The 288358-nt window shown below is 43.8% G+C and overlaps 1 protein-coding gene across 2 annotated transcripts; it reads left to right on the top strand.

Moving 5' to 3' along the window:
• The first annotated feature begins 72342 nt into the window (after positions 1-72342).
• On the top strand, positions 72343-246161 carry KCNN2 (potassium calcium-activated channel subfamily N member 2). Of its 2 annotated transcripts, none has more exons than XR_009555265.1 (8): positions 72343-73685; positions 74676-74771; positions 127602-128020; positions 170831-170972; positions 219440-219550; positions 220217-220359; positions 235163-235226; positions 245567-245586. XR_009555265.1 is itself a non-coding variant. In XM_060235589.1 (8 exons), exons 1-8 carry the CDS (start codon positions 72576-72578, stop codon positions 245852-245854), a joined length of 2364 nt encoding a protein of 787 aa, XP_060091572.1. In that variant the 5' UTR covers positions 72343-72575; the 3' UTR covers positions 245855-246161. The 2 variants fall into 2 exon arrangements, 1 of the variants encoding a protein (XP_060091572.1); XM_060235589.1 differs by having other exon boundaries at positions 220217-220344; positions 235157-235226; positions 245567-246161.
• The last annotated feature ends 42197 nt before the right edge of the window (positions 246162-288358 follow it).

The raw sequence follows: 288358 nt of genomic DNA, 5'->3' as shown, positions 1-288358 counted from the left end.
AGCCAGCTTCAAGAGGGGGTTAGATAAAAATATGGAGCAGAGGTCCATCAGTGGCTATTAGCCACAGTTTGTGTGTGTGTGTGTGTGTGTGTGTGTGTGTATATATATATATATATATATATAATTTTTTTGGCCACTGTGTGACACAGAGTGTTGGACTGGATGGGCCATTGACCTGATCCAACATGGCTTCTCTTATGGTCTTACGTCATAGAGCAAGTGTCCACTGAAAAATAATGCTGCTATGCTCTTGTGAATCACTGCTGAGTTGATGCCTGTGTTTGCAGGGACATGCTGGGTCAGACATTACATCTACACCATTGTATCATGGGAGTGGTCAAGATGCTTTGTGCATAGAAATTCAAATATCGAGATAGCCCCTTTGTTGTAGCATATTGAAAAACCATGCTTCAATAGAATTCATATGTGTGTGTATAATAATAATAATAATAACAACATTTTATTTATATCCCGCCCTCCCCACCGGAGCAGGCTCAGGGCGGCTAACAACATCTTAATCCATACAGTAAATTATACAATGAATTTTAAAAACACAATCACCTAAAAACATCCCAATTTTAAAATTAACATTTCTGGTGCTATTCTGTTAGATGTAAATATTATGGCGGAGTCACTTGAGGCAAGTCCATCAGTCGTTCGGTTAGGATCGACTTGCAGGCCCTGCGAACTGTTCAAGGCTCCGTAGGGCCCGCACTTTTTTTGGGAGCTGGTTCCATAGGTGTGGAGCTGCAATGGAGAAGGCCCGTGTGCGAGTGTTCTTTAATTTTGCCTCTTTCGGCCCGGGGATAGTCAGTTGGTTCTTCCCCACTGACCTCAGTGCTCTCTGGGGTTCATATGGGGAGAGACAGTCATTCAGGTAGGCAGGCCCTCGACCATATATGGCTTTAAATGTGATAACCAGCACTTTGTAATGAACCCGGTATACAACTGGCAGCCAGTATACAACTGGCAGCCCCGGCTGTATGTGCTCCCACTTTGGGAGCCCCAATAACAGCCTAGCCACCGCGTTCTGCACCAGTTGCAGCTTCTGGGTTTGGCACAGAGGCAGCCCCATGTAGAGGGCATTACAGTAATCTAATCTTGAGGTGACCGTTGCATGGATCACTGTTGCTGGGTCCTGACGCTCTAGGAAGGGGGCCAACTGCCTTGCCTGCTTCAGATGAAAAAATGCCAACTTGGCAGTGATTGCTATCTGGGCCTCCATTGATAATGAAGGCTCCAGTAGAACTCCCAAGCTCCTGACTCCTGACTTTCAGTGGCACACCGTCAAAAACTGGGAGAAGAATTTCTCCTCTCACAGCGCCGCGACCCATGCAAAGGACCTCTGTCTTCGTCGGGTTCAACTTTAACCCACTCAACCTAAGCCAACCTGCCACAGCCTGAAATTCCAAGTCCAGATTCCCTCGGACGCAGTCAGGCCGGCCATCCATTAGCAGATAGAGCTGGGTGTCAACTGCATATTGATGATACCCAAGCCCATACCTCCAGGCAATCTGGGCAAGGGGGCGCTTGTAGATGTTAAATAACATCGGGGAGAGAACTGCTCCCTGCACACCCCGCAATCCAGAGTGCGCCACTGGGACAGCTCACTCCCAACTGCCACCCTTTGTCCCTGTCCCTTGAGGAAGGAGGAAAGCCATTTTAAGACCGACCCCCTAACCCCTATGTCGGAAAGGCGGCAGGTCAGTAATTGATGGTCGACCATATCAAATGCGGCCAACATATCTAGCAACATCAGCACCGCCACACCACCTCGATCCAGATGCCGCTGGAGGTCATCTACTAAATTATTATTATTATTATTATTATTATTATTATTATTATTATTATTATTATTATTATTATTATTATTATTAATTTTATTTATATCCCGCCCTCCCCGCCTAGGCAGGCTCAGGGCGGCTAAAGCGACCAGCACTGTCTCCGTCCCATGACCAGGCGAAAGCCAGACTGGCAGGGGTCAAGGATGGAAGCATCATCCAGGAAACCCTGCAACTGCAACGTCACTGCCCCCTCTATAATTTTACCTAAAAACGGAAAATTAGAGACCATAGCCTCTTTCAAGGGTGTTGGAAAATGCCCCTCTGAAAGGGATCTATTTATGATGTCCCATAAAGGACATCTAAGCTCCCTCTGGCAAGATTTAATCAGCCAGGAGGGGCAAGGGTCCAAATCACAAGTTGTTGGGTGTGCAGTCGAGAGAATTCTGTCAACTTCCTCCAGGCTGAGTGTGTCGAAGTGATCCAGAACTAAATCAGAAGACAGGCACGGAGCCTCAAGTTCATGTACTGTATCCAATGTGATAAGCAGTTCCTGGCGGAGCGACGTAATCTTATCTGCAAAAAAATTCACAAAAGCCTCATAGCCTATCTCTAATTCTCTCACATTTGGTCTGCCTTGAGGCAGTGTAGTAAGGTTTCCAATGATTCTAAATAATTGTGCCGGGCGCGAATTTGCAGACGCAATCCTGGCCGCAAAGTAATTTTTCTTTGCGGCCTTGACTGCCATCTCATAAGACCTCATAAACATTCTATAGGATGTTCTCGTCGCTTCGTTACGAGTATGCCGCCACTGCCTCTCTAGCCGTCTGAGCCCTTGTTTCAGCTGTCATAGCTCCGAGGTGTACCATGGAGCCAGCCTCACAAGAGGGCGCAGAGGGCGTCGAGGTACGATCTCGTTGATAGCCCTGGATAACTGGTTTTGCCAGGTCTCAACCAGGTCATCAAGGGAATCGCCAGGGGTCCAGAGATCCCGTAGGGCCATTTGGAACCGTTCCAGGTCCATCAGGCTCTGCAGGCGAGCCAAAATAGGCTCTCCGCCCATACAGGGTTGAGGCGGCGTCTCCATACGGGCCTTGAGGGCTAGGTGATCCGACCATGGCACCGCTTCTGCCACGATATCGTTCACCAAAATCCCGGACGCAAAGATCAGCTCTAACATGTGCCCTGCCTGGTGCGTAGGAGTCGTAACAAATTGAGAAAGCCCTAGTGCCGCCATGGAAGACACTAGACCCATCGCCTGACTGGAGGCCGCGTCATCGGCGTGGACATTGAAATCACTCAGGACCATAAGCCCTGGGTATTCCAACGCCCAGCCTGCCACTGCCTCCATCAGGGATGGTAAGGTGCTGGCTGGTGCATTAGGTGGACGGTACATCAGCCAGATCACCAACCCCTCTCCAACATCCCATGCCAGGCTGGCACATTCAGTACCATCGATCGTTGGGGCCGGGAGAGCCCGGAAGGAGTAACCCTCCTGTATGAATAGTGCCACCCCTCCCCCCCGCCCGCTAGTAACCCAGGGGGGGGTCATCTGGGTGAGAGCCACTGTCTCCCCATCTCGCACCCAGGTCTCGGTCACGCAAGCCAGGTCCATGACCTGCCGAAGCAGGAACTCCCTATGGATCGAGGTCTTGTTATTTACAGACCTGGCATTGCATAACACCAATGATGGGCAATTCCTCTTGGCCCCACTACCTGTCACCGTTGGGATGGGAAGTAGACTGGAAGGAGGCCGAGCACTGTTTTGTCTCCACCTCCTTCCCTTATAATTCTGTCTGTTCCCACCGTCGTACCTTCCCCTCCCCAGGAGCACTGGAATCTCCTGGCCAAGCATCCACACCTTTGCCCGGTGTGATCTTACTAATATTAGGATGACCTCCCCTTCCCGCCTAGATTATCTTAATCTCACAATTTAGGTTTCCACCCCACCATCCATTTCAACCCCCTAATAGTCAGACCCACTATTTATTTAATCAATAATTAATTAATATAAAGCCCACCCTAATATTCCCCCTAATTGATTAGTCAAGATTAATTAATTCCAATTCTTAGCATTTTAATAAAAAAGTCCCCCCCCCCCAATTTCAATTTATATATAAATCTTGGAGAGCTAATGCTGTACCTTGTAATTTTTATTGTACATTATTGTCATTGTGTCAAAATTGAACAAAAATATAACATTTAATTTTATGAATCCATAATTTTCTTTGTTTAATAAATAGACAAATTTTGGACACTCAGCAGAATCTTCACAGGTTCTGTCATGCAGGATGCTAATATGAATTTTTTAAAAATTCTTCCTTGCTGGTCATTTTGTTATGAAACCTCAGCAGGCAGCTGAAATCCTACTGTGTTCTTCCAGAACTCCTTAGAGCCAGTTTGGTGTAGTGGGTGTGCGGACTCTTATCTCGGAGAACCGGGTTTGATTCCCCACTCCTCCACTTGCACCTGCTGGAATGGCCTTGGGTCAACCATAGCTCTGGCAGAGGTTGTCCTTGAAAGGGCAGCTGCTGTGAGAGCCCTCTCCAGCCCCACCCACCTCACAGGGTGTCTGTTGTGGGGGAGGAAGGTAAAGGATATTGTGAGCCTCTCTGAGACTCTTTGGAGTGGAGGGCGGGATATAAATCCAATATCTTCTATCTTCTTCTCAGTGTATTTCCAGAAGAAATATTTAGCAGAATGTTTCAACAGCTGTAGTGGTGAAGTGGCCTAAAGATGCTGTCAGTGAGCAAGCAAACACTGTCAGCTAATGTAGCAACTTTTAAACCTCTTCCAATGTCAATATATATAATAGCTGACTTTTCCCCTCAAAGTTGGTTATTAAAAACTTAGAACATGGACCTTTTTTGTCGTAGCCCCACCACATAAAATCGAAGCCAGGCCCTTGGCCCTACCATTGGAAGGGCATTTGAAGAAGCCTTTGAGTCGATTCCTGGTGGAAGTTCCTGTGACTTTGCGGAAGCCAAGGCAGTACAGCAGCTGTGGGGAGGGCTTACTCCCAAGTAGATCTCCACAGTTGTCCTTGGTTCCTAAGGGATGCAGCTTCAGTGCTGAGAGCCCGACCCCCTGGCCCTCCTAAAGAAAAATCCTGCCTGTGGCCCCACCAAATTTGAAGAGAATCTTGGCTATAGCCCTGTTTCTTGTTATCAGGTCCACTAGGAGAATGGAAAGAGAAGACAGTGGCAGAGTGGGAAATGAGATATCCCATACAAGTCTTTGTTGGTTCCCCACCAAGCATCTGGGCCCAGTCTGGCAACTGGCACTGTACAGTTCAGGCCACTCAGGCAGGCTTTTTCCCAGGGAAAGGCTGCCAGGGGTAGGGAAGGAGGGGCAGTGTGACAGACGAAGGTAGGTTGGCTGATGCGTGAGAGGAAAAGATGATGGGACAAAGGGGAAAAGGCTCTGGGAGGTTTCAGGAAAGGGAAGAGAAATAACAGGGAGGGGAAGAAGTCCCCACTTTCAATGTTTTTATCATTTGTGGCCATTGGTTTTTAACTGAAATAATGTGATGAGAAATAGAACATTTGGAAAGAACTACTGTAACATTCAGTAATACAACATTAAATATGAGGGGACAATAGAATTCCCAGCTAGGAAATTAGCTAAATTTTGTTCTTCTAATTCTGCCAACCTCTATTTAATTAAAGTTGCATTGTACTAGTCATTCAGTTAACAACCATCATGGGGAAAATTTAAGAAAAAAAATCTTGGAGCTTTAGAAGCACATTAGCCTGAGGAATCTTATCTGTATTATTTCTTCTTATACCACCAGACTTGCAGGGGTTGTTGTATCTGTAATAGCACCCCTATCCCACTGAGCCATAATTATCTGCATAGCCATAGATTGCACTGCTTCATCTGCTTCAGTATCCTGCCACTGGCAAGAGAGCTAGAACTCTCTATTTATTTATTGGATTTATAACCCACCCTCCCTTGCATACAAAATACAAAAACAATGCACATTACAATAAAAACCATCTTAAGTATATAATAATAATATATCCTGAATTAATAATATATGTATCCTAAATTTATATTTATTAATAACTTATCCTAAATTAATTATATTAATAATAGTATATCCCAAATTATAACCTTACAATAATTTTAACATACAATTTTTGTGACTGAATCTTATGGGGATCCTCCCATCGTAAAATCTAGCTTCTTTAAAGCCAATAGCCTCTCATTTAGATGTATGCGAATTCCTTCAGTCACTCACCAACACTTTTGCATTACCTTCTGCTCCTCTATCCAAGCATCTAGAAAGTAACTGAGTAGTGTCTTTTATGGCAAATAGATGTCAGAAACATAGTGTCATAGGTATTTGTGATATTTATGCCTATAACAATAACTTTAACAGTCAACCATTTGAATTTCTTTGACTCTTCCAGTTCCTAAAGAGAGCTGGCTTGCATCCTTCTACTCCAAGGAAACCTGCGTGCTGCAAAACCTCTGCACATTTACCATAGAATCCTGGTTCAATGCAAAGAATTCATTGCTAGCAGCCGGCAGCTTCGCTGCTAGGCTGCTGCGTTGAACTTTGCCTCCCTGGAAGGGAGGATTGACAGCCCGTTTCGGCATGTGTTTAAGGGGGCAGGGCTTGGACGTTGCAAAGGCTGAATGTCTGCCCCCTGCTTTTGTCCCTCGTAGGAGATTGGGCCAGTGGGAGCATTTTCCTTCGCTCCTGGCTGGCTTGTGGGTTGTTTGCAAAGCTTATCAGCGATCAGATCACTGATAAGCTTGGAAGGAGCGGTGCGGCGTCTGGCTTGTTCAGCAGTCATCAGGTGTGGGCTTCGGAGGAAGAAGAGGAGCTCCGTTACGGCCTGTGCCTGAGTTGTTATCCCCCCCTCCCCCGTGCTTGTTTTAGCTGAGTAGGGGCAATTGTTCTTCCTTTTGTGGAAGGGAGTGGGTTTTTTTTCTGTCTGTTCATGATTTAAAGGGCAAAAAGGGTGTTTTTGCTGGGGACTCCTGGTTGGGTTGGAGGTGTGCTGTCTAGTGGAGTCAGTCATATTGTGCTTCTCTTTCCTTGTGTGTGAGGGCGGCCATATTTGGTTCCCTTTCTTCTTGGTGGGACAGTGGCCATTTTAAGAGGATTTCTGAGGGAAGCCATTTTGTAGGTCTGCTCTAGTTGAGTCTGCTTTCCATAGGCAGGGATTGCTTACAGCTTTCAGGGGCTGCAATTTTAGTGGTGAGAGGCGGCTTTTGGGGTGGTGTGAGATGCCACGTGGGTGTATTCTGTAGGGCCTTTTTGGTTCGGGGTATTGCAAGATGTTGGGTAGAAAAGGGGCAGGAAAATCCAAAGGGAAGCAGCCTACGCCCAAGACCCCAAAGACCCCACCAAAAAGGCCGCCACAGCCTTTGTCTTCTTCCGATGAGGAGGGCGAGGACAAAGTTCAGGCAGCGATTATACAAAGGCTGCGGGTGCTTGAGGAAGCGTCTGGTATTCCTCCCTTGGAGAGTGTAGGTGGGGGAAAGGCATCTAAAAGAGTGCTTCAGGCAATTTTGTTAACCAGGTTATCCTCGAGGGCAGGTCGGGTGGAAATATCGTTGGCAGTGCAATGGGTCTTGGCATTTCTGATGTGGAATCAGTGACATCGTTGGGAGCTGCTGGGCCCAGGTCGACGTTGGTGCCTATTGGAGCTGTAGGTAAGGTTGGGGACTTTTCACAGGCTTATTCTGGCTTGGCCTTGGGGTCCGTGGGGGCAGGCCACACCTGCTGCACCTGGCGGGGCTGCAGGGAGTTCTGGGTTTTCTCCCTCTACAGGTATTGGCTCGTAGCCAAATTGGTCTTGGCCACATGGGCAGGCTGGCCCTTATGGTGTTTGGCCAGGTATGGGGCAGCAAGGTTGTACAGGTTCTTTTATGGGGGGTTGGGGCGTCCCTTCTCCTTACGGGGCGGTCCCTTTTACCGCCTTACCTTTTGGGAATGTAGTTTGCCTTTAGGGGATCATTTGTTGCCTGCAACAAAGGATAAGATCCTAAAGGGGGAGTATGTTGATATCTTCTCCCTCCTGTTCTGGGAGTTGGAGGAAAAGGATAAGGAAGACCTGGACGACAAGGAAAAAGAAATATTGAAGAAGCGCAAGGTGGATCGGACTTGGGCCAATTGGCTGCCTGGGTTTTTTTATCTATGCTGGAGTGATTGCACGTGCCCAGCCTTGGAGGGCAGCTGCGCTCATCCAATACATGGATATAATTTATAAAGGGTACACTATGTTTAGTGGGCCTGCCTGGATCGAATATGATGAGAAATTCAGGATGAGGTTCAGTGGGATCGTATTCACCAGCGGCTGTGGCTACAAGTCATGTCTCCTGCGCGTCCAAATTTGGGCGACCGTTCCGATAGCAGTCATTTGGTGACCAGGTCAACAGGAACCTCTTCATCTTTGGCACCTCTTCCCACAGTTCAGCGGGGCAGGTGGTTCAACTCCGCCTGCTTTGTTGGGAGTTTGGTTCTCAGGGAGTGTGTAGCAGAAAAACTTGTCAGTTCAAGCATGAATGCCCCATGTGTGGCGTCTCTCACTCCTTCAGTAACTGCCCAAAGGCCAGGCTGCGTAAGAATCAAAAGAAAGCAGGAGGTGGGGGAGGTAATTCTCAGGCTGGAAAAGGGGCCCAGTCTGATAAAAGTGGGACCTCTTGAACACTGGCTGTCCAGGTATCCGCAAAAGGTTGATAGCGTTTACCTGCTAAAAGGTTTTAAGTTCGGATTCAGGATTCCTTTTCAGGGGCCCCGGGTTCCATTTATGTCCGGGAACCTTAGTTCAGTTAAAGGTTTAGAGCAGGTAGTCAAGGATAAGTTTGCCAAGGAGTTGGCTGAGGGCAGGATTTTGGGCCCATTTCCCAATCCCCCTGTGCATAACCTTAGGGTTTCCCCCTTGGGCGTGGTGCCTAAAAAGGCGCTTGGGGAATTTTGTTTGATTCACCATCTATCCTTCCCCAAAGGGAAGTCTGTTAATGATGGGATTGCCGAGCATTTATGCTCTATTAAGTATACCAGCTTCGATCAGGCCGTTGCCGTGGTTCAACGCTGTGGTGAGGGGGAAGAGTTGGCAAAATGCGATATTAAATCTGCATTTTGCCTTTCACTTATTCATCCTGCTGATTTTGAACTCTTGGGATTTTCTTTTGGGGGTCAATTTTACATGGACAGAGCATTGCCAATAGGCTGCTCTGTATCGTGTGCAGCTTTTGAGTGTTTCAGCACATTCTTGGAGTGGGCTGTTCATGAAAAAGTGGGTTTGCAGGATGTCATTCATTATTTGGATGACTACCTCTTTGTGGGTACTGCGGGGACTGGGCGTCGTGCATAGCTGTTATCTGGCTTTATTGAGATGGCTGCAGAACTTGGAGTTCCTTTGGCTCAGGAAAAAATGGAGGATCCGGCCCCAAAACTTATCTTTTGGGAGATTGAGCTGGATACCCTGGCACAACTGTCGAGGATACCTTGCCAAAAAATAGTAGATTTAAGGAATAGGATTTATTCCTTTCTTCTTAAACAGAAGGTCACTTTGATTGAGTTACAGCAGCTGGTTGGGCATCTTAACTTTGCTTGCAAAGTAGTTGCTCCACGGTGAGCCTTTCTTCGTAGGCTATTTGAAGCTATGTCAGGCCTACGCTTGCCTCTATGTAGAACACAGGTTAGCAGAGCATGAGGGAAGATTTGAGGGTTTGGCAAGAATTTTTGGAGTCTTTTAATGGGATCTCCTTCTGGAGAGATGACATGAGGCTTGAAGCTGAGCTCCAAGTCATGTCTGATATGGCTGGGTCCTTAGGTTTTGGAGTTTATTTCCGTGGCCACTGGTGCGTGGATAGTTAGCCAGACTCCTGGATTCAGGTAGGTGTGAACCGAGATCTTACGTTTCTTGAGTTCTTTCCCATTCTTGTTGCAGTTTGTCTGTGGGGGAAGTATATGGCCAATCGCACAGTTCATTTTTGGTGCAATAACATGGCAGTGGTCTATGTCATTAATTCCCTTTCATCCAAATCTCAGCGGGTTATGAGGTTGGTGAGGGCCTTCACTCTGTGTTGACTGCGGCTTAACATATTGTTTTTAGCCAAGCATGTGCTGGGGTGAATAACGGGGTGGCTGACCCTCTCTCTCGTAAACAGATGGAGAGGTTTCATCAGCTGGCCCCAGATGCCGATCGAGAGCTGGTGCCAATGCCGCAGGAGCTATGGCTGATTGGAGAGCCGAAGCCTGCAGAGCGATAGGCCTAGCTATTGCACTTAGCACCAGGAAGTCTTACGAACGTGCTGTGCGGCAGTTTCAGGACTTTAGGGCTGAGGTAGGGTATCGCATTGTTTGGCCCCTCCCGGTGGAGCAGTTGGTCCACTACTGTGTTCCTCTAAAAGGTAAGGGATTGGCCGTGTGATCCATTAGGGGGCGCCTGTCTGTATTGGCTTTTGCTAGCAAGGTGCTGAGTTATAAGGAAGAAACAGCTGATTTTCATCTGCGAAAGATGCTGGAGGGGTGGGCCAGAGAGGCTGGACCTAGGCCTGACACATGGAAGCCTATTTCCCCTCTGATTCTTAGGGGCCTGAAGGGGGTTTTGGGCACGGTGTGTGCTTCTTATTTTGAGGCCACTTTGTTTCATGCGGTGTCATTGGTAGCCTTTTTTGGGGCCCTTCAATTCAGTGAGCTAGTGGCAGGGTCCAGAAATGATGTTTCTGGTAATGCTTTGTTGCTACAGGACCTGAGGTTAGCAGGAAAAAAGGCGGTCATTACTGTCCGTCGCTCTAAGACGGATCAGCGTCAAAAAGGTACTGCGTTGGAGCTGGGCACCTGCTTGAGTTGTGCCTGGTTTCCACTTTGGCTGCTTATTTGGCAGTTCGGGGGCCCAATGAAGGGTTTCTGTTTTGTCACACTAATGGTAGCCCGCTGACAAAGCATCCGTTTTGGGCTGTGACTTCTCAGGCTTTAGCTAAGCTGGGGTTGTCCAGGGTGTGGTTTGGTACCCACTCCTTTAGAATTGGGGCAGCCTCTACAGCTGCTGCCCTGGGATATCCTTCTACCTCCATTCAGAGCCTTGGCCGTTGGCGCTCATCAGCCTACAAATCTTATGTTCGACCTTTGCTCAGTTCTTAACTTCATTTGTTGGGTTGAAATTTTGCTGGTTCCTGTGCTAGTTTGACTGTTTTTTCTTTTTTAGATGCTGCTGTTCCTGGCCAGAGGAGCCGAGTTCTCATCTGTGGACACAGCTATGTGTTTTGGGCCGCACATCAGGCTCGGAGAACTTCAGTCGGCTCTCAGCTGGGACTCAGCCAATATGCTTCCATTGAGTGGCAGGGGCGCTGGGTTCTTCAGTGGCCGGGCCTGCTGCCTTTGCTATTCCAAGGGAGTATGGGCCTTCCTCCTTATGTTTTAATCATTCACCTGGGAGGGAATGATCTCGGGCTAGTAAAAGGCAAGGTGTTAGTCTTGCAGGCCCGCGAGGATTTTCAGTACATTAGGGAGAGATGGCCTGGGACCACCATAATTTGGTCAGCCATGATTCCCCACCAGGTGTGGCACAGTGCTTTGGATCCTGCAGGTTTTGAGCGGGCCCATTACAAAGCTAATAAGGAAATTAGGAAGGCTTTGGTAGGGGGGTTGGGCCACTACTTTGGTAGGGGGGTTGGGCCACTATCCATCCGGATATTTCTATGAAGTTTCCTGACCTCTAAGGGGATGGGGCGCATCTCTCTGAAAAGGACAATCTGCTTTTCTTGAGAGATCTCCAGCAAGGGCTGTGGGTAGCCTTGGGCATCCCGGTGGGTGCTAAGCCCTAAGTAGAGACTTGGCCTTAGTAGTGACAGGTTTTACTGGGTTGATGGTGCTATGCGGCTAGGGGAGGACCATGAAGCATCCCCCTTTTGGGGAATTAGGGGTCTGGCAGAATCAACCTTTGGGTTTGACGACCCGGGGTGGGAGAATGCAAACCGTCCTGGAGGCTCGACTAGAGGGTGCCTTCCATTGAGACGTGTGTCTGGTGTTGGGCCCTCTGGGGCGTGTTTTCTTGCTGTGTCATACGGCTGTGACTGGGAGCTGGGTGTCTCACCCGTGAATGGCAGGGGAGCAGTCTGTTGAGACCCTTGGCCCTGACCTGTCTTCTTCCCTCCTGAAGACCTACATCTATATTTACCTTTCCCACCTCCTGGGACTTAAAAGCAACTGAGAAAGGATATTTCCAAGTCATGAAAATTGTGAAGGGGTAAGAGTGGGAAGAGCAAAATCCCTCTCCCCTACCTAGTGCTGCTTTCTTTATAGCCATATGGAGAAGGGGAACACAGCTGCCTTTTGCAATTAAATTAAGTGGTGGGGAGGGACTGAATCATGGACCCCACAGGTAACGGCTACGAACAATACACCAGTGGTAGCAATGCCAATAGCAGTTATGCAATGTGTTGTAGATTATTATCATTGATTCATTATTTACATTATCTGTTTGAAGGCCACTTAACACTGGACCAGACAATCATGCCATCCAATGCTGGCCTTAGACCATGTGGCACCCTAAGCAAGGCTAATTTCTGGTGCCCCCTCTGCCCTGACAGCATCATCGAATCACAGGGGGGTGTCCAATTCGGTGCCCCCAGAAGGCCAGCGCCCTAGACTATCACCTAGTTTGCCTAGTGGCAGGGCTGGCCCTGATGTCATCTACCCCTGTGCTTTCAGGTATTGGGCCTTCTCAGCCTGCTGCCTGAACTCCTTTTAGCAGGAGACACCATGGAGTGAACTGCGATCTTTTGCATGCAAAGCATCTGCTCTGCTTCTGAGCTGTAACTTCTCCCCAAACAGCAGAGATGAGGTTGTCTACTATCCTGAACGTTAGGAAGACTCTCTCAGTAGGAAGGCACCAGAGGCTCGACTAGAGGGTGCCTTCCATTGAGACGTGTGTCTGGTGGTTGGGCCCTCTGGGGCGTGTCTTCTTGCTGGGCCGGCCTGGCGGGAGCTGTGTCATACGGCTCTGACTGGGGACTGGGTCTCTCGCCCATGAATGGCAGGGGAGCAGTCTGTTGAGATCCCTGGCCCTGACCAGGCTGTAGTTCTGGGTGCCCTTGGCGTTTTCATTATGCTTAATAAAGTGGCCCATAGTTTCACAACACTTTGAGTCCAACTCTTCATTCCGACTTGGGGGGCAATTCCAGAACATGTTCTAGGATATACTTGGTTTGGGGAGTTCACTGCCAAATATGTTGTACCTGAATGTCATTTTGTGCAACCAATTGTGTACACAGTAAATTGTCTTTCAAGGAAGATTGTCATCCCAGAAATTCTCTTAGAAGTACCACAATATATAGCTAGGTTTTCTTTGTGGGACTAAAGTCTGTATTCACAGGATTTCCAGGGTGTGTCTTATCCAGGCACTCTCCAGACCCAGACCTGCTTAGTTTCAGCAAGACTGCAGCATCAGGTGCCATACTTTTACTGGGTCTAAATTTTCAAGAAATCTTATGATTCCATACAACAAAATTTGAAAGTCTTAGAGTATGTCTTCCTTTCTGTGACCAAGTTTTGCTTGTTTGTGCTTCAGAAACTGAATGCAAAAAAGTGTAATGATTTAAATTTACATAAGTCATATCTAATTCCCCCCCCTCTTTGAAATGGTAAATTCTTAGCCAATTTTCAGAATTCTATTTTAAAAACAGTATACTGCTGGAAATGGAGGCCATTTATAACAGGCATTCCATTCAGAGTGGGGGTTTCAGAGTGTGGTTTGCAGAGCAGTCTTCCTAAGCAGAGTTACTCTCTTCTGAGTTCACTGAAGTCAAAGTGCACCTCTGTTTAAGACCACCAAATTGTCAAAACCTATAATAAGAAAATATTTTTATCTAAAAAACCCGCAGACTTGGCTTTTTGAAGACTGGGCTTTAAATTAAGTTCTGCATGAGAAAAACTAAGATTGAGATATGTTCTGAAATGAAACAATCTACGTTATTTTTATATGTTATAATCATCTCATAAAAGGAGCTTGTATAATGAAAAAAAACCCTGTAAATATCTGACCTTGCTGATCTATAGACACGGCCATATATCATATTGATATTGTTTGTCATGTCTAATGGTTTTTGGATACAGACATCGCTGTAAAAATAAAATATTCATTTTGGAGGGTCATATTCTGCTATGATCTGATATTATTTCATCTTGTCTCCCATACAGCCAGTTAGTTTCTTTTTCCAGCTGTGAAAAAGAATTTAGCTGTCTTTCTCCATCATTATAAGTCAGCTGCTCTTTCTTCTAGAAATAGTCTGAAATGGAACATTTGGAAAGAAGAAGATCTCTCCCAGATCGTGCCCCCAGGATACTCGGTCTTTCACCAGTCGCGGACTAGCGGGCGGGGGGGAGGGGTGGCCCTGTTCATTCGAGAGGTTTACTCCTTCCGGGCCCTCCCGGCTCCGGAGATCAAGGGCATTGAATGTGCCGGCCTGGCGTGGGATGTTGGGGAGGGGTTGGCGATCTGGCTGGTGTACCGACCGCCTAACGCACCGGCCAGCGCCTTACTATCACTGATGGAGGCCGCAACAGGATGGGCATTGAGGCACCCGAGACTTTTGATTCTGGGTGACTTCAATGTCCATGCCGATGACGTGACCTCCAATCAGGCGATGGACCTAGTGTCTTCCATGGCGACACTAGGACTCTCCCAAGTAGTTACGACACCCACTCACCAGGCCGGTCACATGTTAGACTTGATCTTCGCGTCGGGAGTTCTAGTGGACGATCTTGCTTCTATAGCGGTGCCATGGTCGGATCACTATGCCCTCAAGGCTCGTGTGGACGTCCCACCCCAACCCCGTTTGGGCGGCGAGCTTATTTTAGCTCGCCCGCGGAGCCTGATGGACCCGGAACGGTTCCTGACGGCTCTGCGGGATCCCTGCCCCCCTGGCGATTCCCTCGATGACCTGGTGGAGTCCTGGAATAATAGGCTCACCGGAGCCATCGATGAGATCGCGCCTAGGCGTCCTCTGCGCCCTCGCGCAAGGCCGACACCCTGGTATAACCAGGGGCTGCGTCGGCTGAAACAGGGACTCAGACGACTAGAAAGGCAATGGCGGCGTACTCGAGACGAAGCGACTCGAACATCTTATAGAGAGGTTATGAAGTCCTATGAGATGGCAGTCAAGGCCGCAAAGAAAACTTACTTTGCGGCGGAGATTGCGTCCGCAATTTCGCGCCCGGCACAACTGTTCAATACAATCCGGACCCTTACAACGCTGCCACAGGGCAGACCAAATTTTAATGAATTGGAAATTGGCTGTGAGGCTTTTGCGGATTTTTTTGCGGATAAAATCGCATCGCTCCGTTCCGACTTTCCTGCCATATTAGATACAGTTAGCGAACCTGAGGCTCCGTGCCTGTCTTCGGATCGCGTCCTGGACGGCTTCGGCGCGCTCAGCCTGGAAGAAGTTGACAGGATCCTCCTATCTGCACGCCCAACAACTTGTAAATTGGACCCATGCCCCTCCTGGCTTATTAAGACCTGCCGGAGGGAGCTAAGATATCCTATACGGGATATCATAAATAGATCCCTACTGGAGGGGCTTTTTCCATCAGCGCTCAGAGAGGCGGTGGTCCGTCCCCTCTTGAAGAAAACATCGTTAGATCCGACCGAATTGGCACACTATCGGCCGGTATCGAATTTGCCCTTTTTGGGCAAACTTATCGAGAGGGCAGTGGCGTTGCAGCTACAGAGCTTCCTGGAGGACGCTTCTATCCTTGACCCCTACCAGTCTGGTTTTCGCCCGGGCCACGGGACGGAGACGGTGCTGGTCGCCCTGGTGGATGACCTTCAGCGGCATCTGGATCAAGGCGGCTCGGCGGTGCTGATGTTGTTGGACCTATCGGCAGCGTTCGATATGGTCGACCATCAGCTTCTGGCGCGCCGCCTTGCCGACGCAGGGATTCAGGGGTTGGCCTTGCAATGGTTTTCCTCTTTCCTTGACGGTCGGGGACAAAGGGTGGCGATTGGGGAGGAACTGTCCCGGAGACACACGCTTGATTGCGGGGTGCCTCAAGGGGCGGTGCTCTCCCCGATGTTATTTAACATCTACATGCGCCCCCTTGCCCAGATTGCCCGAAGGTACGGGCTCGGGTGTCATCAATATGCTGATGACACCCAGCTCTATCTGCTTATGGATGGCCGGCCCGCCTGCGCCCCAGAAAATCTGGACCGAGCGTTACAGGCAGTGGCTAGGTGGTTTAGGCTGAGCGGGCTGAAGCTGAATCCGGCGAAGACAGAGGTCCTGTGCCTTGGTCGCTCCGGCCCGGGAAGGGAAATCCCCCTGCCAGTTTTTGACGGCGCGCCACTAACAGCGTCGGGCAGGGTTAAGAGCCTGGGGGTGCTGTTGGAGCCTTCACTGACAATGGAGGCCCAGATAGCAGCCACTGCCAAGTCCGCGTTTTTTCACCTTCGGCGGGCGAAGCAGTTGGCCCCCTTCCTGGAACGTGACGACCTGGCAACAGTGATTCATGCTACTGTCACCTCGAGGTTAGACTACTGTAATGCCCTCTACATGGGGCTACCCTTGTGCCGGACCCGGAAACTGCAGTTGGTGCAGAACGCTGCTGCCCGGCTGTTATTAGGGCTCCCAAGACGGGAGCACATTCGGCCGGGGCTCCGGGATCTGCACTGGCTGCCAGTAATATTCCGAGTCCGGTACAAGGTGTTGGTTATTACCTTTAAAGCCCTATATGGCCTAGGACCTGTCTACCTTAGGGACCGTCTTTCCCCACACGTTCCCCAGAGAGTACTACGCTCGGGTTCACAAAACCTGTTGGTAGTCCCCGGGCCAAAGGAGGCCCGTCTAAAATCCACCAGGGATCGGGCCTTCTCAGTAACGGCACCTTATTGGTGGAACCAGCTGCCGGAGGAGGTGCGGGCCCTGCGGGACCTAGGGCAGTTCCGCAGGGCCTGTAAGACAGCCCTCTTCCGGCAGGCCTATAATACTGACTGACAAGGAAATCTTTTGGATGGAACAAAATGCATCTGTAGACCGCCGGTTTTTATCTATCTTGCTTTTATTAATTTATGGTTTTAATTTTACTTGTAAGTGTTTTAAATTGTAGTATTTGAATTATCATGTTGTAAGCCGCCCTGAGACACTTCGGTGCGAAGGGCGGGGTATAAATCCCAATATAAATATAAATAAATAAATAAATAAATATTGGATTTATATCCCACCCTATATTCTGAATCTCAGAGCGCTCAGAATCTCCTTTACCTTCCCCCCCCCCACACACACACAACAGACACCCCCTGAGGGCTAAGAGAGCTCTTACAGCAGCTGCTCTTTCAAGGACAACTCCTTGTCCTCATTATGGCTATCATGGAACAAAGCCAGAACAGAGTGGCCATCATTATGATGTCAGTTCCTCACATCTCTGAATAAATTCTGGTTTCAAAAAATGGGGTCCATGAGGAATGTTCCTGAATTTCTCTTGTCCCTGTTTACAGCATAATGGAAATGTAAAGGATCTTTGGAGGGCTAGCTTCCAGGGCTTTTTTTGAGCAGGAACACACAGGAATGCAGTTCTGGCTGGCCTAATGCCAGGGAGTGTGGTCTAATATGCAAATGAGTTTCTGCTAGGCTTTTTCCTACAAAAAACCCTGAGTAAAACAATGGTGACGTCAGGGGGTATGGCCCAATATGCAAATGAGTTCCTGCTGGCTTTTTCTACAAAAAAGACACTGCTGGCTTCTGTTATGAAAAAGTGGACTCACTTTGTAATTTGTTATTTATTTACAAAACTTCACAAGTGATAGATAGAAAAATCACTCCTTGGTCATTCAACTTCATCCAAGATAACATCCTCCAAATATAAACAAAAATATACACTGGAATTTAATTAATAACTTAAATAGTAATCTTTTTTATCCCAGTGAATATCATGTAATATTTCTTGAAGTAGAAAATATTTAATGGTATCTCATTCCTTAGATATAGGAGATGCTGGAGCTAATGGTAGCTTGCTTCACAAATATGCCACCCTTTGGAGCTGTAATGGAACAAAGTGAGATTGGCAATATGGCCACTTCACATACACAATGATCAAAAACTCATTCCTGTCAAAAACAGTTAAAACCCTTGCTGTTCCATGTTCTAAGTATGAAACAAGGAACCTGTTTTGTAACTGTTACACTTCCTCAGGCCCCAAGCTTTCCAATGACTTTGTTAATATAATACTGAGACAACCAGAGAAAAGGAAAACCAACAACCAAGCCTTGCAGGCCACTGAAATAGATCTGTTTATTAGTTGTTTTAACTTTATGGTTTCTTCACACCTATAATCCCCTCATAATAGGCCTCATAATAGACCAAGTCAATGCTGAATCCAGAAATTGCCCTCAGTGAAGAATAAAAGACTAAGTGGTCCCAAAAGCCCCAATTATAAAAATATTTATTTTTTTTTTGTGCAACTTGTAGACCTTCCTCCCCTATACAACAGGGCTTAGACATTCTTACAATAGTATTAAAACATCAAATAATCCAATAACATTATAAATAAAATAAAACAAAAACTCCAACACAGTTCATAGATGGCGTGAAAACCTCAGCAGGGAAAAATATCCTGAGGTCCGTCTAACATGCAAAAAGGAACAGTCAAAAAAAAGGGAAAGGAGGAAGGGAGGCTAGACCAAGATGGACAAACCATTGCTGTCCTCAATCATAGGTCTGGAGGAACAACTTCATTTTACAGGCCCTGTGGGAATTGCATTAGATCATGTGGGGCCTGGATTAGGGGTGTGCATTTGGTTCGGCCGAACCGAATCAACTGCCGAATCACCCCTGATTCGGCTGTATACGGAATAGCATACATCCGAATCTAATTGGGGCCCATTATGCGGGAGCCGAGTATGGCTCCCCCGTATACTTCCGTATAGATATTCGGAAGTATACGGAATTCAATGCAAAAGGCGGGAAAGGGGCTTCTGCAGCTTCAGGGGAGCTGCTTGCCTCCTTTCCCGCCTTTGGTAGCCTTTTCCCGCCTCTCCTATAGCCTCCCTGGGATTAGGAGGGGGAGGGGGAAGAGGAGCCCCAGCAGCCAATCCAAAGCATGCATTTGCAAAATGCATTGCAAATGCATGCTTTGCAGGGCTGTTCTGTAGCTGATCCCCTAGCCATCAGCAACATTGTTGTTCTTTTGATCTTTTGCTTACTTGGGTATCCAAGTAAGCACTGTTGTCTGGCCAATCACAGAGCAGTGCTATTTTTTGAAACTGCTCTCTGTAGGGCCAGAGAACCTTTTTAAGGTCTGCCTGGCTGGACTCCTCCATTGCTGCTGTGTTGGTGTATGTTGGTGTGTGAGAGAGATTGTGCTGTGCTGGGCCTTGGCCTCAGCTGCTGCTGCTCTCTCTCAGCTTACCAAACTTGCCTGGAGTAGAGAAGACGTCTAAGGTAAGACAGTATTGGGGTTCTTGTTTTTATTTTAGTTGGTAAAAGGACTTTTTAAGACTCAGAGTCCCTTTACTTATCCAGATTTGGGTGGTGGGTAGCTTATTTGGGGTTAGAGGGGTCTGCTGGGGGAGGGGGCCTGGGGTGGGGTTTTTTTTTTTTGCCAATTTGCCCATATCTTACTTTAGTAAGAGGACTAAAGTGCAGTGTCCTTTTACTTTTCCAGATTTGGGTGGCTTGGATTTCTTAGGGTGAAGGTTTTTTTGGGGGGGAGGGAGGGGTTGGTAAAGTTCCTGTATTGTTAAAAGTTAAGTTTTTTACTGTTTTAAAAGGATTCTGTGTTTGATTTGTTGCTGCTGTGTTGTACTGCTATTGTTCCTTTTCTCTTCTGGTTCTGGTTCTTGGGGAGGGGGGTGCTGTTTGGCCTAATTTTCATTGTTTAAAAGGCTACTTTTTAAACAGTTGAGTTTGTGTTAGCCTTCTGTTTGGATCTATTATCTATTGCTGCAGGTTTTGCATCCTCCTGTCCTGTTGTCCCTCTTTTCCTGGGTCTGGTTTTAGAGGGGGGGGGTGTTGTTGACTGATTTGGCCTGAAGTTTCTTATTGGTGAAAAGGCCACTTTTTTAACAGCTGAGTTTCTTGGCCTTCTTCTGTTTTCCCTTTTCCTGGTTCTGGTTTTTTTGGGGGGGAAAGCTGGCACCTGGGTGAGAGACCCAGAGCCAGCAGGCTTGTTGTGCTTGGCCAGCTCTCCCCATGTTGTTTGGGGCAGGGCTGGAGAGCTGGCATCTCTAGATTGTGTGTTCTGTGGCAGGGAAGCTGCCACCTGGGTGAAAGACCCAGAACCAGCATGCTTGTTGTGCTTGGCCAGCTCTCCCCGTGTTCTTTGGGACAGGGCTGGAGAGCTGGCATCTGGGTTTGCTGCAGCCAGGAGCAGATTGTGTTTTGTGTGGCAGAGTTCATAGAGTAGATAGATGTATATAGTGCATTTGGGTCCTATAGAGATTCTCTGGTGTGAAGTTAAGTTTGGCTTTGGGTGCCCCAGGAATTGGACCCCCTGGCCGAATCTTTTTGGGACTTGGGGGGTTTGTAGGGGAGAGTCCCCTGCAAATTTGGGGGTTCTCTCTCAAACCTCCTCCCCTCCAGGCGGCTTCAAATATACCCTATTTGCCATTGATTTCAATGGCCCGTAGGGTATAATGGGGCCGTATATTCGGAAATAGCTGCACCTCTACCGTATATGCAGCTATTCCGACTACGGAATTCAGAAATATATGAGATTCCGTATTCCCCCCCCCCCCATATATTTCCGAATCCGTGTACTACTGAATTTTTTTTTTTGCACATCCCTAGCCCGGATCTCACCCAGTGGAGTGTTTCACCAGGCCAGGGACAGGGCCAAAAAAGCTCTGGTTCTGGTTGAAGACAGTTGGACATTCTTTGGGCCAGGGATCACCAGAAGACTGTTATGACTAGAGCTAGGGTTGCCAAGTCCAATTCAAGAAATATCTGGGGACTTTGGGGGTGGAGCCAGGAGACTTTGGGGGTGGAGCCATAAGCAAAATTGTGACAAGCACAACTGAACTCCAAAGGGAGTTCTGGACATCACATTTCAAGGAACCTCTGAAATTTCACCTTTGAAATGCTTTCCTTCCATTGGAAATAATGAAGGATAGGGGCACCTTTCGAGGCTCATAGAATTGGACCCCCTGATCCAATCATTTTGAAACTTGGAGAGCATTTTGAGGAGAGATCAGATGCTATGCTGAAAATTTGGTGCCTCTACCTCAAAACACAGCCCCTCCAAAGCCCCTGATATCCCCAGATCAATTCTTCATTATACCCTATGAGAATTGATCTCCATAGGGAATAATGAAGTGCCCAGCAGACATTTCTCTCCCCCTCCCCCCCCCTTTCTGACGACTCTGAAGCGGGGAATTGGCATCTCTACTAACCAGTTGCTGAACTTCCAACTTCTTTAAAGTAACACAGAGCAAACAAAGATTCAAGTTTACCTTTCCTATGCAAACGACCTCTGAAAAGATTGTGCAACCAATAGAGGGTCTGGGCTGCTTTTACAGACACTGGGAGCAGCCATGTTGTTCGGACTCCTTCTGCCCCTTCCCCCATTCAACTTTAAAGACACAGATACACCATCCCAAGGAGTCTGAAGCATGAGGTGGAAAGGCACATGGTGGCTGTGGGGGTGGGGCTTCCCCCCGGCAGCCAGCTGACTGGTACCAGGAAGGAGCCTGGGAAAGCGAGGGAACCCCCGCTGGGACCTGGGGATTGGCAAGCCTAACTGGAGCACAGTGCTCTTTGGGGGATGTACCAGGATATTTGGGTTTTCAGTCTAGAGAAGGATGTTGTTACAGGAGGCTTTCCCCATCCTTGCCACTGCTACTTGGATCCATGGAACAAAAGTGCTGCCCCTATTAAGGAATCCCAAGGGACTGCTTGGGCTATTTAAGCTATAAGCCAGAGGTGTCAAACTCATTTGTTATGAGGGCTGAATCTGACATAAATGTGACCTTGTCAGGCTGGGCCATGTGTGTCATAAAATGCAATGCCAGGTAGCAGACATATAAACTTTATAAAGGACACAGACAAAAACAATTAAAGATTTTTTTAAATGTAAAATATGATAAAACATTAGCACTCATTGGTCTTAAAGGTGCTTTCTTTGCATCTGTTCCATGGGATCCAGGGAACTGGGCAAAGGGAGCTCTGCTCGTTCCTTCCTTCCCCAGAGGACCAGGAGGGGGAAGAACCTCAGGCAATAGAAGGAAGAGAGGCTTGACTCAGTAGCTCTGCTGTGTAATTGAGAGAGCCTTGCAAAGCAAGCTCTCCCTCCCCCCTTCTTCCCCAATGAAAGAGCCTCAGCCAATGGAGAAAATAGAGACTTTGCTCTGTAGCTCCTGTGTGATTGAGAAAGCCTGACAAGCTGAGATGCAGAAGGAAGTAAGAGAGAGGGGGAAGAAAGCAGATGACAGCCAGTTGCTCAGGGGCCTGATGGGAGACCTCTGTGGGCCTGATTCAGCCCCTGGGCTGCATGTTTGACACCCCTGCTATAAGCCATCCCTGATAATCAAAACTACTCAAGGAACTCATCAGTAAAAACAAAAAACCACTGAAAAAGGCAGTAGACAGTATATGCTGATCAGGCCTGGACTCTCTTGTTCCAAGAAATAGAAACTTATAATTTAAGGAATACTTGTGCTATGTATGAAAGGATTAAGAAGACAGTGCTGTTTGCACAAAAAGTGGCTCACAAAAAGGCAGTGGATTGCTGACAGACACAAGCAGACTGGCTGTAACACTGGGAGTGATAGGATCCTTTAGCATCACAGACTCTTGTCACATACAAAACTACTGTAAGAAATTGCCCTTACAGCTATGGAGCAAGCACAAAGATAAAACATCACGTTATGTGAACCTTCCCACAATACCTCTGAGAGTTACTGATGAACTAGGATTGGCCTTTTCAGTGTAAACAAAACTGAAATTAATCAATGCCATTAAATAAATGCTCAAGAGTTAGGCTTGCCAATCCCCAGGTCCCAGCGGGGTTTTTTCTGCTTTCCCAGGCTCCTTCTCACCACCAGTCAGCCGGCCGGCGAGGGGAAGCCCCACCCCCAGAGGACCATGTGCCTTTGGAGGCTTTAGTCTCCGATTGAAAAGCTTCCTCTTGGAATGGTGTGTCTGTGTTACTTCGAAGAAGTTGGCAGCAACTTGTGAGTAGAGACACCAATCTGTCACTTCAGAGTTGCCAGAAATGGAGTGGGGGGGAGGGAAACGTCTGCTGAGCACTTTATTATTCCCTATGTGGAGATCGATTCTCATAGGGTATAATGAGGAATTGATCTGGAGGTTTCAGGGGCCCTGGGGGAGCTGTTTTTTGAGGTAGATGCACCAAATTTTCAGTATAGTATCTAGTGCCTCTCCCCCAAAATACCCCCCAAGTTTCAAAATGATTGGACCGGCGGGTCCAATTCTATGAGCCCCAAAAGAAGGTGCCCCTATCCTTTATTATTTCCTATGGAAGGAAGACATTTAAAAAGATGTGCTGTCCCTTTAAATGTGATGGCCAGAATTCCCTTGGAGTTCAATTATGCTTGTCACACCCTTGTTCCTGGCTCTGCCCCTAATGTCTCCTGGCTCCACCCCCAAAGTCCCCAGGGCCCAGATATTTCTTGAATTGGACTTAGCAACCCTATCAAGAGTTCATTGTTTTATATCCACAAATGGGTACCAAAGACTAACAAAAGCTGTGGCCCTGGACTTAGCTGGGCGGGGGTGGGTGGAGACAGCCTGTTCTGCCAGCTCTGCATGGTTGGGGATGGGGTGGGGCCCTCTACAGGAGTTGGATTTATCCCCTGCCCTTTACTCAGAGTCTCAGGGCAGGTTACAACCCTCCTTCTCTACCTCTTCCCACAACAGACCTGGGGCCTGGGCCTGCAGCAGGTGCTTTTGGAGCAGGCTGGAGTGGGTGTGAGGCTCTGGTCAAACCTGTGTATGGTGATGTAAGTGGGTCACATTTAGCTGGGCTGTAATGTGGCCTTGGCCTCACTTGACCCCTGGCTCTCCCTCCCTCCCTCCATGTTCAGTTTTATGAGTTGCATTCTCAATTTTTCTTGTACTGCTCTAGGCTTGCTGTTTTAGCTCAGGTGGCAGTTTGGGCATTGGGGTGAGTCTATTTGTGTGGAAAGGCTGTGCCTGCAAGCCTACTTCCATCAGATTGGGGCTCCTTTAAGGGTCTTGGGGATGGAGCCATTCAGGACAATGCCCAGTTTGGGGGTTAGAAGAAGAAGAAGAGATTGGATTTATACTCCACCCTTCACTTGGAGTCTCTGAGTGGCTTACAACCTCCTTCTCTTCCTCTCCCCACAACAGCCATCCTGTGAGGTAGGTGGGGCTGAGAGAGCTCTTTCAAGAGGGGCTCTTTTGAGAGTAGCTCTTTCAAAAACTGAGACTGACCCAAGGTCACTCAGCTGGCAGCATGTGGAGGAGTGGGGAATCAAATCTGGTTCTCCCAGATTAGAGTCCATGCACTTAACCACCACACCAAACTGGCTCTCACCACCAGATGACAAAGGAACCACAGCAGCAGCTTTAGCTGATGTGTGTCATGAGGCTTGCCACTCTGCTGTCCCCCTGCCCCCCCCCTCAGCAAGTGGGCTGGAGGGTGGAGTTATATTGGGCAGAAGGCAGGTTGCCTGATGTTGGATCCATCTCCATGCTGTGCCAATGCTCCTGCAGTTGTATCTAATAAAGCTGTGGCCTAATTTCTCTCAAGCAGGTTCCATGTTGGTGTTTTCCCTCACCCTTGCTCCCTCCTTAGCTACTGGGTCCACAATTGTTTGTTACAGTAAGCCTGAAGTATGAGCATTTACTACAGGTGGGGACCTATGAGTCCTTTCAGGGGAGGTGAAATCCAATCTCCCACCTTGTAATTTCCATTTGCCCAACCTTCACCCGTCCCATTCTTCAGCCCTACTTTCCATTCTTCCCACTCTGCTACCTCTGGTTCCACTTCTCCTCTCACTAGCCAGCACTCCCCTCCCCATGTACAGTGTGTGCATTTTCTCATCTTTGATTCCCATTTCTTCCTGCTTCTTTTTGAGAATGGGAGTGGAACATGTCTGCCAGCTCAGCTGCTTACTATTTAATCTGAATTTCTGTTCCCCTCCTGTGGAGGTATTATAAGTCTAGGTGCAGCCAAAGTTGTGAGCTGAAAGGCAAAAACCAAATTATATTTGTCTCTTGGTTCTTAGCCTGTGACCTTGCAGAACCCAGAACTAGAGGAGAATGTAGTACAAAGTATTTCATTTGTAATGTTTATTTCAATTATATTTTGATTATTAAAATTGTTTTGTTGTTGAGATTATTCTATTTTTAAAAGCTCCTTGGCACTCCCCTTGAGAGAAAAATATGGAAATAAATAAATTCTGAGTGGCAGCCATACTACTTACTGGCTGTTATGCTGGGTTTTCATTGCCACTATTTTGGATTGCTACAGTAACCCCAAATGTCACCTGAATGTAAAGGGTTTTTTTTGGTGATATCTTTTGGGGGGTGTTAACCCCCTTCTTTATCTTTTGAAAAACAGACTTTTCTATAAACCTTGGGGGTCCCTTGGGTTTGCAGAAACTATATTGTAGTCCTGGCTGGCCCTGTTGTGCGGATTTTATGATTCACAAGGGGACTATCTCTTGACTATTAGAGATAAGGATTCCTGGATTTATAACGTCAATATGTTTGTTGAATTTTCTGCTTTTTCTTCCCTACATCTGATCTTTCTGAAGTTAACTTTCACTTTGTGATCAGAATATGATCAGAATTTAAGATGTGCAAATCTAAGACAAAATTGCACTAAATTTTCACCTTGGTTCTTGTTTTTAAAAGCAAACAAATTTCTTTGGAAAATAATCTGATGTGCCCTGGTAGTCACAGATTACTGGTTCTTTAAATCCCTTACAATGATACGTGTTCCATCTGTGTTAAAGAAGATACAGACATTCCAACCCATTGCTTGTTTTCATGCTTCTTATATGAAAAAGAAATTATTAGATCTAATTTTGAAGAACTGTAGTCTGTAAATAAAACTAAAACTACTTTTAAATGATAAATATATATTGCTGTGTTTTTTTGTTGGTTGGTTTGCTTTTTGTCATCAAGTCACAGCTGATTTATGGTGATCCTACAGGGTTTTCAAGGCAAGACACATTCAGAGGTGGTTTGCCATTGCCTGCCACTGTATAATGGCCTTGGAATTTTTTGGTCTCCCATTCAAATACTGACCAGGGCCAACCCTGCTTAGCTTTTGCAATCTGATGAGATCAGGATAGCATGGGTATGGGCATCAAGCTCCTTGCTTTGGACGGTGCCACATTGGTGCCAGCCCAACAGGTGAGGAGCTTGGAAATGACCTTGGATGCCTCCCTTTCAATGGAGGCCCAGATCACGATGGTTGCCAGATCTGCCTTTTGTTATCTTCGGCAGATCAGGCAGCTAGCACCATATCTATCCCCCCAGGACCTGGCTACAGTGATCCATGCAATGGTCACTTCCAGACTAGACTACTGTAACTTGCTCTACGCTGGCTTACCCTTGAGACTGATCCGGAAACTGCAGCGGGTGCAGAATATGGCAGCTCGCCTGCTGACTGCACCACCTTTACGGGTGGGCATTTGGCCGGCGCTCTGCAGTCTGCACTGGCTGCCCATTGAGTACCAGATCCGCTTCAAGGTTCTATTGCTGACATTTAAAGCTTTACACAGCCTGGGACCAACATACCTGTGGGACTGTCTCTTTCCATATATGCCCAAGAGGTCGTTACGTTCAGCCTCCCAACATCTGTTGGCTGTCCCTGGCCCAAGAGATGCCTGCCTCACTTCAACTAGGGCCAGAGCTTCTTCAGTCCTGGCCCCAACCTGGTGGAATCAACTCCCTATTGAGATCCAGGCCCTACCTGGCTTATTAGCCTTCTGTCGGGCCTGTTCCGCCAGGCTTTTAGCTAAGGCTGTGGGTGTCTGTTCTTGATCTGGTTGACCTCCCTGGCCAGTACTGTCATCTGTGCTAGGAAATGGAATAAAAACTGCCATCCCTATGAGATATCATGATGTGAGATGGCTAGGCTGGGCAATATGTGATGTCATGGTAATCTGAGTTCTGTTGAGTTGTCTGTTTATAAAATGTTTGTATTGTATTTTATTGTTTCATTATATGTTATACTCCACCCTGAGCCCTACGAGGAATGGGCGGAATAGAAATTTACTTTAAAAAAATATATGGGCTACCAAGTCAGGGCAAACAATCTGGTTTATGTTTTACCAACTGCAGTGAAAAAAACACCAAAAAGTATACAAATTGCTATAAGGACTATAATTTGTTGTATAATTGAGAAACTCCATGATTTCCATCTCATTGTATGTTTAGGATTGTTAACAATCAGTCAACAAATACAGTAATTATTCACCTACCAGCTTTGTGCACTTTAGGGAAGCTTTATATTTAGTACTTGTCATATTTATCCCTTTTCTGGTAGTATTACTGCTGAAATTTACAGCTAGAATAACACTTTAATTTGATCATTTTCAAAAGACAGTTGTTATAATCTTTAAAAAATAATTCAAAGAGCCTTATATGTACAATAAAAAGTAAGCGTTCCAAATAGCTTTCTTAGATAATAATTAGTATTGCTGTAAAAAATTTTTTTAAAAAAGATACAGATATTTAGAGGAATCTTTACAATATATTAGCACAATGAAACACCAGAATGTAAGCTGTGGAACTACTTCAGTTGAGAGACTGATTCTTGCATGAAATTCTATTCACAAAATAAGAAAATGCATTAGCATTTTAATAGGTACCTTGATCATTGTGTAATGTGTACATATCATTCCTATATTCAATTTATTGAAATGATAATTTGGAGAAATTTATAAATGAAATAGACATATACACTCCATCTCAAGAATAGTGCGCCTCCTTCTTGTCAGTAAATGCAAGCATGGCTTGCCCAGAATCAGAATTGGCATTTCTAAAGGGCAACAAAGATGCGACTAAGCTGACAGTGAAATAACATTGCCTTTTTTGCTTGCATAACCTTAGAAAATGAACAGTAGCCAGATAGCTCTTTGGATGAGAAAAACTAGCCCATTGCTCTGGTGGGAGCAATCTGGAGTGGAAAAGCGGTAGGAGACCAGCAAAACAGACTCTTTCTCTGTTGTTTCCCATCTTCATATCACCCCTATCTCTGGTCCCAAAGTGGCTACTTCCTGCACTAGATTTTAAAACATAGAATGATCTTTCCCATATCTATCAGGCACAAAGGTATTCTATACATGTTTACTCAGAAGTTAGTCCACCAAATTCTATGCGTTGTATTCCACTGATGGTCTCCTGAAAGGAAGGGCAGGTGTGATCTTACTCAGTTCTCCTTTCCAGAACACCTAATCCTTCTGGCCCTTCCTGTGATTCCCAACAGCAGCTACTCCGGAGTTGGAGGCTGCTGGTGGGAAGGCAGGGATTGATCCAAGATGGTTGTCTGGTTGGATAACTCTTTACTTGGAGCATTATGGATCCTGGTGTCTTCTGTTTTTATCATGTGGTGTTATTTAATTAATATTGATATTTTAGCTAATATTGATAATTTGTTAAATTTTACATTAACACTGCAAGCTGCCTTGGAAAGTTTTTTTGGATAAAAAGTAGAATATAAATCTTTCAAATAAGTAAGTAAATGACAAATTCTACACAGAGGAAAAGGTGGTATAGAACATTCAAACAATGTAAAATAGTTATAATGCATTGTATCCACTGAAAACCATTGCTAGTTCTTTGCAAAATGGAGCAAGGTCACTATCTGAATCAAGCATGCCTATCTTTCTTACTCTTGCTTTCTTTCCCCATTGCATTCAGAAGTGGCTATTTGGGCATTTGGATGACTACCTGCCATAACTTGCCAGCTTCCAAGTTGGGCCTGGAAGTCTCTCACTTTTACAACTGATCTCCAGCTGGCAAAAATCAGCTCCCCTGGAGAAAATGGCTGCTTTGAAAGGTGGACTGTATGGCATTGTACCATACTGAGGCTGCTCCCCTCCCCAAACCCCACCCTTTCCTGGATCCACTTCCAAAGTCTCCATTAGGGCTACCAACCCCAGGTGGGAGCAGGGGATCCCCCAGTTTGGAGGTCCTCTCCCCACTTCAGGGTCATCAGAAAGTGGAGGAGGATGGTGGAGGAAATGTCTGCTGGGCATTCTAATGGAGACCGATCCCATAGGCTATAAGGAAGAATTGATACATGGGTATCTGAGGCTCTACGGGAATTGTTTTTTGAGGTAGAGGCACCAAATTTTCAGCATAGAATCTGATGACTCTCCTCATAATACTCCCCAAGTTTCAAAAACTGGGGGGGGGTCCTATGAGTCCCCAAAGAAGGTGACCCTATCCTTCATTATTCCAAATAGAGGGAAGGCATTTAAAAGGTGTATGGTCCCTTTAAATGTGATGGCCAGAACTCTCTTTGGAGTTCAATTGTGCTTGCCAAACCCTTACTCCTGGCTCCACCCCATAAGTCCCCATATATTTCTTGAGTTGGACTTGGCAACCCTAGTCTCCATGTATTTTCCAACACAGACCTGGCAACCCAAACCATAGGCCTAATCTTCCCTCCTTTAAAAAAAATATTGAAGTTAAAACCAAGAGCTTCCCAGTGGTATGTATGTTCTAATTCTGGTTATGGCAGGAAAAAACCTCTGCCTTACAGCTGTTGACCACATTAGTTATTTATGCACACAAAGAAGCTAGCATAAAATAAATTCTATTAAATTGCTGAACCACCCAAATTGTTCTTCAACAAACTTTAGCATTTAATGCAAATGAGAACAATAAGTTTAACGGGCCATGAATGAAAAGAGTAGTTAGTGACAATTCTGTGTAAAATTCAAAAGTATACGAGATCAGCATGTACAGCAGCTGTATCAGTGTCTCTTTTATCCCTGGTTCATACCATTAAATATGTTGTTAAATTCTAATTCACCAAATTATTTTTCAGCATTTAAATATGCTACAGTAAATCTGTTAGTCTTTAAGGTGACACAAAACTCTTGTTTGTGTGCAAGAAAACAATTATAGCACCCATTAAAAGGCATTCTGCCACAAAGCCAGGGAGTTCTTCAATCAATTAATATTTAACATTAAAAAATATAATAAAAGCAAATTATATTGAAGTAAACTAATGGTTAATTTCTATGAAACCTTTATGTATACTTTAGATATTATTGAGAGGGGGAGGTACAATTGTACTTATAGTCTGCCAGTGAAAGTACACTATCTTCTGAAGGGAATTAATTTTCTTCTCACAATGAAAAAATATAATGTTCTATCAGTCAATAAAAGACTTCCAAAGCAAACCCTATTGCAATATAAAATAAAAGTGTGGGATATGTTGAGTGAGATTCTTAAACAACACTGAAAGAGTATATACAGTGTCAGTAGAGGTTGCAGGAAAAGTTGCTTGAGTGGTATACAGTACAACTTAGATGAGCACCCTAAGGCTTCATTTGGAGAGTGAAGCTTGGAGTCTTAATGAACCTGGAACAGGAATCTATTGAGGGCTGCCATTATCATTGACCCACAGACCCAGCAGCAGGGTGGCAAGGATGTGGCATGCCTCCCTTGATCACAATGAAGGCTTGTCAACGAGGAGTCTGAGTCGTATGGCTCAAGGCTTGGAGGCAGGGTGGCCCTGCCTGTAGAATCAGAGATGCACAAACACAAGTAGGCAGACTCTTTTGCGCACCACTGACAGCCTGCACTGACACTGGGGTGAATGGGCTGGCCTGTGGGCACTGTAGGATGATCTCTCTTTGACTGGTATCAATAAATAAACTTAGTCCTTTGATTGTCATGTATGACAGCATCAACTGTCCTCATTCCCATCTCTGCATCTCACTGCATCATTCTTCCTCAGAAAGTACTCTACAATTAATTGCAAATGTGTTTCTAAGCTTTAAAAAATTGTGCCAAATTGTGCAGATGGAACTTGGTATGAAGACCATGCACTCTTGCTTTCATATGTGAATGTCAGAGAAAACAAGTATGTTTTATAAAACACAACAGTTAGATATGCAGGAGAACAGAAAAGGGTTATAAAGATAAGAGTTGTAAACAAAGAATGCTGTGGAACTTTAGGGATTTTCTTGATTGTACTTGTGATATACCATACCACCATATATCAGTGAGTCTCTAAGGTGCTACAGCATGACTGGTCAATAAGAAAGGAGTGGGCTGCTGAACCTGCTGCTCTTAATAACAAGACAGTAATATGAAGTTTTCTGCTTAGAATGGCTCTTGCAGTCAGAATATGTTATAAAGCACTGAACAACTTCCTGAAAGGAAACACACAAAGAGTTTGATTTGCCCCTTGATATAAATCCTCACAAGCCTATTGATTCCAATACTCCTTTAATCAACTTATGTGAATGGAGAATCCAGCCCATAAATGAGGGTTTTATGGAAGTTTGGAGAACAATTATAAATCTGCTTTCACTTTCTTTGAAGTAGACTTTGAAGTAGTAGGAGGACAAAAGACAATTAAAATTCTAAAAACAGTTCCTCAGTTGCATGACTGGATTTGAGCAGCTAAACCCAGTTTCTTTTTTCTATTGTTTGCTTTCCTTATCCATCTGAAGTATGCAGAGTTTGGGGGCCTTTTCTCTTTTCTGTACACCTCTAAAGCTTTGCTCAAATTGTTTAAAATCTGCAAATTTCAGTGAGCTGTCTACTTGGTCTTTTCAAAGCCATATTCAAAACACTCAGTTCTGATTTGATTGCTTTCACTTTTAACACCAAACAACAGAATCAAGCACTGAAATAATCAGATTATTTTCTTTGTGTTTTAAAAAACCCTTAAAAATAACAGAGCACTAAAAATTGTTTTAAAAAAATGACAGAGCACAAAACACACATTGCTTTTATGCTCAGAACAGATGCATACTGTCATAACTTTAAAAAGAAAAAATAAGACTATGATATTTTTTCCTCATTGTGAACTCATTGTCCATTTAATACTGTGTAGTTTATTAACATACCATTACATTGCTTTGTTGAATATGTTGTCCATGGTTATTGACTGATGTGGTTGCTCACTATTTGCACAGTCTTATTCAATGAAATCCATGCCCTCAATTTTACAACTGGTTATGATCTTGATTTCCTCCTGAGTAGTTATAATTAGAATAGTATGTTGTATATATTATACTTCGGACCCACAAATATTTTCTAATATGAGCCCTGCCATGGAAACCCAAGTAGAACAAAGAATGTACCCAAAGCAAAACCCACAATGAAAATTTCTTTTTCTATAACTCTCCCCCCAATTATACAGCCTCTCTTCTGTATGGAGGGATCTGTGTCCAGTGTTTCTGTAGTTTTCCTACAATAATTACTATTCCAGTAAAATGAACCATTTTTAATACAGTTAATTAAGTTTAAAATATTATTTGAAATTACCTAAACAATTTAATATTCATATTTCAGGAAAATATGAATTACTTCAAGTCTATGGGATGTAAAAATGTATAATTAAGATACTGCATCATGGAAACCCTGCAATTGTCATCTTAGACATATGCTCAGCAAACTAATTTTCTGTCCTGTTAAATTGAACTCATAATCTGATGGCCTTAAAAATAAACTGTTGCATTAAAAATGTTCTGTCTCCCCCTTTTGTTCCAGAGCAAAAAGAAACAAAAAGTGCATCTCTTTGCTTAGACTATCACACTAAAAAAAAAATGACTAGGCCGAGGCACAACTTAATATAAATCAACTATGTGCTGATGTCCCATTGAAATAACATGACTTTCATTTCAATTCTTCCTTGAAAATGGGCTGTACATGTGACTGGTGGGGACACTTTAAAAAAAAATGAAATTATCCAAGATAGTTGGTGAATGCATCTACAGTGCTTCATATACTTGACACTTTGAAAAAAAACACACACACATAAGTTGAGATTTTATATTGGGAGTGATATCTAGTAAGCCAGTAGCTGGGTCATAGGGTTGTCAGACCCCCCTTCCCTGCCAAAGGTACAGGTTCCCTGCTGGCAGCCCTGCCCCCAAGCTGTTGATCAGCTGGCTAGGAGGGGGACTTACCTGGAGAAAGAAAGGGCCCAAGCCTCACTGACAGCATCACAGAGAAAGTGACATCATCACATCAGTGACGTCCAGGTGACACTCTGATATTTGGGCAAAAACTCTATGGTAGAAGCTGAATTTAACATGGAGTTTTTGTACAAATACCGGAGTGTCACTTGGAGAGCTCTGGTGTGATGACATCACTTCCTGTGCAATGCCAGCAATGAGGCCTGGACCTCTCTTTCTCCAGGTAACCCCCCCTCTCTGCTGTTTGCCAAGAGGCACCTGGCAGCCCTACTGAGTCATGAACACAGCTGTAAATTTGTGGGGGAGCTGCCAATAGCAAGTGGATCAGCATGCACAGGATGGAGATGAAAGGATATAGCTGGACTGACCCCATAATATTCTATTATATACTATATAATGTATTAGATCCAAAAACACCCTTTCCATATGTGTAAAGCATCTTCTGTCTGCAGAAACACTGCTATGTACTTTACATTAGACAACCCAGCAAGTGAAACTAAAATCCTATGATCTTCTGCTTTTGTAAACAAGAGTTTGCTGGCTTCCTAAGGACTAATATAAGGTTGCTGGTCAACCATTGGGGGGGAGCATGTAACTCCAAAAGAGGCTAAATGGGATATTATTTACCAATTGATGTTATTTACCGCCATGCCATGAAAAGCTTTGATTGCCTGTTTCTATGCAATAAGCCTCTATTAAAGGGACAGGACTCCCCCCCCCCCCCGCAACCTTCAAGAAGCTGGCAACTCTAACTAGAGCCCATTTTTTCATATACTGTGTGGCAGATCCTCACAGGCATACATTTTATGCCTATGAAATGAACAGTAGGGCAAAAGGGCCATGAAATGAAGTAAGTACACGGTGAAATGTAATTATGCAGAATTCAGATCAGATCAATAAAAATACAAAGACCTTTCACTACTTTTGCTTGGCTAACAACTGTAATTACCAATGAGTGGAGAACCCCAGCTTTGCTGAGAGTTAACATCTTGTGGCTGTTATAGAACCTATGTAGGCTATAGAACTTACCTAGTATAGCACTGTATTAATTATTGTCTAAGCTCTCCTCGCAGTATTTCTGTAACAACTCTAGTCATTATTTTTCTTGCACTTACAGTTCTTGACATCAGCTCCCCCCATAAGTATATATGGTCTTCAAAATCCTTAGGGTATGTGAACTGGGAGCCTGTCCAGTATGTTAAAATGTGTAAAAGAAAGACAGACAGATGTGACTAGCACTGGTACCACACTTTTTTATCTGCTGGTCACTGAACATTGTATCTTACCCTAAAGGTGTTTCCATCAGTTCCAGAAAGGTGTCAGCATGACCAGGTTTTTATGTCTTACTAAGTTTATTCTGTTTTCATGTATATGATCCCTGTCTCCACCCTCTCTTTACAAAGACTATTCCATCGCCAATGTTTCTGAGCTAACATAATGGAACTATAGGTGATGAGTAGGCCAGTCATTTCTAGATCATGTTTTACATCTTATCAATCATTGTGCAGAGCAAAAAAGAGTGTCTATGCAAATAAAATGACAGCTGAATTTGAGATTCAACCACTAATCTGTCTTAACTTTTCAAACTTTCAGGAAATTTAATTGCCTCCCACTGACAAGCAGCTTCAGACTTTCCAAATCAGTCTGTTCTAAATTCATTTGTGAATCAATACAAAATTCTTCCATGGGTGTTATGGCACTTGGGGAACATGTATGCAGTGAGAATCCTTTCAAACTGTATTTTGAAGGAATTGAATTTATTTTGAAGACAAAAAGACTTCTGAAGAATTCATTACTGTTCAGCTTTCTACAGCATGAGTGTCAAGAGTGCATAAGGTTTCTTCAGGTCTCTATTTGGTTAAAAAAAACCCCTAAAGTTTCCAACGAGACAGATATTTGAAATAGCAGCCTCCCTAGAAATCGCAAGCCTGAACCTCAGCAACATGACTGAGACTTCACTGCAGGGCTGTGGCCACACACACTAAATAATGCATTTTCAATCCACTTTCAATCCTCTTTCCAACTGGATTTTACTGTATGAGCTTGCAAAATCCTTCTCTATCCTATGCATAATCTTATAAACCTCTACCATGTCACCCCTCAGTTGACATTTCTCCAAGCTAAAGAGCCCCAAGTGTTTTAACCTTTCTTCATACGAAATTATGCAACCCAGCTCTCAGTCACACATACATACAGGGACTGAATTTTAAAAACTGCAACTCCAAACACAATGAGAGGAAAGAAGAGTCTTCAAACTTCACTCTGGTGCCATTTCCACCAGTCAGAACAACTACAGGGAACCCTGTTTGCCCCTTGGTTGGGCTCCATGTGTCCTTGATAACATGATCCGAGGACATATGGAGCCCAACGAAGCAGCAAACAGGACTCCTTGCAGCCATTTGGCTGATGTACAGGCACTGGAGGGAAGCCTGAAACCTTGCCTTTCCCCTTGCAGCATTTAGAGCCATGTAGAGTGATGAAGTGATTTTTGGACTTCTCTGCTATACACAGAGCTGTATAAAGAGGTTTCCCCCCAATGGCTTTTAGATGTCAAGAGGAGAGATCTTAGATACTCATTTGAAAGTTTCCTGCTTACACAAATCTGATAGTTCTTGAATCTCTTGCTTTTTGTATGGACCTTTGCTCTTTGATTGCCCCCTTCCAACAGTATGCCAACTCCAGGTAGAGAAATTCCTGGACCTTTGGGAACAAGGCTGGGGAAGGCAGGACTGTAGGAGGGGAGGGACTCACTTGGCCTAAGTGTTCTGATTGGACAGTGTACCTGTCTACCACATATTTGCAGTAATTTCAGTAAACTGGAAGTATCATTGCAGATACTATGGCACTGCCAAAGAAGAAGAAGAACCTTTCCATAGTCAAGAAGAAATTTCACTTGAATTAACCCTTCCAAAGATAAACAACAGGATGTGTTTGGACCAGATTTTGATTAGCTTCATTCCATATTCATATCTCTGTTAAATACAGTATTGCCTTCTCTCTGCTTTTCAGCTTTCAGACAGTACCTCTCCACCTGAGCTGACAAAGCAATGCAGATAGAGGAGGTGAGCTCTGGCTATTGATTTTTTTTTAATTTTATATTACTTTTCTTAATTGTCATTATAAATTTAATCAAGTTGTTCAAAGCCTCGTTTTGAAGTTAGCTTCCCCCTCATTTTGAAATTGTTTTATTGATGACTGAGTGTGTCTTACACTCTCAGCAGAGACCTGGGGGTCCTTCTATAGTCTAATTAATGGCTAACTGAGTGTGTGTGAAGCTTAGTTGGAAGGGCCTTCTCTTTCCTGTAGGTGAGAAAATCACCTCTAGCTATCAACCTGATGTTCTTATCTTTCACAGATACCTTGTTCCCTGTGACTGTCTCATTCTTCCACTGAATAAAAATGACCTACAGCCTCTGAAAACATGATTTCAATCCTTCTAAAACATATAAATTTGGGTCTCTCATTAGAAAATCAGGGGACTGATTAATAAGGTGGTTGCTGGGAATGCTTGAATCTCTCTAAAGAAGCTGTCAGTTGGCTGAAACTCATTCAAGTTGGAGAAAATAGGGCTTAGACTATGACCTAAGAGTAAGGAACTGCCTGAAAGCTTTGAACCCTGTGTAGAGAAAATAATCACTACATACAACACATGAATGTTTGCATTATTCTATTCCCATCCTTGGCTTTGTACATTTTCATATGTTGTATATATTTCTGTTTTGTATTTTATAATTAATAACATTTGCTTTTAAAATACCAAACTCTGCTTTCATCCCCTGGCAATCAGTGCCACACTCCAGTTATGCTTACTGATTGTTTGAGAATCCTGGGAGGTTTTTTTTTTTAAGTCTCTTATGAAAGAATTGAACAACTATCTTTGGAAGTCTCACACAGTCAGAGAACTGGAAGTCTTAGGTGTCCTCTCTCTCCTCTTTAAATTACTGAGATGACATCAGCTCTTGGTCTCTTTAAAGGTTTTGGACCACTGGTTAGTACAAGAAACAGAGCCCACTTGGGCTTCAGGAACTGGCTGCTGTACAACACTTCTTCCCAATGTCTGTCACACGGACAAATTCTTATAAGTTCTTGTTCTTACATAATATTATATTAATGTAGACATACTCTTAGAAACAAGAAATGCTTTAACATGCATTCTATAAGCATAAAATAAACAGGACAGCTGAGTCATCCAAAATATTGAAAGGGATAGTGAGAAATGGAAGGCTTCTGTAACCTGCTTCAAGACAAATGACAGATGTGAAATGAAATAAGAAGCTTCCTTACACTGGGCAGATCACTGGTCAATCTATTCCAATGTTGTCTGTTCCAACTGGCACTAGATCCTTCTACCTGGAATTCTTTAATTGGAAATACTCAGAACTACTAGAACTAGAACCTGACATCTTCAGATTGGACAGCACATATGAGCTATGGCTAAACAAGGTTAGTGTTTCCTTAACAAGGATGCTACATTTACCTAAGACAGACTCAAATGCCATAAAAGCCAGTTCGAGAGTGTTTTAAAAGAAGAATTGTGCAGCTGAAGAGAAACACATTCTAACATGACAACTAGTGCCACAACGTGAAAGTGAATGTGACTGAGATGAGCTACATTCTTGCAGTATAATAGTTGCCAGCCTCTCTTGTGATACAGAAGCCAAAAGTAAGTTACAGTAAATCATCTGAAGTACCATGCTTCACAATGTACACAATGGCACACTTAGATAAAAGAACTTTTCTTGGCTATAGCACAAAGCCATTTTCAAAAATCAAAATACCTCTTATGTCTCTGTCTAAGCTGTGTGATAAAGTATACAATAAAACTGGGAGACTACTGAATATATACATCTGAAGAAAATTAAGAATCAGGAAATGGTACTGAAGTTGCGTCTGCTTATTTCCTAGATTTTTCTTCTTCTGGATGTTCAGGTAACATGGCAAATACATTATTTTCTAATGTTTTTAGGGAAACTTTATTTCCTTCCCCTCCTTTAAAAATAATTGTACTTAACATTCTAGTAGACATCTCAAGGAATATCAGACAAAGTGATGAGTCTACAGTAAACATCACCAAGGAAGGACTGGGGGTGCTCTGAAGAGGCAGGCAGTGGCAAACCACCTCTGCTCATGTCTTGCCTTGAAAACCCCGTTAGATGAAACTTCATAAAGTCACCATGAGTTAGTTGCAGCTCAGAGGCTTAGCTTGTGTAGAGCTTAGACCATCTCCTTAAAATAGGATCGGCCCTATAAATGGGAAAGGCAAAATACTGCAGCATTAGGGTTTTGCTTTTTGATCAGATATATACAGACCGTTTTATTTGCAAACTCATTATTTATGGTGTGTGTGTGTGCGGGGGAGCAGACTCAAGTTTAGTGGTAAAAATGTCTTGACTGTGTTTCAGGTGAAATTGGAAGGGGAAAGATACAAAGGCATAATTTTTTTTGGAGGGGTGTTATATCTCCAAGTTTATAGAAAGAAAGTACAGATTTATATTCTGGATTTTTTAAAAAAAAAATTGTCCAAAGGAAGTTTGATTTTATTTTTGGGTTGGTTGGTTTCATACTTTATTTCTAACAAGGGTATTTCTAGACTATATAGGGGGAAAAACCTAGATGCCAAGTTACCATAGCACCTAGAAATTGATGCTACATCTGAAATATCTTTCCACCTAAAAAATCAGATTTAATAGTTTTCTGTTCTAAAATTTGTATAATTACTTTTTTTCTTGGAAAGTCTATAATAGCTACCTGAGAATTTTTGGATGACATAGGAGCTGAAGTTGTTCATCCTCTGCAAGACTGATAAGAACTTCTCTACTGGCTCAATCCAGGTGTTCTATAAAAACTGATAGGCACTGTAAATTTTAGAATTATAAGAAGGCGAAGACCAAATTAAATTCCAATCTTTCTGTGTTAAGGTTTGTTGACAATCATCCATCCACTTTCTTTGATAAGCCAACAAAGATTTGTGATTGAACAATCTTAATAGCTTATAAATTTTTGAAAGCATTTTTGTAGAAGCCAGATCTGTTTTTCTTAGAAAGAGTTCAAAATCAGTCCGTGGGTGCATTAATGTCTCCTTAATAAGAGACGAATCTAAGAAGTGTTTAATTTGCAGATAAGAAACCCACATTACTTTCATTCCAATAAATAAATCCAATAAATAAATAAATTCCTAGTTTTTGTTCTCAATTATTTTCCCTTTATGAGGTAAATCCGTGAGATGAGAAACTCCAGATTCCTGCCACTTGTAATATATATTACCATGAACTCTCAAACCTTTAACATTCTTACTCATTGGTATTTAGCTCCACCAACTCTACATCATATATGAAATACATAGATCCAAAATGTCAGAAAAATTGTGGTCTAAAAGGTGATTCCCCCCCCCCCCCTCCACTGCTGGTGGTTATGCAAACATGTGAATCTCTTTTGGTCACAAATTGTTGTTCATACCAAACAAATCACTTCAGTTACACTTCCAATGGTACCTAAAATATTACTATTGGACAAATGGCCTGATCCTACTGGTGATCAAACTAAAAATGATATTGTTCACTGGTTATTGTCCATTGCACGGTCAGTGATAGCTTCACTTTGGATCTCTGAGATTAATCCTTCTATTAGATCTTGGCAAAGCAAGTTATGGGAGTATTTCGTTATGTATAAAATCTTGTTGTATGTGGAACCTGCTGCATCTGTCCCTCAAGAAGGTAAACTGATTGCTATTTGGTATCCCATTATTAATTACCTTACTGAAAATGAGGTTATACCATATAACTATATTTATAAAAGAATGCTATATTTCTGATTACTATTATTTCAATTACCTTTGATCTTTGGGGTTTTTTTTATTATTTACCTAATGCAAATGGTGATTTGTGCTACTGTTGTGATGGTACTTTATATATTAAGAGGTCTAATGGTATTTAATTACTAACTTTTAAGTTTGGAGATAACTTTGATGTATGTATTATCCATTTTAGTGTGGGTTTTATCCATTTTAATGTGTTTTATGTTATGTTTAGGGTTCTTAATTGTATCCTATTCTTTATATTCAATAAAAATCTTGTTTATGACAAAAACAACAACAACAACTGATAGGCTTTATTCCTTTGAGAGAAACTTGACTCTGCAGGAAGCAGATACCTTGTTCCACTTGAATAACTGAAACTAGGGGCCTAACTGTATGTTATGTTTTTCCTTGAGTCTGCATGATCAGCCTAGTGTTACCAGTTTGTGCTGGAAGCTCAATTTTTAGTATGCATCAGACCAATTTGGATTAAGACTAATGCTCAGTAGACTGAGCTTCCCCCTGTGCCATTTTCCTGACCTGGAATAACCCTGGATGGTGCTATTTGGGGTTCTGCCCTGAAGGGTTTCCATACCAAGGCAAATAGCACCACCAGGGCTATTTCAGGGGGAATGCTGAAGTCCTTTCCATTTATGTGCCACAGTCAGGCCCATAGCCACGGGAGGGCCCAGGGGGCATGACTCCTCCACACAACCCCCCCCCCCCGGACCTTTATGACCCCTTCTTTTCCTGGCTCCTGCTCTCTCCATTACCACTTTTCTCCCTGTGGCTCTGGCAGCCCCCCTCTGCGCCGCACCTCCCCCACTCACCCACCAGGTGAAACTGTAAAGAGCATGCTCTGGGGCTCTTAAAAGGCACCCCTCCACCCCTGCTGATCACATGATCAGCTGGAAAAGCCACGCCAAAGCTGGAGGTTCCCACTCCAGCTTTCCTATGCCATCATCAAGTTCAGTGCTGGCCGCCCCAGTGCTGAGCTTGCTAATCATGCCGGAAAGCCAGCATAGATGCTGCTGGCTTTGGAGTGGCTTTTCCAGCCGATCATGTGATCGGTGGGGGGGGCACTTTGCAGGAGCCCCAGGAGCCCACTCTTTACAGATTTGCCCGGTGGGTGTGGGAGGGTGGGAGGGAGAGGTGCCATGCATAGGGGGGCAGGGCCGCCAGAGCCACGATGAGAAAAGTGGCAGCAGAGAGAGTGGGGGCTGCCAGAGGGGGGCCCACTCCATCCAAAAACTTTTTCCGTGGGCCCCCCCAACCGGAATTTTCTGGCTACGGCCCTGGCCACAGTCCTTATCCAAATTAGTCCTCTCCACTCTTGGAAATCTGTTTCCCAGCACAGAACTCCAGGTGCACATCTGATCATGCAGATCAATGGAATCATGTGTAATTAGGCCTACAGTGTAATAATATAATTGCATATCTGTATCTGGACCTGGAAATTATATTTCTCATCTCTGAAAGTGTCATCTCTTTATTTAAGGGAAATTTATTTATTTATTTGCATAGTGTAGGATTTGACTGCATTCAAGAATATTAGTAGCAATATGCAAAAAGCTATTTAAAGGTTTACTCAGAACTTTATGTAAATACAAATATGTATTTTTGCTAAAAGATATGGTTTCCTTTGTATTTTATACTTATAATCTTTACACTATATTCTGTTCTAGTTTTTACATAGTGTATATCATATATACATATTTGTCAGGTGTCTTTCAGCCTTACCTAGTTAGACTGAAGTACCTGACTCAATACTTTGTATATTCTTATGTGCTGTGTTGCAGAATGCCACATGCTGACATGGAGGCAGTGACACTCAGAGCCAGTGTGATGTTGTGGTTAGTGAGAGACTAGGATATGGGAGAATTGGGTTCAGAGCCCCTAGCAGAGCCAGCCAAACCTCTTTTAATATAACCTACATCCCGGATTTATTGTGAGGAGAAAGAGAAGGCCCATGTACACAGCACCATGTTTCAAGGACCAGGGCTTTTTTTGTAGCAGGAACTCCTTTGCTATTAGGCCACACCCCTGGGATGTAGCCAATCATCCAAGAGTTTACAGGGCTCTTAGTACAGGGCCTACTGTAAGCTCCAGGAGGATTAGCTACATCAGGGGTGTGTGGCCTAAGATGCAAAGGAGTTCCTGCTACAAAAAATCCCTGTCAAGGACTATGTACTCATTTTAAAAAGTGATGGAATAAAAATGCACATCAGAGGTACTAGATAGTTGACTGGCAAATGGCCTGTCTATCTGCTACCTCTCAATGCAGTATCAAGAAATATATTCCTTGCATGGACCTTGCTGGCTCTTTTGTAGCTGAAATGTCTTTCCGGTCTGCAGGTATTCTTTGTCCAAGTCCTTGCACTGCTCTCTCTGTCAAATTCTGTACCATATAACCGTTTTGTTCAATTCTGCATGTTACAATACTGGCTACTGAAGACCCTGTACTATAGATTTTCCACATCTGAACCGACTATACAGGCAGGTAGCAATGAGAGCTTGAGGATGTATTGATTGAGATCAGCCATCTCAGTTCTGCAGCTTTAAGATCGTAGAATCATAGAGTTGGAAGGGATCTCCAGGGTCATCTAGTCCAACCCCCTCCACAATACAGGAAACTCACAAATACCTCCCCCTAAATTCACAGGATCTTCATTGCTGTCAGATGGCCATCTAGCCACAGTTTGAAAACCTCCAAGGAAGGAGATCCCACCACCTCCTGAGGAAGCCTGTTCCACTGAGGACTCGCTCTAACCGTCAGGAAGTTCTTCCTAATGTTGAGCTGGAAACTCTTTTGATTTAATTTCAACCCACTGGTTCTGGTCCTACCTTCTAGGGCCACAGAAAACAATTCCACACTATCCTCTATATGACAGCCCTTTAAGTACTTGAAGGTAGTGATTACATCACCTCTCAGCCGCCTCCTCTCCAGGCTAAACATTCCCAGCTCCTTCAACCTTTCTTCATACAACTTGGTCTCCAGACCCCTCACCATCTTCGTCTCCCCCATCCTATCACCATGCATTGGATTTTTCCTACCTAAATGCAGAACTTTACATTTATCCCTGTTAAAATTCATTTTATTGGTTTTAGCCCAGTTTTCCAGCCTATCAAGGTCATCCTGTATCCTGCTTCTTTCTTCTACTGTATTTGCAACCCCTCCCAATCATCAGCAAATTTAATAAGCATTCCCTCCAGGGATCTTTTTCTAGCAGGAGCTCCTCTGCATATTAGGCCATGCCCCCTGATGTAGCCAATCCTCCAAGAGCTTAGAGGGCTCTTAGTACAGGACCTACTGTAAGCTCCAAGAATTGGCTATATCAGGGTGTGTGGCCTAATATGCAAAAGAGCTTCTGTTAGAAAAAGAGCCCTGATTCCCTCTATTCCTTCATCCAAATCATTTAAAAAGATGTTGAACAAAACAGGTCCCAGGACAGATCCTTGAGGCACTCCACTTGTCACTCTTCTCCAAGAGGATGAGGAACCATTCACAAGTACTCTTTGGGTGTGATCTGTCAACCAGTTACAGATTCACCTAATGGTAACAGGATCCAAACCACATTTTACCAACTCGTCAACAAGGATAGTATGTGAAACCTTATCAAAAGCCTTAGTGAAATCAAGATAAACGATGTCTACAGCATTCCTCTGATCCAGCAAGGCAGTCACTTTCTCAAAAAAAGAGATCAGGTTAGTCTGGTATGACTTGTTGTTGAGAAACCCATGCTGGCTCTTAGTAATCATAGCCATCCTTTCAAAATGTTCCAGGACTGACGGTTTGATGATTTGTTCTAAAACTTTTCCAGGTATAGACATCAAGCTGATGGGTTGGTAGTTACCCAGATCCTCCTTTTTCCCCTTCTTGAGGATGGAGACAACATTTGCCCACCTCCAATCTTCCAGCACCTCTCCTGTTCTCCAAGAGTTCTAAAACATAATAGCCAGAGGTTCAGAAATTACATCCGCAAGCTTTTTTAGAATCCTTGGATGCAGTTCATCTGGCCCTGAGAGTTTAATTTAAAGAAACAAGGTGTTTATGTACTACCCCTATGCTGATCCTAGGTTGGAACTAGGGATGTGCATTCGGTTCGGCCAAACCGTATATACAGCTGAATCAACACTGATTCGGCTGTATTCGGAATTGGCTGTAGCCTATTATGCGGCAGCCGAATACGGCTCGCCGTATACTGCCAAATAGCTATTCGGAAGTATACGGCTGTCAATGGAAAAGGCGGGAAAGTAGCTTCTGCAGCCTCAGTGGAGCTGCTTGCCTACTTTCCTGCCTTTAGTGGCCTCTTCCCGCCTCTCCCATAGCCTCCCTGGGATCAGGGAGGGGGGGAGGGGGAAGAGGAGCCCCAGCAGCCAATCCAAAGCATGCATTTGCAAAATGCATTGCAAATGCATGCTTTGCAGGGCTGTTGTGTAGCTGATGGCCCAGCCATCAGCTACATTGTTGTTATTTTGATCTTTTGCTTACTTGGGTATCCAAGTAAGCACTGTTGTCTGGCCAATCAGAGAGCAGTGCTATTTTTTGAAATTGCTCTCTGTAGGGCCAGAGAACCTTTTTAAGGAGTCTTCCTGCTGGACTCCTCCATTGCTGTGTTGGTGTATGTGGGTTGGTGTGAGAGAGATTGTGCTGCTGCTGGTGGCTGGCCCTTGGCTTCAGCTGCTGCCTGCTGCTCTCTCACTCAGCCTTACCAGACCTCCCTGGACTCAGAGAAGACAAGGTAAGACAGTTTTGGGGTTCTTGTTTTAGTTTTTGTTGGTAAAAGGACTAGAGTCCCTTTACTTGTCCAGATTTGGGTGGGTGAGTACTGGGTGGGTAGCCTATTTGGGGTTGGGGTTAGGTTCTGCTGGGGGTGGGGGCCTGGGGTGGGTTTTTTTTGCTAATTTGCCCATATCTTAATTTAGTGAGAGGACTTTTAAAAGTGCAGTGTCCTTTTACTTCTCCTGATTTGGGTGGCTTGGATTTCTTGGGGTTAGGGTTTTTTTTGGGGGGGAGTTCCTGTATTGTTAAAAGTTGAGTTTTTTACTGTTTCAGTGTTTGATTTGTTGCTGCTGTGTTGTATTGCTGCTGTGTTACTTTTCTCTTCAGGTTATTGGGGGTGGTGGTGGTGCTGTTTGGCCTAATTTTCATTGTTTAAAAGGCCACTTTTGTCCCCCTTTTCCTGGTTCTGGTTTTAGGGGTGGGGGTGTTGTTGTTGACTGATTTGGCCTGAGTTTTCTTATTGGTGAAAGGTCACTTTTTAAAAACTTGAGTTGCTTTGCTTGGCCTTTTTTTCCTGTTGTCACTTTTCCTGGTTTGGGGGGGGGGTGTTGTTGACTGATTTGACCTACGTTTTCTTATTGGTGAAAGACCACTTTTTAAACACTTGAGTTGCTTTGCTTGGCCTTTTGTTTTTCTGCTGGTTTTGTTTTGGTTTTTTAAAATTACCTCTGGTTGGTGTGGGGGTTGGCGAGGGTGTGTGTGGGCTGGGTCACTTTCTTGTTGTTATAGAGTGATTTTTGGAATCTGAGTGTGCTCTCGGTTTGGCTAGGGCCACTAAATAGGCTGCCCCACTAATAAGGGTGTTTTTAGGGATTGTGTTTTTTTGAAATTTAAAACAAAATTAATCCAGTTTAGGGCTTTATCTCCTTTCACAATTCAAGTAGGCCAGATAGGGGTGCTTTAAAAAGTTTTTAGGTTTCTCATAAAAGGCAGCGTGACTACTAGGCCACATCAGGCTCCCTTTTAAAGAGACTAGGGTTGCAGCAGCGGTGCATCTGGCTTTCAGCCACTGAAAGCTGGTGCATCCTTAGATTTCCACAGGGTAAACCACAGCTTCTCTCACGTTATAGGGGACACCTGATTTCTAGTTTGCAAGGAAATCAGGTTTGTCCCAGGATCTAGTTAGGAGAAGTTTAACTAGGAGGATATAACAAGGATTACCTTCATCTCAAGGTAGCCTTTTAAAAACTGCAGCCAGGTAGAGGCAGGATCACCTAGTCTCTTAAACTTTACCAGACTACTACCCCAACCCAAAGAAGGACAGGTTAGGGACCAAAAAAACAAATAAACAAGCTTTGGTGGGAGGGTTTTTAAAAAGAAGTCAGGGCACCTGTTGGTTCAGGGTACAGTGCAGTGAGTTAGGTTTGTAAAAAAAACCCCACTCTCAGTTCAGGTTCTGTGAGACTGGCCAAGGGTGACATGAGTGACAGGCAGCAGAAGAGGGGCCCTGGGGGCAAGGCCAAGGAGAAGACTAGAGGGGTGGTGGGGAGGGGGAGGACCCAGGTCTCCCCCCCACCTGTGTGTGGGGCCACTCCACAGCTGCTTTCCAGCACTCTGACCTCTGGCCAGAGTGTGATGAAGAAGAAGGCCTGCCTTGGGCCCTTCATCGAGGCTGCTGCTGGGGCGCCCCCAGCAAAGGTGCCATTAGGTGCTGGCACTGCGCAGGGGTCTGCTGCTCGGGCAGTCTCTCCTCCAGCTGATGTCTCTCGGCCTCAGCAGCCGGACGAGGGGCAGCAAGAGCAGCCCTCCTTGGAGATGGGCTTTGGGGACAGTTTTCTGTCCAAAACGATCACCCCAAGGAGGGTGCAGAGTGTCGTGCAGGAGCTGGAGGAGAAGCTGGTTGAGGAGGACCAGCCCCCTTCTTCGGTTCCTTCGGGCACCAGCAGACCTTCAGGGGATGGCCAGGAGGGGAGGCCGCATGGGGTGGAGGGGGGAGAGATGGAGACACACGAGGTGCCTCCATCTCCGCCCACTTCCCCCCGGCGGCCAGCCCCTCCTGCCACCCCGAGGCACAATGTGTCTCCCCCGAGCACCTCAAAGGAGGTGGCTCCGGACACCCAACCTGCCAGTCAGTTTGGGCATCCGTTCACCTCTGAAGTATGGAAGCATTTCCAACTTATGGAGGATCCACGTTATGCGCAGTGCAAGCTGTGCAGAGCCCGGATCAGTCGTGGGCGGGACCCTGCCCACCTGACTCCGGGGGGGATGCGGAATCACCTGCGGAAGCACCACCCGGGGGTGCTTCTTAAAGGGGAGAAGCAGGCTGGTGCTGTGTTATCCAAGCAGACAACAACACCACCCAGCCAGGGGGTCCGTCCCATCGCGACTACCCCCGCTCTCCAGGAGCGTTCCGTGGGAGAACAGGGACGCCAGGCATCTCTGCCTGAGATGTTTGGTAGGGGCACCTCTGTGCCAAGAGGGGGAATCAGGCACGGCAGGAGGGTGATCGCCTGGCACCTTGCCTGGTCGGTCGCCCATGGGCTTCCGTTTTCAGTGGTTGAGAATCCTGGGGTGCGGGGGTTGCTGGAGTACCTGGCGCCCTGGTACAAAATTCCTGCTAGAACCACCCTTAGCAGGACCATTGTGCCAGCTCTTTTCAGGGTGACCAGATCTGTGGTGAAGAAGCATTTGTCCCGTGCTGCCGGGGGGACTGTTCATTTCACCTCAGATATCTGGACCTCCAAACATGTGTTCGAGGGGTATCTCTCCCTGACTGCGCATTGGTGGCAACTCAAAGAGGTGGTTGGGGGTGGCAGTAGTGACAGGCAGGGTCAGGGCCTCCGGGCCGGCTATCGCTGTGCCTTGCTGCACGCCAAAGCAGTTGACGTGCCGCACATGGCGGACACTCTCAGAGCCATCCTCTCACGGCAGTTAGAGGGCTGGGTAGGCAGCGGGGACGTTGCCAAGGGCTTCGTGGTGACTAATGGTGGCTCCAACATCAAAGTGGCTGTCCTGCGTGAGGGCCTAAAACGCCTTCCTTGCGTGGCCCACCTTCTTCACCTCGTGGTTAACGACGCATTGGGACAGACGAAAAACCAGGATCGTCTGTATCTAGCCGCGACTTCTGCTCCAGAAATGTCGGTACATCACGGGTCACTTCTTCTTTTTTTTTTTTTTGACAGTTTAACATTTTTATTATAACATTACACAACAACAAAAAGAAAACAACAACAATAAACAACCAAAGAAATAACAACTAAACAACAATTCAGCATTCACAACAATAACAACAACAAAAAAGATGTTATTCATAATCCTATATACATTTTATCTTCTGGAGCGAATATACAAGAAACTAAATATTTGTAATATTAATATCTCTATTCAAGACCATTCAAATCCCAATTTTTTTGCCCATTCATACATTGGATACCATGTTTTCTCACACTCTTCCATGTTCCCGTCATTCAATCTACATGTTAACATATCCATTTCTGCAGCATTTAAAAGATTTAACATAAACTCTCTTTTGGATGGTATCTGAGACGTTTTCCAATATTTAGCAAATAAGGTCCTCGCTATTGTAATAATATAAAACAATAACTTTTTCGCTGTTTTAGATATAGGGATTTTACATATGTTCAATAGGTACAATTCTGGCACATGCGGGATATTAATCTTTAACATCTTTTTACACCAGAGCGAAACTTGCACCCAGTATTTTTTTGCAAGGTCACATTTCCACCATATATGGAACAAAGAACCTTTTACTTTACCACACTTCCAGCATTTATCCGATACATTTGGGAAGGCTTTGGAAAGCCTTTCTGGGGTAAAATACCATCGATGAGCCATCTTATATAGATTTTCTTTTAGCTGGGCAGATTTTGTCAATCTCAAATTCTCTTTCCATATTTTCTCCCATTCGCTTAATTCGATGGTATAACCAAAATCCTGTAACCATTTAATCCAATTTTCCTTCACATTTTCGTCTTGCATTTTCAAATCGAGTAGCCAGTTATATATTTTTGAAGTAAGCTTCCGGTCAGTTCCTAATATAATGCAATCAAATTCATTTAACTTTTTGGAGAATCCTACTTCGTTGTCCTTTTTATATCTTGATTTAACTTGCATTTTAAGCCACCAATCCATATCCACATTTTCCTCGATTTTCAATTCATGTTTAGGATCCAGTAGCGATTCATAAGTAAGGTGGTTTCCCCAGCAAAAAAGATTGGGGTGCACTGAAGCTTCCACTGGGGAGAGCCATCTGGGAGTATATCTGTATACTTGTTTTTTAATTTCAGCCCAAATCTTGAACAAAGACTTTCTTATTTCGTGTCTAAAAAAGATGCTCCCTTTTTTGGGGTCTTCGTACCATATATACGAGTGCCAACCTTTAACAAGGTCCGCACCTTCCAGAGTTAAAAGTCTTTTATTTTCTAATAACAGCCAGTCTTTGATCCAAGTCAAGATGCACGCTTTGTGGTAGATCTGCCATTCTGGTAGGGCAAACCCACCTCTTTCCTTCTTATCTTGTAGGACTTTCAGTTTGATCCTAGGTTTTTTGTTTTGCCAAACAAATTTTGCCACTATTTTATTAAGTTGTTTGAAAAAGGATTTTGGGAGGATGATAGGGATCATCTGAAATAAAAACAGCACTCTCAGCAGTATATTCATTTTGACTGTTGCAATCCTTCCCAGTAAAGAGATTTGCAGTTCATTCCATTTTTCTAAGTCAGTTTTAATTTCTTTTAATATTTTTTCATAATTATCTCTTACCAGAGTTTTCAATTCTGCTGTTAGATTTATACCTAAATATTTTTTTTTTTTCATAGCCAAATCCTGATTCAACTTCTAATTCAGATATTTGTTCTTTCGTCATATTTTTAGCTAAGAACTTAGTTTTTTGATAGTTGACTTTGAAACCTGCTACTTCCCCATATTGTTTTAAAGCAGACATCAACTTTCCAATTGAGGAGTTTGGATTTTCCAACGTAATTAATATGTCATCAGCAAAAGCCTGCGTTTTATAGATTTCCTTTTTAATTCTCACTCCTTTGATTTCCGAATCTTCTCTGATCATTTGCAGTAACGGTTCCAATGCTAGAACAAAGAGAATAGGGGACAGCGGGCAGCCTTGCCTTGTGCCTTGCTCAATCTTTATTGGGTCCGTCAGGGAGCCATTAACATTTATTCTCGCTTTTTGGCTTGCATAAATAGACCTGATCAAGTTTACAAAGTTTTCTCCACAGCCAATTGATATTAAGGTTTTGAAAATAAAGCTCCAATTTACATTATCGAAGGCTTTCTCTGCATCCAATGAAATTACCGCAAGTTGTTTATCTGGATGTTCTTTATAGTATTCCAGAACACTCATTAATATTCTAACGTTTTGTCTCATTACTCTTCCGGGAATAAAACCAGATTGATCTTCGTGTATAATATTCGGGATAATCTTTTTAAGCCTGTTTGTTAGTATGGTCGCATAAATTTTGTAATCCACGTTCAACAATGAGATCGGTCTGTAATTTTTAATGTCTGTAGGTTCAGTCCCACCTTTATATATTAATGTAATTAACGCCTCCAGCCATGATTCAGGTATTTTAGTTGTCTCTCTTATTCCTTCCAAAACACGTTTATATGGTATTAAAAGCACCTCTTCGAAACACTTATAAAACTCAATCGGCAAACCATCTAAGCCAGGAGTCTTATTATTTTTCTGGCCTTGAATCGCTTCCACAATTTCTTGCATTGTTATCGGATTTTCCAGAGATTCCCGTTGCTGGTTTGTAATTTGTTTCATCTTGGCTTGTTTTAAATATTCATCTTGCTGGGGCTCAGATACTTGCTGGTTCTTATATAGCTTCAGATAGAATTTCCTCACGATTTCTTTCAATTGTTCCTCTTTGACCATTTCTATTTGGTTCTCGTCCTTCAATGATCTGATAACTTTTTTTTTCTCTTTCTTTTCTCAGCTTGAAGGCTAACCATCTACTAGTTTTATTCGCGTTCTCAAAGTAATTTTGTCTAGTCCATTTTAGTTTCCTCTCAAGCTCCTCTGATAGCAGTAGATTTATTTGGTGTTGCAAGGCGTGGATCCTTGTTTTAATCTGTTCTGTATTATTTACTTTTTGGATGTTTTCTTGTCTACGTAGTTTGTCCAATAGATCATTATACTTTTGGGTTCTTTGTTTCTTTTTTTTAGCTGAGTAGGAAATTGCTAAACCTCTAAAAAAAGCTTTAAAGGCATCCCATATTATTTGGATTGGGGTATCATGTTCCCGATTTTGTTCAAAAAACACTTTTATCTTTTTTTTTTTAGTCCAATACAAATTCTTTATCTTTTAAGATTTGCGTATTTAATGTCCAACGAGTCCTGGGGGTTGACTTTCCCAGAGTTATCTGTAATGGGTTGTGGTCAGCAAAAACTTTTGGAAGTATATCGGCCTGTTCCACTGCTATTGCCACTGATATTGACATCCAACACATGTCCAATCTGGACCATGTATCATGCACTTGAGAATGGAAGGTAAAGTCTGACGTCTGGGGGTTCTTCATTCTCCAAGTATCCACCAAGTTGAGTTCATCTGCCATCTTAAAGAAGGTTTGGGGAAGTAGGCCACGCAGCCTTTCCCCCCCCCCCCTTTCTTCCCAGTTTTTTTATCTTTAAGAACGTCATGTACAGCATTGAAGTCTCCCAGGATACAATAACTTGTATTTTCAAATTCAATTAACTTCTTATACAATTCAGCAAAGAATTTATCTTGGTTGTTATGGGGAGCATAGATGTTTCCTATAATCATCTTTTTACCTTCCACTTCGACTTCCACCAACACAATTCTGCCAGAACCATCACAATAGAGTAGCTTAGAGTTAATCCATTCTTTCACATATATAGCTACTCCTCTTTTTCTCCTGAGATCGGAAGAATGGTAGAGGGTACCCAATTTCTTATTTTGTAGATATCTTTGATCTTCCTTTTTGATGTGTGTTTCTTGAATACATATTATATCAGACTGGGTCTTCTTGAGCTGAAGAAATATCTTACTCCTTTTATGCGGTTCATTTAAGCCATTGATGTTCACTGATATTATCTTTAGTCCCATCTTATCCATTGTTCTGTCCTAGATTACTATCTAATATTTCTCTTTTCTCTTTTGATGCTTGCGATCTTGTCATTATTTTTCCATTTTTCCTCTTCTTTGTACTTTGCCTATAGGTGCTGCTTGAAGCTTCTTCTCTTTCTTGCTCTTCTTCCGTTTCAGTCTCTTAATTATCAATATATTCCATCCAGAACTCTTGCACTTTCTCCGAGGATGTTATGTTGAATCTTTTACCTTGGTACACGAAAAAAATTCCTTCTGGTATCAGCCATTTGAAGGAGATGGATTGGTCAACCAACCACGCCACTAGCTTCCTGTAGCCTTCTCTTCTTTGTCTTACCCTCCAGGGAATATCTTTCATGATTTTAATCTTGTTTCCTTTCCACATTATCTCATTTCCTCTTGAAGTTCTCAGGATCTTCTCACATGTGGAGACTCTCATAAATCTTACGTGAATTTCCCTTGGCAGGTTGTTCTTTTTTGTATATGCCGTTGCTATTCTTTTTATCCAATCAATTTCTAAGCCTATATCCTTCATCTCCTGTTCCCCATCTGGGTTTAAGATCTCTTCAATTTTTTTATGTAAGTCTTCGCCTTTTTCTTCTTGCACATTTTGAAATCTCAGTTTATACATCGCTTGGTCCATTTCCATTTTATCCAGTCTATCCTCTAAGTCTGATGTGGTGTTTTTAACTTCTCTCATCGAAGCAGCCATAGTTTTCCCCTGCTCCTCCAGCACATCAACCTTAGCCATCAACTTATGTGCTTGTTGTACATTTGCTAGGACTTGCCTTTGAAATTCATCCATCCTTTCATTTTTTTTTCTAATATCTTCCTTTAATTCTGCCTGAATCTCTTCCAAAGCCTCCTGGTTCTGCTTAAAACCCGCCAACATTGTGGCATGTAATTTTTCAACAGCATCCTGATTCAATGCTGAAGTAGCAGATTTCCCTAGGCCAGGAGGGGTAGCTTGGGCTGGGGGTGCTTTCTTAATTTTAGGATCCATTTTAAATGCTGGTTTTATCTCTCTTTATGTTCTCCAGTATTATCACAAATACCCCTTTTATGCTTTTCCTTAAATTTGCTAAAACTTTATGAACCCAAGCAATATTAATATGAGTTCTATAGTCAAGCTAGGATTTCAATACTTAATTATATCAATAACACAGGCAGTATACTGTGGTGGTCAGTTTAACCAGAGAGCTCAAAACCCAGAAAAATACAGCAAGGTTATAATCAATTAGATCAAAGTTGTTAGACCAATCAGTTCAATACATTACAATAAGCAGCAAAGAGAACAAGAAAAACAAAGTGGAGCCAAATCCGTCTAACTGAGAGCTTCACCCTTACTTAAAGTTCCAGACTACAAGTCCCAATGAATTCAGCACTCAACAATTTATAACAACATTCATGGTATCAGCATTCAAATCACCAGGGTAGGAGAAGTTAGTTCAATTAGTTCAGCGTTGTATCAAGCAACAAGAAAAACAAATAAAACAAAGTAACGTCAGTTCAGTCTAAGCAGATACTTCACCCTTGCTTGGAGTCCCGGACTACAAGTCCCAGAAGTCTTCTCTCCCTTCTTCTTCCCAGGAGCCTCTACACCTTTAATGAGTTCTAATCAAGCTTTCAGTGACGCCATATAAAGCCCAAGTAGTTCCAAAACGTGGGCGCAAAGCAAGAAAGCGGCAGTCAAGAGTCTCAAAATGAAACAGGATAATCACCCACTCTTCAAGGAGGAGGCAGCCGCGGCAGGAGCCGCTAAGAACCACCTCCACCTCCTTTCTTCCACTCCGTCCTCCGTTGTCTCTCTTCACACGCTACCAGCCTCCGCCATCTTTCAAGCCTCTGCACTCTCTAGCTCTCCAGCTCTTCCCTTTCTCTCTCCCCGTTCTCCACTCTCCACACTTCCAAAGTTCTCATTCAGTCATTTCTTTTCATCTTTTTATTTATGTCCATCTTTACCACTTCCCCCTCCTTCCTTTCAACCTCCTCCTTCCTTCTTCACGTTCCCTTCCTCCGTTCCCGTCTCCACTCTATATATTTTTTTCTCAGTCTTAATTAATTTCCATGCCTTCTGGCCGTCCTCCCCTCTATTACCACTTCACCAAGATAAGAGGGTAAAGATAATAAGAAGTCAAACAAACTATCGCGTGTCCCGTCTCTTCAGAGAAGAGTAAGAAGGGGGGGGGGGATCCGCTCCTCGCTCACCTCGTCGGTTTGCTGCTATCCGTTCCGCTTGGATTGTTTTCGGCTTCTTCCCCTTTAAGCCCTGAGGGAAACTCGCCTTCTCAGCACCAGGTATTTTACCCCTTATTCCCCGGTCCAGGCTGTTTCATACAAAATCTCTCCAAACCTCTTTTACTTAGTCTTTCAGGGCTAACGTTTAGAGTCGCTGTAGTTTCAGGCGCTCCTTTCTCCGGCGGCCCAGTTTGAGCTATGGAGCAGTTGTAAGCCTCGGCCCAGGGAAGGCAGAGGTTGAAAAGAGAAGCCTCCGCTACTCCCTTCAATCCTCTGTAAGCTCCCTTTGGCTGCGGGGGTGTCCCCAGACACCTCCTTAGAAGGGACCCAGCCGGGGGTCGCTCCCTAAGGCTTGCAACCCAAGTGTCATCCAAGAGCGCTTGGACAGGCACCTGCGTTACCAGGCCATCTTGCCGGAAGTCCACGGGTCACTTCTCACGCAGCAATACGGACTCGTATCGGCTGCGTGAGAAACAGACACTGACAGGCGTGCCATGGCACCGCCTGCTTGGTGACGTCAGCACACGCTGGAACTCCACCTTCGCCAAGCTGGAGCGCATGGTGGAGCAGAGAGCAGCCCTGGATGCCTTTGTCTCTGAGACGAGGGTCTTTTGGGATGAGAACCGTCTCACCCAAGAGGATTGGGTGGTCATTTCTCAGACTGTGGAGGTTCTTGGGCCCTTCAAGACCTACACAGAAATGCTCTCGTCTGACACGGCGAGCATCGCACTGGTCGTTCCCATGGTCCAGATGGCCCGTGAGGACCTGGCCTCGTTTCTAGTGCCAGCTCAAGGCCGTGCAGACGTTCTTCCAGTGGTGCGCACCCTGCTTGTTAGGCTGCAGGTAGGGCTAGAGGCCCGCTTTCAGACTTTCACCCAGGATAAGGTCTACATGATGGCGACCATGTTAGACCCGTGCCTTAAGGGCACAGTCGCCGAGCGGGCCAACGAGCTCGATCGCTGGCGAGACGAGCTCTCCCAGAAGGTCGAGCGTACCAGAGTCGGGGGGGGGGGGGCAGTGCCGGTAGTTGAGGAGGAGGGGGGGGTGGAAGCAGCTCATCTGCGACTTCCGCTGCTGTTGTTCATCCCCAGCCTCCCCAGCTAGGCAGTGTTTCCCACCAGACTCACGCCACGAGGTGTGCTGAGGTGACATTCATCGGGCGGGTCGTTGGCCCCTCTAGGAGCGGAAGGGCACCGAGAGCGGAGACGGGTGCTGCGATGGTGAGGGACTATCTTTTTGAGCCCCTCGAGCCTCAGGAAGCGTCTCCTTTGGACTACTGGGTCACGAAGGAGGGGGTCTGGCTGGCCCTCTCCTCCATGGCCAAGGCGTTCCTCTCCTGCCCACTGACGAGCGTGCAGAGCGAGCGCGTCTTTTCACATATGGGCGACATTGTCTGCCCACGTCGCAATCGCCTGCAACCCTGGACAGTTCAGCAGTTGATCTTCCTGAAGGTCAACTTGCCAATGTTCGGCTCCCCAAACATGGACTTTGAGATTGAATGAAGTGAGCACCTACTTGTGCCTGCATCCTCTCTTGGCCCGCGTTTGGAAGATGGTTGTAAAATGCTCCTCCAATAAAAACTGACTAGAGTCCAAAGACAGCCCAAAAACTCACTCACAAATTGATTGGCAGTGCATCCCCCCCCCCCCATCCCTCCCCAAACCAAAAGTGAATGCTGGTTTAAAAACTGCAAAGCGATCCAAATTTCTCCAGTCCTCCATCCACACATGCCTAATAATACTGAAAGGGCCATTGCAGCCCCCAACTGTAACCGACAGCACCCATAGGCCCAGCCAGGATAACCCACCCAGTTTTTTTTCAGGGGCAGGAGGAAGAAAGAGGGAGGTGCTAGTGATGATGACAGGCAGCCAGCAGCCATACCAATGCTGAGGTCCCTCTAATGGGACAGTGATGCTGGTGTGTTACTGCTGAGCTGAGAGAGAAGGAATGGTTGCCTTCCTCTCACATAATCTGAGGCCCTCCCAGTTATCTTTCTCATTTGGGGTGCAATTCTGGCTCGCCTCCTCGTGGTGCACCCTGGGTAATGCAAAAGAGTCGGGACCAGCCAACCATCCATCACTCAAGGTAAGTCAAAATGCTTCTTGCCTTGTGTTACAGAATGATGTGGAGCTAGGTGGTGGTCCACCACTTCTCTTGTTTGAGACTAGAGTTGTGTTATTTGGGGCAGGGAAGCTGGCACCTGGATGAGAGACCCAGAGCCAGCATGCTTGTTGTGGTTGGCCAGCTCTCCCCGTGTTGTTTGGGGCAGGGCTGGAGAGCTGGCATCTGTAGATTGTGTGTTCTGTGGCAGGGAAGCTGGCACCTGGGTGAGAGACCCAGAGCCAGCAGGCTTGTTGTGGTTGGCCAGCTCTCCCCGCGTTGTTTGGGGCAGGGCTGGAGAGTTGGCATCTGTAGATTGTGTGTTTTGTGGCAGGGAAGCTGGCACCTGGGCGAGAGACCCAGAGCCAGCATGCTTGTTGTGGTTGGACAGCTCTCCCCGTGTTGTTTGGGGAAGGGCTGGAGAGCTGGCATCTGGGTTTGCTGCAGCCAGGTCTGCAGAGCAGACCTTGAGCAGATTGTGTTTTGTGTGGCAGTGACGTTGGCAACTGGGTTTACATTGGTTCCAGGCCTGCGGGGTTCATAGAGTAGATAGAGGGATGTAGTGCATTTGGGTCCTATAGAGATTCTCTGGTGTGAAGTTAGGTTTGGCTTTGGGTGCCCCAGGAATTGGACCCCCTGGTCCAATTTTTTTTTTGGCCTTGTGGGTTTTGTGTGGGACAGTGCCCTGAAGCTGCACAGCAGTTTGGGGGGCTCTACTCAAAACCTCCTGCTCCCCAGAGCCACTTTTCCCACGACAATTGCAGTGAGGAAGTGGCTCTAATTGGTTTTTTCTCACCATTGGGAGCAGTGTTCCTTTTGGGGTGCCCACAGATGGGTGCCGTCTTTTGGGGCCAGGGGGGTTGCATGCTGGGGAGTCCCCTGAAGCTGCTCTGCAGTTTTGGGAGCTCTCCCTCAAACCCCCTGCCCCCCAGTAGCCTCTAATTATGCCCTATGTTGCCATTGATTTCAATGGCCCATAGGGTATAATAATGGAATAGGGGCACCCTCTTTGGGTGCCCCTGGAATGGGATCCCCTGGCCCAATCTTTTTGGGACTTGGGGGGGTTGGAGGGGAGAGTCCCCTGCAAATTTGGGGGCTCTCCCTCAAACCCCCTCCCCTCCAGGCGGCTTCAAATATACCCTATTTGCCATTGATTTCAATGGCCCATAGGGTATAATAGGGCCGTATATTCGGGAATAGCCATGCATCTACTGTATATGCAGCTATTCCGAATACGGTATTCAGTAGTATACGGGGATTCCGAATTTTTTTTCCTTGTATACTTCCGAATCCGTGTAATACCGAATTTTTTTTTTTTGCACATCCCTAGTTGGAACTCCATACCTCATTTTGTGTTCTGTTTTTGCCATGTTGAGCACTGTTTCCCTCAGAAGAGAAGACTAAGGAAAAGTAGGAACTGAGCAGTTCTGCCCTCTCTTCATTACCTGTTACAATTTCTCTTTCCTGCCCTCACCATGGGCCTACCATGACCTTGCTTTTTTACTTACTCTGAACATAAGAAAAGAACCCTTTTTGTTGTATTTAGCATCTTTGGCCTGCCTAAGCTCATACTGAGCTTTAGCTTTCCTAACTTTTTCTCTACAAGCACTGGTGATTTGTTTATATTCATCCTTGGTTATAAGACCCTCCTTCCAATTCCTAAAGGAATCTTTTTTTATTTCTCAAGTCTTTAGAGAGCTGTTTATGGAGCCAACTCAGCTTCTTTAGGCTTTTTTCATTTTTTCCATTGCCATATTTGAATTCTTAATTTTATGCCTATTGTGGGTATGCAATAGTTCCTGTCTTTAATCTCACATAGTATATTACAGGTGGGTACCCATGTGGGCCTAAAGTAGTAGCACAAAGTTTGAGTCCAGTGGCACCTTTAAATGCCAGTTTGGTGTAGTGGTTAAGTGTGCGGACTCTTATCTGGGAGAACCGGGTTTGATTCCCCGCTCCTCCACTTGCAGCTGTGGGAATGGCCTTGGGTTAACCAAAACTCTGGCAGAGGTTGTCCTTGAAAGGGCAGCTGTTGTGAGAGTCCTCTCAGCTCCACCCACCTCACAGGGTGTCTGTTGTGGGGGAGGAAGATAAAGGAGACTGTGAGCTGCTCTGAGATTCGGAGTGGAGGGTGGGACATAAATCCAATATCATCATCTTCTTCTTCTTCTTCTTCTTCTTCTTCTTCTTCTTCTTCTTCTTCTTCTTCTTCTTCTTCTTCTTCTTCTTCTTCTTCTTCTTCTTCTTCTTCTTCTTCTTCTTCTTCTTCTTCTTCTTCAAGACCAACAAAATTTTAGTCATAGATATGAATGTCCTTGGCATTTTGCTGTATTTTTCTAGGATTGCCACAACCATTTTTTTCATTTGTTAGGTCCCAAATTACTCTGTAAAAATACATATCTACATCTTTATGTTTTTTCTGTCAGATTGTATGTGGAAGTTTCAGGCTGCGATCACATGCTATATTATGCAGTTTCAATCCCCTTTCAATGCACTTTCAAACTGTCAGTTCACACAGTAAAATCCAGTTGGATAGTATATTGAATGTGCATTGAAACTGCATTATTTAGCAAGTGTGATTGCAGCCTCAATGTTGTGTTGAACAGACATGGTCCAACTTAGTTTAAATGTGATTATGCTATTTGTAAACATTCAGAAACAGAACAGATGGGGTAAAAACTCCCCCTACTGCCAAAAATTAAAAAAACCTGACAGCAATAGCACATAACTCAAACTACTGTAAGGCCCATTTTCAAACTAATAATAGTTGACTGTTTTGAAGGCTGTACCAATGGCATTTAATGTAATTTAGTTTAATAAAGCTACGTTTTAATATTAAATAACTGCTAGCATTCACATTTATCTTTAGGTTTCCAATTATGAGATGTATAAAAGACAATATATTCAATATACATTTGTAATTTTGATTTCCTAATCAACAACATGTAACTAATGTAATGAAAATATGAGGTTTCAAGATTTTTAAGGGATTTTTGTTCTAGCTACTACATCAATTTAAAAAAAAACTCTGAAAAGAGATAATTGGATTTAGACAACTGTACACTAGGATTATGAGTATGAATCATCAACAGTGGTCATACCCTGCTAAAGTGAATGTGGGAAACATTTAAATGTCCTCTCAAATGCTTCTATATTACTTTAGGCTTAGATCCTAAACTTATCCACAAAGTCATTAAAAATTACCACATTTTTCTCAAAACTTTGAAAGCATATAACCTTACTAATAACATTTACCATCTTCGCCTCAAGACTGAACTGAACACCACAGCCAACAGTGCATACTTTCATCAAGATTCATATAAAATCCTTATGTATGTGTTAAAATATTTATATAAAATATTTATTTCCATATACAACAAAGGCATAAAAATAGAAGTATGCAGCACTATTAAGAACAACTTGAGCATCAGATGCATCCACAGAACCAAAATTACTACATTACAGTGTGGTCATAAGGAGTAACTTGTCTCTTCATTTGGTCATTCCGTGTTTCTACTGGAATTTATGGTCGTGTTGATTAAATAGTGAATTATGTATATGAACTACATTGTGTGGTTGGCTTTTTGAATATGTACATTCAGATTATGGCCTCTGGTTGCCAACAACCACATATCTTCAGTCTCGATAAATATACATCAGTCTTAATGGGGTTAAAAATTAAATTAATGAAGAGCAGAATTAAATCACTACCTTTAACAAAACAGACAACTGTGGGTGGGAGAAAACACAGCTGAGTATCCTTTTCTTCAGATGAATTCCTTCTCTTCCTGTGAAGATATCTGACTTTTTCCCCCCCCATAGCAGCTTTAAAAGCCATTTAGAGGTAGACAAGAGGAGCATCATCTAGGCATTCATTTTGTGAGCAAATTTAGTTGAACGTTTTATGCATGGGCTTTTTAAAAAATGGTCTATTAAGCCAGCAATACACCTCTATATTTATATCCCAAGCATTAAAATCTAACTTTTCTTTAAAAAACCATAGAAGTTGGTATGATGTCACAAATTATTCAAAAGCTATTTTCTTCTTGAACCATGCAAGAGAGAACTTGCCAAAACTAAAGTGACTCCATTGAATTAGTAATAAGCACAAGCAAATGCTGGGAAATACTTCTAAACTGGCAATCATTTAACAGCTTCATCTCTTGAAGTTGACAGGCCTGACACTTATCCAGAAAACTGCAGTCTTTGTTTTTCCAAATAATTTTATGTGGAACTGACAACCAAGAAATGGGATGAGACTGAATATATCAATTCATTATTTAATGGCAACAATACCTTACACTGAAGCTTGCCTTTTGGTAAATTAATAGGCATGCTTGGTACATTGCAACTCGCATACTCCATTCTACATGCAATCTTATGCAATCAGATCTGAAATATAATGCAGAAAAAGTAACTGTCATATCCAAAACAAAGTTTTAAACACACCGTAGTGATGCCAGAGGTTCAGTCCTGAGATATGATGCTAAAATTTACCACAAGATTAGGATTGAGGGTGGTACATACTAACTACTATAAGAACACAACACACTAAGGCCTCTTCAAGGCACTTCAAACAATGGGTGCGATTACACAAGCAATTTGGTCCACTCTAGCCACCCATCCCCTCCAGATCAAATAGGCATGATCAGATGTGCACATCTATCCCCTGTAGCCTACCTGTCCTTACCTTGTTGTAGGATGGGCTGGAAATGGAATAAATAGCTACTGGGTACTTCCTGATGTGCACAGTCTGATTGCTGTGGTACACCTCAAACTATACCTTTTTAAAGCCAGTAGACCATTGGAGAAACTTCCTAGTGTGATCACACCCAATTTAGTTATGTGCACCATTTCATTTTGTGCATCAATCTATAATGCTGATTTTAAATAGCATGCCTTCAAATGTGTGATTTTTAATATAAGAAGGTGTTACAAAAACTGAAGGGAAACTGTATCAATACTGTTTGAAACAGTATTCTGTAGACTGTTATTCTTCATTCGAAGACAGTGTATTTTATATAAATGATTTTTCCAACAATGTTTCCTGATCATACTGGAGACTCTTTTCCCCAGACCACATTATTTGTTCTAAAAACAGAAAACAAAAACTCCCCCCATAGGTTCAGTCCTGAGATACGATGCTAAAATTTATCAAAAGATGAAGATTGAAGGTGGTACATACTATACATGCTATAACAACACAACACACTAAGACCTCTTCAAGGCACTTCAGGCAATGGGTGCAATCACATAAGCAATTTGGTCTGCCCTAGCCACCCCTCCCCTCTAAATCAAATAGGCACAATCACATGAGCACATAAAGTTGTCTTCTTTAAGAAGACCCTTTACATTAAATTATGAAAAATGAGGCTATAAAACTTTTAGTGAATCAAAATTTGCCAGCCCATATACATAAGATTGCTTTTTATGGATGAAATCCTGTCCAGAAATTTTAATGGATGTTGATTCTAATGCCAGAACCGCGGTAAGTGAACATACAGTTGAGATCCACACTCAGATTGAGTATGTCTTTCAGATGCAGGAAGCTAAAAAATGTAATGTGCTGAAACTGCATGACTGCAATTCTAAGAACAGTTTCCTGGGAGTAAGTCTCATTGAATGAAATGGGACTTCTGAATAGACCAGCTCAAGGGTGTGCTTCCTAAGCTAGTCAGCCCAACTCTCAAACCACTGCAAGAACACAGATGAATCAGAGCCTTAAGATGATCTGTCCACTAACTGTTATGTAGTTCTATGTTATGTACCAAAGCAGAATAGTGAAGTAGTTAATAATATATAGTTTAAAGGTATTATCCAATTTCCAATTGTATTCTTTTTTAAATGTAGACCAACTTGATATAGCACAGGAGTATACAGGCTTTATACAGAACCACATAGAATGATTTTATGAATTTCATTGATGCTGTCTTCTTGTTTGGGAGATGAGACTTGGCTCTAACAGAGCAGAGACCTGAATTAATTGACCAACAGAATACACTCTGTCCAGTGTACTTTCCAAACTAGAACACTCTAGCTTTGTTACACAAGGACTAATGTGTGCTACCCTATTTATTCTTTGTCCTCTAGGAGTTCTGAGAGATCTAAATAGCCCTGGAAATACATACATGTTTTCAAAAGCAATTTACATTTCTGTTCAGTACTTTGCCCTTTGAAGAACATTTTGGAATTTTAATACTTCCGGCCCAGACTGCCAATATAGCAACTTTGGTGCTGAGCTCCTAAAATTCTGATACTGGCATAAAAAAATTGTAATTTATTTCAGAGTTATTATGCATCGCTTCTAAGAAATTCAAATGTCCTTACCAGCCCTTCTCAGCAATGACCATATGCAGTGGTATTAATATAGCGTAGTTGCAAACTTCTGCTTTATTGTTGGGGTCTTTTTTTTGGGGGGGGGGCTGTTTGCTTGGGGTTTTTTACATCAAAATCCAATACAGGCTTTGATTTCATTTTCCCTTGACCTCTCCTTATATCTTGGGCACTCTAATTCTGTGAAACCAATGCAAATACTAATACGTATTTTCTCAGTCAAAATTTAAAGAAGTTCTTTACAGGAGGAGGAGATTGGCACACAGAAAGGGCTCAACTGCTCAATGTTTTTAGCAGTCCAGGTTTCACCCATCCATATTGACATACTAAGCAGTTTCTATAGGTGGCAAAGTTAGAAGTACATCCACCATGCTGGCTGCTCTCATTAACGGAGTCCAATTTGCCTGGTGGAATCAGCTCCCTATGGAGATCCGGGCCCTATCTGAATTACTATCATTTTGTAGGGCCTTTAAGACAGAGCTGTTCCATCAGGCCCTTGGTTGATGCAGCGGGCGTCCTATTCCAGCAACTATTCCATCAGTTGGCCTCCCTTGTTGGGACATCATGCTTTACGGGCTATGGTGCTAACCTGTTTATTATCACCATCATTTTGTCTTCGGCTGAAAACTGCTGTATCCTGTGAAATGTGCCCTTCCTGCCTGACAATGCACCTTATTTGTTTTATTGTTCTATTGTTTTGATTTGCTAATTTTATTGTATTGTTTTTAAATTTAAATGGTAGGGTTTTATTGTTGTTCATGTTGTGATCCGCCCTGAGCCTGTTATGAGAAAGGGTGGACTATAAGCCTACTAAACAAACAAGCAAATAAATAAATTTCTATACTCCTCAGTGACATCATAGGGGATCTAATCATATTCCCAGATTGTGTGGGAAAGCACTTGCCACACTCTGCCTTGGGAAACAAAAGTAGAGCAATCCTAAGCAGATCTATCTAGAATTCAGTCTCATTTTATTCAGTGAGGCTTATTCCCACAGACATGTTAATAGGATTTCAGTCTGTGTTTATCAAATGGAAAGTATATCTGTGAGGACTTGTGGGGAAGAAGGCATTAGCTGATCATCCTTCTCAGTCTAATCTCCAGTCTCTCTTAGATTCCCATCACAGCTCTCACTTCTTCACTCCTTCCCCTGGTTTCTCACCTCATTCCCAGCTACCTGATTTATCCTCCCATCTGCCGTTCCACTTTCCCTTATAGCTGTTATCATTTCCATGACTTCTCCTAGTCTCCATTCTTCCTCCTTTTGCTCCATTTTCCTCCCTTCCTTCCATCCATGCTGTCTTCCTCCTGGCTTTGCCTTGTCTGCCTGCCCGCCCATACCTTATTTAGCCAATTACCAGAGTTGGCTAAGCAATCCAAAATGGCTGCTGAGATTTTGTGAGAACATTCTTTGAGATTTCAGTGTTTTAAAACTTTTTCTTATTGCCTCCCTTTATTGGTTTAGATATTTCTGCAAACTTGGAAATGATCTCCCTCCTCTGTACATGTTCTTAATATGTGACTCCAGGGGCATATGATTAGATCTATGATTAACTAGTAGCAACTTTAGTAATGATCCCAATTGCCTTTGTTATATCTATTGCTTTTTGTCTGCAATTCAGCTACAGGTTTTCATGCCAAAGCAAACCTTTAGAAGGTGTTGTACAGGTTTCCTTTTATGATAAGGACTGAAAGGTTAGAAAGAGCAGGTCACATTGGATGATATGTTCACCTACAGTTCAGAAGGTAATCTTGCCTATGTCATTCAAGATCTCAAAGGGTTCTTTGTTTCATACACAGGCTTGCTACTGGATATTTACTGTATTAGATATACAGCATACTGTGATTTCAAGGTACAGTTTTCCTGTATTTGCTATCAGGCATATTAACACTATTTGTGGAAGATATGCAGTCCTACAAGTATTAAAGCTGTATTGTTTTTGCTCTTTGAGAGGATTTCTCATGATGGTTTGTAACATCTGCTACTGGTTTGAAAGCCAGACATTTTTATGGGTCAGTAAGGTACTTGAGCAGGTAAAAACGATAACCGTTGGATATCAGCTTCTTAAGATTTCTGGGGCCAAATTAGACATTACACAACTTCAGGTAATATTTTCCCAATCTTTTAAGGATCTTAATTATTTTCCTCCCAGCTGTTTTTCTGTTCAAAATCACATACTCAGGATCCTTAGACCACAGAAGCAATTTTGAATGACATGTAGGGAACAAAGCAGAGTCAAGTAGCACCTTGAAGACCAACAAAGTTTTATTCAAAATGTAAGCTTTCATGTGCTCTAAGCACACTTCATCAGACAGTAGGATGGAATGGCAAGCATTCCTAAATATAGAGAAATGGGCAGTGAATCAGCATGCAAAATTATGGAAATATCCCTTAGCAGATTAAAAGATCACAAACCAGGGCCTAGCGACTGCCAGCCTGTCCCCACTGGGCTAAAAAACAAACACAGTAATAGATGTCAGAATAGCAGATTGATGTCTATTAAGTATCCTGCAATAAATGAGAGTCTGCTCTAGTTTAAAAGGAGAGCATAAGATTATCAGAGGCTTAAACATGTAACACACATATAAAAACATCATTCATTGGGTGACCTCAAAGATGCTGTTTTGCTGCAAAGGAACTTCAAGAACAGAATGGAGAGGGAAATTGCTGAATTACAAATTATTATGAAACTTGGAACAAACACCTCCCCAGGACTGAACAGGGATATTGGATTTTTATCTCATTACATATACTAAACCCACTTTCACCAAGTATAGATATATATCCACAGTATTCCAATGTATTTCTTTTAGAATAGTGTATCAGAAAAAATGTTTTTTGTATTGACATACTCAAATAAGGGACATTGGCTGTTTATCTCATTACATAGACTAATCCACTACAGTAATGCATTTTTTTAAAAAAAATGGCAAACTAGAATGATATTGTTATATGTGTGTTACATGTTTAAATTAAGCCTCTGAGAATCTTATGCCCTCTTATTAACCTAGAGCAGACTCTCATTTATTGCAGGATACTTAATGGACATCAATCTGCTATTCTGGCATTTATTACTGGTTTTGTTTTTTTAGCCCAGTGGACACAGGCTGGCAGTCGCTAGGCCCTGGCTTGTGATTCTTTTAATCTACTAAGGGACATTTCCATGATTTTGCATGCTGATTCACTGTCCACTTTCTTTATATTTAGAACTGCTTGCCATTCCTTCCTTCTGTCTGAAGAAGTGTGCATGCATAAAAAAGCTTACATTCTGAATAAAACTTTGTTGGTCTTAAAGGTGCTACTTGACTCTGCTTTGTTCTACTGCTTCGGACCAACATAGCTGCCCACCTGGATCTATGTAGAGAACAAGTTAAGCATCCCCCCCCCCCCCATGTCTTCATTGTGCTGACCACTGCCTCTGCAGACACAAAGACCAAACTTCCTGGACCCTTCTGAAGGACCTTGTGCACACACAGACAGAAGAAAGCTAGAATCTGCTTTTTGTGTTAGGGAAGGGGTGTTTGGTTTTATTTGCCATAGAAAAGGAGGAATTTCCAAGATCAAAGATGTAAGGAAGTCTGTGTCTATGGCTAAGTCAAAAATGCACAGCTCTGAGGTAGCTATTTAGGAGACATTCTGTGCTTTGCTAAGTTAGATGGTTGGGAGCAATTCAAAACTCATGGGAGTTTTTTCTGTTCCATTTCCTTTGGATGTATTTCCAGCCCAGGACTAAATAAGTAAGTAGATATGAGCAGGGCTTTTTTTAGTAGAAAAAGCCCAGCAGGAACTCATTTGCATATTAAGCCACACCCCGGTGTCACCATTGTTTCACAAAGGACTTTTATTGTAGAAAAAGCCCAGCAGGGACTCATTTGCATATTCGGCCACACCCCCTGATGTCACCATGTTTCACACAGAACTTTTTTTTGTAGAAAAAGCCCAGCAGGGACTCATTTTATTTTTTTATTTATTTATTCGATTTATATCCCGCCCTCCCCACCGAGGCGGGCTCAGGGTGGCTCACAACATAACATTCAACTATCGGCTTAATAAATAGTGGGTGTTGTAACAATTTGGGAGAGTCCTAGTGTCGCCATGGATGACACTCGGTTCATCGCCTGACTGGATGTCGCATCATCAGCATGGACACTGAAGTCACCCAGGATCAGAAGCCTTGGGTACTCCAATGCCCAGCCTGTTACGGCTTCCATCAGGGACAGTAAGGCGCCAGCTGGTGTGTTAGATGGTTGGTACACCAGCCAGATCGCCAACCCCTCCCCAACGTCCCACGCCAGACCGGCACGTTCAATACCCTTGATCTCCGAGGCTGGGAGAGTCTGGAAGGAGTAAGCCTGTCGTATGAATAGGGACACCCCTCCCCCCCGCCCGCTAGTCCGTGACTGGTGAAAGACCGAGTATCCTGGGGGTGCCATCTGTGAGGCAGCTACGGTCTCGCCATCGCACATCTAGGTCTCAGTCATGCAAGCCATTTACGTATTAGGCCACACATCCCTGACACCAAGCCAGCCGGAACTGCGTTCCTGCTCAAAAAAAGCCCTGGATATGAGAAATGCATTGGTAGCACTAGTGTGGTTGCCATTGACAGAGCACTGAACTAGGCAGGATCTGGGAAATCCAGGTTTGAATTCCCACTCTGCCATGGAAGCTCACTGGATGACCTTAGTTCAGTCACATACTTTCATCTAAGTTAGACTGATTCCCCACTAGCTCTGACTGATTACCCTGCTCTCACTCTCCTCTTCTCCGTGGGGCTTCCATTGGATTTTGTACAAGTGGCCCTGAGGCTGCAACTCGCTCCGCCTCTTTCATGCGGCAAACAAGATCCTCTAAAAACCGGTTTCTGTTTGCCACACGAAAGAGGCAAAGTGAGCTGCAGCCCCAGGGCAGCTTGTGTGAAATCCGATGGAAGCTCCCGTGGAGGAGAGTGGGATAAGGCTAGTGGGGAATCGATCTTACTTCACAGGATTGCTGTCACAATGAAATAGAGGAGAGGAGAGGAGAAAAGCTGCCCTGGGGAGAAAGATGGGAAATAAATGAAATAATAGGTGGCACCCCTGCTTGCCACACTGGATAACTCTACTGTAGATACCTGCTAATACTTTATGCACCTTTTAAATGTACTATAAATAAATACTATCACTAGGATTTTTAAAAAATGTTAAACATAAAGCAAGATTCTGACACTGACAAGCAATTGGTAGTTTGTGAATCTAGCTTTTTTTGACTATTGCTAGAAAGGGGCAAATTCTACTCCTTTATGTATTATATTTGTGATACCTGACTACCCCCCCCCCCCATCCTATCCTGCAATTTAGAAGTAAAGTGTAGCCTGAAATACAAAAATCTATTCACAGGATTCTTAAGGCCTTGGCTTGCCCAGTAGGATTTTTTAATTCTTTTCCACTGAATGTTAAACCACTTTTCCATTTTGCAAAAGGCTTTGGGATGTCTCTTTTGTTTTAAAAGTGATTTGTCATGTGATGTGGGGTTCTACTACTGTTCGAGAAACATTATGTCCGAAGTCTTGTGCACATAAACAACTGCATAGTTTGATAATGCCAGCCAATAACTACAAAATTGAAATTACATCCATAATTTGAGTGGGCGGTGGGCAGTAATATGCTAGACAGATTAGAAAATGTCATTTGTTAAGTAGTGGCATATTCCATTTTTGTTGGTTTAGCGAGTTCTCCTGTAATCCAGCAGAATACCCCAGTAGTTAGCAACATGTATTAAAGTTTGAAGTAATAAGCTGTCCATAGCTCACACATGGATTTGTAGCTTACTAGTGTGGTACCGGTTAATTTTTTTCTGATGTTTTAAATTTTATATCTGTTTTTTAAAATTGAGTTTTATTGTATCTTATTGCATTAAAGCACGAGGTATTCTGGGTTTTTTCCCCCTCTCTCTTCTTGTTTCTTTTGTTTTATTGCTGAATCTGGTTGTTTGATGCTATGGCAATATGTGTTAATGCAATTAAGTGAATTGAAAATAAATTGAATTGAAAATTGTAGCTGCTAGTGCTTTTGATATTAAATTTAACCAGTTGAGTTTGGCATGCACAATAACAACATGCCTATTCACAAATCTCAGGCAAACTAATATTACAGAACAGGAATGTTGCAAGTGCTAACAAAACCATATAAATAAGATCATCCAATTATGCAAAATATTAACTGAAATGGATTAAAATTTAAGTTTCATTTCAATGACAGTGAAACAGAAACAGATTGTAGAAATTAACAAAATTTAGGGCTTATTAATCATTTCATGAGTATTATCATGTAACTCTGATCCTGTTGCTGTCTTTGATAAATATTGACCTTTCAGTGTTCTGTAGAACTCTGTATGGTGCAGATCTGATTTACAAGAATTAGTCTCTGAGCTGATATGCTGAACCACTATGTACCATAGATCACTCCAGTCAAAACAATGAAGTTAATTTGCTTTTTAATTAGTATGTAATTGATTCAGATAATATGATTTCTACAGTAAAATAAATACATTTGAAATATTTATGTATTTTAATTATGCAAGAAGTTGATGTGACAGAACTGTAAAAACCCCAAACTCATAATATAATTTCAAAATATTTATTATGAAATACCATGAGTTAGGGATTATTCACAAAATAAAGTAACTTTCTATTTTAAATATAAATTAAAGATATTTAAAATTCTGACTATTAAAAATCCAGACTATTAACCATCCAGACTGTGTTATAAATCATAACACCCTAGACTATACAAATCCATTTAAACTAAGAGCCCTGATTTTTCAGGCTATTACTTTAATCTTGTAGTGGGTTGTTTATGAATGACAGCAATACTAACTTCAAAATTACATATTTATGTGAGCATAATATTCTGGTTTATTTTCAGTGAAGCCAAAATACTGATCAGACTGAAACAACAAATCATTAATTAAGATTCTTTAAGAACAGCTTGGTTAACCGTCCTAAACAGAGTTACACTCTTCTAAACTTATTAAAATCTATGGATAGAGTATAGATCTGCTTATAATCACATGGCAAAATATATAACCCACATACACAATTAAAAGGCACACATAATGAATTCTTGCAAGATTAATTTGGATTTGCAGATATTATTCTAAAAAGTTGTCTTTTACAATTCAGAACAAGTCCATATAATGGCTATCATTGCCAGTTTAATTATTAGTGTTATGAATGCCATAGCTGCACTATAAGAATCACTTCTGGGGTTTAGGAGGTTTTCTTTCTGTAACTTAAAGAAGAATTTGTTTGGCAGGCACATTATAGTCTCGTTGGGATCTGTTTAAATGAATTATTCATTTCAAAGCTCTGGAAAAAAAAGACAAAATGGTAGCAGGTGATCAACTTTAGGGTGGCTGCAGAATAGAATGTCAGGAAACTGGATCCAAGTCAGAAATTCAATTACTTAATGACAATGATCTTGTTTCACTGTTTGGCATCTGATGACCCATTAGGAGTGTCCCTGTCATACAAATCTTTTGATGATTTGGAAGACTCCACCAGCAGACTTTTTTTTAAAAGCTAAAAATCTATCATTTTAACTTTTCCCTTTTAAACTGGTGACATTTTAAACCAGTGTCCCCAAAATACACACAGATACTACTGGTAGAACCTTTAGGGGAGCTGACTGAAATTTGAAACTGAAACAATTCACCTGATGTGTAAATTTATCAAAAGTATTTAAAGAATTAAAGAATAAAAAGTCCTGCCTCAGTTCTATGGATTCTGAACTAGACTTTCCATTTCACACCCGTCATTTGAGTAGTACTGATGGATAAGGCATATTGCACCTTCAAGGATCCTGAGATAATAACTATATTCTTAACCTTGGGCACATGCTGAGAACTTGCTTGTACTAAGCTGCAACAAACCTAAAGAACTGAGCATTTACAGCTTGGTTGAATGAATCCAGGCTGGTTGCCCAAATAGGAAGGAGCATTTTATGAACTGATTGGATTCCTCACTTATGAAAGTTTTACACACCCTTTGATTTATCCTTGGAGTACAGTCCTTTGGTACCCATAGATGAACCTGCAGTCTTGTTTCATCCTGTGAAGGTGATGTAAATGGAGAAAGGGAGATACATACTTGTATAAGTGTATTATAAGATGTCCATACAAAACACTGCATGACACGCAAAGTGCCTGTTTCAATGTCACAGCAGTATGTGGTTACCTAACAGAATCAGATCAAACTGATGATATGATCAGCCATTTTTAATGGATGTTATTCTTTACCTTGCCAAACTATTCACTAAAAGGCACCAATAATGACCAAAAAAATATGGATAAAATATTTACAGAATGAATTGAGCCTGGTCTTTCTTTCTTTCTTTCTTTCTTTCTTTCTTTCTTTCTTTCTTTCTTTCTTTCTTTCTTTCTTTCTTTCTTTCTTTCTAAAGAACTGTAAAGAAGCTGCAAATCCAGATTTCAACTAGAAATATGAAATGCAAACCTGCAATAAATTAATGTGCTGCTTCTTTTCCTAAACTTCTAGTCCCAGAATACATCCCCTAAACAAAAAGATTTCCCCCTTCACAGTTTACATCACTGCCTCGGGGGCCAATGTGTAAAATGCAGAGACAGAGAGAAATGAGCCCTTGGTTTGTATGTCTTTAAAATAAAGAAAGGCTGGAAAGCAACGGTAATTGTTATGTTGTCCAGCCACACATCATTCTCACACCCTCCCTCTTTCTATCCCGCCCCGCTCTCCAAAGCCCGGTCTCTCTTTCTCTGTGGGTCGGTTTTGCTCTCCCAGGCAAGGCTGAGCAGGCAGCGCAGAGAACGATCATGGCTGAATGTGTGTGTGTGTGCGCCTTGCAGAATCCCACCGCAGGAGGCGACGGGGAAGCCCGGGCGCGCGGCAGCCAAGGCCAGCGCGGCGACTAGCAGGGATTTGCCCGGGCTGCTGGACAGCTACCAGAGGCACCTCGGGGCCGGGCTGGGACGGCCCGGGGCCGGAACTGGGCACCCTCGCTCGGAAATGTTTCGGAGAAAGCGTCGATGTGAGCGGCCGACCAGGCGCTGGCTCCGGTTGCGCGCTCCCTGAGTCGGGGGAACCCCCGCCCGCAGTCGAGCAGCTCGCCTCGCCCTCCCTCCCTCCTCCCTGCGCCAGCCAGTCAGGGCTTCCCCGCGCCAATGCGCAGCCCCGCTCCCCTAAGAGACAGCTGCCAGCTGGGCGCGCCGCGAGGTCCCCGCCAAGGTCACCCTCTGCCTGGCCAGCTGCCCTCCAAGGGTTAACGAATCCCCCTCTCCCGGGCCACCGCCTTCCCCGGCCCCCTCCCGCGGACGGGCGGAGGAGGAGCGCCAGCAGCACCGCCTCGCACACCAGCCTGGCATTCCGGGATTTCCCTTTGTTCAGAGCCGGGAATCCTCTTCCAAGCTTTCCTTGGCGCTCGCGCTCCCGCCCCCCCCCTCCCCGCAGTCCTCAGGCCTCTTCCTCCCGACCACTTCCATGCATTTCCAAAGGAACTGCTCCGGGGCAAGTACTTTGAGGACCGCTGTTTTTTAATTGCATTTTTGCGGGGTAGCCTTGAATGCTACTGGCAAACGATGCATTGCTAAGAGCTTTGAGAAAACCGCGAACCTCCACTGCATACATCCTATCTGAAGGTTAAAAAAAGGAGGTAACCCCCATCCATTACATCACACCGCAACCTATTTTCACAAAAGGCCAGCGCTGCGAAAGTCAGCCATACATCTCGATTCCTGGTCAGGATAGGATTTTGCCCGTTGAGGCAAGGGACACTCGGGGTAATTTCACCGAGAAACATTAATTAATTCATGCCATTGTGAAGTCTCCCCAAGTGCTTACATGCACTTTGCATGTAACTTTGCAGAACTGCACGGAGATGCCTCCATGTGCTGCACATGAAGGTGCAAACCTATTAATATTTCGGCCTGTTTTTTCCTTATAGAGACCGTGGATCTGCCACTGTGACTCCACCACCCTCACATCCCCGGGGGGGGGGGGTGGGCTATCTATTAGTGAGTAAACTGAGAAGGGTTTAGGCGATTGAGTAATTACTCGAGAGGAAAGCCCCGCTTTAAAAGCCCTGGAGGCCTCCAGATGGGGGGGGGGGGTTGAAATAACCCTTACCTGACCGAGCAGAGCTTGTAGCAGCAGCTGCCGCGGGTGGTGCTGGTGACAGCTCCCCTCCTCCCTCCCCGGCAGCGAGTGTCTGGCGGTGGCAGGTGGAATCCCCCCTGGGCAGATAGAGAGGAGCGGGCGGGGGGCGGTGGAGGAAAGAGGAGATGCGGCGCGCGCCCACTGGGCTAGGCGTCACAGGCACCAGCGCCGGCACGCGCCGCGCCTGGGATTCTCTCGCGCTGCCCCTCCCCTTCGCGCGCGCTTCTTCTCACGCTGCAGCTTTCCCCCCCCTGCAGGTGACGTGATGCCCGTTGTTTTGGTACGCCCGACCAATCGGACTCGCCGCCTGGATTCTACGGGAGCCGGGATGGGCCCGTCGTGGCGGCAACAGGACTCCCCTCTGCCGCCCAGAACGCATTGCGCAGGGTGCACCAGCGCCTGGTCCTCCTGCAGCTTTAACAGCTCTGACATGGAAACACCATTGCAGTTCCAGCCGGGCTTCTGCTCAGAGCAGCAGCAACAGCAGCAGCGCCCACACCCGCATTACCCGCCACAGCCAGCCAGCCAAGAGAAGGCGGCAGCGGCGCAGCAGCAGCAGTCCAGCCCATGCCTCCAGTGCAACCACTGCGCCTTTTACGGGGCTGCGGCTGCCGCGGGCGATAACCTGCAGCTGCTGCTCCGTACTTCGTCGCCGCTGGCAGGTGCTTTCCGGACTCGCTCCTCGCCGCTCTCGTGCTCGGCAGCCTCTTCCCGCCAGGGCAGCCAGCTCAACGTGAGCGAGCTGACCCCTTCCAGCCATGCCAGTTCGTCCCGGCAGCCCCCCCACTACGCCCAGTCGCACTACTCCCAGTACCACCAGTGCCATAGCCAGCAGCAGGCGGGCAGCCCCCACAGCAGCGGCAGCCACCCCTCGTGCCAGCAGCAGCGCCGGGAGAGCAACCCCTTCACGGAAATAGCCATGAGCAGCTGCAGGTACAACGGCGGCGTCATGCGCCCTCTCAGCAACCTGAGCTCGTCCCGCAGGAACCTCCACGAGCTCGACTCCGAGTCCCAGCCGCTGCAGCCCCAGCTCCCGCCGCACTCCAGCCCCAGCGCCTCGCTCGCCGCCTCGGCTGCTGCCGCCGGCGCCGGCCCGGAGATCGTGGTCTCCAAGCCCGAGCACAACAACTCCAACAACTTGGCGCTCTACGGCGGCGGCGGCGGCGGCGGCGCTGGCGGAGGGGGCGGCAGCCAGACCAACAGCGGCAGCAAGTCTAGCAAGAAGAAGAACCAGAACATCGGCTACAAGTTGGGCCACCGCCGGGCGCTCTTCGAGAAGCGCAAGCGCCTCAGCGACTACGCGCTTATCTTCGGCATGTTCGGTATCGTGGTCATGGTTATCGAGACCGAGCTCTCCTGGGGCGCCTACACCAAGGTATACTCCCTCGCTCTCTTCCCTCCTTTCCTTTCCCTTCTTTTTATTTCATTCTTTTCTCAGTCCGTTCCCCCTTTTTTCCCTCTCCTCTTCACCTACTCTTTTCTCCTTTTAAAATCTGATCCTTCACGGGTAAGAAAGTTCCGATTGCTTCAGTCGCTTTTTCATTCCAAGCAATGCAACCAGAGGACTCCGGTCGTAAACATGTTAATTTCAAAAGTGAGCCTTGCAGGCTAGAGAGCCACGGCTTCTGTTGCTCCGCTGGATCCACAGTCTTACGTTGCCGCTGAAGCCTGTGGGGTGCTCCAGTTAGTTGGTGCCGATCGCTTCGAATCTCACCTACTTGCTCTTGCATACCACTGGTAGGGTGGATCGCAGCCTTGCTTGCCTTGTCTGCAGATGTGCCAGACTGACCTTTCATCCATTGCGCAGTGCCAGGGTAGTACAAAGATTTGCCCACTTTTACAACCAGTCAAGGCTAACCTAGTAAGGGTTTCCAGATCATCCCTATATTCTGAATGAATGTTGTCTCCAGCACTAAGATGCCCTGCATACACTTCAACTGTCAAAGTACCTGGCATGTTAACACTTACAGCTTCAAGTCTCAGCTGTATGCCAAGCCTGGCCTCTTTGTTATACTACAGGCAGTGAAATGGATAGAGGAGAATGGGAGAGTAATTTGCTAAAATCATTTTAAAGACCAGCTGATGTTTTTTGAGCTTTACAACAAGCCTTTTAGTTTTGTATAATTAAAAAGACAAGCTGTTTTGTTAGGCTGGCAAGTAACTTTGTTTATAGACTAACTCACTTTCTATTGCTTTGGTGAACCCTTAAACAGTCACCTGTTTTAGCACTGATTTCATTTGCTACAATGAGTTTGTTTTTAGACCACTGGCATTTTTTCTTGCAACAGAGTCTGTATTCCCCTCTGCGATGCTTGGGATGAAGGACTAGAGATCAATGTAAAAATTATCTATTTTTCTGTTGCAGGAATCGCTGTATTCATTAGCCCTAAAATGCCTTATTAGCCTCTCTACAATCATTCTACTTGGTCTGATTATTGTATACCACGCAAGAGAAATTCAGGTATGTTCTACTTAAGAATCTGAGGCTTGCTGCTACCTGTGTTTCAAGGACATTTCTGTGAAATTAAGCAGACTGCACTGATGCATTCATACTGAATATATAACAACAAAGCTGCATACATCCTGTATTGTTGTTTGTGATGCCCGGAAACAGTAGTCTGCATGTACTAGTTATGCTTTGCTTGCCTTAGAGGTGATTTGTTAATGCAAATGAGAAGGGGCTATAATACCTGTCCTTCTCCAATAACTGCATGCTATGCTAATCCATATGCTCTCACTAGATCACATGATTAGCTGTGAAGGCATCAGTCACCTTGGTTATGCTTTACTAAATGTCTAACATGCAAATATATGACCTGATATTTTAAAAAAGTTTTTAAAAGAACTCTAAGAAAAAATACAGATTTGAATGCGGTTAATCATTGTCTATAATGTTTGCAGTCCTCTGAGAATGACCAATGAGAATATTTGTAATGGTCCACTAAGAACGCCTTTGGTTTAAGAGTGAATGATTTAGCATTGTTTTTAGCTAAATACATTCATTCTTGATTTTAAGTGAATGATTATACTCTTTCCAAGTCAGATACTTTCTGAATTGGAGGAGAGAGAGAGTCACTTATGAAATGTGGCTTCTCAACCTATCTTCTTGTGACGAAATAGGCATTTATACTTCTGAAGTGTTGGGGTATATTCCCCCCCCCCCCATGAATGCATGTTTACTTGGAATTAAGTCCCATTGATTTCAGTGGGACTTAATTCAAGGCAAGTGTGTATAGGATTGCAGTCATGGAATCATATTACCATGGAGGGAAAATGTTGAATTTGAAGGATGTCTTCCAGTCCTAAATAATGCTATAATTTTTTTAAAATAAAGAAATCCAACAATCAAGCCAATAATAAATATATTTCAAAAACTTAAGATTTTCCAGTATGTTTACATGTAATATATTAATGGAAGAAAGTATCACCATGTGCAGTGGGCTGGCATTATATAGGAAAGCTTATTTTATTAGGATATTTCACAATTAAGCCACGAACCCTGATGATTTTGTATCTTTCACTTAGAAGACTACCTCCAGGAAAAATATATGGGTTTTGGTTCAAGGTCATAGAGCTGATTGACCTAATCAGTAGAATACCCTGAACAGACACTCTATTTAAAAGGCTTTTTGTGGGGGGATGGATCTGACCTGTCTGAGTTTTTTAAAAATGCGATTCTAGTAGGAAAACTTATGCAAAAACATGATTTTAAAGATATGATTTATAAAGAATTTTTGTATCTTTCTTCCTTGGAATTTATAATGAATTCACTGAATACCCTTTTAAACATGTTTTCAGTAAATCAGCATTTTTTTAAAAAAATTACAATAATATCACATAATTTTAATAAATTCTAAATAAATCAAGCCATTCTATTAAAGGCTATTTGTCACAAAAGGAAATGAGCAAAGTTTTACTACCAAATGAACTCAGATGACAGAGCACATCTGCATAATATAGTATAGATTCCTGTAAGCAGAATTTTTATTTATACCAATTGCATAGAACAATCTTATTTAGGAATAAAGCTGTGGTATATGAAATGAAAATGGATCCATTACCACTGTCACTTGCATGCTTACCTGATAACAAACCTCACTGAACATAATGGAACTTACTTCAGAGTAAATATGCTTTGGATAGAGTAACAATTTATAAAAATGAACATTGCTTATAGCCAGGGGTTATTTTTGTAGAAAAATAGGTGGTGGAGCTCATCCAGAGATTGTTATGCAGCTGCACATACTATTCAATGGACAAGGAGGTGGAACTCTCAGAAGGAGCATGTGGAACTCTCAGAAAGGTTCAGGAGCTGTGCTTCTGTGAGCTCCCACTGAATCTGAAGCCTGCTTATAGCTAATTTGTTTCTACCACTTAATTCAGCACAGCAGAATTTATTATAGTGTTTCAGTCCAATAAAATGTTGAAGAAATGAGCTTTACACTTTCTTGCTGATCTGTAAAGCACATCCTTATGTAATAAGAGTTAACTTATAGTTAAAGTTTTGTAACTACTTCTAAGACCCATTTACAGTGATCTACAATAAAGCACAACTAGTTTTACTACGTTTGAAATAGTTTTTATTTATTTATTTTCTTTTATTTATATCTTGCTCTCCCTGCTCTCTCTTTGATATTAAAATAATTATCTGATGGGGATCTAATATCTGCAATGATGCAAATTCTGCTCTGAACTGATGACATGATGGCTCTTTGACAGTCATTGTATTTTAAGACAAAGTTGCTTACGTGATTCTATTTATAATTTTATCTAGATTAGCTGTGTACATTGAGAAAAAGGTTTAATTAACAGGTTACAACAGCAGGGAATGACTTCTCTAATATCTGGTAACCTGACAATGCAGCATTATTTCCTAAAACATTGTTTTAGTTTTAAGGGAAGCAATACTGTATTGTCAGGTTACCAGATATTATCTGTTATAGTTTGTTAACAAAGAATGAAAGTAACTGCAGTTTCCAAAAAGTCTTGCATGGAACCCTCCATTAAGTAATTCCCCCTTTGGTTTCCTAGTATCACACTCCACAAAGATCTTACTGATAGAAAGCTGAAATTCTGTGACATTATAATTGAGACTATGTATTTTTTAGTTCTAATAAAGGCTTTCGAGGTGGTCTGTAAGCCCCCATCAGTTTTAAATCTATCCAAACTTAATTAGCTTAGTTGAAGCTTTTAACAAGACAGTTAATTGTACAGGAGCGAGCATGAAATCCTGGTGGAGCTCCAATAAAATATGTTTATATAGATATACATTAGAAGTTCAGTTTTCATAGTGGAAAGATGATAACTATCAACTCTCCATAGCTTGCAGGCTTTCCATTTCAGCACTGTGGACAGCTCTAAATATCAAAAGCCTTGTCTATTCTTGATTGGGCAATTTAACCTTCCCTCCCCAAAATACATGCATAAGTAAGTATGTAGTAAAGTAATCTTTTAAAGTTACTTCAATTTTAAATTACTTGTATAAAACCAAATCTTTTATTTCTATTAAATATATATATATGTAACACAAGCTGCATTTTCTGACAGCATAATCTGGCCAGACATAAAAGAAAAGGATGCAAGGATTGTATAGATGAGAGGAATCACTTTTATTCTGAATGGATTTTAAAGGTGATGACTACTCCCTAAGCATAACCACAGCCTTCTAAATCAATTGAAGTAAGTGGGTTTAGAAAGGTATAACTTTAAGATTGCACTGTGAAGCTGCACTTACTAGGGACTTGTCTCTGAGATAAGTTAGTTTTTTGTGCATGGTTAATTCAGTTCTGGTGGTTTTTCCAGTTCTGTCATCTGTGCTATTCTATGCTGGGTTATATTAAGTGAAAAACTGATGTTTCTGCACAGCCTAGTCTTCATGCTCTAAATCCATTTCTAAAACCAATTATTCTTCAACTCTTAATGAATATGGGATTTAAAAATATTTTGCAATGGATGCTTTTGTCAAAATAGCACCTTTGTCAAAAAGCAGCACTGTTGTGTAACTCTTTTGTTTTGTTTTTCAAATGAGAGCCATTATAAATACTTGAGACACTACTTTATTAAAAAAATCACATATTTTCTGAGTTTTAGTAGTTAACAAAGGAACATTTTTTTATCTGAGACACTTAACATAATATGAAGATCATGCTTTAGGCCAACAGAGGGAGGTATATATTTTGCTTCAGAAGAATCTCAAGAAACACATGCTGGCTGGGAAGAAAATCCTAATGCAGATTGCTGACTTTTTGAGATTCAAGTTAAAAACTTAATTTTTCCTAAGGCGAGCTGTGGTTAATAAAATCATATTTCCTCATCGAGTAATCATTTTTTACTCTTTTTTGAGCTTGGAAAAGTTAATAGCTCATGTATTTGAAAACTTCAACCAACCTCTGCCAAACAGAATATAGTAATGCAAATAGAGCTAATGATGTGCAGTATAAGATATGCATGCACTATTTTCTGCAATATTTGTTTAGAATTACAGAATTATTCCTTCAATTTTCTGAACATATGGCTGCAGGTACATTTATTTATTTATTTTTATTTATTTAGGATTTGTATCCCGCCCTTCCCACAAGTGGCTCAGGGCGGCTTCCAACAATTATTATTATTATTCCAACATTGGAATGCACACCATAGCCCTTGAAGCCCAACATTGGAATGCACACCATAGCCCTTGAAGCCCAACATTGGAATGCACACCATAGCCCTTGAAGTATGCTTATCAGTTGAGGCACATTTGATTATTTATGTGTATAGGCTTAGCAGATTTCAAGCTATGGCATTCAGTGCCATTGTATTCAATTTAAAATGAGAGAAATTAGTCTTCCGATTATGAACATGCAATTCAAATGGCATGATTTTATATTGTATTGTTATAGCCACATCACTGATTTTCATCTAGCGGCACTATATTGGTTTATTTCCTGGCATTTACAGAAATGTTCTGTAATTCTGTAAAGGAGTATGAGTTACCTACAACTTGGTGATGGCTCTTATGGTTCATTAAACTGGTCATGCATGTTCAGTACCATAGTCTTTTGACCGTTAGATCTGCTTGTAAGTTTATATGGTTTTAATATTTTTAATTGTACATTGTTTTTATTATCATTGTGACACAGTTTGAGTTAGTTGCATCAGAGAAAGATCATTAAAATACTCTGAATAAATGGTCTGTGGTAGGAAAACTAGTGAGAATATTTGTCTCACAATGGGTCAGAACAACGTGGCCTCCAGCACAGGCGAGTTTTAGTGACTTTTCATGATGTCAGGTGTGGTGTTTCTACAACTTAACATGTTGATGAATGGGACTTCTTATAGCAAATCATACACTTTGCCACTGAGCTGTGTCCCATGCATCAAACCACAGGCTTGTGTATGTACATAATTGCCATCGAGTTGTAATTGACTAATTGCAAACTAAGCAAGAAGATTTCAAGGCAAAAGAAAAGCAGAGGTGGTTTTCCATTGCCTTTCTCTGCATAGTTTTCCTTGGTGATATCCCATCCAAGTGCTGACCCTGCTTAGCTTAGATCTGATGAAACTGGGCTATACCATACTGCCTTTCCTTCTCAGATAGGCATGCATAGGAGCTGGATATCTTTCAGAGCAATTCAGTGGAAGTAAATAAGTATTACTTTGTTGTTATTGCAATGCCTAAACAAGTAACCTGGATTACAGTTTTAATATATTTTAATATTTTAGTGATATGCAAAGCACCACATGTATTGATGGTATTCATTGAATGTCCAGTTTCTTGCCCATTTGGGGAAATGTGGTGTGGAGGTTCTGTTATGTGGTTCCATTTTGTCATTGATGTTGTGCAATGGCAGGTCTCTGAAAAATAACATATCTGTAATATCTGGCCTTTTGTATGAAGAACAAGTGTATTTGGCTTTGATTGAAACTTGATTGAAATACTCATAAGAACATAAGGGAAGCCATGTTGGATCAGGCCAATGGCCCATCCAGTCCAATACTCTGTGTCACACAGTGGCCAAAAAAATTATATATATATACACACTGTGGCTAATAGCCACTGATGGACCTCTGCTCTATATTTTTATCTAACCCCCTCTTGAAGCTGTCTGTGCTTGTATTCGCCACCACCACCTGTGGCAGTGAATTCCACAAGTTAATCACCCTTTGGGTGAAGAAGTACTTCCTTTGATCCATTTTAACCTGACTGCTGAGCAATTTCATCAAATGCCCACGAGTTCTTGTATTGTGAAAAAGGGAAAAAAGTACTCCTTTCTCTACTTTCTCCATCCCATGCATTATCTTATAGACCTCTATCATGTCACCCCGTAGTCAACGTTTCTCCAAGCTGAAGAGCCCCAAGCATTTTAATTTTTCTTCATAGGGAAAGTGTTCCAACCCTTTAATCATTCTAGTTGCCCTTTTCTGCACTTTTCCCAATGCTAAAATATCTTTTTTGAGGTGCGGTGAGCAAAATTGCACACAGTATTCCAAATGAGACCGCACCAGCGATTTATACAGGGGCATTATGATACTGGCTGATTTGTTTTCAATTCCCTTCCTAATAATTCCCAGCATGGTGTTGGCCTTTTTTATTGCACACTTTCTTGACTTTTTCAGTGAGTTATCTACCATGACCCCAAGATCTATCTCTTGGTCAGTCTCTGCCAGTTCACACCCCATCAACTTGTATTTGTAGCTGGGATTCTTGGCCACAATGTGCATTACTTTGCACTTGGCCACATTGAACCTCATCTGCCATGTTGATGCCCACTCACCCAGCCTCAACAGATCCCTTTGGAGTTCCTCACAATCGTCTCTGGTTCTCACCACCCTGAACAATTTAGTGTCATCTGCAAACTTGGCCACTTCTCTGCTCACTCCCAACTGACTGACTGGCCTGTAATTTCCCGGATCTCCTCTGGAACCCTTTTTAAAGATGTGGGTGACATTTGCTACCTTCCAGTCCTCAGGAACGGAGGCAGATTTCAATGAAGGAGTACATATTTTTGTCAGAAGATCCACAAGTTCAACTTTGAGTTCTTTCAGAACTCTTGGATGTATGCCATCCGGACCCGGTGACTTATTAGTTTTTAATTCGTCTATCAGTTGTAGGACCTCCTCTCTTGTCACCTCAATCTGACTCAGGTCTTTCAACACCCCTTCCAAAATTAGTGATTCTGGAGTGGGCAAACACTTCTCATCTTCCATAGTGAAGACGGAGGCAAAAAATGCATTCAGCTTCTCAGCCATTTCCCTATCCTCCTTCAGTAATCCTTTTACCACTTGATCATCCAAGGGCCCCACTGCCTCCTTGGCTAGTTTCCTGCTTTTAATATATTTGAAGAAATTTTTATTGTTGGTCTTTATGTTTTTTGCAATATGCTCCTCATAGTCCCTTTTTGCCTGCCTGATCACAGTCTTGCATTTGATTTGCCACAGCCTGTGTTCCCTTTTATTAATCTCACTTGGACTAGCTTGCCACTGCTTAAAGGAGTCCTTCTTACATTTTACAGCTTCCATTACTTTGTTAGGATTGTAGTTTTAAATAGCCTCCAAGCTTCCCGAAGGGTTTTGACTGTATTTACCTTTCCTTTCAGTTTCCTCTTCACATGCCTCCTCATCTCAGAGAATTTACCCATTTTAAAGTTAAACGTGGTTGTGCTGGTCTTTTGGGGCAACTCTCTATTTATACAAATGGTGAAATCAATAACGTTATGGTCAATGCTCCCAAGTGGTGTGATCACTTTTACATCTCTCACCAAGTCTTGGGCATTACTTAGGACCAAATCCAGGATTGGACCACCCCTGGTAGGTTCTGCGACCATCTGCTCCATAGCACAGTCATTGAGAGCATCAAGAAAGTCAATCTCTTTCTCTCGACCAATCAATCTGCAGGTAGTTAAAATCACCTATTAGGACACAGTTTTTATGTTTAGCCACTATCTTTAATCCTTCCATCATATTATAATCATCCTCTCTCTTTTGATTTGGTGGGCGATAACAAAGTCCCATAGTTAAATTTCCTTTTGGGCCTTCTATTTCAACCCAAAGCATTTCTAGAAGGGAATCTAATTCTCTGACCTCAGTCTTACTGGACTGTATACCCTCTCTGACATACAGAGCCACCCCACCTCCAACCCTTCTGTACCATGCAGCTTGCTGGTGATCTACTCAGAACAATGAAAGTTCAGCCCTTGTAATAGTTGGATTACTATCTTCTGATGGCATGACTGAGCAGAGTCCATGCTCCATGCAGAAGTGGTGGATCTTTTAGAATTGTCCATCCTCAGAGACAAATCAATTCTATTGGATTCCAGGTGGCTTTGGGGGGATTTTAAGATCTTGCCCAGTGATTGTGGCAGGATGGACTTGATTTAAATCATATTAGTCAGTAAGACTTGATTTAAATCATATTTTTCAACATAAAGACTCTCTTTTATGGCCTGCTGACATTATAGGTTTTCTCCTCCAGGGAAAGAATAATGTGATAAACCTTGGGTTATACACACAAAAGATCCAACGTTTTGTGGAGTATTCTGCTCAAAAGGTTTCACTTTCATTTTTACTGCTTGCCCTCCCTCCTCACACTTAAGTTTCTTCTTGTGCAGATCTATTCCACTCCAAGCAATCTTTTTTTCTGTTCATTGAACTTTTGAAACTTAGCACTTAAGGGGTTGATTCTATGTGCATAGGTTTGTAGAACAATGAGATTAAGGTCTTTTTCTCAATTCTACACAACATTTTTGCTGTGTAGAAGAGGCATGCAATCTCTGCAGACACAAATTACAGTTTTGAGAACTGCAAAACCAAGCATCTGTGTTCTGTGATAATATCTTGTAGATAGAGAAACTGCCCAGTAATCTTACAGAAACCTCTGGAAGAGCATAACATTGTGAATGGATTAATAGAATGTATTACCAAAAAATTTAAACATTGCATGAATATACAGCCTTATGCTTCAGAATTAAAAACTAATCCTTATTTCATGATAGAATAACCTTTGGATGATAATATATTTTTCTCAAAAAGCATTTTATTAAAAAAAATCCAATTTAAATTTAAAAAAAAAATCATTGATTTTTATCCACCCTGGATTCTGGGGAGATTCTTGTAGCTGCATTGAATGATGGGTAGGGTGGAGCCATAGACAAGGTTGTTCCTCAGCATCCTCTCCCACACTCTGATAGCCCCTCTTACTTTATGGTTTACAAGCAAATTGTGGGATGTTAAGTAGATTGGAAGATAACTAGAGTACTGCTGACAAAAAACTTGGGATGAATCAAAGTACTCTATGAAACCCATGAGGCCTATGATGTGCCAAAACATTTTTCTCTACCACCATTGAGTCAGCTGAATCTTGCCCAGCTCAGCTCTGCAAGGTGGTTCATGACTTGAAAACACCTAGGCCTGACCTCACTAATGATGTAAATCATCATTATCTGTGGTGGTTTTGCAGAGATTTTTGCTACTTGGGGGCCAAATGGAGAATAGATGCAATACTTGAGGTGTCAGATGCATCTGCATGTCTTTTTTCTGTTGACAGATTCAGACTGATTTTGCTGATGGATGCTGAAGAGTGAGAACTGCCATCTGTGCTCTGGAGCTATGCCCATCCTGGCTTTTAAAATTTTGCCAGGAGAAGATATTGGAACATTAACATTTACAATTGTTAATGCCTCATTGACTAAGGGGTTTTCCCTAGTCTTTTGAAGGAAGCAGTTATTAGACCTTAGCACCAACAACAGTCATTGGCTAAAGATGAGGTAGCCAGTTACAGACCAATCTGCAATTTGCTGTTTTTGGGGAAGGCCACCCTAGCTCCAGGATTCCTGGATGACACATTGGTCCATTTCAATCTTGTTTGCGATCTGGGTTTGAAACTGAGATGGCTTTGATTGTATGGTGGATGATCACCATTTAAACATAGACAAGATACAGTCATCCCTGTTGTTATGGTTAGATCTGTCAGCACTGTTTGATAACAGTTAGCAACTCCTACCTTATTCTTTGGGTGGAATATGGAGTTTGTGTTATAGGAGTAGCTCTTACGTGGTTTTGGTCTTTTTGTTTGTTTGTTTGTTTGTTTGACAAGACCCAAAGAATTTTTGTCTAAAAAGCAGAGTCAGTGAGTTGAGGTCTGCCTTGTAAAATGCTGAAGGGATTCATTTTGTTATTCATGCTATTCAGTATTTATATGAGGCTTCTGAATGAGATTGTCTGGAGCTTTGGGGTGGGATGTCATCAATATGCAGATGACACATGTCTCTATGTTTCATTATCTGGGCCTTCAGATTGTTTTGAACCAGTGCTTTGAGTCTATGGTTCAGTGGCTAAAGGACAATAAACTGAAGCTGAATCCAGACAGAAGTAATGCTAGCTGGGAAGGTTGATGCTTTGAAGGGATTGAATCCACTTTTCTTGGATGGATAAGCTGGCATTTGTAGACCAGGTTAAGAACTTTGGCTCACTCATGGACCAGCCTCACTGTTTGAAAAGCCCACTGGTGCATGTCTTTTGTCAGCTGTGTTTGGTTTGTGAATTCTATCCTTTCTTAGACTCAGCTGACATGTTTTTGTAACCATGCATTTGTACTTGTGCTGAACATTGGGCTACCCTTGAAGACAACCAAGAAACACAGCAGCCCAACTAGCTAATAGGCAGTGATTGTGTCAGTTTTACATATAATTATTTGCATGTAAACAGTTGATTAGCATTGTTCTTCTAAGTTGCAAATATATCACAAAAAGATAAATGAATTATTCAGATTTCACCATCACCATGAAAATTCAAATTTGTTTTATACTTAATTTATGTTTAATTACCATCTGGAACTGGTGAGTACTCTATAGTTACAGTTTTGGGATATGCTACAGTTATACTATTTGCATGCAGAATGCACCCCATAGTATGCAAGATGAATACACCTTATTCTACTGAACAGGCTATGGGGAGCAGTACTGCCCCAGTTTCCTGCTGTATTGTGTGGAGTTAATGTGGCAATAAAATATAGGTATCTGCCATGTACATTATTGTGAAATAGCCTTAAAACAGTCAATGTAACAATGGATGGGATTCTGCCTGTGTAAAAAAGGATTCCTGGTTCAGAATAACAACACTAAATAAGCATAGTGGGTATTCTGGATTGTACAGATACTCTGATATATGCAAGACTGTTTACATGGATCCTGAATATTTAAGTGCAAGCCTAAAGTGCTTCTGAATGCACACAGGCTTTTGCTATTCTGTGCTTCTGCCTGTGGCCATTACATAGCATAGAATGCTGAACTAATGGTTCTCTGATTTCATTGAATGGATTGGTGGGGCTGGGGGATGAGGAGAGGATGGGGGGAAGTGTTTATGTGGAAGCATATTAATGTTAATATTTATTTAAACATGTTTGTTAAGTTACTTTTCATTTAAAAAAGAGAAATTGAAGCCTACAATTCTAAGAAGGCAGTGAGTGGTTATAGTGTCAGACTAGAATTGCAGTGACCTGGTTTAAAATCCTTACTCTGCCATGAAGCCCACTGGATGATCTTGGTCACTCACTTTATCTCCACCTGGGCTAGAGTTGTTGGGAGGCAAGAGGGGAGAATCAAGTATGTACCTATAAGCTCCTTGCAAGAAAATGGGGTGAGAATGTATTAAACACACATACTTGGAAGCCAGGAATAAACCACACAATACATATAAATATATGCAAGACAGTCTTGACAACCTTCTTCTTGGCAGGAAAGCAGAATCAGGAGGGTCAGTTTAGAAAAGAGAAGGGGCAAGGGGAACAATGTTTAGCTTCACTTGCAGTTTTCCGCCAGAAGACATTTCTTTTGTACAGTTTTCCAGAGTCAAAAGTAAAATTTAAACCTGAAATCCTGGGTGGGAGGGAGCAGTTTTTCAGGGAGTTTTGGAAGAAAGAGAGAGGTGTTCTCTTCAAGTTGCCATTTTCCAACACTGTTGCACAGTGAAGAAATGAGCTATTTTTTTTCTTACAATGCATGAATATGCAATGGACAGCTGAGCTTACCAAATGACGCTGAACTCATTGGGACTTGCTTCCTAGTAAACGTGCTTCAGCTTTGGCACTTACTGTATGTACTATATTTAAGAAGGAGCTTTGGTTCTGATCAGTATCATGTATTAAATGATATTTATACAAAGCTTTCATTAATTTAATATTTTTGGAAGAACAGGAAAAAATAGCAATTTTTTTAAGAAATAAAAGCTTAGACACAGAGAACAGCATAGTTCACAATAAGAGGGACATGTTATCCAGGTGAAATAATACAAATTGTGGAATAATACAAATTGCACCAAATCTGAAGAGTAAAGAAGAGATGTTTTCAATGCTGAAAACCATATCAATGTTAGATCTGCATGGTCAAATTGCTAACATTTCAGTAGCTTTATTGTTGTATGATTTACATCTGGTGTAATTTTTATTGTGCAAAATAGTTTGATGGCAGAAAAAGAATCTTTGTGTCAAAGAAAGCTTCAGATATGAAGCAGTTTTACAGATCATGATCAGCATTTTAAAATAGGTGTTATTTTTGCCATATGTATGCTGATAATTGAAGTTTTATATTATTTACCTATCATATTTGCACAACAGTTTTTAAAAGAATTCACAAAAAGATGGCATTAATTTTACCAGTTATAAAATTTATAAAATTTACCAGTTTATATAATTAGGATTACGTTAATTGCTTAATGCTAAAATCATATTAATACCTTGTTCTGTTTGTATTTTAGAACTATGAATAAACTGAGACTTAGCTCCTATGCCTTGAAGCTTTATTTAGTGTTTATTCAGTCCAGAGGGAGACTGGTGCCATGAGGGCACAGCTTTAACTTTTTGCTGCAAATGTTAGGGACACCTGTATTCTTCCCGTCTCCAGTACTAAAAGCAGCTTAGGAAAGGTATTTTGTTTTGCTAGTTTTGAAAGCCCTTGTCCCCCATTTAAATTGGAACACTGCACAGCTGCATCCTTCAGACTCAGAATTTCTACAGGGTTAGAAACCAATTTTTATGATCTATCCTTAAAGACTGATGTATCTAAGTGGAATTCTGACACCCGTTATGGAATTTCCAGGTGGCTGGCATTCTTTTAGCGACCTGGTTGACATTTGGATTGGACACCACCAAGACAATCAACAGGATCACTCTGAATCATTGTTATCCTTGTCAAGCTCAATGTTGTGCCGTGATTTGTCAAAAGAGTTAGGATGATGAGGTGAATTAGCAATTGACTAGAGTACAAATAGAAATGAGCTCACTTTGAATATAATCATGTCTTAGGGCACATTTTCATTACTATTCTGGGGTGGCAAAGTGTGCATCCATCTCTGCTTCTGCAGCAAATTGACTGTTAGAGCTGTTCCAGGGTTTGGTTTGGTTTTGCATTTGTCCCTTGATTTATTCAAATCCAGACTGTATGGCTGCTTCTGATATAAAACATTCTGCAGATAAAGTATTTGATGCCCCTAGGTGACTTGGTTTCTGTTACTGTAATAGGTCATTCAAAAATTTATTGTGTGGACATCATGTCTGTTTTGATTAATTACAATTACTGAGGCTTGAAGATGTAGACAGGCTTTTGGAACAGGCTTCCTTCACACACCATCACCACACACACACACACACACAAAGCGCTTTTAGTGCAACCTGAAACCAGTTTTGCACCTAATCTAATTAAATCTGTAACATATCTTGTGCAAGCTGTAAACCAAGGACCTCATGGTTTGAAACAGCTTTCATCCTCCTCTTATTTTTTACACATGTAGGCTGATGAAGAGTTCTGAAGAATTCAAAAGTTTGTATACTGTCTGTAATATTTTGACTGATCCTAATAAAAGGTATTACATTCATTTTATTTTTGGATTTCTCCATGGGCCAAAGTGTTTATTCACAACCTAAATCTGTTCAGAGCTGCTTCAGAATATGCTAGGTGGACACAGCAGAATATAAATATTTCTAAATAAATACAGTTTGAAACAAATATAGTTGTATTTTTGTAATGTTAACTTTGAATTCATTTACAGAATTATAGAATCAGAAGGGGGCATACAGGCAATCTAGTCTAACACCCTGTTTAATGCAGGATCAGCCTACAGCATCCCTGACAACTGCTCATCCAGCCGCTGCTTAATAGAATCATAGTATCCTATATTGTTAGTGTCTTTTATTTAATTAAAATGTTTAAATTAGTATCCTGGCCTAGATGGTATGAAAATAATTGTTCTCTGTATATACAATAGCCAAAATATGATTAGAAATTGCTAGATGTATTCTTTATATGTACGAATGACCACTGACACGAGTGTTGGGAGAGGAAAACACGCTTGCTTTCTTCTGCAAGCCAACTTTATTTGATTTCAAGGTAGACTAAAAATACATTTGGTAATACCTCATAACCGGAAACATATTACTCCAAATAAGGAGATGGCGTTTACATCTCTTATCAATGCTAGCCCGCAATGCCTATTTCCAGAGATGCACTTCTCAAGAAAGAGGAACAAAACATGGAAAGGGAACAGAAACATGAAAGGGGAACTATTTGTTCTCAGACATAACAGATGTCCAGGCAATAGGCCAGATATATCATGCTCCCACATTTCTTTTCATACGGACAATGAAACAATATTTCCAACTATTTGTGGGGTGCAGAACTAAATGTGATCTCCACATTTCACTTTTTTTTCTTTTTGAAAAGTTAATGTGTAATAAGATTTTAAATGGTTGTTTGCAAAAGCAGTAAAATAACAATTTGGTTTTGACATTCCCAGGAAGAAATGCAATGACATTACAATGGGGTGACGAGAAAGTGTAGATATGGGGTAAAGATAAGCCACAGTTGGAGAACAAATGATGGGTTTATGCATTCATACTGCCACATCTTAGTATTTAATTTTTGTCCAAAAAAGATGCATGTGTAGGGGGAGAAGGGTTATTCAGAGGCATATGTTGGCTAGGTAGCCCAGCCATCCACTGTAGAGCTGTTCAGGTCTCCATCATGGGGCTGGGCATGCAGGCTAGCGTGAGAGGGCCCACCGTGTCTTTTGAGGCTAGGCTACCCTCTTTATGGCATGAGAGGGCCCACCAGGTCTCTTTTGAAACTAGGCTACCCTCTTTATGCAATAGTACTCTGGTATCAGTTCTCCCCCCTCCTGCACTGTACGATTCTTGGAAAGTGTATGCCAAATTGCATGATGTGCTCTCATTTAAGTTTCAAACAACCAAGGTTGAAACACAGTTGAGACAAGAGGGGGATGGGAATGTCAATTACTAGAAAGTAAGCTCTATATGTATGAGGGAAAGCTATGTGTCTTGGTATTGACAATTCTTTATCAATAAGCATTATTAGTTATGATGTAAGAATACAGAATGAATATCTTAACTTCTAGGCACATAAGCAATAATGAGGGACATATGCAAGTGACATGCTATAAACTGAATCAATTCATGTGCCTTTATGACAAGCAACATATTGTAGCCTAGGTGATAAAGATACACACATTCAGACATAGGTGAGAGCGTGGCCAGAAATGGGCAATCCAAACTGGCCATATTAACATAAGTGAAAGCAGTGCCAGAAATGGGCAGTCCATACTGGCAAATTTTTACAATATAAGAACCATTTCCTGGTTCCTCTCATCCCTTAGTCTGAGTTCATGGAGAGTTTGCGTGCTTTATGCATGACAATCTTTTCACAGGGAAATCTGTTTCTATTGCAGCCAAAAGGAATTCTTTTAATTTGGAAGTACAACTTGGAAGTGGCAGTGAGGCTGCTGTTGTGATCTCGCTGGGGCCTCTAGCCTTTTGCTAGGCAGAGGAATTTCTCTGGAAGTAAATTGTCTCCATAACTCAGTTTGGATGGGGTTTTGGGGGAGGCCTTCCTTCCAACATCAATGAGGCATGACCATGCAAATTGCAGGACCTCTGGGTAGATATGGAAGAGCCTGGAAAACATACTTGGAGAAACAAACAAAACAACAATAATAGATGCTTTTTTTCCTTTTAAAGCTTTTCTTGGCTGTCCACAAATTGCCGTAACTTGAGCTCAACCCTGTTGAAATAGGGTTGCACATATTAGATAAATTATCACACTTGTTTTGGACTGGAGACTTTCTCCTCCTCGCATGGAGTTTTAGTTTGACAAGGTCTCTACCCTTCCAATGTTAAAGGGCAAATTTTATACACCATACATTATGCAGAATACAATCCACAATATAAACCTATATAAACCTAAAACTTCTCATGATTCAGGGTATTGTACACCCATATAGAAAGCATGTACCTAGAGATTCATGAGAGGCTTTTTACTTTGTTGCAACAGATATTACTTTTTAAAAAGAAAACATGAAATTGTGCACAAGATTGGCGCTCCAAAAAGAGATTACCAGAGTTGGAATTATCCCTGGATTCTGCAAATGGTCACAAAAAGGAAAGAAAAACTTTTGCTATAGCTTTGGAACATATGAAATTGTCAAAAATAAGAAAAAACTTCAAAAACAAACAAAACAAAATAGGCCTCAATAGAACAATGCTAGCTTTAACATACATGTATACGAGGGATCAGACTCAAAATGATTAGAGAACTGGATCAGAGAATTTAAACCACTGGAAATCAGTGGGGTGATCAAGTTCCACTGAACCCCATTTTTCTCTGTGCCAGCTCATTCCAATCTGTTCTGTGGGTCTCACATAGGTGTGAGAGTGGGTTTCAACAAACTTTAACAACAAAATCCTAAAAGCAAATAATTAATCCTTAAACAATTCTTAACAGACATACCAGCAATTCTTCAGACTATCATAATGAACATGCATTTAAACTTGACTTGTAGGTCCAATTTTCCTGCACAGGATATTGAAAGAAATGATGATCAAACTTAATAAAACAATGAGAAAATCCTAGAAATCAAATTATGGTTAATACCTGGTCAAAAACATATAACAATTCTTAAATTTATTTATAATGAGCATGCAATATATATATAAACTTAGGAGAAAACCTAGTAAGAAGCTTGCACAGCCAAGGAGATATGTGGGGCAGTGCGAAGATAGAATTTAGAACTGATGCATAAAGCAGGGTGCTAAAACATGCACCTTGATGAAGAAGGTTGAAATAATGGAAAGGCTGAAACTTAAAACAAGCAAATGGAAATGTGTTATCTGGTAGCAAGCCCGGCCGGGACTGTAGACTGGATTGAAACACAAGCAGAACTGGAGTCCTACCATGGTAAGAACATGGAATATAAAAAGGATTTTCTAAACAAAACACTTGGAAAAGGTCAAACTTTAAAAAGATACTCTAGAGGTATAAAATAAAATAGATAAGCATGTAGATGCCTCTTTCCACAGGTAAGAGGGTCACCAAATAGCTAAATAGGAAGATTGATATGTGGAACATAACTATAAATGACATTAAGAGAGCAAATGAAGATATACATTTGAGGAATGCAGAACATTAAAGTCCAGATTTCTAATGAAGACCAAGAGTTTTCAAGAATTCTGCCTAGTGAATCACCAACAGATCTAGAAAAGGTATTTCTATGAGAAACATGACATTGAGAATAATTGGGTCACTGGTAAAACAAGGTATTAGTTTTTTAAGACTTAAGAGAGAAGATGCACAGTGAGAGGGTAGTTTTATCCAAGGAAGGGTACAGATGTTCTTCTATAACACATGCTATAACTTCAAATGAAAAGAGGTCTTGTAGGAACCAAAATTTGTGAGGTAGAATTTTAAAACACTGATCTTTTCATAAAATAAAGATTTAGTACCAACAACAAAAAGGAATTTTCAGATTTAAATGAATAAAAATTGTGAAGAAATTCAAAGTAAGATGAAAACTGTGTTAAATGTAACACTAATAGCCTTGACAGGAGACAAAATATATAAATACAAACAATAGAGACTCGTCATGGGTTTCATTGTGAGTTGTAAAAACAGCAGCCACCAAATTCTCTGGAGAAGGCTCTTGCCCAGCCTCTTCCAGCGTTTGAGGCTGAGATTGAAATTGGGAATCAGATTTGGGAGACCCTGATGCCATGCCATCTTTAGCCGGGCAAATACAACGTGCCAGAACCCACAAAAGACCTGCAAGAGAAAACACAGCAGCATGTCTGCACCCCCAGGTAAGGGGAGCTGAACCAAGTTAATAAGCCCAAAGAACAAATTCAGTTGTTCCTGAAACTGCATTTGGATAGGAACCTTCATTTTCACTCTTTTTAATTATTTTTAAAGAGTGGTTTTCAATGTCTGATTCGCATGTTCCACAATAGCTTGACCTGTGGAATTACATGAAATGCCATGCTGGAATTAAATTTTCCATTGTGTACAAAAATCAACAAATTCAAAAACATAGCTAAAATAAAATGGGATTTAGCAAAAGAAATACAGAAATATAGCATGTACAAAACTAACAGGCACATAGTAAAATCTGTTATCAACCCCCCTTGTGTTCTTGCAGCAGGGAGGATTATGTCTGGAACCATTGTTTGTTGCTGTTGTGTCCAGAGAGAAAAGGATTTCAGATGCACGCTTTTATGGGCAATTTGAAGTCACCAGGGCCATTTGTACTGCTGGCATGTATGCATGTGTGACCATATCTTAATTCTGGAAAATATTAGAACACACTTGAGATTAAATCAAGAGAAAAGCAAAATTCTATATCACATGGCTGATCAATAATGTTTTTTTTTGTTCATGAAAAGAACATAAGAGAAGCCATGTTAGATCAGGCCAATGGCCCATCCAGTCCAACACTCTGTGTCACACAGTGGCCAAAAAAATTGTGTGTGTGTGTATATATATATGTGTGTATATATATATACACACACACATACACAAACACACATACACACTGTGGCTAATAGCCACTGATGGACCTCTGCTCCATATTTTTATCTAACCCCCTCTTGAAGGTGGCTATGCTTGTGGCCGCCACCACCTCCTGTGGCAGTGAATTCCACATGTTAAACACCCTTTGGGTGAAGAAGTACTTCCTTTTATCCGTTTTAACCTGTCTGCTCAGCAATTTCATCGAATGCCCACGAGTTCTTGTATTGTGAGAAAGGGAGAAAAGTACTTCTTTCTCTACTTTCTCCATCCCATGCATTATCTTGTAAACCTCTATCATGTCACCCCGCAGACGACATTTCGCCAAGCTAAAGAGCCCCAAGTGTTTCAACCTTTCTTCATAGGGAAAGTGTTCCAGCCCTTTAATCATTCTAGTTGCCCTTTTCTGGACTTTCTCCAATGCTATAATATCCTTTTTGAGGTGCGGCGACCAGAACTGCACACAGTACTCCAAATGAGACTGCACCATCGATTTATACAGGGGCATTATGATACTGGCTGATTTGTTTTCAATTCCCTTCCTAATAATTCCCAGCATGGCGTTGAGCTTTTTTATTGCAAACGCACACTTTCTTGACTTTTTCAGTGAGTTATCTACCACGACCCCAAGATCTCTCTCTTGGTCAGTCTCTGCCAGTTCACACCCCATCAACTTGTATTTGTAGCTGGGATTCTTGGCCCCAATGTGCATTACTTTGCACTTGGCCACATTGAACCTCAGCTGCCACGTTGACATCCACTCACCCAGCCTCAACAGATCCCTTTGGAGTTCCTCACAATCCTCTCTGGTTCTCACCACCCTGAAAAATTTAGTGTCATCCGCAAACTTGGCTACTTCACTGCTCACTCCCAACTCCAAAACATTTATGAACAAGTTAAAGAGCATGGGACCCAGTACTGAGCCCTGCGGCATCCCACTGCTTACCATCCTCCACTGCGAAGACTGTCCATTTATACTCAAGAAAAGCTAGGGTTAAAAATGAGGTGTTAAGCATGGTGAAATTCCATTGATGATTGTTTAGGGGTCCTGCCTTATCTGGTCTGTGAAGTATCATGGAGGATCCAAGTTTGCTAGCTTGTTATTCTTTCCCTTCTCCCCCCCCCCCCCCCGTCACCTTGCTTTATGGCTCATAATTAGAAGTAGTGAGAACTGAAACCAAGTAATCAGCACCTTCCCATAAATTCTTGTAAGGGAGTAAGAGACATCTGGGGAAACCAAGGATATGGTCCTGATAATGCTTTGGTAATGTAGACATTTATGATAGTTTATGTGTGAATGCTACCCCGCAACCCCATCCCTTGGAATCCCTTTGAAGTAGGCCTTAAAAGTATTGTATCAATGTATTTTCAGCATTACTCTCAAGAACCTGTTACCAAAGTATTGGTCTATCAATAAATGCAGTCTTTGTATCAACTTCAACTCGTCATTGAACCCACATGCTTGACATTTTGAGAGTAATCTTCAAGAAGTTTAAGCTCCCTGGCAACTTTATAGCCAAATGGCTGAAAGGATTCCAGTTAGTAGTGAACTTCCCGAACCTGAAAAAGGGGTGAGAGCACCAACCCCACCGTGGCATGTGCTGGACGCCCAGAGAGCAGCTGGACCGAGTTCCCCTCTCCACATCCAACAACTATTGGTCACCCCACAGCAGTGGCAGCCTCGTACTTCCACCACTACAATGAACGAGGCCCCAGCACATCGAGAAGCCATCCTGACCAGGCACATGCATAAGGTAAAGATGGCCAACGAAGGGGGTGATAACCCCGTACCCAGAGAAGAAGAGGGCGCTACGGCCACGGTAGTGACTGGGGCGGAGGCTGACCCTCCTCTGGGTGCAGGACTTGGGAACCCCGAAGCACCGGGGCTGAGAGATGAAGATGAGATGGCTCAGGAATTCTGAGCGATGATTCGCAAATAGGTCAAGGAGGTCGCTAAGGGATTGCAGGACAAGATGCAGGCGATGACCACCATGATGGCCGGAGGTTTCAACAGGCAGATCAACCGAGTCCTGGGAGCACCCAGGCTGAGGGGAACCCTGCCACTGCCTGTGGCTAGACCTCCGACCTCACCACTGCAGCCACAACCGGCGGCGCCCTTAGCTCCGTGAGAAGGGGGACGCGGTAGAGAACTGGATGCCAACTTCGACGGGGATCCTGAGGAGGTGGAGTATTTCATGATCCAGGTGAATAGCTACATGCACTACTGGGGGAACACCTTCCCTGATGAATTTAGTCATGTGGACTACCTAGGGTCGAAACTGAAGGGGGCTGCGAAGAGGTGGTACGTGAGCCTGTACGAAGCCATGACTTTGTAACTACCTTCCTACAAGCTCTGCTGGCCCAGTATGAAGACCCGCTGCAAGAGACCCATGCCTTGGCCACACTGAGGGACATGCAGCAGGGCTCCAAGTCAATTCAAAAGTACGCGGCTGAGTTCCGCACTAATGCGCTAAGGTGAGGGGGTGGAGTGAGCTGATGAAGATCGAACACTTCACCCATGGGCTGAATACGAGCATCTTGGATCAGGCCCTGCAGCAGGCCAGACCCACCACCCTAGTGGGATGGATCCAGCTAGCTGGGGAGGTGGAGACGAACATGAAGAGAGTGGCCATGCAATGCCAACATCAGAGCAGTAAGTCGAGCCGTGACCCAAAGCCCGGGGGGAAGGTGGAGGCGAAGAAAACCCAAGGGGGGAGTTGGCGGGAAGGCCACGGGAACCCGCAAATGCTTCTGGTGTGGGGATCCGAATCACCTGGCTAGCAGCTGTCCGAACCCCCCGTGACCACCATCAAGCACCTCCAAGACAAATACTCCAACTCCAAAGAAGCAGGCCAGCTGCCCTAAGGAAGCGGCGAAGAGCAGCACGGCTGTGAGCTCAGCGGTGGACAACGACACCATCGTCACAGATGAGCTGAGCGAGATGTCCTGGGCCAATGAGCCATTGGGAAATGAGCCAGCCAGCAGGTCGCCGCCGATGAACTGGCACTGCTCAGGGTGAGAGTAACGGGGTCGCTGTATTTTGTACCAGTAATTTTGCTAAACAGCAAACTCAGGAGGTTCGTGCAAGTGAAAGCCCTGATTGACTCGGGCTGCACCAGAGACATAATCACCCCTAAACTGGTGGATGCATTGGGGCTCCCCACGATGGCCTTGCCACACCCCATCCAGTTTGAACAGATGGATGGGTCAGTGATGAGGAGGGAACCCTGTGTGCTAGAGACTCAGTTAGTGCCGGTAGACATCAAAGACCACTGGGACCAGGAGGCCTTTGTAATTGCTTCCTCCTCCTCCTACGATGTGGTTTTGGGAGTGGGTTGGTTGGCCAAGCATGAGCCAGACATTTGGTGGGGGGACCAGACAATAGAATTCAATGACCTGAGATGCAAAACCCACCACTGGACTAAAGAGTGGGGTCCCAGTCCACCGCCCTGAAATGAGAGAGTCTGCTTGACGATGGAGGAGGTCCAGGCAATCTTATAGAGACTTGAGGGGGGTGTTCAGTGAACAGGGGGTCGATGAGCTACCGCCCCATAGGGACACGGACTGCGCCATCGAACTGATCCCGGGGCAGACCTTACTTAAGGCCAAACTGTACTCAATGGGGTGGGCGGAAAAGGTGGAACTGTGGAAGTTCCTCGATAAGAACTTGAAGCGAGGTTTCATCCAACCTGCCACAGCCCCCCATGCAGCCCCAGTCCTTTTTAGGAAAAAGAAGGACGGCTCGCTCAGACTTTGTACTGATTTTCAGGGGATTAATGGGATCTCCACCTCCAATGCCTACCCAATCCCCCTCATCAAGGATTTGCTCAGTACGGTGTCATAGGGGAAGGTGTTTACCAAGTTGGACTTGAGGGATGCGTATTTTAGAGTGCGCATCAAAGAGGGGGATGAATGGAAAACGGCGTTCAACACACCCATGGGACAATTTGAGTATCTAGTGATGCCATTTGGGTTGCAAGGGAAGCCGGGGGTGTTCATGAACTTTATCAATGAGGTGTTTAGAGAATATCTGTTCAAGGGGATGGTGGTGTACCTGGATGACATAATTATCTACTCACAAGATCTCAAATCGCATGTGAAATTAGTGAGGGAGATTCTTAGCACCCTATTGAAGCACAAGCTGTATGCTAAATTGTCAAAATGTGAATTCCATAAAACCGAACTAGACTATTTGGGCTTCTGGGTGTCAGCACAAGGGCTAGCCATGGACCCAAGTCAGGTTCAAGTGGTACTGGATTGGGCTCCCCCGAGGACACGTAGACAGCTCCAATCGTTCCTTGGGTTCACCAATTTTTACTGAACCTTCATACCGGGGTTCACCCAAATTATGTTACCCCTCACGGAGTTGCTAAAAACCAGGGGGGAAGGGTCCTGATGCCAAAAAACCAGGGGTGAAATTAAATTGGACACCGAGGTGCCAAGAGGCGTTTACCAAGCTCAAACGATTGTTCATTAGTGAACCCGTTTTAACCCACACTAATGAGCTGAAGCCCTTCATTGTGCAATGTGACACCTCCGATGTCGCCGTCGGAGCCATCCTCATGCAAAAGGATGAGGAGGGGAGGTTAAAGCTCGGTGCCTATATCTCTAAAAAGTTCTCTCAAGAGCAGAGGAATTGGTTGGTCTGGGATAAGGAGGCTTTTGCTGTGACTTATGCTCTAAAAACCTGGAGGTCATGGCTAGAAGGCTCTAAGGTTCCATTTGAGATGTGGACCGACCACAAAAATTTAGAGGTGCTCACTGGCCGGTGCAAACTCAGTGAAAAGCAGATCCAGTGGGCGGGGTTTTTCTCTAAATTTGACTTTGTGCTGAGGCATATCCCTGGGATGAAAAACTTATTGGCGGATGCCGTTTCGCGCCTTCCTCAACATAACAGTCAAAAAGAGGAGGTTGTAGACTCTCTAATCCCTCCCTCCCAAGTAGCCGCCATGGTAACCACCTGGTCCAAAACACGGTGGAATCTGCAGCCTGATAAGTGGGGGGGAGAGCACCTGGCCACAGAAACTGAAAAGAAAGGAGAAGACAGACCGGGGGAAGTACAGAAAGGAGAGGATGGGTTTTGGTATGAAGGTGACAAGCTGTACGTCCCTAAGAGCCTACAGTCTGAAGTCTTGCAATTCCGCCACTCTAACAAATTAGCTGGCCACTTTGGATATGTGAAGACATTGCATTTAATTAACAGTTTTGGTGGCCTTCCATAAAAAAGGACGTTTCTGAGTTCGTTGCTTCCTGCCCAATTTGCTTAATGGCAAAAAGAAGGGCTGTTAAAACCTCTAGAGACAGCTACTCATCCTTGGTCTGTGGTGTCAATGGATTTCATAGTCGAACTACCAGTCTTGCAGGGCAAAACCATAATCCTGGTAGTAGTGGACATCTTTTCTAAACAAGCACATTTCATTCCCTGTGCGCAGCTGCGAACAGCTAAGAAACTAGCTTATCTGTTTTTCCATCACATTGTGAAACTACACTCGTTCCCTGATAAGATCATTAGCAACAGGGGGCCACAGTCCATTGCCAACTTCTGGTGGGAGTTCTGCAAATTATCAGGCATAGAACAAGGGTTGAGCTCAGCCTACCACCCCCAGACAGACGGACAGACGGAATGCGTGAATGCGCCGCTAGAACAATATTTATGGTGCTATGTGAATCACCAACAGTCTAACTGGGTGGATCTCTTGCCATTTGCCGAGTATGGTTACAATAACAGCATGCACAGTTCAACCAAGGCTTCCCCGTTTCAGATTGTAAATGGGTATGAGGGGAAGCCTGTTCCGTTGTTGCCGGGGGAGAGTAAACCCATGACCCCCACCTCGTTCGAACAATGGTGGGGAAAACTAGGGAACAGCTGGAAGGAAATTCAAGAGAATTTGGAAGCCGCTAAGGAGGCGTACAAAAAACAGTATGACAAATCTCATGTACCCGCTTGGGATTTTAAAGTGGGAGACTCGGTATTTGTGTCAACCAAGAACCTCCCATTAAATCAACCCTCCAAGAAGTTGGCGTATAGATTTTGGGTCCTTTTAAGATCAAGAGGGTGATTAACAAAGTGACCGTAGAATTGGAGTTGCCCAAAATGTTTAGTAAAATACTCCCTGTCTTTCATTGCAGTCTTTTGCAAAGAGATCCGGGTGGTTCTTCTTGGCAGCCTCAACCACCAGCTCCACAACCTGTCCAGATTGGGAATCAGTCATCATGAAGTACAAGACATATTAGATTCAAAGATGAAACATGGGATTTTGTATTATTTAATTAAGTGGAAATTTCCCAGCCAGTGAAAATGAATGGGTAGCAGAAAAAGATGCGTTAGCCCCTGGTTTGGTAAACAAGTTTCACCCCCAGACAGACGGACAGATGGAGAGCGTTTCCTCAAAAACCCCGAGGTTGATTTTAGGGGGAGCAGTATGTCAAGCATGGTGAAATTCCATTGATAATTGATTGTTTAGGGGTCCTGCCTAGCCTGGTCTGTGAAGTATCATGGAGGATCCTAGTTTGCTAGCTTGTTATTCTTTCCCTTCCCCCCGTCTTGCTTTATTGCTCATAATTAGAAGTAGTGAGAACCGAAACCAAATAATCAGCACCTTCCCATACATTCTTGTAAGGGAGTAAGAGACATCTGGGGAAAGCAAGTGTGCCAATTGCTTTTGGTTCCTACTCAGCATTCAATGAAATTGTTAAGCAGTCAGGCTAAAATAGATAAAAGGAAGGGTGATTAACATGTGGAATTCACTGCTACAGGAGGTGGTGGCAGCTACAAGCATAGCCAGCCCCAAGAGTAGACTAGATAAAAATATAGAGCAGAGGTCCATCAGTTGCTATTAGCCACAGTATAAATATACATATTAGGGTGGCCAGACCGTCCCGGGAGCCCGGGAATGTCCCGGTTCTGGCCCCCTATTCCCGCCTCCCGGGCTGGCTATACCGGGACCATTTAGAGGTCCCGGTTTAGCCAGCCCCGGAGGCGGTGGGCCGCGGGCGCCGGCGGGGAAGGCGGCGAGTGAGGGAGGGAGCATCCCTGCGCCTGCGCAGGGCCCCTGTGCACGCGCAGGGACGCTCCCTCCCTCACTCGCCGCCTTTCCCGCCCACGCGCGGGGCCAGCAGCGGTGGCGGAGGCCTCTCCGCGGCCTCCGCTGGTCGCTGGAAGCCCTCCAGAGTCTCTGGAGGGCCTCCAGGGACCAGCGGAGGCCGCGGAGAGGCCGCGGAGCAGCCGGCGCTGGTCCCGGAAGGCCTTCCAGAGCCTCTGGAAGGCCTTCCGGGACCACCGCCGACCAGCGAAGGCCTCTCCGCAGCCTCCGCTGGTCCCTGGAGGCTCTCCAGAGTCTCTGGAGGGCCTCCAGGGACCAGCGGAGGCCGCGGAGAGGCCGCGGAGCAGCCGGCGCTGGTCCCGGAAGGCCTTCCGGGACCACCGCCGACCAGCGAAGGCCTCTCCGCGGCCTCCGCTGGTCCCTGGAGGCCCTCCAGAGACTCTGGAGGGCCTCCAGCGACCAGCGGAGGCCGCGGAGAGGCCGCGGAGCAGCCGGCGCTGGTCCCGGAAGGCCTTCCAGAGACTCTGGAGGGCCTTCCGGGACCAGCGCCGACCAGCGAAGGCCTCTCCGCGGCCTCCGCTGGTCGCTGGGGGCCTTCCAGAGTCTCTGGAGGGCCCCCAGCGACCAGCGGAGGCCGCGGAGAGGCTGCGGAGCAGCCGGCGCTGGTCCCTGGAGGCCTCCAGAGGCCAGCGCCGGTAGCGGAGAGGCCCGGCGCTGGTCCCTGGGGGCCTCCAGAGGCCAGCGCCGGCAGCTCCCTCCCTTCCTCGCCGCCTTCCCCGCCCGCGCGCGGGGCCCGGCGGAGGCCAGGGAAGCGTAGGAGAGGCCGCCGCCGCAGGACCCCTCAAAAGAACAGCAGTCTAGCTCGCTTCCCCCAAGCCCTGCCGCCATAAGCCTCAAGGGGGCTCATTTTGCGGCATCTCCCGGCGGGAGGGTGGCACCCGCACGGGACACATATCAAATGAAAGAGGGGGCGCAGGGCTATCAGAAACAGCCGGCGGAGGGAGTCGGGAGACCACCCCACTGGGGGATCCACACCCCGAAAGTGATGAAGGTGGCGCAGATAGAGCCAACAGAGCAAACAGGACAAAATAAATAGGCTGCATTATGCAGCACAGTTGAGAAAGTGCCTTATCCCATATACTGATGAAGTATATACAGGATTTCAGAACAAAATTGTTTCCGGCGGTGATATTTGGGGGATTTTTGGGGATGTCACAGGAAGTGCTGTGAAGTCACTTCCTGTTTCCGGCAGTGGCATTTGGGGGAAATGATGTCATTTGGGGGAAATGATGTCACAGGAAGTGATGTCACTTCCCATTTCCGGCAGGTGACGCGGGGAAATGATGTCACAGGAAGTGATGTCACTTCCTGTTTCCTGTGGTGGCATGACGTCACCGGAAGTGACGTCACTTCCTGTTTCCGGCGACGCGCGCGCACTCCTACCTTCCCCCCCCCCACGTGTCCCTGGCTGGCCTTCAGACATTATGGTCACCCTAATACATATATATGTGCATGTGTGTATGCATAGAAGAAGACATTGGATCTATATTATGCCCTCCCTCACAACAAACACCCTGTGAGGTGGGTGGGGTCAAGAGAGCACTGACAGAAACTGCCCTTAACCAGAACAACCTCTGAGAGGGCTATGATCGCCCAAGGTCACTCCAGCAGTTGTAAGTGGAGGAGTGGGGAATCAAACCCAGGTTTCCCAGGTAAGAGCCTTCACACTTAATCACTACACCAAACTGACACATGTATTGGTCACTGGATGACACAGAGTGCTGGACTGGATGGGCTGTTGGTCTGATCCAATACATCTTCTCTTACGTTAGTTTGCAAACCACACAGGTTGACAGCAAAATCAGGAATATGATTATTAGCACAATGTGCTGAGTCTGATCAAAAGCAACAAAACCCATTTGTCCAGTGCTTTGGCATTTAAATAAAAATAGCCATGACTGAGAAAGAAGAAAAAAAATAGGGAAGTAACACTTTTTAAAATCTTATCAGCATGTATATTGCCCTGAGCAATCACACCAGGAAGATTAAGATGACTTTAAATAGTGAGCAATGAGAAAAATAACAACAAGAAATTAAAACCTGCAAGATTAAAAATATAGCCAATCAAATTAAGGTGAATTTGAAGAAATACATGCAGAGCTGAAAGACCTTTGTTATTAGCAGCAACTTCAGCCTGCTGCACTGAGCATGGCTGCAAAGTAAAGTATGTCTTTACATGTTTTTTCCCAGCAAATTGAGTACTCATTTGACCAACCTCAGAAAAATGGAAGGCTGAGTAACCTTGAGGCAGCTACCTAAATCCAGCTTCCACTAGGATCAAACTCAGGCCGTAAGCAGAGCTCAAGACTGCAGTACTGCAGCTTTAACACTCTGCACCACGGGGCTCTTTTTGAATCCAAATTAGCATTTTCCTTGGCCAATTTTATCATCAATTTTCCTGCTGCATCAGGATTATCAACCTGTCTTCTGACTGCTGCCTGAAGACAATTGATAAAGACTAAACAGGGCTCTTGTGTCTTTTGACAGCTCTTCCCCTGTCAAATGTACAGGGCAAATAGACAACATTTCTGCCAATTCTGGGACATCTTCCAATTTAGCCTGATCAAGTTCCTTCTCCAAAACTTCACAGACCACGTGTCCCAGGGCGTTAGATGGTGGGCCCACGGGTGGATCTGTTGGTGGAGGAGGGGGAGAAGGAGGAGGAAGAAAAGGAGGGGCAAGGGGCACAAGTTGGACACCAGTGCCTTTCAATGGACAAACTTTGGAGAGCTGGCTTGGGTTAGAAACGGGCATAAATTTCTCTACTGCATACCTGCATTTATGCCAGACTTGCAGCAGTTCAATAGAAGCTCGAAGCTCTTTGTGAAAGGTCTTCCCTATCTTCTCCCAGTCCCGAAGTTTAAGAGAACCTCCCTCCGGATACCAGGGGCATTGCTTACTGATCTCTTGTAACAGAGTCTTAAGTTGGCCAGAAGTCACGGACCCGCTGGACTTTTGGATCAAAAACTTTAACTCTCCTAAATGTTTCTGCTCAGCCTGAGAAAACTGTCCACCCATACTTACCAAATGAAAGGGGTCATTGAGAACGACGGAGTGTGCACTTCGGGGCCTTATGCTAGGGGTTTGATAAGTAGGAGCTGAGCTGCTGAATAAGGTGTTTTATGGTACAAGTTGCCTTGGTCTCTTTAAGGTAAAAATGAAACATGGAGTTATGTGATGGGGAGTTAGTGTGTATGCTGGTACTCTTGTATAATGTGTTTCCAGTTATTTATTTCAAACTGTAGGAGTCAAATCCTACACATCTTGTCACTAGGTGGTGTTGATGAATAGGACTTCTGTTTACTTGATTTTCAACCAGAATAGTGGATCCAGAAAACTGCATGTTGTGAGCTTTATAAGTCATCAGTATTCCATTCTGCTCAAGACTCAGTTGAGTATATTTGCCTGCTGAAGCTATGGGCAAGAATCCTGAGTAAGCACAAGGCTGTAGGATCTAGGTAACATGTAAAGTATAGTCGGTGGTGGATTATCACAGTAATGTACAATTTAACTGTACAGTTTTTCATGTACAAATTACAAGAATAGGGGCAAGATTTGAGTATGGCCTTCATTTTATTACACATCAGCCAGCTCCTGTCACAATAAGTATATGAACTAAAATTGTTCCCAGGTTTCTTGCTGGATTCTAACTATTATCAACAATATCTCATTGAGCCATTGTAGTGATGTGGATTAAAAGGTACTATTGTTAGGCTCAATAGTACCTGCTGTTCATGAGTAGGGAAAGCAAAATGCATAAGGATAGCCTCAGTTTTTCAGCCAGCTACACCCTGTTGATTCAACTGAAAGTTATTGAATCCTTCAAGACAAGCATGGAAAGTAAAAATTGGACCTTTATTTATTTAAAACATTTCTATGCTGTCTTTGTACCCAATTCAGGACCCCTAAGGTGAAAAAATTTAAAATATTTTAGACAATAAAAAGCCTTTAAGTTACAAATATAAATATAATATTTAAACCAATTAAGTAAAACATTATATGAACACATAAGAGATATAGAGGCATAAAAAGATACAGATAGGGAGGAAGCCAGTAAGAGTTAGTGAGGGAATGCCAGACAAAAAAAAATATCTTTCCCTGCTGGTCTAAGACAATGATATAGGGAGACAGGTGAATCTCCCTAGGGAGGGAGTTCAAAGTTTAGGCACCATATCCAAGAAGGCCCTTTCTCAGGTTGCCACTCATCTACCCTCAGATGGTTTAAAACCAAGATTACTATGATAATAGTAGTATTGTCCTGAGTCCACTAGGAAAGATCTTTGTCTCTGGAAAACATTCTATTCTTGTTGCAAAGTGTTACAGCAAACAACAAAAGTATTTCAAGTAAGGAAGTCTGTTTCATGTTCCTCTAGTATTTCTGGGAGCCCGTGAGGAATTTCTGGGATGGGGCAATAAACAATATGGCAACTTCTCCCCAATCACAACCACTCAAATCTCCGCAATGATATAAACTCTTTATATTATTATGAGCTTGGAGAGACCAGTTTCCCAATTTTCTCCTGTCCTCCCCCCATACTTTTAAATGATTCTCAACTGCTATCAACTTTCTTTTCCTCACGGAGCATGCTCAGATGTTCACTCTTCATCAGATCAGATTGGACTCCCCTCCCCTATTTTAGCTGTTTACGAATTCATATTTTTCTACATGAGAGCCCCCCACCCCACCCCTGTCCTTAACTCATCTGTGAGTGGATTAATTTTTCAGCTTTTATGACCAGAACCAGGCCTCAGATTCAGCAGGAGCTCACAGGAGCACCGCTCCTGAACCTTTCTGAGGGTTCCCCCCTGTTCCTCCCCACCTACCTTGTCAATTGAATAGTAAGTGCAGCTGCATAACAATCCCTGAATTAGGAGAGTGGGCAGCCAGCCAGCCACTAGGGGCTTTGCCGTGCCCCCAGCAGCCCTCATTAACCCCTGGAGAAGCTCACACCACCCTTTCTCCACTTCTTATGTGATTTTGGGCAGTGGGTGGATGGATCTCTACATGGATCTCCAGCCAGCCCAATCAGGCCTCTCTCGCTTGGGACTCTCCTTTCTTGCATTATAATATAATAATAATAATACTTTTTATTTATATCCCGCCCTCCCCGCCAGGGCAGGCTCAGGGCGGCATTGGGTTGCTTTTGGCTGGGGAGGCATATGCTAATGAGTTATGCTAATGAGCTCTTCCACCCGTTCTTTGGCAAAACGACCCCTGACCAGAACTGTGTATTAATTGTACTATTAGATATATTAAGACAGTTATCTGTATTTTGGGGACTTCTGTTTTTATAGTTAATGACAACCCATGTCAATTTTTTTTTCAAAATATTACTCTGAACATATTTTTTTTAAAAACTCCTGTTACTAGCTCGCCTGAGTTTTACATTCAGAAATGAAAACTGTTTCTTGCAGATCTCTGCTGATTTCACTAAAATTGAATGCAGAGCAAGTAAGCTATTAGTATCTGCAGTCCTCTTCCGGTTGGCATATAACTGACTGGTATCTAAAAACTGCGAAGGAAGGTTGTAGAATAGCACCGCACTGTTAGATCATTTTGTTTTATTGTTTTAACTGTTGTAAATTATTCAATGTATTTTAATATTTATTAACCTTATTGTTTTGAATTTTATGTTGTAAGCCGCCGAGCTTGCCTTGGTGGGGAGGACTGGATATAAATTGAATAAATAAATAAATAAATAAGTATAGTGCAAACTCTTACCTGGGAGGTTTGATTCCTCACTCCTCCACATGCACCTGCTGATGTGACCTTGAGTCAGTCACAAGTTCTCACAGAGCCATTCTGATCAAGAGCAGTTTCTATTAGAGCTCTCTTAGCTCCATCTACCTCACAGGGTGTCTGTTGTGGGGAGGGGAAAGGAAAGGAGATTGTAAGCTGCTCCGAGACTCCTTTGGTAGTGAAGCGGGGGATATAAATCCAACCTCTTCCTCCTCCTCTTTCTCCTCCTTGTTTTTCTTCTTCTGTCTGAGGGAAGAGTATCTCTGCAGCTGGGAACAATCTGCAATCACGTGAGTGAGGGGAGATAGATCTTGGATGGTGCCCAGTGCAACATGATATAAAGCAATATGTGTGCATACAATATGTGTGCATACATATAGGACAGCAATAATATGAATGGATTGAAAAACAGTTTACATTTGATTTGATTTATTTGACTTAATTAATCGCCCCATCCCACCTAGTGCCAGGTTCTGGGCGATGTACAACAGTAGATAAAAATATACAGAGTTAAAATCAATAAAACCAGTTAAGCAAAATAAATAAATAAACAATTGTAATCCCAATGGTGTCCTAGTAAAATTCTTCTAATTCAGATTTCCGGACACTTCATCGGAATGCTCATTGCTGTCCTTAATTCAAAACATTTCAAAACAGAGCTTTAAAACCTGGATTTATGTTGTGGAATCTGGGCTGGATTGAGCCTCAGTCTCCTGCTAAACCTGTTACTTTATATTATTATATTATTATAAATTAGTCTCTGTGGAAAAACGCCATTTTAAGCTGGTGTACCCACCAGGCAGTGACAGAAGTGTTATTTTATTTTTTTGGGTCAACTGGAGTAGGGAAAGTTTAGTTTAGTTAGGATGGAGCGTATCAAGATGCAGACATCCTGAATATGACAAAGCTGCAGCTCCAGGAAGACTATGCAAAATGTAAACTGGAGTGTGAAGATATGACTATGCTAGATATGGAAGTCCTCTTCATTTACTGTAACCAGCATGAAGAGGCTCTTGTAGAAGTGTGACCAGACTCATCAGTGGAGAGCCTCCAGCAGCAACTGGAACTGGAATGAAGGTGTCTCCAGGCTGATAGAGAGCAATGGAAGCATGAGCTTGTGGTGCGGCATCTGAAAGCAGCTCAGCAGAAGAAAAGCATAGTCACCTAGGAGGGGGAGAATCAGCCCACCTCAAGTCCTGGAAGAGGGTGTTCTCAAGGGGAAGAGGGATGTGGCTTTCCCCAAGTGCAGCAAGAGGCTGTGGATGTACCTAGCGAGGAAGGGAACCTGTCTAGCATAAAGGATGCGCATGCTGAAGAGACAGAGGTGGAGAGTGGAGATTTCACAGGAGGTTCTGAGAGCAGCAAGGCTAATGTGGGCTCAGAGGAGCACATAGCTGGAGGCTTGGGGGAATGGGAGTGGTTCCAGGAGCACATTACTGGATGCCACAATGTGATTACAGACTTTCTGTCCAGGAAGGACGTGGACATTTAGGGTGTCAGATTTATGTTGGGGAAATTTCTAATCTTTATATGTATGATATATTTTGGTTAATGGGTTTCTCCTCTATTATTTTGGATTCTGCTACGGGGTTACCTCTGTAGGAGGAAATCCCTCCAGCTCAGAATCTAAAGAGGGAGAGGTGTGGAGAAATGCCATTTTACGCTATGGTTATCTGGGAGTTGGCAGGAAGAGGCCATCAAGCTTCGGCCTAGTCTCTTCCTCCTCCCCCTCCCCTCTGGTCTGGAAGCAGCAATTCTGAGGAGGCCTCCTAGAGAGGCAGGAAGTCATTCAGACTGGTCTCCCAGAAGGCTACAGGAGGGAAAACCAGTTCCTGGGCGAGAACTGGGTTCCATATTAGTGATTTTGGGCTGGAAGCCTTCAGTTTGAGTTGGGCTTTGAGTTCATTCAGTTGGGTTGGTGAGTCTGTTTGTGCTGGATGGTATGGTCAGGGCAAGTATTGTATAACAGGGAAAGGAGTGTTTTTCCCTAGTTTGATTTATTTCTTCTGTTCACTATTTTAAAATGTCTGTATATAGTTGAAAATTTTAAATAAATGTTTTGTCTTTTAAAAAGGTAGTGCCTCTGTTCCACATAGTTTCCCCAACCGCCATAGACCACGCTACTGCAAGAGGGGAGTCCAGGGAAGGGGTAAGGCATACAGGGTGCCAATCCTCCAGGGGTCTCCCCAAGAAGGATTTTGGTCTCTGTCATAACCAGATGCTGGGTTGGCAGAGGACTTTGAGGCCAGGCCTCAGAACTGGCAAGGGGGATTGGGAGTCCTGTTCCTCTCATTCAGGAACCCCTAAATTGAGCAGGTGGTGGCAGCGTGCCTTAGTGGCGGGAAGAAGATAAGCTCCCTTCAGGAGTTGACGGGACCAGGTCTGAAGGCAGAATCGGGCCGGTTCCATCACAGTCTCCATACCAGATTCCTATATGTTTGGAAGGATTTACATTTTGGGTTTGATGTTCAATAAATAAGAGAGCTGTCTCTCTTTCTTGATGTAACTGTGGGTTTTAAATCCAAATAGGAATATGAACATTCAGTCATCTCCAGAATGCAAATATTATTGTAAAACAAAGGCATGGTTCAGGCTGATTAAAGGATTGGTCTCCATACTATTTTTTTACAACAGAACACTGGGAGAAGGAAGCATTAAGAATGTAACTCCACTAGACTGATAGATGGACTAAAACAAGAATACAAGTGGTATAAGTACAGCACCTCAATTCTTCATAGGGTTGCCAATTTTGGGTTGGGAAATTCCTGGAAATATGGGGTGTGGAGTCTGGTAGACAGTTCACAGTAAATTTTGAGGAACCCATTTTAGGTATGTATAACATAACTTATGATAACATCATATAGGCAGTAACAACTCTTGTAACTGTGGGAGCTAGAAAAGATGCAACACTGAAATTCCTGCTTGCTGATCTGCTACTTAGTGTGCTGTGCATGTTTGTTTAAACTCATACTTGTGGACAGTTGGACTGCTTGCACAGAGAACAAAATGTTTGGTGTGAACTATCCTTAAATATTTGACAGGTTCAATGACAGCAAACGGAACAAGTTGTAATTACCACAGTTCCCAGTGCAGTCATAAAAGCAGAATTATTGATATTTTAGCTTGATACTTGATTTACCACCAGCAGTTGACTGCTGCCGCCGCAGAAACATGTGGTGAAGGACTTTCAACATCTAAGAACATTTTTGCCCTCATCTTTTTGAGCAATACTGGATGCGATGAACCTGAAGCTAACTAATAGTGTTGAACGCTGCACATTAATATTATACTACAGTTCAAGACAGGAAATGGAGAATACTGATAGTGTCCAGTTACAAACAGGAGAGAAATTTGAGCAGGGTTTTAGGATGTCAAAGAGTTCACAGCAATTTCACTCGATTTAAATTCAGAATCCCAGGTTGAACACATACTTAAATTGATGCACTGTAGCCTTCCCGATATGAAAAACAGCAACCAGCGTTATTTTGTATTGGTAGCAGTAATTTGATATGAGGGCAGAGGCACTTTACATGTGGTTTACATTGAAAAGTGTTGTTTACCATCAAATATAGTTAAGTGCATTTCTGGAAATAATTGAACTGCAATGAACTACACTTTGTCAGAGGGCAGAAAAACATTCATTATTTCTACTGGACATAATGTGCAAAGCTAACTTTATTCATTGCATTTTCATTTTATCTGTGTACTAGGAGTAAGGCCCGTTGTGGAGAAAAATTCAACAGACTCTAGAAAGAGGTGATAGGCGAGTGCCCCTCCCCCTCTTGTTGTGTTCCCACCCATCCAAGTGAAGGCATTCATTCCCCCCAAGGAGAACTGATCTCTGCCATCTGGAGAACAGTTGTACTTCTGAATGATCTCCAGCCCTCACCTGGTGATTGGCAACAGTGGCTCCCAGGAGGAAATGGCTGATTTGAGGCTGGAGTCTACAGCATTGTACCTGTCTGAGGTCCCACCCCTCCTCAAAAAAAACCCTCCCCAGGCTCTACCCCTCAAGTCTTCAGGAATTTGCCAACCTGGAGTTGGCAACTGTGAAGTCACACTGATTGTCATGGGAGGGAGGTCTGCTGCTGAACAAGACCAAGCAGCCAGGACTAGTTAAGTCATGCCAGTCAGGTAGCATCAAGTCACCCAGAGGGTGCTGCCTGGGCTAGGGTAGCCAACCTTCAGGTGGATGCTGAAGATCTCCTGGGATCACAACCAAACTCCAGACAATAGAAGATATTGGATTTATATCCCGCCCTCCACTCCAAAGAGTCTCAGAGCAGCTCACAATCTCCTTTACCTTCCTCTTCCACAACAGACACCCTGTGAAGTGGGTGGGGCTGAAGAGGGCTCTCACAGCAGTTGCCCTTTAAAGGACAACCTCTGCCAGAGCTATGGCTGACCCAAGGCCATGCTAGCAGGTGCAAGTGGAGGAGTGGGGAATCAAACCCGGTTCTCCCAGATAAGAGTCCCACACTTAACCACTACACCAAACTGGCTCTCTCTCAAACTAGATCTTTGTCCCATCCTGGAGAAAAGAACTTTTGGAGGGTGGACTCTATGGCATTATATTCAGTCAAGGCCTCTCCCCTCCCCAAACTCTGGCATCCTTAGACTCTACAACAAAATCTCCAGGAATTTCCCACCAACCTGGAGCTGGCAGCTGTAGTCAGGAGTGGGCCCAAGGAGTTCTGCTGCAAAAGGCAAAATAGGCCTTGAAAAGGCCTCCCTTCTCCTGCCTTGTCAGGAGCAGACCCCTGGTCCTACAAGGTAAGTTTTGTGCACTCGGAGTGGCAGCAGGCTCTCCATGTCTAAAAACTCATGCAGAGTTTTTAAAGGACATGACAGGGATTGATCTTTCAAGGTTCTGCATGGCAAGCAGATGCTGTATCACTGAGCCACAGCCCCTGCTGTTGTCATCCCTCTGGACTTGTTAACAGCCTACCAGTGTCAGTTGCAGAGAAAGTGAAGGTATTTTCTCTATACAGCAAGACAGAATTGTAAAGGTTATTTGAGGTATTAATGAAATTTTGTGCAGAGGCTGCTGATGTTGTGTGTTGCCACCTGCCTGCCCAGTATCCTGACTGTGTAGTGCATTGCTGAAAGCCCCCCCCCCCCCAAAAGGCCTGACTCCATCCCTGAGGCACAGCCCCTGCCTGTGTCATGCAAGGTAAAACATTTCTCAACAGAGTTCAACTCTCCCCCTCCTCAGCTCAAATTCCTCACTGGTCAATCCAGCACGGTAGTGAAACACCCCCCTCCCCCAGCCTGGCTGACACATGCATTAGTGGCTCCAGCAATTGCTGTGTACCTTGGTAGAGGTGGGGCCGGTGAGGAGTTGTTGGGATGCATCAGGAGAGCCTTTTGGGAGGTGTTGTGTGCCATCAAGAGGTTAGGAGAGGGCTTTTGCAGCAGCAGCTCTGAGGCTGTGTTGGAGGTGGATGTATAGGAGTCAGACTGTGAGTGCAGCCTTGGAAGGGCAGAGGAGGGTGATCAGTGCTGCCTGAACTTGGGAAGCAGTCCAGGGTGAGCAGCAGCTTGGAGGGCTGTTTTGTGGGCCTTGCAGGGGGAGTCAGAGTTGTGTTGGCAGCAGAGGCCCCAATGACATTGTAGAGTGTGCATCAGAGTGGCAGGACCCCATGCGAATTCTGCTAAGGGTGTCTGTGTGAGAGAGGGGAGCTGGGTGCTGTTGTTAGCTGCATCAGAGTGGCAGGGCCCCATGCGAAGTCTGCTAAGGGTGTCTGTGTGAGAGAGGGGAGCTGGGTGCTGTTGTTAGCTGCATGTGTGAACCATTTAGGGGCCAGCTGAGGAACTTTCTGGACTGGAGACCGTTTGTGAGGGTGCAGGACACCAGCAGCCATTTGTGAGGGTTTCTGAGGGAGAGTAGCCACCAAAGTGCCTGACAAGTGTGCCTGTCAGAGGTGCAAGAGTATCTGTGAGGGTTTTGGCAGTTGTTTCCAATGTTCTGGGACTGATGTGGGTGGGGGACAGGGGAGTGAGCCAAAAGGTATGCGGAGTGATGGGTGATAGCCCAATGGTTGTTGGAGCTCAGGTTTCAATCCATGGAGGAGCTCTATTTTGCCAATACCACTGTGGTTTTATTATTAAGGATACGACTCTTATTCCTGTGTGCTTTAATGTTTCTTGCTTGTTTCTATAAACTCATAATTTTGGATGGTTGAACTGCTTTTATAAAAAAAAAAACAGCAAACCATTTACAGCATGTTCAATTCATATACAATGCATTTTGTAATATGTTCTCATATTTAAAACCTACATATAATATTATGAAAAATAAGAATAATAATGTTATTCTTATATACAGTTAGATAAAACATAGAAATTCAAGTATAGTTATGGGCAAACTATTCTTGAGCATAAGAACATAAGAGAAGCCATACTGAATCAAGCCAACGGCCCACTCTGTGTCACACAGTGGCCAAAAGCCAGGTGCCATCAGAAGATCCTCCAGCAGGACCAGAACTCCAGAAGCCCCCACACTGTTTTCCCATCAAGCAACAAGAATACAAAGCATCACTACCCCAGACATAGCGTTCCATCTAAAACTTGCGGCTAATAGCCAAAGATGGACCTCTGCTCCATATGTTTATTCAGTCCCCTCTTGAAGCTGTCTATGCTTGTAATTGTCACCACTTCCTGCAGTAGTGAATTCCACATGTTAATAACAATTTGGATGAAGAAGTACTTCCTTTTATCTACTCTAAACCTACTGCTGATCAATTTCATTATCCATGAGCTCTTATATTGCAAAAAGGGAAGAAGAGTACTTCTTTATATCATGCATAATTTTATAAACCTCTTTCATATCACCCCTCAGTAATGGTTTCGCCAAGCTAAAGAACCCTAACCTCTTTAACTGTTCTTCATAGGGAAAGTGCTCCATTCCCTTAATTATTTTAGTTGCTCTCTTTTTTTTGCATCTTTTCCAATGCTATATTTTTTTTTGAGGTACAGTGACCACAAGCATACACAGTATTCCAGATGAGACCACACCATCTATATGTACAGGGGCATTATGACACTGGTTGATTTTTGGCTCCAATATAAATTTAGATAAAAATATATGGAATTTTTGGCTCCAATATGCGTTACTTTGTACTTGCCCATATTGAACTTCATTTACCACATTGATGTTCACTTACCCAGCCTCAACAGATTTCTCTAGACCACCTCATAGTCTTCCTTGGTTCCCACCACCCTGAACAATTTGGTGTCATCTGCAAACTTAGCCACTTAACTGCTTACTCCTAACTCTAAATCATTAATTAACAAATTAAAAAGCACCAGACCAAGTACTGAGCCCTGTGGTACCCCACTGCTTACCACTTTCCACCGTGAAAACTGCCCATTTATACTCTGTTTTCTGTTAATTAACAGTTTTTAATTCACAAGAGGAATTGCCCGCTTGTACCATGAATTATCCTCTTGTGCCCCTTTCTTAGGGGCCTTTGAAGAGGAACTTTATCAAAAACTCTGGAAATCTAGATAAACAACATCTATTGAATCACCCTTGTTCATAAGCTTGTTCACTCCTTCAAGGAATTCTAAAAAGTTAGTGAGACAAGATTTTCGCTATGCTGATTCTTCCTCAATAGCTTTTGTTCATCATTATTCCTACTAATTCTAACTTTAATAACAGATTCCACCAACTTACCTGGTATTCATGATAGACTGACAAGTGTGGAATTTTCTGGATCTCCTCTGGAACCTTTTAAAAAGATCAGGTAACATTAGCTATCTTCCAGTCCTCAGGAACAGAGGTAGGATTTAGTGATAGATTGCATATTTTTGTTTAGAAGACCACAAGTTCTCATCTGAGTTCTTTCAGAACTCTTGGATGTATGCCACCTGGGCCTGGTGATTTGTCAGCTTTTACTTTGCCCATCAGTTGTAGGACCTCTTCTCTCATCACCTCAATCCAACTTAGGTCTTTCAGTGCCCCTCCTGAAACTGGCAGTTCTGGAGTGGGTAATTACCTCCCATTTTCCACAGTGAAAACAGAGGCAAAACATGCATTCAGCTTCTTTGCCATTTCCCTATTACCCTTTAGCAATCCTTTTACCCCTTGGTCATCCTGTGGCCCCATTGCCTCCCTTACTGGTTTTCTGCTTCTAATATATTTGAAGAAATTTTAATTGTTGTTCTTTATGTTTTTTGTAATATGTTTCTCATAATCCCTTTTTGCCTGTCTGATCACCAACTTGCATTTATTTGCCAAAGCCTTTGCTCCCTTTTATTTACCTCACTTGGACTAGCCTTCTGTCACTCAAAGGATGGAAGGCTTACCTTCTTACCTTCTACTGCTTCTATTAGTTTGCTTGGTAATGATACAGGTCTTTAAAAATTCTTATTTGTACCTTTCCTAACCTGTGTTCCAGGATTGTCATTCCAATTTCCCAAAGGGATTATACCTTCCTTACCCTTCCTTTCAGTTTCTTCTTCACAATCCCCCTCATTTAAGAGGAGTTATCCTTCTAAAGATAAATGTGGTAGTTTTGGTCTTTTAGGGTGACTCCTGATTTACATAAATGCTAAACTTAACAGCATTATAGTCACTGTTCCCAGTTGGTGTTATCACATTCACATCTCTCACCTGGTCTTGAGTATTACTTGGGACCCAAGTCCAAGATCATTGTATCCCATTTATTATCCTCATCCCACCAAGTTTCTGAAATGCCAACAATGTTGTCCTCTGATACTAAGCATTCCATCTCCCCCATTTTACCTCTTGGCTTGATTTGTAATTGTATTGATATAGAAGTTTTCTCAGAGAGCTCTAGGAAATATACAAATTTTCTTAGAGAGTTCTAGGAAACATACAAGTTCTCTTTGAGAACTCTAGGAATAAAGCTGATGTTTCCCCCAAGTTCTATCCTTTTCCCTAGGTTTGCACATGTACATTGATGCACTTCATCACTTGCCTCTGAAAATTTCATTTCTTTTTTTGTCCAGGACCTGAAGACTGAGAAAAGAGCTGTACAAAAGTTCCTAAATATCAATTTTTGAAGCTCCAAGAAATAGTGTGGTCCTTGAGCATTCAGCCCACAGGACACAGCTAAAGGAAATTCTTGAGTCTTGAAAGCAAGAGCTGTGCAGTCCTTGGGCTTGTCTGTAAGCTTGGGGAAGCTGCCTAACTTAAAGACATTACGTTTATGAAGATTATCTTTATATGTTCTCTGTAAATCTTTTCCCATCTCATGTGACTGGTTAACTGGTTATGTCTAGGAGATGGTGAAGATAGCTTCTAGAATCTTGGTATGCATTTCAGGCTGAAGAATAAATTATTGGGGAAATCATGCATGGTAATAATACACATGAGTATTATGAGCAAGGCAAATTAATTTCTGAATACTGGAATGATCTGTTTATGAAGACCAAAGTTAACACAAGGAACTACTATACTTTCTTCCATCCTAACCCATTAGGACCCTGACTTGACAACAATGCATACAAAATGTAATTAAAATGAAATTTCATTCCTTGCCTCAAGTCTGTCTCATTGTGGTTCATGCATGTTATCCAAATTAGATAATTATTTGTGAGTGGCTGACACTAAGTGATGTCTGCTATGCCAAGGGAGTCTTAGATGATGGAAATGTTCAGAATAAAGAAGTATTCTGATTAGATGGATGTGGTTATGAGATTTGTATAATATGCTTCTTGTAACAGTATGGATATTCAAACTGATCAGAATTTCTTAAATACCAGTGCACGTCATACTTCTAGGATTAATGTACAAGTGCAATGTGAGGTGCTGGTTATAAAGCCCTGAATGGTCTGTCAACACAACCAATATACACAGGTCTAGCAGTTAAGCTTTTCTTACTTTGAGGTGAAGTAGATGACTAGTAGGAATAGGGCACTGTTTGTTGAGGCATCTAATTGCAGAAGCTCTCCCCATGTCAATTTGCACATCACCAAGCCCTCTGAGCTCTTGCCAAATAAAATGACTTTTCATGCAGGCCTCTTATTAGTTTTTATTGACTGTTACATTATGGAATTGTTTAATGTGTTTGTTGGTCTTTTTTGCCCTCCCTCCTGCCTCCTGTCTTTTTTGCCCTCCCTCCTGCTGCATGATCTTTTAATTTTTTTACCAGATTCAGTATTAATGTGGTTTTGTTAATTTTAGAGATGTTTTATTGTGCTGTATGCAGCCTTTTAATGTGCTTGTTATATGTGTTTATTATATTATTTTTATTATCTTTTCATTATTATTGGGAATCACCTGTTATGGAGTTTGCACAGACGTAGGGAACAGATATATTAAATAAATCTTCTTCGTGGTCTCTGTGCATCACACCGATGGGAGAAGGCGCCAGCGCCGATCACGATCGGTAAACTTCAAAGCTGCGGATTTCCGCACCTCCGCCCCAGTGCGCATGCTCAGGAGCCCCACCGCGCATGCCCACTGGGACGGGAGCGGACATCCCACCAGTTCTCTTCTGACTGCCGCGCTGATCAGTCGATCTTTGGCTACGGTCGGTGAACTTCGTATCAATCTGTTGGTTGATTTATGTAGATAGTTGTTAGTTTTTCTAGTATAGTATAGTTAGTTAGTATAGGTTTGTTGCTGCCGCGGGAGTGTGGGGTGAGTTTCCCGCCCTTTGGGCGACCCCCCCCTCTTTTTTCTATCCCTCCCGCGATCCTCCCGCCGCCTTCCCTTGCGCATGGAAAGGCGGTGGGGCTTCTTCAGACGGTGCGTTAAGTGTGGGAGCAAAATCGCACCGCCTGACGGACATTCGCTGTCTCTGCTGTGCCTTGGAGAACGCCACAAGCCAGACTCCTGTGCACACTGCGCGAAATGTTCTAAGCAAACTCGGAAGAATCGGGCGGTGAGACTGGCGGCGGCGCTAATGGAGCAGGCGCTCCCCCCCCGAAAATCGGCCAAAGAGCCGACGGTCGCCCTCGAGCCGGTATCGGCACCGAAATCGACCGACACCGAACAGGCTCCCTCCGACGCCGATCGCCCTCAGAAGCGCTCGGGCTCGGCTGTGAGGTCGGATTCCTCAGTGCCTGCTAAGCGACAAAAAGAGGACCGAGGAGAGCATGGCAAGAAGGCCAAGAAGGCCGAGAAAGCGAAACCTCGCAAGGAGGATCCGAGGACTTCGCCGGATTCAGAAGGTCCTTCGGTCTCGACGAGACTTCTTCCTCCTCTGAAGCTGTTTGCCTCACCACGTCGTCAGACCCCTCTGGAGTTGATGCAGACGTAACTAGTCATCTCGGACTCGGACTCCGAGATCGAACCGGCACAACGCTCTGGCACCGATAGGAGCCCCCTCCCTCGGCTGGGAACCCCTCACTCTCGAAGCCCTCGGGATCGACGGGATCCATCCCGGGATCATCAGAGGGAGACTCGCTCACCACGCCACATCGAAGGCGACCGCTCTCCGCACCGGCCAGTGACTCACGTCCCGTGGGACCAGCGTCAGTGGCAGTATTTATATGGCGCGTATCCCATGCAGCCGCCCTTCCCCTGGCTCCACCCTAGACAGATGGAGTGGGACCAACGCTCTGAGTCGTCATATCGGTCTCGTACGTCCTACCAGACTCCGAAGCGCTCTGCATCGGCGTCGGTATCGAAGCCACCCGAGGTGGAACCGCGTCGGGAACCGGCGCAACCCCCCGTAACCAAGCCGAAAGCTCCAGTCGAACCCGAGTCACCACTACGTGAACCGTCGGAACCGTCACAGTCCCCTGGAGGCTCGACTAGGTCCATACGGGACTCTTCCCCAGAGGATCCCGGGGGTTCTTCCCCGACAGAACCGTCCCCACCGGAGAAGACGTCGGAGGAGCAACCCATCTCCCCATCTGAGGACTTGAAGTCCTACGGGGACCTGATCAAACGAATGGCTCAGACCCTGTAGCTACTGATGGAACAGCCGCAGCCAGTAGTAACGGACAGTGTATTCGACATCGTCCAACGTGACACCTCAACAGCGGTGGCGCTCCCCCTGACTAATGTGATGCTCCAGACAGCAAAATCCTCATGGGATAAACCATCCTCTACGCCGGTGTCTTCCCGCCGCCTCGATCATATGTATCAGATCCAGGAGAGCATCGCGGAGTTTTTGTACACTCACCCGAAGCCGAACTCGATTGTCGTGTCTTCTTCTTCGAAAGCGAAAAAGACACACTCCACGCCCCCAGACAAGGAAGGCAGGAAGCTGGACTCGATAGGTCGTAGGCTCTATTCAACAGGCTCTCTCGGCATGAAGATAGCCAATTACTCAGCATGCATGGGCAGGTACCAATATGCATTGTGGGACCAGGTCTCCAGCATTTTGCATACTCTACCGACAGAGAGCAGGAGTGCCCTCAAGAAGTTGCAGAAAGAAGGGATGCTACTGGCTAAACAGCAGCTCAACGCGTCCAAGCACTCGGGGGACACTTGCTCAAAGGCCTTGACGACAGCCATATCGTTGAGGCGCCACTCTTGGCTGAGGTCGACCGCACTCCAGCCCGACACTCAGACTTATATCGAAGACCTTCCCTTCGACGGGTCCTGTCTCTTCAGCTCTAATACAGACTCTGTTCTCCAGGAGATGGATAAGAGCTTGAAGACGTCCAGGAACCTGGGGGTGTCACCGTCCCGCCCGGCAGCGAAGCGCCAGTGGACGAAGCCGTGGCAACGGAAGCTGTATGCAAAGTCCCCAGAGCGCCCCTGGTGCTCGAAGTCGACAGCTGCATTCCCGCGCCAGCAGTACTCGGCAAAACCTAAGTACTCCCCGCCTGCTGCCCATGCTGCCAGACAGAAAGGGTCCAAGCAGCAGAAGCAGAGTCTTTGACTCCCCCCGGGCAACTTGCCCTTCCACGGCTGTGGACTCTATCCGCCTTTCCTGTTTCCTCCCTACGTGGGGCCGCATTACATCGGACCTCTGGGTTCTGGCCATCATCCGACGGGGGTACAGAATAGAGTTTCTTCAAGAACCCCCGACTCCCAAATTTGTCTATACTTCCCCATCTCCAACCCTACGGGAGGAAGTACAATCCCTTCTCCTAAAAGAGGCCATCGAAGTCGTTCCAAACACCCAACGAGGTCACGGTTTTTACTCCCGCTATTTTGCTGTTCCCAAACGGGATGGGGGCCTCCGACCGATTATGGACCTTCGTGCACTGAACATCTTTGTCAGGTGCGACAAGTTTCGAATGACCTCCCTGAAGTGCATCCTCCCTCTCCTCAGGCCAGGCAACTGGATGGCCACCTTAGATTTAAAGGATGCGTACTTCCACATCTCTATTTCCCCCCACCACCGACAATTCCTAAGGTTCGCAATTGAGGAGGACCATTTCCAATACAGGGCCCTACCCTTTGGCCTATGCACAGCTCCGAGGGTCTTTACCAAGACTATGGTGGTTGTTGCTGCCCACCTGCGGCTGCAGGGGGTAGCTGTGTTCCCGTATATCGACGACTGGTTGATAGTTGCGAACTCACGGGAATCCCTAGTACGTCACGTCGACACCACCCTTGCTCTCCTAGTAGACTTAGGTCTGCAGGTCAATTGGGGGAAGTCTCGTCTCCAGCCTTCTCGACGAGTTCAGTTTATGGGGGCTGTCTTGGACTCGGTGGCTTGCAGGGCATTCCTCCCTCTGGACCGAGCGGCTGTAATCATCCAGACAATTGGTCTCCTTCGCCAAAATCCCACTGTGCGGGCTCGGCAGGTTCAAAGGCTCCTGGGACTTATGGCAGCCACGACGGCGGTCGTGGACTTGGCGAGGCTCCGCATGCGTCCCTTGCAGCTTTGGTTCCTCAGGGTCTTCAACTGCAACAGCGACCCCCTGTCTTGCCTATTGACGGTCCCACCAGAGGTACTGCAGTCCTTGATCTGGTGGGAGTCGGAGCACAACCTTGTGGAAGGGGTTCCCTTTCAGAGGCCCCCGCCATCGATCACGGTGACGACGGATGCATCACTGTGGGGGTGGGGGGCTCACGCTTTAGGACTGTGCGTGGGAGCTCCCTGGCCCAGGCATCTTCGACATCATCATATCAACTTCTTAGAGCTGATGGCGGTGTCCCACGCCCTGCACTCCTTCCAGACTCTAGTTCGGGGCAGGTCGGTGGCCATCTTGACAGACAACACCACGGCCATGGCCTACCTGAATCGGCAAGGGGGCACGGTGTCCCGCAGCCTGTGCGAACTGGCAGTCAGCATCTGGGAGAGGTGCGGGTCCCTGGGGATATCCCTGATGGCCGCTCACCTCCCGGGGGAACAGAATGTCCAAGCGGACTTCCTAAGCCGAGGGGGAGCATTGCTCCACGAGTGGGAGTTGAATCGGATCTATCTGAAATCGGTCTTCCAACGCTGGGGCATGCCAGACCTCGACGTTTTTGCGACAAGGGACAACAAAAAATGCAGACTGTTCTGCAGCAGGGGAGGAGTGGACTCCAGATCCCTGGGGGACGGCCTATTGATCCCGTGGTGCTATCACAGCGTGTACCTGTTCCCCCCCGTCCCACTTCTAACCCGGGTGCTGCAGAAGGTTCTGCAGGACCGACCGGTGGGTATCCTCGTAACGCCGTGGTGGCCGAGGCAACAGTGGTTTCCCATCTTCCTGGAGCTGGCGAACGGCAACTTTCACCACTTCCCGCAGGTGCCGGACCTCCTACTATCCCACGGGGGGCGGGTACTCCACCACGATGTTCCGCACTTGAAGCTAACAGCTTGGCGTCTGACACACAGCAGTTATCCGAGAGAGTGAAATTTGTTATGTTAAACTGTAGGAAGCCTTCCACGCGAAAGTCGTATTTGTACAAGTGGGGTAGGTTTTCCAGGTTTGCTGACGCTGTAGGGGTTAGCCCGCGGGTGGCGGGCCTCCCTGTCATTTTTGATTTTTTGGTTTCTCTGCTGGATGCGGGACTGACAGTGACGTCGGTGCGCGTCTACCTGGCTGCCATCTCGGCAGAACACCCGCGGGTGGATGGTCAGTCTGTTTTTGCCCATCCGTACTCTAAAAAGTTCCTGAGAGGACTAGCAAGGTTGTACCCGATGGTGCGGATGCCCGCCCCAGCTTGGGACCTGAACCTGGTACTGAAGGCCTTAACTGGGAAGCCTTTCGAGCCTTTGGCTACTTGTGCGCCCCACCTCCTGGCTTGGAAGATGGCCTTTCTGGTGGCGATTACGTCCGCCAGGCGAGTGGGCGAGCTGGCGGCCCTCCGCTGTGACGCCCCCTACTTGACATTCACTCTGGACAGGGTGGTGCTTCGCCCAGACATTACCTTTCTGCCTAAGGTCTTGTCCTCCTTCCATCTCAATGCTGAGATCTCGCTGCCAGCGTATTATCCTAACCCGGCGTCCGAGCCTGAACGCCGGCTACACGCCTTGGACGTTAAACGAGCCCTATCCTTCTATGTGCATCATACAAAGGGCTCGAGGAAGGACTCCCGGCTGTTTGTGTCCTACGCGTCTGCAGCGAAAGGGAGGAGGATATCGTCCCAGAGGCTCTCCAAGTGGATTGTCGAGGCGATCAGGCTGTGCTACCTACTCTGCAAAACGCCGCTCCCGGGGCCAGTGAGGGCCCATTCCACGCGGGCGATGGCCACTTCGGCGGCGTTCATGAAAGGCGTCCCACTTCAGGACATCTGCAGGGCCGCTACATGGGCTTCACCACACACCTTTGTGTCGCACTATGCCCTGGACCTGAGGCGGCGTCGGGAGTCTTCGGTTGGCCGTGCTGTGCTTCAATCCATCTCCTACTGACGGACCGTGGCACCCGCCACCAGGTAGGACTCTAGCTTGCTAATCTCCCATCGGTGTGATGCACAGAGACCACGAAGAAGATAAACAGGTTTCCTACCTGTAACTGATGATCTTCGAGTGGTCATCTGTGCAGTCACACTACCCGCCCTCCTTCCCCTCTGCGGCCGGTCCGTCAGGGGCTGGCGCAGCGGTCAGAAGGAACTGGCGGGATGTCCGCTCCCGTCCCAGTGGGCATGCGCGGTGGGGCTCCTGAGCATGCGCACTGGGGCGGAGGCGCGGAAATCCGCAGCTTTGAAGTTTACCGATCGTGATCGGCGCTGGCGCCTTCTCCCATCGGTGTGACTGCACAGATGACCACTCGAAGATCATCAGTTACAGGTAGGAAACCTGTTTTTATGTGGCCTGCAAGCTATTCATTGGTTATGTTAAAAGAAAGACAGTACTGAAAGACAGAAAGACAATGGAAAGCTCAAGACCATTTGCTTGAATTTCTCTAGTAGTATCATGTATAAGCTACAGTGGTTCCTTTTGAATTACTATTGACAATTTATCATAGAATATCCTCGAGTACCTTGTAAGTACGAGTACCATTATTTTAAAAGTTTTGTTGCAAGTATCAACATTTCAGAAGATCTCCTTTAGGAAAGAACAAATTGCCTCTCTCCTTCCACCCTTGTGAGAGCAATCTGTGTTGTGTAAGATTGGAGACTGAATTTCATTAGTTTCTTTTTTTCAACTACTGCCTCCTTTCTATCAGAAACACAACACTTGCCATACCATTCTTTGAGTTCTACTATCCTCAGGAATGATTTATTTTTGGGATGTACAGAAGGTTGCAGCTTGAAGAGGAAGCAGTGGGGATCCATTAGGTTAGAAAGACTCTGTTTACACTTGTCTAAATCAATAAGCATTATCTGTGTAACTGTGCTACTACCATAACATATATTCCCATTTTATAGATGGATATCCAAAACTGTAAAACTGAATGACTTATGGAGGGTTTCTCAGTAAGTGCGTAGAAGAGACAGGGTTGAAACCTAGTACATTCAAGTTCAGATCCACCACTTTATCCAGAAAACCACCCTTTCTACCATAAGCAGTTGCCAGAGTGTTATGTAAATCACAAGACACAATATGACAGTTCAGATTAGATTTTAAAAGTGGTTGCAGAAGACATACTCCTAAAGATAGCTGTAAAACATTACATCTATATCAGCTTTTGTCTATAGAGTCAAATGCTACAATCCTTTCCAGGCTTATAGCTTCTATCATTTTTAGATGGGAATAGCTCACTACCTTTTTAATTTGTTAACTCAGTTACCATAAGGCTGTGCATTGCTTTCTCATTAGGCAGACATTAGATGTCGCACTTATTTAATGGAACTTTGCAAAATAAATATAACCCAGTGCCTTTCAAGGTATTCCTTTTCCCTCTTGTCCTTCTTTGTTATCTTTAGCACCAAAAACATGCTAAAAATTGTTCAACACAAATAAGTTATTACTTAACGCACACTCTAAACCTGCAACCAAGAGTGATACAAGAGCAGATTTTCCCCGAGTCTTCTTTTGGCTGATTCTACATTCATGTTTGGGTCTGATTTTCTAAGCACTGAAATCACCTTCTAGAAATCTGGAGTATATTTTTTAATCTACACTCAAAATTTTGCTCCTGGACTTCCCCTCCACACTTGCTTGCTTTACTGCGTTTCTTGTCATTAATTTATATAAGTTTCTGCAGGATATGCATGTCAAACTTAAAAGCTGCTTGAAACCATGGAGGGGGGGACGGGGGCAGGTTTAAGAGTTCCTTTGTTCTTTCTTGAGAAACGAGTTTATTGCCCTGTTTCCCAGGAAAGATATCATCTTTATGGTCCTGTGGAATGCGCTTGCAATTTCTCTAGCCAGTGAGAGTCAAAACAAATGCTTTCTTTTAAAAGGAACTACTTTGCCTAAGCATTCTATCCTATATTATCTACTTTAGTCATATGCACTACTACTTATAACTATTTATAACAAATCAGATTGTCATAACCAATCTACAGGTCTGAGAAACATCATAGGTACCAACAGCCAGTAACAAGTGATGTTCAAAAAGACATCTGCTGTTGTTAACTGAACAATGTGCCAAACAGAAGTAAAACTTTTACATTTATGGCCTTAGATCCAAAGCTTCCTGGAAAACCCTCATTCAAAAGTAGTCTTGGAAAGTCAGCAGCAACTCAGTGGTGAAAACATTTTCAGAGCCAATTCAGGATTTTAAGTTTAAATGACAGTCAAAACACTGGAGTGAAACAGAAGTGAAGGCATATTGTAACACAGATAGTCAATTTCGGAAGCGCAGCATTACTGGATCTTTTGCCCAGTGTAAAATCAGCCTTTCAGTGTGTGGTTATGTGTATTGTATTGATCTAATCGATGTTACTGAGTGGATTCCAGAGAGTTATTGACTGAATTCCAGAGAGATGGCCTTTTTAGTCATGCTGCAGCAAAGACTCTTTCAGCCAGTAAATTTATTGTGGCACAGATAATTTTCATTGGTAAAAGCCCACTTCGCAGATGCATGATGAGTATATGATTCTAATTATATTTTATTAATTCAGAATAATTAATCTTGAGTATGCAGACTGTTACTCTGATGGTACATATTAAAACTGTAAGATAGAATGTGTGTGCTTTATCTGGCCTTCTAATGAGAATGATGGCATTCCTATCATAAAATATAAATGATTATGTCCTCATGATTAATATCCTGTACTGAGATGCTAAAGACATTCTTCAAATCATTTTCTTTGCCGAGCAGTTAAATAACTTTTTTTTTAAATTCAAGAGATTCTTAAGATTAGATTTTAATGTCTGTTATGTGAACTTGATTCATTTATTCTCATGTAGCTTTTAAAACTAAAACTTAATTCTCACTGATGTGGCCAATTACAGTTGCCAGCTTTAGGTTGGGACATACCTGGAGATTCTGAAGGACAAGCCTGAGGAAGGTGGGGTTTGGGGAGGTTAGAGACTTCAATGAGGGTATAACGCCATAGAGTCCTCCTTCAAAAGCAGCCAATATCTCCGCATGAACTGATCTCTGTTGCCTGGAGATCAGTTGTAAATCCAGGATATCTTTAGTCACTGCCTGGAGGTTGACAACTTTATCCACAGACTGTGTCTGAGGTACCATTTTAGACAGCTAACATGATTGAATATTCCTACTTTTTTCAAGAAAGTCCCAGAACATAGAAAGCTAGATGTCAGGAGAAAGATTCTAACCATTGTCCCTGGCTTTTCCATGACAAAAAATCTCCATGCAAGAAATTAAGGCCTGCACAGATATTAACTTCTACAAAAGGCAGCTAGCTTTGAGTTAATTTGTTGGTGAGGTTTTCATTTGAGCAACTTCAGAAGTATTAATTAAAGTGATTGGTTTAATTATGCCAGCAGTGCTCATTGCATTTATGTTGTTATGTCCTTATTAGGGATGGGCATGAAGCAGGAAAATGGTTGTTCATGGTTTGTTGGGTTCCATGAACCATGATCTATCACTTCCCAAACTCCACAAACCGATTCAGCAAATGGAAAAGTTTATGCAAGATCATGGTTCATGCACATTTTGTCAGGCAATGAAATGGGGGTACAGTGAGCAGTGCTACATATAACTTGCAGGCAGTAGTTAAGCATGCAAAATAGTACAGAATCCAATGACAAAATAGTGAAATTAACAAACTGAAATAATAGCAAGTTTGATTTGGATAGTATCAGTTGTGTGGGTAAACAACCACACATCATCAACCACAGCAAAGGCAATAAATATGTCAGAATTGGAAATGGTTGGTGAGAGTCCACCTTCATAGGGCAATAAATGTAGAGTCTGTTAATTGCTCTATTTTTCCTCAAGCATGGGTTAAACTGAGAACATCTTTTTCTTAGAAGTGTTTCTGTCCATCTAATTTACTTTTTAACATATAGCATGGCATTATAAACAATAAACATCATTCCAGTTTGCCAATACAAAAAGGAATACATTAGAATACTATTATGCTAGTAATCATTGACTCCCTCCGGTACTAAAGGTAGTATGGCTCTTTAAATCAGTTGCCCATCCAACTAATGCTATCCAAACCAAACTTGCTATTTTTCAGTTTGTTAATTTGACTATTTTGCCATTGGATTCTTTGTATTATTTTGCCATTGGATTCTTTGTATTATTTTTCATGATTAACCACTGCCCACCAGCTATATGTAGCGCAGCTCACTGTACTCCCACTGTACAGTCTGATGAAGTGTGCATGCACACTACAGCTTACATTCTGAATAAAACTTTGTTTGTCTTAAAGGTGCTATTGGACTTCAGCTTTGTTCTTTAGAATATCCCTCTTACACCAAGGAACATTCTTCAGAATTGTTATGCATTGCAGACATTTTTTGTCTTCAGAATTGTTATGCATTGCAGACATGCTGTTGTTGTTCAGTCGCACAGTCGAGTCCAACTCTTTGCGACCCCATGGACAAAGTCACGCCAGGCCCTCCTGTCTTCCATCTGTACCCTGAATTAATTCATTTTGGAATGCCCTGTCAGATAATGTGTTGTTATGTTTAACAGTTCAAAATGAGCCTTGTCATCTGCAGAGAATTAGAATTGTATGTTATATAGTACATGTGGCCTAATTGTACACGTGTGTGCAATTACAAGCATACATACTAAGCTTTTGCTACTTGAGTCCTGTAGGAAAGTGCCAAAGTGTTAACAATTGCAACTATTGAATTCACAAGAGTCAGCATACTTTAAAAAGTTATCCCCAAAATCTACCACCACCCCAAAGCAAAACAGGGACAAATTAGGGAGGATACTTTATGATTAAATTCTTGACACAGAGATGTCAGGAGATTGGGAGGGCTACAACGAATGACTGCTGGGAAGCAGATGTTGCTGTCTGATCAGCCACTTTTAATCCGATAGGAAACAACAGCAACAACTGATTAAACTGTGCGTCTGAACAGGCCCATAGTAAGATAAAAATCTAAAATCTCTATTCAGGGCAGGTTGAGATAGTGCAAAATCTCTGAATGAAAATTTCAATCTGGTGTCTTCCTGCCCTTCATGATTTATTTGAATCCAGTCCTGTGATTTATTTTATTTTATTAGATTTATATCCTGCCCTCCCAACCAGCAGGTTTAGGGTGGCTAACAATCATTGTGGCCATAAAACATAAAGCATAAAACAACAACATTAGGGTTTGTAGAATCTTTCGGGATCAAGTGCCGTGTTCTACTGGAGAAAGTTTTCCTTCCAGACGTTTCGTTCTCAGCTGTGGAGAACATCCTCAGTGGCGTTGCAGCCAGAGCAGGCGCTCAGACCTTCTTGGCTGCTGTGCATTGCGCCTGCTCCGGCTGCAACACTTGATCCCGAAAGATTCTACAAACCCTAATGATGTTACCAGCTGTGAAAACCTGAAATCTTTGAAAACAACAACAGTTGCTATAGTTAAAATACAATACATAAATCAGTTAAAATTACAATAATAAAGCATCACCACCAATACTATAAGTATTTCAGTACTTATTTGATGGACCAGGGTTCTGCTTCAGGATGAGGCAATTTCATGTGTTCATCCTTGCCCAGTGTCCATACCTTAGTGAGAATAAGATTTAAACCAGTAGTTAATGCTGAAAGAGGCTGTTAGCATGAGCAAGTGATGTATGAAACTTCATTTGACTAAAGAAACCCAACAATACATATTTCACTTTCATTTCAAATTATGACAGCTGGAGTTCTAAACTGAAGCATACATAATAATTGAAAACACATAGTATGTTTGTTGTTTTAAATTTAATATTGTTAAGTCCTACAGATACTTTGTTGTATGTAAAAAGTCCTGCTGATATTTCACTAATATTGCCCTGCATTGCTTTTGCAGTTGTTTATGGTGGACAATGGAGCTGATGACTGGAGAATAGCCATGACTTATGAGCGCATTTTCTTCATCTGCTTGGAAATTTTGGTGTGTGCTATACATCCTATCCCTGGCAACTATACATTCACATGGACAGCCCGGCTTGCCTTTTCCTATACTCCATCTACGACAATAGCCGATGTGGATATTATTTTATCCATACCAATGTTCTTAAGACTATATCTTATTGCCAGAGTTATGCTTTTGCATAGCAAACTTTTCACTGATGCCTCATCCAGAAGCATTGGAGCACTAAATAAGATAAATTTCAATACTCGTTTTGTTATGAAGACTCTAATGACAATATGTCCAGGAACTGTACTCTTGGTTTTTAGTATCTCCTTATGGATAATTGCTGCATGGACTGTCAGAGCTTGTGAAAGGTAAGCTTCTGCTTTTAAAAGCATATACATGGCCTAGATATTCTTCTGATAGATCATTGCCTCCACTAGTAGTCTTGTTACTAAGGTACACTACTTCCCTGAGTTCTAAGTGACAATTCCTTTCTCTGAGTGGTCATTGTTTTATATGTTATGTCATTTCTCTTCCCAGTTTTTTTCATTTCTCCCTTCTGATACATTTTAAGTGTATTACCTTATTATAATATCCCAAGATGCAAAACAGAATGCATACCACTTTTGCCTAAACTGATATTTCAGTCATCAGAGTCTTTCTGCATTTACTTATTGCTTACTTTGTACATGAACATAATTTGATGATAAAATCTTTGTCAGTATTGCTAGGCTGTATAGTTTTAATAGTTCAATTGTGTTATCTAAAGATATTAATGTAATGGTACACAATATTGGGGAACATACAGTAGAACTGCTGTTTCATAGGCATCAGGAAATTTTATCCCCATGTCACCATATGCCAGGGGTGTCAAACATGTGGCCCAGGGGCCAAACCAGGCCCTCAAGCAACTGGCTGTCATCTGCTTCCTTCTCCCTCTCTCTTGTTTCCTTCTGTATAATAGTTTGTTTTGCAAGACTTGCTCAATTGCACAGTAGCCTTATGGCTTATCAGACTTTAGTGACATATACGGCATAGTTTTAATGTTAAGATTTTAAGGTTTTTAAATGTTTTGACTTTTTAACTGTAACAATTTTGCACTTTGTGTATTGTTTTATCGTTTGTTGTGAGCCGCCCTGAGCCATTTTATGGGAAGGGCGGGATATAAGTCATAGAATAAATAAATAAATAAATAATAGCCACATAGCAAAGCCTCTATTTTCTCCATTGGCTGAGGCTCCTCCCTTGGGGAGGAAGGGGAGAGCTTGCTTTGCCAGGCTCTCTCAATTGCACAGCTACTGAACCAAACCTCTCTTCCTTCTATTGGCTGAGGCTCCTCCTGGCCCCCTGGGCAAGTAAGGAAAGAGCCAGAGCTTCCTTTGCCCAGTTCCCTGGAAATACAAAGAAATACAAAGAAAGCACTTTTAAGGCCAGTAAATGCTAATGTTTTAAACATGTTTTTAAGTTTTTTAAAAATATATTTATATATTTAATTGTGTTTGTCTGTGTCCTTTATGAAGTTTATATCTCTGATACCTAATCTTAAATAGGTAAACACATGGCCTGACCCGACATGGCCCAGCTCAACAAAGTCTCATTAATGTCAGATCTGGCCCTCATAACAAATGCGTTTGACACCCCTGCCATTTGTGATTTTCAATCTTTTCAGAGGGAGAATTATTTTGAATAGGGATGGGCATGAACTAGGAAAATGTGGTTTGGTTCATAGTTCATGGCTGGATAAACCAGGAGACTTTTCACAAACTGAACCAGTTTGTGGCCTGCAAACCCCATTGAAGGGGACTGTAGTCCCTTTCAACAGGATTTGCAGAAAGCCTGATAAACAGCTGAGTGATGGGGAGCAGCTTGGTCTCCACTGCTCAGCTGTTTCAGGCTGGCTTGTGGAGTTCCTTTAAACTTTGTGCTGTCTTGGGCTATTTTTAAAGTTTAAAGGAACTGTACAAGACAACATGAAACAATTGCTCAGCTGTTTTTCAGGCTGTCTTCTGCAGTCCCTTTAAAGACGTCCTGAAACAGCTGAGTGGTGGGGAGCATCTCCTGACTACTCAGATGTTTTTTGCAGCTTTCACAGGGAACAGAAAGTAGGGTTTTAAAAGGACTCAGAATCCCTTTAAGCCCCTACTTTCTGCTCCATTCATAAACCTTCATAAACTGCCATGAACTGCTTTTAAAGTTTGTCTGTGATAGTAGATCTGTCATGAACTTTGGTTCACAAACCACAAACAGGACAAAATTTGTGATGAATTTTGCTTTGTGCCCATCCCTAATTTTTAATTAAAGTGAAATATTGGTTAAAGGCATGATGGGATACTGGAATACTGGACTCAATGGGATACTGGACTAAACATACCCAGTAATAGATTCAGTTATTAAAGTGGTAAAAATGCTGACTGTATGAACAAACCAGTAAAAAAATGGATGGCATTCCAGTTGGAGTAGACTGTAATGTAGAACAAAATATGAAAATTTAGACTGAATTTACAAAAAGGAGTTTTCAGTTCTTCTAATCAAGTTATTGGACATATCTTTGCACATACAGAAAACAGGTATATATTATGTACTGTAAACTAAATAGAGTACCTTTTCAGGAGTTTAAAAGGTTGTCAGAATTTGGTAACAAAAGAATTGCAGTGAAGACAAAACTAGGAGTCAGTAATGATGTAAAAGGTAGGCACAATCCAACCCAAGCTATGCACTGTTAAGGTTACTTTCAATGGAAATTTCGAATGTGTTTCTTAAATACTGCTCAACTTCAGCTGAGCTAGTCAAATTTTAATGATGTACCACATTTGAATACATTTGCGGTTGTGGCTTTTAAAAGTCTTTATAATGCAGAGATATTCTATATAACTACCTCTTGAAAAACTGGCCTGTAAATGGCATGTGGCAGTTACTAGGTCCCCAGGATCTCAAGGTCAGCCAGTGTTATTATTATTACGTTTAGATGCCAGGCAGTCTCAAGGCAGCTGACAACAGCTAAGATATTTACAGATATCAATTGAAAACATAATTCAAATAAAACTAAAAGACAGCCCACATAAACAGACCTGACTAATACAATGCTAAATGGAAGAGCTCTGCTTTCCATGCCCTGTGGAATTTAGATAAATCCTGCAGGGTCCACTTACCGTCCGACAGCTGGTTCCACCAGGATGGCGACACCACAAAGAAGGCCCTCATCTTGCTGGATGCCAAACAAACATCACGTTGTTATGGGGTGCAACCTAGTGACATCTGGTTGAATAACTGTCATCATGGGAGTACCTCTGTACACAGCTAAGAATTATGACTTATGGAATCTGCAAGTGTGTTGTCTCTGTCACATAGCTTTGAAGAGGTGGACTATTTGCTGCTAAACCTGCTGCAGACTCTGTTGATTACAGACTGATAACAGACGGGCATTCTGGGGTGATTGGGAGGCATCCCAAATCAGGACGGCTCAAAATGCGCCCCACAAGCCGTCCCCATCCTGTCCATGTGGCGACATGGGCATGTTCAGATGGCCATTGCACACCATTCCTGTCCCCATACATTTTCAGTAGTCATGCACAGCAGATGTTTGCATGTGGAAAGATTTTTTGGGTTGATTTCAGAGGTGTCCCTGAATCAGTCCAAAGTGCAGGTCTGTTAGCAGCCTGTGGGTTCTTTATTTGTTGGGTCACTTCAAGATTCTCTGGCAAAGTCTATCACAAGCCTGTAACCATCTTTGTGCCTGCCCAGTAGCTGCTTAGTCACTGCAACTTTCGTCAAAGTCATGGTTGTTCCTGTCATTACATCAACTTGTATAAAGTACAGAATCATTGGTAGTACATAGCATTTTGCACCTGCAGAGCTAAATGTGTCCTTTAGATGACTGGACAGATTACATTACTTTCTGTGCCTGTGCATTTAGTGGTTTCTGTTCAAGAAGTGATTGCAAGAACTGATTGTAATATTAGCTAGGTTTATTGAAGACAAACAGAGACACTAAGTTGTAAGCGTCAACTAAAAAAGTCAAATGTAATTTGTTTTTCATTTGACTATGTCCCTTTTAAAAATCACAGTTGGTGGCAGATGTGGGGGGAGTGGCAGAGTTTAATTGTGCAGGAAAATAGTCATAATCATTCAAACACATACATACACATTAATTCAGACATTTCCAAATAACTCCTTGAACAACTGGCTCCTTGCTTACAACCAGTGAACAAGACATGAGATACTGGTGTTTCACGTATAACTACTCACCGCACACACAAGTACCGTGAAAATTAACTATGCACTAAATGTACTATGTAAGAACATAAGAGAAGCCATGTTGGATCAGGCCAATGGCCCATCCAGTCCAACACTCTGTGTCACACAGTGGCCAAAAAAACCTACACACACACTGTGGCTAATAGCCACTGATGGACCTCTGCTCCATATTTTTATCGAATCCCCTCTTGAAGCTGGCTATGCTTGTAGCCGCCACCACCTCCTGTGGCAGTGAATTCCACATGTTAATCACCCTTTGGGTGAAGAAGTACTTCCTTTTATCCGTTTTAACCTGACTGCTCAGCAATTTCATCGAATGCCCATGAGTTCTTGTATTGTGAGAAAGGGAGAAAAGTACTTCTTTCTCTACTTTCTCCATCCCATGCATTATCTTGTAAACCTCTATCATGTCACCCTGCAGGCGACGTTTCTCCAAGCTAAAGAGCCCCAAGCATTTCAACCTTTCTTCATAGGGGAAGTGTTCCAACCCTTTAATCATTCTAGTTGCCCTTTTCTGGACTTTCTCCAATGCTATAATATCCTTTTTGAGGTGCGGCGACCAGAACTGCACACAGTACTCCAAATGAGACCGCACCATCGATTTATACAGGGGCATTATGATACTGGCTGATTTGTTATCAATTCCCTTCCTAATAATTCCCAGCATGGCGTTGGCCTTTTTTATTGCAATCGCACACTGTCTTGACATTTTCAGTGAGTTATCTACCACGACCCCAAGATCTCTCTCTTGGTCAGTCTCTGCCAGTTCACACCCCATCAACTTGTATTTGTAGCTGGGATTCTTGGCCCCAATGTGCATTACTTTGCACTTGGCCACATTGAACCTCAGCTGCCACGTTGACGCCCACTCACCCAGCCTCAACAGATCCCTTTGGAGTGCCTCACAATCCTCTCTGGTTCTCACCACCTTGAACAATTTAGTGTCATCTGCAAACTTGGCCACTTCACCGCTTACTCCCAACTCCAAATCATTTATGAACAAGTTAAAGAGCATGGGACCCAGTACCGAGCCCTGCGGCACCCCACTGCTTACCGTCCTCCACTGTGAAGACTGCCCATTTATACTCACTCTCTGCTTCCTATTAATAAGCCAGTTTTTGATCCACAAGAGGACCTGTCCTTTTACTCCATGACTCTTGAGCTTTCTAAGGAGCATTTGATGAGGAACTTTATCAAAAGCTTTCTGGAAGTCAAGGTAAACAACGTCTATTGGGTCTCCTTTGTCCACATGTTTGTTCACCCCCTCAAAGAAATGTAACAGGTTAGTGAGGCAAGATCTTCCCTTACAGAACCCATGCTGAGTCTTCCTCAATAACCCGTGTTCATCAATGTGCCTACTCATTCTGTCCTTGATAATGGTTTCCACCACAACTTTCCCGGTATTGAAGTTAGACTGACTGGCCTGTAATTTCCCGGATCTCCTCTGGAACCCTTTTTAAAGATGGGTGTGACATTTGCTACCTTCCAGTCCTCAGGAACGGAGGCAGATTTCAATGAAAGATTACATATTTTTGTCAAAAGATCCACAAGTTCAACTTTGAGTTCTTTCAGAACTCTTGGATGTATGCCATCCGGACCTGGTGACTTATTAGTTTTTAATTCGTCTATCAGTTGTAGGACCTCCTCTTTTGTCACCTCAGTCTGACTCATGTAAATGAGTTGTTAGCGCCTAATTATTGCCTCCATCTCCTGTTTATATATGCAGCAGTTAGAAGAAACAAACATATGTAGTGGTATTAAACCATGAAATGTGTGAGATGGCAACATTAGGCCCAGGGATCCCAGTCCTGGTGGGGCTTGGGAGCTATGGAGGTGGGAGAAGGCATAATGTGGGAAGGGGACAGAGATATGGATATGCTTGGCCCCATTCCTACCTTTGTCCCATCTTGAGAAATGCAGGCTGTGGGGATAGGAAAAATTACCCCTCTCCGACAATGGTGTTGTGCAATGCCAGGTCTATCAATAATAAGATCTCAGTTCTTTGGGACTACCTGGTGGAACAGAAGGTAGGCGTGGCTTGTGTGACCGAGACCTGGGTGCAGGATGGTGGAACAGTTGCCTTGCAGCAGATGACCCCCCAGGTTTCTTGGTCCTTCACCAGTCTTGGACAGATTGAACTCTGTAAGTGAACTCGAGGCCCAATGCGTGTCTTCTGATTTAACCCTGGATTGCTTCGACCCGCTCAGCTTGGAGGAAGTCGACAGAATTCTTGGCACTGCACGATCCACAACTTGCGATCTGGACCCATGTCCCTCCTGGCTAATTAAGGCTTGCCAGGAGGAACTAAGATGTCCTATACGGGGCATCATAAATAGATCCCTTTCAGAGGGTGCTTTTCCAACACCCCTGAAAGAGGCAGTGGTCCGCCCTCTCCTGAAAAAAGCTGCATCAGACCCAGCCGAATTGGCTCATTACCGACCGGTCTCAAATTTGCCCTTTTTGGGCAAAATTATTGAGAGGGCTGTGGCGTTGCAGTTACAGGACTTTTTGGAGGACGCTTCCACCCTGGACCCATGCCAGTCCGGCTTCCGCCTGGGCCATGGGACAGAAACAGTCTTGGTCGCCCTCATGGATGACCTCCGGCGGCAACTGGATCGAGGCGGCTCGGCAGTATTGCTGCTGTGCTAGACCTATCGGCTGCGTTCGATATGGTCGATCATCGGCTGCTGACCCGCCGCCTCGCCGACGCAGGAATTCGGGGGCCAGCCTTACAGTGGCTCTCCTCCTTCCTTGAAGGTCGGGGACAAAGGGTGGCAATTGGGGGGGAACTGTCTCAGAGACACCCACTTCATTGTGGGGTGCCTCAGGGGGCAGTTCTCTCCCCGATGTTGTTCAACATCTATATGCGTCCCCTTGCCCAGATTGCACGGAGGTATGGGCTTGGCTGTCATCAGTATGCTGATGATACCCAGCTCTATCTATTGATGGACGGCCGGACTGGTGATGTCCCTATAAATTTGGACCAGGCGTTACAAGCCGTGGCTGACTGGCTCAGGCTGAGTGGGCTGAAGTTGAATCCGGCGAAGACTGAGGTCCTTTGCATGGGCCGCAGCGGGCCAGGAGGGGAGATCACCCTACCGGCTTTTGACGGTGCGCCACTGATACCAGTGCGCAGGGTCAAGAGCCTGGGAGTGCTACTGGAATCCTCTTTATCAATGGAGGCCCAGATAGCTGCCACTGCTAGATCCGCCTTCTTCCACCTCAAGAGGGCGAGGCAGTTGGCTCCCTTCTTGGAACGCAGCGACCTAGCAACGGTCACCTCGAGATTAGACTACTGCAATGCCCTCTACATGGGGCTGCCCTTATGCCGAACATGGAAACTTCAGGTAGTGCAGAGCGCGGCAGCCAGGCTGCTGGTGGGACTACCTTGGTGGGAACACGTACAGCCTGGGCTGCGGAACCTGCACTGGCTGCCGGTTGTGTACCGTGTTCGCTATAAGGTGCTGGTTATTACCTTTAAAGCCCTATATGGCCGAGGACCTGCCTACGTTAGGGACCGCCTCCCCCCATATGTTCCCCAGAGAGCACTGAGTTCTAGCACTCAAAATCTTTTAAAAATCCCTGGGCCAAGAGAGGCTAGACTGAAGACAACCAGGGAGCAAGCCTTTTCAGTAATGGCCCCTCGTTGGTGGAATCAACTTCCAGAGATGGTGCGAGCCCTGCGGAACCTGAATCAGTTCCGCAGGGCTTGCAAAACCTTTCTCTTTCAGCTTGCTTTTAAGACAGAGCCTGGCTAAATTGACCTGTAGCCATCTAGCCATCTTACGCATGATTGTGATCTATAGCACCTTATAGCACCTGTTTTATTCATTTTAATTAACTTATGTAACTGAATTGTATTTTAAATTGTTGTTTACATTGTATTTTATCCAAATCATGGTATTCCATGTCTGTGAGCCACCCTGAGCCCGCCTTCGGCGGGGGAGGGTGGGATATAAAAATAAATTTACCTTACCTTACCTTACCATTGGCGGAGGGGTGTGTGTGGTGTTGCTGATCTGGGATTCTTATCCCTTCAGAGCACTCCCTGATTCAAAGATTGCCGGCATTGAATGTGTGGGCCTAGTGTGGGAAGCCAAGGAGGACTTGGCCATTTGGCTGGTGTACCGTCCGCCTAATACCTCAGCCAATGTCCTGCCTGGCCTGATGTGTCTCCCTGGGCCCTGAAGTATCCCAGGCTTTTAGTCCTGGGAGACTTCAATGTCCATGCTGAGGACGCAACCTCCTTGCAGACCAAAGACCTAATGTTATTCCTGGTGTAGTTAGGACTCTCCCAATTTGTTTTGGCTCCTACACATCGAGCAGGACACACGCTGGATCTGATCTTTGCATCAGGGATTATGGTGCCATGATTGGACCACTTTGCCTTGAAAGCCTGGTTGTGCGTGCCTGGCCCTCCCTGTTTAGGCAGCAATCATATTTATGCTCGCCCATGGAGCCTGATGGACCCCAATGCATTCCAGAGGGCTCTGCAGGATATGATTCCCCCTGGTGGCTTGTAAGATGGCCTAGTGGAAGACTGACATGCCTGTCTTTCCAAGGCTATCGATGTGGTCGCTCCCCGGCACCCTCTTTGCCCTCACAATCACTCAGCCCCTTGGTACTCCGTGAAGCTGAGGGAAATGAAGCGAGAACTAAGACGGCTAGATTGAATTTGATTGGCCCGCACATTGTGGCGAAAAGTCTGTGATGAGGCTATAAAAGCATCCTATAGGTCCTTTGTTCAGACCTATGAGATGGCCGTGAAGGCTGCTAAGCTTCCATTGTGTCTGCAAAATTGTGCCTGGCCCAATTATTTAGATTAATTCCATCTTTGACTTCTCTGCCTCAAGGTATCTCAAATGTTAATGAATTGGCTATTGGCTGTGAGGCTTTTGTGGACCATTTTGCAGATAAAATCTTATTGCTCCGTCACGACCTCCCATCCACATTTGCTACAATATGTGAACTGGAGGCCCCTTGTCCATCCTTGGGTTCGGTTGTGGACCACTTCAGCCCACTCTCCCAGGAGAAGATTGACAAGATTCTGGTGGCTGTGAAACCAACCACTTGCCCACTTGATCCCTGCCCATCATGGCTGGTAAAAGTCAGTGATGATGAAGTCAGGGCTCCCCTGCATGAGATTATTAACACATCTCTGTTATCAGGGATGTTCCCAGGGGCTTTGAAATAGGCAGTGGTTTGCCGTCTCCAGAAAAAAACATCATTGGGCCCATCGGTCCTTACTAACTACCACCCAGTATTGAATCTACCGTTCCTGGGCAAGGTAGTGGAGAAGGTGGTGACAACGCAGCTCCAGGTCTTCTTGGAGGAAATTGATATCCTGGATCCCTTCCAGTCTGGCTTTCACCTTGCCCATGGGATGGAGACGGTGCTGGTCACCCTGGTGGATGATCTCCGGAGACATCTGGATTGTGGTGGATTGGCCATGCTGATACTTTTAGACCTATCAGCAGCGTTTGATATGGTTGACCATGAGTTGTTAGCCCACTGCCTCGCCAACACGGAGATTCAGGGATTAGCTTTACAGTGGCTAACCTCCTTTCTCCATGGTGAGGGTGGCTCTCGGGGAAATTGTCCCAGCAACACTCACTTGAATGTGGTGTACCACAGGGGGCAATTCTTTCCCCAAAGCTATTTAATATCTATATGTGCCCACTTGCCCAGATGGTCTGGAGATATGGACTAGGTTGTCACCAGTATGCCGATGACATCCAGTTCTATCTGCTTATGGGTGGTCGTCCGGACTCTGCCCCTGATGAACTGGGTGAGGCTTTGCAAGACATGGCTGGTTAGTTGTGCCAGAGCCGATTGAAGTTAAATCCATCTAAGACAGAAATCCTCTGTCTGGATTGGGGGAGGGCAGGAAGTAGGATCAGGCTCCTGCCCCTTGATGGTACTCAATTAGTGCCGTCGACAGAGGTAAAGAGCTTGGGGATATTCCTGGATACCTCTTTATCTATGGAGGCCCAGGTTGCCGCCACTGCAAGGCTTGCCTTTTTCCATCTGAGGCAGGCCTGACATTTGGCCCCCTACCTCACTCCCTGTGATTTAGCCACAGTGATTCATGCAATGGTCACCTCTAAATTGGACTATTGTAACTCCCTCTATGTGGGGCTACCCTTGGAAACTCCAGCAGGTGCAGAATGCTGCAGCTGGATCATTAGCATCAAGGCCTATGCAAGCGCTGATGCATCCAGTGCTGCATGAACTGCACAGAGGTTACCCCTGGAGTACCAGATCCACTTCAAGGTGTTGGTCCTTACCTTTAAGGCCCTTTACAGCCTGCGGCCTGCATATCTCTGGGACTGCTTCTCCCCATACGAGCACCCCCGGGCCCTGAGGTCAGCTGCACAACATCTTCTTGTGATCCCCAACTGGCTTCAACAAGGTCCAGGGTCTTTTTGGTCTGGGCTCCCACCTGGTGGAATGAGTTCCCACTGGAGATCTGGACCCTGTGGGACTTATCCAAGTTTCACAGGGCTTGTAAGATGGAGCTCTTCTGCCAGGCTCTTAATTGACCCAGCGGGTGTCCCCTAAAGTCATTGCTTCCCCCAGCACCTTAGCAGCACCTTACCATCTAGGTGCTTAAGTTATGTTGGATACTATTTTGCTAATTCTGTGATTCTGTAATTTTACAGATTTTGTAATTATAATATTGTCTAGTCTGGATGTGGTTTGTTTAATATTTTTGTAAGGTTTTTAATGTTGTAAGCCACCCAGAACCTGCTTGAGGGATAGGGCAGGGTATAAATAGAAAAATTAAATTAAATGGCCCTGAGTATGAACCCCAGAACCTCAGTCACAGGCCAAACCCTATACCTTGTTTTACATGTAGGGTGGGGTATCTTTCAAATTCTTCTGGTTTTAGGGTCCCCCTCCAATTCTCAAACAAGGTTAGTTAACACTATCCTTTTGCATTACACTTTCTTCCAAGAAACAGATAATGCAACTGAAATATAATTTAATTATATTACCAACAGTAGAAGAAATAACATGGATCTTTGCCATCTCTTGAGATTGCAAAACTCAGCCATCTGGATTAGGGTTCTGTGGTGGGGACAAGGGCAAAAACATCCCTTCTTCCTTGTCAGTCAACAGAGCTGTTAGTCCATACAGGTTTCATGATCCCTAGAATCTACTTTCTTGGGTTGGAATGAAATGCTGGGGAATGTGGAATGGGACAAAGATCCACATTGTTTCCTTTCCATGACCAGTGTTCAAGAACCTCCCATTGTCACCTATTTTTGAAATGTCAAACTAGAGAGAAAGTGGTTTGATATTTTGTTTCTATTTATTTTTTGTATTTGTTTGATTTATATCCCACTCTCCTCGCCGAAGCAGGCTCAGTTTCAGTCCCCCAAAAGTCCAAATAAATGCAAAATATTTTAAAAATACTTAAAAGGTATCATTATGACATCAGTCCATTATATCAGCTAAACTTAATGCTGCTACTCTATTTATGTTCAGTTTAACCACTGCCCTTGGTTTTTGCGCTCAAAATAATAATCCATTTTGATCACCAGGTACTGCATATGTAGCTGACACATGGCCAGCATGGAGTAATGCAGATAAGGGGCAATAAGAATGCAATAATGTATAGCCTGGGTGGGACAGGAGATGTTTGTATTATTTATGGCTGCTTTTAATGAATTATTTTGTATGTTGATCAATGTGCTATACCCAAATAGCACAGCTTTGCTGCTCAACCAGTTGGCATTTTAAATTGTTATACTTTAAATATGACGTTCAGTAATCTTGAAGGCAGTGTAAAGCTATATATGTATAGATAACTGAACAGTACTTGATAGGGTTGCCAATCCCCAGATGGGGGGAGGGGATCCCCCGGTTTGGAGACCCTCTCCCCGCTTCAGGGTTGTCAGAAAGCGGGGGGAGGGTAGGGAAATGTCTGCTGGGAACTCTATTATTCCCTATGGAGATTTATTCCCTTAGAAAATTATGGAGAATTGTTCCACGGGCATCTGAAGCTCTGGGGGGGCTGTCTTTTGGGGTAGAGGCACCAAATTTTCAGTATAGCATCTAGTGCCTCTCCCCAAAATAACCCCTAAGTTTCAAAACGATTGGACCAGGGGGTCCAATTCTATGAGCCCCAAAAGAAGGTGCCCCTATCCTTCATTATTTCCCATGGAAAGAAGGCATTGAAAAGGTGTGCTGTCCCTTTAAATGTGATGGCCAGAACTCCCTTTGGAGTTCAATTATGGTTGTCGCAGCCTTGATCTTGGCTCCACCCCTAATGTCTCCTGGCTCCACCCCCAAAGTCCCCAGATATTTCTTGAATTGGACTTGGCAACCCTAGTACTTGAGGGAAATTGATCTCTTACATTTCACTACTTTCATGTGAAGAATCACACTAGGGAAGATTCTGAATTGTCACTGTATATGATTATGAATTTACTAAATATTAAAATAAGTTTTTAGCAATATGTTAGGGGAATCAGATTCTTAACTTGTTTTCTCACATTAACTGGAGTTGCATACCTAATTTTCAGCAAATCTTCCCTTAAAGCTATATGTCTCACAAACTGACACTAAATCATTGTCACTAGCTTTGGCTTCATGATACTAATTAGTCCGATTTAAAAGGTGAATTGCAGTGAAACATAATTAGAATTTCCTCCAAAGTACATCACTGTGCTTAAAATATTTTTAATCTTGAATTGTTATCAGAAGCAACAGGGAGCATATTTGTTTAAGTCTTCTCATGAAGGGAACCTCAGCCCAGGAAGAGAAGAAGGAAACAGACAACAGTCAAAAGAAGCAGATCGGTGAAAAGGACAGTGCCTAGGAAAACTGGCAGTTGCTCTTTGTATTCCATTTTGGCCTGCAATGGCTAATTGCTGACCATTGCTCTTAAGTCTCATAAACAAGAGTAATCCTAATTTTATTTAACTTGTGAATACTACAATAAATTTGAATGCCATAACCTTTTCTACCTTTTCTATGAACTGAAGTTGGTGGTACATGTGCTTTCTAGTATACCTGCACACCTGGGGTCTTTTTAACTGTATGAAGTTAAAGTCACTGCACATTAATGTTTCCAGCCATAGACTCCGTATAACAACTCCTCAGGCTGTATGTGGTTAATGAAAAAGGTAGATGTGCTTTATGATTAGTAAATACATTAATATATAAAATAATTAATTACACATTCACCAAGAAAGCCACTGAATTAAAAAAAAAAAAACTTAAGTGGCATTTTTACCAAAGAGTAAAATCAGTGCCTTAAATCACAAAAAAGCTGCCATTTGTATCTATTATAACTTATAATCATCTGACCTCATACCACAGGAAGCTTTGGTGGCCTTTTGCTTCCTTTTTTCTGGTCCTTTTAGTGTCCCCAAGAGTTGCATTCTGAGCCTTTGTTGTCCATTTCTTGGAAACAGCAAATACTAATTAGAGCCTTGAGCATTTTACTTTTAATATATGGTAAATGGCTCCTTTGAAGGATGGACTTTATGGCACTGTACCATGCTGCAGCCCCTCCCCTCGCCAAACTCCACCATCTCTTAGATCCACCCTCAAAGTCTCCAGGTGTTTTCTGACTTAGACCTGGCACCTCTATATTGCAGTGATTTTTGGTATAATAGATGGAATCAATTTGAAAATACAATAAATCAAACCGATTTTTATGGTTTATTGGGAAAAAACTAATTTAGCAAAACAGCATCAGAACAGACTGCAAAAGAAATATTCAGTCTTTATACTCACTATGACTAAAACCAGCAACTTTCATTTCCTGTGACTTAGTTGAAATTGAAATGTGATCACATTTCTTCAGTGTTGTAAAACTAATCATAAAAATTCATTATAACAGTTATCAAACATTACCTTATCATCATCTTGATTTATAACTTCACCAATACAAAAAACAGTCAATTTTTTTGTTTTATTCTAGCTTTTATTTCAGAAGCTTAAATGTAAATGTTAATTAGATGAAATAATTATTTGTTTACTGTTTATATATTTACATTTCAGGAGCTGAGTTTATAAGTAAGGATAGAATAATGTATTAAATTGTCATTTCTGTTTGCAAAAGTTGGTATGCCAAACAACAGCAAAGAGCAAGTCCAGTTTTCTTTACTGAAATGCTGCCACTGAATAATATACACTAGGATCATAAATGAGCACAAAGACAATAACTCTATGGTACGATCCTAGAAGGAGCTGCACCCTTTGAAGTCCATTTTCTTCAAAAGATTCCACTGTTAAACATGCTTAATTCTCTGTCATATTGTGGCTTAGAAAAGACATTAACTGGGCAGTTTTCTAAATATATTTTGAATTCAGTACTTGATATTCTTTTGAAAAATTAGTTAACAGGCCTTGTGAAGTTCCCCTGATTTGTATAAACTGGGTCAACTTTAGCTCTAAAAGGAAATGAGGTGAGACAATAGTCTATGAAAGCAGATTTTAGGGGACAATAACCTCCACTGCTATCTTCCTCTGCCATCACTCCCAGGAGCCAGAACTTTAGGCTTGGCTAGTTTATAAGAGATAAAAAGAGTAAAAGCTTTGAAACCTTTCTAGGGACTAAGAGCTCATTTCACCGCATCCTTCAGTAGGTTTGCCAGAAAATGGAAATCCCAGTTACTAGCCCAGTCCTCCATGAAATTGTTCACTCACCTTTGATAAAGCCTATCTTTGATATATATTTTACAAGCTGCCTATTTTAAGAACTTGCATTTTGTTGAAGTTTGGGAAAGAAGAGAGTCTCTAAACAATTGCCATGCTTTCTCATTCTGTGTTCTCCCTTTACCTGTCTTTTTTTACTTCATAAACCAACACCTTTATGAAACCGATTACTTTTTTTTGTATTAATGGCTAGTAATGGCCTCCAGGTTGGCAGCCATGACCACATCCTGTAGTAGTGAGTCCCACAAATTAACTATAAGCTATGTGAAGAAATACTTCCTTTTGTATGTCCTGAATCTTCCACCTTTCAACATAAATAGATAACTCCAGGTTGTAGTATTATGGGAGAGAAAGAAAAGTTTCTTCCTATCTATGGTCCTATCTAATTAAAAAAAAAACAACTTTATTCAAAAATAGAGTTCAGCAAAAACACTTCACAAAATCATAATGTAAAATTTTAAGAACCAGAAATTTAAAATTGTAAAAATAGCTCTAAGAAGGATCATATCATTTTCTGGAAGGTATTACAAAATAGGGTACCAGATAGTGGAAAATTTAGTATGATAGATAGCATTAGTGTGCCATGCTATCAGCTAACTTAGCCATAACAAAATGATCCCATTTAGAGGCTCAGCCATGGCCGCCTTGTGGGAAGGAAGGCATGATAAAAGTTCAAGAGGTGAGGAAGGCTTGCAACTCCACCTTGTTTGTGGGGGCTGGTGTGTCACAGATGGCCCTGACCTTCTCCTGAGAGGGGTGGGTGCCGCTAGCATCCACTGAGTAGCCTAGGAAGTCTATCTTTGGGACACCCAGGAAGCACTTTTCTTTTTTGGCCTTCAGGCCCACTGAGTCAAAACACTGGAGCACAGTGTGGAGATGGAAGGTGAACTCCTCCTCAGTGGCGACGGCGATCAGCACATTATTGAAAAATGGTTGGACTCCAGGGATACCTTTTAAAAGAGAGGCCATTAAGTTCTGGAAAATCCCCAGGGCCATGCTGACCCCAAACTGGAGGTGCTTGACTTTGAAAACATCCCTGTGCATTACGATAGTTTGTGCCTCAGCCGTGGTGGCGTCTACCAGGAGCTGCTGGTAGCCTGGGTCAAATCCAACTTGCCAAAGATTTTAGCCCTGCCAATGCTGCCAAAACATGGCTCACCACTGGGACCAGGTAGGCGTGGTCCTGTAGCATCCTTTTAATGGTGCATTTATAGTCCGTGCAGATGCAGCCGTGGCTATCGAGCTTTACTGGGGTGGCTATGCATGTCTCCCAATGTGCATTGGTGACCGGCTCCAAGACCCCTTGCACCACGAGGTGGTCTAACTGCTCTTCTATCTTGGGTTTCAAGGCAAAGGGGATGTGCCGGGCCTTCAGCTGTATGGGCTGCACATTGGGGCTAAGCTGCAATGCTACTGGGGGGCCCATATAAGTCCCTAGGACCCCTCTAAACATGGATGGAAACTCCCTGCAAATTTTCTGAAAGTCCGTGTTTGTGGGGGTCTGGTGGATTCTTGTCACCTGCTTCCCAAGGGATCAAACCAAGCCTGGCCTAATAAGTTACAAAGGTCCCCATCCACCACTAGCAAGGGTAGAGTTCCTGAGAACTGTCCGTAATTTACCCAGAAAAATGCGACCCCTAGTACAGCAACCTCCTGCTCCTGGATGTCCCGAACAATGACTGGGGATGGGTGCAGCTGCCCCCCCCCCTCGGGCACAGTTGTCTGAGGGTCCAGGCCGAGATGATGGTATAGGTGGCCTCTGAGTCTATTTCCATTTTGCATGAAGTGCCCTCTATTAGGACTGTGGTTTTAAGGTTTTCCAGGGAGGGCATAGAAAGTTGGCATACCTGGCCGGTCATTGCCGGGAGGGAGTGCAGTTCCTCTACAATGGTGACTTCGTGGCATCTGCCATTTTGTCACTTTGTTGCTCCCTGATGACTGGCAGGTTGAACTGGAATGGCAAACTCATGCTAGGAGGCCTGTCTTTCCGCACTGGCGGCAGATGGCATCCCGGAATTTGCAGGAGTGGTGCTCATGGGGCTCTCTGCAGCTGGCACACTCTTGGGCATGCGCTGTTTCGGTGGTAGGTGGCGACAGGCATTTCAGAGCCGCATGGTGAAGTTTGAAGGCATTGCTGCCATCAGAGTCCTTGGAGGCAGATGTGGTGGCGGCCTGGTGTTCCCCGGTTGTGGGTCTCTCCTTGTGTGATTTCTCATAAGCGTCATTGCCGCTGAGTGCCTTCATTAGCATGAGGTCCTCATGGATCGCCAGCTTGCAGTGCATCTTTTAGTCCCGGAGGTTGGTAATGAACAGTCGAGTAGGGAATCCTTGAGGTTCGAGAATGCGCAATGTAGGACCAGGCAGCAGAGCTCTGTAAGGAAAACAGCAGCACTCTCCCCTGGCCTCTTGTTCCGCTTGTGGAATCTGATGTGTCTGGTCATGCGTGTCAGCTTGGGCTAGAAGTGGTTGGTTAGCTTCTCCACTATAGTCTTGTACATGGCCTCCTCGACCATGGCGGGAGAGATGAGGCCCTCGGCCAACCATGAGGCTGCTGTACCGCAGATGCTGAGCAGGAGCAACTTCTGCTGGTCTTCATCGGTAATCTTGTGGTACTGGATGAAATAGTTCAGCCACTTCCCCAAGGTGTCCCAGTCTTCAGTATGGTCTGGGTTGAACTCCGAGATGCAGCCATGCAGTCCAGGAGCGGCAGCCATGGTTGGACCGGGTGATGGTATCGGTTGTGTGGTGGCACTGGAGCTCAGTGCGTTGGACGATGCCAATTGGTCCTGGGCTTCGCTCATCTGGATCCCACCTTCGTCGCCACTATAATAGCGATAGTGATCATAGCTTTTTATTAGGTACAGCATAGTATAGGGCTGCACTCAAAACTAGGCCCACAGAGTCAACTATATACAACTCAAGGTTCCCGCACAAGCACATTATTGGATCATTCAACTCAGCAGGAGGCCTGTGATTGGAGCAGGACAACAGGGATTTGGATTCTGCTGCCCATTGTTCCTGAGCCCCAAGCTCAGTCCTTACGGCTCCAATGAGCCTGGCAGGAACACCCAGATAAGTCTTCAGTTTGGTCTGCATACATAACAGTAGCTAAGAGAATAACCTGTAATTTAGAAAATCCAGTGCTCAAGCCTTGTAACTTCCATGAACGAGCCACTTTCTCACATCAGCTCCCCATCTACAATACGGGAATAATTATCTAGTGTTCTTTACAGCAAAATAATATGTGTTAAATACTTTCAAGACTGAAAGTGTAACCTTAATTATGGTAATGATTATTCCTCTAGCATTTAAAAATATATATTTTAAAACTATATGGGTTTACAATTAAACTATTATGATCCATTCTCTAAATCTGTTTTGTAAGCAAATCTGGATGGTGATATTTTGGTATATTCTGGTTTTCCTAAGTGGTTTGCACATTCCTATTTCTAAGTATATTTGTTTAGGAAAAGATTATGGTTTGACCAAACTGTATTTAATTCCTAGTTATTTTAGAAACTACTTTAACTTCTTCAAGGAAGAAATGTCTTACGTCTAGGTTTTCTGAAAAAATGAAACTCATTTTATTGCATTCTTATTCTGGCAGAGAAATATTTTGTTCTTTGTGATAAGAGGCAGAAAGAAAAGTCCTAAGAGGCAAATTTCAAAGCATCATGAAGAGTTCACTACACAGCTGAATATAGGGTTAATGGGAGTCTCATGGCTAAAAGACAATTCACTGTTCAGTAAATGTACTATTCCTCAAGTGTACAGGCATCAGCAGATAAGAGACCTTTGAAAGATCATAGTAAGTCACTCTCTCTCTTAACTAGAAAACGGAAGATTCTGTTCACTTACCGTGAAGTCTTTCTTCTTGGTTGTCCCAGAGTGGGTCAGTCCTGACCAATGGGTTCTAGCTCCTCCTCTCCATAGGCAGGGCCAGCAAACAAGTTCTTTCCAGAAGGGAGGTGCCTTTCCCTTACTTTCAGTTCATCTTCCAGCCAAGCGACTTCATACTAGAATCTAGAAAACAAACTGCAGCCTAGGGAAGAAAACACTTCAGTAACATCCGTCTTCCCCTCCATGAACCAAGGAAGCACGCACCTTTTCAACCAACTTCCTTTATTCAACAGTTGTAACCAGAAAATCTTGATACAACCAAGCCAGAATGCAGGCAACTATTAACTCTCCATGCGAAAGTACACGGTCTACAGAGACCACAGCAGAAAGAACCCCAATTCTGAGCTTCCAGGACTCCCAGCGGGTTGATACAAAAGACTGAGCCAAACGCATACTGGGCGGGGAGGACTGACCCACTCTGGGACCACCAAGAAGGAAGACTTCACGGTAAGTGTATGGAATCTTCTGTTCTCCAGTGGTCCCAGTAATGGGTCATTCCTGACCAATGGGACATATAAGAGCAGTACCCAAAGGTGGGCAGTCCTTTGGATCAGATAGCAGCCTGTAGCACCTTCCTGCTAAAGGCCGCCTCGGTTGAAGCAATCTTATCTATATGATAATGCCGTGTAAAGGAGTGCACTGAGCGCCACGTGGCCGTTCTGCACACTACTTCCAAAGAGGGAAATGCCCTGTAAACTGCAGAAATGGCTGCACCTCTTAAAGAGTGGGCTGTAATGCCCAATGGAGGTTCCAAGCCTCTGGCCTTATAGGCTCCGATGATACAGCCGCGCAGCCACCTACTGATTGTGGATTTAGAAATGGCCTTATCCTTGGCTTGGGCACTAAAGGAAACAAATAAGGAATCCGACACCCTCAGTGACTTAGTTCTGTCAGACAGAAGCTTAAGGCTCTGCGAATATCTAGACAGTGCCATAACCTCTCCTTCTCGTGCTTTAGGTTCAGACAAAAGGAGGGAAGGATAATTTCCTCTGACCTGTGAAACAATGAATTAACTTTTGGAACAAAGGTCAGATCCGGTCTCAAGACCACCTTATCTTGGTGGAAAACACAAAGATCCTTTTGAATGGACAATGCCTTAATCTCAGACACTCTGCGTGCTGAAGTGATCCCCACCAGGAAAATCGTTTTAAAGGTCAGCAGCTTTAAGCCACATGAGGACATAGGCTCAAAGGGCTTGTGATGTTAGGCCTCTAGAACCACATTCAAATTCCAAGAAAGGAACCTGTGTATCTGTGGCGGGTTAAGTAGAGACACCCCTCTTAAAAAAACGTTTGATATGTGAATGTCTGGATAGCAGCTTGCCCTTCCTATTGCCTCTCACCGCTGAAATGGTCGCTACCTGCTGTCTGAGAGTATTGGTGCTAAGACCTTTCTCCAACCCCGCCTGAAGAAAAGCAAGCACATCTGCTGTCTTAGTAGACATAGGGTCTGTATCGTGTTTCTGATGCCAGGATGTGAAAGTCTGCCAAGTGGCATTGTACACTCTGTTAGTAGATACCCTTCTAGAGGCCAACATGGTATCCACCACCCCTTTTTGGTACCCCAACGCCGTCAGCTGCTTCTGCTCAATTTCCATACTGTGAGTTTTAGCATCTCCAGTTGCGGACACAACGCCTCCCCCTGGTGTAATAGGTCCTTCCTTAGGGGAAGTCTCCAGGACTCGGCTACTCTGAGCCACATCAGCTCTTGAAACCAGACCCTTCTGGGCAAAAAAGGAGCTATGACTATTACCTCCGCCCCCAGCTCCTGTACCCTGAGCAAGAACCTCCGCAACACCTACACTGGGGGAAAAGCATACAGAAGAGTTCTGGGCCACTCTGCATGAAGTGTGTCAGTGCCCATTGCCTTTGGAGCTTTTGTCCTTGACAGGAACCTTGGAATTTGGTGATTTTGTTCTGACGTGAACAGGTCTACCTCTGGAGTCCCGAACCTCCTGCAAACCTGGTGGAACATTGACTTGTTCAGTGACCACTCCACTGGGTCCAGAGTTTGTCGGCTGAGCCAGTCCGCTAGCATATTCTCTTTCCCCACAACGTGTGTCGCCTTCAATGACCGAAGATTTTTCTCTGTCCAGTCCATCAGAAGAATTGCCCCTCTCTGCAGGAGTTTCGACCACGTCCCGCCTTGCTTGTTCACGAAGGCTTTCGCCGTCATATTGTCCATTTGGACGAGAATATGTTGGTCCTTCACTATGTCTTGAAGGTGAATCAGTGCTAGTCTGATCACCCTCAACTCCAGGACATTTATGCTGTTGGAGGTCTCCTGATTGGACCAGCAACCCTGAGTCATTGTTCCTTCCGCATGTACCCCCCCAGCCAAACAGGCTGGCATCTGTCATTATGACCATTCAAAGTGGTTCTCTCAGGCTTTGACCAGCTTGAAACTGAAGCGGCGACAACCACCACTGCAGGGACTCTTTCACCTGTTTCAGCACTCTTAACTGGCGCATCTTCTGTCGAGCGATTTCTGTTTGGAAGGGCAGTAGGAAGGACTGGATGGGCCGTGTATGAGAACGTGCCCATTGCACCAGGTCCTGGCATGAGACGAAGAGCCCCACCAACTTCACTAGAGTCATGTCCATGGTTTCTGCGTGTAACATCGAGTGAATCAGTTGTCTCCGCTTCGATTGTCTTTCCTGAGTGAGGAGGACTCTGTCTGCTCTCATGTCAATCTGCACCCCCAGATGAAGGATGGATTGAGAATGGATGAGGGAGCTCTTTTCCCGATTTACGACAAATCCATGAGAACATCCATTGTCTCTTTCAGGGCTGCCTTCGTCTGTGCAAACAATGTTGCCTTGACCAGGATGTCATCCAGGAATGGAAATAGCAACACTCCCCTGAGATGCAAGACTGCCACTAGGGCCACCACTATCTTTGTGAAGACTCTGGGTGAAGATTTTAGGCTGAACGGCAAGGCCTTGTACTGGTAGTGGCTTCCATCATATGAGAATCTCAGAAAATGTTAATGTTCCTGTAGAATTGGGATGTGTAAATAGGCCTCGGACAGATCTATCGATGCCAGAAAATCCTCTTTTTGTAGGGATAGGAGGATTGAGTGCAAGGTTTCCATTCAAAACTTCTTCGTCACTACCTTTCCGTTGAGCCATTTCAGGTCTAAGATTGCTCTCACATTCCCGTTCTTCTTCAGGATGATGAAGAAGATTGAATAGACCCCCTGTGCCTTCTTCTCCTCTGATACTGGTTCTACAGTCCCTATCTCGAGGTGAAGGATGGCTAACAGTAGAAGCTGGTGTTTTTGAGGAGACTTGTTCCTGGAGACTTCCAGGAATCTGTCTCGTAGAGTGGTTCTGAATTCTATGCTGTAGCCCTTGGACACCGTTTCTATCACCCATCTATCTGTTACAGTCTGTCTCCACAGTATGGCAAAGTGCTGGAGACGACCCCCCTATAGCTGCTGGGGGGCTGTTCCAGGCATAGTTAGGTGGAATTACCTTTTCTTGGACCCTTAGAGGACTGTCCTTTGGCGTTGAAGGATGAAGATCTGGTGCCACGGGACTTTTGTTGCCATTTTCCTCTATAGGATTTGGAGTAATTTGGCTTGGAGTCCCTCCTGTGATCTTGAAAGGGCTGGGACCTTGTCTTATCTCTGTCACGTTTTTGGGATGGGAGAACCTTCTTCTTGTCCTTGTTCTCTACCAGGTATCTCTCCAAGCCTTGTCCAAAAAGTAGGTCACCTTTGAAAGGTACCGCTGCTACCTTGGCTCTTGCAGATGGGTCTGCATCCCAGTTTCGCAACCAGGTGTTCCTTTGTGCTGTCACACTTGAGGCCATGGCTCTCCCGGATTGTTGCACAGTGTCCAAGGTAGCATCCGCCGCAAAAGCAGAAGATAATGCAATCTTCTTTAGCTCATCTTTAACGTCCTCGAGTAGGTCTTTATCAGCCTTGGCTAGCTCTGAAGCCTATGAGTAGATTGCTCTGACCACCAAGGAAGCCGATACCGATGCTTACAGGGAGTTAGCTGATGCCTCAAAATCCCTTCGTAGGGCCTGCTCAGTTCTCTTGTGTGTAGGATCCTTGGGTGTGCTATCGGCATTCAGCGGTAATAAGGAAGAAGAGGTGAGGCTGTTAACTGGGTCATCCACCCTGGGTAGCTGGAGCCATTTCATAGCCTCTGAAATGAGAGCATAAAACTTGGAGAACACTGAATGGGTTGCCTTCGGCTTGGCTGGGTGTTCCCATTCTGCCTTCATTACAGAGAAAAACCCTGCTAGTAATGGTAACAACTGGGGTTTAGATCTAGCCTTAGGAATAGTTTTCTCTGACTCGACTGGAAAGTCTGTTTCCTCGTCCTCTTTAACTTTTGAGTCATAGTTTAGTTCCAAAGCTCTGATAATCTTTGGAAACAGCAAATAAATGTCAGGGGGGAATAACCTGTTTTGAGATGTTTGGATTGTCTCCACCTCTTCCTCAGAAAGTTCTCCTTCCTTAGAGGAAGATAGTTCTGAGTCTTCAGAGTCTCCCCCCAGCTCAGAAGCTTGAAAACCTTCCACATCCATGCGTTTCTTTTTCCTCTGGGATGGGACAGCCCCAATGTCCTCCTCCTCCAGATGTTTAGTCTTTTTTGTGCATATTTTAGGCTTAATCTTGGGGTCCTGATTGGGATCCCCCTTGCTAGACTGAACCTACTTTTTTACTATCTGTTGGATCCAGGCAAAAAAGCTTTGCCTTGACCTCTGCTCCTGCTAAGTCCACTACTGGGTTTTCCATCTGTTCTTCTTGAGAGGGAGAGTCAGACAAGTCTAGGTCACAAGTATCTATGTCCTTAGCCTTGGGGAATTCAAATGGGGTAGCCATTTTGAATTTCGCAGGGAATACTGTAAGGAAGAGAAAACATAAAATGGCCGCCTTTCCCGCTAAATTCTGCTTCCCCTTCCACACCCTGCACTCCCTTTGCAAGCCTTGCTAATGGACTGTGCGACTCCTCTTCTCTCCTTGACCTCCTCTCTGCAGTTCTTTCCCCTCAGGAGGAATTATCTTCCCCTGGGGCAGGGTGCCTATGTGCTTCCTCCCCCCCATGGGGGTTTGAGCACTGGGGTCCCCTGAGGCTTTGTATTGTTCAAGAGAGAATGGCAGGGGGGGGGATGCCAAGTGTCAGTCGCTGATATAGCCTACCCCAGGTCATTTGTCGCTTCCCCCCTTTGCCTGCCAGGACCCCCCTTCCCTGGGTCGCTTATGGATCTTACCTGCTCCATCGAAGAAAGGAGGGAGGAATCGCTGTCGTCCTGCCCGTCCTAGGCTTGCTGCCGGGTCCGGGCCAGGGATTGGGGTGCTGGCGGGGCTGCCGGGGCGTGCGCCATCGCCTCCACTGTGTTCGTTTGCCGCCTCTGACACTTGCCACCATTCTGTGCTTCCTGCTGCCATTCGTTTACCCACAGCTGAGCTGTGCCATCGGGCAGCATGCGGGAGCCGGCGCATCTTTGCCTCCGTATCTGGGAGGTGTGGGGAGGCTTCTGCTGTGCTCCTGAGTTTCCTGGTGTCTGTCCGGTCTCACTGACACTCTGGGTGTTGGGGGAAGGGTAAAAATCTCCGTCCCTTTCCTCATGGCTGTGTTTTCTGCTGTTCTTTTTTTTTTTTTTTTGTCGTTGTAGTTGAGCTCAAGAGCTCAGTTGACATGTCCTGCTCCGGAGGCAGGGCCCAGCAAAACTGAAAGTAAGGGGAAGGCACCTCCCTTCCTGGAAGGAACTTGTTTGCTGGCCCTGCCTATGGAGAGGAAGAGCTAGATCCCATTGGTCAGGACAGACCCACTGCTGGGACCACTGGAGAACGCTGAGACAGTTAAGGAAGCTTTGAATATTATAAAAAGTGATACTTTCTTGCCTGTTTGTTGTGGTTCAGCAAACATACAAATCAATGCACTGCATTTTCAGATGTTTCTTGAATTCATTAACAATTTGCCAAACAGCCATATCTGATTTTTTAAAAATGACAAATTGCACATTTGCTGCATGTTAATTCATCTACATGTTTTAATAACATATGTTGCATAAGGGAGCCAGATATCAAAACTAAATCAGATGAATAGGATATAAAATATTCTATATACAGTGTTAGAATATGTTTTTTGCCAAGGCCAGTGTGCAGTGCCAATTGCTTGCTATTAACAACAGATCTTGATTAGCAGGAATGAGAGAAAGAAAAGTATCCACTTGCAACCTTGGAGAGCCAGTGGCTGTCCAGGTAAATGAAGGTGTGCCTTGCAACAAAATATTGTAGATTGCTTTTAACTTGCCCAAGAATGACTGCAAAGGTGACTTTGCAGCTAGCTTTTGGGCAAACTGCTAATGTGCTCTGACAGATTTAAAAGCAGCTGGAAATATGGGACTAATTCCACATTTCCAGCCACCCTTGGGACTGAGAAAGTGCGACTATTGGCACTGTATGAGCATCTGTTGCTCTATATCTGCCAAGAATGACTGCAAATGGTGGACTTGGGGGGGTCCAAAATTAATCTGAGGGAAAAAAAACTAATCTGGCCCACATCTGCAAATAGCTAAATCCATGGATTAGGGCCAAATGGAAGCTAAACAGATTTTTCAGGAAATTTGGGGCTCTCCCCAGGTCTGCAGTAAAAGCTGAAAATTAAAAAAAAATACACAGGGAGTTTAAATCCCTCAAAAAACACTAATCTCCACTGGTCAACAGCAGTGGTGCTGGGGAGCTGTGCAGGGTCCAGTGGCAGTGGCTGCATGACCCAGGTCACCACACTGGGTCTGGCAGTAGATTCACAGCCCAGGCAGTAGCAGTGACTGTGCAACCTGGGAGCTGCATTGGGCCCTGCGGCATTGGCCATGCATCCCAGAGCTCCATGCTGTGCCTGGCATAATCTGTGCTGTGCTTGGTGGCAGCCATGCTAGGAATGCCTCTGCTGTTGCTGTTGTAACCTGGGAGCTGCACTGAGTATGCTGCAGCCAATGGGCTGCCTAGGAGTCATGTTGTTCCCATTGGCATTGGAGATACAGGCCTGGGGGGATGGGAATCCCCCTTCCCCCAATGAATATCATGGGCCTGTACTTATTCTGACTCTATTTTCCATCTTTTTTTCTCAGGGGTGCAGAACCTTGATCTTTCTATCCATTGACCCACCCTCTGCTCTCACTTTGTTCCATCAGTTTTCTCCCCCAGTTTCTTCTTTATCCTCTTCTCTTCCCACTGTTCCTTTACCTTCTCATTATTGGATGCCATTTTGGATATGTCTGAGAACTCAAAATGGTATATGAAATTTTTTCCTTCAGTACCATCTGATAATGCATAGAAAGCACCTTTATTGTTTTTACAGCCCTATATTTTTTAACTTTTCAGAAGGGTTTTTTTTTTTTTTTGCAACCTAGTAGAAATGTAGGTTCCTGGTAGAAATGTGTGTGTGTTTAATTCACACTCTGTAGGCAAGTATGGAATTAAATGTGTGATAATGCTGGGTTAGATAGAGGACATGATTTGCTTTGATAATGCAGCTTCTTAGGGTTGCCAATCCCCAGGTGGGGGCAGGGGATCCCCAGGTTTGGAGGCCCTCCCCCCGCTTCAGGGTAGTCAGAAAGCGGGGGGAGGGGAGGGAAATGTCTGCTGGGAACTCTGTTGTTCCCTATGGAGATTTATTCCCATAGAAAATCATGGAGAATTGATCCATGGGTATCTGGGGCTCTGGGGAGGCTGTTTTTTGGGGTAGAGGCGCCAAATTTTCAGTATAGCATCTAGCGCATCTCCAAAAAATACCTCCCAAGTTTCAAAAAGATTGGACCAGGGGGTCCAAATCTATGAGCCCCAAAAGAAGGTGCCCCAATCCTTCATTATTTCCTATGGAAGGAAGGAATTGAAAAAGGTGTGCGGTCCCTTTAAATGTGATGGCCAGAACTCCCTTTGGAGTTCATTTATGCTTGTCACAGCCTTTATCTTGGCTCCACCCCTAATGTCTCCTGGCTCCACCCCCAAAGTCTCCTGGCTCCACCCCCAAAGTCCCCAGATATTTCCTGAATTGGACTTGGCAACCCTACAGCTTCTTAATAAAGGAGCTATATGCTGTAGCTTCAACCTTTTTTTGGTAAGTTGCACTGAGAAACCATGATCCCATTTATGAAGGACATGATTATTTCTCATATGGTCATCTAGATTGTGATCCCTGGTCAGCCATTAAGTTATGGAGATAGTGTTCGGAAATCACTGTCATCCTAATCTATTTTAGAATTTTTATGAGGAGAAAGAGATGAAAAATTATCTACAGTATACAATGTATACTTTAAAAGTGCTGTAGAAGTAACAAATAGTATCATTTGGTCCCAAATGGTCTGCTTTGCTAAAGAAACATGGTTTTTCACTTGCATTGCATCCATCTTTCCAAGGCATTATTATCTAGTCAGTTTATTGGTCAGTATAGAACTAAATGCTGGCATTGTTTATTTGGTGTGTAAAACCTCAGCATTAATTTTACTGCCTTTTCGCAGCATGTCCAAACTCTAGGCACTCATTATCCATGTTGGTTCTTAAAGGCAACCGTCCAGTTCTGAATTATATTTTGCTTTCTAACAATGACATCTGCTTCAAATCAGGTTGCCCAAGTTACCTTCCCTGCTCTCTTGCCTAGTTGCATATCTGACAAGTATGGTGGCTGCAGACCTGCTGACATAATTAATTTGTCACATCTGCTTATTGTAACACAAATGCTTGAGATTTTATTAAAGTACAAGAACACAGTACACTGTGTGAATATAGAGATATAAAAATATTGCCTTATAATAAAATAATTCATACATAAATAGTTAGATGCTGAGCAATTATAAGTATCTTTACAGATTGGATAGGAAGAAAGATTCTGCAAAAAATGATATAACTACTACTGGACCCTCCCTAACACATTTTTGAAAGGAATTCAAAAATAAAATAACTACTGGCTAAAATAAGATAAACTTCCACACATTTATTTAATTGAGCAGAAGACTAGGGACAATATTTTAAAGATAATTCCTTTAGATGAACATACTGATGGGCCAACTGTAAGTCTGTAGACAGGAACTCATTTGCATATTAGGACACACAGCCTGACATCACCATTGTTTCACATAGGGCTTTTTTGTTTTTTTTTAAAAGCCCAGCAGGAACATTTGCATATTAGGCCACATCACTGATGCCAAGCCATCCGGAACTGTGTTCCTGTGCATCTCTGTTTAAAAAAACATTCAGCTCCTTACCTGCAGCCAACGGAGTATGCAGCAGGGGGGGGCTGCCTTTGCTTCAGACGGAAGGAAAAGAGCAAAGGAGTTGGCCTTGTAGATATTAATTTGTAAATATAATGGAAAATCACAGGACCCCTACACTGAAAACTCAAGTATCTGCTGCCAGTCTTTGTCTGGCTGGATAAATACATTCAGAACCTCAAATCAGTATTCATGATGACCACCATTACAGTACTTCTGCCCATAGTAGTCACACAGCTTATCGTTCCAAAACACAGATGCTGATAAAGTGGTTTTGGCAGCAGTTGCAAAGAATTACAGAGTGATCTCTGTTTCATAATTTAGTGTGTGGCAGGGTTCAGTAAATGAATCAATTACACTAACCATAGAAAAATGAAAATCTAATGGGTTTGATGCTGAAAAGTTCCAGCTATAATGATTTGGCTGTATTGCCCAGTTACCTCTTGCCAGCTCTCAGAGTTGTTCTTGGAGGTGTGGGGGTGGAATCATGAAAAAGAAACCAGACATTTTTAAAGAGACTGTAAAATAACACAACATCCAACATCCTAGCAATCCTCTTACAATTTCAGACAGTAGATCACATCAGTTGTAAGACCTGTGCTGCAGAAGCTCTGTGCCTGGGCAGAGTCCTCAGTCCTTGTTAATGTTCTCTGTAAGCAAAAATGAGATAAGATGAGCCTTCAAATCACTGAGGGTTTTTTGCTACAGCAAGTGGGGAAGGGTTAAAAATTTCTCTGTAGGTGCAGCTCTTGCATACAGGAGTGAACTGGGAAGTTCAAATGTCCCAGGAGCAAGCCAAGCAGAACATCCCCTGATCTCTTATGGCAGATGTAACAAGTAAACCAATTCTCATGTTGGCATTGTGTCGCTGGCTCGGTGTAAGAAGAATGGTCCCTGTACTGCTGTCAGAACTACTGGGGTTTAGGTCTGCAGTGCTGTCGGTGACCCTTCAGGCTAGTGGTCCACTGGGAACTTACCCTGTTAACTAAATGGCCAGGTAGCCCTTGGTCGCATTGTTGCAGTGGTGGCAGGGGATGGAAGGAAGAAGCAGCAGACTGGCAGTAAAGCTGGCTTGCTGTGCAATACTTTGCACTGTTTCTTCTATCTAATCCTGTTGACTTCAACACTGTTTGCATGCTACAGCCATGATGTTGATTCATTGTAGTGAGATGGATAGAAACAACATTCTGGAACACTTTAGAATGAAAGGTTATTTGGTGCACTCTAATGTGAGAGCTTGGATAGCTTATCTGGCTGATTTCAGACAACATCTTACATGGCATTTGAAAGCATATGTAGGATTTTAAAAAATGAAAATATTTTCTTTTCATAAAAAGACTAAAGGTAAAGATGGCATTCCTGTAGTATCAGCAATGTATGTTAAAAGTATAGTTATGCTAAATTTGAAGTTCAGGGTTCTTTTTTAACTGGAATATTTAATTGAGCTAAAAGATGTATGATCTTTCCATTTTAAAAGCAACACTATATGCCATTACATCAGACAGATTTTTTTCTTATAATCTTCTAGTATATTTGAAATTGAGAGAAATGTAGACACATTAAATAATATCATGTATTATCTATCATGTTTCTGCACAGAAAAGTGGATATATTTTGCAAAAGAGAAAATATGAAGCAATTTATTTAAAGATGCTCAAGAAGCTGGAAAAACATCTTGTTCTGAAGTTAGGAGAGCAGCTAACTAAGGACCAAACTAGATTTTTTGTTTTGGTCAGTTGCATCTGGGCTTCCCTGCTCCAACTCTAGTTCCACGCAGTATACAGCAGTTGCAGGAAGCATCATTTTAAAGATCAGAAGGGACCCTTTGGCACATGAAGCTGTGGAGTGGAAGAGAAGGGGCTCCTGCCTCCCCCAACAATGTTTTGATAAATTTATTTATTTAAAACATTACTATGCCAGCTTTCCACCTTAGTAGAGTCCCAAAGATATCAAACATCAAAACATTTTAACATTTAAAAAGCGTTGTAAAGAATGTATATATAAAATGAACGATTCAATAAGGCATAAACACACAAAAACATAACAACACAAGCAGGGAGGAGGGCCAATAACAGTTATTGGGGGTATACCAGACAAAATGGCCATCACCCACGGGTAGAAGACAATGAGAGAAAGAGAGAGAGAGAGAGTGTGTCTCCCTGGTGAGCTTGTTCCAAAATATTTGCACCATCTAGTCTCAGAGGGTAGGAGCACCTGAAGCAGGACCTCTGAAGATATGTGGAGTGGATGGATGGTTCTTATGGGAGAAGGTGGTTGTGATGGACTGTAAAGGGTTAATGCCTACTGGAGTTTGGGAATCTTTGAGTGACAGGCTGTTCAAATGGAATTCTGTGGAGAGAGTTGGTTAAGAAATGACACTTGCAAGTGACAGTTGAAGAAGAGGGGAAAGGGCAAGATCACCATAGTGGTCCTTGAGGTATGCTGGTCCTCAAGATATATAGGGCTTTAGAAGTCAGTATTAATATCTTGAACTGGACCCAGAAGCAAATTGGGGATCAGTGTAGAGGGAACAAGACTGGAGTGATATGGTCCCTATAAGCTACTCCAGTCAACATTCTGGCCACAGCATTATGTACTAAGTGAAGGTTCAGACAGTCTTCAAGGGCAGCCCCATTTAAAGCACATGACAGTAATCTCATCTACATGCACCACAGTGGCAAGATCTTTCTGACTCAGGAAGGACCTCAGCTGGATCACCAGCTGAAGCCGGTGAAAGGCACTCCTGGCCACTGCTGCCACTTGGTTGATCCAATAGGAGGTCTGGGTCCAGTAACACCCCCAAGCTATAAACCTGCCCCTATAAACCCATCCAGAACAGAGATATCCCATTTTCTGGGTCAAGCATTAGCCTCCACTAGTAGCAGCTCTGTTTTGCAAGGATTAGGTTTCAGTTTGTTAACCATCATCCATCCAAAAACTGCTTCCTTCATGCTTCTTTTATGTCTGATTTTTAACATTGACCATTTTTGTTTGTTGTTTTTACAATTTTATTGTTTGTATTATTTTTCTTACGAGCTGCCTTAAGCAGGTCTCTGGAGACAGGACATATAAATGTTCTACATAAATGTTTACATTGCTATATTCATCAAGAAAATATAGAAAACTGTTCAACAGGTAGCACAGCCAAGGCATTTCTCATGAACAACTCGGTCTGTTCTCACTTCTCATATAACTGTGCTTGACTGAAAGACAAGACAGCTGAGCAAGAGAATGTGGCTTTCCTGGCTCAGAAAGGTGGGATTTTCTAACCTGCATTTGAGGAAAACGGGAATTAATTATTAGTCCAAAAGTTCCTTTTTAAGCAACAGTGTGGGGAAATGTTTCCACCTACATGGGCAAAACAAATTTAAGTTAATTTACCAGTGTGTGCTTACTTTGCTTTGAAACCATGAACAATCTAATGTTCCAGGACCTTATTCTCCAGAGACTTATTCATTTGCTTATTGTGGTTTAGTGGCATGTAAAGCATGCTGTAGATCAGGAAAATGTTAATGAATCTAGGAATTGGCATGAACCTAAAACAACCCCTGGTCCATGGACTGGTACCGGTCCATGGCCTGTTAGCAACCAGGTCACAGAGTGAGGCAGAGCAGCCCTGTCAACCCTTTCACCGAAAGAGACAGATCAGCCTTGCTACCCCTTTTGCCCACCTGGGACTGGGTGGACTAAAGAGGCAGCGCAGCCTAGCTCCGAAGCTCTTTCATCTGCCCAGCGACCTTCACCTACCCCTCATTGGGGGCAGAGACAAGGTGGGGGGGGGGGCAAAAACCCCAGCACACACACACCGGTCAATGGAAAAATTGTTCTTCCACAAAACAGTCCCATGTACCAAAAAAGTTGGGAACCACTGATCTAAAAACGTGGTTTGGTTTGGGATGGCCCCCAAATTGAACCCTGAACTGAGCCAAATGGCAGCTGCCTGAACCAAGCCAGTCTGGCAAGTTCAATTTGCCCTTTTCCCCAGCCACAGCTTGCCATGGACAGGAGGAAGGGGGGGGAATTGCCAGGAAAGATTAAATGGCTGGCAGTCAGAGCTTTTTTTTGAGCAGGAATGCACAGGAATGCAGTTCCAGCTGGCTTGGTGTCAGATGTGTGGCCTAATATGCAAATGAGATCCTGCTGGTTTTTTTCTATAAAAAAGCCCTGTGCAAAACAATGGTGATGTCAGGGGTGTGGCCCAATATGCAAATGAGCTGCTGCTAGGCTTTTCCTACCCAAAAAGTCCTGCTGGCAGCCATTTAATCCATCCATTTAACTTCCTCTCACTTTGAAGTGGGGGGATCAAAACCCACCCTGCTTTTAGGCTGAAATGGCTGCAAGCCACTTCATCAGTCCTTTTCACTTCCCCCTGCTTTGAAACGAAACCAACTGCCATTTTAACCTAACAGCAGAGTGGGGAAAAGCGAAGTAGGGGAAAGCAAAACTGACCAGTGAAATGGCTAGTCACTTAAACCTAACAGGTCAGCTGCAGATCTGTGCCATTCAGCTGTTAGGTTTAAATTACTCAAGCAGCCAAACCAGACAAAAGTCTGGTAAATTTTGGGGGACACTGAATAAATTTATTTTTTTTTTTCTTTGGAGGTTTGAAGTGAGTGAAACCTCCATTCTGAGTTTTATTTTTTTCTCTCTCTCTTGGCAGAGAACAGACAGGAGGGGGGGGGGGAATTAGTTCAATTGCTTTCCAGCCTTACCTCAGCCCATCTTCATACAAATGCCAATAGGTCTACACAATGGGATGGTCAAGCTCCCTCTCCTCTTCAAGCAGGGAACAGAGATTTCAAGGAATTAAATACTAGAGAGGCTTTTTTTTTTTCCTTTGGAGGTTTGAAGTGAGTGAAACCTCCATTCTGAGCTTTATTTTTTTCTCTCTCTCTTGGCAGAGAACAGACAGGAGGGGGGGGGGAATTAGTTCAATTGCTTTCCAGCCTTACCTCAGCCCATCTTCATACAAATGCCAATAGGTCTACACAATGGGATGGTCAAGCTCCCTCTCCTCTTCAAGCAGGGAACAGAGATTTCAAGGAATTAAATACTAGAGAGGCTTCAGGAAGGAAAATTCTAGTGACTTCAGAAAAAGCTTCACTGGCCTAACCTAACTTGATCAATGGGTGGGGAAAAGAGAAGTGATAAAACTCAGGGGAGCCAGAAGAAAGGTTTCTTTGATGCAGAGTCCATCAGAACAAGCAGACCTCTTAACTGAGGTATAGAGGATGTAGCCATTGGCCGTGTGATTGTCATGGAGAGCTGAAGGAAGCATTGAGGTAATGGTAATTCTGTAAAGATCTGTAACTTCCTAAGCTAATAAGCCTGTCCTATATTTTAACATCTGATGGGGCATTTATAGAAAGAGGAATGGAGATTCTTGATTTGATAAAATTACCTTGTATTTTTTTTTATAATTTTAAGTAAACTCCGGCGGGAGTCAAGAAAAGGGTGGGAGAGGAGGAGGGGAGAAAAGTGTGATCTATTGTTGTCAACTTGTATTATTCTTTGTTTTCTTTGGAAATAGTATAACAATATATTGCAGATTAGTAAAATTGTTTTAAACAGGAGAAAGAGGAATGGAAGAATTGCATTTACTAATTTCTTTTGAATCTCTTGCTCAGTCTGGTGCTGTGCTAAAAGTGTGCTTCTGAACATTTTCTTTTTAATACCTTATAACTTTTGAAGCTGGTAGTGGTTCTCTGTACCACATAGACCTCTACCATCTTGGGCACACTATTTTAAAAGGAGCATCGGGGGAATGCAGTCTGTCAGCAAGTGGCTATTCCTCTAGAGGTGTACAGGGCAGTAAATGGTCCCCATGGTGATCAGGCACTGGGGAGCGGGAGTCACAGAGGCAAGGCCTCAGACCTTGGATGGGAAGCTTGGAGTCCTGACCCTTCCAGTGGGGAATTCCTGAAAAGGTCAGTTGGCAGTGGCAGGTAATTTGGGAGAGAGAAAAGCTTCTCCAGGTGTTGGGAACACCTTGGAGGGCAGGGTGAACAGGGCCTGCAGGCCAAAACAGGCCCATTCTGCCACATATGCAAGTGTCAACTACTTTTGTGGAGTTTTATTGTAATCTTATATTTATATCATAATACAAATTTGGCTTGAGTTTGTTATATTTATGGTATAGTGCTAACAGTGGCTTTATGTAAAGCAGTTTACCTGTGCAAATAGTGGAGCCATACCCAGAGTTGTGGCTTGTTTCTAACTAAACATGATTGGACTGCATGGCTATAGTGTTTTATGCACATAACTGAAACATTTTCTGAAATTATCACATCTTCTCGATTTCAATGTATTTCAGTTCTGTTTAAGTTTCTTTATGCAGCAGCTATTTCCACCCCGCTTCCAGATTGTTCTGTAGTTTCTGTGTTGCATTAGAACACCACAAATGGGAGATCCAGAGAACTTGCAGGGGGCATCTCATGTTTCCCTTCCTCCCTATTTCCTTTCCCTGAAAGTCTCTCATAGCATCTCCCCTTTTCCCACTTCCTTTTCTCCTTCCCACCCACCAACAACCAACTTTTGTCTGGCTCCTGACTTCAGCTTTTTCTTCACCCTCTGCCTGGGAAAAACTATGTTCCTTTTGCTTGTTGCCAGCTGCCAGCCCAGGCCCAGTTGTGTGATAGGGAACACCCACCCAAGTACTTCCAGGGCACCTCACTTTCCTTTGAATCTCTCACACTGTCTTTTCTCCTGACTAACCCCCATATCCTCACTTTTTTTTTTTTTTTTTGCTTCTTTCTCTCCTTTCCACCTGCCCACCAACCTACGTTTTATCTGCTATCCATTTTCAGGTATATTTATTATATATTTACTTCATTTATGGCACTTTTTCTCCACAATGGAGACCCAAAGCAGTTTTACATCATTCTCCACCCCTCCACTTATCCCCACAACAATTTTGTGAGGTAGTTTAGGCTGAGAATGTGTGACTGTCACACGCAGTGAGTTTACATGGCAGATTATAGGATTTCCAGGCCCCTCCTAGCAGCTGGCAGGGGACGGGGAGTGGGCTTACTAGGAGCAGGGAGTCACATCCAATGTTTTAGCAACAGGCACACATGACTTCTGAAATGACCCAGAATTGACATAGGCACGTTGGGGATGTTGGGGCAATGCTCTGGTTTTTGGGCAAAACCTCTGTGGTAGAAGCTAATTCTACCATAGAGGTTTTACCCAAAAACCAGAGCATTGTTCCAGTGTGCCTATGTCACTTCCAGGTCACACTGAAATCATATAGGCATGTTGCTAAGACATTGGATATACATCCTTTTTTTGTGGTAAGTCACCTCCCTGCCAGCCAACTGATCAGCAGTGGAGAGCTGGAGCCTGGGAGGTGGGGGTGGGGGAAATCCTGCTGCTGATCATCTGGCTGGTGGTGGGACTTACTGGCAGTGGGGGAGGCCCAGCTTAGCATTTCAGTGATGTTTCCCAGTGATGTGGCACACAGCAGAAGTGAAGTCATTACATTACCAGCAACGTGGGATAAAAACTCTATGGTAAAGATGGCTTCAATCATAGAATTTTTGCGCAAATACCAGAGAGTGTCCTGCATTTCTGGTGACATTATGATATCACTTCTGGTGCATGACAGAAGTGGCATCACCCTTGCTTGAAATGCTAGGCCATCCAGCTGCCAGTAAGCCTCCCCACTTCCCACTTGTTGCATGGGGGCACTTAGCAACCCTGGAGAAAAACAACAACCTGCTACACAGGAACTTCTGCCTAAACATTAATAATAATACTTTATTATTAAAATAACTTTATTACTTTATGATTAAATACTTTATTATTAAAGTAAAGTAAAATTTAAAACATTAAGTGAAAATATGCAGAGCTGCAGATGCAGACAAGCTTTGGTATCAGTTCAGAAAAAAGCCTGAGCTAATCTTAGAATGAATATTGTCAGGTAAACAGATGTTTTTAAAGGTTGCCATCTGCCTGGAGAAAAAAATGTCCTGCCTCTTTAGTAGAGTTTTAATAGGGTTTTATTTGCCAGCTCCTTGGGAAGAAAGCTATGGCAAACCTGAGCAGCATAATAAAATGTAGAGACATCACAGTGCTGACAGAAGTCTGTATAGCCAAAGCAATGGTATTCCCCATGGTAATGTATGGCTGTGAGAACTGGACCATAAGGAAGGCTGAGCACCGAAGAACAGATGTTTTCAAACTGTGGTGCTGGAGAGGACTCTCGAGAATCCCTTGGATGGCAAGGAGATCAAATCAGTCAGTCCTAAAGGAAATCAACCCTGACTGTTCCCTGGAAGGTCAGTTACTGAAACTGAAACTCAAATACTTTAGCCACCAAATGAGAAGCGAGCACTCACAGGAGAATACCCTGATGCTGGGAAAGATTGAAGGTAAAAGAAGAAAGGAACAGCAAAGAATGAGATGGTTAGACAGTGTTATTGATGCAATGAACATACATTTGAGCGAACTTAGGAGGAGGGCCTGGCGTGATGTGGTTCATGAGGTCGCAAAGAGTTGGACTTTTCTGTGCGATTGAATAACATTTGCCAGCAGGTGATGTTACTTACATGCCATGAAAAAGCTTCAACTGCTCTTTTTCAAATATTAAACCTCTATTAAAGGGTCAGAACCAAGGTTCCCTCTAAGCTGCAGAGTCTTGTGAGCAAAATTCCACTTTGTGAGCTACTGGCATTAAAGTTGTGAGCTACTGAATAAATTAGTGTGCTCTGGGGTCATCCTTCCTGAGCTAAGACAAAAATATGTGAACTTGAGGCTAAAAATCTGTGAGCTAGCTTGCACTAACTCAATTTAGAGGGAACACCGGTCAGGACCTTTTTCTCCAAACTTATTTTTAGGTAGTTAACAAGAGTACATGCATAATTAATAAACAATTTGAATATTATACAAATTAGGCTACTTCCCCCCCCCCCCCAGTACTTCAGTATTGCAGCTCTTCTTCCTACCACCAGTCTGAATTCAGATCCTGTGTAGTTGTCATTTATCTTTCTAAAATGCCAGGAAGATCCAGTCAGAGATCTCTTAAGCTGATTCTGCACTATTTGCTTGCATCGGTGTTCAGCCGGGTCTCTTTCCCCCAACTCAGATTTTTTATTTCCACACCACAGCCTCCCCACCCTGCACTAACATTATCCCGGAGCATTCCCTGTCACTCTTCCTCCCGCCCACAGTGTTTTTTCACTGAAATCTCCACCTCCGTTTTTTTTCCATTGGAGGCATGGTTTTGATACAACCCGTCTGATTGTCAACAACCTTGCAGGCTGCATTGTTTTATGTGCTTGCTTTAAACCAGCATGCTAATTGACTGCCTATGCTGCTGCCAGTGCTTGAAATGTTTTGTTTTCAATAAGGTTTGAGAATCGCCATTTTTGTCCCAACTCGCAACTGCAGCATGGCAGCAAATGGCAGAATGGCAGCAAACAGACGTCAGAGAGCGCTTGTAGCACTTGTAGAAATAAAAGATAATAAAGGCCCTGGGGAATGCTGCTCTCCATTGAACATTATGCTAAAAAGAGTGGGGGGAGAAGGTTTCTCTTGCAGAGAATGTGGGAAGGAGGAAGAGCAGAGAGATGGGGGCAAGAGAGCTGGAAGCTTCCCCCCTTCTCGCCCGTGTTACGTTCCTTCACCATCAACACAAACCTCCCTTCTCTTCTCCCTCTCCCGGTGACTACAGGGCACCACTGGGTATTCCCTCCACCCACCCTGCTGCTCTCAGCTTTCTGGGTCACAGATGTGGGAAGCTGAGAGTGGCCAGACAGCGCGCCAGTGTGAGTTCTCCTCCGAGACTGGCTTCCTAGCCAGGCTTGGAGGAGAACTGCCTTGCTCTGAGGCTGCCTCCTCTTGCAGGGGAGACAGCCTTGGAGTGAGGCAGAGTAGCACAACTGCCCCATCCCCCGCCCGACACTCAGGCAGAGGGGAAAAAAGCAGAACAGCCTCACTCCCAGCTGCCTCCCCTTTCAGGAGGCAGTCTGGGAGCCAGGAAGAAGAGCCCCATGCCCCTTTCTCCCATCCAAGATTTGGGTGGAGGAAAAAGGCAGCATGCTCTCGGTTGCCTCCTTCTGCAGGGGAGGCAGCCTGGAGCTGGGAAGAAAAGCCAGGAGTGCAGCAGTGCTCAAAATTGCATCCCAACACAAATCACCTACATTTTTCAAAAAAACAAAACAGCGGGTGTGTTTTGTGTGTGTTTGTGCATAGCCATGTGTTGGTTATAGCCACAGCAACAGTTTTTTGCAGTTGCATTGAGCGAAATTGTTACGCAAATGAGGAATGGGTTTGTTTGGGTTTTTTTAAAAAAAGGGTTGTCGGGTCACCGTGCAACATCACAGCAGGCACGTGAGAAAAGGAGGAGGCATGGAGGGCATTATCACCAGGGCAGAGGCAGGAAAAATAGACCTGAAAGGAAGAGTTCTGTTCACACTGCCGCGGTTTGACAGCCAAATTAAAACAGAAACATCTGTAAAAAGAGGAGTTCAGAAAACTCACAAGAAGCTTTGCAAAACCCAGATCAAAACCCTGTTCCGGATCAGCATGTGTGGAACTCTTTCAAAACTCAGAATTACTTTGTCAGCATGCTCCAGGGGAAGTGACTGTGCAGAATCACCCTTAGTGTCTCAGTAAATTCAGCTCTAGACTTCAGTGGACTTAGAAGGGTGTGTTTGCCTAAGATTGCATTGTAAATCTCCTTGCTATAGAACAGGGATGGCCAAACTGTGGCTTGGGAGCCACCTGTGACTCTTTCACACATATTGTGTGGCTCTTGAAGCCCCCACTGCCCTATCTACCAGCTTGGAGAAGACATTTTTCTCTTTAAATCACTTCTCCAAGCCAAGCCAGCTGGTGGCTTAGAGAAGACATTTAAAGTTAAAGTTGCTTTCTTTCCACCTCTCCTTCCTTCTACCCTCCCCCCATCTATTTGCCTTCCTGCCTTCCTGACTCGAGGCTCTCAGACATCTGACATTTATTCTATGTGGCTCTTTCATTAAGCAAATTAGGCCACACCTGCTATAGAAAAATAAGCATAATAGTACATTGCACAATAAAAATGCTTTTGTATGCATCCCACAGAGAAATCTAAAATACATACATACACACGCCACACATAAAATGTATATATCCCTCAGAAAAATCATTGCCTTTGTATCCTCTTCTATGTTAATAATATGACATGAGATCAAAACCATAGTTTGGTTTGCCACTGTAAACTTTCTAATAACATACTACTTCCTAGTAGCATGCAGAACTGCAGTTTGTATTTGTGATTAATGATCCTGTGCATTTCTTTTGTGCCTGCTGCAGTATGGGTTTCAAGAAAGTATTCAGTTCTGACTACTGTGGTCTTTGAATGACATCTTATGTAAAATGATTATGCCATTCTTTTTTAGATACAGGTGATGATATCTGCATGGTGAAAAAGAAAGGAACCTAACTGCTTTTCACCATGCAAAAACTCTCATCTACCAGGGAGCTTATGGAACATTTCCACGAATTGGACATTAGTGACTTTTATACTCGTTACCAGATCTAAAGCCCTTTCACTGTATCTTTGAAAACTGTCAAATATTTGTGTTTAGTGAGATTTACTTGAGACATTCATTCAAATTAGTTGCATTTTTGCTTTTTTCATTTTAAACAAGAATTAATTAAAAGCGAAGTACAAAACATTCAGTGTATTTAAATGAAAAATGAAAGAATGAACCACTTTATACCACCTTATTTCAACTAGGATTGAAAGACAGAAGATTTATTATTTTGAGATATGTCTAACATAGTTATTTCACCACTGTCAAATTGACAAGTTTCAGATGTGTAGTAGGGGTGTACATTTGGTAAAGATAAAATGTGAAAACTCCCCCCAAGAATGTCTTTTTCGGTAATTTTAGACTTTCATAAAGCCGAGTCAGATTCTCTGATCTGACCTGGTAGCCGAATTAAGCATAGCAGAGAAAAAGCAAAAAAAAAAAAAAATCGGCCTTTTTTTTGGAATCAGGAGAATGGCAGAGGGAAGGAGAGAAGAATACTCATCTTCCTTGCATACTTCAGGGGAATCTTTCATCTTCTTTTGTCTCTACAATTAGAATCCATTAAGAGGTCTGAAGATTCTGAATGTGTTCCTCAATCACTCAGCATCAAGTTAACAACTGTTTTATTAGTATGAACTCAATCATGGCAATGGGGGGAGGGGAGGGATTTGTTGCAGCAAGTTTATTATTTTACTGCAAATAAGAATAAATGGTTAGTATTTATAATTTCACACATACTCAGGAATGGAGTAGCAAAGGAATGGTCTTCTAAAATAAATAGCTAAACATAAGGCTAGTATGTAATGTATCATGCCTTTGTGTTTCCTTTAATTACACAGTATAGTTGAATTGCTTTCCTTTGTAAGGCCTAGCAGCCAGCAGGAAGAAAGGTGGAGAGGGAGAGATGGACAATCTGGCCAATTAGGACCAAAGAAGTACATGCCAGTCACAGGGGATTTTTCACATTTTGAAAATCTCCTGTGCATGGCCAGAGAGCATTACCCCGCTGCTGAATTCCTTGAACATTTCTGGAAGAATATCCTGCTCCCTGACTCCTGTCCCTGGCTGCAGGAAGAAGACATCTCCTGGTTTGCCTGGCAATGCTTAAAAATATTTTCCTGTTAGGTCTTTTTAAATTTGCCTAATGGGTTAAAGGGAGGGCTGTTAAGGGGGGGCTACTTTGGGTTGGGGGAAAGGCTGCCCTTGCCTAGGCATTTTTAAAAAATGTTTAATTGCTTTGTTGGGGGGCATAGTTTTGACTTCCAGGAGGTTGTTTTTCAGGGGCAAGCCGGTTGGTCTGAGAGTTGTTCAGTGGGTGCTTCTGAGTTTTTACAACTTAGTTAGGGCTATTAGTAGGCTTTTAAAAATAATTAGGGTATGAGACAGGAAATTCTTTGAATAACATTGTTCACATAGAGCTTTAGCACTTCGCCTCTAAGTAGGTCAGATAAGATCTTATAAGCAGGAGATCTCCAGGCCCCACTTGAAGGCTGGCAACCGTAATTTAAGCAGCTGTTTTCTCCAGGGGAGCTGATCTCTGCCACCTGGAGAGCAATCCAGCCCTCACCTGGCGATTGGCAACAATGGTTCCCCAGGAAATCCCTCCTACCCAATTTGATCTTTGTCCTGTTGGTGTTTTTGTTTTTTTGGGCAATGCCATACTAGCATTGCCTCTGCTGGGCACATGCACTGGTTCTGCCACTGACTGAAAAAACACTGTTTTTTCGGTAAGGCATTCCCTTATTTGACCTTAGTCATGTTTTCCCCACAACTGAAACCAATGGAGTTTTTGCAGCCATTGATTTCATTTGGGATAGGGGCACCCTCTTTGGGTGCCCATAAGATTGTACCCCTTGGTCCAATCTTTTTGAAACTTGGAGGTTCTTTTGGAGAGAGGCTCTGGCAGGTACCCAGCAAATTTGGTGCTTCTCACTCAAACCGCCTTCCCCCCAGGCCATGGAAAGTACTCTGAGGGATTGACTAAAATGGCCCATAGAATATAATGGAACCGGAAAAAAATTGGGAATACTGATTTTTTTCAGGGTTTTTTTTCTTTACCTAATATGAGATTCAGCTTTCCAAGGGAATAGTGATTATTTTTTTGTCTAATCAACCCAAAACTGAATTTTAATGATTTTTTTCCATGCACACCCCTAATGTATAGTTTTAGCTATTATTAGTATAACTGTATAGTGTTTAACCGAGCTATAGTTTGCTTAGATCAGGCTGGTTTATAACTTAAAACCTTTTTCTACATTATTTCAGAATATTAATACCCAAATAAGCTTTGTTTTGCGTTATTTAGGAAAATAAAGTGCTAAGTTGTGATTATTTTTTTAAATGAAATTATCAGTATTGAGCAGGCTAAACTGTAACAGCCAAGTCTATATAAAGTAGCAAGGATGTAACATTTAATTCTTTTTACTGGTTGGCATTAAGATGAATGTGAAACAGCTGTCATGGCAGAACTGATGGGTAGCAATTGTATTCAGATAACAGGCAGCTATTGTAGCCATGCATCACTCAATACAGATACTAGTGTGAACAAAAAATAATGCTGGGAGTCAGAGTTTTCATTTGAGCCATATTAGGGAAAGGAGCACATCAGTTACCATTTCTTCAACAAACCTAATACAGCAAAGGAATCTGGACTATTGCCTTGCCAAATATAAATCACTAGGACTTTTATGAGTGATTTCATCCTTACTGAAACCAGTGGTAGAACTCCTGCTAATTTCACTGTTAGAAGGAGTAGAATCTTTTTGGATTTCAGTTACCTAACCACCTAATAAATTTGTGTTAATCAGTATCTTAATTGAAATCAACAGGTATATTAAGAGAAAAATATTTTAATTAACAAATATCTTAATTGAGAGATTATTATAATTATCAATAAGTATCGATGGAAGGTGATTGATTGTAAGCCACTCTGAGACGCCTTTGGGTAGGGAAAAGCAGGGTATGAAAACCAGCTCTTCTTCAAGTAAAATGTTCAGAATTACATTTAGTAATTGTGCTGTTAGTGTGGCGCAATGTAGAAAGTGGGGTTTTTTTCCCTTTGTGTTTTAGAGATTACTGTTCTTTGGGCTGGCTACATCAATACCAGAATAGTTCTGTGCAGATGTTCTTTGTTAATGTCTCTGACTATCTGCACCTTGTATTCCTTATGGTTCAAATGATGGCATGAATTTTAAGAACATAAGAGAAGCTATGTTGGATCAGGCCAGCGGCCCATCCAGTCCAACACTCTGTGTCACACAGTGGCCAATATAAGTATGTGTGTATATATAATTTTGTTTAAAATTAACTGGTAAAACTATACAAGCTACAGATGAATCTGAAATTAATTAGCAAGAGGTAAATTCTCAATGTTTAAAAATTCTTTGTAAATCAGGGTCTGGTTTCCCACTCGTCTTAATAGAAAGCATTGTCAGCCTTGACAGCAAAAACCATATATCTGGGAGACAGATTTCTGCAAATCTGCACACATAACAGGGCACAAGAGTCCCACTGCTGGATGTATTCATAAGCATTTTGTTCAAGTATATAGGGAAAAATATATTTTAAAAAGCATTCCTGATAAAAGTAATTATATATTTTTCAGGTATCATGATCAACAGGATGTTACTAGCAACTTCCTTGGAGCAATGTGGTTGATTTCAATAACTTTTCTTTCCATTGGATATGGTGATATGGTACCTAATACGTACTGTGGGAAAGGAGTCTGCTTGCTTACTGGAATAATGGTGAGTGACCCTGGTTTTTAATTTAACTGAATCAGTAGTTTCAATTGCCACATTTCCTGTGAGTTTATTTAAGTCATTTTCAAAAAGGTTTGTCAATTAATCTTGTGTTATTAGTGTTTATGACATTTTCTATCAGTTGCATGTTGCATGGGCAGAAACTCTAACGGGCATATATTAAGCAGAGTTATCCCCTTTTCAAGTCCATTGAAGTTAATTTTGTTTAGAAGGGTGTAACTGTTTAGGATTGCACTGTCAACTTCCTAGCATGGAACTGCACAGATTTTGTTCTAAAGGAAATTGGAGTGGTCTTATTAAACTCAGACAAACACAAACTAGCTACATTCTTAGCATCAAATGTCTTTCATATCACATACTGGAGTACTGCACTTGTTTCTCCTGAGGTGGTTATGGTGGTTGCCATTTTGTTTGGGGAAAAATACTACTGAAACATCATGCTTTTAATTCATAAGTTTCTCCAAGACATAGTCATCTTATATTTATAAAGCTGCTGTAGTGGCTTCCTTCTCCACTTTGCTTTCTTAATGCACTAATTTTGTTGCTTACTTCATATATGAAGCCAAATAATAGCCAAATAATAATGCTTAGCATTTGTATAGTACTTCACGTGTTCAGAGTACGTATATGTGTGTTCCATCAAGTCGCATCCAACTTATGGCCACTCCAACAAGAGTCATTCAAAGCAAGTGAGAAGCACAGGTAGTTTGCCATTGCTTTCCTCTGCAGAGTCTTCCTTGGTGATCCCTTATCCAAGCTTTGACCCTGCTTAGCTTCTAAGATCTGACAAAATCAGGTTATATCATACGATTTCACCACCAACCCATCACTTTAATAGCAGCTTACTATGTGGAAACAGTAAGCTGAAGCTTTTCATGGTATGGAGGAAAAAAAGATCACCTTTCCATTAAGCCATTACAGAGACAGGACATTTTTCTCCTGGTCTTTTGACAACCATGCCCTTACAATAGCTTGTAAAGTAGGTGAGTTTCATTATCCCCATACTGGAAATGGGGAGCTGAGGCTGAGAGAGCATGACTGCTTAAGATCACTTTTTCATTTAATAGCAGAGATATGATATGAATCAAGGACTTTCCAATTCATGCTTTAGAACACAATCCAGAGGGGGGGGGGCTGAAAGTGCTGTGGAAGCGGACTTACCGCTACGCCAGCAGTAAGGAGACCTACGCCGGCAGATCCTCCTTCGCGCTGGCAGAAATGGAGCTTCTCCACTCTCCAGCCACCACAGTGTGCCACACTTGAGGATGCAGCAGAGGTGTAAGGCAGCACTTCGGCGTAGGAGGGGCATGGCCGCTGCTGGTCAGCAAAATGCTGGCGTACCCCATAGGCAGTAGTGGAAGCAGAAAGCACACACCAGTGGCAACGCACAAACCCATTCGGGAGCCATGTTATCACCCCACCAATCCCCTCCCGCTCCAGGCTGGGCACGGCCCCCCTCCCACACCCAATCAGTGCCCCCCTGACTCCTGACATGCACAACTCCCCAGGGAGGGTAGGGCGCACGGCACGACACTCTGCTCCGGAGGCCATGCAGTGCGGACTTAGCGCAAGGAGGGGTGCACTTGGTGGAGTCCAGCTATGAGTCCCCGTGGCCCCCAGCCCCCAAGACCATCCAGCATGGTTGCATCTTCAGCCGGGGTGCCGGCCACCATACATGTGCATGTGGGGGTGTGCTCTGGCCATCCATCCTGCTGACGGCCCCCCACCCCATGTCTCGGGCATCCCCGTGCTGGGGCAAAGAGTGTGCGACACGTGTCCCGGCTTTCTGCAGCCCAGCCAGCAACTCGCCGTCTAGGGCAGGTCCTGCCACTCGCGCCAGCCCCCCCCCCCGCCCCGTGGCTGCCGTGATTGCAGACTTGCATGCGATTCAGCTGGCTCATTATGCAGGACAGCTGGAATTGTGTGGGATGGCTCCACTGGAGACGGCCAGGGCGCTCGCTCTGCTCCCCGCAGGCTCGCCCAGGGGTGGAGTCCTATGCCTGCAACCGGCAAGGTTCCCCCCCCCCCCCGTCTCTCTGTCTTTCAGGTGTGTACGCTGCACTCCAGCCTCTGCGGTCACCGGAGCACAGCCAGCTGGCCCCATCAGCCCCGTCCTCCAGCAACAGCATTTCAGACTGCGGGAGCCAGGAACCTCCACGCATGAGCTTGCTCTCCCTGCTTGCAAATCAATAAACTTAGCCCAGCACGCCCATCTCGTCTTCTGTGTCTTTCACTTTTTCCACCTCGCCCCGGCCCCCTGTATCCCCTGTGCACTCTGCTCATGGCTGTCCCAAGGGCATGGCTCTGTGGCTGGGGGGACTCTCAGGGCACCCACTTAGTGCAATTGTGTGGGAGATGCAGTGGGCAATAGCGGTAAAGGGCAGGGGCTGATAGGCGGAGAAGCAGACACCTGTCTGGGGCTGCACCATGTGTCCACACCGCCTGGGTCTGTGATGCAGCTGATAGGGGGGGGCTGATATCGGGATGGGTGCCCACAGAAAAGGGGGGGGCGACCCAGGGAATTGACTTGGCCAACCAAAAATAATGGCAGCTGAATGGCAGGCTTAATAAAGAGGGAAGCTGGGCATGTGAGCAGTCCAGGGCGACCTCGAACCCACAGGCGCAGCTTAATGAGGCGGAGGAATAGCTCGCTAAGCCAAGCCACCTCCGCTGTGTTCTGAGGCAGCTTACAGCTGCTACATGCCGGAGACTGGGTTGATCCTGGCTGAGAGTGTCGGCATGATCGGCTCCTCCTGGCCCCCTTTGGAGTGGGCTTGGTGGGGTCACGCAGGGGCCACAAGTGGGGGGTGGTGAGGGCCGCCGTGGGGGCTTCTGGATATGCAAATGAGATAAACCTGTGGACTTGAATGTGCGCCTGCTCAGCCCAGGGAGCACGTGGGGAGGTGTGAGTAACGGCTATTGTCCCCGTTGATTGCTGTTTGCCGAGGGACGGCTTCAGCTGGGAGTTGAGTCTGTGGCCACTCACACCTCACAGAATGCCTGCCGTGGTGCCCTACCTGACAGAACCCTGCCGAGGCACTTCCTGCATTGCACAGGGGTTCCCGCATCCCCTCCCTATGTTTTTCTACCTTGTCTTTCTTTTTTGTGTCTCCCCCCAGGACTTCAGCTCTGCCTGCCATTTCGTCTTCCCCATGCCTTTTCCAACAAGTGCATGAATTTTTGAAGGGATCCCGAGAATGGTCCTGACAATTCTGGTTTAATAATAGAATGAAGTTCCCAAGAGGCATCAGCATACATGGGAGCATGCGGTGTCCCCCTGGTGGCCCTGGGAGTGTGAGCGCCTGCACTCATGGCATGCTGTTTTCCCTGGGTGCCCTGCCTGCGCGCCGATTGCCCATATGTGAGCTCACACACCCTCCCAATGCCAGTGCCCCCCAAAGTAATGCTGGGTGGAGGTCCATGCCTCCGCCTCCTCATTCTCCCCCATCAGTGACCCAGGGTCTGGGGGGGGAAGGTCCTGGGGGGTAAGCTTAGCCACAGGCAGGGGCTGCATGCTGCATTGGCCACCTGTGTTGTGCAGGAAGCGGAACCTCATCTTCAGCTGTCCGAAGGTACGCTTGATGACCATGCGAGTGGCCCTGTGCACCTGGTTGTATGCTGCCCAGTCCTCCTGGTACGGCATCAGCAGGTAGGGCAGCAATGGGCACCCTCGGTCACCTGTGGAGGACAGGATGGTGAGGACGGGATGGGAGCCCCACACCGCCACCTGCTGGCCTTACCTAGCAACCACCCCTTCCCATTTGGCCAGGCTGCCAGGAAGCGATTGAGGCCCAAGGACGTGAAGATCTGGATGTCATGTACACTACCTGGGAACTTCGCCACCAGATCTGTGAAGAGTCCCTGGTGGTCGCAGGATGCCTGCACGCTGAGGCTGTAGAAGTGGTGCCTGTTCCGGTACAGGTGAAAGCGGTCCAGACAGGTGGCATCCTCAAGATGCAAAGTGCTCAGACACTCCCGGTATCTGCGTGCCCGATGGCGTCTTCGTCGCCACCGTGCAACCCACACATAGAGAGCGGGGAGGATGTGCAACGGCCACACCCGGGGAGGCTCTGGCAGCGGAATGAGAGGGCACCACCCGCCACGGGCCCCCATGATTTGCACGCTGTGGTGTGGGCTGCAGTGGCCATGTTGCTTCCCCGAGGCGCTCCACCACAGCTTCCAGACACCACTGGAGCTGTGAGGGACCCTGCATGAGCGGCGGCATAGGGCTGTTGAGGCCAACAGATACCCTGCTGGTGTCCCGTGGGAAAGCTTGGTGGGGTGGTCAACGCTAGATGGTGGGGATGGAGGGGACTGTGTCCACAGATATTGGGCACCTGTCCGGTCTCCTGGCCATGGCAAGGCAGTCGCAGGAGTGGGGTGCGAGGGTAGAGCGGCTGCTCGCCAATATCAACCAGTCCCTGGTGGCCGGCGGAGGGGCTGCTCCTGCTGTTCCCAAGGTGGCCCCCCCGGCGAGGCGGGCAGGGAGATGCTGCACACGGGCACCGTTGGGGGCGACATCTGGGATGCTGTGCCTGCCCCTGATGGGACCGGCCACCCCACGGCTCCGCCCATTGGGTGGCCGCCTCTGCCCACCGCAGCTTGAAGCAGCTTCCTGTAAGGTGGCCGGGTGGCAGCCCCTCTACAGCCCGGCCCTTTAATAAATCTTATCCCTGCACATTGCATTGAGTCCTTATTCAAGGGAGATCTGGGGGTGGGAGGCGAGTCCTGCACATGGCCACTTTGAAACTGCCTCGCACCCCTCATGGATGTCCAATTTTCTGTGGGCGGGCTCAAGCGCAAGCCACCACGTCGACTGTTGCCAGCACCTTTGGTGTATGGGTAAGGCCTGAAGCGGGTGGCCTACTGTGTCCTGGCAGGGGGCCCCTACGCATCTGGGATGCCATCCGGCCATGCATCCCACGGGAGGGACACTAACAGGGCCTCAGCTTCGCCCCTTTGGCAGGTAGGCTGCTCCGTGGAGCTAGTGGAACGTGCTGACCAGATGCTTCTCCAAGGATTACACAGCCACACCATGGGGCTGGGTGTGTGCGTGAGGGGGGGTGGAGCATGCGGGCAGCCTATCGCCGGGGAGCGCTCTCTCCACCGCTGAGTGTCATGTGGGCTAGCTTCCCTGCCGCCGCCAGCTAATCCCTGGTGTCCCTGTGGAAGTGTCCCCTCCTGTCCCTGCCCTCGCGCTGCTCTGGGAGCCCATGCTCCAGCATATTTAACACATCTACAGGCAGCGGCCTAGGCTTGGGTGCACCGTGCTCTGGTGCCCTAAACCCCTTTGGAACCCAACGAGCGGCACCGTAGATTCTCCCATACCCGAGTGGCCGGCCGCCACATATGTCTGGATTGGGCTGCCCATTTCTTAGCCGCTGTGCTAAACTCACTTTATAGTTTTATCAAAATAAATGGAAATGTGTCTTTATATCTTAACTTTCGATTATGGGGCCATAACACTTGAGGCAGAATACACACATTGCATGTGTAAAACATGCATCCCACCTCTTGAAAGAAATTACAGTTAAAAGGCTGCTATGTAACAGGGCTGAAAATGTCTAAGACAGTTCTGGAGAGAACTGCCGCTTGATGGATTAGACAGTACTGGATTGTAGATGGTATAGGTCAGGTTCATAAGGCATCAGTCACCACAATCATTATGATGCTTACCATCATCAAGCCTTTTTAAAAAGTATTAGATAAGAACCTAGAAAGTAAGTCTGTTTGCTGATATGAAAAATGAGACCTAGAAGTGAAAACTCCATGTTAAAAAATGAATGCCTGAAACTTTTGTGTGCTGAGGACAAGGAACATTATAGCATCATTCTGTTCTGCTTGTGAATTTCCCTCAGGCATCTGGTGGCTCTGTGACAGAAAAGTAATGCTTTGTTTGATGGAGTAGCTTAGCACAACAATTCATCTATTTGTTTTCTGTATGCATTTTAAGCCTTAAACACATAATGCTTTTTAGTGCTGAGAATCAATTTTTATATAACTCCCAGTGATTAGGCTAGGATGTGCTCCTTCAGATGATTGGCCTCTTGGGGAAGAAAATGGTACCTTCAGCCTTTTCTTGCGGCTCTTCACAAAGATTGAGAATTGTACTACTCATCCAGGAATACAGGATGTTGGTATCAGGAATAGTCCTACTTTAAACCACTACTTTACATTTCAATACCATGGGAAAGCCCTCTGCTGTAATCTGATAACATCTAGATTATTGATGGTGATTCAGGCCCTACCTGTGATGTTTCTGTAATTTTCTTCACTAATACTTCATGGGCAAATACATATCTCTCGTTAACTACAACTTGGATGCTGCATTGAATGTGGGCCCAGTTCCTGTACAGATAGATTTAGATTGGTATTGTTGACATATGTTGACAGGAATCTTGTTAGGCTACTTTATACTTACTAGATCTTTGCCCTTTCTGGCTAGAAAATACTATGTTGGGATTAAATAATGGGACTCCTAACAAAGATTGTAAATTCCTCATTGGAGAGAGCAGATTTTTCTAAAGCCTCTGAAAGATCTCTTGTAGTGGAAGCAGGGTATTTGGAGGGGAATTGAAGACTGGAAGACGCACCATCACACCTCACACCTCCTTCTCTTCTGCTCATTCTAATTAACCCCTAGATGGAAGGGGCAGGATAATCTACTGCTACCATCCTGATTTTGGGTTCCTTGACTTGAGGAGAACCAAGTCACCATCTTTTTCTTAATTTCTTCGGCAGCCTCTCTTTTATCACAAGGAACCTAAAATCAGGGTAGTGGTGGTGACATTAAGCACCATAGCAGAGTTTTAAAACCTTTAAAACAGAAAAAGCAGACAGAAAACTGTTAAATGGTTCAAAGGTGTCCAGCCAAGGAAAAGCTATAGAAACTTCTGTGATACAAATAACTGATTACCTAATCTACTGATTTGCTTTCTTGAATCCAATTGATAGAGCCTACAAATTACATTACCAGCAGCCATCCCACAGAATGATTACAGAGAATGCCACTTGAGCTCTCTCAGTGGGAGCTTCATTGGTTTTTCAAAGTCTCTTCCCCCTTGTGCAAAATTACAGTGCCATTCAGATGGGCAAGATGCCAGTCCTGAAGTTTGAATTTTACCTGGGAGACTGTGAACAGGAAGAAAAACATTAACACTTCATAAGAGAAAGAGAGAGAGAGAGGGAGAAAATTTCTGAACACATGCCCATTTGGATTTGCCTCAGATGCCCAAGAGAATGTTCTGAGTGTCTGGTTATAAACCAGTTGCAAACTTTCCCTTTTTAAGGAAGGTAATTACATTTTGGTAGCAAAGTATTTTTGGGATGATGTATTTCCTCATGACCCATTTCAATCTCAGGCTTGGGTTTGAGACCACAGTAGGCTTAGTTATGTTGGTGGATGCCTTTCAATTACAAATAGACAAGGAAAACCTGTCCTTGTTGATTTTGCAACATCTGACAGCATCCTTTGATACATCTGAGCACTTCAAACAGAATGAGAGTATAGTTAGAGAGGCTGGATTAGCAGTTTTGGATTTGACCAGGTGAAGAAACTTGGGGTGTGACCTGTGAGAGAATTTTGTTGAGAAAGTGTTGTTGAGAAACAAATTGGTGCTATTTCCAAAAGTGCACAGTCAGTGCCCAGTCTACATGGGACTGCCACTGTGCTGAACTCGGAAACTACAGCTAGTGCAGAATGCAGCGGCCAGGCTGTTATTGGAGCGCCCTAGATGGGAGCACATACAGCTGGGGCTGCGGAAACTGCACTGGCTGTCAATAGTGTACTGGATTCATTACAAGGTGCTGGTTATTACCTTTAAAGCCCTATATGGCCAAGGACCTGCTTACTAGGCTTCCCAATCCCCAGGTCCCAGAGGGGGATCCCCCGGTTTTACAGGCTTCCCCCCTCCCCCACAGCCATCATGCACCTCCATGAACGATTCCCATAGGGAATGATGGGGAATTGAGCCGTGGGTATCAGGGGCTCGGGGGGGGGGTGTTTTTTGAGATAGAGGCACCAAATTTTCAATATAGCATCTAATACCTCTCCCCAAAATACCTCCAAAGTTTCAAAAATATTTGACCAGGGGGTCCAATTCTATGAGCCCCAAAAGAAGGTTCCCCTATCCTTCATTATTTCCTATGGAAGGAAGGCATTTAAAAAGATGTGCAGTCCCTTTAAATGTGATGGCCAGAACTCCCTTGAAGTTCAATTATGCTTGTCACACGCTTGCTCTTGGCTCCGCCCCAATGTCTCCTGGCTCCACCCCCAAAGTCTCCTGGCTCCACCCCCAAAGTCCCCAGATATTTCTTAAATTGGACTTGGCAACCCTACTGCTTACCTTAGGGACCATCTCTCCCCATATATTCCCCAGAGGGTACTGCGAGCTGGTTCTCAAAATCTATTGGCAATCCCTGGGCCGAAGGAGGCCAAATGGAAAGTCACCAGAGAAAGGGCCTTCTTGATTTCAGCCCCCCACTGGTGGAACCAACTGCCAGAAGAGGTGCGGGCCTTGCAGAGCCTTGCCCACTTCCGCAGGGCCTGCAAGACTGCTCTTTTCCAACTGCCTTTTACTTAATAATTTCACAGCAATCAATTTTACTGTTGAAGGAATACCGTTGCCATGAAAAAACTGTATGATGCATAACATCAAGATTTTAGCACCAATCTAATCTTAGAAGGTTTTTAAATGCAATAATGATTAATTTTATAGTAGTATGATTTATAATATGTAGGTACTTATAATATGTATTGTTTTAATTGTTGAAGTGTCTATGTTGTGAGCCACCCTGAGCCTGCTTCGGCGGGGAGGGCAGGATACAAATTAAATATTATTATTATTATTATTATTATTATTATTATTATTATTATTATTATTATTATTATTATTATTATTATTATTATTATTATTATTATTATTATTATTATTATTATATCTGGTTTGTCAGCTTTCTCCTTTGACTGGCTTGGCCAATTTAGGGCACTTTCACACACACTAAATACCTTACTTTCAATCCACTTTCAGTGCACTTTGCAACTGGATTTTATTGTGTGAAATGGTAAAATCCACTTGCAAACCATTGCTGAAGTGGATTGAAACTGCATTATTTAGCATGTGTGAAAGTGCTCTTTGGGCACTTCCATACACATGACATAACGCATTTTCAATGCACTTTACAACTGGATTTTAATGTGTGAAATGGCGAAATCCACTTGCAGACAGTCAATGAAGTGAATTGCATTATTCAGTATTGCCACACTGATACATATTTTGTAACCTAGTTGTTGGATTACTTTAATGTGCTTTTATGTGAAGGTGCCTTTTAATACAGTGCAAAATAAAGTGGCCAGCTTGTTATCATGGGCAGCTAGCATGAACATTTTTCACCTGTGCTAAATGGTTACGTTTTTATTTCTGTTTATTACCTTTCATGTCTGGATTTGTGCTGGTTTAATTCCTTTCAAATCCTTTCACAACTTTGGACCTATAAAGTTGAAGGACAATTTGCCCCCCATAATAATTTGTCTTCTCCTCAAGCCCACACCTCTTTGTTGTACCTACATTTGGAATATAACATGGATATGCACTGCAAAAAAGATCTGGTTTAATTTCAGATTTGGGATTTTTTTTAAAAAATCTTGGATTTCTGGGTCTCTTGCTACCATTCCGGGATTCATTCCTAGTCCCCCCCCCCCCCAATTCTCATATTTTGATATTGTTGTTTTTTATTTGGGAATCAATCCAGTGGTCAGCGGCAGCTGTTTTTTAAGATGATGTCACTACATATGAATGATAGGCCTTACAGATTGCCCAAATTTGAAGGGAAGCAGACTGTCATGGGTGCTGGGGACCCTGCAGAAGAAGCCGAGCCTGCAGAGCCTGCAGAAGGAACTGTGCCCCTGCCACCTGCACCAGTGCCCCTGCCTCCTGCTGAAGAAGATCCAAGCCCCCCTGCCTCGCCCTCTCGGGTGGCTCGTGTGCGTGACCGCCTTCGTCGGGACCTCAGGGATCGGAGGAGGGCGGCACGCTCACAAGTAAGACGCTCCCTGAGTGTTGAAAGGATTCTGGCCCTTCTAAGTGTGAGGATGCTTAAGTTTCGGCAGGATCCTGGCTGCTGCTCTGAGACAGCAATTAGCCCAAATGAGCAACAGGCAGCAGAGGGCTATATAGCTGTGGGCTTTGGGAGGAGGCTTTGTGGAAGCAACTAGTCACATACCTGACATCCTAGCATCCACTCCGGCTCTTGACTTTGGCTTTTGGATTCCTGACTTTGGCTTGGACCTCTGGACCCCCTGACTTCGGCTTCGGAACCTCTGACCTGTGATACCTGGATTACGATTCTGTTTTGGCGCCTTGGACCCACCTTGCTCACCAGTTGCAGACCCTGGACCGCCCCTGGACTTTGCCTGACTCAGCCCCAGCTCGTGACAGATTGCTTCCACCACAACAAACACCCATTCCACAGGATGGATGCTGAAGCAAGTGGAACCACAGGACTACTGGCTGCGCTCCAAGCCCAGGTACAGCAGCTGACACAGGCAGTAGTACACCTGCAGCAACAACCTGTGGCCAGTGCTCCAGCCAAGTGCCCAGTTCCCCCACCTGACAGATTTGGAGGTGCCGTGGAAGAATTTCCTGCTTTCCTAGCACAGTGCCGGCTGTACTTCGAACTAAGAGCTCGGGACTTCCCCAACGACAAAACCAAGGTGTGTTTCATCATCAGTCTGTTAAAGGAACAGGCGGCCAAATGGGCCACACCCTTGCTGGTTGCGTCCTCTCCCCTACTGACTGATTACCAGGGGTTTGAGGCCCACCTGTCTGCTGCCTTCTCAAACCCAGTCCAAGCAGCCACAGCCAACCGGCAAATCAGGGCCCTGAAACAAGGCAAATCCTCGGTGGCTCAGTATGCCACTGAATTCAAGCTCCTGGCCCAAGACTTGGCATGGAATGAGGCTGCCCAGATGGACCAGTTTACCGAGGGGTTGGCAGAGGAAGTCCTGGATGAACTGGCCAGAGTGGAGCAGCCACCCACGCTCCAAGAACTTATCACCCTCTGCCTCCGCATCGATGGCCGCCTGGAAAGTCGCCGCCAAGCCAAGACCAGAGGGCGCCAGCTCCCTGCGCCATGCTACCTGGCTCCTCGCCCGTCCCCAGCTAGTACCAGCACCAAGGATGAGCCTATGCAGCTTGGAGCTGCTCGACCCCGCCTGACCCCAGAGGAAAAGACCAGACGCCGCACGCAGAATCTGTGCCTCTACTGCGGCACGGCAGGCCACTATGCCTCTGGCTGCCCTGCTAAGTATCGGATACCCGGACCTTCGCTGCCACCGCCGCCAAAAGGGCAGCCCCAGGCGTAAGTGGACCCCCCAGCCTGGGGCGACTAGCTGGGTCCTCCGAACAGCAGGCTGATACCCCGGGGCCATTCCTGCTACCAGTCAAACTCCGTCTGCCTGACGAACGCTGGCTGTTCGTGTATGCCATGCTGGACTCGGGAGCGGCCCACTGTTTCATAGATGCCGCCTTCGTAAAGCAGCACCAGATCCCTGTGCAGACAAAAGGGATTCCGTCGCTGGTGGAGGCTATTGACGGGCGCCTCCTCCGTTCTGGCCCCGTCACCCAGGAGACCTGTCCCATCACCTTCCATGTCCAGCAGCACCAAGAACAGCTGCGGTTTGATGTCGCCCGCATGCCTCGCTTCCCGCTGATTCTAGGCCTTTCCTGGCTGAAGCTGCACAACCCCATCGTGGACTGGGCCCAGCAGGAACTACGCTTCCGAGACCCATGCCCCCATCTGACTCCTCCCACCACTCTAGCAGCCGGCATCCCGAGTGGTGGTCCTCAGCTCCCTCAGAAGTATGTGGACTTTGCTGATGTCTTCGAAGAGACAGGAGCTGATCAGCTTCCCCCTCACCGGCCCTATGACTGTGCCATTGATTTGGTACCTGGGGCACCACTCCCGGTGGGGCGTCTGTACCCAATGTCGGAGCCTGAGTTGGCAGCTCTGCGAGACTTCCTGGACAAGAACCTGAAACGCGGATTCATCCGACCCTCAACCTCTCCCCTATCTGCTCCAGTGCTCTTCGTGAAGAAGAAAAGTGGGGAGCTCTGGCTGTGCAATGACTACCGGGCCCTGAACAAGATCACCATCTGCGACCGGTACCCTCTACCACTGATCCCTGAACTCTTGGATCGCCTAAAGGGGGCCCAAATCTACACCAAGCTGGACCTCCGTGGAGCGTACAATTTGGTGCGCATACGGCCCGGAGACGAATGGAAGACCGCGTTTGGGACCCGATACGGGCAGTACGAGCACCTGGTAATGCCCTTTGGACTGACCAACGCCCCCGCAGTCTTCCAGAGGTTCATGAATGACATATTCCGGGACCTGCTCGACCGCTTCGCGATCATATACCTGGATGACATCCTAATTTACTCCCGCAATCTTGCCCAGCACGCCGAGCACGTCCGCCAGGTCCTGCAGCGCCTACGAGCCCATGGCCTCTACGCCAAGCTGGAGAAGTGCGACTTCGACCTGCGCTCCGTCGAGTTCCTTGGGCACATTGTGTCACCGCAGGGGATCCTCATGGACCCGAAAAAAGTAGAAGCGGTCCTGACCTGGCAGGCTCCTCAGAATCGCAAAGACCTGCAGCGGTTCCTTGGTTTTGCCAACTACTATCGGCAATTCATCCCGGCCTACGCATCCCTGACCACACCCCTGACTCAACTACTCCGCCCCAAAGAACCCTTCCGCTGGTCCCCAGAGGCCGATAACGCCTTCTCCACCCTGAAGACTCGCTTTGCCACCGGGCCACTCCTGAGATACCCCGACCCCCAGCTTCCCTTTACGGTGGAAGCTGATGCCTCCAACGTGGCCCTGGGAGCAGTGCTGTCCCAGCGCGAGGAGCCGTCCCAGCCACTCCAGCCCTGCGCCTATTACTCGCGCCAGCTCACTGCTGCAGAGAGGAACTATACCATCTGGGAGAGGGAGTTGCTCGCGATCAAGGCGGCGTTTGAGGTTTGGCGACATTACCTCGAAGGGGCTCGCCACCCTGTTCAAGTGCTCACCGATCACCGGAACTTGGAACACCTCCAGACCACCCGCCGTCTCAACCAGCGCCAGATCCGGTGGTCCCTATTCTTCTCTCGCTTCGACTTCCGGATCTCCTACATCCCCCATACCCAGAACCGGAAAGCAGATGCGCTCTCCCGGAAACCGGAATACGCCCCTGCCTCAACTGAGACCGCGCCCGCTGCTCCAATCCTGCCGCCCTCAGTATTTGCAGCCACCTCCACTTCACCAACACTCGTGGAGGACATTCGGGCTAGCCAGGCCAATGATCCCTGGGTCCAGCAACACCTCCAGGCTCTCCAAGATGACCCAACAGGGGAGTTCACGACTCGAGGCGGCCTCTTGCTACACCGCGAACGCCTCTATGTGCCGCCCGGGCCCTTGCGGGCAGAAGTGCTACGCCTGACCCACGACTCATTACCCGCCGGGCACTTTGGACAGCATAAGACCACCCACTTGCTGACAAGGGAATTCTGGTGGCCACGAGTTCGCGCTGATGTTGCCCGCTATGTCAGCTCCTGTGACGTCTGCCGACGGGCCAAAGACATCCCAGCCAAACCCTCAGGGTTGCTACAGCCCTTGCCCACATCTTCAGGACCCTGGGATACCATCTCGATGGACTTCATCACGGAACTTCCGCGCTCCAAGGGTCAGACTTGTATCTGGGTGGTCGTCGACCTATTTACCAAGATGGCCCACTTCGTTCCATGCCCGAAACTCCCCACAGCTCAGGAGACGGCCCAGCTTTACCTGCAACACATCTTTCGTCTGCACGGACTCCCAGCCCATCTGATCTCCGATCGGGGCCCTCAGTTCTCCTCTCAGTTCTGGCAAGCCCTCCATTCCAGCCTGGGTACTCGAGTGCACCTGTCCTCAGCCTACCACCCACAAACAGATGGCCAGACAGAGCGCACCAATGCCACACTAGAGCAATATCTCCGCTGTTACACCTGTTACCAGCAGGATGACTGGACCACTCTATTGCCCCTAGCGGAGTTTGCATACAACAACGCGGTCCATTCATCCACCCAAATGACCCCGTTTGCTGCAACCTACGGGTACCACCCTCGGTTCTTCCCGGCGATCCTACCACCCACGAATGTCCCCGCCGTCGATGCCTACCTGCAAGAACTCCGCGCCAGCCAAGACTTGCTCCGAGAGCAGCTACAGCAAGCCAAGGAGGCATATAAACGGGCTGCGGACCGAAAGAGGCAAGAAGGCCCTCCAGTGCAGCCGGGGGATCAGGTGTGGCTCTCAACTCGCTACCTGCGCCGGCCTGGTCGGTCTCACAAGCTGGATGCACGGTTCATTGGACCCTACCCCGTCGTTGAACAAATAAACCCAGTCGCCTTCAGGCTCCAGTTGCCACCCCACCTCCGCATTCACCCCGTGTTTCATCGCTCCCTCCTTGTTCCGGCTGCACCCCCTGACCCAGCTCGGACTCCTTCCCCACCGCCGCCACCACCAGTGTTGGTGGATGACGAGGAAGAATATGAGGTGCGCCAGATTCTGGACTCCCGGTACCATCGTGGAGGCCTCCAGTACCTTGTGGACTGGGAGGGATACGGCCCAGAAGACCGGTCCTGGGAGCCTGTGGACAATCTTCATGCCCCGGACTTGGTGCAACGATTCCACAGCGACCACCCCGACCTCCCAGGCCCCTCGACGGAGTGGGGCCCTGGGGGGGGGGATAGTGTCATGGGTGCTGGGGACCCTGCAGAAGAAGCCGAGCCTGCAGAGCCTGCAGAAGGAACTGTGCCCCTGCCACCTGCACCAGTGCCCCTGCCTCCTGCTGAAGAAGATCCAAGCCCCCCTGCCTCGCCCTCTCGGGTGGCTCGTGTGCGTGACCGCCTTCGTCGGGACCTCAGGGATCGGAGGAGGGCGGCACGCTCACAAGTAAGACGCTCCCTGAGCCCTGAGTGTTGAAAGGATTCTGGCCCTTCTAAGTGTGAGGATGCTTAAGTTTCGGCAGGATCCTGGCTGCTGCTCTGAGACAGCAATTAGCCCAAATGAGCAACAGGCAGCAGAGGGCTATATAGCTGTGGGCTTTGGGAGGAGGCTTTGTGGAAGCAACTAGTCACATACCTGACATCCTAGCATCCACTCCGGCTCTTGACTTTGGCTTTTGGATTCCTGACTTTGGCTTGGACCTCTGGACCCCCTGACTTCGGCTTCGGAACCTCTGACCTGTGATACCTGGATTACGATTCTGTTTTGGCGCCTTGGACCCACCTTGCTCACCAGTTGCAGCCCCTGGACTTTGCCTGACTCAGCCCCAGCTCGTGACACAGACAAAGTGGTCCAGCTTTTTGGACCCCTGAAGCAAGTGCCCCCACCATCATATAGTTCTTTGTTTACAAGTAGTCCTTTGTTTACAAATACCATGTTGTACTTCCTATTCTAGTTAAAGTTTAAAAGGAAAGAAAGGATCTGCCCAGCCCAGGACATAACTGCCGAGCACTGCTTTCACGGATGACTTAGGGCCATATTGCAGTTCTTCTTTTTAATGCCCCAACCCCCAGCATCAGAGGCTGCATAGTCTGCCCTAACATCTTGTTTTAAAAAAAGGCAGGCTAGTGAGCAGGCTCCTAGGAGCACATAATAGGTGGACTCCACTCCCTTTGGGACAATTGACATAGCTCAGGGACTGAAGCCTGAGGAAAGCAGCCATGATAATCTGGTTAGTGATATTTGACAGGAGCAGGGATGGCATGAACTGAACAATGAAGCAAAATTCATCACGAATTTTACTCAGTTCATGGTTTGTAAACTAAAGTTCATGATAGTACTAAAGTACTATCATGAACTTCCATAAACTTTTAAAGCAGTTCATGGTGGTTCATGGCAGTTTGTAGAGTCCCTTTAAACCCCTGCTTTCTGTTCCCCGTGAAAGCCACAGCAACAGCTGCATGGCAGGGAGTAGCCTGTTTTGGATTGTCTTGCGCAGTCCCTTAAAGGTTCTGCACAAGACAGCCCAAAAAAGCTGAGCAACAGCTTCCTACTGCACAGCTGTTTTTTATTCTTTCTGCAAACCCCATATAAAGGAACAGCAATCCTTTTCAATGTGGTTTGCAGGACCATGAACCACAAACTGGTTCAGTTCATGAATCAACTTCCAAGTTTAGTTTGGTTTGTGGTTTCATTTGTGGTTTGGCCAAGAGCCACAAGCTGATGCAAACCACCTTCCCCCCCAGTTTGTGCCCATTCCTAGGCAGCAGCACCTGAGAGGGGAAACAGTGAGAACAGGAGTGGAGACTGGGAAGTGATTCTTCTACGCTGCACTCAAGTGACAGTCAGCACAAGCAAAATGGCCACCTCCCAAGTTTAGAAATATCTAGAGATTTTAGGGGTGCAGCCTGAGAAGGGCAGGGTTTGAGAAGGGGAGGAACTTCAATGGGGAGTAATGCCATAGAGTCCACCTTCCAAAGCAGCCATTTTCTCTGGTTGAACTGACCCCTCATCTGGAGATAAGTTATAATCACAGGAACTCTCCAGCTACCACCTGGAGGTTGACTGAGCAAAACACTCCTAACTCAGGTTGTGAGGAAGGCATTCTTTGCTGGTGTAGCAGGGAAATAACGAGGTGCACACTTACTGATTGAAAACGAGGTATTTTACTATTTGGCACCAATAGCAAGGTTCATTTGAGCATCAAGGCTCCCAAAAATAATGAACCCCGGACACTTCTCAAACCATCAGCTTTAAGCAAAAGCAAGCCTGCAGCCTGGCCCCTTACACGTTATCTGATTCACTTCCCCCCTCCCCTTTCTCCCTGGTAGTTCTCCAGTGCATCTGCTTATCTTTATTCAACAAGGAGTTTCCTTATAGGAGTGTCTGCCACCAATACACATCTGTGACCCACACCCATTTGGGCTATCTAGCTTTAACAGTTTAGCAAATGCTTCTCTGAGGGGCCTCCCATCAGTCACTCTAAATGTTGCATCAGACATTCTCTTTTGAAGGCACAAAACCATATTTTTATCTATTATTATTATAGGGGTATTCAGGGGTCTCCCCTTCATTCCCCCTTTCAGTCTCTGAAAGTTTTTTTATTATTATTATTTTAAAATCTGAAGGAGACTGACCATCATCATTAAGCAAATCAATTCTGTATGCCCACTCAAGAAGGGCAGCTAGATGACAATTTGGTTTTTTACATTCCCAAGAAAGACTGAAATGACATTACAATGGGGTAATACAATAGTATATTGACAGAGATGGGTCACGGTAGGAGGATGGGTCACGGGAGGAGAGAGACAGTGATGGGATTATTCATTCACACTGGCACATCCCAGTATTTTCCATCTAGAGAAGATGTGTGTGTGGAAGAAGGTCACTCAGAGGCATGCCTTGGCTATGCAGCCCAGCCTTCCAATATGGAGTTTTTCTGATCTCCATCATGGGGCCTTTCTGGGCACACAGACTAGCTTGAGAGGGCCCCCCATGTCTTTTGAGGCTACCCTCTTTATTTGGCAGCACTCTGGTATTAATTCCTCCTCTTTGACACCGTCCAGTCCTTGGAGAGTGTGTCACATTTCATGGTGCACTGCTAATCAGACTTCAAACAACCAGGGTTGTGACACAATTGGGACAAAGGGAACGGGTTTTAGGAATGTCAATTACCAAAAATAGGCTATGCCTGAATTTAAAAATATAAAATAATCCATTCTTGGTATATGCATTGAATAATGACACATGTCCAGTCTAAATTTGTGAACATAGATCTTGGAAGGATCCTAGAGAACTTATTCCTTTATCAATAAAACAGTACCAGTTATGATGCAAGAACACAAGAACTCATCTCAGTTTCTAGAACACATAAGAGACATATGCAAATGACATGCTATAAACTGAATCAACTCGTGCCTTTATGGCAAACCTTGTTGTAGCCTAGGTGATTAAGATACACACATTCAGACATACATGGAAACATTGCCAGTTGTGGGCAGTCCACACTTGGCACACATTATTACAATACAAAAACCATTTCCTGACTAATTCCTTGCTCCCCTCCTCCCTTAGTCTAACAAAAGGTCTTCTTTCTTGAGTTCATGGAGAGTTTGCGTGCTTTATGCATGACAATATTTTCACAGGGAAAACTGTTTCTGTTGCAGCCAAAATGAATTCCTTTTTCCTGGAAGCACAACTTGGAAGTGGCAATGGTCTGCCGTTATGATCAGCTGAGGCAACCAGCCTTTTGCTAGGCAGAGGAATTTCCCTGGAAATAAGTTTTCTCCACAACTCAATTTGGATGGGGTTCTCGGGGAGGCCTTCCTTCCAGCATCAATGAGGCATGACCAAGCAGATTTCAGGACCTCTAGGTATATATGGAAGAGCCTGGAAAACATACTTAGAGAAACAAACAAATAAAACAGCAATAATAGGGGGGGGGGGTTTCTTCCTTTTAAAGCTTTCCTTGGCTGTCCACAATTTGCCATAACTTGAGTCCAACCCTTTTGAGATAGGGTTTCATACATTAGTTAAATTACCATACTTGCTTTGGACAGGAGACTTCCTCCTTCTCACATGGAGTTTTAGTTTGACAAGGTCTCTACCCTTCCAATGTTAAAGGACAGATTTCATACACCATACATTATGCAGAATGCAAACCCACAATATAACCCATGCATCACTTCTCATGATTCAGGCTAGTGCATATCCATATATAAAATGAGAACCTAGTGGTTCATGAGAGGCTTTTTATTTTGTTGCAACAGATATGAATCTTAAAAAGAAAACATGACATTGTGCACAAAATTTGGAGCTCCAAAAAGAGATTACCAGAGTTGAAGTTATCCCTGGATTATGAAAATGGTCACAAAAAGGGAAGAAAAACTTCAAACACAAAACAAAACTGAGGCCTCAACAGAACAATGCCAGCTTTTAACATACATGTATGTGAGGGATCAGACCCAAAATGATTAGAGAACTGGATTAGAGAAATTAAATCATTGGACCTCAGTGGGGTGTTCAAGTCCCACTGAATCCCATCTTCCTCTGCGTCAGCTCATCCAAAATTTGTTCTGTGGGTCTCACGTAGGTGTGAGAGTGGATTTGATCAAACTTGAACAACAAAAATCCTAAAAGCAAATAATAGTTAAACAATTCTTAGCAGACATACCAGTAATTCTTAAAATTACTATATAACAATGTGCATGCACTAAACTTGAATTACAGATCCCGATTTTCTTCATATATTTAACAAAACAATCCTGGAAGGCAAATTCTGGTTAATACACCTTGAAAAAGAAGGTTAAAATAACAGAAAGGCAAAAAATTTAAATAATTAAATAGAAATGTGTTATCCAGTAGCAAGCGTGGCCAGAACTGGAGACTGGATTGAAACACAAAATCAAACAGAATTGGAGCCCTACCATGGTAAGAACATGGAACACAGAAAGATTTTTTTTAACAAAACACTCAGAAAAAGTCATGCTCTAACAAGATACTTATAGATGTAGGCATAAAATACGATAGATAAGCATATAGATGCCTTTTTCCACCATCTAGCTGAATAGGAAGATTGATATGCACAGTTCATAGATGGAACATAACTATGAATGACATCAAGAGAAAAATGAAGATATATATTTTAAGGAATGCAGAACATTATTGAAGTCCAGATTTCCAATGAAGACCAAGAGTTTTCAGGAATCCTGCCTACTAAATTACTAAGAAGTCTACAAAAGGTATTTCCATAGGAAACATGATACTGAGAATAACTGGATCACTGGTACAGCAAAATATTAGTTTCTCAAGACTTAAGAGAGAAGTTGCACAGTGAAAGGGCAGTTCCACCCAAGGAAGGGTATAGATGTTCCTCTATAACACGTTTAACTTCAAATGAAAAGAGGTCTTGTAGAACCCAAAATTTGTGAGGCAGAACTTTAAAACACTGCTCTAAACAAAAACTCAGTACCAACAAGCAAAGGAATCCCCATGTTCAAATGAATGAAAAGTTGGGAAGCAGCCCAAAGTAAGACAGAAAAACTGCCAGATGCAACACCTGAAGACCACATGCTTCTGGTATGAGATGTTCTTAACAAAAAATCACAAAAGAATAAAATTTCCAAAAGGTCGGATACTGTATTGCTTTAGCAGAATAGATGCTCCATATAAACACAAGATTTCAAATATAAACTTCCAACCCATTGTCCCAGATCAAAAACTTAACAAGAGATCTGTTAGGTGCACCGTTTCTTTAAAGCAAAGGAGATCACAAGCTAACTATCTTAAAAATATTCCCCTTAATTTAATTTAAAGCTACACAATCTAAGTACAAGGGAAACTAATAATGGCCACTAGAAAAATATTCTCAGATTCAAAAGGTAAAGAAAAAAAAATAAATTATCAGAGGAATAGCTTCTAATCTAGAAGAACTGTTAGCCTCAAGGTAGTTTACAGGCAGGGTCCTTTCTCTGGCAGAGAAAGATTAGCTGTAAGTGGAATTTTGGGATGCCAGCTCTAGGCTGGAGATTTAAGAACATAAGAGAAGCCATGTTGGATCAGGCCAATGGCCCATCTAGTCCAACACTCTGTATCACACAGTGGCCAAAAATTTATACACACACACACACACACATACATACATACACTGTGGCTAATAGCCACCGATGGACCCCTGCTCCACATTTTATCTAACCCCCTCTTGAAGCTGGCTATGCTTGTAGCCACCGCCACCTCCTGTGGCAGTTAATTCCACATGTTAATCACCCTTTGGGTGAAGAAGTACCTCCTTTTATCTGTTCTAACCTGACTGCTCAGCAATTTCATTGAACGCCCACAAGTTCTTGTATTATGAGAAAGAGAGAAAAGGACTTCTTTCTCTACTTTCTCCATCCCATGCATTATCTTGTAAACCTCTATCATGTCACCCCGCAGTCGACGTTTCTCCAAGCTAAAGAGCCTCAAGCGTTTTAACCTTTCTTCATAGGGAAAGTGTTCCAAACCTTTAATCATTCTAGTTGCCCTTTTCTGCACTTTTTCCAATGCTGTAATATCCTTAGACCCAAAATCAGGAAAATATGAGAATTCAGAAAAATATCTCAATTGTGCCTTCCCCCCTTTGATACCATGGGGCATATCTATAAACACAAGATGGGGAGGGTGATGAGATATCTCTGCCTGGTGGGGGTTCAGATTTTACACTTCTTATTTCTACAATTTAAACTAAATTTGGCTATGTACCTTTTCTGGTTATGGATCTGATTTATAAAAAGACAGGACTCTTTCTGTAAAGACACCTGGTTGCTTGTGCCTTCAAGAGGAGAGACCTGAGGTGAAAATTTTCATTCCTTCTTAATATCTCAGGGCACTGCATTCTAAAAAATATTATTTCTTTTACCCTTTTCTGGTTCTGTTGAAGATTTCAGATTGAGAAAAGAGAAGAGGATTAACATTCCTTCCCAATGAAGGGAGGACAGGAAGGGAAAAGTCCCCTATGCAAGCACCAGTCGTTTCCGACTCTGGGGTGACATTGCTTTCACAACGTTTTCACGGCAGACTTTTTATGGGGTGGTTTGCCATTGCCTTCCCCAGTCATCTACAATTTCCCTCCACCAAGCTGGGTACTCATTTTACCAACTTTGGAAGGATGGAAGGCTGAGTCAACCTGGAGCCGTCTTCCTGAAAACCCTGCTTCCACTGGGGATCGAACTCAGGTCGTGAGCAGAGCTCAGGACTGCAATACTGCAGCTCTAACACTCTGTGCCACGGTGTTCTTGTAGGGGAAGGACAGGAGGACTGCAAATTTGCAATTTTTAACTTCCCTAAGCCAGGGTCCAATTTGGGGCTGATTTAGGCACTCTCTGTACATGCTCAGAGGCCTTCCCTTGAGTCTGAAATTTATAGAACTAAAGCAGTAAATATTTAACAAAACTAATTTAATCTCTCTTTCTCAGAGATATTTAGTTCTGGCATTTTAAAGGTGAAAATAAAGTTGCAGCTCTCTAAATCTCTTTCTCAATCATGGGAATAAATTGTATTTATTTAATTTGCATCCTAGCTGCATTTTAAAGGAGCTGAACCTAGGTTCTTTTGGGCTGACTGTAATGCAGTATCCATGTACCAACTAAATTTTAATACTGAGATAGCTAAATAGCCTTAACTGGATGCACCACGAAGGTCTGGGAGGCATAAAATAACATAATGAGTACATTTCTTTTCCTAGCCTAACCTAGACTAAAGCCTATTTTACTAAACAGCCTCCTGACATAATTCCATTCGGGGAAACCCTTGGATTCCATCTGGACATTTGAACTCTGTATGATAATATCTAGCTCTCTGAATTTATACCCAGTTAGCTAATTACATAGAACAACTCTCTAAAACCAATGCTTTCAGGGCCACAACAATCTGAGCCAAACTTATCCACTAGCCTTTAGAAGTACCTACTATCAATTTCTGAAAACTGAATTAGGGAACCCCTTGCTGCAGTGGTGTGGCTTGGTTTTCTCTAGAGTTCTCCTAATAGGCAGAGGCTTGACTATGGCCTCTGTGCTAGAGGATTTATCCAGTCTGGTGGCAACCTACCTTCCTGGTGTTTCTGGGGGAAATACCAGACTTTGGACCTGTGTTAGTCTATCAGTTGGCAAGTCTACTTACCCACCTTGGCCAGACAGGTGGCAGACTTAGTCACACTAGCAGAGATCTGATCTTTTGGGCAAGACCACATTCTCTACAGTTAGTTTTATTTCCTGAATGGGGTTGCCATATCCAGACAGGATAGATTGCTTAAGATATAAAATGGAAGTCTAAAGAAAGATGAGATCCCAAGGGAACCAGGCTCTGAGCTCTCACTCACACCAAACTTCCATTCCCTGCAGAGAAAACTAAGTCTGCAGCCTGGAACTTTGTGCTGTGATTCCAGGAGATCTCCAGGCCTCCCCCTGAGAACTGATCTCATCTAATTTTAATCCAAATCATTGCTCTTCTGTTCTTTATTTTATTAAGGGGAGAGAGGTCTTTGTTACCTTACAAAGCCAGGTCTCTCCATTCTAAAAGACATTCAAATCCAAAAGTTAGTTTTTTTCCTTTCTTGAAAGGGAGGTTTAGAGACAAAGGAGCCTTGCCTGTCCATGTGGAACTACCATTCTCTGACATTTCCCAGAATTCTGGCTTTTTTTAAAAAAAGTTCCCCATGGCACCAAACATTTGGACAAGACATTTCTAGGGAAAACAGAAGAAGAAAAAGACATTGGATTTATATTCCACCCTCCACTCAAGAGTCTCAGAGCGGCTCACAATCTCCTTTATCTCCCTCCCCCACAATAAACACCCTGTGAGGTGGGTGGGGCTGAGAGGTCTCTCCCAGAAGCTGCCCTTTCAAGGACAGGCTCTGGGATAACTTTGACTGACCCATGGCCATTCCAGCAGATGCAAGTGGAGGAGTGGGGAATCAAACCTGGTTCTCCTGGATAAGAGTCTGCACACTTAACCACTACACCAAACTGGCTCTTAAACAGAAAACAGGAGCTGCCAGTGGTATTCTGACAGCTCCAGACACAAAGGAAGCCTTATCCAATCGCTTCACCACTTTCCCAGCTCAGAAGCACTCGCGTGGCTGAGAACCTTGGTACCGGTGGGTACAAAAATCGCTTGGAGGCTGTGCCTCCTCTCATTCACACACACACACCCCACAGAAATCCTTCCAGTCCCTAGCCTCTGTGCTTCAGCTCCAAGGCAGAGCCTAATAGACAGAGCTTCAAGGGGTGGGATGCATGCGTGGACGTTGGTGGCTGGCTTGTGTCAGTGCTCCAGGGCTTTCAACTTTTAAAAGGTTTTAATTAAGTTTCTTTGGCATAGAAACCTGTTTGTGTGCCTGTTTTCATTAGGAGATATGTACATATATTTTCTTAATGAGGAATGGCCGAACAGCTGGGCAGTTTGCCATGTATCTGAGGTTTTGGAGGACTGCTGATAACGCCAGTACTCAGAACTGATATTGAAATAGCAGCCGTTGTTGTTTTATCCGCTGCAGTTCTTATCTTTGGCCTCGACCCAGGGCAAGGCTTTGTGGCTGATTTACACCAGGCTGTGGGAGGATAGTTACATTTTGGAACTCACCAAATGGCGGCAAAGAGACCTAGAGACGCTGACGATTCTGGCGTTTCGCCAAAGTCCAAGCAGACGAAAATCAAGAACTTTTTTTCCTCACAGCCAAAGCAATCTGGGCATTCTGTGGAATATAGTATTAAGACATCAAACCGCTTTTCTCCTCTTGCGGAGGATTTGGATTTCCCAGATGAGGGGGAGTGTGTTTCGCCTATTCGGCTGGATGGGAGGGCAATGGCTGTGGATGGTGCCGGGATGTGGCAGCCGCCCAACCTGAAATCAGCAGAGAAGGCAAAGTCTGCTCTCACAAGCTGTAGCCTACTTGATTTAGTTGCAAGAACTGTTGACTGCATCTTTAAAGGCGTGGGAGAGATCACAACAAAACTCAAAGCTCTTACGGAAGCAATTGCTGGGCTCTCTCTCCCAGAGAATACCAGTCAACTTCGGGCTATTAAACCGGCATCTACCCATGGCTATAGCCACTCGTGGAGGTTTGAGCAGTCCAAGTTGCAGAGCGAGAAAGGTGAGAACCGCCAGCAACTGATTCTTCAATCATGTAAAATCTGCTTGATGATATGCAAATATAGAGGAGCATATCCAAGCTGGGGAAACAAGTATATGGCTAAGAGACGACTCAGTGAACTTTTGGGGATTAATCCAGCTGTGATTGATCTTGCTGCGATAGAGCCGCTTAATCATCAGACCCAAACGCTGAAAGTCTTACTCTCCTTCTTTTCCGCCAGGGTCCCCTCCTTGCTTATCAGACAAAAAATGAACTTGAGTGCAAGAGGAGTTGTCCCAGTGCACGTATTCAAAGACATCATAGTGCGGGATCTATATTCATGGAGACCCTGTGGTGGTTCCCACTTAAAAATTAGATCTGAGACTGGGAGCTTTGATAGCTCCTTAAATTTAGGCCAAAGGAACTTACCATCTGCTGGTGTTCCACTCACAGGCAAGCAAGCTGGGAATGAACATCTTGATATGAGAATGGAGACTGAGGGCCCTTTATTGGGTCTCTCTACGGAGGATTTTATTACTCCAGCTTGCCAGAGTGCCCTGGAAACTCGTTGCAAAGAAGAAGGAAATGGCTGGCTTGAGATCCCTGAGGAAAAAAACACTCCTACAGAACTTTGCATATCTCCCAGAAAGGGATCAAACTGTCATATTCGCTAGACTGGGGGGTGTATATAAAAGGTTGGAGGAAGTCCATCAAACTCACCGGGGGAAAGAGGAGACAGATAGGCTTGAGTGTTTGAGGAATACGCTAGTGGTCCTAGATGACCTCCCCCAGAAGTCAGTTCCTGCCCCCCCCCCCAATTGTTAAGCCGGTTGTTATGGAAGAAATGTACCAAATGCATCTAGAAGTAGGGCCTGGTAAACCACCGGACGTCCCACTGAGTAGTGATCTGTTAATTCTAGATGCAGATTATACCCCACCCCAACACCAAATTAAATCTGACCTTGTAATTGGGGAACATTTAAACCGTTTTTTAGAGGAGCATGAGATTGGTACAACTGGTCCTCTCCCTGCTGGCTCTGTTTAGTTCCTGCTTATACATATAGGAATGGGTCAATATTAGTTGATTCAAAGGAATTGGATAAAATAGAGAAGTCAGATTGACAATACGCAAATCAGAGTGAGTATAATATTAAGTGTATTTCCTGGAACGTGTCAGGCTGGTTTAACAAAATCTGTGACCCCATGTTTTTGCAATTTATAACTGGGTATGACATAATTTTTATTCACGAGTCCTGGTTTCAAGGGGTGATCAAGCCCTTCTTCCCTCCTAAGGAGAGGTAATCCAATTTTCCCAAACGATTTATACTCACAATCCTGAAGATCTTCCAATTCCCTACACACGTCAGTTCAATCAGGTGCGAGATCTTGGCTGGCTGGCCGAATACCCTTTCCCACTGAGGCGGAGAAAGCTGGACTCAGTCAAAAATATAACTGTGGTGCCTAGTCTGCTGTTCCCTGCCACGAGGGCGAAAGGCAAACGGTTTTGCAGGCCTAGCCAAAGGGTAGGAAAAGTCCTCCCCACCATTCCCGGCATTCCCGGATGCCTGGATTCCCGGATTCCAATGCACCATGTTATGTAGCAGGGAAATAACGAGGTGCACACTTACTGATTGAAAACGAGGTATTTTACTATTTGGCACCAATAGCAAGGTTTATTTGAGCATCAAGGCTCCCAAAAATAATGAACCCTGGACACTTCTCAAACCATCAGCTTTAAGCAAAAGCAAGCCTGCAGCCTGGCTCCTTACACGTTATCTGATTCACTCCCCCCTCCCCTTTCTCCCTGGTAGTTCTCCAGTGCATCTGCTTATCTTTATTCAACAAGGAGTTTCCTTATAGGAGTGTCTGCCACCAATACACATCTGTGACCCACACCCATTTGGGCTATCTAGCTTTAACAGTTTAGCAAATGCTTCTCTGAGGGGCCTCCCGTCAGTCACTCTAAATGTTGCATCAGACATTCTCTTTTGAAGGCACAAAACCATATTTTTATCTATTATTATTATAGGGGTATTCATTAATTATTCAGGGGTCTCCCCTTCACTGGGTCAGGTAGCTGCATGAGCAAGTATTCAGTACACATGCAGCTTCCCAACAGGACAAAAAAAAATCTGCCTACCACCAATACTCCCTCTAATCTGTGCAGATTTATGAGCAAAACTACTTTATGAGTTACTGGCATTCAAGTTACGAACTGCTGCATAAATTAGCCATTTTTCCTGAGCTAAAACAAAAAAAGTGTGAGTTGGAGGGTAAAAAACTGTGAGCTAACTCACACTAACTTAGTTTAGAGGGAACACTGCCCACCACCATGCATCAAGTGTGTGTGGGGAGAGTCAAGATCCTTCCTCCACCATGTATTGTCCTGTTCTTGATCAGGTTCCACAGTGCTTTTACATAGGAATTGCCACTGGGGACTCGCAGCTGCCTTGTGGTTGTCAGTCCCTGGAGCAATTTGTATAAACCATGATGTGTACTTTGACCTTTACAAACACATTCCCCCATTTGCTCTGTCAAGTTTCGTGAGAAAAAGAGCAAGTATCTTTGTTTGCGATCAAGCATCCACTTGCTGTGCACTATGCCTTCACCTCATCAGTCAGCCTCTTATTCCCACCCACTGCTTATCTGGCCAGTTAGAACAAGCATTTCACTGGTCTTCAAGGCTGCAGTCCTGTGATTGGCTACTGGGACTGCTCTCCTGATCCCTTCCTTAGAACTGTCTCCTGTTGCCTAGGAAATCAGTACATTTAAAGAAAAGAAGAATATTGAAACAGACAGGGCAAGGCCTGAAACCTGCCCCCACCCCCTCAAAACTTTACAACGTGCATTTTTCTAACATGAATAGTCATTTTGGAAACCACAAACTGCCCTGAAAAGGTATTTTTGGTTGATTTTTGGTTCAGGAATTTCCAGGTGTTCACCCCTCTGTTTTTCCAGTGTTTAGTAAGAAGTGTAATGCAGTATTGCTTGCCAGGTTTTTAAATGGATTTGATTGATTGTACCTACAGCATAGGGATTACTGGTTTTATGGTTTGTGAGCTCCCTGGGACATCCTGAGCATTTCTGAAACTTGATAATTTTACCCAGTGAGACTTGATATTTTTTCTCCATGATGTCAGACAAAATTGTGCCAGGTATAGGGTATAATGAAAGCCAATTGAATATATATATGCGTATATTTTACAATTTGTTTGTGACTGTCTTAGGGTTGCCAAGTCCAATTCAAGAAATACCTGGGGACTTCGGCGGTGGAGCCAGGAGAGTTTAGAGGTGGAGCCAGGAGACATTAGGGGTGGAGCCAAGATCAAGGCTATGACAAACATCATTGAACTCCAAAGGGAGTTCTGGCCATCACATTTAAAGGGATGGCACACCTTTTCAATTCCTTCCTTCCATGGGAAATAATGAAGGATAGGGGCACCTTCTTTTGGGGCTCATAGAATTGGACCCCCTGGTCTAATCTTTTTGAAACTTGGGGAGAGGCACTAGATGCTATACTGAAAATTTGGTGCCTCTACCCAAAAAAACCCAGCTCCCCCAGAGCCCCAGATAACCGCGGATCAATTCTCCATGATTTTCTATGGGAATAAATCTCCATAGGGAATAACAGAGTTCCCAGCAGACATTTCCCTCCCCTCCCTCTGCTTTCTGATACCCTAAAGTGGGGGGAGGGTCTCCAAACCGGGGGATCCCCTGCCCCCACCTGGGGATTGGCAAGCCTAGACTGTCTAAATTATTTATTTCACTGTAGACAAAGGTCTTTCGTTTGACTATCCCAGGCCATGGCAATAAGAACTCCTTCAAAGTTGTGTGTGCCAAATATTTTAAAATGTTTTTCAGTATTTAAAAGCCAGCTATTGAAGGGTGTTTTGTTTAGGTAGGCATGTGTGTTGTCTGTGTTATCCAGACACAGAACCAAAAATAAAAACTTCAAATCTAACCTTGCCCTTTACATGTTAAAAAAAATCTTTAAGCAACTTCTTTTTGTGCAGAAAAAAAACTAATCTTGAACAGTTTCTTTGCAGAAAGAATAAGAATGTCCTTTCCTTACTCTTTGAGTTCCGCTCCTAGAAATTCAACCAAAATCCACTAGATGAACATCAGACCAACCTTGTGTAGAAAAAAAAAATCCCAGTCAGGGTAGAACTGAGAGAATCTTCTTATCCCTAAGTTTGAAGCATTTATTTTTATTGTATTTGTTACAAATTGTTTGTAAAGAATTGTTTTAAATAATTAGTAAAAAGTAAAACTAAACACTTTGGCAGGACTTAAATTTTTTTATGTTTACTTTTTTATTGCATGCATTCTGGAAACCCAAGTCTGGAAGAATCCTGGATTTCAACATTATGGGTTCCACTTCAGTAAATCTTTCTGGTAATATGGAAACCCAAAACCTTGGAAAAATTAGCAGAGGAGGATTTTGTGAGCATCTCTAAATATCAGATCCAACAAAACACTTCATAATGCTGACAGTAATACCGAACAATGTTAAAAATACCCAGAAGCTTAGAATCTTGCCTCAAAGATGTTACTTATGCTGCAGTGAATAAGGAGCTAAGCAAAAGTTAATCAGTTCCTAGATGGACAGTGATTCAAGTGTCAATGAGAAGGGTGGTATTTAACTTCTAGCTAAGCAACCCCTGTTGGAGAAGAATCTTACCTCAAGAGCTGGAGTGAGTTACCTTTGGGGCCATTTCCTGGCAAGATTTTCAGTTTCTGAGGTTTTAAAATATTGTTCTATATTACTGCCAATGTAAGACTTTTGTGGGGAGTGATATTTATGTGCATTATTTGTTTGTTTTTTTTGGTTGTGATTTAGTTTGATGGTTGTGAAAGTATATTTATAATTTTGTTATACAAATGTTTGTATGTGATAGTGCTGTTCAGTGTTGTTCACTGCTGTTATGAGGAAAATTTCATGCTTTGATTGGAAAAAAGATAAAAGGTTATGGTGCAGTATATGTATACTGAATTCTAATATTCGGTCTGTTGTGGAATTTTTCTTATAATGTTTTAGCCTTGTTGGTTGGCTATCAAAGCCCAGACATACATATAGCTAAATATCATGTTTCAGCTTTAACTAGAATGGAAAACAAGCCTGTTAAAATCTTCCAATGTTCCACAACATTTGCTGTTGTCTGTAAATAAGCATGAAAAAGTCTTGCCATGAGCATATGTTCATATAAAAAAATGCTTTCTCTGATACTTTCCTAACTTTTTGTGCTAATTGCCAGAGGCAGAAAATAGCAAATGGCCAACAAAGCAAAAATTAACATACTTGATTTTCATGACTAAAAGTCTACATAATATAAAACATAATATATAAGATTTGGCAACCTGCTGTTATGAGGTTATCCAGATGAGACTGAGCAACAACTTTTCTTCACTTCTACTTTAAAATGTAGTAATAACAAATACTGTTTAAGAGCTTTTCATGTAGCACCATGTTATAAGTTATGAAATTTTTTGTGACTCATTCAGTGGATCCCCAAATAAATAGAATGTTTATTTGAACTCTTACACGCATTTACTTTTATATAGAGCAGCAGCATTTTATACATGTATTTTCTAATGGATCTGTATTTCCTACCTAGCAGGCTCACTTTCTCCCAATCTTGGATTCTGAGGGAGATGAGCAAGAAATGGGGGAACTGCCTTCTCTCAGGCACAGAAAAGTATAGAAGGACTTTTTGTGACAACAGCACTTATGCAACTAAAGTGTAAACTGCCGTAGATAATCTTGCAGGAGCAGAAGGGTACAGTTTATTTATTCACACTATTTATAGTCCACCTTTCTCACTGAAACTCAAGATTAATTAGTGTAAGTCAATGCAATCAACATAATAAGCAGTGCTTTAGGACTAGGAATTGAAGAAATTTGAAATGGAGTTGTGATGTCCCAAGGCAAGGAGCCACATCTCTGTGTGGAGATGCCATCTTCTCTAGGGATTAGTCTGGCCATGTTACTTCTCATTGAGTGCAGTCAGATGAGGAATTTGGTCCACCACAGCCACCCTTCCTCACCCCAGATTAAACAGGTATGATCAGATGCACACATCTGGCCCCGAAGCCCCACTCATGCCTCATGGTATGATGGCTCACAAATTGATTAAATAGCTACTGCCATTAAATAGCCACTTCCCGGTGAAGCACATCCATGGTGGATTTCTGCCCGTCTGATTGACCTGGGTGTGCCATGGATGTGCAGGAGTCATGTAATTGCTCTGCTCTGTGCATTTCCAGAGCTGTGGTTGGTGGTTGCAGCCCATTGCTGATGGTACAGGGCTGCAATGGCCAAACAGATCACTGTAGCACATCTCTAACTCAAGTGGCTTTTTAAAAGCCAAGAGACTGCTGTGGCAACCTGGCTATCTGCTCGCACCCATTGTCTTTGCTTCTACTTCATTGTCAAGGGATTTGGATAGTGAAATATGGAGCAGTGTGTCATCAACGTATTTATATAACATCCGATTCCAAAGCTATGAATGATTTCTCCTAAAGGGTTTACATGGAGGTTTCCTAATCACTTTGCCCTGGAATGGAGATTAGAGACTGAGTGATAACTGGCCACATCATTTTTTCTGTAGGGATGGTTTTTAAAGTAGTGGATGGATAGTCACTTGAGTGGCTGAAGAAAGGTGCCATAATTTAGTGACTGGTTTATACTGGACAATAAGATATCATTGATGTGGTTCTTACATGATTTTAGCAGGCAGGATGCATAAGGATCCATCTAAGGCACAAATGGTGGTTCCTGTCAACATCCATCATGGTAGTTGGGTCAAAATGGTCCATAAACAGACCAGATGAAATATTAGTCATTTCTTCTGCCTGCTACAACTAACATACAGACAGAGCTTTTTTGTAAAAAACAAAACAAAAAACCCAAACCCCAAAACCCAGAGACCCCTGAGACCATGCCAGCCGGAACTGTGTTCCTGCTAAAAAAAAACCCTGCATAAGATAAGAGCATATTATTTTATAAGCAAAACAACTTTGAAAATATGACAGATAACTGTTTGTTCCTGAGATAATAAAAGTTCAGATTTAGGAGTCAGCAGATGTCAAGATACCTTAAACTGAGATGGTGTAATCTAGCTGATTCAAAGAACACAGAAAAATAACATTACCACTATAATGGCTGCTTTGTAGGTCTTCCATTACTGCTATCACTTTGCTTTATAGGTCTTCCAGTGGGCTCTATGACATGCTTGGAGTCAGGATGAGTTTTCCAGCAGAGTCTTTCTAGACATCTTTCAGCCCTCATTAGGCCACTCAGCTCTGTGGTCAACATGGAGATTGTTTCTGCCCCAAGGGTGGGCAATATTGGCAAGAAGCAATTTTGTCAACAGTTTCAAGGAATCTTGTTCCAGGCTCCCATTGCAGCCCCAACAGAGCATGTGTTTGAAATCCTACCCCCCCCCCAAAAAAAAAAGCATTTTGGAAACCAGAAGGATCCATGAGTGAACCATTTTACTCCCCCCCCCCCTTTTTTTTTGATGGGGTGTAATTGCTATAGCCTTGAGTAGAGAATGTGAAGAAATGACTTGCTACCATATGGCCAGTTCAATTTTAGTCTTGCCTGACTGCTTATTTTGACATCTAGGTTGAGGATGTTTTTGTCTCAGCCTGTTCTATAACATTTATATAAAATTATTTTGCTTAAGGAAATGAGCATGGTTCTAGGGTACAGTGTGAAGATAGGATATTCAACCAGAGAGTTAGATCTGTTAATTGTCTGCTGATACATTGGATCATGGAGATCTTCAATAGAAAAACCAGGCAGATGTCTTATCTCAGTGCCAGTCAGACCCTCCCCATGCAACATATTATGAAAGCAGGAGCAAGAGAACTGGTATAACACATACCCATTGTAGCATTGCATGAAGTCTTGCACAAGCCTTTCCTTTGTCTCATGGTTCTTTGAATCCTCCCCACTGTATTTTTGTAGATCTAAGGATTGTGGTTGTATATATCTGTCTAGCAGTGTGACAAGGGGACAAATTGGTATCTTAACCAAAGTTTCCATCTTGCTTTATTTTATTATACATTTTTAAAGGGCTCCTAGTCCTTGTATAGACATCTCAAGATGCCTCTTCTATTTATTGTGAACTTTGTGACATTTTAACAAAGGCTTCGTTTTCTCCAAAAGGTTAATTAGTCATTGAAGTGCCAACTATAGCTTATAATCAGTTGTTGGAAATGGGTGATCCTCTGTGAAAGTATACCCTAAAGTTAGTTTTAGGAAGGGAGGAGCAAGAGAGTTCAAAAATAATTTGGGTTGGTAATTTTTAACCTCTTCTTCTGAACATTAATGAAGAGTTGACAGTTTTTAAAATCACATTTATCATGAACCACAGTTTCATTATTTTAAACCTTTTCATAAAATAATAATTTATATTTCCCTGGCCCTGATCCATCACCATTTTAATGGATAAAAAAGTAACTTAGCAATGGAAAGTTTCAGATAATAGCTGTGTTGGTCTGCAGTAGAAGAACTCAATCCAAGTCCAGTAGAAATGGAGATAAGAAGATCTGTACATCTCAATAGGGACACAGGATTCTTAACTCACTTCAGATGCTAATTTTCTGCCTTTAAACATTTCTCTCCTGCAGTAATCAAGATGATTACATTTTGCATTGTACCTCTGCTTCCTGACTCCTTTCTTTACAATGCCCCTCCCACCTTCAGACTGGGATACAGGGGTTTTTTTGAGCAGGAATGCAGTTCTGGCTGGCTTGGCATTGAGGAGTGGCCTAATATGCAAATGAGTTCCTACTGGACTTTCTCTACAAAAAAGCCCTGTGTGAAACAATGATGATGTCAGGGTTGTGGCCTAATATGCAAATGAGTTCATGTTGGGCTTTTTCTACAAAAAAAGCCTTGATGGGATATAAGAACTCAGTGATCTCCATCTCTACTTGGATCTCATGAACAGACCTTTGGATCTCAGAAGCACATACCTTGAAAAATCTTGTTGGTTTTTAAGATGCTCTAGGACTCAAGAAAAAACACAGATAATGTGAACAAAATTAGAGTCCGCTGCACCTTTAAGACCAGCAAAGATTTATTCAGAGGATGAGCTTTCATGTGCATGCACACGTCCTCAGACAATATGAAATGGAAATAGAATTAACATACAGAATTTTATTACCCGTCCACCATATTTAAGTTATATAAGATACGTGAGATTCTATTTCCATTTCATATTGTCTGAAGAAGTGTGCAGGCACACAAAACCTCACACTGAATAAAACGTCGTTGATTTTAAAGGTGCTACTGGACTCTAACTTTGTTCTATTGCTTTAGACCAGCACAGCTACCCATCTGGACATATCACTTGGTTGGATTTGGTTGGATCTAGGGGTATATAAGAGTTTACAAGGTATTTCATTTTGCACATACATACATTTTCTGCAAGGCAAGAATACATACCTTTTCTGCAAGCCATATTCTTTATTCAGGAAGAGCAACTCATGTTGTGTGTATTGTGGTAGTGAAAACCAGCCTTAAACTTTTCATATTCCTTGAACTTGATTCCATATTCAACTGGAAACCAGTGCAGCTGACAGATTGTAAGTGTGCTCTTATGGATGTCCCAGTAAGGACACAAGCGGCTGCATTTTGAACCAACTGAAGTTTCCAGATCAACCTCAAGGGCAGCCCTGCATAAATCGAGTTACAATAGTCCAGCCTGGAAGTGACCATTGCATGGATCACTGTAGTTAGGCTATGAAGGGAGAAGTAGGGAACCAGTTGTCTGACCTACCAAAGACGGCAAAGAAAAAAGGCCGACCACTCCAAGACAGTCCCTTGTATCCCCACATATATCGAATGGACCCCCTGCAAGCTACACAAACAAAACAGACAGGGAACTTCATCCTGCCACCCCTTCTTCTGCAATCTCTAAAAAATGGGGGTGGATTACAATTCTGGGGTTCCAGTTATAGACTGCTCCAAAAAAGGGCTCCCCAGTCCTCTCTCCAGAAAAGACAGCTGCAATTACAGGAGTCTATGGGATGGCTCAGGAACAAGTCAGTGACACCAAACTCACAGGGAAACTTCACCAGGGCACTCAATTCCCAAGCCAGACACTCAAAGCAAGGGAAGCATCCCTACTACACTTACAGCCCCCCCCCCAAAAAAAAATCTCCAAAGGCACATTCTGAATGACAGAAAGGCAGGCCTCCCCAGATTCCCGACAGGAGATATCCAAAATAACCCCATGACAGCTTGACAGGCACCCTAGCCACACCACGTAAAAAAGCAAAGCATGCCCACAACTCTCACAGCACCCCCCACCAGGGCTGAAACACACAGGCCAGAGCACACCCATCATCCATGGCGAATTATTTTAATCTGCAAAGGAATGGAAACATGTTGGCTGATGGCTCCACAGAAGAAATAATGCCACTAAATTCCCTCCCATCTCCATCCTCTTCAGGCGCCACCCTTAAATCTCCATAGACTTCTCAAGCTGGAGTTGGCAACTCCAGTTGTCATCCTATTACTCCCACTGTTATCCTAAGTGGTTGTGAGAGTCTCCTGAGTTTGTTGGGGGAATTAGCATGGAGCTATGCAAGAGGCAGGTAAAGAGCATCTCCACCTATATGTACTGGGATTTTCCCTCAGTGGAACTTTCAAAATGAACCAGGCCATGATTAATGAATGGTTTTTATTAAAGAAATAAAATCAAACGTATTAATTAAATACCATTCTATAAAAGCACATACAAATTCAGAAAATAAAGATGGCAGCTTTATAGAGACAAAGGAGGGAAGCGTATTTGCCTATCCCAAGAACAGAGATTCAAGAAGAAGGATGAGCAAAACAAACCAGCATTCCACTCAAGGAAGGAGGGATACCAAACCTTGCATTGGGAGATGTAAGTTAGTGGACATCCAAACACACACACTCTACTGAACAGAGTGTGGCTGATATAACTTTGAGCCATGATGTGATTGCTCCTAGAACAATGTTGTGATGGTGTAAATGAAACAATGTGTCAGAATAAGGAAGCTTTGCAATGTCCAAGATACAGGACAACAAAGCTGTCACAAAGAGGATTATGGGATTAAAATGGTTTTTACTAGGTATTTAGGATAACTAGGTAAGGAAAGGCCAGGCAAGGTAGGGAACTACTGCCTTTTCTGATGTCAGTCTTCGACACTGATGGATATGAAGAGGGAAGAGAGCTGCCACAACCAGACCCTTCTGCAATGCATCTTTAGGATCAGTTTTCCCAGACAAGCCTCTGGTCAGTGTTTGAAGGCACACATTCCATGTGACTGTAGACCTATTTTGATCCTATTTGCAGATCAGGAAAGAGTCTAGAATGAGCAGCCCTGTGAGATGCTATGAAAGAAGGTTGCTTGCTGTCATCTTTTCCAAGATACCCAGGCCAGTCCTTCCAAGGGAGGAGGGGTCTAGTCATAACACCATCAAGATCACTGCAGCCTGATGATATCACCAGATGTTTTAAGTTCTCCAAGAGTTTGGATTTCAGTTCTAATAAAATGAATGTTTTGACTATACAAAATAAAACTCAGTTGAAGCAAGCAGAGGAGTGATTTTTAACACTTGTATTGCATACCTTATTTTGTACTACTGGGAGCAATCTTGAGTTTGATGTTGGTTTTGTGTCCTTGTCAGTTGTGAAATAATGGAAATAATTCAATGGAGGTTTTAAAAAGTTGCTTCTGTTTGGAAATTATATGCTACTATATGACAATATAAAAATTAGATTTTTTCCCACAGGGGTATAATATAGTGGGTTCAACACGGGGAAGAAGCGAGGTGGTAGTGATCATAGCTCTTTATTTCAGTACAGCATAGTACAGGGCTACACTCTAAGACTGAGTAACTGGGCCAATGGGGCCAACATATACACTTCAAGGTTCCCGCACTAGCACGCTATTGGATCATTCAAACCAGCAAGGGGCCCATGATTGGAGCAGGGCAACAGGTAATTGGATCCTGCTGCCTATTGTTCCTGAGTCCCCAAGCTCAGTCCTTATGGCTTCAATGAGCCAGGCTGGAACACCCATAATAGTCTTCACTTTGGTCCACATATATAACAAGGGGAAATCAGAGTTTTCTATTTTAAGTGATTAGTAATGCAAACTATCTTGCATAATAAAGACAGTTTACAGTTTCTTGCCCCATCAAGCGTTTATGGATTGAAATGTTGACATATGTTCATACACTGATATAATGCACAGGGACTGTTTCAATTATGTTCCCAAGTAATAGATGTGCCTTTACGGTTGCTACCCTAAGTGGATGTTAGGACTGCCTCCTCTACAAACTCTCCAAGTTGGGGGTGGATTAAATTTCTGAGATCCAAATTATGGACCCCCCAAAAAGGTCTCCACCTTTATACCCTCCCACCCCTCCTGAGTGTGAACACCTCTGTGTGCCTTGAAGGTTAGCGAAGGCAAAGAATATTCATCATGGAGAGAAGAAGTCCTCCACTCACTGTGTACCACAGGCCCCATCCCTAGATATCAAGTCCATCCAGCCAGGCCACTGGAGCTCAGCCCTAGCAAGGCATCACGAAGAGTTTGGAGCCTCCTTCCCCTGATCTGTTCCTGGGACTCTCCACAGAGGCAAGAGAGTTGTTAGCACTGTCCAGAGACACCAGCAGTTGCTAATACTCTTTGCAGAGAAGGACTCTGACAGCAGTGATTCCACATCCCAACTCCCTGTTGCTGCTCTGGCTTGAAGAATTCCACCCCCCCTCCCCTTGTTGCATTGACATTTGGTCAACATCTTAATTGAACTGAGAATGTCTGGAAATGTATCCATTCGTGAACTACCATGAACAACGTCAACGTTCATGGAAAGGTCATGCTAGGCATCCTGCCACAAACATTGCTTCACAAAGCACAAACTAGGTACTTTAATTTGTGTTCCGGTTCATGCCCATCCCTACTTGCTAAACAGACCCCGCACTGAGAATCACTCAAGGTATTTCTCTTCCAATTAAGGAGCCAGTTAGATGCCTTGGCTTATATCAATATGTAAATAGTAAGAACCATCACATCCTCTTCTGGCATATAAAGCCTCTAATGTTGTGGATTAAGCCTACAAAATGAGTGGCGAATAGTGAGGCCAAGATATCCTAACCACTAGAGTTCCACTTGGAAAAAACCCACATAGGATGTTTGCACTCATATCCATGGGTGGTGGTGTGTATTTCTTTCTACTGTGCTGCTCCACCCATTTGTAGTTGTTAGCTATAGAGAAAACTCACTGACCAATTTTGCACTAGAGCTTGTTCCAAATGGAGAGGCCTTTTGATCCCGGCACTTCTCTCTATTTTTGCACAAGTTACCGCGGAGCTGCGAGTTGGCAAGTCATTCTCCCATGGCAATCAGAAACCGCTTAGAAGAGGATCTTGCTTGCTGCAAAAGAGTGCCGTGCCAACTCGCAGCTCCAGGGCAACTTGTGCAAAAACGGAGAGAAGCCCCGGGAGCAAAACGGCTTTCCATCTGGAACAAGCCTCATGTGAAATCAGTCACTGTTTTCTAGTTTGATGCCTCACTTGGTGATCCTGGAAGCATGTCTGCTGTTCAGAGATGATGACTCCTATTGGGCTTTATATTGCTATTCCTTCCTCTTCCTGTAATGATGTTGCCCTGAGAATATCCAATGGCAAAGGCAATTTATCACAGTTATACTGTCACTGCATGAGTCTCTGATTCAGATGACATGACATTCCAGTAGCTGTCCTGTACCTAAAAAAAGGGACAATAAATGTGATTTGGGAGATAGAGAAGTGGTTTATCATGGAAATAGTACTGAAAAGCGTTTGATAGTCTGGTTACAGAAGGGCAGCTCTAAAAAGCATGTCCAAATGCACACATCTGGTTCCCATCCCATCCCATCCCACCCCTGCCCTCACCCCCATCCCTACCTGCAGTCCAGCTGGCTCAAAAAGGTACCAGTACTGAAGTGGTACCAAAATTGTGATGCAGTTCTCTGAGGCACCTCCATGGCTGTCTGGATGGCCAGGAAGCACCTGGGAAGCACCTGATGAGTGGTGGTTGAGCACATGAGTGCTCTGGAAGCTCCTCTGGGGTGCCCGTGGCCCATCTCTGTTCTGGTGGTGGTGCTCTTGTTTCTGCCAGCACACTTCCGGGTCAGCATGCTGCTGCCCTGATCTGGCAGTCTGGATATAGCCATAGTGTACATTAGTAAGACAGGACAGGATAATGGGTATAACACAGTTAAAGAGAAAGTTGTTCTGGAATTATGCTCCCTTTTTACGTTTTTTGGCATGCTAAAAAGAGCAAATTGACTTATAGCAGGTTGTAAAACTGTGCTGGCTAAGGTTCCTAATTCATGGCATAGATCAGGGGCGGCCAACGGTAGCTCTCCAGATGTTTTTTGCCTACAACTCCCATCAGCCCCAGCCAGCATGGCTGATGACTGGGGCTGATGGGAGTTGTTGGCAAAAAACATCTGGAGAGCTATCATTGGCCACCCCTGGCATAGATTTTAAGAGAATTACTATAGAAAGATATGTAGGTTCCAAGGGTTCTTTTGTTTCTTGTTGTCGCACCCTGGGCACCCCTCCCGGTCTCCCAGTGCCGCTGTCGCCCCTCCTGGGCACTCTGGGGCATTTCCCGGAGGTCTCAGAAACGGGGTGGGAGCCGGGTTACTTCACCACAGGCCCCCGTTCCTTTCCTGGCTGTGCTGCGGCTCCTGTCCCTCTCTCTCACGAGGCAGCCTCAATAAACACCGGCCAGCTTCCTCCCCGACCTCCTGCCTCCCTTCCCTTTATCCTCCTGTCCCAATCCTCCCCCTTCCTGTGTTCCGCCCCTCTCTGGCTCCTCCCCCCTTCAAAGCCCCAGACGCCCGGGAGAGGCGAGCCGGGACTGGGCTGCCTGGGCATGCCTCGGGCGTCCTGGACCTCTGCAGCGCGCTGGGGTGTGGCGTCTCTCGCCACCACGGGTCAGGCGGCTCTCCTGCCAGAAGAAGAATCCTGATAGTTAGTATAAAGACCATGTTGATCTGGGAGTTGCCCAGGACTGGTGTTGCTTCTGGGTTTTAATGCAATTCCCTTTCCAATTTCCCCATCCACATTAGCAGGCAAGCGAGCCTGGAGCCAGCCATCTGGGCTTAAATGTCCCAAACTATCCACTTTTGCAATAAATCCAACCAAAGGATTTTAAACTCCAGGCACCACTCCCTAATCCATTTAATATAATCCCTAATCAATTTAATATACTACCAGACCTAGAAGGTCACTGTGAAGTGAGAAGTGTGCAGTAGGTAGGGTTGCTAAGTCCCAATGATGCACCAGCAGGAGGGTGGGAGGGAACTTTCCAAGAGTGGGGGAAAGCACCACTATGTGTCTACGCCACCCAGAAGTGACACAGACACATTGGGGATATTGGGCAGCAATGTCCTGGTTTGGGGGCAAAATTATATGGTAGAATTAGCTACAAATCATAGAGTTTTACTCCAAAACTAGAGTGTCACCGCCTGATGTCCCCGATGTGTCCTACATCACTTCCAGGTTACACAGGCACATCATGATTATTTCCAGCTTCTCAGAGGGAAGAGGGGAGAATTGGGGGAAGAGAAAAGCACCCATGCTAGGGAGTCTGACGAACGTAGCACTAGATCATTTGCACCTTGGTGGATGACAAGGACTTGAAGGTGCTGACCACCTTGGAAGTGGAACTGAGAAAAAGTGGCAGCGAAACACATCTCATCCCACTTACATTCTATACTGGCAATCAAAGTGATGCCCAAATATGATCCAAATACAGTGCTGTGGGCCCTCCTGTAAGCCGCTGACAGGGCACCTCTCACAATCTTACTTGGATGTGAGAAGACATTTGCACCTGCAAAACTGAATTGGCACCTCAAGATCTCACCTATCTCTTATATCCACCTGGACACAGTATACCTACCCTCTGTTTTGCCTAAGCTGAAAATCTTATCTGCCACTGTAGAATCTGCCTTGTCATACTAGAATTACTCAGCTTCTCTTCCAACGTGTACATTGCTACAACTGTGGGAAAAGTCAGATCTTTCAGCTCACATTCTACCTGTTTTCTTGATTGGGTGCAGCATTCTCCCTATAAAAAGATCCCTAAACCATCTCAACATCTGACTGCACCTAGAATTCTGCCTCCATCAATCTTTCCTTCTCCTGTAATAAGACCTATAAAGCCAAGAAGTCGACCTAGATGTAGTGTCTCAGTCTGCTTTGCTTTCACTGCCTCCCAAGTCTCATGTGGTGATGAGAAACATTTGCATCCACAAAAGTCTCTTCTGGGGGCTACAACCTGACATGCAGGATTCAGACATTCCATAAGCACCTCAGATTGTTTGAACATGGTCTTTGGGGCTTTACACAATCCATTAACCAGTTCTTTCAGAGCACTTAGCTTGTCTTCAGGCAACAGATGAAACTCCTGCTGAGTATTGATTTAAGTTTCCAAAGAGCAATGATGCCACTGGACTTTCTATTTTTAAAAAACTAATGGAACCCCCAACTCAGCTGCCAGTGTGTGAAATTCACCCATCTATTGTATCTATTTGTGAGTTACTGCTCTATAAAACAGGAAATCATCTTGATAATGCAGCTTATTGGCACTACCAGATCTTCCTTTAATCCTTCTCCATTTCAGAATCAAACTAAGTGTTTCAAAAGCATAACAAGAGGTACAGCACCCCGTGGGACAACCATATGATATCTCCAACATAAAATCTATCAGATCAAAATCTTCCAGATGGACAGGAAGCATTATAAAGATTATGTCTATGTTACCTATATCCTCACTTTTCTATACCTCCTTCTTTCCTTCCCACCCACATACATCAATCTGCCCCTTCTATCTGCCCCTCCATCTTAAACTATATTTATTATTTAGTTACATCATTTCTACCTTGCCTTGATCCACATTGAGGATACAAAACTGTTTACATCCTTCTCTTTTCCTACCTTTATTCTTAATTCCTCTGAAATAGGTTAGGCTGAAAGTATGTGACTGGCCCAAGATCACCCAGCAAACTTCCATGGTAGAGCAGGATTCAAACCTGGGCCTCTCAGATTCTGATCTGAAACTGTAACTTTTCTGCCACATTGTTTTTAATGGAGTGGCTGCTATTGAACAGTAGATAGTAGCCTAGGTGAGTCATGCTAATTAGGTGGGGAAGCTGGTGGTTGCTTGTGGGGTTTACTCCCCCCACAAAAGCCAAAACAGCCCTGAAAAGGATCTGAACATAGGTCTCTCAGATCCTAGTCTGAAACTCTAATCACTATACTATGTAGGGTTTGTGTGGTGCCTGCAGTTGAACAGCAGCAGCCCATTTGTTGCATGATACCATCACTTAGAGGTTTCTGCTGAGCTTGGCTCCAATGAGTCCTTCCTCAAATGACTAGACAGCTCTGGAAAGGTCTCTGTTCCCTCCCTGCCCTTTTCTGACAGAAACTAAGGCTTGAAGGCTAGCAATACTACTGTGGTTTTCTTGTAACAGCCATTTCATATAGCTACAGATACTCTTTTTACCATAGGGAAGGGGTAATCCCCCAAGATTCTGGGGAGATGTTTTTGTTTGCTTGCTTTTTGGATTTCAGATTTTTCTGCATACCTGGGCCTTTTCTCAGATTTATTTATTCGTATATAATTTTGATTACTAGGCCGCCCTCCCCCAAAATATTTGAGATCAGAGCTGTGTACAACATGTCATAAAATACATTAAATATAAACTTAAGATGAGCTACAATGACCCATGAAATGGTCACTTCCAGACTGGATTATTGCAACTCTATGTGAGGCTGCCCTTGATTCCGCTCTGAAAATTGCAACTGGTGCAGATTGTAGCAGTACGGTTGGTGACTTCGGTGCCTGTGAGGACACGTATCCACCTTGTGCTGTGTGAAATGCACTGGGTGCCCATTGAGTAGTGGATCCATTTCAGGGTGCTGGTACTTACCTTTAAAGCCCTATACAGCCAGGAGCTAGCAGACATTCAGGTCTGCCTCTCCTTATATGAGCTCCACATGAATTTATGAGCCACTAATCAATACCTCCTGGTGGTCCCTGGCCCCAGGAATATCCAACTTGCCTCGAATAGGGCCATGACTTTCGCAACCCTGACTCCATCCTGGTGGAATGAACTTCCATGAGAGATCAGGGTCCTGCAGGACCTATTAGAGACCTGCAAGACAGAGCTCTTTTGCCAGGCCTTTAGTTGAGGCAGTGGGCAGCCACTTTGTCAGGCCTTCCCTCCAGTGACCACAGATTTGAGTGACCACCTGGGACCCAATTGGCTGCCTGTCTGTTGAGGCATCAGTCTAGTATTAATATTAACTTTTTTATTTTAGATGTATTTTAACTTGTTGATTTGTTTTTAATATTGTGAACTTTATGATGAAACCTGCCCTGAGCACGGTTGTTGGGGAGGGTGGGATACAAATAGAATTAAATAAATAATAAATACATATCTAATGCTTGGCCCTTATCTGAAGATGAAGGAATCTGCATGGGAATGTCCTTAGGGGTGGCTTGGCCAAACCCACTTCTTTTGTTTTGCCATGTTAGTCCCCATGACAGTTGAAAGCAAATAACTATCACTTCTTGTTTATATTCTCCCCCCCCCCCAATCATCTGGGGTTGCCAGGTACATAGAGTTGGGTGGAAATGGGGTGACATCACTTCTGGTTCATGCCAGAAGCTGCTTTATCATGTCAGGATGGTAATTGCATCCCTCCATTTCACTTGTCATTGTCCTCGTGTCACCCAAATGGAGCAGGTATTGCCTGCCATCAGCAGGAATATGGCATCCCCACTTGTCCTCCATTTTTCTGTGTTGCCTTATATATATTGGTCCATCCTCGCTTCTATCTTTTAACTGTCTCTGACTGTCCTCCTTGTTACTTTCATTCTTATTCTCACTCTCTTCCCTTCCCATGCTTTCTGCTTCTCTACTTTTTACTTTATTGCTCTTTACTTATGACTTTTTATTCAGCATCTGTTCTCAGATCTATCTCATTTCCCCATTCAACACTCACTCTTCTATTTTATCACACTCCCTTCTTTACTCCTCAGTACAGCAAATCAACCCATGTGCTTTACTAAGCCACAAAACGTAAGCCAAAATGCCCTCTAAAGAGGTTGGGGAATTGACAGGTGGCCAACTTTGGCTCAAAAGGATCTAGAATCTACGTATACAGGATTTGACTTCCAGAAATTCTTGCTAAATTTACAGAGGACACTAGTAAACAATTATGCTTTTATTACAGAAAACTATAGAACACACACATACAAGGTAATGGATACATATAACATACAGACAGACCTAATAAAAATAGAGAGAGAGATACAGAGGTAACACAAGGATGGACAAAAAGGGTGATAATTACCAATTGTAGTCTTCGAGGAAGGCTCCAGTGGTGACAAATGAGGGAGATGGGGGAAGGGACCGTCAACTGATCAGGTATTGGGGCATATCTAAACAGCAGGATTGGGGTACTGTAAGATGCACACCTGTGGGGAGTTGGGTCAGAGGTTATAAAGACTACCTTGAGCCCTTAGGGGGTAGGAGGTGCAGGGGCGGATGACAGGTGGTCAGCTGGTACATGACCTCAAAAAAGGGGAGACTTCGAAGTGACCATAGGGGCTGTACTTGTGTGGTGGGCAGTGGCCAGTCTATTCTGGGTACCTGATTGGATGCGCATATCCAGCCAATGAGCAGACCTGGCCCTGGTACCTGATTGGATTTCCAGGTAACAATGGGCAGGGGGAGGCTTCAGTGTGACAGTTTGGGCAAGGAATGGGTGAGTCCTGGGTGGAGTGGATTAAAATAATCTACTCAAATTTCTCTAAAAAGGGACAATAGAGAGTCAAATGGAAACCTAAGGTGACACCCGATTTATCCAATGGCTCTGGCCTTGGAATACAGCTTCTCTTCATCTTCTTTCTCCACTGGATGGTACCTTTCTGTGTCAAGAGTTCCATTTGACAAAGACTTGGGCGATCTGACAGGATGCACTCCCAAAATAAGCTTGATTGTCTTATGCAGGTGTTTGAAACAGCTGTGCTGTACATGGGCCTCTTGCTTCGCTATAATGGAGTCAGGAAAACAAGATGGATTCTGGTGGTGTTAGCCTTTGGTTTATGGAAACAGGCTGGAAACTGTTTGCCTGTACAGTTCATGGTGGCGTGGCTTCTTCCACTGCAACGGCCGAGATTGTGCACTCAAGGAGTGGCTGGAAGCTTGTCTATAGTTCTGGCTAACACCCATCCAGAGATGTAGAATGCTGCTGCAAAGCTGAGGCTTATAGTATCCACATAAGCCTTAGAAACTGTGGGCAAAGTCTACTTCTTAGAGTAGATGTGTGCGAGTCAAAACTCCAGGCGCCCTGGCACCCATACTGGTGATCACGATGTCCATGTGTATGAAAAGTAGGGGGCTTTTTCTTACGAAAAGGGGTACCCCCTATCATCTGTAAGGCAAGCTTACCTGCAAAGCACAATTACCTCTCACTGAAGTGTGTGGTTGTGGACCTAATAAATTCCAAGCAGAGATGACAAGCCTGTACAACCTTTGACACATCAATGAAAGACTCCAATGGATTATTCTTGCTTGCTCTGTCCTACTGCACCCACATGGGGAAAAAAACAGAGTGGAGGGGCAACCCATAGGCTGAACAGAGCCCCTCCCAAGCAGGATAACTCTTGAGCTCCACCCCACAGGTGGTTTTTGCCCTACCCCACTCCACTGCCCAAATGCTACTGCTGTATGCATGCAGTGGTGTGATGGCCACTAAGGTGTACTGGCTTGCACACTCTATCAGGTGCTAGAAGTCAAGCAAAGCAGAGTCATTCAGTCAAAGTTCAGAGGTCCAGAAGTTAGGCAAAGAAGCATCATTCAGTATGAAGTCAGGAGTCCAGAAGTCAGGCAAGGCAGAGTCAGAGCCAGGAGGTGTGCACTTTTTGTGTGTAGTTCTGTTCTCGGCCTTTGTCTGCAGTGCTCTAAGGGTGTAGGTGATACTATCAGGCTGGGAATGGCCACCTGAGGTTCACCTGCTGAATCAAGGCTGGAAGGTGTTGATGGCTTTGCACCAGCTGTTGGCTGTGAATCCTGACAAGCCTGCAGCTCATTTTCCTGCTGGTCAGCTCTGTTAATTCAAGGCTGGCTACATGAGTCTCCTCTTCTCCTGAGGAGTCCTTATGCTTGCTGAGCCCTGGCTGACTCATGACACAAGGTTGGGGTGCCTGGATATCACTTCTGTCTTCTCCAAGATTCCCAGGCAAAAGCTGAGTACACAGGACACTGTGTATCCACTCTACAATCAACATGTGTCATGCCATGCCCTTCATACTTGACAAGGTAAGGACAAAAATGTCCTTTACTCCTAGGCACTGCAGGGCCTATGTTTGGCAGTGATCTAGATAAGCAGTAAGCAACAAGAACCATAAAATTTGGGTGGTTTTGCCACAATATACTGTTGGAGAGTCTAGCCATATTTTAGCTTCGCAGGATTATACCCTTATCTTTACTGGGCATCAGTAATGCATATTATCATTCTGTGTATTATGAGCAATTTTCATGACAGGAATAAATTAATTGTTTGTTCAGCTCTGTCACTGAAAATCAATGGGAACAACAGGTTCTTCATTTTAGGCCACGTTATTGTTTATTGACATGTTAAACTTGATTTGCAAAGAGTCCCACGAACGCATGGAGAAGACCATGCCAAATATCAACTTTTAGAAGGATTTGTAGGGATGCAAATGTATTATAATAAAAATATTAATTTGAGACAAAGTTTTCGGTATAATTCTAGTAGACCATTACTAACAGAATGTCTGCTTCTCCCCCTATGGATAGTGGAAAGAGCAAATCACACTGTATTTCACCCTTCATGGTTTAATTAGATTTGAGGTAAGGTTTTATTAAAGTCCAAAGATAAAGTTTAAACAGGCTGCTACTTTTATTGCGTTTGTTCCTAATATAATTGTACTTTCTTAGGAGACAGAGTGATCAAGTATTATGAACTGGCTCAATTAGGTTCATTATTGCTGTAGTGTAAATGTTAAATGCTGTTTTTAACACATATTAATAATGTGACCTGTTCTAATGTCCATAATTTGCCTTGATGCCTAGCAGAGACACATGAAAAATGCTAATCTCTAATATATCAACAGTCATTTGTCAGTGTTCTTATACACAGATGAAGAGCAGAGGTTCTCATATATTTAAAATGTTGTGCTCTTTTCCAGTTCCACAGTCCAATCCTATGCAGATTTACTCCCAGTCAAAGCAAACTCATTTCAGTAGGACTGATAATGTAGGTCTCAGATGACAATACCCTATACATCAGCTTCTTTCCTTATAAACCCAGTCCCTATGTTGTTCTCCTGCAAGGTCATGAAGTCCCAACGCCGTTTTCTCGCATCACTATTTCTGTGATCTCCAGCCCTGTCCTCTTCTACCTCAGAAAGAATAATTAATATAGAGATACATACTGCTAATGTTTTCTCAGTATAGCTAGGAGATTAAATTGAAGAGGAACAAATACCTGCAGAACCACTGGAGGAAGAAGATTCTCTGATCCAATGCTTCCGATCAGAAACATGGCACAGGGATGTTGCTAGTATAGGGTAGTAGGCTCCAGTGCTCCCTCTAAACTGAGTCAGTGTGAGCTAGCTCAGTTTTTTAACCTCCAAGTCATACATTTCTGTCTTAGCTCAGGAAAAATGACCCCAGAACAAACTTAATTTATGCAGTAGCTCACAACTTTAATGCCAGTAGCTCACAAAGTAGAATTTTTGTTTGCAAGACTCCACCGCTTAGCGGGAGCATTGTTAGGCTCATCTCAACTAAAAATTCCAAACATAGGGTTTTGAGATTTGGAGCCTGGCTTCTTCCATTTGAAAAACAGGGTGTTGTTTTTAGAATAGGAACATTTCTGGGGCAGTTTGTGTAGTCAGAGGCAGTTAGTGTTTCCAAATGTGATAGTGCCCCAGACTGTACCCAGCTGACCTCTCCAGCTCTATTTACCCAAGATTACTTTTGCTTCCTGGTGGATTTTTCAAGATAACTGTGTTACTTAAGCAATCTTTAAAATCACTAATACTAATTATAGCTGGATGTTTAAAGGTTATTAAGAAACAAATATTTCTGAATTTGAAATTTAAATTTACTTATTCAGCTTCTTATGTTTCTTATGTTAACCATGTATAGAACAAATACACAGAGATTCTTAGGTTTCATGTTAAGGCTATAAACTTTTCTTTTCTTTCTTTCTTGCTTTTGCTGTCAAGTTGCAGCTGACTTATGGTAAATTCCATAGAGTTTTCAAGGCAAGAAACATTAAGAGGTGATTTGCCATTGCCTGCTTCTCCAATCTAAATATCGACCAGAGCTAACCCTGTTTAGCTTCTGAGATCTGATTAAATCAGGATAGCCTAGCCTATCCAGGTTGGGTTTTTCTGTTAAATAGTTACGAAGAAATAACTGGGTTTACCATTTATTTCTTTAAAGTCTCTCCCGGAAATATGACAGCTCCATCTAGTGACAGCCCTGACAATTCTAGAAGGGAGAAATGCAGATGGGGCATGGCAAATGGAAGGTGCCATTACAAAATCACCAGTACCCTTCCGTTAACACCAACAAGTCCCCTTGTTAAGTACTTTTCAATTAGTGATATCCTATTTAACATTTTCAGACTAGGGACATAACCTGATTTCTCTTCATATTTTATCAATACCAGATCAATTCTTTAAAAATATATTGCAATACTTCAGGGTTTGTTAAATTCATATTTTTCAGGGTGCTGGGTGCACTGCACTGGTGGTAGCTGTGGTTGCAAGGAAATTAGAACTTACCAAAGCTGAAAAACATGTGCATAATTTCATGATGGATACCCAGCTAACTAAAAGAGTAAGTTACACCTGTTGACTATTTTATGTTCTGTAACACTTCATTTTCTTCTTGGAACATAAATGGTTTTATGAATTGATCTAGCAAAGGGCATTTAGTCTTGAGTCATTTACAGTGCAATCCTAAGCAGAGTCAACAGGCTTAAATGGGTGTAACCATGTCTAGGATTCCACTGTCAATGTTCATGAAATAGCTTTTGAGATAAAAGAGTTTGTGAAAAGCTGTCAAATTATTGTTATTCAGCATTTCAGTTACACTTCTAATTGCACACAGTTATATTTCTCTGCAAGTATACATTGAGCATGAACTAATCATCCAACCGTATCTGGACATCTAATCTATGAAAAATGATCCATGACCACATAATACAAATGGGAAATGACTGCATATGAGGCAACTGAGTGGGGGAGACAGCACATTCATCCAAGTTATTGCATTGTAGTCATAAATGTATACATCTTGTGATTTCCCATAGTGTAGACATTGGTAGTTGCTAAGGGATACACCAGGCAGAGGTGTAGAACAGAGACAATTTGCTTTCTACAGCATCCAGTATCAGGAGCAATGATTATTATAAATATTTGTAATAGATACAATGTGCCTGAGAAGACTCAAAAGGAAAATAATGCTATTTTAGTCAGCCTGGTGTTTTCTTTTGTCAAACAGGTGAAAAATGCAGCTGCCAATGTACTCAGGGAAACATGGTTAATTTATAAAAATACAAAACTGGTAAAAAAGATAGACCATGCAAAAGTAAGAAAACATCAGAGGAAATTCTTGCAAGCTATTCACCAGTAAGTATACTTTCGGTATGTCTTTTTTTTCTGTCAGTTTAGGAATACTGCAGTAATCAATCAAGATTTGATTTCCAGCACAGATATTCTAGTTCTACTGGTAGGGCAACTATCCCAAACTTACCATCTGTTTGATTTTCCACCTAATTTGCTTTCTGTCACTGAAAAAAATTGCTGTCTGAATGTGTACCCAAATGTGCATCTGAATGTGCATCCCATTGAAAGCAAAGATTACCATTTACATTTAGATATGTATTTAGATGCTTTCCAGTATGCACTGTCTATGTCCATTGTAAGTAAAGACAAGACTACCCAAGAAACTGCATGGAGTTTCTATAAATATCTGAAATGTTTGAGTTCAAAAGAACAAAATTGCCTTGAAATAAAAGGACCATTTTCATATATCCATACTTGCTGTAGTCCATGCCCCTTCTGCAGAAATTATCTCATGAGAATGAGACCAATTTTGCACTCACCTTACTCCGCCCTCACATCTGTCTTCTCCGTGCGCCGTCCTTCTGATTTCCCACTATTTGCGCCGGGGCTGCAGCAAATATTGCAGTTTTCGCGCAACAAACGGAAACCGCTAAAAACCAGTTTCCATTTCCTGCATGAAAACCGCAATGTTTGCTGCAGCCCCGACACAAATAGTGGGAAATCAGAAGGACGCCGCGCGGAGAAGACGGACGTGAGGGTAGAGTAAGGTGAGCGTGAAATCGGACTCTATTATTTTTGCTATAGTATATTACATTATATAGCATAGAAATTAATATTAATAGGTGTGTGCACTTGGGGTGCGTACTCAGTATAAACCAAGCCAACCCCCCCCCCCAATAAATACCAATTTATTGATATTTATTGGGTATTTTCTCAGCTGATCACTGAGGGGGCTAATGATGTTGCTATGCAAAAATGGCCACCACCACCACCACCCCAAAATCAGAAAATATTTGGGATTTTTCAGGGCTGCTACTTAGCTGCAGTTACAGGACATTTAAAGGGCTCTCAGTCTTTTTAAATGCCTTTGGAGTGAACTCTCAGGCATTTAAAGGGAGTTGTGCCACAGTGCAGAGAAGGCATTTAAAGGGACTGCATCACTTTTTATGCCTTTTTCCCTCCATTGGAAACAACAGAAGGTGGGGCACCTTCTTCTGGGGCCCATAGAGTTGGACCCACTGGTCCAATGTTTTTGAAACTTGGCAAGTTTTTTTTTTTTAAGATAGGCACTAGCAGCTATGCTCAGGCCCACAGCTGTGGTGGGGCCCCTGGAGTCTTGGCCTCCATTTACCACAAAGGTCATTCTCATAACTCACAGGAAGGAAGGAGACCACCCACTCTCGCCTGCTTGCCTTCCATTCTCTGAGGTACTCAGTGGGCAGGGGGACATAGTATACAGAAGGAGCCTGGGCAGCTGCCCACCCAATACCTGCAGGCTCTCTTCTTCAATACTGCCACTTCCTCCTGGTCCCTGGTAAAGGCTGCCTCCTCAACTGGCCACCTCCAAGGAACTTGGCATTGTCACCATGGCCACTGCCTCAGCTTCCAGCCCCACTGTGCCTGAGGCAGTGCCTGATGGGGTGGCCGGCCTGCAGTCTTTGCAAGGTTCCAGTCCATCTGGGCTGCAACAGATGCAGGTTCCCTCCCAGCCACCAGCCATGCAAGAAGCAGTGGGTGCACCCTCATCCTTCCCTACCTGGCTGTACCTGAGGGCCATGGGCATCAGCTGGAGCTTCTTGGCATGAGGCAGGTTCTGGCTTCCAGCCCTTTCAAGAGCCCCACAGGCAGCCAGCCTTGCTGCCCCCAGCAAGTGCACAAGCGTGGGTCAAGTGATCTTGAAATGTATGCAGGGCTGGTGCTTTCAAAAAACCAGGGCCCTGAGGATGGAAAATGCAAGGGTGATAGACTTGTTCAATCAATCAACCTTTAATGGCATGTAAAAACAGGTTAAAAGAACAATGGGTTGAAAAACAGAAAACAGGTTAAAATACTGGACATCAGGATTAGAGTACATTTACATAAGATCACAGTTAAATGGGACAACAAGACTGTTCCTTGTCTTGACAAATCTTTTTGGCCCAGTACAGAAATAAGGCAGTATTTACAGTTATGTCAGGAGTAACATCTTTCAAAAGAAACTGGACCTTATCTGGATCAGCCAGACCCATCTTATTTAAAAGAATAGGATCCAAAAATCGACCACGAATGCTTAGATAAAAAGAACAATACAGGAGAATATGTGAAATGGTTTCAATAGATCCAGACTTACACGGACATAGTCTGGCCGGGTAGGGTATGTTATGATATCTACCATATAGAACTGCTGATGGCATAACATCAAATCTTGCCAATGAAAAGGCCCTACGCTGTTGAGGACTTTGCAAAGAATAGAGATAGGAAGCCATATGGCCAACATCAAACGAAAACCCTAGACTCACGGGAGAACAAGTTTTATTAGCGGCGCTGTGGAGATTTTGTAATTCAATATCCAGAATTCTGGCTTTAATCAGGAGGGGCCTGGAGAATTCTCAGAATAAGAGATCAATCCTCTGGGGGAAATGGCTGCTTTGGAGTGGGGACTCTGGTTGTAGACAGCACAGACATTTCAGTTGGCAATTATTTTATTTTATATTTTTATTTTATTGGGGGGCGGATGCCCCACCACTTTTCCAAGTGCCTCCTGACTTAAATAGCCTGGCCTTGCGGTTTTTGTGCCTCTCCCCCAAAAAACAGCCCCCCAAACCCCAGATACCCCCGGATTGATTCTCTATTATATCCTGTGAGGACTATTGACTATAATGGTCCCCATAGAGTATAATGGTGCAAAAATACATATTGGCAGTCCTGAATATTTCCTGAATCCCAATACCATACTGGTATTGAAATTCAGGAACTTCAGAAAGTACTGATATTTTGGGGGGTTCAATATACTTGAACCTGAAAAATACCAAACTTTTGTGTGCACATCTAGTGAGGGTCTGGGGCAGCTGTTTATTTATTATGGGGATGTACTAAAACAAATGACATGAATGCTTATGGGGAAAAATGGGAGATGCTTGAAAGCTCATTGGATATAATGGGAGCCAGGAATGCCAATTGATTTGCATGGGTTCCATTTAAATACATTACAGCAAACAGAAATTGCAGTGAAAATGTGGAACAGGTTTTTAAAAACCTGCCCTAGGTCTGGAAGCATACAGAATAGAATGACAGTCCCTTGGAGTAAAATAAAAGTGTTCCAGAATGGGAATGATAGCCTCCAGAATGGAATGACTACCTCTGTGGGTAGCATAAATGTTGTATGACTGGACTCTGATAAACTGCACTAGGATTAGAATGACTGCCCCCAGAGTAGAATGACATTCCCTGGTAGGGTTGCCAAGTCTAACTCAGAAAATATCTGGGGACTTTGGGAGTGGAGCCAGACTTTCCCATTCCCTAAAATAAATAAATATACAGCACTGCAATTCCCCTGAATACAGTCTTCATTTCTTCAACCCCAGCAGCCACATGTCCCCTTGAACACACACACGCTCACACACTCTCTCACTCACACACAGCAGCCCAAATAAACAGTTTGCTAGTTCACACTTTTATGGTCTCACTGGGCAATTTACTTACTTACAAGTTGCTGTGTATTCAACCAAGTTCTTCAGGGAAACCAAAGGTTCTAGTTTACTTTTTATTCTGTGCAAACAACTTCTGAAAGGACTAAAACCAATGGAGGACTGAGTTGCTCTCCCTTCCCTTCCTTTCTCACGTTGTTCTGCCAGCTCTCCCCACCTTCATTCTGCCTTTCTCCTACAGATTTTAAGTCTCACACACCCCTTCAAAAAAGCAAGTTGTTCCTACATATCTTAAGCCTTCCCAGGTGGAAAGTCACATGGCTGTTGGGGCAGGCCTTCCTCCTCACCGGCCAGCTGACTGGGGGTGGGAAAGAGCCTGCCAGACCGGGAAATCCCCTGCTGGGATCTGGGGATTGGCAAACCTATTCCCTGGGAATAGCAGAGGACTAGTATTCTGGGACTAGAATGATAGAACACTTGTACTGTCTCCAGGGTCCAGCATTCCTCTCTAGGGGCTTTCTAGTATCAGAACACTTATGCTACCCACCCAAAGGAAGGAGGGAAAGAGAACTGTGGGTATCCGTGGCTTATTTCCAAAGATGGTTGGCTAGAATGCTCTGTGTTCCTCCCTTCAAGGATCTATTTGTAATTGTTGGAACTATCTGTCTGGGGCAGTGATGCTTTGTATTCTTGGTGCTTCGGGTGGGCACAGTGGGAGGGCTTCTAATGTCCTGGTCCCACTGATGGACCTCCTGATAGCACCTGTTTCTTGTGACCACTGTGTGACACAGAGGGCGTTTTCGCACTGACCTTAATCGGTAGCGACGCCCCTCTTCACCACGCAGGATCTGCGCGGATTTCGCACTAATTGCCGCGGAGCACCCGGAAGAGCCGGAAAGCCCCGCGGCTTTTGCGGCGCAAACGGAAACCGCCAAAACCCAGTTTCCATTTGTGCCGCAAAAGCCGCGGGACTTTCCGGCTCTTCCGGGTGCTCCGCGGCAATTAGTGCGAAATCCGTGCAGATCCTGCGCGGTGAAGAGGGGCGTCGCTGCTGATTAAGGTCAGTGCGAAAATGCCTAGAGTGTTGGACTGGATGTGCCATTGGCTGATCCAACATGGCTTCTCTTATGTTCTTAGAGTGATGCCATTACTCAAGAAACCAGTATAATATAGGAAAGACATGAGCATGTACCCAGCTAGCAGCTCCCAAACTTGAAAACAACAACAGTTTATTTGGGAAGGGTAGTTTAATTTCACTAAGAATCCCAGATACCATTCTCGAAAAACATGGTAATGATTCAAAACAGCAATTTATTTGCATATATTCATCTAGGTCAGTGATGGCTAACCTTTTCAGCTTGGTGTGTCGAAAATCGGGAAAAAGTGTAGTCTTCCTCGGGTCGCGTGTCACTTCACCGTGTCACTTCAACCACACTCACCAAATGAGGGGGCCGCAGGAGAACCAGGCACAAAGGATCCAGTGTGCGGTCTGCGGCCTAGGTCAGACTAGGGTTGCCAAGTCCAATTCAAGAAATATCTGGGGGCTTTGGGGGCGGAGCCAGGAGACATTGGCGTTGAGCCAGGAACAAGGGTGTGACAAGCATAATTGAACTCCAAGGGAGTTCTGGCCATCACATTTAAAGGGACAGCACACCTTTTAAAATGCCTTTCTTCCATAGGAAATAATGAAGGATAGGGGCACCATCTTTTGGGGCTCATAGAATTAGACCCCCTGGTCCAATCGTTTTGAAACTTGGGGGGGTATTTTGGGGAGAGGGGGATCCCCTGCCCCCACCTGGGGATTGGTAACCCTGCGGGAAAGGGTGTATCTTTTTTTCTTCCCGCCTTTTCTCCTCCAGCGCTTGCCAAGGGAAGCCAAGGGGGGCGACCCAATGCTCCCCTCCCCTTGCTCTTTTGAAACCCACACACAGCCCCCATCGCCCACCCCCTTCCTCCTCTTCCAAGCTGAAAAGGGCAGCTTGTTCTTTAAATCTGAAACCCCGCCTCCGGCAGGTGGCCATGAGAAAGAGCGAGAGAGCAAAGTGAGAAAATTCATGTTGGTTGCAACCCCCCCCCCAAAACCGGGTGGAGGAGGAGGAGGAGGGGGGGCAGCCCCACAACAGGCCCAAGAGCGACACGCCCTCGGGCATTGCACCCCACACACACTGCTGCAATGCCATCTCTGCCTCCCCCCCCCCAGCCGCTCCGTGCAAACAAACGGAAAAAAACACGCCTGCCTTGCTCCTGCATTTGCAAAGCCGCGGCATTGCAAAGGTGCGACCCGCCGAGGAGGGCACTTCTTTCCCCCCTGCCTCTTTTTTTGCAATGCTCTTTTTTTCTTTCTTGCTGTACCCACCTATTTCCTCAGGCCCCGGGGAGGGCGGGAAAAGGGGGTTGCAAAGCTCGGCCCTGTTGCGAGGAGGAGGAGGCGCGTTTGGCTGCCTCTGCTTTGTGTGGGGGATGGGTTGCGCCAGGAGGCTGTCTCCTCCCACCCCCAGGTCAAGGCGAGGCGCTGGCAGCGTCGGCCAACCTTCCCTCCCACCCCCAACCTTCCCTCCCACCCCCGGCCTGGAGCCAGGGAAAGAGGCGGCGGTGGCGGCCCGCTGCGCTGCTGCCGCCTCTTCTCGCCTTCACCTTAGCAGCTGCTGCTCCTCCAAGACAGGCTCAGCAGCCTCCGAAGGACTCGCGGCTCGCCACGCTCCTTGGTTTCCGGTGTGTCAGCCAAATTGCCTCGCGTGTCACCAGTGTCACGCGTGTCATAGGTTCGCCATCATGGATCTAGGTCATTTCATTATGAATATCCCATTTAATTAATATCCTGTTAGAATTTTCTAGAAAGCTTTAGGAATGTCTAAAACTCTTTTTTTGCAATCATTCAGTAGTCCTTTGTTATGAGGCAGATAAGTTCGATATGTAATCACTAAACATTTCGTTAATAAAATTAACTTAAAATTAATTCATGTTTTGAAATCAAGGATTCTAACACTATGCCAATTTTAGCAAAATATTGTAATCCGTTCATATCACAATGATTCATTTGCACATTAATAGTATTGCTACAAGAATGTCACTTGGATGTTTAACTCTTTCCTCCCATGCTTCTACAATAATTCAGATTGCCCCAGCAAAACATAAGTGTTGTATGACTGGACTCTGATAAACTGCACTAGGATTGGAATGACTGCCTCCAGAGTAGAATGACATTCCCTGGTAGGGTTGCCAAGTCTAATTCAGAAAATAGCAGGAGAAAATACCTGGTTGCAAGTGCTGTACCTATTTATTTTATAGTAGAGATAGGGGGAAAATAGAAGAGTGAATAGCAGCATTGGGAGAAACTATTGAAATGGTAGAAGGATAGGAGGAAACCATTAAATTATCCTTTCTTCATCATCCCCTCACATTTCTTTGAAGAAAGAAAATAGCTAAATGAGTCTGCTAACAAGCATTAAAAAAAAACACTATGGGATGTTCTGATGGATTTCTTGCCTCATTCCTAGCTTGACCATGAGTTGACCTAAGGCCACATGGACAGAACTATATTGAGAGTATCCAAGAGATGGACTAAAAGCCAAACTAGACATGGGACATCTCTGCCATTTTAAAGCCTTAAAAAGATGGTTTAAAAATGCTGCAAGTGCACGGGGTGGCGGGGGGGGGCAGACAAGAGCACCTTTTCCTTCTGTGCTGTAGATAGGGTTGCCAGCTCCCAGTTAAGAAATACCTGCATATTTTGGAGATGGAGCCTGAGATTATGGGGTTTGAAGGTGGACTGATCTCTGTTGCCTTGAGACTATAGGTCCAATTCCTCACAGAATTTACCCCCCCCCCCCCATTTTAGGCATTAAAATGATGGTGGCATTTCCATGGCAGACATGAGAATGCCATAATATCTAGCTTGGCCCTAAGAGAGTACTGAAACAAGTGGTTAAAGTAGAAGTGTGAGTTATTTATACTGCTTAATCACTTTCTTCTTTTGCTACTTTTTGGTGTGTTGTTTGTTGTGGGACTTACAGATATTCCCTGTGGATTCCATGGTACATACAGAACATCTAAATCTAACTACAGGGATATGAAGTCGTATTAGACTAACAATAGGAAAAGAAGGATCGCAGATGGTTCATGATTCTTCTTTTGCTATTGATTTGAAGTGGTTGCAGCACTGTTCTCTTTCTAATTAATAAATGATTACATAATATATTTAGATTGTAAGGTTAAATATCCACAGTGAATATAAGATCAATGCGTATCTAATTAACTTTAGCAAAGCTGTGAATTTATGCTATTATGGGAAAGAGCTGTGTGAAAATAACCTGTGGGAGGAAATGCCACAAAAATTAGTGTTTATTTTTTAAATTTTTATTTACATATTGTAAATTGCATGGAGCTTGCCAGTTTGGAGGGTGGGATTTTTGTGTGTGAATTGCCAGAAAGAAATAGATTTGTGTTGTGTTCACATGCATAATTTACATGATAGCCTAAAGATGCAATCTTAAACATGTTTGGTAGGAAATAAGATCCATTGAATTCAGTGGAACTTACTTTGGATGAACATGATTCAGGATTGCCTTTTTTTGAGCGATCGCATAATCAGACTTTGCAGTTCATTAGCTCTGATTGTGTCAGAGACGAATCTACCCTGCCTGACAATAGAGACACCCAAGTGATGCTGATAGGCAAGCAATGTGGTGACTATCATGACTTCTGTTTTCTTATTAACCTTACTTTTTAGGTGCTCACTGTTAGCAATATTTTGGACTTGTTTTGTAGTATATTTGAATTTGTTTATTTAATTGATAGAGATTTATCCTAAAAATAAGTGATGCCAACTTTATACCATTAATCTGAAAAAGTCCTGCATAAGGCTAAGAGATTTTTATTATGCGTCTGCTATTGAGCAAGAAACTTACCCATTATCTTTCCTTATCATGCTATATTGTTTTACTGAAGGCTTTTCCTTTGTCTGAAATCATTTGACCCAGAGTCAAATAAATGGGTAAAATTAGATGTTGTATACTAATAGAATAGAAAAGTGCTGCATGTCTTTATCCAGACATACTCTGTTGGTAACTTTAGAATGCTAATTTTATTTTCTGTTTATATATTACTGAATCCAGTGTATTTCTTCTTTTTATCTAATGACAATGTATTCTTCAACCGCTTATATATTTTCCTTTAAATCCCCTTATTTCTTTTTTAAAGCTTTAATACTAGTGCACTAGTACTTAGAAGAAGAAATAGTTCGTTCATATCAGTCATGTGGTCCCTTAGTGTTAACAGTTGATTTGTGAATATTTCATGGCTCTCTAGTCCACCCATGTGCAAAAGGCAAGGTGTTTTTCTTTTAGAAATTTGTGTGTATATCACACTATAACTGGATTTAGACAGGTGATTTGGGGTGACCAGGCACCCCCACATCTGGATCAAAATGGTGCACACATCTGGGCCCCACCTTGCTTCCATACTTACCTTGTTGACTGCCACCTCTCTGCTGCTTCAAAAAGCCACCAGGTACAACTGGCAAATCTCTGAAATGCTTCTTTGTTGCCTTTCCTAGTCATCTGAACAGCCGGGGTACACCGGGGAAGCGCCTCCCAAGTACATGAGCAATGTGACCACTCTTCCAGGGCACATGCAGCCTGTGCCTCTCTCAGCAGCCAGGCGTGCACCAAGTGCCCTGGGGTGCCTCAAACCATGCCAGCTTTTTTTCTTAGCTGGGAGGTTGCCACCCCAAGCTGCCAGTCTGAATCCAGCCTATGTTTACATCAAGGTTGTAGGAGGAAACATTGGCTATTTTCTGACATTGTAAAATGTGCTACAGAAGCTGAGAATTTACCAATATAAACTGATACTACTGATCTTACATCTGAGTTGGACTCAACTGTTATTAATCACTATCCCACAGAATGCTATGGGGAAGACGTGTGAACTGCAAGCTACCCAATGGAGCCCATTGCATTCACATGAAGACCACCCATTGTGTTGATTTGTTTTAGTCTATTTTACAGTTTCTTTTCTTTTGTTTTGTCTTTTTATTTCAACAATGAAAATAGAGCTCGGAAGTAAGTTGTGTGAGCTGTTCCTTTCAAATTTGCAGAATTTACCACTGTCTGCATGCAACAAATGGATCCTTTATTTGTGAATTTCAATAGTCTGGTTGCTACTGTGGAACTGCGATCCAAAGTCATGAGTTTCTTCTGTGATAAGTGAAGTTCATAAGGAAGGAATTAGAGCACCAATATTTCTTAATTTACAGAGAAAGATCTGGCCAGTTTCATTCTTATTCTGACTGCTGCAGCTAAGAAATGATCAATTTATAAAATGTTTGCCTTTGCCAAGTCATATCCATGACTTATTTATATTCTCCAAAGAATACTAACAGATGTTTCATTATCAATATACATTTGAAAAAGAGGAATATCAGCAGAACATCAGTGGCATTTTATGAAGTGGCCGTTATAAGCATAGCATAGCACAAACACACACACACCAATAAACCTGAAGATTCAGTAACACAATTATACCTGAGAATCAAGATTAAATTTCTCCTTTTCCCCAGCTGTTCTAGGTTTTTAAATTCCTAATTTGCAGCAATTTTGGAGCATCCATTGCAATTATAACACACTTGTTTCAAGTATTAACAGACATAACATTATTCTCTTGCCTAGTCTGGAGATGTGGTTTGTGGCTTGAGTGCTGATGGTGTGTGATCCTGTTTTTATCTGTGCTGTGCTGTCCCCTCTGCCATTACCTCTTCTGAAAGTTAAATAAAAAAGTTGAAAAACTTTAAAGATTATCAGATTTCTCATAGCAGTATGGGCTCGTAGTTTCATGGTCTCCATCAAAGGCCCTTTGTCAGTAGCATCTAGCCCATTAAAGCTTATGTTGTAGGAGATGTTAGTCTTTGTGGAACTGTAGGACTCACTTTGGGTCCTTACTGCAACATGACCCTTCTGAAAGCTTCTTCCCTGTTTTACTTTGCAATTCCTGGAATTTTTTTATCTGATGCTTACCTAGACAAGAGTGTTCTCCAGATGTGCTGTTGGCAAGGTAGCTGAACTCAATACAGAGAACAAAGGGAAAATTTTGTCGCCTTTATTCCCCACCTTTCTTCAGATTTAATTAATAAATCTTTTAAGGTCAAGATAAAAGTGCACAGTGAAAACCCAAAGTACTCTCCTCTTTCTCTAGATAATTCCCATATAATATGAGGGGACTCTTTAAATAAATAAATATATATATATATAATATTATAGTATTGAGTATATATATTGAATATATACGTTGAGTGCTTCCTTCCCCATGTGTAGACACGCACTGCTTTGAAGTAAAAGGATACAGCTTCCTCATCTGAGAGCACCAGCAGGAGCTCTGTGGGGAAAGAGGTGAGCACAGTTGTGCACTTTCCCCCACTGAAGGTGAGGAGGGAATTCCACGTCCATAGCTATCTTCCCCCACCCAAGAAGGGTCTCAAAGTCTAGACAGTAAGTAGTTATTGCTGAATATGCAGCATACTTTAATGCATGTACAGCACTAGCAAATCCTTTTCTTTTTGTTGCAATTTCAGTGAGTGCCCTGTGCACATATGTATTTGATTGGATTCCAGGCAAAATGTTGCACTTTAAAACTGGTTACAGAATACCAGGAATCCAATCCAGAGGAATCCAATCCAGGAATCCAGTCCATTTCTCTTTGGGAGAAATGACCAGCCTAATTGATATGAGTGGATTTCCCCATTCCATTCTGCTCTGGTTTTGCTGATTTGCTCTGCCCTGCATTTTGCTCCATATCCTTTCTGGTTTTACTTGGAGAATAATTAAAATACATTTCAGAACTGATAGAATTTTCAGTTGATGCAATTTGTTTTTCTTTACAGGTTATTGATGCATTCCAGCTCATCAGAGGATCCTAAACATAGAATTCTATCAGGATTCCTGTTTTATTCTGTGATTTAATTAATGTGCATTAGTTAAATCACAATGGATGCCTTCCTAATGTGGTCATGTAACAAAAGCAAGGTTTGCTTTTGTTGTGTGATGTAATCAATATTGTATCTGCAATATGCATGCGATGGAACACATCAGTAATCTGTTTTAAAAGAAGCTGTGCAAACTGTATACATGCAGTTATCTGAACAAAGACTAGAAATGTAAAAATTAGGAATCACTTATCCATTAGCATGTAGATGACTGGGGAAGGCAATGGCAAACCACCCCGTAAAAAGTCTGCCGTGAAAATGTTGTGAAAGCAATGTCACCCCAGAGTCAAAAACGACTGATGCTTGCACAGGGGACTACCTTTACCTTCAATCCATTAGCATTACGCTGCAAGATTAGGTAATGTAGAAATCAAAATTCAGTGGATAATTAGTATAAGTATGTGAAAGGTATGAAAGAACAAATAATCTATACAGTGTAGAACAAATAATCTGTACAGTGCAGAACAAATAAGTGAGCTTGGACAGTTCTGGTTGCATCTTTCTTGGACACAGAGAGGAAGAATGCACTAAACTTCAGTCCCCCTACACTCAAAACAAGTTTACTAGTGTTGTACATATGAACATATGAAGCTGCCTTATACTGAATCAGACCTTTGGTTCATCAAAGTCAGTATTGTCTTCTCAGACTGGCAGCGGCTCTCCAGGGTCTCAAGCTGAGGTTTTTCACACCTATTTGCCTGGACCCTTTTTTGGAGATGCCAGGGATTGAACCTGGGACCTTCTGCTTCCCAAGCAGATGCTGTACCACTGAGCCACCGTCCCTCCCCTAAGGGTTGTATAAGACAACAATGCAAATCACCTGCCCAGATCACCTGTTTCCATGCACAGATCAATATTTCTGGATCAATCCACGCAAGTATAATGTTACAGTAAAACCTAGATTTTCAGCACTTTTGGAAAAGGTTTTCTGTATAGATCTCATTTTACTGTAAGATTTAAAGAATAACCCCACTGATGGTGGCTTTCAAAAAGTGCTTATGAAAAAAGAAAAAAAAATCTGAACTCAAAATGTCACAAATTGGCTTTCAATCTTCCAACAGTAACTGATGATCCTGCTGTTATATTATTTCAAATGTTTGTATAGGCAGATCAGCCTTCTAAAGAGTCTAAGGATGTGTCCAAACCAGCACTCTTATTATATTTTATTTCATTGCTGTTGCTCCTAGTCCCTTAGAATAATGATTCAAGTTTCATATATATACATTTTTCTTCTTTCTGTAATTGTACTGTGTAAATTTCCCACCCAAACTAGAATAATGCTGAATTTGTTATCCCATTCATATGTTCTTTTTGCATTCTAATACATTCAGTGCAACATGCTGAAAGGGATGAGGCATAAGGTTGAATCAAGGAACAGCTGAGTTCTGGCATTGTATGAAACAACCTTATGTGAAAGAGTTGCGCAATTCAGAATGCACACAAGGAGCCCAATAATTAGTGGTAGTTGTGGCAAAGCTGGACTTCTGCCCAGTCACACATAACACACTTATTTAGTGAAGTACAAATTTTCATGTCAAAAAGTGGTCTACCAAATATTGACATGTGGGGTGTATTATGGACTTCATCACTTTCTCACACCACATTAACAATATGCAGTGGGTATGAGTTTCCAGTGTGTCCATCAAGTAGCCTTACTTGCAAGGATTCCAAATTAATTTCAATGAAGGACTGCCAGAGCAACACTGGTTCTAGAGATCCAAGGCCCCACATGGTCTAAAAGCCATGTGGGTTTAGTCCTGCAATGTAATGGGAACAAAATCACCCTGCTCTCTTCAATTCCTTGTGCTTTAGAAGCTCTGCCAATAGAAAAAAAAATTGAATGGTTGACTTGTACAATCCTTGCTCTGTACTGAACAATATCCAGCTCCAGCTTTTCAGGGATCAAAGGGGACTGCAAAAGGAAGGTATGCACAGCAAAGATCTAAGTCACTTGTAGTATACAAGCCATTGTGCCCCAAACTGCTGGTTTGGACAAACAACATCCTTTATTGCCTTTGTAGCTTTATGTTGATAGACTGCCATCATAAGTGAGACAAACAGTTGATTGTGGATTTCCAGTGTGCACACTAAGTGACCTTACTGGCAAGGGCTTTACATTCACTTCAGTGAAGGCAGCAACTGCATGTGATCAAATGATGCCCTGTAGAGCTACCTCCTCCATTAAAATGAATGGGAAAGCCTGCTTGCACTTGACCAAATGTCTCAGTATTGGAATTATTATGGAGTTCTGGGCTACTTTATGCATTGAAAAAAGTACACTTTTTAAACTGTTTGTTCAATCCATTCACAGTATGTAAAACATTTTTTTTCTATCGCTGATATTAGAGATTAAAGACATTTCTATCTTTATATGTTTTGAATACTGAGAACATCAGTCTAGGTCACACTAAGTGAGACTGGTTGGGTACAAGCTTGTAAACAAAGACTTTATTTTTTTCTTATTACAATGTTTTAAAACCCCATCTTGTTTTCCCTTCTCTTATTATGCTCAGCTAATTAGCACAACTGGAATTTCTTAGGCATCAGGGGAAGAATATACCCATGAGTCTCCTTTATAATATACATATATGGTGCTTCTGAGTGTTCTAGCTTAATCATGGACAGATAAACAGTCCAACTAAACCAATTAAAAAGCCTGTTTTGTGTGTGCACATTTTAAAAATTAATGGGATTAAATTCCAAGTCAGCAACGTTAAGGATAGTAATATTAACAAGAATGCTCTTTATTTAGCTGCTGGTCAGATACAAGGTTTTTAAAAAATTAACAAGGAACTCACTTATCACTGTATTTTCATCAGGTTCAAACGCCTCCTAACCAAATCCATTTCAGACTGAAGAGGGCTTATACCTGTATCTAATCTTGTAGGCATAAGGAAGACATTTAATTAAGGCAATAATAAGAAGAGCTAATTGTTGTTCATTACTTCCTATGCCTACTTGCCATGATACTGGAGCTTTAAGGAATGTTTTGGCTTTCTTTCATACACTATGAATAAATCCTTACCTCCCACTTTGAATTCAGCGTTAACCATGGCAATTAGTAGTCTCGGGGACATCACATTTCCTTGCTCTCTCTTTCTTTTTTGCGGTGTTAAGGAAGCATGCTTTTCATTGTACCAGACACATAACCAGTTATGACTTTACACAAAGTATCCAAGACATTGTCCATGCAGTTATCTGTCTAGATGCATGCTGTATTAAAGTTTTTTGACCTGGCAAAAACAGTTATCTAACTTGAGTTTTCATCTTTTAGATTAAGGAGTGTTAAAATGGAACAGAGGAAACTGAATGATCAGGCAAACACTTTGGTGGACTTGGCAAAGGTTGGTGTAACATTAAACAAAGGACATCAATGAGTTTATTTTCTTTTGCAAAATCACACATCTGAGTAATCTCTAAATTTCAAGATAAAAGGTAATTCAGTGGTATCTAACTCCACGTAGATTGAATCAGATATACAATAATGATGCATGTGGTTGTTAGAAGCATGGTTCACAAAGAGCAGAAATTAAACACAGTGGTAGAGTTGCTCTGTGATTAAGAATATCTGGAGAAAAGTACTGGAAGAAAACTGACTGGGTTGTTAGATGATTCTGGGCTTTTCTGCATGGGTTTTTATTCTGGCCCATATTGCTAGGGACCAGAAAAAAATGCAGTTTGGTTCATGATTCGTGTCAGGCCCAGTTCACAAACCCCTGGACTATCACAAACTTTTAGCCACCTCACAAACCAGTTCAGTTTGTGAGGTGGTAGAATGCCCTCCACAGAATGCAAGAGACACTAAACTCACAAGGGATCTCTGGCTGACTCTCCCCTACCTGCTTTCCAAATTTGGTGAGGATTGAATTTATGGGGTCTGAGTTATGTCGCCCAAAAAAGGTTCCCCAGGAAAGTGCTTTCTGGAGAAATGACCACAGCAGTCATTTTGACAGCCGTCTTTTTGACAGACTCAGGAGGTTCAAGAGTGTATAGAATGGATCTTGTGCGAGCTAAAGACATCAAAGTCACAGGGGCTCTCCAGATGTTCCTCTGTTCCAACTTGTTTCTTTGAAGTTATATAAACATTGTGCTAGAATGGAGACAATCTCTCAGGAAATGTCTCTGCTCATGAACTGGAATGGACCTCCATAAATACTTTGAAAGTTCATAAAAAGTTAGTGCCAGTTGACCTGTCACAAACATGACTTCATGAACCATGAACTGCCCAAAATAAGTTATGAACTTTAGTTTGTGAGCTGGTTCATTCCCATCCCTACATGCTGCTTTGATTTGTCTTCTGTTTTCCTCATACATTTTTTGTGTCTTTAGTTTTCCTTTGGTTTTCTTGTTTCCCCTTGGTTTTTCCATATCTTTTGAGACCACTTCTACCCAAATCTTTTTCTGCAAGCTGATTTTGAGTCACCTTTTCCTTGTGTGTATTGATATAGTGCTGTAATGATAGATCAAGCAGATTCTTTGAATTCCCAGATTTCATTTTTCTAATAAAAAGTTTAGCCACTTTCCTTGCAGAGGTATAAAGAAAAAGGCATAGATACACAAAGGAAAAGAATAGAAACTTCTTTAAAAACAAAAACTGGGAATTCAGAGAACTTTCCTGACCTTCATTTATAGCATCATACTAATATATCAATATTTTAATGTGTTTTTTTATAATATAGCCATGATATCGAGATAACAATATCAATATGTGCAAAAAATAAAACTGAGGGGATGTTGTGATGCCCGTGATGACAACAGCACCATTCCATGAAGATCATGATTATTTAAGGCGTTTGCAGAATAAAATGAATTGACAACAACAGTGAAAATTCAGGAGGAAAGATATGGGCTAGAACTGTACCCAAACCAATTCCAGTGCTTGTGGATAGACTCCCAAAAAAATCAGGAGTAACTTAAGCATATGGAAAATCCCTATGTTAAATTTAAATATAAGGCAATAGTGTAAGATATGACTATTGCAGCAACTGAAGAGTACAAAGAAGAAAAGTATTAAAATTTGGACAGCCAAGGTTGTCCAACCCAGCAAAATTATTGAAATAAACTGAATTAGTTCAAATAAGGAATGATCAAGTTAAGATAAATTTAGGTGGGTAGCCATGTTGTTCTGAAGCAATAGAACTAAGTTAGAGTCCAATGGCACCTTTAAGACCAACAAAGTTTTATTCAGGGTAAGCTTTTGTGTGCCAAGCACACTTCGTCAAACAATAGAATGGAATTGAATTTTTATTGTTTGGACACATGGTAAAGAAGCCCTGGACACGTTCAATAATTTTCACCCCCACCATCAACCTGACAGTGAACCAGTCTACATAAGAAATACATTTTTTTGGTCACTACTGTAAAAATACACAGTAGACATCACCTACTGAAACCTACTGATCAATAAACATACTTACATGCCTCCAGCTACCATCCAAAACATATCAAATAATCCATTGTATATAGCCACACTCTATGCTAATAGCAGTATCGGGACCACAGAGGGAGAAAAAGCTATGGAATTACACAACCAACTCTCCATGTAACAAAGCTCATTGAAAATATATTTAAATTGCTCTAATAATCCTAATAACACCATAAATCACCATATAATGAAATTATTTATTTATTTATTTATTTATTTATTTATTTTATTTATATCCCGCCCTACCCCACCGAGGTGGGCTCAGGGCGGCTTACAACACAAAAAGCTAACAAAGTTAATTTAAAATACATTAATAATTATAATTATGCAATAAAATACATAAAATACATATAAAATACATAAAAGCAATAGGAAAATACAAAAGGAAAGCCATCTCAGGTAAGCATCGTAGCTACTGTCCATATAAGGCAAGAATTGCCAAAGTCACGTAGTGTCCTTGTAGGTAGTCCAACGGCAGGCTGGTCCAATTATGAAAACCGTTTCAGATGGGAAATCCTTCTTCTTGGGACCATTTGAATTATTCACAGAATTTCAATTGGTCCAGTAGTGCCAAAATTCATTATAACGATCCTTTTCCATTGCATTGGAAAGAAACCTTCTCATGATCCACTTGCAAAATTCTTTTCCAAATCGTGGGAAGGTTTCTATCTTCTTTGTGGTCTCTGTGCAGTCCCACACGGGTTATCCGCCAGGATCGAACCCGACCTCGGAGAATTCAAAGCAATCTTTGAGCATTAATTTAAGCGTGCACTTTCTCTCGTCCCAGGGAGGAGACATCCATCGCGCATGCCCAGACGAGAGGGAGGTGCTTCACCCACCCAGTTTCTTCTTTACCGCCACACGGGATACACCTACCTCATTGCGTCTCCTCTCTTCATCCTTCTCCTGCAATTCCTCACTGTTTTCCCTCACGTTCGTCTTCTTCCTGTTCAACTCACTGGTATCGTAAAAAAAAATTTCTTACTATCCTCTCTTCTATTTCGGCTTCCTCCCTCTCCTTCCCCTCCCCCCCTCCCACCTGGGCAGATGGAAGGAAAAGACAAAATCACTTTTAAAAAGTGTGTTCGCTGCGCCTCTAAAATCCCATCTACCGACGGACATTCTTTATGCCTTTTCTGTCTGGGTGAGGCCCATCGTACCAACTCTTGCCTGCATTGTAGCCAGTTTGGGAAGCAAGCAAGAAAAAAACGCTAGACTCAGAAGTCACCTGTTAGAGTCCTCGCTGCGCCCTACAATGTCCCATACTTCGGGATCCCAAACCTCGCCATCTTCCCTATCTACTCAAAAGGGAGTGGCTCCACCGGCAGCTTCCGTGGCCTCAGTTCCCAGCAAGCTTAAGTCCGGGAAACATTCAAAGAAGTCTGACGATTCTAGGAAGAGACACCGCACAGAATCAAAAGACCCTTAGACTTCGACATCACCAAAAAAGTCTAAAACCAGCCATAGATCCTTGGAATTGAAGTCTCCAACAACGACTTCTGCATCACACCCAACTATCGACACCGCGACCTTGGTACAGACAGCACCGACTCCATTGGAACCCTCGGTGTCCATCGATACTGTACCTCTCAAGGTCGTACATATTCCTTCATGGTCCCCTTCAGTTCATGGATCTTTACCAGACAAGACCCTCGACACCGAATCTCCGGATTCCAGCAGAAGTCAGCGCGCAAACATTCTCGGCGCACACTCATTCCAGGTCTTGATTCCGGCACCCGCATCTCCACTCTTAAGAGAACTCTCGACACCGAGAGAGCCATCCACTCGAGTTTGAGCCGAGAAATCTCGAAGTCACCATAGGGAACGCTATTATTATTATAGCCCGTCGAGGTCCAGGTCACCATCTCCTCGCAGGTACCGAAGATATTACAGGTCCCCATCTTCGGATTCCCATCGATATCATGAAGACTCTCAGTACCGTGAGGTACTTTACCATCCCTCACATCGGGATCAGGCATATCGAGATGAACACCCTTGGTACCATGAAACTTCTTCACATCCAGAGCAGGCATACTGTGAGGACCATCCTCGGTACTGTGAAAGTCCCTATTGTCACCCTAAACACTACTCTATGGTGTCAAAGCCACTGTCTCCAACCAAATCGACTTCGGTGTGTTCAGTCTCTCCTAAACAACCACAACAGCCTCCTCTGCTGACCAAACAAACTGCTACTGCTACTATAACCAAGCCTCTTGAGACACCTATCGACACCCAGGAAGAGTCCGAAGCTGAGCAATCCGACTCATCACTCTCCACAGCCTCAGCTCCTCCTTCACCGGCATCTGACATCATCAAACCTGCTGACCTTTCACCCTCAGAGGGCTCCAAATCCTATCTGTATCTATTATCTAACATGGCTAATTCCCTTAACGTCAAGCTGACTACGGATGCACCTAGGGTTTCGGATGCAGTCCACGATTTAGTACACGCAGACATACCAGCAGGATCTTTTCTTCCAATGCTCCCAGTTCACCTGGAAACCTTGAAAGAGGCTTAGGACAAACCCGCTTCAGTGCCACCCACATCAAAACGAGTTGAATCCCTTTACAAAATTCATGCCCCTGAATCTAAATTTCTTTTCAATCATCTGGTTCCAAATTCCATGATATTGCATTCGTCCTCCAAATCAAAACAAACAAGGCACCCAGTTCCACCGGAAAAGGAAGGCAAAAAACTGGATACTCTGGGAAGGAAGATCTATTCCCTTACCACTGCCACTACAAAAATCCACAATTATATGGCCTATTTCTCGGCATATGCTTTCAAGCTCACCTCCGAACTTAACACCTTGGTTCCTTCCTTACTGGATGCAGCACAGAAGCAGGCTTCCCACCTCCTCCAAGAACTTACTAGGGTCAGCAAGCAACAAATCAACATAGTGCGTCATGCTGTGGCATGTTCTTCTAGAACTATGGCCTCTTCAATTTCCCTATGCTGGCATGCATGGCTTAGGTCCTCGTCACTGCAGCCTGATATCAAATTCAAAACAGAGGACTTAGCTTTTGATGGTCAGGGCCTTTTTAATGCCACCAAGGATGACATTTTGACCACAGTCGACGACAGTAGGAAACGAGCCAAAAGATTGGGAATTACTCAACCACAATCCCAGCTTAATCGGCAGAGAACCTGGAAGCCTTCACTTTACAAACGTTCTCGATCCCCCCGACAAGCCAAATTCTGGAAACATAAGGCTCCTCCGGCAAAACAGCCTTTTCAGCACAGAGCATTTCCACAAAGCTCAAAAAAGTCAGCACCGACCCCAAAGCAGTCTCTTTGACGTCTTCCTTCTACCTCTCGACCAGCCACAATACCATCCAGATCCACTACCAGACTACAACCATTCTACCCCATGTGGGAATCCATAACATCGGATTCATGGGTCCTGGCGATCATCCACAGGGGTTACACCATAGAGTTTGATTCGACTCCAAAATTCCACAGGTTCATACCTACACCCCCCTCTCCTCCTCTACAATCAGAAATCTCCACCTTGCTGGACAAGGGAGCTATAGAACCAGTTCCACCGCAGTTCCATCACACGGGATTCTACTCCCGTTATTTTCTGGTCCCAAAAAGAGACGGGGGGCTTCGCCCTATACTGGATCTTCGAACACTCAACCTTCATATCCGCTACAAGAAATTCCTCATGGTTACTCTGCAATCTATTCTACCACTGATTCCAGAGCAGGCCTGGATGGCGTCGATAGACCTACAAGATGCCTAATTCCATCTCACCATCAGTCACCATCACAGAAGATTCCTCAGGTTTGCTGTTGGAGATCAGCACTATCAATTCCATTCTCTCCCCTTTGGTCTCTCTACAGCACCGAAATGTATGGCTGTGGTGGCAGCAGCACTTCGACAACAACAGGTTTCCATTTACCCTTATATAGACGATTGGCTGGTCATATCCCAAACAAAGGAACAACTTCAGGAGGACATTTCATCTACCCTGTCCCTCCTGTCTGCACTAGGTCTTCAGGTCAGTCATGCAAAATCCAACCTGAACCCCACTCAGAACATACAATTTATAGGAGCGCGCCTGTCAATGATATCTTACAAGGCTTTTCTCCCAGCAGACAGAGTGCAACACATCCAATCCTTAGCCAATACGATCATAACACATCATTCCCAAACTGCCCTCATCTTTCAAAGCATGTTAGGCCTTATGGCAGCCACCACCGCCTCCTCTGTTTTGCAAGGCTTCACATGCACCCTCTTCAGCTGTGGTTTGTCCAGACATTCCATCCACACCGGCAGCACCAAATGACCTTGCTTATGGTGCACGCCTAAATTAACGCTCAAAGATTGCTTTGAATTCTCCGAGGTCGGGTTCGATCCTGGCGGATAACCCATGTGTGTGACTGCACAGATGACCACTCTAAGATCCATCAGTTACAGGTAAGAAACCTGTTTTTCTAAAGCAATGGAAAAGGATCGTTATAATGAATTTTGGCACTACTGGACCAATTGAAATTCTGTTAATAATTCTGTGACTACCTGCAAGGACACTACATGATTTTGGCAATTCTTGCCTTATATGGACAGTAGTTACGACGTTTAACTGACATGGCTTTCCTTTTGCATTTTCCCTATTATTTTGTTATATGGTGATATATGGTGATTTATGGTGTTATTAAGATTATTAGAGCAATTCAAATATCTTTTCGATGAGCTTTGTTACAAGGAGAGTTGATTGTGTAATTCCACAGTCTATGCTAAAGCAACATTTGCTCTAATCCCACAGACAGAGATTCTCACGTGAGGGATCTACAACAAACCCTTTTGAAACTAAAGTATCCATATGATGAAGTCAGGAAACAGATCAACAAAGCCAGAATAGTTTCCAGAGAAAATCTGTTATAAGACATGCCCCCCAAAGACACAAGTGGTCATATACAACTCTTAACTCAAAACAGTTCAACGCATCAACAATGACTTACAGCCTCTACTGGACAATGACAGATCTCTTTCACAAGTACTCTTTCACAAACCTTTCCTGCACACAAACAACCCGCAATCTCAAACAACTCCTCACCCACAATAATGCAATATCTATTTTGAATACTGACATTGGTACCAGAGCTTGCAATAAACCCAAATGCCAACTTTGCTGCCACATACATCCAGACAACACAATCACTGGATCTAACAGCATCAACTACACTATCTCAGGCTCAGTCACTCACTAACTTTCTAACATTGTATATGCCATTGAATGCCAACAATGCCCTTCAGTTCTGTACACAGGATACACACTTCCCTAAGACTCAACAAGGATATTGGGTTTTTATCTTGTCATATATGCTAAACCCATTTTTAACAAATACAGCTATATATCCCACTGTATTCTAATGTATTTCTTTTTTGTAGTAGTGTACTGGAATAATGTTTGTAATACTATGCTATATATTAGAATTTTCTGACAGAAACACCTATAAGAAAAATATATTGTTAGTTTAACCCATGCTTGAGAAGATACTAGTGGAGCATATCAACAGACTCTAAATTTATTACTTGTTACAATGAAGAAACCTAATATCAGACTCACACCATCAAGGACACATCAGTGTCCAATTCTGACATATTTATTGCTTTTGCTGTCCCCCCCCCCTTGAACCTAGGCAATGATAACTAGAAACCAAGCTTGTTATTCTTTAATCTGTTAAAAACATTTTCAATATTTTGCATACCAATTCACTGCCCACCCATTCTATGTAGGACTGCTAATTCCATTCCATTCTGTTGTCTGATTAAATGTGTTTGGCACACAAAAGCTCACACCCTGAATAAAACCTGGTTGATCTTAAAGGTGCCATTGGACTCTAACTTTGGTCATATTAAGGAAACTCATTTTGCAGGCAGCTGGGAACCATTTAGACTAGATGACCCTGGAGGTCCCTTCCAACTCTATGATTCTATGATTTTATACATTTTAGCATGCATAATTGCATTTTTCTATACAGTTATTCAATTGTGCCATGTTTTTAATGAATATACATATTTATATATACAACTTGTAGAATTGTGCAAATCACATGTAATAAAATTAAATGACATTATATACGTATGTACATAAATACATATACATATATGAGGATAATTCAGTATATAATCAAAATAATGAGTAAGTTGAACAAGAGCTACAATCATATTTATAGAATTCTTAGGCAAAAAAAGTCTGTTCATTCCATGTCTGCAATAAACCTAACTTTATCCCTATCCTTAACCCGTTAAGTATTTCCTTGATGATGCTGAGGAATATCCATGAACATTCTAATTGCTGAATGTATAAACAGTGCTATCCTAAGCAAACTTATATCATTCTAAACTCATTGATATTAATGAATGGTGTAACTCTGCTTAGCTTGATACCCTGGAGAGCTGCTGCCAATCTGAGTAGACAATGCTGACTTTGATGAACCAAGGGTCTGATTCAGTATAAGGCAGTTTCATATGTTCAAAGGATGGTACTGTACAATTCTCAAAATGATAAGTTTCCAGGATAGTTCATTCACTGTATGGAAAGTGAAGATTCAGTTTGATTGGGAAGATTCAGTTGGTTCTGAGCTAGGAGAAGTTGTGAGCAAATAAGGATGCTGAGGAAAACTAAGGGCCAAACTAGATGTGACATGGAGATGCCACTACCACATTTAAAGCCTTAAATGGGCAATTTAAAAATGCCACCAGAGCCCAATCCTGACTAGGCCCATATTATGGGGTGGGATGTGGCACTCTTGTTCTTTTCCCTGTGCCTTTTCATGTGCTGAAATGGCTGTGCTGGTGGCACCTTGTCTCATTGTGTTGCAGGGTTAATCCCCTGTGACATCTTTATTTGCTCATTTTAGGATTTTAAAATAGCAATGGGCATCCCCATGTCAGATACGAGAATACTATTAGGTATGGAGTATGGAATGGAATCACAAGAAACAGTAATACTAAGAATTCAGAAACTGTTAGGAAATTAAGAAAATATAGATTAATAATAGTAATGAAATCTCCTTTTCTGAGCCATCCTTTTCGGTTTCTCTGCTGATTTCTTTTAACGTGCCTTACATTTTGTATTTGGTCTTAATATCCATTCTTTTTATAATGAGCAGTATTCTTGTGAGTTTCCTTAGCACACTTTGCTGTTATGAAGAAAGAGGAAAATGACCAATAGAACAGAGAGAAATCTTAGCCCTCCCCTTTAACCCCTTGGGTGTGATCATTATCTCTTAGTATAGATTAATTGTTGAAATTGGACTACATAGTATAAGCATCTCTTCTCTGCTACTTTCTCAGTTCCCTTCAAAACTGTTTGAATTAAAGGGAACATGATGTGCAGGCTCATTGAGCATCTTCCCAGATCAGAGTTTTTGTATGTGTACTTAAAATGTTCTTGTGTGCATATAAAATTAACATGTGCTTGCAAGAACCCTACATTTTCATTGTGCAACTTGTGTTGTATCTATAGTTGTCCCCTGAAGAACTTCAAAATAAGGAAAATTCTATGATACCATAAGACGGGGTGGCCAACGGTAGCTCTCCAGATGTTTTTGCTACAACTCCCATTAGCCCTGGCCAGCATGGCCAGTGGCTGGGCTGATGGAAGTTGTAGGCAAAAAACATCTGGAGAGCTACCGTTGGCCACCCCTGCCATAAGAAAATGTTGCTTACATGTGTGAGAACATAATATAATATGTTAAAGTCGTTTTGCAATTAAGAAGCATTCTTTTCCCACAGTATTTCAGCAATAAATAAGGAGGCATTCCTTGTAAGGAACAGATTAGCACACAAGGCAGCTGCGATAGGCAGCAATTCAGCACTACATGTATACATAGTGGAAAATACGTTTGCTACATCATGTGTGCAAAGACACTTAAGATAGGAGGAAGTTCTTTTCTGAATTGTGAGGTATAGTGAAAGTAGAACAACTCATAAAAACCTGTGTTCTGCAGACAGAGGATTTCCCGCCCCCCCCCCCCCAATCTCCAAACAGAACTATTCATTTGAAATATATTTCTGCATATCTGGAAAAATTTTCTGACTACTCCAGTTCATAATTTGCTTGATATTTGGAATTCTCCACTAAGAAATCCTTTGTCATACACTGATATATCATCACCTGAAACAACACCCTTGGTGGAACTAGCAGCTTGCTACCACTTTACCTCTTCATTTTCTGTCACTGTGTGTGGTTCAAAAGAGATGAGGGTCCATTTTTGCCCCATTCTGTTCTGTTTTCCTTTTTTTCAGACACAAAACATCATGTATGATATGATTTCTGACTTAAATGAAAGAAGCGAAGACTTTGAGAAGAGGATTGTCACTCTGGAAACAAAACTGGAAACATTAATTGGTAGCATTCAAGCTCTCCCAGGACTGATTAGCCAGACAATCAGCCAGCAACAAAGGGATTTCCTTGAAGCTCAGATACAAAACTATGACAAGCATGTGACCTACAGCGCAGAGCGATCCAGGTCCTTGTCCAGGAGAAGGAGATCCTCCTCTACAGCACCACCCACTTCATCAGAGAGTAGCTAGAAGAGAATAAGTTAACCACAAAATAAAGACTTCTTTGCCATCATATGGTCAATATTTTAGCTTTTATTGTAAAGCCTTATGGTTCTAATCAGTGTTATCTGGGTTCTGATGTCAGAATTCTGGAAACCTGAACACAAAGTTTTAGGCCAAAATGAGTGAAAACTCCCCCCCCCCCTTTCAGATGCACAGTGAATGCACCTATTATTGCTATATAGATTGTTCCTCCTGTAATTAACTTTTTATTCATGCACTTCCAACAAACTTTACTACTACCGTATACAATATAATAAAAGGGTTAATTTCTGCACTTTGATTTCAACATTCCTAATTCTTAACCATTTTTACTCAAATTTTGAAAATGCTTTAGTTACATTAATTTATGCTGTGTTATCATTTAATACGATCTTATTACATACATTCTTCAAACAGGGGAAGAAAGGTTAAAGTGCAACACTTGTTAGTTTAGAAGAATGGTCTTTTAATTTTTTTTGGCTGCAATTCTGTGTTTACATGCAGTCAATCCAATTGATCTTAATAGTTTTACGCATGCATAACTGGCTGCAGGGTTCCAGCCTGTTTGCACATTCCCATGGCCATGTGTGTCAAGTCTGCATGTCCATTCAGAATTTTAAAGTTTCATTTTGCAGTGGTGAAGTGACCAATCACTTTACACTGGTGTGAGTGTCTTTTACAAATGGTGCTGAGAGTTGCTTTTATAGGCCCTCACTTTCTTCTTCATAAGCTCCAAATATGTGTAATTCCATATATTCTCCTGGACTGTGACAAATATTTGTTTATCAGAAACTGAAGGAGGGGAGTATATTAGTCCCGTCAAAATCGTCCTCATGAGTTCATATGGGTAATAGAGGAGTAGCATATATTTATGCTCTTTTAAGAGAAAGTCCCCATTGACCAAGAGTGTCTTGGCATCCAAATATATTGAATGTTTTCTGAGTCAATAGAAATTTTAAACCCTATTGTTTACCCCATTTTTTCAGTGATGACAATCGGTTGGATCCAGTAATTTCCTTCTGCTAAATGAGGTGTCTTTTACCAGTGCAGCAAAGCTTTTTCATCTAGAGCCAGGTCTGTTACTAGAACTGCCATCATTAGGCTAGCAACTGGTAGGAGACTTACCAATCAGGTGAGGGATTTGACCAGTGACAACACTTTCACCATGACTGAAAGTGACATTGATCACCAACAAAGTTTTAGCATCCAGCCAAAACTCTATGGGCAGTGCAACCAGAAGTGATGTCATCACATTGCTATTGATGCTCTAGCATTCAGTCAGAACTCTATAGTTTAACCACAGAGATTTGGCAAATGCTAAGAGTATCACCTTCCAGTGTGATGATCAGGCCTCATTTTGGGCTGGGGCTCACAAGAGCAGAATTCTGGAACTTCTAAATTTTATTGTGCTCATTGTTTCTTAAACACCCTGCCCGTCCCCCACCCCCTGGAAACGTTTGCTTCTGGGCTCCATTGTTCAAACCCCCTGAGAGAATTTTGCTGAACGATAAGATTTGACAAACTTTCTAATATTTTTCCCCACAAAAAATGGGAAAATAACCAAAACATTTAAAGCAGATAGATAGAAATCTTCATCATGCCACTGTGGCCACACAGGAGAAAGTAATTTTAAATTTAAAATGATGGGAGTAAGGTTTTATTATGACAATTGTAATTTAAGAAACATTTTAAGGTAGATTCTGAGCGGATATAATTTAGTCCACCTTCTGGTGATGTCAGGGCTTTGTGGCATATGCAAATGAGTTATGCGAATGAGTTGTGCCTGTGAACTCCAGCACCTCTTTTTCTATAAAATAACCCGTAGTGATGATGCTACTTCTGGTTGCTCTGAAAGTGATGTTGTCACATTGTCCATGACACTGATCGGCCTCCAGACCCCATTTTCTCCACCTCTCAGCTGAATGGTGGCAGAAAAAGCCATCAGATGTGGGAAGCAGAGGACCTGGCACCCCTACCTTGGCGGGGAGTGTGGGATATAAATTAAAATTTATATTTATTATTATTACCCCTCACTTAGTGGGATAGAATTTTGGGGTCCAAACCCAATATCCCCTAGTACATGCAACTTTATAAGGTACATGCTATTATGATTATGATCCTATAAATGCTTACTGTATTTAGACATGTATTTAGGAACTGAAAGACAGCCCAACAGTGTTTCTAGCTTTATTTGCATGTGATTGGGTGTGGCAGAGTGACAATAATTTAAATTTTTTCTAGTGCTGTGCTGTCTCCTATAGGGATCTTGATGCTGAAAATTGAAAGTACCATTTTGGCCACTTTCTTGCCAATATTTCATACCAGCCCATACCCACTTATTTTCATCCTTGAGTTGTGGCCATATTTGAGTTTAGTCTGTAATACATTACAAGGTAAACTTTGCAGTGTTAACATCTTAACATGCACAGGTAAACCTTCAAAGACTTTTTTTCTTTCTCCATGCATTGACAAAGAAAATGTAAATGCATTTCTGGCATCTGTACCTCAAACAAACCAGGTAAATCCCTGCAGTTCATCACACCTTTTTTCATGCATTTGAAACTTTTTAAAGAATAATTCCTGCATTTGGCTGGCCACAAGAACTTTAGCAGTTTGCCAGATGCATAAAACAAAATGCCGCAAAAGAAAATATTATATTAATAAAAATTATTATTTTTAAAGGATCTTTTGGGTGTGGTACATACATTTCCAGATATCAATATGAATGAACTTTGCATTCCCTGGTAATTTTTCTTATTTTTTTTTTCTTTCGGGCATAGTTGATGTCATTTCTAATAGCTGAAACCTTTAATTGCAGATGGAAGTAGAGTGTTAACTTGGCAATGCCTTTATGCCTTACATCTATACAACAGAGCACCAAGAAAAATCTGGTAGTGAGGTTTGTAACCATTCCATAAAATTTACCTTTCCAAGTACTAGAGCTGAATTTATTGATTCTTCATTCTTCTATCATCTGGTTTTAATGAGCCTTGTCAGCATTTTGAAAAGGCACCCTGCATGCATATTGACCAGGATCCAGAGAGCTTTAGACATGCATAGGAACTTGGGCATTCCTAGTTTAGTTGGTTACCTGAATTTCCCCCCTGCAAACTGCAGATGCATGTGCCATACAAGAAACTGCTATCCAAAGACACCCCCCCTCCAGCTTGAAAAGTGGTTTCCTATGAAACAAGGAAAACTGTTCAAAAAACACAAACCCAGATTTACCTTTGGTGTGTGGACAAACTTCTGTGAGCCGTTGGATCCCAGCCATTTCCCTCCTTGCTGCTGTATTTAGAGAGGGCAGTGAATCACTCTTTCTTGAAAGTTCTGTTGCAATATATGTGATGCACAGCAGGAGCCTCTAGAGCCTCGTGCCTAAGATTATAGGCTGTAAAGCAGGAAGATCCAGGTTCAGGTTCCACCAGAAACTCCTAAAAGCCTTAGAATAAGCACCTTTTCTTTCTGTCTTCCCTATGCAATGTAAAGTGAGAATGTAAAGTTGCTGCACGAGTTGCTAAAAGAGTGAGTGTAATTTAAGTATTTGAAAGAGCACTGTGCTCTTCTGGAAAACTTCACACTAATGAGGACGTGATCTCCTGAAGACCATTAGGTACCTAACTGCACCACTGCACAGTACTGTAACTTCAAGCTATATAGGTGCTGATGTTCAAAAGCAAATGTTTTACTTGAAAAGTATTGGGTGGATAGTGGGAAAACGAACAAGTTAGATGTATTAGAGTATTTTGCACGCAGCAGAAGAGCTGAAGGAGAGGGACAGGCAAAACACAGGAATTAATAGACAAGAGAAACAGATGTATTCAATGGCTGATATATTTACCAGTGATAGTATCCAATATTCAGAGTCGTTGCCAGGCCAAGGTCATACACAGTAATCAGTACACACTTCAGTAGATAACAGTATACAGCAGTAAGTATACACAGCACGATCCAAGCACAGTAGCCTAGGATCCAACACCAGCAGTGTCTGCTGCCACCCAGACAGTGGGCCGCACAGTACCCACAATCCTTACAGGCAGACTGAGCAGGCTCACTGAGCTTCCCTAAGTACACGTACCAATTATGCAAGGTTGCATCAGCTCTGTGAGTCAGCACAAAGCCTAATTACAGGTGAGGTCATCCCACCTTACCTCAGTAACAGGTAACAGCTGGATCATGATGCAGCATGACTCAGCAGGACATTGCAGAAACAACATTACTATTACTAAGATGGAGTCAGTCAGCCATTTTAGGACTGAGTTCCAACAAGATGTACTGAAGGGACAATCAAAACACCATGGACTAGCCTTTTACATTCCAGTGGAAAATATTATGATTATTTTATGTTAATCTATAATTTCATAAATTCTAGCATAAAGTGAATAACAGAAATATAAATTTACACCAAGAGGTAAAGTATTTACCTGCAATATTCTTACAACACTATATTTAACTGATTGCTATTATTACGTAGGCATACTATAATGATTCCTCAATTTCTCAAGTTGCCTTTTTCTTGGCTGAGCAGCCCACTCTTTTTCTTCTTTTTTCTGTCTATCCCACCCAGCTCTGTGTATTTGCATGTGTGTGTTGACCTAGCCTAGGGAACTGAGGGACTGACTAAAATCCTTCATTTGTCTTTGTATAATGGCACAGGAGAAGCTGATGGTAATTCAAAACTAACAAACTTTTGAGGGGAAATGGTCAGATAGGTATCAGGTTTAAGACTTAGGAGGTGAAAAGGTAACTGGAATGAGGTAATTATAAATATAGACAATAGATAGTTTGTCACAAACAAGTAGCTGTTTGTTATACAGACAGGTCTTTAAAACTCCTTGACAGTTTTTGCTTAAGTAAACAAGCATAAACTTCTTTGTCTTGAAGATACTTAAACTGGTGAAGGTAGGAAGATTTACAGAGGCTGCAATCACACATGCTAAGTAATGCACTTTGGTTCCTGTGAACTGGGTGGCTGTGTACTTATCAGACTCTTTGCTGACTTGTGATTGTTATGGAGCTCAGCAAGCTGCTCAGACCAATTTTATAACTAGCTCCACATTTTTTAGTTTCTACTGATAGAACTCTAAAGTAACTGGAGCACAGATGGGGAGGAAAAGAAACCACTCCCCTGATGAACTTTTGGCACACTAGAGAAAACAGAGTAGGATGGATGACTTCTTGGATATAAGTTCATCTACTATTTGCTCCAGCCAGCACTTCCCTTTTCTACTCAATGAGAAGGCGTTACAATCTGCTGATGCCAGCATTACTAATGAGACCAAAACTTTAGTTTCTCCTGCTTCCAAATTATCAGCTATAGAAACTTCTGAGGAGCAACTGATAAGAATTCATGCTAAGGACTTTGAATTTTTGGCTTCCCAAACAATTTTAATAGCTCAAACGGTGAGCAAAATTTATGAAAAACTTGATCCATTACTTCAATTTTTTTGTAAACAATCTGGTGCTTTGGATTCCCCGCTTTCAAAGCAGTCTGAGCAAGAAATCAGCTCCATAAAGAAGCATCAGAGACCAATTTCTTATCCTTCAAAAGAATAAATCCACCACTCTGCAGGCCCCTGAACCTATTGTTTCATTGACCTTGGAAGCAAAGGCCATAGTCCTCAATATTTATAAATATCAGGACCGATGGATAGACTGGTCCTCTAAATGGAAAGCAAGAAAGCACTTAACATATCTTCTGGGGCTACTTTATGTTAACATTAGGTCTGTTGAAAGGATATATGGTCCTATCAATCATGACCATATTTTGTTAAACTTCAACACTTCATGGATCCCATCTTTAATGCTGGAAAAGCGGTATTTTCTGTAGCAATTTGGAATCTTTCCTACCAGATATTTTAAGAAACCCTTGGTTCCAGCAAAAAAGCCTTCAATTAAAACAAATAAAGAAATTTCCAAAGGGAATATAAATTATTTGAATCCTGATGTTACATCTTTAAGGAACAACCGCTCTGAAACTGAAGAAAAAGAAGAGGTGATGTAGTTGACCTTCACCCATCGTCCTATCTCCGTGGAGCCCTGGAGACCTCGAAGGAAGTTGGGGAACCCTCAGCAGCTATCAGTCCTCTTGAGGAGTCATCACCACTAGAAGTAAGAAAAGATTTGGCACTGAAAGAACTGACTTTCAATAAAGTTGAGGAAGACCTTTTCCCCTCATTTACCACCCTCCCTGAGGAAGAGCACAATAATCTAATCCAGAGGTTCCAGTTTCTTCAACTTGTTACCAACCAGCAAAGAACCAGAACTGAAGTTGGGACAGCTGAGGAAGTATTTTATACCTCTATAGTTCATTCCAAAGACTTAGTCCTACTGCCACTTCCTTCCCTGTACCCTTGAACCAGAAGTGGTTGTGGTAAATCAGCACACTCCAGCTTCTAAAGAGACTTTTTTTTATCATCTGATAGCATTACGGATCAAACCACCCAGTATTGACCTGAACTTTATAAACTGCATATTTTAACTGGGAATATGGCAAGATGGGCCTCAAAAAGAATTTTTCCAGAGGTTATGCAATTATTTTGTAAAGCAGATGTTATCCTCCTTCAGGAAACTTGGCTGACTGGTGAAATTTCCCTTCCTGATTTCACTGACTTTATAGTTAGAGCCCAGCATAACCCAAAGGGAAACCGACCTAAGGGAGGCCTCGCATGTTTGATCTTAGATAGGCTTAAGGTTGATAAACTAATGCAATTCCCTTCCTCATCCCTAACATTGCCAGTTATGATATCTATTGAAGGCATTACCCTAATAATTGTCACTGTTTATCTACCACCTCTCATAGTAGATGGGGAATTGAAATTCATGTGGAACTCATTATCTGACCAATTGAATTATCATTCTACTATGTACACTGAAACCTCTTTAATTCTGGCTGGAGATTTTAATGCTCTTATTGGAGCCAATGATAACCATTGGCTTTCAGCCACTGAAAGGCTTCCAGATGACTATGCTGATGAACCTCAAATTTTAATAAGTGATAGATCTACTAGGGATTGCAAAATAAATAATGCTTGTCTTCTTATGTTACCTTTTACATTAGACAATGATTTGGTGGTTCTGAACAACAGGAGAAAAATAGATCCTTGTGGTGACTATATTTTTATTTCTCATAATGGATGCAGTCTAATTGACTATTTTTTAGTCTAATCTACCTTAGGGACCTATCTACTTTAGGGGCTGACTCTCCCCACATGTTCGCCAGAGAGTACTTAGATCTGGATCACAAAATCTGCTAGTAATCCCTGGGCCGAAGGAGGCCCAACTGAAATTGACCAGAGATAGGGCCTTTTCAATCACAGCCCCCTGCTGGTGGAACCAGTTACAGGATGAAGTGAGGGCCTTGCGTAACCTTGGACAGTTCCACAAGGCCTGCAAGACTGTCCTCTTCCGGTTAGCATACAACTGACTGGCATTTAAGAACTTCGGAGGAAGCCCGTCACCATCAGATTAACACCAAATTAATAGACTGTTTCTGTTCCTTTGTCTTAACTGTTTTAATAGTCTTAATTGTTTTAACTACTGTAAATTATTGAATATGTATTTTAATATTTATTAGTGTTATTGTTCTATGCTTTTATGTTGTAAGCCGCCCTGAGCCTGCCTCGGTGGGGAGGGCGGGATATAAATCAAATAAATAAATCTAATCTAGTCTCAATGGTTAGGGGTTGCCTACCCTCTTTGCATTATTAAGCTGTGCCTTGCCAGAGACGGAGCACATTGCAGAGACCTCTGGAAGAGAGCAGAGAGCGCTTCACGGGTGAGGCTTGGCAGTTGGGAGAATTGCTGAAAACTTTTGAGTTCGTGTGAAGGGCTGAAGGTGATTGTGGCTGATTGATTAGAGTGGCTGTGTTGCCCACCCTCTTTGCATTATTAAGCTGTGCCTTGCCAGAGAGCTAAAGGGCTCTTGGCCTGTGGCTCTTAGCCTGGGGGCTGTGTAAGGACCAGGAACCCAGATCCCTATTTCCTTGTGTTCCCAATAAGGTAAGTAGACTCTCCAGGCGGGGAGCCATATAAACAGGGTTTAAAAAGAGACTTTATATTTTAAAAAAGCTATCATGAAGGTAGAATGCCAGCAGGGGGGTGGGGGCTTTCCAGTGTTTTGCACTGAGTGTCACATGTATGACTATCTGCCCACAGGACAGAAGTCTTGGGTGTGTGCTCGATGCAAGGAGCTCCTGGTCCTCAGGGAACGAGTTCGTACCCTTGAGGCTGAGATAACTGACCTGGAGAAGCAGATACAGTCAGTTAGGCACTCACAGAAGACTCTCAGGGACGTGTTAGTTGAGCCCTGATCTGAACGTGGCAGCCCCGTTGCTGCCAGGGAGCATGAGGGTCAAGAGGGAACAGGGCACTGGGCTGAGGATAAGGGGAATGCACCCTCTTCTTTGGTTGGTGAACGGGAATCCTTTTGCACCATGAAACCATCCCTGGGCGAAGAGAGAGGGAGGGTCTTGGTAGTTGGTGATTCAATCCTTAGGCAAGTAGACAGCTGGGTGGCAAAACCGTGTACTGACTGTATGGTGACTTGCCTGCCTGGTGCGAAGGACATTACGCGTGTAGTAGCTAGGCTGATAGACAGTGCTGGGGAGGAGCCGGTGGTCATGGTGCATGTTGGCACCAACGATGTGGGGAAATGCAGTTGTGAGTTCCTGGAGGGAAAATTTAGGCTGCTAGGTGGGAGACTTAAGGCCAGGACCTCCAAGGTAGCCTTCTGGGAAGTGCTACCTGTTCCACGTGCAGGGCTGGAGAGACAGGCACAAATTAGAAATCTCAATGTATGGATGAGACGATGGTGTAAGGAGGAAGGGTTTAAGTTTGTTAGGCACTGGGATGCTTTCTGGAACAAGCGGGAGCTGTACAAAAAAGACGGTCTCCACTTGTCCCCGGATGGAACCAGGCTGCTGGCGCTTAAAATCCAAAAGGTGGCAGAGCAGTTTTTAAAACTAAATCTTGGGGGAAAGTCGACAGGAGATGAAATGTCTCTGGTTCGGGAAGACTCATCTCAAAGAGATGAAGGGTTAGCTGATACTTTTGTACCGGGTAATGGAACAGAGTTGTCCACTGAGATGGTGACAAACAGAATGGACTGCCTGCCAGAGTCTCGAGGCGGCAGGAGGAAGGTGGCGGGCCTAGCTTGCCTAGGAAATTATAGATGTTTGTACGCAAATGTTAGAAGTCTTCGAAGTAAAATTGGTGCGTTGGAATGTTTAGGGTTGAGAGAAAACATAGACATTGTGGGAATTTCAGAAACTTGGTGGAATGAGAATCAGTGGGACACAGTGATTCCTGGATATAAGTTATACCAGAAGGATAGGGAGGGAAGGGTTGGAGGTGGGGTGGCTCTGTATGTCAGAGAGGGCATATGGTCCAGTAAGACCGAGGTCAGAGAATTAGACTCCCTTATAGAAATGCTTTCGGTTGAAATAGAGGGCCCAAAAGGCAATTTAATGATGGGAGTTTGTTATCGCCCACCAAATCAAAAGAAAGAGGACGACTATAATATAATGGAAGGCTTAAAAATGGCGGCTAGACGAAAAAACTGTGTCGTCATAGGTGATTTTAACTACCCGCAGATTGATTGGGTCAATATGTGTTCTGGTCGAGAGAAAGAGACTGAGTTTCTAGATGCTCTCAATGACTGTGCTATGGAGCAGATGGTCGCAGAACCTACCAGGGGTGGGGCGATCCTGGATTTGGTCCTAAGTAATGCCCAAGACCTGGTGAGAGATGTAAAAGTGATTGCACCGCTTGGGAGCAGTGACCATAACGTTATTGATTTCACTATTTGTATAAATAGGAAGTTGCCCCAAAAGACCAGCACAACCATGTTTAACTTTAAAAGGGGTAAATTCTCTGAGATGCGGAGGCATGTGAAGAGGAAACTGAAAGGAAAGGTAAATACAGTCAAAACCCTTGGGGAAGCTTGGAGGCTATTTAAAACTACAATCCTAGAAGTACAGATAAAATATATACCACAAGTTAGGAAAGGTATAAACAGGTATAAGAGAAGGCCTGCATGGTTAACAAACAAAGTAGTGGAAGCTGTAAAAGGTAAGAAGGACTCCTTTAAGCGGTGGAAAGCTAGTCCAAGTGAAATTAATAAAAGGGAACACAGGCAATGGCAAATCAAATGCAAGACTGTGATCAGGCAGGCAAAAAGGGACTATGAGGAGCATATTGCAAAAAACAAAATTTCTTCAAATATATTAGAAGCAGGAAACCAGCCAGGGAGGCAGTGGGGCCCTTGGATGACCAAGGGGTCAAAGGATTGCTGAAGGAGGATAGGAAAATGGCTGAAAAGCTAAATGAATTTTTTGCCTCTGTCTTCACTGTGGAAAATGAGAAGCGTTTGCCTGCTCCAGAACAACTTATTTTGGAAGGGGTGTTGAAAGACCTGAGCCAGATTGAGGTGACAAGAGAGGAGGTCCTAAAACTGATGGATGAATTAAAAACTAATAAATTACCAGGTCCGGATGGCATACATCCAAGAGTTCTGAAAGAACTCAAAGTTGAACTTGTGGATCTTTTGACAAAAGTATGTAATTTTTCATTGAATTCTGCCTTCATTCCTGAGGACTGGAAGGTAGCAAATGCCACCCCCATCTTTAAAAACGGTTCCAGAGGAGATCCGGGTAACTACAGGCCAGTCAGTCTGACTTCAATACCAGGAAAGTTGGTAGAAACCATTATCAAGACAGAATGAGTAGGCAGATTGATGAACACGAGTTATTGAGGAAGACTGAGCATAGGTTCTGTAAGGGAAGATCTTGCCTTACTAACCTGTTACATTTCTTTGAGGGGGTGAACAAACATGTGGACAAAGGAGAACCGATAGATATTGTTTACCTTGACTTCCAGAAAGCTTTTGATAAAGTTCCTCATCAAAGGCTCTTTAGTAAGCTCGAGAGTCATGGAGTAAAAGGACAGGTCCTCTTGTGGATCAAAAGCTGGCTAATTAATAGCAAGCAGAGCGTGAGTATAAATGGGCAGTCTTCGCAGTGGAGGACGGTAAGCAGTGGAGTACCGCAGGGCTCAGTACTGGGTCCCATGCTCTTTAACGTGTTCATAAATTATTTGGAGTTGAGAGTAAGCAGTGAAGTGACCAAGTTTTCGGATGACACTAAATTGTTCAGGGTGGTGAGAACCAGAGAGGATTGTGAGGAACTCCGAAAGGATCTGTTGAGACTGGGTGAGTGGGTGTCAACATGGCAGATGAGGTTCACTGTGGCCAAGTGCAAAGTAATGCACATTGGGGCCAAGAATCCCAGCTGCAAATACAAGTTGATGGGGTGTGAACTGGCAGAGACTGACCAAGAGAGAGATCTTGGGGTCGTGGTAGATAACTCACTGAAAATGTCAAGACAGTGTGCGATTGCAATAAAAAAGGCCAATGCCATGCTGGGTATTTTTAGGAAGAGAATTGAAAACAAATCAGCCAGTATCATAATGCCCCTGTATAAATCGATGGTGCGGTCTCATTTGGAATACTGTGTGCAATTCTGGTCACCGCACCTCAAAAAGGATATTATAGCCTTGGAAAAAGTGCAGAAAAGGGCAACTAGAATGATTAAAGGTTTGGAACACTTTCCCTATGAAGAAAGGTTAAAACGCTTGGGGCTCTTTAGCTTGGAGAAACGTCAACTGCGGGGTGACATGATAGAGGTTTACAAGATTATGCATGGGATGGAGAAGGTAGAGAAAGAAGTACTTTTCTCCCTTTCTCACAATACAAGAACTCGTGGGCATTTAATGAAATTGCTGAGCAGTCGGGTTAGAACGGATAAAAGGAGGTACTTCTTCACCCAAAGGGTGATTAACATGTCGAATTCACTGCCACAGGAGGTGGTGGCGGCTACAAGCATAGCCAGCTTCAAGAGGGGGTTAGATAAAAATATGGAGCAGAGGTCCATCAGTGGCTATTAGCCACAGTGTGTGTGTGTGTGTGTGTGTGTGTGTATTTGGCCACTGTGTGATACAGAGTGTTGGACTGGATGGGCCATTGACCTGATCCAACATGGCTTCTCTTATGTTCTTATGTTTATGTGTTGAACCCTTCTATTTAGGTGATCCTCTTCCACTCTCACTAACATTGCTAATTACTCTTTTAGGCATGAGTTCTCCACAATGTAATCTAGGTCAGGAGATCTCATTTACCACCCTCTGTGAGGAAGAGCAAAATAATCTAATCCAGAGGTTCCGGTTCCGGTTTCTTCAACAGCAACTTGTTACCATTCAGCAAAGGACCAGAACTGAAGCTGGGACAACTGAGGAAGTATTTTATACCCCTATAGTTCAGTGCAGATTATCTTCGTTAAAGAGGCTTAGGAATTAAAAGTAGTGGTGAGGGCACTATGCTCCTTTGCAGGGAAATTAAAATGTAATTGTTGATTAACCCTGCATGTCCCATTTGAATGGCACTCGGGCACAGGCCTTTCAGGTTTGTTGATGTACGGCCAGTGCCGAATTGAACCTTGTGGAGGCCCCTAGGCAGTTGAAATTCTTGCTGACAACTTCTTTTTCCAGAAAGTGAAGAAGGAAACAAGAGGATCTGCTGTCTTGGATTTGATTCTCACCAACAAGGAAGAATTGATTGAAGAAGTGGAAATAGTGGGCACCCTGGCAGTAGTGACCGTGTGATTTTGGAATTTACAGTCTTAGGGAAGGGAAAAGCTATACGTAGTCAGACTTATAGGTTGGACTTCAGAAAGGCAAACTTTGATAAACTTAGAACTATGCTGGGTAAAATCCAATGGTCAGAAATACTTAGGAGGAAGGGGGTTCAGGAGGGGTGGGAGTTTCTTAAAAGCGAAATACTGAAAGCACAATCACAGACGATTTCTATGAGAAGAAAAAATGGAAGAAGCCTAAAGAAGCCGAAGTGGCACCATAAACAGCTCTCTAAAGACTTGAGAAATAAAAAAAGACTCCTTTAGGAATTGGAAGGAGGGCCTTATAACCAAGGATGAATATAAACAAATCACCAGTGCTTGTAGAGAAAAAGTAAGGAAAGCTAAAGCTCAGTATGAGCTTAGGCTGACCAAAGATGCTAAAAACAATAAAAAGGGGTTCTTTTCTTATGTTCAGAGTAAGAAAAAAGAGCAAGGACATGGTAGGCCCATTGTGAGGGCAAGAAAGTGAAATTGTAGCAGGTAATGAAGGCAGAACTGCTCAATTCCTACTTTTCCTCAGTCTTCTCTTCTGAGGGAAATGGTGCTCAACATGGCAAAAGCAGAACGTATAAGGAGGGTATGAAGTTCCAACCTAGGATCAGCATAGGGGTAGTACATAAACACCTAGTTTCTTTAAATGAAACTAAGTCCTCAGGGCCAGATAAATTGCATCCAAGGGTTTTAAAAGAGCTTGCGGATGTAATTTCTGAGCCTCTGGCTATTATTTTTGAGAATTCTTGGAGAACAGGAGAGGTGCCGGAAGATGGGAGGCGGGCGAATGTTGTCCCCATCTTCATGAAGGGGAAAAAAGACGATCAGGGTAACTACCAACCTGTCAGCTTGACGTCTATACCTGGAAAAGTTTTAGAACAAATCATCAGTCAGTCCTGGAACATTTAGAAAGAATGGATGTGATTACTAAGAGCCAGCATGGGTTTCCAAGAGCAAGTCATGTCAGACTAACCTGATCTCTTTTTTTGAGAAAGTGACTACCTTGCTGGATCAGGGGAATGCTGTAGAAATTGTTTATCTTGATTTCAGTAAGGCTTTTGATAAGGTTCCACATACTATCCTGGGGGGGGAGGGGGGTTTGGCTCCCTCTTGGGTATCTTGCCCCCCCAGGGAAAGTGTATGCGCAATACATAGCCTCTCCCTTCCCGGTGTAGTGAACGCCGCGTGGTCACTGTCCGGCTATGCCTGGCAGATGGTCACTGCAATGGCCTCTCCTGCATTACTGCAGCTGTGGCAACACCTTCCCGCTGGTCCCCCCCCCCATTTCTCACAGAGGTTGCCACGTCATGGTGCGACCGAATGGCCGCCAGCCAAGAGAAGGAAAACTCTAACATCAAACCCGGGCAGATAGAGCTCGTTAATGTAACACCTACCACCTGAAGGACTCGCTGCCGGCGTCCCGGCTTACTGGGCCATGGCAGATGACCCCAAGGTGAAAGGGTGGAGCCAGTACCACGCACACTGTGCTTCACCTAAAAAATTCCTCTGCGCAGGCCTGAAGGGTATATCCACATCCACAACCCACAACACACCAAGTCCTGCAGCGATGGGCAAGGGGCGAAACGGCAGGTGGAAGATGCCACTGGAAGCCGCAGTCCCAATCCTGCATGTAGGCGGTTCAGGGTATTGGTCGCCTGATGCTGACCCGGAGACGAAAGCATTTTTCGGCAGCACCCTGAACGACCAAGCAGCCTTATCTAGGGACAGCACTGCTTGCTCCACACGGAGAGGGGCCTAGAAAAGGTGGCCTAAACAAAGCTCGTCTCCCCCCCCCCCCAGTTGGCTAGCCATGGTCAACGGGCATCCTTACTTGCGGTCAAAAAATAACAACAAAGAAAAGGCATGCACCTGCCTCACAAAGTGTGCAAAGACTACAGCTTGCATGTTGGAACATCAGAACCATGCTTGACACAGTAGACAGTGGTCGCCCTGAACGACGCTCTGCTCTAGTTGCCCACGAACTTCTCAGGTTGAATATTGACATAGCAGCTCTCAGTGAGGTCCGTTTCCCTGAGGAAGGTAGTCTTCAAGAACATGGTGCTGGCTATACCCTCTACTGGTCGGGTAAGTCAAAGGCTGAGAGCCGCCTTTCTGGCGTTGGCTTCATGGTCAGGAACTCCATTGCCTCCAAACTCGAAAACCTGCCAACAGGTCACTCAGATCGCATCATGTCCATGCGCCTCCCACTTCAAAACAAGCAACATGCAACACTCTTCAGTGTATATGCCCCAACTCTTCACGCAGATCCTGCAGAAAAGAACAAGTTCTATGCTGATCTACACAACCTCGTGCGGAAGACCCCTACAGAGGACAAGGTGATCATCCTTGGTGACTTCAATGCCAGAGTAGGTAAAGACTCGGAAGCCTGGAAAGGAGTACTTGGCAAACACGGCATTGGCAACTGCAATGATAACGGGCGCCTCCTGCTAGAATTCTGCACGGAGCACCAGCTCACCATCACCAACACTATCTTTCAGCAGAACAGCAGCTTGAAGACAACCTGGATGCACCCACGGTCCAAGCACTGGCACCTTATTGACTACATTCTGGTGTGCCAGAGAGACCTTCGAGATGTCTTACACACCCGAGTAATGCCCAGTGCAGAATGTCATACGGATCATCGTCTTGTACGCTGCAATCTCCGTCTTCACTTTAAACCCACACCCAGGAGAGGAGGTATCCCTCGGAGGAAGCTTCAGGTTGGCAGCCTTCAGTCAGCCGAAGTTAAAGCTGCCTTCCAGGCAAAACCCCAGTCAAGAATTGAGGACCCCAGTTGCCCCACAGACCCTTCTCCAGAAGCACTCTGGGAACACCTAAAACTACCATCCTGTTGATCTCTGAAGAAGTCCTCGGGTTCTCCACAAGGAAGAACAAGGACTGGTTTGACGAGAACAATCAAGAGATCCAAGAATTACTAGCGAAAAAGAGATCTGCCTACCAAGCACATCTTGCTCAGCCGTGCTGTCCCGGGAAAAAAGCAATCTTTCGCGCTGTATATAGCAACCTCCAGCGCAAGCTTCGAGACATTCAGAACGAGTGGTGGACCAAGCTTGCAGAGAGAACCCAGCTGTGTGCAGACACTGGTGATTTAAGAGGGTTCTACAAAGCCCTGAAGGCTTTGTATACGGCCCATCATATCAGGCTCAGAGTCCCTTGCATAGTGCAGACGGCCAAGTGCTCCTCACAGACAAGGCATCCATACTGAACCAGTGGTCAGAGTATTTTCAGGTTCTCTTCAGTGCCAACCGCGTAGTTCAAGATTCAGCAATCCACCTCACCCCACTTCAACCAGTGAAAACAGAGTTTGATGTGATCCCCACCCTAGAAGAGACTGTTAAAACCATCAAGCAACTGAAAAGTGGCAAGGCAGCGGGAGTTGATGGAATCTCACCAGAGATCTGAAAGCATGGGGGCACAGTACTACATAGCACACTTCACAAAGTACTTGTCATCTGCTGGGAACAAGGCAAACTACCACAGGAGTTTCGCGATGCAATCATCATCACTCTACACAAGAACAAAGGGGAAAAGTCAGACTGCTCCAACTACCAGGGGATAACCCTGCTCTCCATCGCAGGCAAAATCCTTGCCAGAATACTCCTGAACAGACTGGTGCCCACCATTGCAGAAGAACTCCTCCCAGAGAGCCAGTGCGGCTTCAGAGCTAACAGGAGCACCACCGACATGGTATTTGTTCTCAGGCAGCTCCAAGAGAAATGCAGGGAACAGAACAAGGGTCTATATGTGACTTTTGTCGACCTTACCAAAGCTTTCGATACCGTTAGCATGAAAGGCCTGTGGCAAATCTTGGAACGTTTAGGATGTCCCCCAAGGTTCCTCAGCATGATCATCCAGCTACATGAAGACCAGCGAGGCCAAGTCAGACACTGCAACGACCTCTCGGAGCCCTTCCCAATAGGCACAGGTGTAAAGCAAGGCTGCGTTCTCGCGCCAACTCTCTTTACAATCTTCTTTAGCATGATGCTTCAAAGAGCCGCAGTAGATCTAGATGATGACGATGGTGTCTACATCCGCTATCACACCGATGGCAGCCTGTTCAACCTGAGGCGACTAAAGGCTCACTCCAAGACAATGGAAAAACTTATCCGAGAGCTACTGTTTGCTGATGATGCTGCACTCGTCTCCCACTTGGTATCAGCTCTGCAGCATATGATGTCCTGCTTTGCAGAGGCTGCCAAGCTATTCGGCCTAGAAGTTAGTCTGAAGAAGACAGAAGTTCTCCACCAGCCTGCACCCCAGGAAGATTATCACCCTCCCTGCATCACTGTGGGTGAATCAGTTCTGAAGACAGTCCAGCAGTTCAGCTACCTGGGGTGCATCATCTCCTCAGATGCCAAGATCGACAAGGAGATTGACAACAGGCTGGCAAAGGCAAACCGTGCAGTTGGCCGACTGCACAAAAGAGTGTGGAGCAACAAGCATCTGAAAAAAGGCACAAAGATCAATGTTTACAAAGCGGTTGTGATGACAACCCTCATGTACGGCTCCGAATCGTGGGTTTTATACCGTCATCACCTGCGACTCCTTGAGCGCTTTCATCAGCGCTGCCTTTGCACCATCCTCAACATCCACTGGAGTGACTTTGTGACCAACACTGAAGTCCTCAAGAGGGCGGAGGTTTCAAGCATCGAGGCACTGCTGTTGAAGACGCAGCTGCGCTGGGCAGGGCATATTTCTAGGATGGAAAACCACCGCCTTCCCAAGATTGCTCTGTATGGCGAACTTTCCACCAGCCATTGAAATAGAGGGGCACCAAAGAAGAGGTACAAGGACTCCTTGAAGAAATCCCTTGGCACCTGTCACATCATCCATTCCAGTCCGGCTTCCGGCCAGGTCACGGGATGGAGACAGTTCTGGTCGCCCTCATAGATGACCTTATGCGACATCTGGACCATGGCGGTTCCGCAGTGCTGTTGTTATTAGATCTGTCAGCTGCTTTTGACACGGTTGACTATCAGCTACTGACTAGCCGCCTTGCCGATGTGGGAATTCAGGGATTGGCCTTACAGTGGCTGACCTCCTTTCTCCAAGATCGAGGACAAAGGGTGGTGATAGGGGAGGAAGCATCCCAGAGGCACTCTCTTAGCTGTGGGGTGCCGCAGGGAGCGGTCCTATCCCCGATGCTATTTAATATCTATATGCGCCCCCTTCCCCAGATTGTCAGGAGGTATGGACTGGGTTGCCATCAATATGCGGATGACACCCAGCTCTATCTATTGATGGGTGGCCAGTCTGACTGTACCCTGAAAAATCTAGACCTGGCGTTACAAGCCGTGGCCTCTTGGCTCAGACTGAGTCGGCTGAAATTGAATCCGACGAAGATGGAGATTCTCTACCTGGGTCGGGGCGGTCCGGGGAGAGAGATCCAGCTGCCGGCCTTTGACGGGGTACCATTGATACCGGTCCCTAAGGTCAAGAGCTTAGGCGTGCTCCTTGAGTCCTCCCTTACAATGGAGGCTCAGGTGGCAGCCACTGTTAGATCTGCCTTTTTTCATCTTCAGCAAGCGCGTCAGCTGGCCCCTTACCTGGAGCGCAACGACTTAGCGATGGTAATCCATGCTACGGTCACCTCAAGAATAGATCACTGTAATGCTCTCTACATGGGGCTACCCTTGACACTAACCCGGAAACTACAGCTAGTGCAGAACGCTGTGGCACGGCTGCTAATGGGGCTGCCGCGACGGGAGCACATTCAGCCAATGCTGAGAGAGCTGCACTGGTTGCCTGTTGTATTCCGAGTTCGCTTCAAGGTGTTAGTATTAACCTTTAAAACCCTCTATGGTCAGGGACCTGCCTATCTACGGGACCGCCTTTCCCCATATATCCCCCAGAGAGCACTGCAATCAGGGACAAAAAATCTGTTGTCCGCCCCTGGCCCAAGAGAAGCCAGGCTATGTGTAACGAGATCCAGGGCTTTTTCGGTGGCAGCGCCAGAACTTTGGAACACCCTCCCAGAAGCTATAAGGGCCCTGCGGGATTTATCTGCGTTCCGCAGGGCCTGTAAGACCGAACTGTTTAAACAGGCTTTTGTGGTCTAACTGAAAAAGGGCTGCCACCGGACACCGGTGGGTCTGATCATAGTTAAGAAGTCAATCCCTATACGGGATTGAAATAGCGCTATAGAATGGTTTTAAAGTTGATATGTAAATTATGGTTTTATATGTTTTATCGGATTAATTGTTTTATAATGTTGTAAGCCGCCCTGAGTCCGCTTGCGGAGAGGGTGGGATATAAATGAAAAGTAATAAATAACTAAATAAACCATCACCAGTGGTCTGACCTAGCCTCAGATCGCAAAGCATGGAGGCACACCATCCACCAGGCTGTCTCTTCCTTTGAGAACGCACGCATAGCTGGTCTTGAGGACAAAAGGAGATTGAGGAAGAATTGCACTGCTACAGCACCAACCCCAAATCAGACTTTTCCCTGCAGCCACTGTGGCCGGATCTGCCTGTCCCGCATTGGTCTTGTCAGCCACCAGCGAGCCTGCAGCAAACGTGGACTACTGCACTCTTCTTAAATCTTCGTTCACGAAGTCAAGCCGAGAGTTCAGTCTCATTCCAAAGACTTAGTCCTACTGCCAAGAAAGTAGACTCCTCAGTGTGAATCAGAAGTTGATACCTTATTGTCCTCAGATTCGATAAAGAGGTTAACTTTGGAAATAATGGATCACCCTGATCCAGCTAGTCTTAAAAAGCATTTGGGGATCTTTTGACAGTCTTCAAATCAATTTTTGAAATACCTATGTATCCCTTTAAATCTAGGGGAAAGTATGCTTTGTACGATGGGAATGTTGCCAGCTAAAGAGAACTGTCCAAAGGTTAGGTAGGAATTTTAGGTCCTCCAGGAATTATGAAAATGTAAGATACCTACTTCAGCTTAAAAGGGTTTACCGAAATCTAATAAAAACTGAAAAACACCAGCACATTCAAAAAGAATGGGATCTTCTTATTGATGCCTCTAGGAGGAAGGATGCAAAACAATTTTGGTCCCTGGTTTCTAAAGCAGGTTACCAATCTAGTATGAAGAAACCCATCCCACCACAAACTTGGGTTCCAATTTGTTAAATAGGTTGACTAACTGGATGACAGGAAAGTTTATACTCACCCCTGAGCAAGTGGGCTTTCAGCCAGAATATTCCACCTTAGGCCATTGTTTTGTCTTATTCCATTTTATAAAGAAGTATACATCTTTTCCTAATAGCTGAATATATGTTGCCTTTATGGACCTAAAGATGACATTTGATCCAGTTCCTAAAAGCAGATTGTGGCAGAATCTTATCAACCACGATATAGATACCTGCTTTCTTTGGCTAATTCGATCTTTATATGATGAATCTGAAGCACAAGTACGAACCAATAAGCAAGGACTGCTTTCAGATTCCTTCAAATTGCATAGAGGAGTCAGACAGGGTTGTGTTTTGGCATCCTCCTTATTTAATTTTTTTATAAACAACCTTCCAGACAATCTTAGGCTTCATATTTTGCATGCAACCATGTTCGCAAATCTTCCAACTTATGTATGCTGATGACATCCTGCTGATTGCCCACTCTCTAGTGGGCATGCATTGTTTATTGTCAGCATTTGGGAACTACTGTAGTAACGAGGGTTTAACCATCAACTACGATAAATCTAAGATAGTTGTTTTTACAAAAAAAAAATTCGATTCATTCCACATGTGTGGTACTTAAATGGGAAGAAGATCCAACAAGTAACCAGTTATAATTTTGGGGTCTGAAATTCCAATCTAATCTTAATTGGAAGAATCATATGGAATTTATGAAAGAGAAAGCTCTGAGAACAATCAAGGGAATCCTGCATTTCTTTTTTTTCCAGAGATGAGCAATATGCCCCCTCTGCAATCAAACTTTTTGATACTAAAGCTAGGCATTGGCTTAACAACTTGATTGGTAGGCCAATAGTCTCTGTGGTGGAATGGTGGGTGATTCAGCACCCTGGGGTCCACTTTTGGTTGCCACATCTTTTTAGACCCAATGTGATGCATTTGTCTGCAGCTGGAATAAATCTTTTTCTAGCTGATCTGCAGGTTGGGCTGTACACTCTGCTAGGCAAGCTGATGGCAGGAGGGGAGTTAAGCCAAGGCTAACCTCCTCAGTGGTGGGAAAGCACGGGTTAATGGGTATATGTTTTGGCAAGCACTCTGAGATATTACAGTAAGGGGAGCTCTCTAACTGGGTACCTAGTGGCTTCATAATCTGGGTGGCTCAGGGTGGAAGTCTCTTTGGGATTGGGGGGCATATGCCAAGCCCTAAGGCTTTGCAATCATGGGGGGGGGGGGACTTTGCCTCTCTATACCCTCTACTCACATAGTGCAGGCTGTGATGAAAAAAGTTTGGAGGAATTCTAGACCTGGATCTGAGCCAGGGTGGTATTGTCCTGTTAGGAGGCTTGCTTTGCAAGCCAGAAAGAACCCATGCTTTAAGTTAAATAATTATGCAGATCAGCTTATTCAATAAAGCTCCAGTTTAACCCATAAAATGTCTTGTCTCTTTATTCTGGGGTGGGCAGGCAATGTTCTGAAGAATGTAGTTTTGTGCCTTGTAATCTCTGTTTTGTAATTTGAAGAAAATGTTGTGATATACAAGATTGTTTGGAAGGAAAGGCAGCATGGTATAGCTTGTTTTCATCAGATCTTGGAAGCTAAGCAGCATCAGTAATTAGAAGGGAGGCCACCAACCAAGGCTCTACAGAGGAAGGTTAGAAAAAACACCACTGCTTCTCAATTTCCTTGAAAACCCCTTGCTGGGGTTGCTATAAGTCAGCAGCATCTTGATAGTACTTTGCATACACATAAGATTGTGTCATATGGAGCAGTGAGAAAGTCCAAGAGAAATAGAAAATGGTTATCCAGCTGGAGTAGATGATGGAAGGTAAAGAGCCTGACCTAATTTTAGAGAGTAGAACAGAGGATTTGCATTTTACCAGTTTCTTTTGTTCTTCCTTGCTTCAGTCTGGTGCGGTGCTAAAAATATGCTCATAAACATTTTCTTTCTAATAAATACTTTAAACTTTTCATTCTGGAAGTTGTTCTCTGTACCACGTAGACCCCCACTGTTTTGGACACGCTATTTTAAAGGGGAGCCCCAGGAGAGGGAAAGACAAGCAGTTGGTAACTGGCTATTTCCCCAGGGGCACACAGGCATTAATCTATCCCTGTGGTAGCCAGGTTCTGAGCTAGCGGGAGACATTCAGGCAAGGCCATTGGATCTTGGAAGCTGGGAGTCCCTCCCAGTTGGCATTTCCTTGCAAAAAGGGCAGGTGGTGGTGACCAGCTACCCTAGACAATAGGAAGAGTTCCTACAGGGAACTGGGAACCCCCTACGAGGGCAGTTCACTCATTAACTATGAAAGCTTTTTTAATGCTGAATCTATAAGGATCAAATTATTATCCTTTACATTTTGTACAAAGCGAAGCATTTTTTTAAAAAAAAAAATTCATAATCCAGGTGAATGAAGCCATTTGAGATTGTATACAAATGTCTGGTCCTAAAGCAAATTTTTCTGTCATTGCTTCCTAATCATACTAGCATCCATATGCTGTTCTTTTAAATGTTATGTTTTCTTTGGATTTATCATTTAAATTTTGATTAGAAGTCTCACACATTCATGCTTTTGTGTTCCCTATCAAGGATGGTGACGGCTACATTCGTGTAATGTAGAGGAAGAGCATCTTTCTGTATATATTTTGCCTCCCTAGGATTGCCATTTGTCCACCCAGAACTTTTTTTGAACAGGAACACACAGGAATGCAGTTCCGTCTGGCTAGGTGTCACGAGGTGTAGCCTAATATGCAAATGAGTTCCTGCTAGGGGTTTTCTACAGAAAATGCCCTGTGTGAAACAATGGTGATGTCAGGGGGTGTGGCCAAATATGCAAATGAGTTCCTGCTGGGCTTTTTCTACAAAGCCCTGTGTTCACCCATGATAGGAGAACCCCTGTTCTTAGTTCCAGTCCCTACCCATGAGGCACAGAGGAGCAGGAGAAAAAAATGGCCAGAAAGCTACCCACACTAGGTTTTTATGGATCTTTGGGCAAAATTACCACTCCAGATTTTGAAATTCCTGGAGATTTTGGGGAGGAGCATGGGAAGGGTAGAGTTTGGGGAGGGGATTCCACCTGGAGGTTAGCCATCCTACCTTGCTCCCCAAACCCTAATAACAGCTTAAAGAAAGAGTGCTGTATCTTTCCTCCTCACAGCCAATGTGTACTGTAAGAAAGCCCACAGAATGACTCAGAAACATAAATTTCACAGCACTAATCACCTCGAAGAACTGATGGAAGTGGAATAACTGCCTTGCAGGAATATCTGAATTTTCTTCTTTAAAACATGATGTCTATGACAATTATAGTGAAAAAATTAAATAAAGATAGGTGAAGAATAGTACTGTGCTACAAATGTGGAGTTACCTCTACCAAATGATTACATGATTGTGCAACACAGAACATCAATGCCTATTAACAATAGCTCTATGGAGCATGTGTGTAATAGGCATAAATGAATCATGTTGATATAGTAAAGGTAGAACATCAGTGCAAATTAAATTTTGAAATGTTTTGTGGTGATTTCCATGACTACATAAGCCAGAGCTCACAGTTACTTCCGGCTGCAGCATCATATAAAAATAAGTATTTAGATTTCGGTCTGAAAAGAAACAGGCACACATTGAGTGTAATTACTGCACACCTATTTCCTTTTAATTTTTTTTAATAGTAGTTATTAAACACTGGAGATTAAGTCCAGATCTCCCCTCTCCAGAGATAGGAGGGCTTCTGTATTGAATATGGGAATCAGGGAGCAAAATAATAGTTGAGGACAGATCAGGGCCGGATCAAGGGGGGGCAGAGGGGGTGTTTGCTCCTTGTGCTGCCAGAGGGGGAGCGCCAAATTGGGTACCTCCCCCCCCCAGGAAGGGGGGAGAAAGATCGGGTTCTTTTGCATCGCCACCCGGCCCACTGGAATCCCTTCCCTTGCCTCACCTGCAGCGATAAAGGAATGCAATAATCGCTCCCTCCCAGCTGCTTTTCTCCTCTCCCCTCTCCTCACCACCCCAGCCCCTCCCATTGGAGCCTGGTCGTACACACCTCCCCAACAGCATAACTGGTTGTGTGTGTTGGGATGGGAGGGACAGAGGGAAAAATCTTGCAGGCTATGTCCTTCCCTTTACCAGTAGTTTGACAATTGCAGTTCATTCCTGCAGCTCATTAAAGTAAAGCAGGTGAGAAAAAAATCCAGGGTGACCATTTGCTGCTACTGAAACAGAGAAAAAAAGAAGAGTCGCTTTCTCTATTCCACCTCTGTGATTCTTCCGTAAACAAGACCCACTTGCTCTCTCCAAGACCCCCACCCCCTGTCCCTCCACCCTTTCCAGACTTAGAGCCAACCACCCCAAAGGGAAGATCATGGACATGCTGGTAGGAGAGTCTCATAGATGTCCATGGACATGATATGTGATTGGATGGTGAGCTTGGGGGGATACAAAGCAAAAATCATGAGGATCCATGGGGATCTATGGTTCAAAATCAAGTTTTTGGTCCATGGTGCTGCCATGAAATGGTGGATCCATGATTTCTGTGGTGCAAACTCGGCCCAAAGACATGATATAAGAACTGATGGTGAGCTTGAGGGGATCCAAAGCAAAAATCATCAGGATCCATGAGAATCTGTGGTTTGGAAACATGTTTTTCCACTGTTGTGGCACCAGAAATTCATGGAGGCATGATTTTTCTGGTGCTGCCTATAGTCTAAGACAGGATCTACAGCATGATGGTGGTTTCATTTCATTTCACCATAAAAATCATATGTATTCATGAGAATCCGTGCTTTGGAACCGGTTTTGCACTGGTGAGGCGCCACGAATCCATGGAGGCATGATTTTTGTGGTCCTGCCTATAGTCTAAGACAGGAGCTACAGAATAATAGTGGTTTGATTTCATTTCAGTGTAAAAATCATATAAATTCATGAAGATCTGTGTAGATCTGACTTTTACCCAGACCCGGTTTTTAGAGTATCCAGTTGCAAACACTTTGCATTTTTGCTTACTTGTCCCTTGCAATCCTTAGTTCTTCCCCCTTTCTCCCTCTTTGCCAAAATGCAAGCTGTAATCTCCTTGGTTGGGGCAGAGACTTGCCTTATGTTAGTCTGTACAGCACCCTATACAGGAACAATATGAATATTATTCATGAATATTATTACCAGTTCTCCTTTTTCAAGATGAGAAACTCTCTAAATTTTATACTGGCTTGTAAGAAATTAATTTAATGAGACTAGAGGAGAGGGGGCCTAAAATTGCAGCTGAGAATCCTGAACCTTTACTCAGAAGTAAGTTCCACATAGCTCAGCATTTGGTATCAAGTATGTATGCTTGGGATTGTGGCCTTCTTTGCTGCAGATCCCAAACAGTTTATGCACTTAAAGAAATGCAAGCAGCCGTCAGATCCCTGGAAAGAAATGCATGCCATATTGAGAAGGGAAAACCAACCTGGGTTTTTCACTTACTTTTCAGGTGAAGATCCTGTGAATTTAGGGGAGATAATTGTGAGTTTCCTGCATTGTGCAGGGAGTTGGACTTGATGACCCTGGAGGTCCCTTCCAACTCTAGGATTCTATGATTCTAGACTCCTGTCCTTTCGCCACTGAAGCACAAATCTAGAGAAGGGAATTTAAACTTTAAACCCCTTCTTTGATGTGGCGCTGAAGAGGGGCGCACAAAGTTAGTTTTAGCTAGGGCTCAAAATGCTCTAGGCCAGCCCTGCTGAGGCTTCCCCCCCCCCCCATACAAACACCCAATGGGGTGTTTAAATGGAGTGTGTGTGTCAGATTGCCCACGGGTCCCTTCATTTTTTGAGTGGGGTTTTGCCCCCCTCTCTCAAAAATATGTAGATCTGGCCCTGGAATACATGGAGAAGGCTGGAAAGAGAATATATAAATATAAACAAAATGTTATAAATAAAATGTTATTATTAGAATTTGCTTCATTATTATTGTGCTTACATAGAAGCAAATAACAGTTCCAGCTCTCTCTGTTGTTCTGGTAGTTTACAAGTTGGGACTCTCCACACTGGTTACTTCCCTCATAAATTTTCATCCTAGGATGGGATTGCAGTCTGTGTGAAAGGTAGTAAGGTAATGGGTAAGGCAAACACCTTGGGTCATAATGGTTGGTATCACAGCATCAAATCTTTCTTTGTGGGGGGGTGGTGGTGGTATCAAATCCTTCTTTTTGGAGAGAGTGTGGCTCCTAAATTCTACCAGTAAACCTCCTAATCACTGGGCTTGGAAAGCTTTTAATGGGAGGGATTCTTGTACTTTAGGAAATTTATAGGAAAAGGCCTATAACATTGTAATTTCATTTCATTACTGCTCTTGCTACATTTTGATGGTTGCTTTCTGTGCATAGCAACTATAGAGGCACTTCTGACACAAGACATTCTGAGTGGTGGGTAATGAGCAAATTGCCAAGGTCACTGTGGAAGAAGCTATTGGCTGTCAATGGGTGCTTTCACACAGTGACTGCAAGTGAATTCTGCTATTCTTACACAGTAAAAATCCAGTTGCAAAGCACATTATTTAGTTTGTGTGAATGAACCCAATATGGCTCCTTTTTGCTACTTGTATTATAATATTGTATCAATATTGTTGCTGAAGGAAACACAAGAGCAGAACTACTCATGCTGACATAATGTCTCCAGCCATAGCTGTAGCTATGTTAATTTAACCATAGGACTCAGTTGTCCATCCTGTTGTACTGGATAGAAATTGGTTCTAAGCAAATATACTCAGAATCAAAGTGTATGTCCATATCTTATAGTCTGGTCTGACTGTGGACACAGCAATATGCCAAGGAGAGGTTGATTTTTTCTACAGGAAAGCAAGTTTTTTATATGGAATTCCCACGCTGCCTTAAAAGCTTGCTAGGTGATCTTAGGCCAGTCCCACACAATCATCCTAACACCTCAGAAGTTTGTTGTGAGGATAAAATGGAGGGGGGTGGGAAATGAAGTGAATAAATAAAAGTATCCAATAATATACCACCCTCCTATACTTTTCTTGCACATTCTAGGGACGACTACTCCATATAATTGTAATAATTGGCCCTTAAAATACAAACCCAAATGGGATAAATAATTTTAAAATCATGGTTAAATTGTCAGTCTAATGATTGAAATATTTCTTTTAAAATCTGCTACTGTGTTTAAAATAACCAGATGAAAGCATTCTAAACAAAAAGTCAAATGTGAGGTGTTATAAGATCCTTTTATAGTATTGGATAATAGTAGCAATTTGTTTCAAAATGAAAACCATTACATTGCAGGTACAACAAACATTACACATATTTGGGATAAGAATTGCCCATAAATGCAAATATATAGTAGAACCATTTTGGCTATGAAAATTAAACTCCTAAAGCACTGGCTGCAATTTTATTGTAGATTTAAATGGAAACTACCAGAATATAAATTGTCCAATTAAATTACTAACAGAAATTGTCTTGTCCACAACTGACTCATCATGGAAGTAAACATAATTCAGAGGTCTCTGATCTAAGAGATCTATTAACAGTTAATGGTGGAAAATATACATTGCACTGAGTACATCTGCAGATTGGCAGGAATGAGCTTTTTCATACAGGTATGTAAAATGGTAATAGAATCATCAGTTTAAATTACAATCAAAACCAGTTTAAATTATAATCCATGCCAATCAATTGAACAACACGAAGATCAGGATATTCTTCTTTTCCATTTTCCTCCTGTGAGGATTTCCAATATCTTCCATTTTGCAGAAGGGTTTCCTTTAAATTATTTTTCTACTGATGTCCTGACACCCAAGAAAAACTTTCAACATTTAGAGGAAAGTAAGGAAGTAACACTATCTCTGCATGTTATCATTTTCCCTACAGTCCTACAAACACATAGTTTTTAGATATCACCTTGTAAACAGTTTAGTTTTGTTGGGATGAATGACAGTTTATGCTGTAGGAGGTTTGTTGCAGTCTATTGGATTCTACCAATGGGACTGGAGCCATAAGCAAGGGGCAAGTGGTCCTGTAGCAGCAACCTTAGCTACTGGTGGTCAGGCAGAAACAAGGCCACAGGCGAAATCAGGAAGAAACAGCGGTTTATTTAACGTGTACATGGACCCCAGACCAGACTCGTGTCTGAGCACATCTGGGAGCCCCGATTGCAGGAGATGTCTACAGTTTTATAGTCACAGACAATTATTTCCAGTAAACACTCGCCCAATTACAGGAAAGGACAACCCCACATCCTATACATCATTACAAGCGTCATATTACTAAAGGAACAGGGAGGAGACAGGGAGGGTCTTCCCATACATGGCATTGATGTTGCTAACACTCTTGCAGCAATATCCCTCACAAAAATACATTTGCCCCTTTGACCTGATCCCAAGATTTTCCAAGGTATATTACTCAATGCTTATTCCAGCAAGTTTCTAACTCCTCTTTTTGGCAGTTGCGGTGGGCCAGTGGGTCAAAGATTAACTTCCTCTTTTGCTGCCTTATCCTTCTACAAACGTCCCTTTCCCTACTTTCGCAATCTAGAAGGATTATTTCAGAGACACCTAGCAAGCACTTTTGAAATCTCTTTGCCCTTTTGTTTTCCTGCCCTTGTGCCTAATTAATGGCTTTCAATTTACCTTATTTAATATTTTTTTATTTCAGCCCTGCTTCAGTCCTCTTTCACATCCTTTTATTTTTGGGAAACCAAGAAACTGTCTGCATTTTTACAATAAAATAGTTTTCCCATTTAACAGTTAGTATCCAAATATAGGCAAGGGTGTTTTATTTAACAGATTTTTTTTTCTTTTTACTGAACATTGTATTACTATGCAAACTACTTTTTAGTCTTTAGAAATAGAATAAAAGCATTGATGTTCTAGTACACATACACCTGAAATTCTTCCATCATCTTCACTGCTTTACCTTTGCTTGGACAGGACCAAAGCCAGTTGGAATAAGAGGGTAAAATGTACTGGGTTCGAAGCATGACGCCAGTGGATAGTGAATTCAGCTCTTTAATAAGTGATTCAGTATAGTAAGGTAAAAACAGAACTGCTTACATGCATGCAATTAACCCCACCCAAAAACCCATTAAACACAACTATAGGTTAACAGCTACCCCAACGATCCATGTAGGCCACCTTCTTGCACCCTGGTGGCTATTATTCTGGGGTCTCAAGCTCAGCCAAGTCTCTGCTGGCCCTAAGGCTAAACTCCAGTCCCAATACATAACGGAGGGTATCATGAAGTTCAACAGATCTGAACAGATGTGGGAATCACCTGTTTTCAGTCCTTAGCTAGTGTTTCTTCAGCTCCAAGCAATGGTATAGCTCTGGCTATTCTAGAAAAAGGCAGAGGAAAGCTTCCCCCCACTACAGCTTTCCCTTTCATGAGCCAGCTTGCTGGCTACTGATCCTGTGCCATTTAAACTTCAGCCACCTTGCCCTAGTTGTGTTTTCTCTCATCATCTACACAGATGGGTTGTGCTTGCTCTAATGCCTCCCATCAGGCTTGTGAGCAGCATGAATCATAAGGCTTCAGATGCCTGCTTGCACCATTCGAATGGGACTATTGTGAGCTCATGTCCTTGAAATTCTTCAATACTTGCTAATCACCTTCTTTCCATCATGTGACAGACCTCTTCAAGGGAGGGCCTTTATACACTAACAAAGTACTTTCCTTCAGTAGCTTGGGCTTGTGTGGGAGTTGAGCTGTATTAGCACAGCATGACAGAAAGAAAGAGAAACATGCTATACAGTGGGAGTGTAAACGAAATGTTGAGATTGCTAGAGAGGAAGAGAGAAAGAGAGAGAGAGATCTATACATTAGCATGATAGTTGTTAGCAAGAATTAAGGTGAATTTGGAGAGTGTAGGTTAACAGATGAAGCCATAGTTGGGAATACAAGTAAATAAACCCTCCTCATTGAGACTAGTTTTTAGTCTGTGCTGTGTTTTTGTGATGGTTTGTGTGGGCAACTTTTTCTGCTTTATGCAATCTCATTTGGAAGTCAGGTATGACACTTTGATATCACAGGACTTTAAAGTGCTAAAAAATGCGTATCTGCATGTTTAAGAAACTGGGACTAAATACCAAGATTTGGAGTAGCTGGGGCTAATACTCATTTTTCTTATTTGTGTTGTCAACACTGTTGTAGGTACTTGAACAAGCCATGATATACAGGAATGGCTGACCTTTGAGAAATCCATAAACAAGAGCAGGGGTGTGGGTGTGAGACTGAGATCTTGTGCTTAAAATGAGATGATTTTGAAAACTTGTTGAGGGGCCACAGTATCCCTCAATGGATGAGAAACCTTTGTGCAAATGGATTCTGTATGAGCAATTCCACTTGCTCATACAGCCACCAGGACTGGATGCATGCAGTCAATTTTTAAAAGCATTACCTTTACCTATCAGCAGTTCAGGAGAGGAGGGTGGCTGGATTTAGTCCTCACACTGACCCTTCCCTGCTGGAGAGCTAAGTCATGAAATTATTGCTTATTAAAGAGAACTTCCTGCGCACAGCTCTTTCTGCACACAGCTTTGGCTAAGGTTGCCAGGTCCAATTCAAGAAATATCTGGGGACTTTGGGGTGAAGCCAGGAGCAACCTCCCTTGATCTGGCAGCAACCAGCACCAGCGATCCCTGTGCCAGCGGCCCCGGCCGTGGCACCAGCGCCGCCTGCAGCGCCCCGGCAGGCGGCTCCCCCTCCCGCACCTTGAGACGGAGGGAGAGGAAGGGAGCTCGATGCTACCTTTGATGGGGACCCCAACGAAGTAGAATACTTCACCATCCAAACAAACAGCTACATGCATTATTGGGGGAACACCTTCCCGGATGAGTTCAGCCGAGTGGATTACCTGGGGTCAAAACTGAAAGGGGCGGCTAAAAGATGGTACGTGAGTCTGTACGAAGCCATAAGCCCGGAACTGGACTATGTGGCAACGTTCCTACAGGCTCTGTTGGCCCAGTACGAAGATCCCCTCCAGGGGACCCGAGCTTGGGTGGCCCTGCGCAACATGCAACAGGGGTAGAAGTCGATCTGGGAGTATGCTGCGGAGTTTCGAGCCAACACAGTGAAGGTGCAAGGGTGGAGTGAGCTAATAAAGATCGAGCGCTTCACCCGGGGGCTGAATGCAGGCATATTGGATCGGGCCCTCACCCAAGCCCAACCTACCATGTTGGTAGGTTGGATTCAGTTAGCGGGTGAGGTTGAGACCAATATGAAGCACATCACCATGCAACGCCAGCAACAGAGTGGGAAAGGGGGACAAGACCTGAAGGCAGCCCCAAAAGCAGAGGCGAAGAAACTGGCAGGGAGTTCCAGTGGGGGCAAGCCCACCGGGCCCTGAAAGTGCTTTTGGTGTGGAGACCCTGGGCACTTAGTAAGCGGCTGCCCGAAGCCGCTGCGAGCACCACCAAGTGCCCCGAAGCAGAGCACCCCTGTGCTGAAGAAGGCCCCCAGCCACCCTAAGGATGCTGCAAAAGGCAGCGTGGCGAAGAGGAGGCAGAAGAGGACCCGTTCCTGAGCGATGAGCTGAGCGAGCAGGGCTGGATGGAAGAGCCATCGGGAAATGAGAACGACCTGCTCTGAAGGGTGCTCACCAGCAGGTCACAGAGGAGCCGGCACCAGTGAGGGTGAGAGTGACTGGATCACTATACTTTGTACCAGTGAGACTGTTGAACCCCAAACTCAAGAGATTCATGCAAGTGAGGGCTTTGATTGACTCGGGGTGCAACCGGGAATTAATAACGCCCAAAATAGTAGAGGCCTTAGGCCTGGCTACCACCCCCCTCCCCTGCCCCATACAATTCGAGCAGATGGATGGGTCAGTGATGAGGGGGGAGCCTTGTGCTTCGGAGACTCAATTTCTGCTGATGGGGATCGAGGAACATTGGGAGCAAGAGTCTTTCGTAATCGCTCCCTCCTGCTCTTACCCAGTAGTGTTGGGGGTAGGGTGGCTGGCCAAGCATGAACCGGACATTCGGTGGGGGAGGCAAACCATAAGGTTCATAGACCCGCTGTGCAAAGATCACCTATGGAACTCAGAATGGGGGCCTAGCCCTCCGCCCTCCACTGAGAGGGTGTGCCTGACACTGGAAGAAGTCCCAGAAATCCCCCAGGCATACCGGGACTTGATGGGGGTGTTCAGCGAGCAGGGCGCCAATGAGCTGCCGCCCCATAGGGACATGGACTGTGCTATCGAATTAATACCGGGGGAATCACTCCCCAAAGCCAAACTACCTGATGGGATGGGCGGAGAAGGTGGAGCTGTGCAAATTTCTGGACAAGAACTTAAAACGGGGGTTTATTAGGCCGACCACAGCCTCCCACACAGCCCCGGTCCTGTTCCGGAAAAAGAAAGACGGCTCGCTTAGCCTTTGCACAGATTTTCGCGGGATAAACACGATTTCAACCTCCAACACCTTCCCCATCCCCCTCATTAAAAACTTGTTGAGTACTGTATCGGAGGGGAAAATTTTCACAAAGTTGGATTTGAGAGATGCGTATTTCCGGGTGCGCATTAAGGAGGGGGACGAGTGGAAAATGGCGTTCAACACACCACTAGGGCAGTTCGAATACCTGGTGATGCCGTTTGGACTGCAAGGGGCTCCCGGGGTGTTCATGAGTTTCATAAACAATGTATTGAGAAAGTTTTTGTTTAAGGGGGTGGTTGTGTACCTGGATGACATCATTATTTACTCACAAGACGAGCAGTCTCATGTGAAACTGGTGCGGGAGGTGTTGAGCACCCTGTTGAGTCATAAACTGTATGCTAAGCTGTCCAAATGTGAATTTCACAAGCTGGACTACTTGGGCTTCCGAGTGTCCGCTAGGGGGCTGGCAATGGACCCAGCAAAAGTGCGGGCCGTGTTAGATTGGGCTCCCCCGAGGACACGTAGACAACTCCAATCGTTCCTCAGGTTCGCAAATTTCTATAGGACGTTCATACCGGGGTTCGCACAAATCATGCTCCTCTTGACTGAGTTGTTAAAAACGGAGGGGAAGGGCCCGGAAGCCAAGCAACCGGGAGCCTGGTTAAATTGGACTTCAAACTGCCAGTCAGCGTTTGATAAATTGAAACGGCTTCACAAGTGAGCTGGTCCTGAGCCACCCCAACGAGCTCAAACCCTTCGTTGTGCAATGCGACGCCTCTGATGTAGCTGTTGGGGCCATTCTCATGCAGAAGGATGAGGAAGAAAAACTGAGGCTCTGTGCTTACATATAAAAAAAGTTCACAGCGGAGCAAAGAAATTGGTTAGTGTGGGACAAAGAAGCGTTTGCAGTAATGTTTACATTAAAAACATGGCAGTCCTGGTTAGAAGGGGCGAAAGTGCCGTTTGAAATATGGACCAACCACAAAAACCTCGAGGCCCTCACAGGGAAAAGGAAGCTGAGTGAGAAACAAATCAGGTGGGCCAGTTTTTTCTCTAAATTCGACTTTGTGCTAAAGCACATTCCAGGCATGAAGAACTTTCTAGCAGACGCTTTGTCTTGCTTGCCCCAGCACAACAGCCAAAGGGAGGAGATAGTGGACTCGTTAGTTCCGTCCACCCAAGTGGCCGCCGTTGTAACTACATGGTCACAAAAGAAATGCCAACTACAGGGGTGGGGAACGGAAAGAATGGCCGCAGAGACTGAAAAGGAGGGGGACAAGCGGCCAGGAGAAATCCAGAAAAGAGAGTATGGGCTATGGTACAGGGGAGAAAAGCTATACAAGCAAAGCAAAGCAAAGCAAAGCAAATTTTATTTTTATATCCCGCCCTCCCCCGCCAGAAGGCGGGCTCAGGGCGGCTCACAGACATGACAAGCATGATTTGGTTACGTCCCGAAAACCATGAGATTAGAGGTATTACAGTTCTGTCACTATAACAAATTGGCTGGGCATTTTGGGTACATCAAGACCCTATATGTGGTCAACAGGCAGTTTTGGTGGACATATCTGAGGACATATCTGAGTTCGTGTCTACATGCCCTATTTGCATAATGGCTAAAAGAAGGGGAGGGAAACCCCCTGGGCTCAAACTGCTGGAGACCGCCTCTAGACCTTGGTCAATAGTCTCCATGGACTTTATTGTGGAACTACCACCCTCTCATGGCAAAACAGTAATATTGGTGGTAGCAGATACTTTTTCCAAGCAAGCCAACTTTATTCCTTGTGCCCAACTCCCCACTGCAAAGAAGCTGGCGTATTTATTTTTCAACCATGTAGCCAAGCTACACTCAATCCACAATAAGGTGATCAGCGACCACGGCCCGCAGTTTGTTGCCGGCTTCTGGTGAGAGTTCTGTAAACTGATGGGCATGGAGCAGGGGTTGAGTTCCGCCTACCACCCACAGACGGACGGACAGACTGAGCGTGTGAATGGGCTTCTAGAGCAGTACCTAAGGTGCTATATAAACCACCAACAATCCAACTGGGTGGACCTATTGCCCTTTGCAGAGTACTGCTATAATAACAGTGTCCACAGCTCCACCAAAGCCTCCCCATTCCAAACTGTGAGTGGGTATGAGGGAAAACCCCTCCCCTTACTACCAGGGGGGGACGTAAAGAAAGAGGCGAGCCCCTTTGATCAGTGGTGGGGCACACTGACTAAGAGTTGGAAGGAGATACAGGAAAACCTAGACATAGCCAAAGAAGCTTACAAAAAGCAATATGACAAAAGCCATGTCCCTGCCTGGGATTTCAAGGTGGGAGATTCAGTGTTTGTGTCTACAAAGAATCTTCCACTCACTCAGCCATCCAAAAAGCTGGCGTACAAATACCTGGGTCCTTTTAAGATCAAGAGGGTGATAAATAAAGTGACCGTAGAGCTGGAGTTGCCAAAGATGTTTAGTAAAGTACACCCTGTCTTTCATTGCAGTCTTCTTCGGAAAGACCCTGACTGTTCCTCTTGGCATCCTTGGCTGGAAGCACCTCAACCTATTCAGATGGGGAGCCAGAGTCACCATGAGATCCAGGAAATCTTGGACTCAAAGCTCAAACATGGGAAGCTGTATTATTTAATTAGATGGAAACATTTCCCTCCTAGTGAAAATGAGTGGGTAGCAGAAAAAGATGTGTCAGCCCCTGACCTTATCAAGAAATTTCTATCTAAACACCCTCAGAGGCCAAGAGGGTCAGCTTAAGGGAGGCAGTATGTCAAGATCGACTAATAACGACTTAAGACTGGGGGATCATGGCCTAAGCAATAGGCCCTGTTAAAATCATAATGGATCCACTGCTGCTGATGTTTTACCTTAGTTACTTCCCTTCCCCCCTTTTCTTATTTTGATTTGCAACTGGTGTGAAGGAACTAGTCGGTGCCTTCTCAGGGCCTGAGGTGGGAGGAAGCCTTGCATAACAATTCAAGGGCATTTGCTGGATATCGCCTGAGAAAGTATCTAGTAGTTATGTGTGAATGTTCCCTCCTGTAACCCCCCCCCATAGGAATGTTTTTGAAGTGTATCTTAAAACCCATGTATCAATCTATTGGTTTCATTCTTAGCAAGCTAGAGGCTTGCGCCAGAGTACCGGTTATCAATAAATGGGAACTTAGTATCAACTTTGACTCATTCTTGAATCCGTCGACTTGACAATACCTGCCTGTTTATTTTTCTGCTGCCTAACCTCCTGTCAACTTCTTTACTCCCCAGTTTTGCTACGGCCTGTGAATACAGCCCCTTAGCTGCCATAGCTGATACTACATTCCATGCAGAGAGAAACCAACAGGGATGATCAAACAAACAACAGCATTACCAGAACAATCAATTAGGGTGCCAATACTAAACTCCTCTTCAGCAACAACAACACAAACAGAAAAGGAACAACAACACAAACAGAAAACAAAATTCTTGCCAGTATGTAGCTCTGCACTGCCTGGAAAACAATTGAAACATCAGGAAATGTTTGGGCTACCTGATGTGGTATACAAATAATTTCCTAATTCAGAAAATTGTGGTAGGATAATTTGTTTTTTGCCACTTGCAAAAAAGCTCACTCAATAACAGCTGTTGAAAAAAAATTAGATGTGTCAACATTTTCCAGAAACATGATGGCAAGTTACAAAAACAAACAAAAACAGCATCCTGCCTATTCATTGCTGGCAAAGCATCACAACTCTCTCCCTTATTGTTACTAAATTGCAGGAATATGTTGTTTTCCTCTGTCTGTAATGATGAAATTAAAGAAAATACTTGGCTGAACGATAGGTGCTATTATGACAAACATTATGGGATTGTAAAACAAGCACATATATGTTGTAACATTCTTCTGAAGCACCTAATCTCAAAACACAAAGTTTCAGGAGTGTTCAGGTAGTGAGCTGGTGACTGGTTCTCTGTTGCATTTTTTCCACTCCTAAAGAGTGAAATTCAGCATGAATCTACTGTAGTAGAAAAGATTATATAGAAGGAAAAACTAATGCACATTTTGTAAATTAAATTATGCTTTTCAGTTACCTATGCTGAAATACAAAATTAAGTTCCTCTAGTAAGAGCTACTAAGAGTGGCACAGAGTGGTAAAGCTGCAGTACTGCAGTCCTAAGCTCTGTTCATGACCTGAGTTCGATCCCAGCGGAAGCTGGGTTCAGGTAGCCGGCTCAAGGTTGACTGAGCCTTCTATCCTTCCGAGGTTGGTAAAATGAGTACCCAGCTTGCTGGGGGGAAAGTGTAGATGATTGGGGAAGGCAATGGCAAACCACCCCGTAAAAAGTCTGCTGCGAAACCGTTGTGAAAGCAACGTCACCCTAGAGTCGGAAACGACTTGTGCTTGCACAGGGGACTACCTTTACCTTTAGTAAGAGCTTTCTAGGACAGCTCATTCAGAAATCTAGCAAAACCACCAATTATTTAGGAAATGTATATTCACCATTTTAGATACCAGTACAAGGCAGTTCACACAATAAATAATACAATAAAATTACACAAACAACAACACAAAAATATCAGAAATATAGCTTTTAAAACAAGCTATAAAATACATACAGAAATGTTGCCCAAATAGACTATTTTGCCTTGTGTGCCAATGTCCAATTAAGAACCCAACAGGGAGAGATTCTAAGAATAGAAAAGGAACTTTATTAATAAAGTGGGGCTCAAAGTAGAAATGGTCCCTAAAAGGCCCACTTGTTGCATGCATACACATTCTCCTTATACATTGTGAGGTTTCAAGTTTGGACATGTACAGAGATATTCCCTACATCATAATTTGATTTCCACATGCCTTTTAAGGTTAGAGACAGACTTATGGATATGCATTGATTTTCCTTCTTCAGAAGTTTAAAACTAGAAACTTGAGCCGGGGGGGGGGGGGGGGGGTTGGATGACAGATTTCTAACAGTAAATAATATTGCCTTTGGTCCTAAAATATTTTCTCCAGTGTAAGCAATTTTCATCAGTGCAACCATACAGTTGTGTGTTTGGCAGTTGCCTGGCTGGGGTTATCAAATCATGATTTATTGATTTCTTCACATAATATCTTAGGCTGAAAATAATTTGTGCGATTTTATGCATTTTTTCCTAAAATATACAAACAATAATGATTAGAAGAAATGTGACCCCTTAATACTTGGGTCCAGCTATCACACCATTGTCTTTCCAGGGAATGTGAAGAGATCATGGCAACTACGACCATGTAATTATAAATAACATAAAATATATGTAAACCAGGTTGGTGTAATGGTTAAGTGTTCAAACTCTTATCTGGGAGAACCAGGTTTGATTCCCCACTCCTCCACTTGCAGTTGCCAGAATGGCTTTGGGTCAGCCATAGATCTTGCAGGAGTTGTCCTTGAAAGAGCAGCTGCTGCAAGAGCTCTCTCAGCCCCACCCACCTCACAGGTGTCTGTTGTGGGGGAAGACCATAAAGGAGATTGTAAGTCGCTCTGAGACTCTGATTCAGAGAGAAGGGCAGGGTATAAATCTACAATCATCATTATTATTATTATTCAGTGGTTTAAATTTGTACAATACACGCCATGACAAAGAAAAAAACAATGGTGCAGTGGGAACAAAATCCTTATTCCAAATATCAGAACCCCCAAATATCTTTTCCTGTTGATTCCTATAATATACACCATACAATGTTTTTGTTATAATTTGTTCTAATTACCAAAGTACTGAACATCCTAAAAAGGAAAAAAAAATGAATAGTATGTTTCTCTATATATTCTACAAATATGGACTAGTAACAACTACCATCTGGCAACATATCTCAAAGGTCTGAATTAACGACGGTGAGAAATACCTAGTCCATGTTAAAGTTTTTCCATCTGGTAGGTGTGAGTAGTTTGAATATAATTGGTTAATAATCTTAATTAAGTTTTTTTGCTTTTAAAATACCCAACAATTAATCCAAACCATTTGTTTTCTTTTCCCTTTTTTTTCTTTTTTTGTAATTTTCATTTGGTATATGTTTTAAGTTAGATTTGTGAGCTGCTATAAACAGCCTATATAAATGAATGGAGGATACATCTATCAATGGCAATTAGTCATGAGAATTAAATAGAATCTCCATTTCTCAGAGGTGTAACACCTCTGAATATTAGGTGCTGAGGACAAAGAATATCAGCAGACTGTAGAGCTTATGATGTGCTGGTAAATTATTCCAATGCATCTGATTGGCCACTGATGGAAAGACAGTGAAAGGTCCTGAATTCTTTTTTTTTAATATGCCAGAAAATAATGAACTATATTATAGAAATTCTATTCCAGTATCCATCAAATAGATTATTTAATAAAATATTATATGAGTTTAATTTCCCTTTATTTGGGATGGACAAGGGAAATACTTCCAGAACCTGAATTTCAAAACATTAGAAACCTTGGCCAATCCTAAATAGTCAAATTATGTAAAGAAGGATGCATTATCTCAAAAAACAGTTGGGATGATATTCCTAAAACTAACAGTAAAACACCTAGTGACTCATATATTCGGTCTGTGCCCCAGGAATTTGCTATCAGAAAGATGTCTGTGAGGAAAAACAAAATCAAAGCTAACAAAAAAAGAGCCAAAAAAATGTACATGTAATAAGAATTAGACTCTAGATACAAAACCTAGTGCTACCTGGAACATGAAAATCTTTTTCTTTTTTTGGTGAATGCACAGTTTTAGAATTTGAAACCAGAAGTTTGTTTTTGTTCAAGACACCTGCTAGCTGAAAATCCTCACAGCATTTAATAACTAAGATTTTAGTTATAATATAACTAATATATATCACACACAAGGTGTAAAAGGTGTAAAACCACTAATTTCAAACAGTAACATCATAAAGAGCTATATATGGAAATCCACCAACACACACTTCTGTTAACATCTGTTTCTCCATGTGCACAAGTGCTCCCATTTAAGAAGAAGGGATGAAGAGGGCGTTAATATCCAGAGATTACTTTTGCTTCAGTTGATCTGATCCATCAGGGATCTTTTTATTTGTTTATTAACTACAAATTCAACACAGGCCATTCAAATAAGTATGAAGAACCTTGCAAGCCAAGGCATAGAACAAGCATCACATCAGACCTTTTATACTTTCAAGGAATTCTCTGGCTTGAGGGCCACATAACTGCTAATTCAATAGTTCTATCAACGAAATACGTTCTGTTAAAACATTAAACAGCAGGGGAAGGGGGGGAATGCCCAGATAGGAGCTTCCCAGCTTTTGTACCAGAATATCATGTATTTCTTTTTGTAGGCTGATAGTATGACCTCTGACAGGTAGACTGTGCTGGAAAAGTGACATGGGAGGCAGCTTTACTTTTATATGCCATGCTTTTCTTTTGTGTGGGAGGGGGGGGGGGGGACACCTGTTTATTGATATTCTTACTTTAGAATACAAGAACTACTTCAAGAAATGATCAGCATAGACAATGTCAAAGTCAAAAGTGCTTATCTTGGCCTACAGCATTCCTAAACGCAAACTAAAAGACTGGGAATGTGAAGAGGTCACAGCAATATTTTACCACTAAATGCCCATGAATATCCTCTTTTGAGTTACAATCCCTACCCTCTTTGAGATGTTTTTCAGAATTGCTGTTTGAATACAGACTGCAGCACTTTGGCACATCTACTCTAGAGCCTCCTTGCTCAGGCATTCTCACTCTCGGAGCTTTTTACTGAAAGGCAGAAGGCGATTTCCCACACAGCTTACCGAGGAGCGAAGTCCCTCCTCACCGCACAGCATCTGCTCGGATTTCCCACCAACTGCTCCGCGGATTCAGGAAGTGCCACACCTTTTGCGTTGCTAATGTAGACTAGGGTTTTAGCGATTTCTATTTGAGATGCAAAAGGTGCGGCACTGTGTGGGAAATCGCCCAGAGTTCATAAAAGCTGAATATCTGTTTCAAACTTCTGGTGTTCATCTACAAACAAAGACAAAGCTGTTCTGACAAGATACCATGCACACTATAACTGGAGAAACAAAACAGAAGGAAAGTGAAATATTACTGATTCATAAATAAATCACAAGGGCTCCTGTGGCCTTCTTGTCTTTATTTTTTTAACTTTGTTAACATATATTTATTTTTAAAGGATTGCAGTTATTTTGTGTAGAAGATCAGCCCTTTTGGCCATTGCTGTAGGTTGACAGAAGAAATTTAGGGGGAAATCATATTAGTTATTAATGTCTATATTATATCAGGTCACATAATTTGTATAGGCTCTCCTGTGATTTCTACTTACCAAGCAAAAGTTAGATTTGTTTGATTGATTTATTTAAAACATTTATTAGCAGCCTTTCTTCCTTATGGAGCTCAAGGCAGTTTACAACATAAATACAGACAAACATTAATTGATTGATTGATTGATTTGTGAATCACCCATCTCTGCTGCTGCAAGGTGATGTACAACCACATTAAAACATTTACCAGATAAAAACAATAAACATCCTATTGATATAAAAGCCCTTTTGTCTTGGCAAAACAGAGCTCTCCCATTGATTGGGGGCGCACTCCATCAACCTTTGGTTCATCAAAACATCAGTTAAGAGTACTTGTGTGCCATTGGTTGAGTCCACTCCTCTCTCCCACCTATGTGGCTGTTGCTAGCCAGCCATGCTGATTCTGTCAGTAAAAGGCAACCAACCTTGGTTCTGGCAGTTTGTGGCTCTCCCTACTCTCCCATAGGCTGAGAGGCCTATTGCACGGTTTCGCAGAAGAGAGAAAGAAGCCCTTCCCTTGATTGGCTGAGGGAGGGAAGAGGAGGGAAAGAGCCAGAGAAAGCCTTCCCTTGATTGGCCGAGGGCTCCTCCCTATCCCCTCTGAATGGGAAACAGCCAGAGATGGAGGGGAATGGTGTCCCACAGCAGCAGACCAGATACACACACAGACAGAGAAATATAGGGAAGGAAAGCACGCAACAGATAAAGATTGAAGTTCTGTGCTTAAGACCAACATTATCAGAAAGAAAGCATTGGTCTGAAAGGTATCACTAAAGGTCTCTGAGGGAGAACTCATTGGGGCCAATCCTGACTAGGGCTACCAGTTCCAGGTTGGTGGAAGATTCCTGGAAATTCTACAATGGATTTTGAGAAGGGCATAGGAGTTAGGGCTTCAGAGTGGAGTCTGCCAGACCTGGGTTCTTGCTGTGGAAGCTGACTGGGTGATTTTGTTTGGAGAATGATGTTAGCTGCTTTAGCCCCCCCCCCACCCCCGCACTGTGGAGAAAGACTGTCCTTTTAAAGACTGTCCTTTTCTGATGTAGAGGCTGCAGGAGGGGGGGAGGCAATGGAGGGGCAAACAAAGGGAAGGTGATAGGGTTGCCAACTCCAGATTAGGAAATTCCTGGAGATTTAAGGGGTGGAGCCTGGAGAGGATGGGGTTTGAGGAGAGGTGGGACCAGTGTACACCATACACTGCACCGTCCAAACCAGCCATTTCCTCCTGGGGAACCACTGTTGCCAATATACAGGTGAGGACTGGAGAACATTCAGAATTACAACAGTTCTCCAGATGGCAGAGATCAGCTTTCCTTGAGGTAGTAGAAAGTGAATGCCTTCACTTGGGTGGGTAGGAAGACAGCAAGGATGGAGGGGCACTCACCTTGAACTTAATTTGGTATTCCACTGAGAGCTAGATTAGCTGGCTAGCACTGGATGCATATGTGCCATCTGTGACAAGCCCATCAGGACTCGCACCACCACATTCTGGACCAGCTGGAGTTTCTGGGTCAGTCTCAGGGGCAGGCCAGCATAAAGCAAGTTATAGTAGTCTAGTCTGGAGGTGACCATTGCATGGATTACTGTGGCTGGGTCAGAGCATGACAGGAAAGGGGCCAGTTGCTGAGCCTGGCATAGATGAAAGAATGCCAGCCTGGCTGTTATGTCCTACATTCTAATCCCTATGTACAGCACAGTGCATGCTACAGAGGCGACCAGTGGAACCCCACTGGTCCCCGGATGTAGCTCGCTAATACGCACCGCCAATCAAGATCTGTGGCGGGAAGTTTAACAGACCAGGATTGGACCTGGCCTCACGGAGGGTTGTTCCGGGGCATGTATATAATCGGGACCCGGCCCGCCATTCTCCCTCTTGTGATGTACCCGCTAATAAAGGATGTTGCCTTCAACACGTCTCATCACTGAGTACATTACACTGGCTATGTGCATGACTTGGTCCTCCATATTCAAAGATGTATCCAAGATCACTCCTAAGCTCTTAATTGATTGCACCATGTCATTTATGGGTAAAAATGGTTAAAAATACATTTAAAAGGTAAAAACCAGAATTTAAAATCACCACATAAGACTGCTA

This window comes from Heteronotia binoei, chromosome 4 (assembly GCF_032191835.1).
Source record: "Heteronotia binoei isolate CCM8104 ecotype False Entrance Well chromosome 4, APGP_CSIRO_Hbin_v1, whole genome shotgun sequence".
Classification (NCBI taxonomy): Eukaryota; Metazoa; Chordata; class Lepidosauria; order Squamata; family Gekkonidae; genus Heteronotia; species Heteronotia binoei.
This window is presented reverse-complemented; position numbering and strand designations above follow the sequence as displayed.

Excerpts from the sequence above, each read along its gene's own strand:
- KCNN2 (XM_060235589.1), top strand. The coding sequence starts at position 72,576 with ATGCCCGTTGTTTTGGTACGCCCGACCAATCGGACTCGCCGCCTGGAT. Across the intron at positions 128,021-170,830 it reads ACTGTCAGAGCTTGTGAAAG|GTATCATGATCAACAGGATG; the intron begins GTAAGCTTCTGC and ends TATATTTTTCAG. Across the intron at positions 220,345-235,156 it reads TTCTTGCAAGCTATTCACCA|ATTAAGGAGTGTTAAAATGG; the intron begins GTAAGTATACTT and ends TTCATCTTTTAG.